Source organism: Myxine glutinosa, chromosome 2 (assembly GCF_964187855.1).
Source record: "Myxine glutinosa chromosome 2, kmMyxGlut1.1, whole genome shotgun sequence".
Classification (NCBI taxonomy): domain Eukaryota; kingdom Metazoa; phylum Chordata; class Myxini; order Myxiniformes; family Myxinidae; genus Myxine; species Myxine glutinosa.
The window spans coordinates 183,184,601-183,472,958 of NC_136262.1; the positions used below are offsets into that span (position 1 = coordinate 183,184,601).

Consider the following 288,358-nt stretch of genomic DNA (forward strand, 5'->3'; position numbering starts at 1 on the left):
AATGGCGTGATGACCGCCGTCTTCGGGACGTCCTCCGGCCTGACGGGGACCTGATGGTAGCCGCGTATGAGGTCCACCTTCGAGAAGAAGGACCTGCCCGCCAAACGGGCGGAAAAGTCCTGAATGTGGGGGACGGGGTAGCGGTCGGGAGTCGTGGCGTCATTGAGACGGCGATAGTCCCCGCACGGTCGCCATCCCCCGCCGGGCTTCGGCACGATGTGCAGCGGCGACGCCCAAGCGCTCTCTGAGCGCCGAACGATGCCGAGTCGCTCCAGGGTAGCGAACTCCGCTTTTGCCACCGCCAGCTTCGTCGGCTCGAGGCGGCGTGCCCGGGCGTAGACCGGTGGCCCGACGGTGGGGATGTGATGGGCCACCCCGTGCTTGACGGCCCCCGCCGAGAAGGTGGGCCGCGTGAGGGCCGGGAAGCCGGCGAGGAGGCGGGTGAATGCGTCCGCTGCCGGAAGCGTACAGACCAACGTGGCCGGAACTGAATCGTTCGGCAAGCCGCTTGGCAAGCCGCTCGTTGAGCTGGGCAACGCACATGCGAGCGAGCTGAACGTCTCGGCCTGGACAAGCCGTCTGCGCTTGACGTCGACCAGGAGCCCATTAGCGCACAGGAAGTCCGCGCCAAGCAGTGCCATGGGCACGTCGGCGGTGACGAACGTCCATCGGAAAACCTGCCCTCCAAACCGCAGAGAGAGGCAGCGTTTTCCGTACGTACGGATGGGCGTCCCGTTCGCGGCAAGCAGCGCGGGGCCCCCACCCGCGGCGTGCTTGTCTGACGTGCCGGCGGGAATGACACTCACCTGCGCTCCCGTGTCGCACAGGTAACGGCGCCCGGAGAAGGTGTCCGTTATGAACAGCAGGCTGCTCGAACGGCCGGCGCTCATCGCCACAATTGAGCGCCGGCCCGGGCGTTTCCCGACCCGTTGAAGGAGCACGGCGGATGACACCGCCGAGCTTCGTGGCCGAACTTGGCGTGGAACCAGCACCAGGTGGTGGAGCTGGAGGAGCGCGGCTGGCTCCGCCAGGCCGGTGGAGTCGATGGGTTTCCCCGCGGTGGCGGTTTTCGCCGCGGCGGTGGGCGGGGCGTGGCGGCGTTGACGAGGTGCGTATCAGCATGCTGCTGAACATCAGCGTGCTGTAGAAGATGATGCTGTGGAACATCAGCGTGCTGTAGAAGATGATGCTGTGGAACATGCTGCTGAACATCAGCGTCGAAGGCCGTGACGGCCACGCCGACGCTCGCCCGCGTGTCCGAAGCGGCGAAGTACTTGTCCGCCTCGGCCGCCAATGCTCGGGGTTCCGTTAGCCCGGTCCCGGCCAACGCGAGGCGAACCTGCGCTGGAAGTTGGCGACGGAAAAGCGCCCGGAATAGCGAACCGGGGGCTTCGTCGCCCAACAGTGACAGCATATGGTCCATTCGGACCGACGGGCGCGTCTCACCGAGCTCGGGGAGATCCAGGAGGCGGTCGGCCCGTGCGTCGTCCGTGAGGCTGAACGTGGCTAGGAGTAGCCGCTTGAGTGCCTCGTACTTGTGGCCGTCCGGTGGGTGGCGAAGGACGGACACAACTTGAGCGGCCGTGCCGGGCCCGAGGGAGGCGACGACGTGGCAATAGCGCGTGTCATCGCCGGTGAGGTGCCGAAGCTGAAATTGGGCTTCGGCCTGGACGAACCAGACTTCGGCCTGAGCCTCCCAAAATTCCGGAAGTTTGACGAAGTCGGCCATGGCGATGGCGTCGCGTGTGGAAGGATCGCTCCGGCAGATCCAACGTCGAGGGTCACCAGTAAAGCGCGGCGTTACGCGCGCTGCTTGTGAGCAAGGAGGAAGCGGACAAGCGGTAACATATAAACGTCTTTATTGTAAGACTACACTGTAACACTGAACTCCTCCGGGCTGGTCGCCCGGTGTATCTCATGAGGCCACGCCTACCCCTCGGGCGTGGCCACCGCCCACTTGGTGCGTGGAATGATGTCACCACGCCAGTGGGCTTTTGTGTCCGCCACAATACTACATATACATCTTTTGGGGAGGGGGGGGGGCTTTTGACAGGTTCCTCCGTTTTGGGGGAGGGGGGAAGGGAAGGAGGAAAATTTACCCATGCAAACAGTGCTTTAACCTCAGTGTTGCCCAGGTAAAAAAAAAAAAGGAAATTGTAATACCCTCTACCACCACCATCAGGTGGCACTACATCGTACACATTTACATCGATTATTTATGCCCCCACACTCCTGTCTGAATTGTGGTCTGAATGAGGCCGCGGCCACATAGCCCATGTTACCCCCCAGCCAAAGTTGTATTTGTATCCCCAGTAAAGTATGTAAGTGTTTTTAGCTGGAGTACACGGCGTTGCTCAAGTGAAAAAGAAACATTAACATACTTGAAGTTAGGGCAAATATAATGGAAAAGCACTTACATCCAAATCAGAATCCATCACAAATGTCAAATCATCATTTTACCTTTTCATGGAATATATGCTGGTGAATGTGCCATTCATCACGTTTCTGAGTTAAGTATCATGACTTTCAGGAAGAAGAAGAAGCTTTACTATCAACTTAGTACACTTCCGGAATTGTTTGATTTTTTTTTTTGTTCAAATGTTTGTGTTTTGTATTTATTTATGTGAATGCGTACTTGTATATAATTATAAGTGTCATTAATCAAAAAGGTTTAGGCACTATAGAGAGATTTTTTTTTAACTAAAAAATAAAACGAACTTTTTTTTTTTCAAAAATGTTTTTTTTTAAAGCCCAAAACACTCCCAGGCACTGACTGATGAACCTCTGAAAGTTTGACGAAGATCCGTTCAGCCATCTCTGAGAAAAATGGCGACACACACACGCAGACAGACAGACAGACCAACTGCTCTCTTATATAGCAGATATGTTTTCCAGAAATTTAGTTAAATACGTACCTAGATTTATATTTTGAAAATATCTGATTAATATAAAATCTGACGGGTTCACTAAATGGACCTTTCCGGTGTCATTTGTCGCCTTATTTCCTGAAAATTAATTAAGAGTTAAAAAAAAATCTGTATGTAAAACTTTCTTATCACTATATCTTGTTATTCTCGCCAGAGGAGAGGGTCGTGTTTCATTTGGGTCTGTTTGTTTGTTTGTCCGCACATAAGTGCCAATGTAGACCACAATTTTTACACGTTATCTTTATTCGACCAATTACCTCTATAGAGTATGTACTGTACAAATAGAAGGTGAATATGTCTATAAAATACGTTCTATAAAACCACACAAACGCCACACAATACAAACATTTTTGTATAAATTTACTTGTAATATTGGTGATATTATTTCTTGGTAATTTATTTGTAATCTTAAAAGGTCCGAGTGGTCTAAAGCTCGAAATGGTTAAGTGTCCATGCTGGTCTAATGGGTATAAAGGGTCTTCAGGGTCTTTGGGGTCTTTGGGGTCTTTTGGATCTTTTGGGTCTTCGTCATCTTTTGGGTCTTTGGGGTCTTTAGGGTCTTTTGGATCCTCTGTGTATTTAAGAGCATTTGGGGTCTTTGGAGTATTTTGATTCTTAGGTGTATTTTGGGTCTTTGGAGTCTTTTGGGTCATTTGGAGTCTTTTGGGTCATCAGGGTCTTTTAGGTCTTCAGGGTCTTTTGAGTCATCAGGGTCTTTTGGTCTTCGGGTCTTTTGGGTCTTCAGGGTCTTTGATGTTTTTTGGGTCTTCAGGGTCTTTAAGGGTATTCGGGGTCTTTAAGAGTTTAGGGATCTTTTGGGTGGTTGGGGTCTTTGAGGTCTTTGGATCTTTTGGGTCTTCGTGGTTTTTAATGGGCTTTGTGGTCTTTTGAGTCTTTTGGGTTCTCTGGGTCTTTTGGGTGTTTGTGTCTTTAAGGGTCTTCGTGGTCTTCATGGTATTTTGGGTCTTCAGGGTCTTTAAGGATGTTCAGGGTCTTTTGGGTCCTCTGGGTCTTTTGGGTCTTCAGCGTATTTTGGGTCTTCAGGGTGTTTTGGGTCTTCAGGGTCTTTTGGGTCTTCAGGGTCTTTTGGGTCTTTGGCATATTTTTAGGTATGCCAAATTTTTAGGTATTTTAGGTACGTTGGTTTTAAGGGTATTGGAGGATGTAAAGGGTCTTCAAATGTTTAAGGGGTCTCAGCAGTCTAAAAGGTCAAAAGGAGTATTCCTCTAAAGTCTAAAGGGTCGAAAGGAAAGGTACCCACCCAATAACAACAGACAGTCCATAATTAATAGACATGCGTAATTAATGAACAGAATGCAACTGACTTTCAAACAGTACATAATTAATAGACATATAATCACACGGCTTCACGGACGGACTGTGTTTGTCGTTTATATATATATATATATATATATATATAGATATGCTTTTAGGTTTATATTGTCATGACTGAGTCTCCGTTAACACGGTATGCACAGCGCCGATTTCCTTTGTCCCAGGAAACGGCCCGATGGTTTATATCTTCTACTGCACCACGTTCAATTTATTACTCTTTACCGTTCTCCAAGGTCGCCCAGATAGCCTGAAATTGACGGCACATGCACAGGAGGCAGATGGCTCAAACACATTTTCTTACTTTTTAAGGGTTTATATATTATGAATGTGAGGGGGGGAGGACGGGGACGTGGACGAGACGAGCAGTTCGGATCAAACCATTGAATCAACAGACAAAAGAGGAAAATGTGGACATACAAACTTATGTACAGGGAAATATGAAATAAATAAAACCTAACCCGCACTGGGCACCACAGATTACACTATACAAACATTAAAATTGCAGGCGACGACTTTCTTTTGAATATACTAGGGCATGCCCGTACTATATATATATCTAAAATTATATCCCCCCCCTCTATTTACATGAAATGGTTTGGTCCAAAGCGAACGGCTTGCGAGTACGGTGACAATCCCCCCCCTCTATTTACATGAAATGGTTTGGTCCAAAGCGAACGGCTTGCGGAGTTTGGTAAAGAAATCGCCATAACGTGCACAAACGCGCAGGAAAGCGAAAGAATCGCAAATTAGTTTTAATTAGTTTTAAAACATAGTTTAACGCCAACATAGCGGCAACATAGTTTGCCAACGTGAAATAAATGAATACGCTCTCAAATGTGCCATCCGAGGCAGAGTCTGTTCGGCACGTTCGGCACACGTGATAGCTCGCTGCTCTCTGATTGGTTGAATCGTTTTTTGGACATAGCTCGGTAACTACTTGTCCGATTAATATGAAACCTTGAAAAGGCACATCCTCGGGTCCCCAGCAATATACCTGGCAAGTTTCAAGTATATCGAACCCGTGGTTGTCGAGAAACAGCGGTCACAGACATACAGACATACATACATACATACATACATACATACACACAGAGATTACTGGAATTATAGATAGACTAGGGCATGCCCGTACGTGGGTGCCCGTTCCTTGCCAAAAAAAAAAAAAAACGCTACCCGTACGCTCTACCCCGCCCGTACGCCCGTACGCCCGTAAACAAAAAAAACAACGCTCTTCGCTTCCGCCCTTCGCTCTGACTGAATTGGGAGAAATAATGCGCATAAGAAATCGAGAAATTATTATTTTCTCCGGAAGAAATCGAATTACGAACCGTAATGGCGCACGCGCTCGGCTCGGCTCGCTCTCACATCGGCCACGCCTACGCAACAACGCGTTCTGTGATTGGCTGCCGGAAGTGCAGTCTTCACTGTCCGGAAGGTCGCATATCGCAGTTACGATGAATCGCAAATTAGTTTTAATTAGTTTTAAAACATAGTTTAACGCCAACATAGTTTGCCAACGTGAAATAAATGAATACGCTCTCAAATGTGCCGTCCGAGGCAGAGTTTGTTCGGCACGTTCGGCACACGTGATAGCTCGCTGCTCTCTGATTGGTTGAATCGTTTTTTGGACATAGCTCGGTAACTACTTGTCCGATTAATATGAAACCTTGAAAAGGCACATCCTCGGGTCCCCAGCAATATACCTGGCAAGTTTCAAGTATATCGGACCCGTGGTTGTCGAGAAACAGCGGTCACAGACATACAGACATACAAACATACAAACATACAAACATACAAACATACAAACATACACACAGAGATTACTGGAATTATAGATAGATGATGTGCAGGGTGGAAGGTGATGATGCAGCCAGTTGTGGAAGTCACTGATGAAGTAAGCCAACGATGATCGGCAACTCGGGACTTTCACCCTGAACCCCTTTCTGTGTAACATTATTCGATATGTTGTTGATATCGGTGTGAGATAACCTTTTAGTTTTGTGTTAGATATGCTTTTAATTTTGTGAGCTGACAGGATGGCCTAAAGGTATATGCAACACTGCCTCTAAGCTGTCTAGCCTGGGCTCGATTCCCGACCCACCTATAAACAGTCATCCTTGTGTTTAACAGGCAGGGTGATTCATCAATGTGTGTGCAATCCCTCAGATGGACGTTAAACTGGCATCCTGTCTGCCAGCATTTGGTGTTGGATGTTTTATGATTCCATGATGTCTTCGTGAAGAGTAGGTGAGCTATCGCCGCCACCATGGCCAAATTCCAAATTCCTGCCCAAAGTAGTCGAATGTCAGACCTGGATAACAGGTCCGTGAAGGCTCAGACCAAGCTTTCCCCAGCTGACCCCACAAGAATGGTGGGATAATGGTGGCCGTTAAAGAAGAAGACGCTTTTAGTTTTGTGTTAGATATGCTTTTAGTTTTGAATTATATATGCTTTTAGTTTTATATCAGACTTGTAAAAAGCCCATCAAAAATGACTGGTTGGAACAGTTTATTTGACAGTACAGCCTCGTCAGCATGCCAAATTCTGAAGCCTCGGCCTAGTGTCAGGAGTGCTTATATCTTCTTTATTTATTCGACCTCCTATGGATCTAAATGAACACTCGTTTTACTCTGCACGCGTTGCACATCACGAGCAGCGAATTTCACCTCCCTAGGTCTTGTATTTATTGTTATTGAAAAACACGCTTCTGTACACCGCCCTTGAGGCTCGGTTTGCAAGCCACCGTCTACCATTCCAATAGAAGAGACATAATTACTCTTTTATGGAAAATGTTTTTCGAGTTTGTTTTATCCTTAAAAATAGACCGTAGTGAACACACATTCGTGTTGAAAAATTGGCCTTTAGAAACCTACCCTTATGAAGGAGGCAGACATCTGTACAAACACACAAACTGACATTGTGTTTTCTAATAGATATCCTGTTGATATTGGTGTTAGATATCCTTTTAGTTTCATATTAGATATGCTTTAATTTTTTTGTACCCTCGCCAGAATTGGGTCAGTTTATTTGACTGTTTGTTTGGCCGCACAGAAAATGAGTTACATCCTATTGAAATGAGAGTGGCAATGACAATGATGCATAACGACAATAATAATGATACATACTGATAATGATAATGGTACATAATGATAATAATAATTAGAACAAGGTAATAATGGTACTAAGTACATCTATTAATTACGTACTATTGGAACGTGAGTAAGCCCATTAATTATGTAGTAATGCAATGTGAGTATGTCTTAATTATGTCCTAATCATTAATTATGTCCATTAGGACCTAATGAAATGTGAGTACTGTCTCTTAATTACGTTTCATTGGAACAGTATGTCTATTAATTACGTACTATTGAAATGTGAGTACATCTAATAATTACGTACTATTGGAACGTACCTTTGGATCCTTTGGACACCTTTATACCCTTTAGACCTCATAGACCCTTTTTAGACTTTTTAAAATCCTTTAGACATTTTAATCCCCTTTAGACCCATTTACACCCTTAGACCCTTTATAGTTTATACTCTTTAGACCTCTTAGACCCTTTAGAGTTTAGACCCTTTAGAGTTTAGACCCTTTAGACCCGTTACAGACCTTTAAGCCTTCAGACATTCACACCTTTCAGATATTTTAATCCCATTTAGACACTTTAGAGCGCTTTGACCTTGAGACGGTTCTAAGACCTTTTGAGACCCTATGGACCCCTTTAGACCTTTTCATACCTTAGACCTTTAGACCATTTAGACCTTTCATTGGTGATAAATGACATTCCATATAATAGTAAATCTTTCCATTTATTTGCAACACAAAATACACGACAGAAAACAAGTCTTGTCGAGGGTCTGCAATCTCTGATTGGTCTTTCTAGTTACCGCCACCATTGAAGGTGGATGGAGATAATAATGTTTTCACCACTGTCTGTTTGTCTGTCTGTCTGTTTGTGAACAGGATATCTCAAAAAGTTGTGAACGGATTCAGACGAAATTTGGTGGAGATGTTGGGTATGTGACACAGATGAAATTATTCGAGTTTGGTGAAGAGTTGGATCCGGATCTGGGAATCCTTAAGTAATTCTTCACCATTGAGTGATAGGGCTAAAACCGATATGTATCACGATATCTCAAAAGGTTATGGACGGATTCAGACGAAACTTGGTGGACAAGTTGGTTGTGTGACAACAACAAATCGATTCGATTTTGGTGAAGATCCGAATCCAGTCCGGATACGAGATGAAAATATTGTTTTTAAGTGATTCTTCACCATTGAGTGATAGAGCCAAAAACAAAAAATGATATATAGCATGATATTTCAAACATTTGTGGACGAGTTATGACAAAACTTGGTGGATGCGTTGGTTTGGTAACAAGAACAAGCCGATTAGATTTTGGTTAAGGCCCGAATCCAGATTCCTTTTGGTATGTTGCGTCCAGATCCGTTATGTGGAGCTCTTCCCCAAGCCTTGAATTTGCCTAAAAAGTTTTTAATTTTTGAGTTAGATTAGTTTTTGCATTATGCTTTTACTTTTCTGCTAGATATGCTTTTCCTTTTTGAGTTAGAAAAGTTGTTGATATCAGTGTTAGATTTGCTTTTAGTTTTGTGTTAGATATACTTTTATTTTTTGAGTTACATTCTTCAAGGATAGTTTTTATTTATTTTTTATAGTCTTTTGTTTATTTATTTTGTGCTGACTGTGTTCATTCACATCTCATGCTGGAAATATAAATGCTGAACAAACATATTTGGACATGAGGGTCTCGAACCGTTGTAGCAGAAAAAGTAATAACTGTCATGCACCATGCCAACTCTAATTGAGCATATGTGGCACTGCATTGTGCTGCATAAACATTTTTGCAGACTTGTTTATGAAGCAAAATAGTGTTTAAACTTTAAAACCGCAGCAAATTTTGCACTGCTGGCCCATGTATTAAAATACAGACTGTATATAAAGGAGTGACACCAATAAATAAACCAAGTGGCATCATCTAATTTTGCACTAATTTTTAATGGACACCATAAACTTTTTTTCCCTTGCGAGTCAGGATATTCAATGCAAAGGTGAATTCTTCATGGAGTGGGGATTCATTGAATGCATCACTTTGTTGTAAAAATGAGGAAATCACTTGAAGTGTTCTTCGCTTTCATCACGACTGATCGTTTTCCCCTGCCATGTGGCTACTGAGGACAACCTCTTCTACGTTTGATTCATTCAAACGTCTCTTAGCACACAGTAGCATTCATTTGCGTGAAGATGTGACAGCACAATGCAATTGTAATATTTTTCTTATCAATCTTAGCATCAAAACAGACATTAAATCCTGCATTGTGTCCACTCGAAATTTCTACTTCTTGACACCAGGCTAAAGCAGAACCAAGCTTGGTGTCTCCATTAACAAGCCATATGCAGCATTACACGTTTGGAATGCTCATTGTAGTCCAAGGATGTTTTGTACAGGTGCAGGTGCTCGTGGTCATGGCTTACAGTTTGGCATTCTTTGTTTTTTTTATTTATTCGAAAATCACAACTATAAAGCATCTGACAATGCAAAGCCCGCCCACGTCTGTTTGTATTCAGACGTCTTCTTCTTCCATATGCTCAAAATAACGAAAACAGTTTTAAAAATACAAAATGAAAATTGATGATTTTATGCATTTGAGTTTTAGATTAACTAGGGCATGCCCGTACTATATATATATCTAAAATTATATCCCCCCCCCTCTATTTACATGAAATGGTTTGGTCCAAAGCGAACGGCTTGCGAGTACGGTGACAATCCCCCCCCTCTATTTACATGAAATGGTTTGGTCCAAAGCGAACGGCTTGCGAGTACGGTGACAATCCCCCCCCTCTATTTACATGAAATGGTTTGGTCCAAAGCGAACGGCTTGCGGAGTTTGGTAAAGAAATCGCCATAACGTGCACAAACGCGCAGGAAAGCGAAAGAATCGCAAATTAGTTTTAATTAGTTTTAAAACATAGTTTAACGCCAACATAGCGGCAACATAGTTTGCCAACGTGAAATAAATGAATACGCTCTCAAATGTGCCGTCCGAGGCAGAGTCTGTTCGGCACGTTCGGCACACGTGATAGCTCGCTGCTCTCTGATTGGTTGAATCGTTTTTTGGACATAGCTCGGTAACTACTTGTCCGATTAATATGAAACCTTGAAAAGGCACATCCTCGGGTCCCCAGCAATATACCTGGCAAGTTTCAAGTATATCGAACCCGTGGTTGTCGAGAAACAGCGGTCACAGACATACATACATACATACATACATACATACATACATACATACATACACACAGAGATTACTGGAATTATAGATAGATAAAGTAATCAGCTTCTAGCTTTTGATTAGTTAACCAATTGAGTGACCTGTTATGCAAATTGTTTACATTTTAGGTTTGTTTAAACAGGTCAATCGGGTGAAAATTGGTGATTTTATACAACCATGACCTTTGACCTTTTGATCTAAAAAAAAAAACAATCAGCTTCTATCTTTTGATGGGTGAACCAATTCAGTGACCCCATATGCAAATTCTTAAAATTTTAGGTCAATCGGAAGAAAATTGACGATTCTAAAGTATATGATGCTGACCTTTGACCCAAAAATACTTCACTGATGAGATATTTCCATGAAGTTTGAGACATATGGCTGAGCATCATGGTGCTCCAAAGTATGACCAAGATAAGGCGGTTGTAGTGGGTTTGTCAGATCGATTAAAATGTTTTCTTCTTCATGGTTTGAACACATCCCGATCAGAGGACATCTGAGAATAACCATGCAGAAGTGGCAGGAACTTCCTATTAAAAATGGCTTGAAGATCCAAAGAACAATCTGCAATGAAATGATCCCTCATGAACAAAGCATAAAAATGGTGGTAGTTTGCAATTAAATGATTCCTTTTAGAAGGATCCCAAATGTTTCCTGTCTATCCCCTGTGACCCGAGCTGTCTATGTGGCTGCCCGGGTTTGTAAGGCCACTGTTCGAGACACCTCCCTCGTGCCAAATTGGCGGATCGTTCATGGCTGGCTCGACACCAATGCTCATTCTTTGTGAACACAATTTGGTATTTCACCAGCTGGAATGATTTGTGCAACTATAGAACTACAGGCGCTCCCCCACTCGGCGGTGGCATAAGCCTTTTCACTCTCAGTATCTAAGTTTCCCTGATTAAAAACTGTCACCAAAAGCTGATAAAAACTGGTTCAGTGAAGGACGTAAGAAGATCAGGAAGAGATGCAATAGTGAGATCCCCAGAAAGCATTGATCGGGTACGAGACGTGTTCATACGGAGCGCAAATAAGTCGATCAGACAAACGGTGAGGGAGAGTGAATAAGTTATCGTGAAATTCAGGAGATTTTTTAAGAAGGACTTAGGATGGAATCTATACAAATCTCATTATGTTCAACAGTTGTTTCCAGATGATTGTGACAAGAGAATGGAGTTTTGTGGACATTTTCTTCAGTGGATGGATGACTGTCCAGTGTCCATTATGTTCTCCATGTTGGTTGTTTCATCAACAGGAATAATTGTCATTACTGGTGAGGAAATGATGCTGAACGATGGTCGAACGCAGCCAAAGTCAGACAAATCTGCTTGTTTGGTGTGGAATGACTTCAACACAACTCATTGGACCTTACGTCCTCCACAATACAATGAACAGACAGAGATACTTGGAAATGCTTCAAACCTTTATTCTTCTGAAAATTCAGCAATGGATGGGACAAGCAGATGGAACGATTTTTATACAAGATGGTGCCCCTTCGCGCATTTTCCACACACATGGATCGGGCATCAAGCACCAATAAATACAGTGGCCATCCTAGATTCCTGATTTAACCCGGTGCCATTTTTTTGTGGGCATGGGCTGAAGGAAAAGTGCATGCCAGCAAACCCGCTAATTTGGACGAATTGGAAAGTTCTATCTGCAATGTTTTTGCTGATTTGCCAGAAAAGTCTCTTCGTTCAGAGGGAAATGTAATCAAATGATTGAAAAAATGTGCTGAGAACCTTATGTTGAAAATGATGTTCATAAATTACAACAGTAATAACTGGCCTTTTGGGGAAAAAATATTTTGTTGTTTTATTTACATTAACGATGTTGTATTTATTTCCTGTCTTCCTATTTCTTGCCACCATCTTAGAACTAGAATTGCAGACTTCCAAACCTCATACCGTGCAGCTATTCACGCCCTTTGAGCAATGGTCAATCTCTCAGCCCACATGGATCAATCTGAAAGGCTGAAAGCAAATAAAAAACAATATCAATGGCAATAATAAACAAACTTTAAAACGAAAATTAATGAATGCTTTACCTATAACAACAACAAAGTATTTCAATAAATAACATAGGGACTTAATTATGGATCACCCTGTATGTGCCCTTATAGAGCAAAAATAACATTAGTTGACCTGAGAGGGTCACATTTCGAATGGTGTGCATCTTATAAACCTTCATCAGGTGGCCAAAAGAAAAATACCTACTGCAATTGGTACTTTTACAAAGTGAATGCGTGCCCAAAAGAGAGATTTCAAAACTCTTGATACATTGGACGAAGTAGATTCATTACACATTATGAAGAAAAACATTGTCTGGGAAAGAAACACTGAGACCACTTACACACGCGGGACGGACGGGACACAGACCACTTATAGGACACGAGCCACAGGACATGAGCCACAGGACACAGACGACTTGCACGACATGAGTCATAGGACACGAGCCACAGGACACAGACCACTTGCAGGACATGAGCCACAGGATATGAGCCACAGGACACGAGCCACAGGACACAGACCACTTACAGGACACGAGCCACAGGACACGGACCACTTACAGGACACGGACCACTTACAGGACATGGACCACTTGCAGGACACAGACCACTTACAAGACATGAGTCACAGGACACGAGCCACAGGACACGAGCCACAGGACACGATCCACAGGACACAGACCACTTACAGGACACGAGCCACAGGACACGGACCACTTGCAGGACACAGACCACTTGCAGGACACAGACCACTTGCAGGACACAGACCACTTACAGGACACAGACCACTTACAGGACACGAGCCACAGGACACGGACCACCTGCAGGACACAGACCACTTGCAGGACACAGACCACTTGCAGGACACAGACCACTTGCAGGACACAGACCACTTGCAGGACACAGACCACTTGCAGGACACAGACCACTTGCAGGACACAGACCACTTGCAGGACACAGACCACTTACAGGACACAGACCACTTACAGGACACAGACCACTTACAGGACACAGACCACTTACAGGACACAGACAACTTGCAGGACACAGACCACTAACAGGACACGAGCCAGAGAACACAGACCACTTACAGGACACAGACCACTTACAGGACACAGACCACTTACAGGACACAGACCATTTACAGGATATAGACTACTTACAGGACAGAGACCACTTACAGGACATAGACCACTTACAGGACACAGACCATTTACAGGATACAGACCACTTACAGGACACAGACCACTTACAGGACACAGACCATTTACAGGATACAGACCACTTACAGGACACAGACCATTTACAGGACACAGACCATTTACAGGATACAGACTACTTACAGGACAGAGACCACTTACAGGACATAGACCACTTACAGGACACAGACCATTTACAGGATACAGACTACTTACAGGACGTGGACCACTTACAGGACATAAGCCACAGGACACAGCCCACTTACAGGACATGAGCCACAGGACACAGACCATCTACCGGACATGATTTAGCAATATCTAAAGCGCAGGCTAAATATAGAAAGTGTGTTATTTGGAAACAAAATGGAGGTTCGTCAAAGTGAGTCGACAAAGGGTAATAAGGCAATGTACTGATGTACAACCTGTTATATGGAATCAACTTATGACAAATTAGTGTTACCAAATGAGTGTTATCAACTTTTGACTTTAAGTATATCTTTGGGTGCTTTAATGATATTTCATATCGGTTTAATAGATCCTGGGTATGACCTATATCTTAATGCCAAAGATGTCGATCTTCTTTCCCAGGGTGCGATAAATTTACGTAAAAATTTCCAAAAGGGATTCATAATATCTCATCTTTAATATCACCTCTTTCTTTTCCCACATTGTTGTTTTCCAGGTGGGGAAACTGATCCAGGAAGCTGCTGGGAAAAGCAATCTCAAACGTGTCACTCTAGAATTGGGAGGGAAAAGTCCCATCATTGTGTTCCCTGATGCTGATTGTAAGTTTGTGATTGTTCAGTAATCTTTGCTGAATGATTCTCAATCGAGACTTAGCTTGTTTGTGGTTTGGGGTTTAATATCAACTTCAGTACAGTTTTTATGTCATTGTTATTCTAACAAGAATGACCGCACTGTGGTCACATGACAACCTGCGACAAAATCCAGCTACGGGCCGTTTGTGAAACCCACATTTTAATGCGCTATTAAAAGATGAACTGAATTAAATACTAATTTACACTATAACTAATTAATTGACATATGTAGGAAAATTATATGCCCAGACCAGTAATCAAACCCAGGTCCTCTGGTGAACCATGTCAGTGCTCTGCCATCTGAGCTATCTGGGCGACCTTGACCATTTACCGGACTTTCCATCACTTCCATGGCACTCATTGCCAACCATAGGAGCACCAACGGCCTGCTCATGAGAAGGTGTTCCTCCAATGGGGAACAAATCCATATCCGCTATTACAAACACCACTGTGGTGTCACGGAATGCTTAACCCCAATATAGGGCCATTTAAAAATTATGTTGAATTTTATATAAAACAATTATATAAAACGCTATTTTTAAATAATTTGTGTAACGTAAAACTTGATTATGTAACGTAACACTTGATTACCATGTGTTCTGATGTACCGTGCGTTCTTATGGGCTTGATTAAACCTTACTATTATTCGACATGTGATTAGATTTTTCGGGATCCTTCATTGTCAATAACACTCGACCCAAACAAAGCCAATGGAAATCTGATGCAGCAAACCCAGGCAGTGCATAATCAGCAGAGGCCTATAGGCCTAATGTGTTAGGCCCACCAGAAAACCAAGATGGCGGCCATATAATTTGGTCTTGGTAGCTGTCCATCCAATGGATGCACATTTCAAAAGTCTACCCACAACAACAACAACAACAACAACAACAATGTCAAGCTCTTGCAGACATGCGACAGTCATTCCTCCATTCAATCATACACCCCATGTTACACCAGTCATTCCTACTGCTATCTACCATGGGAACTCAAGATAACAAAGTATAACCATTCCAGTCTACCAGTCACACGATGATATATTTATTGAAATGATACATGGACACTCACACTTAAATCTGATGTGAAGAGTCATCCTGTGTACAAAGAAGATGATGTTAGTGAAAAAGAAGAAGAAGTATTGGCTTGTGTAACAAAGAGTGCTTACATGTATGTTCGTCTGATTCTTGGTGGACAATACCCTCTGACTATGACAATCAGGAACAACATATGAATGCCAAGATTTATACTGAGGTCCTATATATTTCAAAAGACTTGATATGTAATATAAGTGCTGCAAAACACTGGACTCCACAACATGTGGGCCGCGATTGTACTTTGCAGTGATGGTAAAAAATCGTTTTCATGCTACCCAGGTGACATCATGGCATCAAAGTCCAGGAGCAGATCTGAAATTGTCAACAATCACACAAACAAAGATGATGCCACTCGGTGTTCCTCCAGAAATACTTAGGTATCCTTATAGTGTCTTTTGACACATAAAGGCCTCCAACAATGGAGAAACTTACTGTAGCAAATGGGATTCCTGATACAGAACCAGAATCAACTGATAAAAGATTTAACTAAAGGGGATTTTATGACTGAGACGACGAAGAATCCGGAAGCATTGATTTGCAAAGCCTTTAAAATAAAAAATTATCATGAAACTGCAGATGCTGGCATGCAGGCTGCCCCAGGGACGGCACACACATTGATGATTCACCATACCTGTGAAACACCAGGATGACAGAAATTAACAAGAAAAAGAGCAATCAGAGATTGTCACAGAGATGTCAGCTCTGAGCAATCAGAGCAATCAGAGGTCACGAACCATGTGACAGATGACGTCATAATTATTTTTTTTCTAAACTAATTTATTCCTAGATTATGCTCAAGAAATTTCATCTTGATCAGATGAAGTTTTGTACTTGTCGAATTTGACGTCATAATGAAGGCACCTATTACATCATCATCAACATATTTTATTCCCCATGGAGAGTTCTTTACAATGAGCCATGTCTCAATTTTTTATATTCAGTGCTTTCGGAGATATATAGGTGCAAAGTTTTTCGATTTTTCCAAGATGGCGGCCGAACCACGTGACCTATGACGTCATAATTATGTCTTCAAGACCCCGTCCCTGGGGCAGCCTGCATGCCAGCATCTGCAGTTTCATGATAATTTTTTATTTTAAAGGCTTTGCAAATCAATGCTTCCGGATTCTTCGTAGTCTCAGTCATAATTATGTCTTCAAGGTGGTGAAGAGCTGTCTTCAAGACCGAGAGGGAACAATTGGATCGAAGAGAGTGTGGAAGGCAGTTCCACAGGCAGGAAAAAGAGGAATAAATCAGTGTAGGCGAGTAGTGGTTGTGGATTTAGACAGTTTCACTAGGAGGGGGTTGCTGGTGGACTGCGTGTGTCCAGCAGATACTTGGGGGGGACAGAACAGAGAGAGGGCAGTGGGTGCAAGACCAGAAATGAGGTGGAAGAAGACAGAGAGACCACCAACCTGTTGGCGATGGCAAAGTGATTGGCCCATAGACTCAGCTTCCTCGTGAGAGATTCCAATGATCTTGAAAGTTTTGGTTTTCACAGCATCAAGCTGAGCAAGATGTGAGGCAGGGGAGCCAGACCAGAGGGGAGAGCAGTGCTCCATCAAGATGTGGATATAATCTTTGTAGGTGGATAGGAGCTCAGGTGTGCCAAGGAAGGACTTTGCATGACGGAGGATTCCCAATGTCTTGCTTTGGAGGCAAACGTTAAAATGTGGCTTGCCCAACACAGATCATGGCTGAGAGTGAGACCCAAAACTTTGAGCGATCGAAACCTCTTCGAGACGGTTGTTGAGAAAGTAGATGTGAGGGTTATCATTTAGGATTCAATATTTGAACATCTAAAAGTAGAACTCGATCTAGGCAGACACCTGACACGGATTGAGTATATTCAAATTGTGTTAATAAGTGTTTATTAACTTTGCCCCAAGGATTCTGTTTTATGGAAAATCTACCCTGGGCTAACTTGATATGTTTGCATATTGCTGAACTTTTGCACCAATCAAACCACTCAAGAATACCTGCAGTCTCTCGGCTTATCACCGCAGCTCTACTTTATTGGGTTGGAAATCCGTGCCATAATAATAGAGGACAAATGAGGAGCAGAGGACTCAGACTAGTTTGTTGGATCTCTTTTCTTTTTGGTTTTCAACCTGAAGTGTAAGTTATATGCTGCCAACACAGTTTCTTGGCCAGGGATATACTGGGTGGTGTGCTATTGCCTTACCAGCATTATTTGTCTGTGCCCCATCCTTTTAAATGCTGAGCATCAAGCAAGGAAGCAGAACGTACCATTTTAAAGTCTTTGGTGTAACTCGGCCAGGGCTTGAACCACGAACCTCCGAGACTCACAGCTGATGTTCTAACCATTACACCACTGAGTCTGGTTGTAATTCTATACTGTCAAAAATTTTCCCAGCACCACTTCACTTTGAGGCTCACACAAAGGATGCTTATGGCTACAATCATTTATGATTTTCTGCATGACCGTATAATGTCGATTGGTCATTCATCCAACTTGTGAGGCATGCCCTTTCTTATTATGTGGCAGTTATCATAATGTGCAACTGATATCCCATTTAAGACAAAGGTCAATGGAAGTTGCGAATGGTCAATACCCAAAGGCCTATTACTCTCGTGTATTTTAGGTAGTAGGTTGTCGACAGCAACCCCCCAGGGTAGTACTACCGTCTTGACTTAGGAGCGTTAAAGTGGTGCCCGGAACCATCTTACACACTCCATGTCAGGATTGCTGGTCTTACTTTCTTTCTCACTCAAACTACAGCTACCGGGCTATCTTCAACCTCTCTTTCTCGCAAACAAACACCATACACTTTTCATAATACACTTTTCTTCTCTTTTATTTAAGGCCTGGCCTCGATGAGGGCTATGTAGTCCGTGCCTGGAGCCTCCAACATAAAAAGGCTTCCAGGACATCTTCCATACACACAATTACAGGAGAAACAGCCAGCCTAATGTGCTATCCACAAAAGGCATGTTTGATTGTGTGACACTCCTTGATTCTACTTTACAAGGACAAGAGTTTTATTGAGACTCGGTTTCATTGGTGATCAATTGCCTGGAAATAGTGCTTTGCCATTTCGTTGTGAGCAGAGGTCGGTCCATGATGTCATTATGCTGTGCCTGGTACATCGTTTGCAGTAGATTGTCCTTTTTTGTCCTCAGTGGATGTGGCAGTGAAAGAGACGCACGAGGCGGTTTTCTTCAACCAGGGTCAGTGCTGCACCGCCGGCTCGCGCCTCTTCGTCCACGAGTCGATTTACCGCGAGTTCGTGCGGCGGAGTGTGGAATGTGCACGGCAACGTCGGTTGGGTAACCCTCTCCATCCCAGCACACAGCAGGGCCCACAGGTGAGCCAACGCTGCTATCCAAAAGGTATAGGAGAGTTTGGGTTGGGGCTCTGTTTCTGGCGCAACAACACTTTATAATTATATGTGAAACACAAATCGGCAACATGTGGAAATACATTTCTTTCATTTCATGGAGAAATTGAGGAGAAGGATGCTGTCCTCAAACTGCAGAGGCCGCGGCAATCATCAGTACATATACTACAGAGCAGTGGTTCCCAAACTTTTTTGGTGGCGACCCTGAATACAATCTTTTCCTGTCCTGGTGACCCTAAACGCTTTACATGCAGTGTCAATGACCTATCATTTTGATACATTGTGTTTATTGTTACGGATTCGTCACTTCCGTTGTTGTGGTTTACATCCACTGTAAACATTTTTGATTCCATGTACTATTATTGTTGTCGTTTGGGGGAAATAGATATTACTATTTTCAAAAGGTAAAAAGTTAATGTTTTAAATGAAACCGGAACCGGACGACGATGAAGAGGAAGAGGAGAAAGAGAAGGCGGAGCGAGTGAGTCGGACAAGAAGCCTAGCTGCTTCGAGGTCTGGAGCGAACGAGAGTCACGAGTGAACTTTGGGTTTCCCAGGAAAGGGATTCCTGCGACAGAGTTGTCATCGCTGTGACAGATAAACCTGCGTGTCAGGTTTTGCGGTTGATTCCGAGGAGAATCATCGTAGTGCTGTTACGCCACGAGAACGGGCCGTCGGCCATTTTGACTCACGCGCTTTGCACGTCGCTCAAGGTTTTTCGCCTCGCTTTAATCATTGTCACCGCATTCAGACGTGGATGTGGTGTGTGTGTGTAACGTGGCTTTTGAGTGGGAGGTCTGCGGTTCGCCGATTGGGAGCCGTCGGGCGTCCATACCTGAAGGTGTGATTTCCCCGTCGCTTCTCGAGGATACCTTCGCCCATCTTTGGCAGGGTAACTGTCAACCCAACGGGATTCTGGTCTCGATACGACATCATACGGACGATTACTGGAGTGGATCGACTTTGGCTTGATGCCGGAATACGACTTTGGCTTGATGCCGGAATACGACTTTGGCTTGATGCCGGAATACGACTTTGGCTTGATGCGGGAATAGAGACATTGGGAATGTTCTTCTTTTCGCTCACTTGGAGCACAGTGAGTTTTATTGTACGAATCTGATGGTACCATCATAGGAAATATATATTGGTTGTACAATTGATTAATATTGTGGTTGTACTGTTATTCTTGTGTGATCTTAATACAATACTTGGTTGTTGGTAATAATTGGTGTGGTTTCACCATTGATCTTTGACATTCAGAATAACACATCTTTCTGCCGTGACTCCTCTCGGGGCTCGGAGGTACACCGTGACCGGGGTCTGGGGAGGAGCACGTAACATTATTCATGTAGTTTTATTGAATTAATTATCAACACATAATGATTTTCAAAGAGTTTTTAATTGGACAAAATGAAAAACAAATTTACATGAAAATGAGACTTTATTACACAAAGATTTTCTCAGTGGCTGCTGTGATACTGCTTAATTTTGTGGGTAAGCTCCTCTAAGTTTAGTTTTATGTTGATGGACAGAGCACAATGCAAGTAATGCTGAGGATCCACGTGGTTCTTTGCTTTAGTCTTGATTGCAACAAGACCTGAAAATCCTTGTTCACAGAGATATATTGTTGGAAAAGGGAGAAGAGTTAACTTTTTACGATGTTACTTTTACTTCTTCTTACTTTTTACTTTTTTTTTTTTTACTTTACTTTACTTTTTTAAACTTTATTTACTATTTTTATTTTACTATTTTTACTTTACTTTTACTTCTTAAGTTACTTCACACTCTTACGATGTCTCTCCGAAAAGACCGACTGGAAAACCCTCCCATCCACTTTCTGAATAATCCTCTCCAAGAAGTTCTGTCACTCAAGCTTTTGGGTCTCACTATTTGCCATGATCTTTCCTGGGAAAACCACATTTCAAATCTGGCCTCCAAAGCCAGTCGCCGACTGGGCATCCTCCGTCATGCGAAGTCCTTCCTTGGCACACCTGAGCTCCTCACCACATACAAGGCTTTCATCCGCAGCTCTATGGAATACTGCTCTCCCCTCTGGTCTGGTGCTCCTGCCTCACACCTAGCCCGTCTTCACGCTGTTGAAACCAAAGCGTTCAGAATCATTGGAATCTCCCGTGATGAAGCTAACTCCAAGGGCCTTTCACTCACTCACCGCAGGCAGGTTGGTGGTCTTTCCGTCTTCTACCGACTCCTCTCTGGCCTTGCCCCCCCAGCCCTCTCTGGGCTCTGTCCCCCAAATATTTCTACAGGTCGCACAAGATCTGCCTGCAACCTTCTTATGGTTAAACTGCCAAAATCAAGACTTTCTGCTCACCTTCACTCCTTCATTCCTCTTTTCTCCCGCCTCTGGAACAAACTCCCTCATTCTCTTCAATCCCACTGCACCCTCCAGGTCTTTAAAACAGCTGTTCACCACCATCTCTTATCCTCCCCCATCCAAAACCTTGATCTTTTCTACCCCCGCTAATTTCGGTCCCCTTGTGTTTTATACCTCTCCCCCCCGCCCTCCCCCTCCCACGCCTCCTGCCCCCAAGCCCTCTCCCTCCCACACTTCTCCCTGCTCTCAAATGTTGTGGTTGTGTGCTTCCCCTTCTCTCCCCATCTTGTCTTCCGCTCCCTCTTTTTGTGTGTTTTGTTTGTCTGGTTGATTTGTTTGTGAAATAAATGTTAGCTCTTTCGCGAGCCTCGATTCAGTATACAAAAAAGAGCTTTTTCAGCCTCCCGAGTCAGAATGGGCATTTCAAATACGGGAGCTTTTCAAAGCGTTGCTTCTGCACTTGATTTTCCTGGAGTTCTATAAGTTCTTGAAATCCCGAATATCTTCTCCGACTTTACTGACGTCCACATTGAACACATTTCTGATCCAACTCTATGCTTCTTGAGGTCGACGTTTTCACGAAAATACCTGTCCATTTCTTCCTGAAGGTTCTTCAAATGATCTTCGAAAATACTTTTCACATCAACAAGGGATATTTCCAACGCATCTTCCAGCACAGCACTCAGTTCTGGACTGGCAGCCGTTTTCCCTTTAGCCAGTTTTTCTCTCCAAAGAGCAAGCTTTTTCTTGAATGAGGCAATTTTTTTCACCTATGTCCACCATGGTATGATTACGGCCCTGCATGTCTGAACTCAGTTTATTCAGGTGCATGAAGATGTCACCCAAATAGGCAAGCTTTGCCAGCCAAGCAGCATCTTTAAAGCAGTCTGCCAGTGCATGTCTCTTCTCATGTAAAGAAAATTCCAATTTCCGTTTTTAGTTCAATAACTCTTCCGAGAATCTTCCCTCGAGAGAGCCAACGAACATCAGAGTGGAACAGCAAGACCTGGTGATGAGCCCATCTCTTCACACATTTTAAGAAAAATGCGTGAGATTAAAGCCCTGGCCTTGACAAAATTCACAATTTGGACAGCATTATTGAGAACTACATGGCCCGGTTACAAATGTTGAGTGGCAAGGTTTTCCTGATGTAAGAAACAGTGAATTATTATTAGTCCCCTACCGGAGGGGACTATAGGTTTGCACTCCGTCCCTCCATCTGTCAGTCTGTCCGTCTGTCAGTCCATCACGCAAAGAACAGTTTTCCAGACTTTTATTCTAAACTCTTAATGCTAATGATTTCAAACTTGGTACATGGTTTCCTCATGATAAGTTACAGATCAAGTTCAAACTTCACGACGTTTCGATCATTTTTGACAAAGTTATGGCACTTTGAACTTTGGTAATTTCCCCTACAGTTTTTCGGACGACAGACTGCCGGTAGGGGACATGTATTGCAGCGCAATACTCAGAATGCTTGTTATATTGGGGTTTTCTGCTTTAACACGAGTAACAAAACCCAAACGACCTCGCATCATAAATGGAGCTCCGTCGGTGCACACAGCCAAACAATTCAACCAGTCTAGATCATGTTTCTTGAAAAAATTGTTCATCATATTCAAGATGTCTTCTCCAATGGTGGTACTTGACAGGGCATTGCAGAAAAGAAATTCTTCCAGAACGTCGTCTTCTCCTCTGTACCTAACAAAAACCATTAGGTTGAGTGTTACCTGCAATGTCTACTGATTCATCCGTCTGCAACGAAAATGTTCCTGCTTTTTACAGTTTTCAGTGGCACAATCAGTTGAGCCAAAATATCATCTGAAATGAGATCAATTCGACATTTGATGCGATTGTCAGAAAGTGGTACCGATTCAATCTTCTTGGCAACATCTGCTCCGCAAACAGTTTTCACAATTGCCACTGCTGCTGGCTTCACCAGATCCTCTCCAACGTTATGGGGCTTTTTGCATCTTGCAATATACCATGCCACTTCAAAGGACGCCAAGGAAGCTCTCTCCAGAGAAAAGGCTGAACTCGAGGGAGCATCAATCCAACTTCGTTTTACCTGTTCTTCTTTGTCCTCCCAGTAACTCAGTGGCTTTTCGATAAAGTTTGAGTGAACTGAATGCAAATGATGCTTCAATTTGTTTTCGTTCATAGATTCATTGGCGAGGACTTGCAGGCACTGAACACACTGAGGTTGGACATTCTCAGATTTTTCTCTCATCTCGGTGAAGCCATATTTCAAAAACTTAGGCTTATACAGCAGTTGTGTTTTGTGTTGGGCCATTTTTCCAGTTAAAGACCAGACCTGGAATGAAAAAAGTTATAAATTATAACATTAATAGAAAACATTGGAAATATTGTTCAAAAAGTTTAAAATGACCAATTGTAAAGTTAATTATTATTAATTATTATAATATTCGACTCCACACGCAGTAACATTCATCAACTAGAACGCCACTCAGTAGAGCGTATACTCCCGCCATGGGCCAAGTTGGAATAGTACGATTTTTTTTATTTTTTTTATTTTTTGTATACTGAATCGAGGCTCGTGAAAGAGCTAACATTTACTTCACAAACAAATCGACCAGACAAACAAAATACACAAAAAGAGGGAGCGGAAGACAAGATGGGGAGAAAAGGGGAAGCACACAAACACAACATCCGAGAGCAGGGAGATGTGTGGAAGGGAGAGGGCCCGGGGGGAGGAGGAATGGGAAGGGGGGGGGGAGGGAGAAGTATAAAGCACAAGGACACCAAGGACTTCCAGGACAGAAGTTGGTATTTCAAAAAGGGGAATTGGGGTGAAATTAGCGGGGGTAGAAATGATCAAGGTTTTGGATGGGGGAAGATAAGAGATGGTGGTGAACAGCTGTTTTAAAGACTTGGAGGGTGGAGTGGGATTGAAGAGAGTGAGGGAGTTTGTTCCAGAGGCGGGAGAAAAGAGGAATGAAGGAGTGAAGGTGAGCAGAGAGTCTTGATTTTGGCAGTTTAACCAAAAGAGGGTTGCAGGCAGATCTTGTGCGACCTGTAGGAATATTTGCGGGACAGAGCCCAGAGAGAGCTGGGGGGGCAAGGCCAGAGAGGAGTCGGTAGAAGACGGAAAGACCACCAACCTGCCTGCGGTGAGTGAGTGAGAGGCCCTTGGAGTTAGCTTCATCGCGGGAGATTCCAATGATTCTGAATGCTTTGGTTTCAACAGCGCGAAGGCGAGCTAGGTGTGAGGCAGGAGCACCAGCCCAGAGGGGAGAGCAGTATTCCATTGAGCTGCGGATGAAAGCCTTGTATGTGGTGAGGAGCTCAGGTGTGCCAAGGAAGGACTTCGCACGACGGAGGATGCCCAGTCGGCGACTGGCTTTGGAGGCCAGATTTGAAATGTGGTTTTTCCAGGAAAGATCATGGCAGATAGTGAGACCCAAAAGCTTGAGTGACAGAACTTCTTGGAGAGGATTATTCAGAAAGTGGATGGGAGGGTTGTCGAGTCGGTCTTTTCGGAGAGACATCGTAAGAGTGTGAGATTTGTCAGGATTGAAAGACATGTTCCACTTGTTTGCCCAGTCTGTGATTTTGCAAGGTCTGCAGAGAGTGAGGAGGCTGCAGACTGCCGATCTGAGGGATGAAGAATGGAGCGACAGAGAGTAGAGTCGTCAGCAAAGAGATAGAGAGGATTTTCAAGAGAGTCAGAGAGATCATTGATGAAGACCAGAAAAAGCACAGGGCCCAGAACACTGCCTTGGGGAAGGGCCCAGAAAAAGCACAGGGCCCAGAACACTGCCTTGGGGAACTCCAGCCTGAACAGGAAGAGGAGATGAGAGAAACCCATTCAGGGCCACACGTTGACTACGATTTCACAAAAGGTTGAGGGAGTAGTTCAGTGACAACACAACACAAGACAACACAAGACAGATACTGCACAGATATATATTTAGAACATAGAGAAGATGTAAAAAAAAAAAAACAAGGCAATTTCACTTACATTTTCGGATTCAGCGTTCAATTCTATATAAGTGAGTGTATTTTGAGGCATGTGTGATTTCAAATAAAATTGTAAGCCAGGAAAAACGTTCGTTTCATTCCTTAGTGCGTTTCATTTCATTTTCAAAAACGTTTCATTCATTACAACATGTAAAACGGGCCCAAACGTGAAAACAAAACTCGCTCATTTTAAGTCGTACAAGCTAATGCGACCACTCATTCTTCTGGGAAGAATCCCATGCACATGCTGGTCACACTTATAAGTCAACTAAATCTTTATATGTTCATCAAATACTGACACCGCGATTGACATTCGCTGAGGTAAATGTTGATATCTCTTCTGAGGTAAAAAAAAAATCAAAAAAAAAACAAACTTTTAAAGCATTATACGCATCAAACAATACATTTTATGAAACGGGGAAACCTAATACACACTTTGGTGGTTTTAAAATGACAGAATATGTTTTTATAAGAAAAAAAAAAAGAACATTGAAGACGACGTTGCTAAAAACATACACCGCTCTAATGCATAACCACGAGTTTAAACTACACTTACAACAAATATGAAAACTATTTTCATATCACAATGTTAAATATAGAATATATAGAAGATAATGTTAAAAAAAAATGAGCCCTATCTTCCAATGGTAAGAAAATCCTTCAAAAAAAATTCCTGGATCCGGAACAATATCCTGAGCTTCACCAAAAACTAATCAATTCTTCCTTATCCCAAGTGCAGTCATCCCACCAACTTTCATCCAAATCCGTTCAGAACTTTTCCAGATATCTTGTTCACAAATACACGAACACACACACACACACACACACACACACACACACACCACAAACGCACACACACACGGTCGGACACGATCGAATGCATTACTCCCTGGCGGGAGTAAAAATCACACATAAACAAAGACAAGTATGATGCAGGCAATACTTACTTTGTCGTAACTCGATCTCAGCCTCCAGTAAACAAGTGAAAGCACGACTGTCAGATTGTGAACTGTCAACACAGGCGAAAATCAAATTTCTTATATGTGAAAAATTGGTTTTCTTGTACATTCTTGAATGATTCAGAATAAAAAAGAAATTTTGGCCACAGAATATAATAAAATAAACTCCAATGATAAAACTCATCTGGAACAGTTATGAATGTATCAAAATCAAACATTTTAAATTTAAATAAAAACGTTTAATGAATAAAAACAGTGCATTCGATAATTAAGCTCAAAACGCTAAAATTACAGCGCCATCTATAACCGCATTCAGATAAGAGTGCTACTTAACAACAGGCTCCTCGCTGGTCTGCTTGACGCACGAGTATTGGACGTGAACGGACTTGAACATTATTATATTAAACGTATATGGATGCTGTTGTATCCAGCAATTACCCGAAACGTACTTGATGGTAACGTCAATGGTTTAATCCGAAATCTCAACACAGCACAGCATGCCCATTGGGCCTCCAAAAACCCCGTCTTTCCTCAACTCCTCCCACTTTCCAAAACCAACCTTATCACTTCAGTTTCCCATACATATGAACTATAACATGTGACTTCCAAACATAAATTACATGTGAATTACTAGAACGCCACTCAGTAGAGCGCATACTCCCGCCGTGGGTCAAGTTGGAATAGTACGATTTCACAAAAGTTTGAGGGAGTAGTTCAGTGACAACACAAGACAAGACAACACAAGACAAGACAACACAAGACAAGACAACACAAGACAGACACTGCACAGATATATTATTAGAATATATAGAAGATAATGTTAAAAAAACAAGGCAATTTCACTTACATTTTCGGATTCAGCGTTCAATTCTATATAAGTGAGTGTATTTTGAGGCATGTGTGACTTCAAATAAAATTGTAAGCCAGGAAAAAACGTTCGTTTCATTCCTTAGGGATACAACATGTAAAACTGGCCCAAACGTGAAAACAAAACTCGCTCATTTTAAGTCGTACAAGCTAATGCGACCACTCATTATTCTGGGAAGAATCCCGTGCACATGTTTGTCACACTTATAAGTTATAACTCACCTAAGTCTTTATAAGTTCATCAAATACTGACACCACGATTGACATTCGCTGAGGTAAATGTTGATATCTCTTCTGAGGTAAAAAAAACAAACAAACAAAAACAAACTGTTTTAAAGCATTATACGTATCAAACGATACATTTTATGAAACGGGGAAACCTAATACACACTTTGGTGGTTTTAAAATGACAGAATATGTCTTTATTAGAAAAGAAAACAAGAACCTTGAAGACGACGCTGCTAACAAAATACACCGCTCTAACGCATAACCACGAGTTTAAACTACATTTACAACAAATATGAAAACTATTTTCATATCACAATGTTAAATATAGAATATATAGAAGATAATGTTAAAAAAAATTGAGCCCTATCTTCCAATGGTAAAAAAATCCTTCAAAAAATTCATGGATCCAGAATAATATCCTGAGCTTCACCAAAAACTAATCATTTCTTCCTTATCCCAAGGGCAATCATCCCACCAACTTTCATCCAAATCTGTTCAGAACTTTTCCAGATATCTTGTTCACAAACACACGAACACACACACGCACACACACACACACACACACACACACGGACATGATCGAATTCATTACTCCCTATCGGGAGTAATAACAAGTGAAATCCAAACATAACAGATGCTATCTTATCCACAACTCTTCGACTTTAATTACTATTTCAATAATCCTCCATATTGTGCCATTGAAGTAATCCCCTTATAACACTAATATTTCTTTTTTGGAGACCGTCCCACAGCCCTCAGGAACATCCTCGCGACCCTCATTTTAGTCGTGATCCTCATTTTAGTCATGACCATGGGTTTGGGAACCACTGCTATAGAGGATTAAAGCTCTTCTTTTTTATCTCTTTTTTTGTATACATGGTCAAGGCTTGTGGAAGAGCTAGAGAAGAATGGAATGGAACAAAAGGGAAAGGGGAAAACACCTACAGCAAAGTCTAGGTGAGAGTGAGATCAAGGAGAAGGGGGAGGACACACGGAGGTGAACAAGTTGTACACAATCTGAAACACAGCAAGAAGGGGAAGGAAAAGAGTGGGGATGAAACAGAAAAGGAACAAACCAACTGACAACTAACAAACTAAAAGAGGTGAGCGAGAGGTGGGAAAATCACAATAACCTGGAAAAGTGGGGTGCTTGGAAATACTCGTAGGTTCATTTAGGGGTAAAATACATGGGTGTTGATGGGAAAGAAGAGATGATGAATATGGATCTTGCGTGACCTGAGGTGTGGTGAACAGCTATCTTTAAGCCTTAGAGGGAAGAATAGGACTGAACAGATGGGAGGTTGGTTCCACAGGCGAGAGAAAATAGGAACAAATGAGTGGAAGAGAGCAGTGAGCCTGGATTTTGGGAGTTCAACAAGAAGAGACTGTGTGTGCCAGACAGGGTGACCTGCTCCTACAGAAACCTGGGACGGACAGAGCCAAGAGAGGACAGAGGGTGCCAGACCAAAAACGAGGTGGTAGAATACAGAGAGGTGAGAGACCTGTTTGCAATGCAAATGTAACAGGCCGAGCCACTCGGGTTTGCTGGGTAAGATCCCAATGATTTTGAGGGCCTTGCGGCATCAGGAAGGGCAAGATGTGAGGCAGGGGCACCAGCTCAAAAAGGAGAGCAGTTGTGTCTTGTAATCTTGCTGCCAAGTGGAGTTGATGTTTTTTTGGCATCATGGATTGCTGAATCATCACCATTGGCATGCTGAGGTGCATCAGAGAGCAGTTGTTCTTGTAACTCTTCCAGGGGCGTGATGTCCATGGATCGGACATCAACTTCATATGTGCATGCAATGGTGCATGAAAGCATACACACAGAGTCCTGTGCATGGAACAGCTTGAGAACATCTTAGGCCGACCCAGTCTTGAACCTAGTAAAGGTGGGACCTTTAGTAACCTGCCTATTTGGTGAAAACAGGGGACAAGATTTGGAATAGTCAGATTCATGAGAGAGAGCTGTCTCTCGCCTTGCAATGTAGACTCAGTTTGTTTATGTTCTCTTGACTGTCTCCAGTCTGTTCACTCCGTTGGTAGATTGCAGTGGCAGTGTGGCATGGAGTGTCTTTTTCCCAATGGGTGTGTCTTTGTTGAAGTCACTGTTGTCCACCTCTTCCCTTCTTCATCCTCTTTAATGTTGGCCGCACCTCCTCAGTGATCTTCACTAACTCCACCTTCCCCTCTACATATCACGGAAGCTCCAGCTCACCATTGCTTCCTCCTTGGTTCAACAGATCAACTGCAATACATTTGAGGATGTGCGTAGGGAAACGGGCTGTCACATTTATCAAGTCGTTTATGATAAATAATTATCCCAAGGATAATTGTTCATATTTGATGAGTCTATTGTTCCTTTATGCACCTTTAAACTTTGCAACTGCAATTTTATATGTTTTGTCATTCATTGGGCTGCCCTGTACTTTCAACAACATTCTCACTTTGTGTTGTATAACCTTGAGAAATGTCAGTTTTTGTTTCTCATTGGTAAAGTGGGTGTATACCGATTTGGCCTCCCCTTGGCCCAACAGATAGACGAGACCCAGCGAAAGCGCATCTTGGAGTTAATCAAGAGCGGTGTGCGGGAGGGAGCACGGCTCGAGTGTGGAGGCTGTACATGGGGAGACCAAGGATACTTCGTGGAGCCAACGGTCTTCTCTGACGTCACTGATGACATGCGAATTGCTCGCGAGGAGGTTATTGTGCAAACCTTTCACGTTTTCTGTTGAATTAATCATCTTTTGGAATTCTGCGACGGTGCCGACCTGTCCAGGATTGTACTCCTTAGCCAATCAAACACTCTCAGCTGCTCCTATGTGCCTCAAGGCGTAAAAGGAATGGTTATTAGTTCCCTACCGGTTTCATCAGAGGGGGCTATAGGTTTGCTCTCTGTCCTCCTGTCTGTCTGTTCATCCCACCTGTGATTTTCCAGACTTTTTCCCCATACTCTTTAATATATCCAACTGAAACTTGGTACATGGCTTTATTATGATAAGTTACAGAAGAAGTTCGAGTTTCAGGGCGTTTCATCAATTACTCACGGAGTTATGCCAATTGGGATCAGTAGGGGACATGTATTGCAAAACAATTTTCACTGTGTGCTTCCTATTATTATTATCTTTTGGAATCAAGTTTCGAGGCTAAGTCGTCATAACATTATAACGATGTATTAAACATACTAGCATCGCTACCCGCCCTACAGGCGGGGCTTCAATTGGGAGGCCCAAATGAAAAGGCAAAATATCAAATCGGAGGATTTTTTAAATTTTAAACGATTTATATAAACATCCGTTAAATCATATCACACTCAAATCATCAAAATCTAAACGGTATTTGTACAATTTCAATAAAAGCCACATCACTGTTCATATCGGTAAATATTATTACATCGTGTTTCAAATTTGGGCAGTGGGCTCTCCAATAATAATTAATCGATGTGTTCACGGTTTGAATGACCTAACGTAACGTTTGTGATGATGTTTTCATTGTGACGATGTTGTGACGATGTTTGTGTTCACGGTAGTGTTTGATGTGAACGTATGAACGTAATTTCATAATGTTTTTCGTTTTTATTTTCGTAATTGTTTAATGAACGTTCAATGTTTAATGAGCGTAAGAATGAGCGTAATGATCATTAAATGAATGAACTAGAACGGGCACTCGGTAGAGCGCATACCTTCGCCGCAGCTACTGTTCTGTACTTGGTAAAAATACGATTTTGCCCTTTTCGTGACCTTGACCTTGACCTTTGACCCGATTGCTCCCAAAATCTAATCAAATGTGTCCCGTATAATAACCAATCATCCCACCAAATTTCATGCAATTCGGTTGAATACTTTTTGAGTTATGCGAATAACATACACACACACACACAGACATACAAATAAATACACAGCGATCAAAACATAACCTTCCGCTTTTGCGAAGGTAATGAATGAATGTAATGAATAATTCAATGCGAAGCAAAAGACGCCTCAGAGCTGTCACATTCACAATCGCTCTGTAGTTTGTACTTCCGATACGTGTTTCCTTCATTGTAAAAACTACCAAGTCAACAGTTAAAAGGATTTTGAGCCGATAGGTGTTACAGCCTTGGCAAGATCGATGGAGACAGCGATCTGTTAGCGTATACACCGCCCAAATAGCTGTGTGGAATTCTCTCATGTAGAGATTAAACTCACGTCGTTTGAACTTTGGCCGAGGTCATTATTTACTTTTAATGATGTTTATATATGAATCAAAAAGAAGATAATTGGTTTTGGGTCATCCTTTCTGCATATCTCGTGGGATTGTAAGTTGGAGAGATGACCATGATGGCGGGGAGGGGGTTGGCATTCTCTCAAGCAGGGATACAACCCATGTCCTTATAAAAGGTCTTTGTCCGAGGTCACCGAGTCCGATCGGTGCAGCCGTGCAGCCGTTTGTGCGGTAGCCGGGAAAATAACGTGATGCGGGAGTCCAAACCAGAAAATGCTGGAGGCCAAAGCTGAAATTGGAAAAACAATATAGCCTATTTTACTCCAGGGTGTCCCAGGATTACCCACCCAAAATATCGTTGCTATCGGTTCAGCCGTTTTTGCAGTACCTGCGAACGGACGGACAGACAGACAGACGGACAGATGGACATTTGGTGAATTATAGTAAGATTAGACTATTGTAAACCCTGTTATATTGTGTTTCATTATTCACCAATATTTGTTGTTATCCATACACTATATAATGGATCTAAGTGAGAATAGGAAGTAAGCAGGATAATAAAATGCCAGCAATCATCATGATAAAGAGGAAAAATCAATTGCACTTTCTGATGTTTTTTGTGAATTTTCCATGGAATATCCAGATATTTGGACCTGTGCAGCAAATACTGAGCTTCTCTACTTCTGAGGACGTCTTGGCTCGTGCGAATGACACGCGCTATGGCCTAGCTGCGGGTATCTTCTCAAAAGACCTGGACACCGTTCTGCACACGGCCGCTGCCCTGCAAGCTGGAACTGTGTGGTGAATATATGCATACAGATACATACATGAGTTAGGCTTGAGCTGTGGATTACTATAATAACAGCAAAATCACAAACATCTAGATGAGGCATTGGGAGATGTGGGTCATTGGGCTGTTGTGGATACTTGAGAGATTACAAGATGGTATGCTTGGCAACCTGGGGTTCTGCTCGTAAGGATGGTACTCATTAAAAGATGTAAGGTCTATAAGATTGTCAATATTTAGGACTTTTTGTGAATGCACCTTGAATGGTTGCTGATCACATTGTCGGTATGGATAGATACATAGTTTCCCCTCATCCTGCTTGTATCAATAAATATAACACTAGAACGGCACTCAGTAGAGAGCATACCTCCACCTGGTTGGCCATATCACTCAATGGTGAAGAATCACTTAAAAAATTCTACTAGCTTCTTCACCAAATAGATCTTCACCAAAATTGAATCGCTTTTTCCTTGTCACACACAGAACCTGTCCAACAAGTTTCGTCCAAATCCATCCATAACCCTTTGAGATATCCTGCTATGTATCGTTTTGGCCCTATCTCCCAATGGTGAAGAATCACTTTTAAAAAAAATTTTCATCATATCCGAATCCATTTTCAGATCTTCACCAAAATCGAATCGAATCGTCCTTGTCAGACACCCAACCTGTCCAACAAGTTTCATCCAAATCCATCCATAACCCTTTGAGATATCCTGCTATGTATCGTTTTGGCCCTATCTCCCAATGGTGAAGAATCACTTAAAAATTATGCTTTATTGTTCTTGGAAGAAGATAATTCTTAGGTTTTGGTGTCATTATCAGACATACTGTATTATATTTCTCAGAACTTCAGTTTAAACTAATGTACATTACATGTGAATAATTTATCATCTACATCAGTACATTAACCACCTGTTTGACGTGTCTCCATAAAGGGTGAATTGTTACAACGCAGTCAATTGTCAGAGTCCCTTTGGTGGTTTCAAGATGTCAGGAAACGGAAGGGAGATGTAAGTGTATGATATTTAAGACATTCATCAATTCCAATCAACTCCAGCAACACAATACACTTCCCTTTTGTTTACTTGGAAACTCATCATGATGTCCTTGGGGTGGGAAGGAGGATTGAGTGTAGTGGGTTGGGGGGATGGCATTGAGATTAACTTTACTCATTCATTAGGCAGTTCTTCATTTGTACATCCATTCATGCTTTCACACATTCTGTTCATTTTGGAACAAACAAACATAATTGGAATTGTGGAATAGTTTGTTTGAGTTGATTATCATGTTACTTAAACTGGTAACATGACAGCACCACCACTTAGCTTAGCTTCAAGTGTGGGTTAGCCTGAGTGTGGGTCCAGTCTGGATCCGTTTCCCCTGAGTCTGGGTCCATTTACCCTGAGTCTGGGTCCATTTACCCTGAGTCTGGGTCCATTTACCCTGAGTCTGGGTCTGTTTCCCCTGAGTGTGGGTCCATTTACCCTGAGTCTGGATCCGTTTCCCCTGAGTGTGGGTCCATTTACCCTGAGTCTGGGTCTGTTTCCCCTGAGTGTGGGTCCATTTACCCTGAGTCTGGGTCTGTTTCCCCTGAGTGTGGGTCTGTTTAGCCTGAGTCTGGGTCTGTTTAGCCTGAGTCTGGGTCTGTTTAGCCTGAGTCTGGGTCTGTTTAGCCTGAGTCTGGGTCTGTTTAGCCTGAGTCTGGGTCTGTTTAGCCTGAGTCTGGGTCTGTTTAGCCTGAGTCTGGGTCTGTTTAGCCTGAGTGTGGGTCCGTTTAGCCTGAGTGTGGGTCCGCTTAGCCTGAGTGTGGGTCCGCTTAGCCTGAGTGTGGGTCCATTTCCCCTGAGTCTGGGTCCGTTTCCCCTGAGTCTGGGTCTGTTTCCCCTGAGTGTGGTCCATTTACCCTGAGTCTGGGTCGTTTAGCCTGAGTGTGGGTCTGTTTAGCCTGAGTGTGGGTCTGTTTAGCCGGAGTGTGGGTCCGTTTAGCCTGAGTGTGGGTCCGTTTAGCCTGAGTGTGGGTCCGTTTAGCCTGAGTGTGGGTCCGTTTAGCCTGAGTGTGGGTCCGTTTAGCCTGAGTGTGGGTCCGTTTAGCCTGAGTGTGGGTCCGTTTAGCCTGAGTGTGGGTCCGTTTAGCCTGAGTGTGGGTCCGTTTAGCCTGAGTGTGGGTCCGTTTAGCCTGAGTGTGGGTCCGTTTAGCCTGAGTGTGGGTCCGTTTAGCCTGAGTGTGGGTCCGTTTAGCCTGAGTGTGGGTCCGTTTAGCCTGAGTGTGGGTCCGTTTAGCCTGAGTGTGGGTCCGTTTAGCCTGAGTGTGGGTCCGTTTAGCCTGAGTGTGGGTCCGTTTAGCCTGAGTGTGGGTCCGTTTAGCCTGAGTGTGGGTCCGTTTAGCCTGAATGTGGGTCCGTTTAGCCTGAGTGTGGGTCCGTTTAGCCTGAGTGTGGGTCCGTTTAGCCTGAGTGTGGGTCCGTTTAGCCTGAGTGTGGGTCCGTTTAGCCTGAGTGTGGGTCCGTTTAGCCTGAGTGTGGGTCCGTTTAGCCTGAGTGTGGGTCCGTTTAGCCTGAGTGTGGGTCCGTTTAGCCTGAGTGTGGGTCCGTTTAGCCTGAGTGTGGGTCCGTTTAGCCTGAGTGTGGGTCCGTTTAGCCTGAGTGTGGGTCCGTTTAGCCTGAGTGTGGGTCCGTTTAGCCTGAGTGTGGGTCCGTTTAGCCTGAGTGTGGGTCCGTTTAGCCTGAGTGTGGGTCCGTTTAGCCTGAGTGTGGGTCCGTTTAGCCTGAGTGTGGGTCCGTTTAGCCTGAGTGTGGGTCCGTTTAGCCTGAGTGTGGGTCCGTTTAGCCTGAGTGTGGGTCCGTTTAGCCTGAGTGTGGGTCCGTTTAGCCTGAGTGTGGGTCCGTTTAGCCTGAGTGTGGGTCCGTTTAGCCTGAGTGTGGGTCCGTTTAGCCTGAGTGTGGGTCCGTTTAGCCTGAGTGTGGGTCCGTTTAGCCTGAGTGTGGGTCCGTTTAGCCTGAGTGTGGGTCCGTTTAGCCTGAGTGTGGGTCCGTTTAGCCTGAGTGTGGGTCCGTTTAGCCTGAGTGTGGGTCCGTTTAGCCTGAGTGTGGGTCCGTTTAGCCTGAGTGTGGGTCCGTTTAGCCTGAGTGTGGGTCCGTTTAGCCTGAGTGTGGGTCCGTTTAGCCTGAGTGTGGGTCCGTTTAGCCTGAGTGTGGGTCCGTTTAGCCTGAGTGTGGGTCCGTTTAGCCTGAGTGTGGGTCCGTTTAGCCTGAGTGTGGGTCCGTTTAGCCTGAGTGTGGGTCCGTTTAGCCTGAGTGTGGGTCCGTTTAGCCTGAGTGTGGGTCCGTTTAGCCTGAGTGTGGGTCCGTTTAGCCTGAGTGTGGGTCCGTTTAGCCTGAGTGTGGGTCCGTTTAGCCTGAGTGTGGGTCCGTTTAGCCTGAGTGTGGGTCCGTTTAGCCTGAGTGTGGGTCCGTTTAGCCTGAGTGTGGGTCCGTTTCCCCTGAGTCTGTGTCCGTTTACCCTCAGTCTGGGTCTGTTTCCCCTGAGTGTGGGTCCGTTTCCCATGAGTCTGGGTCTGTTTCCCCTGCGTGTGGGTCCATTTCCTATGAGTCTGGGTCTGTTTCCCCTGAGTGTGGGTCTATTTACCCTGTGTCTGGGTCCGTTTTCCCTGAGTCTGGGTCCGTTTTCCCTGAGTCTGGGTCTGTTTTCTCTGAATCTGGGTCTGTTTTCCCTGAGTCTGGGTCTGTTTTCTCTGAATCTGGGTCTGTTTCCCCTGAGTGTGGATCCATTTACCTTGAGGCTGGGTCCGTTTTCCCTGAGTGTGGGTCTGTTTACCCTGAGTCTGGGTCTGTTTCCCCTGAGTGTGGATCCATTTACCCTGAGTCTGGGTCCGTTTTCCCTGAGTCTGGGTCCGTTTCCTCTGAGTGTGGGTCCATTTCCCCTGAGTCTGGGTCCGTTTTCCCTGAGTGTGGGTCCGTTTACCCTGAGTCTGGGTCCGTTTCCCCTGAGTGTGGGTCCATTTACCCTGAGTGTGGATCCATTTACGCTGAGTCTGTTTCCCCTTACCCTGAGTCTGGGTCCCTTTTCCCTGAGTCTGGGTCCGTTTTCCCTGAGTCTGGGTCCGTTTCCTCTGAGTGTGGGTCCATTTCCCCTGAGTCTGGGTCTGTTTTCCCTGAGTGTGGGTCCGTTTACCCTGAGTCTGGGTCTGTTTCCCCTGAGTGTGGGTCCGTTTACCCTGAGTCTGGGTCTGTTTTCCCTGAGTGTGGGTCCATTTACCCTGAGTCTGGGTCTGTTTCCCCTGAGTGTGGGTCCATTTACCCTGAGTCGGGATCCGTTTTCCCTGAGTCGGGATCCGTTTTCCCTGAGTCGGGATCCGTTTTCCCTGAGTCGGGATCCGTTTTCCCTGAGTCGGGATCCGTTTTCCCTGAGTCGGGATCCGTTTTCCCTGAGTCGGGATCCGTTTTCCCTGAGTCGGGATCCGTTTTCCCTGAGTCGGGATCCGTTTTCCCTGAGTCGGGATCCGTTTTCCCTGAGTCGGGATCCGTTTTCCCTGAGTCGGGATCCGTATCCATACTCTGCATCGGGTAAAGGGTGCTCACTTCATGTACGTCTCCATGGAAGGAGTTTGGGAGAATGGTGAAAGGTGGGTTCATTGTTTGCAGGACATAAGGATTCTCTGTTTGGAACAGGACCCTCTATTACTTAAGAATGTGTATCTTCAATGGAGTTAGCACTAAGGACAGGTAGAAACGGCTCGTCCATGCATCGCTTGGCACATTCGTGCATCTTGTGTTCAGATACAAACTCATGGAATTCCAGCTGTAAGCCACTCCATGTTTCATTTCATATTCATTGGTATTTAAAAAACACGTCGAGTGTTTTATATCAATTTTTTTCTGCAGTTGAACTTTGATTTTGTTCGCATTGAATGGGATATTCTGCCGGTTTTTTTTTTTTTTTTTTTTTGCACAATTTAAGATTACTCCTTTATTTCAGCTTTTGTCTCCAACATTCACACTTTATCGTCCAGTCACGTTCATTTCCTCCCACCAAATAACCAGTACTTGATCCTTGACACCCATGAAGCTGCACGCGTTGTGTTTCAGGGGTGAATATGGCCTGCGGGAGTACACCGAAGTGAAAACGGTCACCATTAAGCTTCCGAACAAGGTGCTGTGATGGGACACACTTGGATCCCTGGAAGTATCCGTACATCGACAACGAGCCATGAAAGCCAACTTTGATTGACCTTTCGGGGATGAACGAAACGAGAAATTTGACTTCTCGTGGCACGTCCATGAAGTCACCCAGAAACAGCACTTCACCTGCTGCCACGGTGTTGCTGCAAGCAGTTTTATTTCCAAAAAGGTTAAAATATGAAGTATTCATTTAAATACTTCTTTAAGTTACAAACGTATATGAGATTCATAGACGACAAAATTATGAACAAAGTTTTAATTCCCGACGGTGGATGTGATGGACCATCACGGTGAACTTGGGTTGTTTCGGAACACACATCAACACATGGAAATGTAATACAAACCCAAAGGTAATTCTAGTATGAACATGGAACTTGTTTTTTGATATTTTTAATGTAGTAACTGTGAGAAATGTTTCTCCCTTTAATTTACTTAAACAACAACTCTTCAATCATAACTAAGCTTGGAGGGTCATTCATGGTCATCCTGATGAGCGATGACGAGTTTGTGCATTGTTTGTCTGGTGAGGATCTTCACAGCGTCGGTGGTTGAACCTCCGATACCGATATGGCATTCATTTTAACCACCGGCCCAAATTTACCTTTATACAGTCGAGTCTTGTTATAACGAACACATTTAGTCCAAAACAGAGCCCTTCCATTCCGATATTATAACATTTAAAAAATAAAACTTACAAGTCTAATACATGTATTCATATCAAATTTATGTCAGTATCTCGAATAACAATAAAACTATTCAATGTTCTTTTTGGTATTTCCATTTTTGAACACACACACACATACACACACACACACGGCCAAAGGTATGTGGACACCCAACATCACACCCGAATGTGCTCTGCGTACAACTCATTCCAAAACCATGGGCATTAATATGGAGTTGGATGCCCCCTTTGCTGCTATAACAGCCTCCACTCTTCTGGGAAGGCTTTTTTTTTCTTTTTCTTTTTTTGTACACAAGATCGAGGCTCGAGTAAGAGCTAACATTAATCACAAAAAACATCAACGGACACATAAAACATACAATAAAGGGAACGGGAGACAAGATGAGGGAGAGAGGGAAGCACACAAGCACAACAACGGTCGAGAACAGAGACATTGGGAGATCTGTGGAAGGGAGAGGGCCTGGAGGGAGGGGGCAGGGAAATGGTGGGAAGGGATGGGGGGGGGTGGGGTGGGAGAGGTATAAAACACATGGACACTGCTAGGACTTCCAGGAAAGAAGTCGGTATTTCAAAAGGGAGGATCTGGGGTGAATTAATGGGGGTAGAAAAGATCAAGGTTTTAGATGGGGGAAGATAAGAGATGGTGGTGAACAGCTGCTTTAAAGACCTGGAGGGAGGAGTGGGATTGAAGAAAGTGAGGGAGTTTGTTCCAGAGGCGGGAGAAAAGAGGAATGAAAGAGTGAAGGTGAGCGGAGGGTCTTCATTTTGGTAGTTTCACCAGAAGTCCCTCGACGTTCCTGTCCTCCTCTGTCCCTCTGTTGTGCATCTTCCTCTATCCCTCGATGTTCCTGCCTCTCGCTCACCCCTGGTCCTCGACTCTCTTGTTGACACCATCCTTTGGCGTGCGAGGAGAACGGAGGCCAACGCGACTGGGGAGGCAAGCTGCGTGCCTGCCGTCCAAGACGGACCATACAATGAGGCCTAGCTTTGTGTGCGCGCGCCAAAAGACGTGAGCGTTTACCCGCCAACGGCTGGAGACGATTCCTGTGAAGAAATACCACAGCCGATTGAGATAATTGCACACACACATAATTTCTTTTATCCAGTTTATCCTTTCCCTTTGTCTGTGTTCTAAGTCTGGTGAGGGAGTGCTCCATTTAGGAACTTAGTTTTACCGTCGCATTTTCTTGTTATCGGCATCCGTTTTAATAAATCCTTTTGTTATTTTCCTTGTACATTTCTAAACCCGGATTTTGTGTGAGTTATTTTCTGCAGGTTGAAGACTGCCCGGTGGGATCGCTCAGGTAAGAGCTTCAGTTTCCTTCTCTTTCTTCCCCCGCATAGATAAAGTCCGCAATTGAACTGAACACTTCGGAGTAAAAGCTCGCTATTGGCCATTCGTGATCCCTGTGGTGTTCACCTGAGGGAATCACACGACAATATAATATAACAAAAAATATTAATATGAAAAATACTTATAAATTAATAAATTATCCTAGCCCGACAGATGCCAATGACTTAGTTAGATTAAATGATTTATCACAATATATATCTTTAAATAAAATGGCTATATATTCAAAAGATGTAGACATGTTGAATACATCCCCAGGTCATACACAATTCACAGTTCCAATTAAAATTAGCTTTTATAAAGAAGGACGTATAGTTTTTATGAGAATAGAACATTGGGGGTATGATATGTCTGATTTAGGGTATAACTGATCTTTTTCAATAAACCTACAAGACCTACAAAAATTAAATTAATCACGTAAAAAAGAATATTATCCACTTTGTGAGGATAATGAGATATGTGGAAGCACTATTAGCAAACAACAAATAAAGGAATTTAATAAAGCTAAAATCAACAACAATTTCGCCATATTTTATTTAATGAAAACACAAAGAACAGGATTTCATATAGTAAGCCAAGGAATACAAACTGATTTAACAATAGGAAGATGGGGAGGTACAGGGTGTCTCAAAATACATGGAACCCATGTCACTGCTAATAATTCTGCCAATATTAATGTTCTTGTTCTTTTTTTTTCAGATTTGGAGAGAGGAGACCATAACAACTAATAATTATCAATCAAAATGCCTTGGACAAAGGAGGAAAAAATATTTTGCGTCACTACTTATTTGGAGACGAAATCATTCAAAACGGTGCAAGCAAAATTTCGCAAGAAGTTCAACTTCAACAACTATCCCCAGAAAAACCAAATTTATCGTTGGGCACACAAATTTCAAGCTACTGGATCAGTAAACAACCTCAACAAGAAGGCAGAAACACCCAGTTCTGGCAGGAAGCTGACTGCAAGATCTCCTGACAATGTGAATGCGGTGAGACATTCTGTCGGAAGGAGCCCGAAAAAGTCCATCCGAAGACGTAGCCAAGAGCTGGGTCTTTCACATGCATCAGTGCAAAGAATCTTGATCAAGGATCTTCAGCTGTACCCATACAAGATCCAGATCAAGCATAAACTCACACCAGCTGACATGGCAAAACGTGTTGTGATGTGCCGGTGGTTCGAGAACAAGATCGAAGAGGATCCTGACTTTCTTGATGATGTTTCGTTCAGCGACGAAGCACACTTCTTGCTCTGTGGGCATGTCAATAGCAAGAACAATGTGTTCTGGGGCACATAAGCCCCAGACGAGGTGCTTCAGAGGCCCTTGCACTCTGTGAAATGCACGGCCTGGGTGGCCATCTTCTGGACTTGGTTATGACTAACTTCCCTGAAAATGTCTGCTGCTCTTCTTCTGCTCCAATCGGCTCATCTGATCATGTGCTTGTTAAAGTGGACATCTCTCTGACCATTCTCAGGGAGCCTGCTCAGCATCGACGAGTCTGGCATTTCACTCAGGCCAACTGGCACAGTCTTCAAGCAGCCATCAATCATCTGGACTGGTCTCCCATCTCTACCACCTCTGACATCAACTCATCCTGGGAATTCTTCCAAAGTAAATTGCTCTCTCTCATGCACAGATTTAACCCATCTCGTCTTCAGTTGTCATACCCTTCCTCCCGTCCATGGTACATGGAATCTTGTGGTGAGGCTGTTGCCCAGAAACAACTTGCCTTCGTCTCCTGGAAAGCAAATCCAACGGAAGGAAATCTCATTTCCTTTCACAAAGCCCGAAACAAGTGTGTGTCCACCCTCAGGAGAGCCAGGAAACAATATCTCTCCGTTCTCAAGACCAAACTCTCTTATCTGTCTCCCTCTTCCAAATCCTGGTGGCGTCTGGTCAAATCTGTTTCTGGTGTTTGTTCCCCCTCCATCCCCTCCCTTACCTCAAACGGCTACACAGCTGACTCCGCACGTGAAAAAGCTGAATGCCTCAACTCTGTGTTTGCCTCTAAATCTTGTGTCCCAAACCCATCCCTCTCTGTACCCACCATACCCAGTCATACCCAGCTGCTCCTGGACTCCGTGTCCTTTCCTCCTGACAAGGTGGAAAAGTTTCTGTCAACCCTCGACTCTGATTCTGCAACTGGACCTGACGGCATCAGCCCACGGGTCCTAAAATCCTGTTCTTCCACTCTTTCACTCCCTCTCTCTGTTCTCTTCACCCTCTCTTTTGCTCAAGGTCAACTGCCATCTGCTTGGAAATCAGCCAACATCACCGCTCTGCACAAAAAAGGTGCAAAAACAGATCCTAGCAACTCCAGACCAATCAGCCTTCTCCCAATTATCAACAAAGTCATGGAATCCATCATTGCTTCAGATATGAAATCTTTCCTCTTCTCCAATGGCTTGATCTCTGATCATCAATTTGGATTCAGACCAGGTCACTCTACTCTGGACATGCTGCTTCTGCTGTCTCAACAATGGATGGAGGTCCTCAATGCCAAACAGGAAATTAGAGCTGTCTCCCTCGACATATCACATGCCTTCGATACGGTCTGGCACCCCGCTCTGCTCACCAAACTCTCCTCCTTTGGTATCCATGGAAATGTCCACGCATGGCTGGCGGACTTCCTCTCTAGTCGTAGTCAACGTGTTGCCCTGAATGGGTTTCTCTCATCTCCTCTTCCTGTTCAGGCTGGAGTTCCCCAAGGCAGTGTTCTGGGCCCTGTGCTTTTTCTGGTCTTCATCAATGATCTCTCTGACTCTCTTGAAAATCCTCTCTATCTCCTTGCTGATGACTCCACTCTCTGCAGCTCCATTCCTCATCCCTCAGATCAGCAGTCTGCAGCCTCCTCACTCTCTGCAGACCTGGACAAAATCACAGACTGGGCAAACAAGTGGAACATGTCTTTCAATCCTGACAAATCTCACACTCTTACGATGTCTCTCCGAAAAGACCGACTGGACAACCCTCCCATCTACTTTCTGAATAATCCTCTCCAAGAAGTTCTGTCACTCAAGCTTTTGGGTCTCACTATCTGCCATGATCTTTACTGGGAAAACCACATTTCCAAGCTGGCCTCCAAAGCCAGTCGCTGACTGGGCATCCTCCGTCGTGCGAAGTCCTTCCTTGGCACACCTGAGCTCCTCACCACATACAAGGCTTTCATCCACAGCTCAATGGAGTACTGCTCTCCCCTCTGGGCTGATGCTCCTGCCTCACACCTAGCTCGTCTTCATGCTGTTGAAACCAAAGCGTTCAGAATCATTGGAATCTCCCGCGATGACGCTATCTCCGAGGGCCTTTCACTTAATCACCGCAGGCAGGTTGGTGGTCTTTCCGTCTTCTACCGACTCCTCTCCGGCCTTGCTCCCCCAGCTCTCTCTGGGCTCTGTCCCCCAAATATTCCTGCAGGTCACACAAGATCTGCCTGCAACCCTCTTATGGTTAAACTGCCAAAATCAAGATTCTCTGCTCACCTTCACTCCTTCATTCCTCTTTTCTCCCACCTCTGGAACAAACTCCCTCACTCTCTTCAATCCCACTCCACCCTCCAGGTCTTTAAAACGGCTGTTCACCACCATCTCTTATCTTCCCCAATCCAAAACCTTGATCTTTTCTACCCCCGCTAATTTCACCCCAAATCCACTTTTTTGAGGTGACTTTTGACTTCTTTCCTGGAAGTCCTTGGTGTCCTCGCGTTTTATACCTATCCTGCCTCCCCCCTGGCCCTCTCCCTCCAAAAACATCTCCCGATGTCCCTGCTCTCAAATGTTGTGTTGTGTGCTTCCTCCCCTTCTCTCCCCATCTTGTCGACCGCTCCCCTTTTTATATACTTTGTTTGCTTGTTTGTTTGATTTGTTTGTTTGATAAACGTTAGCTCTTTCACGAGCCTCGACTCTGTATCCAAAAAAAAAAAAAAAAAAAAAATCTCAAAACATGGCATAATCGGACCGTTTTGGTTTGAAGACGCAGACGAGGAGGCAGTCACTGTCACAAAGGAGCGTTACATTGTGGTGCTCAACAAGTTCTGGAGGGGACTTGGGAGACATCGTGGCGTGAATCGAGATGTGCAATGGTTCCAACAAGATGGGGCAACTCCACATACAGCCAACATCACGATGGAGTGGCTGGACCACCGATTCCCTGATCGGCTGATCAGCAGGCGCCGCGATCCCGAGTGGTCTCCGCATTCACCCGATCTGAACCGCTAAGATTTTTTTTTATCTCTGGGGGTTCTTGAAGGACCACGTGTATGAGAATCGTCCTCAATCCATTTCTGAACTGAAAGTGGCCATCACCCAGAATATTCGTGCCATCAGGAAGGAAGAGTGTGTCAGGGTGATTGACAACTTCGCTCGTCGGCTTCAAGTGTGTCTAAGGCGCAAAGGCGGTCATTTGGAACATGTGCTCTCATAAATGTATCCTTTGAGCTAGAGACCTCAAATCTTCAGTTTTTTAATTGTTATCATATCAGCTTCCAGGAAATGTAATCTTTTTTGGAGTTTCTTGTCTGAGTAATAAATTATTATCATGTTAATGGGTTCCATCTATTTTGAGACACCCTGTATTACCTGTCATCATATTAATCTCTCATAAATTTCTGATACATAAATGACAGCAAGAAGACTTCAAGAAAATTATCATTTCTGTATCCAAGCATATCTACAAGAAAAGGGTATTCGGTATTTTAATAAATATGTTGTACAACATAAGAATGGAAGTTTTTCAATAAAAGATTGGTTTTATACTGATGTTAATAAACCTATAAATGTAGATTTAATTTAAATGTTAAATAATGAAAAGGTTTTAAAGTTGATAAAATACAAAGCGCTTTTAGAAATTCAGAAGAAATTTTATTGGTTTCCTGTTATAAAACTTTATTTTGGATACAGGAATATCAAGAAATCCCAGATGAATATATGTATAATATTTTATGGGGAGATGGTTTAAGGGTAGCAAGGGATGAGGACGGAGTTGAATAAGAAAATGAGGCAAGGGCAAAGGAAGAGGAGAGGGGGAAAAGAGAGAGGGAAGAGAGTGAGAAAAAGGAGGAGGAGAGAGAGAGGGAGGAAAAATATAAAAATATGGAAACCAGTGAGATTAATAAAATATTGCAGGTATTACAGAAAAGAAATAAAACTCAACATACCCTGTGGCTAGGGTGCCGGCTTAGGATCCTAGGATCCTGGGTTCGAATCCCGGTCGATTGCTGAATTAACGCCAGGGGGGGTTGACTCAGCCTGTCATCCTTCCGAGGTCGGCTAATTGAGTACCAGTTCACTGGTAATTCCCTGTTTGTCGTTAAAGGTGGCAAAAAGGGTTGGCGTCAGGAAGGGCATCCGGCCGTAAAACATTGCTTCAAAAAGGGGACCGAAAAACAACAACAACCACGGTTCCCGAAAAAGGCCAACCTCTGCTTTGTGGGGAAAAATGGCCTCTAAAGGTGGTTATTTTATATATACCAAGGAGGAAAATAAAGAAATTAAAAGTCTAATGAAAATATTATTTTCAAGAATAACTCCAATTTCTGGGAGGAGGTTTAAACAAGAGAGTGAGGGTAAAGAAGAAGAAAAAGATTATGTAGTTGATGATGTTGGTGTTATTGACTTTAGTTAAAGTTTTACATTGATATTTTTTCCCGAAATAAATGGAGAGTGAAGGCATTCCTAAGGATTCTTTATGTTTGAAAAATCAAGATAGAAACGTATATATTGGAAACCAAAAAGGTTTTCGCACTTTGTATGAATTTTTTCTCCTAAAAAAATGAGTTATTGTGTTAAGTGTAAAAAGAATACTAAAAATATCTCGTATGTTAAAAGTAAAATTAATGGAGTTTATCAAAAGGGGATATGTTTAGTGTGTGGCTCTAAAAAGTGTCAATTCATTTCTCAGCATAAAAGCGGAGGAGATATACAAAAGTTTTTGTTTGTTGGGTAAATTTACTACAACTGGAATTCCAGGGGAATTACACCTTCCTGGATATTCTTTCTGTGGTCCAGGAACAAACTTGGATAAAAGATTAGATGAGGCTAACAATCCTAAACCTTGGTCTAAACCTCTAAATAAAGTTGATGAAGAGTGTATGAAACACGATATTGATTATGGGAATAGCACTACATTGGATGATAAACACAAAGCCGACAGAGAAATGTTTTATAATTTCTTTGATATGAAATCCAACGTTGAGAGAGAAATTTGATAGGTTTATCATAAAAAAAATTGATAAGTGCTGAATTGAGACTTGGGCTTGGTTATCAAAAAAACGATTAAATTGAGACTTGGGCTTGGTTATCAAAAAAAACGATTAAGCTCTAACTATGTCATCAAGACTGAGGAGTAAATAGTTTTCGCTGATGAATTACATAAACCTATAATCACGGAGTTTAAAAGAAGGAATGTTTATTCCAAAGGTGTTGATTACATCTGGTCCGCTGATTTAATTGAAATAAATAATGATGGGGGATACAAGTATGCTTTAACCGTTATTGATTTGAGGAGTAGATTTGCATGGGTTGTTCCTTTGAAAAACAAAAAGGGTAATACTCTTATGTTAGCTTTCAGTTGAATATATAGTAAAAGCAAAAGGAAACCAAAGAAGTTATGGACTGATGAGGGAACAGAGTTCTATAACAAACCATTTATGAATTTCCTTAAAGATAATGATATTACATTATACAGCACCTTTAATGAAGTAAAGGCAGTTGTTATTGAGCATTTTAATCGCACTTTGAAAGAGAGACTACATAAAAAATTCACACAACTCGGTTCTCAACAATGGGTATCTATAATTCAGAACATTGTAGATAATTACAACGACAGTTCATTCATCAACAAAATCAAAACCATCGGAAACATTTACAAAATTAGAATACGAAAAGGAGATTAATCTGAGAAAGCCAAAGTTCAAAGTTGGTGATATTGTAAGAATATATACATGGAAAAGTCATTTTGAGATGGGTTATACAAAGAGATGGACTGATTAACTTTTTTAAATTGTTGATTTAATGAATAAAGTTCCTTGGACTTACAAATTATATGATTTAAAAGGAGAAGAGATTTTAGGTTCATTTTATTCACAGGAATTACAAAAGACACAGGTAAGCAGATAATACCATTGAAAGCAATTGGTTGACATTTCACAATCCACTACTATACAGGGATGGGAGGATGAATGTTGTTGTTTGGGGGTTAGGAATATAGAAATATACCTTATTCCTGGACAACAATCCTCCTCAATCCTGAGTAGCTCCTCTATGAAACTGCTCTCAAGAAACTCTTCATAATTATTTAGTAGTCTAAGAGTTGTTCTTAAAAATGGGTTCCTCTTTTCACCTTGTACTGAGCACCCAAGTCTAATAGTTAGTGGCGTTGATTTCTTAAAGGAGATATTTTGAGCTGTTTTAAAGTATCTATCACATTGTTCAACAGCCTCCTGAATAGATTTAGGTTTATTAACAAGCTTTTCTAACTTAATAATTGTTAGGGTTTCTCCATATTATAACAGTACTCCATTTATAAGGTAATATTTATAGATGCTTCTTTGCTTAAAATAAAATTTTCTATGTGATTTAGCCATTTCAGCTCTGCTCAACAAAGATACTTGTGCCAAGAACCAACGATTAATTGATTATTTGATGAATCAATAAATCAAAAATGGGCTTTGCAGCCAAATCACTTGGTCATTGGCATGTCCAAATATCAGCTTCCTAAATCAAAAGGTGTCTGAGATAATGGTCAGAAGAGAAAGGAAATGTATAAGTACTTAATTAATCGCTAATAATTAAATAACTCATCAATTCAAAGAACTCATCAATAACTTAAATCTTTCCTCTTTTCCAGGATCTTTTCCAGGATCTTAAATCTTTCCTGTTTGTCGTAAAAAAGGCTACAAAAAGGGTTGGCGGCAGGAAGGGCATCCGGCCGTAAAACATTGCTTCAAAAAGGGGACCAAAAAAAACAACAAGAACCACGGTCCCCGAAAAAGGCCAACCCCCGCTTGCAGGGAAAAATGGCCTCTAAAGGTGTTTTTTGGTTTTTTTTCCTCTTTTCCAATGGCTTGATCTCTGATCATCAATTTGGTTTCAGACCAGGTCACTCTACTCTGGACATGCTGCTTCTGCTAGCTCAACAATGGATGGAGGTCCTCAATGCCAAACAGGAAATTAGAGCTGTCTCCCTCGACATATCACGTGCCTTCGATACGGTCTGGCACCCTGCTCTGCTCACCAAACACTCCTCCTTTGGTATCCAGGGAAATGTCCACGCATGGCTGGCGGACTTCCTCTCTAGTCGTAGTCAAGGTGTGGCCCTGAATTGGTTTCTCTCATCTCCTCTTCCTGTTCAGGCTGGAGTTCCCCAAGGCAGTGTTCTGGGCCCGGTGCTTTTTCTGGTCTTCATCAATGATCTTTCTGATTCTCTTGAAAATCCTCTCTATCTCTTTGCTGATGACTCCACTCTCTGCCGCTCCATTCCTCATCCCTCAGATCGGCAGTCTGCAGCCTCCTCACCCTCTGCAGACCTGGACAAAATGACAGACTGGTCAAACAAGTGGAACATGTCTTTCAATCCTGACAAATCTCACACTCTTACTATGTCTCTCCGAAAAGACCGACTGGACAACCCTCCCATCTACTTTCTCAACAATCCTCTCCAAGAAGTTCTGTCGCTCAAGCTTTTGGATCTCACTATCTGGCATGATCTTTCTTGGGAAAACCACATTTCCAAGCTGGCCGACAAAGCCAGTCGCCGACTGGGCATCCTCCGTCGTGCGAAGTCATTCCTTGGCACACCTGAGCTCCTCACCACATACAAGGCTTTCATCCACAGCTCAATGGAATACTGTTCCCCCCTCTGGGCTGGTGCTCCTGCCTCACACCTAGCTCGTCTTCACGCTGTTGAAACCAAAGCGTTCAGAATCATTGGAATCTCCCGTGATGAAGCTACCTCCGGAGGCCTTTCACTTACTCACCGCAGGCAGGTTGGTGCTCTTTCTGTCTTCTACCGACTCCTCTCTGGCCTTGCTCCTCCAGCTCTCTCTGGGCTCTGTCCCCCAAATATTCCTACAGGTCGCACAAGATCTGCCTGCAACCCTCTTCTGGTTAAACTGCCAAAATCAAGACTCTCTGCTCACCTTCGCTCCTTCATTCCTCTTTTCTCCCGCCTCTGGAACAAACTCCTCACTCTCTTCAATCCCACTCCTCCCTCCAGGTCTTTAAAACAGCTGTTCACCACCATCTCTTATCTTCCCCCATCCAAAACCTTGATCTTTTCTACCCCCGCTAATTTCACCCCAAATCCACTTTTTTGAAATACCAACTTCTTTCCTGGAAGTCCTTGGTGTCCTTGTGTTTATACTTCTCCCCCCCCCCCCCCCCCTTCCAACACCGCCTTCCTCCAAGCCCTCTCCCTCCCACACATTCCCGATGTCCCTGCTCTCAAATGTGTTTATGTGCTTCCCCTTCTCTCCCCATCTTGTCTACCGTTTCCCTTTTTATATACTTTGTTTGTTTGTCTGTTTGATTTGTTTGTGTGATAAATGTTAGCTCTTTCACGAGCCTCGAGTATGCAAAAAAAAAATTAATAATAATTGATTAATCAAAAAACAAAATATATAGTTTTTGCCAAAGTACTTGCTCACTATTGTGCCGAAATTTCAGCTTCCTAGCTCGAAGGATGGTTGAGATATCACCCGGACAAACAAACAAACAAGAAAGAAAACAACCAGAGTGAAAACTGAGTACTCCATTTCAGCGTGCGTCATTGCCGAGCCCTCTTTGGTGCCTGGCAATGACGTTATGCAGCGCCTGGAGATGGCATAGGAAAGGTGCGGTGTACAACAAATATTCATTGGTCCACTTAGTGAGTATGATCAAATGCAGTCCCCCTCCCCAATTCCCCCTTCCCCCATTTCTCCCTCTCCTTACCCTCCCTAATTCCCCTTCCTACAATTTTCCCTTCCACCACAAGTAGTAGGGGAATGGGGTGTCTTGAATCTGCTGACTAACAGCGAACGAACGTCGTGAGAATGAGCGTCAGAGAATGTCTGTTGAACATCTTTAAATCTTGAGTATGGGAATGAATTGGAGGATAACATCTTATTGAAAATCCAGCGAGTCAATAATTAACCTTAATTTTCTCCATTGACTTCAATGTAAAATTTTAGTGTGCTTCAGAACCCCCATTCTTCTACGACTGGGGTTATCTGGTAGAAGACCGTGTAGGACCCCACTGCTGAGAAAGCCTGACTGGAGTTTGCCAAAACACACCTGAACAAGCCAAAATCCTCCTGGGAGAATGTCCTGTGGACAGATGAGACCAAATTAGAGCTTTATGGTAAAGCACATCATCTCTATGTTTACAGAAAACAAAATGAAGCCTTCAAAGAAAAGAACACCTTCCCTACAGTCAAACATAGAGGAGGTTCAGTGATGTTTTTGGGGTTGCTGGGCTGCCTCTGGCACTAGGTGCCTTGAATGCGTGCATGGCATCATGAAATCAGGAGATTACCAAGGAATTTTGGAGCACAATGTTCAATCCAGTTGCAGACAATGACCAGTAGGACAATGACCCCAAACACACTTCAAATATCACCAGGAATGGTTCAAGACAAAACGCTGAACTGTTCTGAAGTGGCCAGCAATGAGTCCAGATCTAAATTCCATTGAACACGTGTGGGAAGATCTGAAAACAGCAGTTGGGAGAAGGCACCCTTCAAATCTGAGAGAACTGGAGCAGTTTGCACAAGAAGAGTGGGCCAAACTCCCAGTAGAGAGGTGTAGGAAGCTCATTCATGGCTATAGCTTGACTGGAGTTATTTTGTCCAAGGGCCATGCTACCAATTATTTAAGTCGAGGGTGTTAATAATTTTATCAATGCCATTTTATTTTTATTTTTTTATATATTTTTTTTTTTTGTATACTGAATCGAGGCTCGTGAAAGATTTCTTTGTATTTTCTGTTTTAAAAGGATAAATTAAGTTCTGAATCAAAAACAAAGGTTCTGTAATATTAACAGTGAAATAAAGAATTGTGGAAACAAAATACTTTTGTCAATTTCAACTTATTTTTAGAGAAAATTGTGAATTATTTGAAAAAGTGCAAGGGTGCCAATATTTTTTGCCACGACCGTACATGTAGACCTTTAAACTGTTTAGGCCCCTTTAACCACCCACTTTCAACACTTTTGACCCTTATACCATTTAGATCCTTTATACCCTTAAGTGGATCAGACTCGGCAACAGTTGCTAGAGTGAGATGTGCATGGAAGAAGTTTCGGGAACTGAGTGGCATGCTGATGAGGAGGGGAGTGTCGTTGAAGCTGAAGGGAAAGGTGTATGCTGCATTGCTGCATGTGTGAGAAGTGTTATGATTTATGGGAGCGAGACATGGGTAATGAACGTAGAGCAGCAACGAAGGCTGGAAAGGGTGGAAATGCGAATGGTTCGACGGATGTGCGGAGTATCGTTGAGAGAGAGGAAGACAAATGATGAATTGCGAAAGATGATGGGAATAGAGCCTGTGATTGATGCTGTGAAGAGGAACAGGTTGAGATGGTTTGGTCATGTGTTGATGAAGGATGAAAGTGACTGGTTGAGAAGAGTGATGGAAATGAATGTGGAAGGAAGTAGAGGACGGGGAAGACCGAGAAAGACTTGGCTAAAGATGGTGGAAGAAGAAATGCGGCAAAGGGGTTAACAAGGAGAGATGCCGAAAATAGGGCAAAATGGAGAAGAATGTCATGGGGACCGCAAGGCTAACCCCCGCTCCAGCTGGGAAAATGGCCTTAAAATGCATGTTGTTGTTGTTGTATACCCCTAAGTACTATTAGAATGTACCCTATAGACCCCATAAATCCCAGAGACCCTGAGGCCCCTTATGATATTAAACCCCTGGAGACCATGTAGACCTTTACACTGTTGAGACCACTTTGACCTGTAGACCTTTTAGATCTTTTATGACACTTTTAGTCCTTTTAAGATCCTTTAACACTTTAGACCCCCTTTAGACCAATTTAAAGTTGTCTTAAAAACCTGGAGGAAAGAATGATATTGCAGCTACATAATGTGGAAGTTGGTTCCACAGGCACAAGAAAAGAGAACAAATATGTGGAGCTGACCCGTGATCTTGTGGGTGACGTCACGGTTTTTCGAAGCTGTATACGGTCTCGACGTTTCGAAGTTAAGTACTTGTTCACAATTGTATTTTTGTTGAAACTGTACAGTCATGTGAAAAAGTAAGTACACCCCATGTAAAGTTTTGACTTTTTCAGCATATTTCAACATACAGCTATTTGATCTTCATTTCAACAATATTGATAGATAAAGGTGATATAATACAACAAATATCATGAAACATTTACATTTTGTAGTCCATTGCATAATTTAAATAAACATAAATGCAAATTTCGCATGTGGAAAAAGTAAGTACACCCCTACATTTATCACTACTTCAAACACCTAAAATTAGAATCAGGTGCACCAGCTCAGGTGCAAATGATTAGAACATCGTTAGAGAGGATCTTGGAGGAACCTGTCTTATTTAAACCTCAGACATTTCGTTTGGTTTGCTCTTTGTTGTTGAAGTGTGCGGCGTCACCATGCCTAGATCAAAAGAGCTCCATGAGGCCTTCAGAAAGAAGGTTATAGATGCCTACGAGTCTGGGAAGGGATTTAAAAAGATCTCCAAACAATTTGAAATCGATCATTCGACTGTCCGGAAGATCATCTACAAGTGGAGAAGATTCCAAACAACTGCCAACTTGTTTAGGCCATGCCGCCCCAGCAAGTTCAGCATGAGAGCAGACCACAAGATGCTGAAAGAAGTCTCTAAGAACCCCAGCATGTCATCACGGGACCTACAGGTAGCTCTTGCCACTGTTGATGTCAAAGTGCACGAGTCTACCATTAGATAGAGGCTGCACAAATTTGATCTACATGGGAGGTGTGCCAGGAGGAACCCTTTGCTGTCCAGAAAGAACATCAGGGCAAGACTAAAGTTTGCCAATGAACACTTAGCAAAGACCAGCACTTCTGGAACAATGTGCTCTGGACAGATACGTCAAAGGTAGAGCTATTTGGCCGCAATACCAGAAGACATGTTTGGCGAAAACCAAAGACACCATTTGTCCACAAGAACCTGATACCAACTGTAAAGCATGGTGGTGGAAATATTATGGTTTGGGGCAGCTTTGCTGCATCAGGGCCTGGGCAGCTCACCATCATAGAATCCACGATGAATTCTTCATTGTACCAGAGGCTGCTTGAGGATAATGTGAGGCCATCTGTCAGTAAGTTGAAGCTCAACCGAAGGTGGACCTTGCAACATGACAATGACCCTAAAAATACCAGTAAATCCACCAAGGAATGGCTGAAAAGAAAGAAATGGAGGGTTCTGGAATGGCCAAGTCAAAGCCCGGATCTAAATCCCATTGGGATGTTGTGGGGGGATTTGAAACGAGCTGTGCATGCAAGAAACCCCTCAAACATCGCACAGCTGAAAGAATTCTGCATGGAAGAGTGGGCAAAAATTTCTCCCAGTTGATGGCAGAGACTGGTAGACAGTTATAAGAAACGCCGACTTGAGGTTGTTTCTGCCAAAGGGGGAAATACCACCTATTAGAGCCAAGGGTGTACTTACTTTTTCCACATGCGAAATTTGCATTTATGTTTATTTAAATTATACAATGGACTACAAAATGTAAATGTTTCATGATATTTGTTATATTATATCACCTTTATCTATCAATATTGTTGAAATGAAGATCAAATAGCTGTATGTTGAAATATGTTGAAAAAGTCAAAACTTTACATGGGGTGTACTTCATTTTTCACATGACTGTATTTACCTTTCGGTGTGTGTACCTATAGTGTGTCCCTAGGAAGATTCTCGGTGTTAATCTTTCATAAATTAATCGTTTCTGTTTGCCCGGCGTGTGCGGCCTTGTAGCCTCAGGCTTCCCCGGTCCCCCGTCGAAGTTTGTTCACTTAAGTTTCTTCCTTCGTGTTTTTGTTTGGTTCTTAGATTTTTCCCTTCTCCCCCGAAACTTCCCCGATCATCTATTCTTTGTCTAACGTGTTAACCCACCACCCCCCCCCCCCAAAAAAACAAACAAACAAAAAACAACAACATTTACTTCCCTTTCTCCACGTGTCTCATCGTGTGCTTCTCATCGTGTGTGCTTTTGTCTCATTGTGTGCTTCTGTCCACGTGTGCTGTGTTGCCCCGCCCCCATTATCTCGATGCCTTCCACCTTTTGCGCTGTTCAAGTGACTCGTGGTTGTCCCTCTCGGCCCTCTCCCCATTGGTATTTTTGTGAATATAAGATTGTTCTTCACGGTTCTGTTTAAATATGTTTAAACTTTCCCCTGCAGTGGTTTATTCAGTGGTATATTACAACACGCTGTTTTTCTTCCTATTTAAAAGGCTCTTTTCAATTTCCTCTCCAACTCATTCCACTTCAAAAATATATTCAATCTCTTATAATTCTTTCTCACTACATGCTCTAAATTCTCATTCATTCCACCCCTCCTCCATCGTTCTTAAACGGATCGCTCACTTGAAAATCACAAATAAACCCAATTTGTTATATACGTTTGTCTTTCATTAATCATCCACTTTCTAAACTCCCCCCTTGCCCCTTCCCTCCTAAACTCCCCCCTCGCCCCTCCCCTTCCAAACTCGCCCCCAACCCCTTCCCTTCAAATCTCCCCCCCCTACAACCCCCTCCACTTCTCCCCCCTCCCCCTCCTCCTCAAAGCTGCCTCCTCCCCACTTCATCTCCCTTCTATCCCATACCTCCACCTCCCCCAACCTTCTACTTTCCTCTCCCCCTCCCCAAACAACCCCCCACTGTGCCTCATCCCATCACCATCAAACCTTTCGTCCTCCTCATCTTTCCCTTTCTTGCAACTCTTCTGTAATCTCTAAAACACTATCAACTGCTCTCCCTACCTCCCCTCTCATACTTCATCTGACCCGACCCTTTCCCTCCCCTATCCTCCACCTGATGCTCCTCCTCTCCCCTCATTAACGTTATGGACCTCAAACATCCGGGGCCTTCGCTCAAACCTGATTGATCTCTCCATTCAGGTTGCTTCTGACAATCCAGACTTGATCTGCTTAACAGAAACTTTCCTCCTTCAAGATGTCTCTGATTCCTTTATATCTCTTCCTGGTTACTCCCTCCTCTGGTATGATAGACCTGAGCCTCGTCCTGGTGGCGGGGTTGCTATCTTTATCAAAAACTCTCTTCCTCACTCTCCTTGCATTGCCCTCTCTCCACCCCACCCCCAGGAGTACCTCTGGCTACGGCTTCCTCTCCGCTCCCACCTTTTGTTCATATGTGTTCTGTACCGTCCTCCAAACAGTGATGACTCCATTTACATTTCGCTGTCTGACAACATGGACCAACTTCTATCAACTCATCCCAACTCTCTCTTCCTCATATGTGGCGACTTCAACTGTCATCATGCCAGCTGGCTGGGTGTGGGTTCCTCTCTCACCAGCCATGGCACCTCAGCAAAGGATTTCTGCGATTCATTGGGACTGACACAATCTGTCAATTTCCCGACCCAGATCTCAGTCAATGGAGTATCTTCTCTTCTAGACTTGGTTATGACAAACTTCCCTGCTAATGTCTGCTGCTCTTCTTCTGCTCCAATCGGTTCTTCTGATCATGTGCTTGTTAAAGTGGACATCTCTCTGGCCATTCTCAGAGAGCTGGCATTTCACTCAGGCTGACTGGCACGGTCTGCAAGCAGCCATCAATCATCTGGACTGGTCTCCCATCTCTACTGCCTCTGACATCAATTCTTCCTGGGAATTCTTCCAAAGCAAACTGTCTTACTCTTCCTCCCGTCCATGGTACACTGAATCTTGTGGTGAGGCAGTTGCCCTGAAACAACATGCCTTTGCCTCTTGGAAGGCAAATCCAACTGAAGGCATTCTCAGTTCCTTCCACCAAGCTCGGAGCAGATGTGTGTCTACCCTCAGGTTTGCCAGGAAGTACTATCTCTCCACACTCAAGAATGAACTCTCAAACCTGTCTCCTTCCTCCAAATCCTGGTGGCATCTGGTCAAGTCAGGTTCTGGTGTTTGTTCCCCTTCCATCCCCTCCCTTACCTAAAATGGCTACACAGTCGACACCGCACGTGACAAAGCCGAATGCCTCAACTCTGTGTTTGCATCAAAATCTTGTGTCCCAAACCCATCTCTCTCTGTTCCCACCTCACACAGTCGAACCAAACTGCTCCTGGACTCTGTGTCCTTCTCTCCTGACAAGTGGAGATGTTTTTGTCAAACCTCGACTCTGATTCTGCAATTGGACCAGACGGCATCAGCCCACGGGTCCTAAAATCCTGCTCTGCCACTCTGTCTCACCCTCTATTTTCACCCTCTCTTTTGCTCAACGTCATCTGCCAGCATCTTGGAAATCAGCAAACATTACTGCTTTACACAAAAAGGTGCAAAAATAGATCCTTGCAACTACAGACCAATCAGCCTGCTCTCAATTATCAGCAAAGTCATGGAATCCATCATTGCTTCGGATATCAAATCCTTCCTCTTCTCCAATGGCCTGATCTCCCATCATCAATTTGGATTCAGACCATGTCATTATACTCTGGACATGTTGCTCCTGCTGTCTCAACAATGGATGGAGGTCCTCAATGCCAAACAGGAAATCAGTGCTGTCTCCCTTGACATATCACGTGCCTTCGATACGGTCTGGCACCCAGCTCTGCTCACCAAACTCTCCTCCTATGGTATCCATGGAAAGCTCCTCGCATGGCTTGCGGATTTCCTCTCTGGTCGTAGTCAACGTGTGGCCCTGAAAGGATTTATCTCATCTCCCCTTCCTGTTCTGGCTGGAGTTCCCCAAGGTAGTGTTCTGGGCCCTGTGCTATTTCTGGTCTTCATCAATGATCTCTCCGACTCTCTGGAAAATCCTCTCTATCTCTTTGCTGATGGCTCCACTCTCTGCCACTCCATTCCTCATCCCTCAGATCGGCAGTCTGCAGCCTCCTCACTCTCTGCAGACCTGGACAAAATCACAGACTGGTCAAACAAGTGGAACATGTCTTTCAATCCTGGCAAACCTCACACTCCTACTATGCCTCTCCGAAAAGACCGACTGGAAAACCCTCCCATCTACTTTCTCAACAATCCTCTCCAAGAAGTTCTGTCGCTCAAGCTTTTGTGTCTCACTATCTGCCATGATCTTTCTTGGGAAAACCACATTTCCAAGCTGGCCTCCAAAGCCAGTCGCCGACTGGGCATCCTCCGTCATGCGAAGTCCTTCCTTGGCACACCTTAGCTCCTCACCACATACAAGGCTTTCATTTGCAGCTCAATGGAATACTGTTCCCCCCTCTGGGCCGGTGCTCCTGCCTCACACCTAGCTCGGCTTCACGCTGTTGAAACCAAAGCTTTCAGAATCATTGGAATCTCTTGCGATGAAGCTAACTCACTGCAGGCAGGTTGGTGGTCTTTCTGTCTTCTACCGACTCCTCTCCGGCCTTGCTCCCCCAGCTCCCTCTGTGCTCTGTCCCCAAAATATTCCTACAGGTCGCACAAGATCTGCCAGCAACCCTTTTATGGTTAAACTGCCAAAATCTAGGCTCTCTGCTCACCTTCACTCTTTCATTCTTCTTTTCTCCTGCCTCTGGAACAAACTCCCCCACTCCCTTCAATCCAACTCCTCCCTCCAGGTCTTTAAAACAGCTGTTTACCACCATCTCTTATCTTCCCCCACCCAAAACCTTGATCTTTTCTACCCCCGCTAATTTTCACCCCAGATACACTTTTTGAAATTCCAACTTCTTTCCTCGAAATCTTTGCAGTGTCCATATGTTTTATACCTCTCCCACCTCCCCCCAAGCCCTCTCCCTCCCACAGATGATTCCTTGGTATCTCTCCCAGGTTACTCCCTCCTCCGCTATGATAGACCTGAGCCTCGTTCTGGAGGGGGGGGGGGGGGGTTGCTATCTTTATAAAAAACTCTCTTCCTCACTCGCCCTGCACTGCCTTCTCTCCACCTCAGCCCCAGGAATACCTTTGGCTACGGTTTCCCCTTCGCTCCCACCTTTTGTTCATATGTGTGTTGTACCATCCACCAAACAGTGATGACTCCATCTACATCTCGCTGTCTGATAACATGGACCAACTTCTATCTACCCATCCCAACTCTCTCTTCCTCATATGTGGTGATTTCAATTGTCACCATGCCAGTTGGCTGGGTGTGGGTACCTTTCTCACCAGCCATGGCTCTTCAGCAAAGGACTTCTGTGACTCACTGGGACTGACACAATCTGTCAATTTCCCGACCCGGTTCTCAATCAACGGAGCATCTTCTCTTCTGGACTTGGTTATGACTAACTTCCCTGAAAATGTCTGCTGCTCTTCTTCTGTTCCAATCGGCTCATCTGATCATGTGCTTGTTAAAGTGGACATCTCTCTGACCATTCTCAGAGAGCCTCCTCAGCATCGACGAGTCTGGCATTTCACTCAGGCCAACTGGCATGGTCTTCAAGCAGCCATCAATCATCTGGACTGGTCTCCCATCTCTACCGCCTCTGACATCAACTCATCCTGGGAATTCTTCCAAAGTAAACTGCTCTCTCTCATGCACAGATTTATCCCATCTCGTCTTCAGTTGTCATACCCTTCCCCCTGTCCATGGTACACGGAATCTTGTGGTGAGGCTGTTGCCCAGAAACAACTTGCTTTCGTCTCCTGGAAAGCAAATCCAACGGAAGGAAATCTCATTTCCTTTCACAAAGCCCGAAACAAGTGTGTGTCCACCCTCAGGAGAGCCAGGAAACAATATCTCTCCGTTATCAGGACAGAACTCTCTTGTCTGTCTCCCTCTTCCAAATCCTGGTGGCGTCTGGTCAAATCTGTTTCTGGTGTTTGTTCCCCCTCCATCCCCTCCCTCACCTCAAACGGCCACACGGCTGACTCCGCACGTGAAAAAGCTGAATGCCTCAACTCTGGGTTTGCCTCTAAATCTTGTGTCCCAAACCCATCCCTCTCTGTACCCACCGTACCCAGTCGTACCCAGCTGCTCCTGGCCTCTGTCTCCTTTCCTCCTGACAAGGTGGAAAAGTTTCTGTCAACCCTCGACTCTGATTCTGCAACTGGACCTGACGGCATCAGCCCACGGGCCTAAAATCTTGTTCTTCCGCTCTTTCACTCCCTCTCTCTGTTCTCTTCACACTCTCTTTTGCTCAAGGTCATCTGCCATCTGCTTGGAAATCTGCCAACATCACCGCTTTGCACAAAAAATGTGCAAAAACAGATCCCAGCAACTACAGACCAATCAGCCTTTTCTCAATTATCAGTAAAGTCATGGAATCCATCATTGCTTCAGATATGAAATCTTTCCTCTTCTCCAATGGCTTGATCTCTGATCATCAATTTGGTTTCAGACCTGGTCACTCTACTCTGGACATGCTGCTACTGCTTTCTCAGCAATGGATGGAGGTCCTGAATGCCAAACAGGAAATTAGAGCTGTCTCCCTTGACATATCACGTGCCTTCGATACGGTCTGGCACCCCGCTCTACTCACCAAACTCCCCTCTGTTGGTATCCATGGAAATCTCCACGCATGGCTGGCGGACTTCCTCTCTAGTCATAGTCACGTGTGGCCCTGAATGGGTTTCTCTCATCTCCTCCTCCTGTTCAGGCTGGAGTTCCCCAAGGCAGTGTTCTGGGCCCTGTGCTTTTTCTGGTCTTCATCAATGATCTCTCCAACTCTCTCGAAAATCCTCTCTATCTCTTTGCTGATGACTCTACTCTCTGTTGCTCCATTCTTCATCCCTCAGATCGGCAGTCTGCAGCCTCCTCACTCTCTGCAGACCTGGACAAAATCACAGACTGGGCAAACAAGTGGATCATGTCTTTCAATCCTGACAAATCTCACACTCTTACGATGTCTCTCCGAAAAGACCGACTGGACAACCCTCCCATCCACTTTCTGAATAATCCTCTCCAAGAAGTTCTGTCACTCAAACTTTTGGGTCTCACTATCTGCCATGATCTTTCCTGGGAAAACCACATTTCAAATCTGGCGTCCAAAGCCAGTCGCCGACTGGGCATCCTCCGTCGTGCGAAGTCCCTCCTTGGCACACCTGAGCTCCTCACCACGTACAAGGCTTTCATCCGCAGCTCAATGGAATACTGCTCTCCCCTCTGGGATGGTGCTCCTGCCTCACACCTAGCTCGTCTTCACGCTGTTGAAAGCAAAGCATTCAGAATCATTGGAATCTCCCGCGATGAAGCTAACTCCAAGGGCCTCTCACTCACTCACCGCAGGCAGGTTGGTGGTCTTTCCGTCTTCTTCCGACTCCTCTCTGGCCTTGCCCCCCCAGCTCTCTCTGGGCTCTGTCCCGCAAATATTCCTACAGGTCGCACAAGATCTGCCTGCAACCCTCTTATGGTTAAACTGCCAAAATCAAGACTCTCTGCTCACCTTCACTCCTTCATTCCTCTTTTCTCCCACCTCTGGAACAAACTCTCTCACTCTCTTCAATCCCACTCCACCCTCCAGGTCTTTAAAACAGCTGTTCACCACCATCTCTTATTTTCCCCCATCCAAAACCTTGATCTTTTCTATCCTCGATAATTTCACCCCAATTCCACTTTTTGAAATACCAACTTCTGTCCTGGAAGTCCTTGGTGTCCTTGTGTTTGATACCTCTGCCAACCCCCTCCCCCCAAGCCCTCTCCCTCCCACATATCTCCCTGCTCTTAAATTTTGTGTGCCCTCAAGTGTTTGTGTGCTTCCCCTTCTCTTGTCTTCCGCTCCCTCTTTTTATATATTTTGTTTGTCTGGTTGATTTGTTTGTGAAGTAAATGTCAGCTCTTTCACGAGCCTCGATTCAGTATACAAAAAAAAAAAAAGAAAAAAAAAGAAGAACTCTCGATGTTCCTGCTCTCAAATGTTGTGTTTGTGTCCTTCCCCCTCTCTCCCCATCTTGTCTACCGCTCCCCTTATTTTTTGTGTTTTATGTGTCGGTTTGTCTTTTTGTGTGATTAATGTTAGCTCTTTCATGAGCCTCGATCTTGTATATAGGCCTAACAACAACAAAAAAAAAATCCTGGATTTTGGTAGTTTCACCAGATATGGGTTGCTGGTGGACTGAGTGTTGGTGAGGAGGATAAGGAAGAAAGTGAAGATCGACGAAATGCAGTTTGGATTTATGCCAGGAAGAGGAACGACAGATGCGCTTTTCATTGTGAGGCAGTTGCAGGAGAAGTACATGGAGAAGAGGAAGAAGTTGTTTCTTGGGTTTGCTGATCTGGAGAAAGCATTCGATAGGGGTCCACGCAAAGTATTGACATGGGCAATGAGGAAGTTAGGAGTGGAGGAATGGTTGATCAGAGTAGTGATGGCAATGTACAAAAGAGCGCGCACAGCTGTAAAGACGAAGGACGGGAACAGTGGTGAGTTTGAGGTGAAGGTGGGAGTGTATCAGGGGTCGGTACGAAGTCCACTACTATTTGTAGCTGTGATGGAGGTGCTGGCTTAGAACGTAAAGGAGGGTTAACCATGGGAGTTGTTGTATGCAGATGATCTGGTGTTGATTGCGGAAAGTATGGATGGACTGAAGGAGAAAATGAACAAGTGGAAGGAATGTATGGAGACAAAAGGTCTGAAGGTGAATATCGGAAAGACGAAGGTGATGGCAAGTGGTAAAGCATGTGGTGAGGTGGAAAGAACTGGGAAGTGGCCGTGTGCTGTGTGCAGGAAGGGTGTCGGAGTGAACTCCATTCAATGTACAATGTGCGCTGAGTGGGTTCATCAAAAATGTAGTGGTTTGAGAGGGTCATTAACCAGTGTGGCAGCTACATTCAAATGTAAGGTGTGCACAGAGGGAGCTGCAGATGGAGGAAATGTTGAGTTGGATCTTGGAGACGACGTGAAGCTGGAAGGTGTGAAGACATTTTGCTACCTCGGAGACATGCTGAATGGAGAATGTGGATCAGACTCGGCAACGGTTGCTCGAGTGAGATGTGCATGGAAGAAGTTTTGGGAACTGAGTGCCATGCTGATGAGGAGGGGAGTGTCGTTGAAGCTGAAGGGAAAGGTGTATGCTGCATGTGTGAGAAGTGTTATGATTTATGGGAGCGAGACATGGGTCATGAATGTAGAGCAGCAACGAAGGCTGGAAAGGGTGGAAATGCGAATGGTTCGGTGGATGTGTGGAGTATCGTTGAGAGAGAGGAAGACAAATGATGAATTGCGAAAAATGATGGGAATAGAGCCTGTGATTGATGTTGTGAAGAGGAACAGGTTGAGATGGTTTGGTCATGTGTTGAGGAAGGATGAAAGTGACTGGTTGAGAAGAGTGATGGAAATGAATGTAGAAGGAAGTAGAGGACTTGGAAGACCGAGAAAGACTTGGCCAAAGATGGTGGAAGAAGAAATGCGGGCAAGGGGGTTAACAAGGAGAGATGCAGAAAATAGGGCAAGATGGAGAAGATTGTCATGGGGACCGCAAGGCTAACCCCCGCTCTCGCAGGGAAAATGGCCTTAAAATGCATGTTGTTGTTGTTGTTGTTGTTGTTGTTGTGGTGGACTGAGTGCAGCCTGCATAAACCTGGGGGTAGAGTTCAATTGAAAGAGCAGAAGGTCCAAGACCATAAAGGAGGTGGTATAAGACAGAAATAGACTCAGCTTCATCGCGGAAGATTCCATCATCGTCGAAGCCTTGTTTTCCACTGCCTCAAGCTGAGCAAGAAGTGAGGTGGGGAATCCAGTCCGGGTGGAAGAGCTACTCAATGAAGCTGCGGTTGATGGCCACACAGGTGTATAGGAGTTCAGGTGTGCCAAGGAAGGACTTTGAACAACGGAGGATGCCCAGTCGGTGGCTGGCATTGGGCGCCAACTTTGAAATGTGGTTTGCCCAAGATAGATCATGGCTGATAGTGAGACCCAGGAGTAGGTATGAATGATTGAACCTCCTCAAGAGGATTGTTAAGAAAGTGGATGGGAAGGTTTTCCAGATGGTCCTTTCAGAGAGAAATTGTGAGAGTGTAAGTTTTATCAGAATTGAAATGACATATATTCAAAATATGGCTTGGCAAGCGCTAGCTAGCTGCTTGGTAACTGAACTGAACGTATCCCCTTAAAAATTATTCTAATAAAAATATTTTAAGATAACCTAAATAAACATTAATTTTCATGTGAAGCATCAGCAATAAAATAAGTGTTCTAATGTTCTGATAAAAATACATTTTAGTATGTGTTGCACGTCTCCATTTATTCCACAAAATATATTTTGTTTTTGTTTTTCCCACTGAACTGAAAAAAAAAAAAAAAAGTATATATGTATATATATATATATATTCTATATACAGTATATAATATATATATATATATAATATATTTATATAATATATATTTATATAATATATATATAATATATATATAATATATATTTTCAATTCAGTGGTTTTTCCACGCCTGAATGAACCTTTAAACGATAACTAACCAATCAGAGCTTCTTATTCTTATATCAAATCAGAAGCGTTGTTGGAAAGCGACTGATTCTCTATCAGCCAATCCGGGTCGTTGTTATTGCCCTGTCGCGGTTAGTTTAAATACTCAAACGTTTTATGCCTTGTTTGTATCGCGTTTGATAATTCGGTGAGTAAATATTAATAATGTTACACACATCTCTGAAATACCCTTTTTTTTAGCAGTCCGGCTCATGAGCTGGATTAGATTACCTGGGTTTTGCTAGCCGGGTGGAGGGACGTAAACTGTAAAGCATTATTAAAGTTAAAGGATCGTGACTCGCCGTTCGGCGGATGGAGATCGATATGTAAAATGTGTATAAAGATAAGTTAAGTGTGAGTCAAATTGACAGCGCTTTTGTTTTGAGTTTTGTACTTCACTTATCTGCTTGTATTTACCTCAGACGTGAATATTTTAACATGCAAGGATTAATGTGTGTTGGAATTTAAGCGGGCCTTCAACAGGTTTGAGAATTTTCTTGTGGCTAACTTTATCCTCTTCAGATTTTGTTTGGAACAAAATTTAATGTGGAAACGTTCGCTTCAATAGGAACTTTGCAATGACGTCACGTCGCACTGGGATACGAAGCCCGTCCGCCATTTAATGGGAGACAAACAAACGTGACAGCTCGGCCGCCCTGGCAGACACTGGCATTTTCTAAATACTTTGACGGCTTACTTCGGTATGCAAAACACAGATACCGTGAGAATAAAGCTCTCTATGATTGTATATACGGTATCCGTATTTCTCGAAGAAACCCGATTTGGAGGATAATGTGGCGTTGTGGCACAGGATTGAATATCGAGATATCGTGACATGTCTGGTTCAGACAACAAAATCGAGGATGCTGAAGCAACTGATGTGATCTTTCAAATATATGGAGTACTGTATTACAACTATTTTATAAACGGGTAACTGTAGGGTGTCACTGTGAAAGCTTTTTCAGGTGAAAACGATATTATTTATGGCAAGGGTAAGTCAAAGTCTTCGTCGTCTTCTTCTTTTGTTTCTTCGTTTGATGTTTCTTCTTCGTTGTTCTTGTTATTCCTCCTCTTCCTCATTTGTGTTACGTCTTTTTCTTCTTTTTTTTTTGTATACAAGATCGAGGCTCGTGAAAGAGCTAACATTAATCACACAAAAAGTCAAACCGACACATAAAACACAAAAATAAGGGAAGCGGTAGACAAGATGGGGAGAGAGGGGGAAGGACACAAACGCAACATTTGAGAGCAGGGACATCGGGAGAAATGTGGGAGGGGAGGGCTGGGGGGAGGTGGGAGAGGTATAAAACACATGAACACTGCAAGGACTTCCAGGAAAGAAGTTGGAATTTCAAAAACAGTGTATCTGGGGTGAATTAGTGGGGGTAGAAAATATCAAGGTTTTTGAGGGGGGAAGATAAGAGATGGTGGTGAACAGCTGTTTTAAAGACCTGGAAGGAGGAGTGGGATTGAAGGGAGGGGGGGGGGGGGGCGGAGTTTGTTCCAGAGGTGGGAGAAAAGAGGAATGAAAGAGTGAAGGTGAGCAGAGTCTAGATTTTGGCAATTTAACCATAAGAGGGTTGCAGGCAGATCTTGTGCGACCTGAAGGAATATTGGGGGGGACAGAGCACAGAGAGAGCTGGGGGAGCAAGGCCGGAGAGGAGTCGGTAGAAGACAGAAAGACCACCAACCTGCCTGCGGTGAGTGAGTGAAAGGCCCTCAGAGTTAGCTTCATCGCAGGAGATTCCAATGATTCTGAAAGCTTTGGTTTCAACAGCGTGAAGCCGAGCTAGGTGTGAGGCAGGAGCACCGGCCCAGAGGGGGGAACAGTATTCCATTGAGCTGCGGATGAAAGTCTTCTTCTTCACTGTGTTTTCTCATCCTCTTCTTCACTGTGGTTACTTCGTCTTCGTTGTTGTTTTCTATTTCGCCATCTTAGTGTTGTTATTTTTCGTTGTTGTTGGTGTTGTTTTGTTCCGTCCGATTCGAATTGTGACTCCTTGCCAATGTATCATGACCAGAATATATAATGAAGAATCAGTACAGAATTCACAAAAAGACAGCATGAAATCAGGGGTTTGTTCAGTAATACCAATCAGCAATTGCTATGTTATCGCTTGCCAAGCCAACTGTTCCTTATGAACCACTTCGTTGGAGTGCTTGCTGGATTGCTTAACCCATAAAGCATGTCGGGCCACAATCGTGGCCAAATCGCACAGGTCGGTCAACCACAATTGTGACCCCCTTACCAAATATGGTCATTATACGGGCATGCTCTAGCCAGTATTTGTATGCAAATGAGCTTGAACTGAGATCAACCAAAAGAACGAATAATGACCTTTCTTACAAAGAATAAGACTTGGGGTAAGTTATAAAAGCTTGCTTCTAATTGGTGGAGAAAAGCTGATGGCAAAAAAACATTTCTGGGCTAGCTAGCTACTAACCAGTAAATCCTGCACTCTATTGGGTTAAGCCAGTTGGCGAGCGCTCTACAATCTGGTTGATAATGGAACACACCCCTTGTTGTAGAAATCAATCAAGTCCACAACTTTGTCCCATAGGTAGGTTTAATAACAATCAGATCTCTGGCATCATCCTGTAGAATACAATCATGCAATATATATCAGGATCTTGGCATCATATAGGAAGGATCGATAATCTATCTATAATTCCAGTAATCTCTGTGTGTGTGTGTGTGTGTGTGTGTGTGTGTGTGTGTCTGTGTGTGTGTTTGTTTGTTTGTCTGTGACCGCTGTTTCTCGACAACCACGGGTCCGATATACTTGCAACTTGCCAGGTATATTGCTGGGGACCCGAGGATGTGCCTTTTCAAGGTTTCATATTAATCGGAGAAGTAGTTACCGAGCTATGGCGATTTCTTTACCAAACACTGCAAGCCGTTCGCTTTGGACCAAACCATTGCATGTAAATAGAGGGGCGGGGTTCTGTGGTCGTTGCGAATGGACCAAACCATTCATGTAAATAGAGGGGGGGGGGGGGGGTTCTGTGGTCGTTACTGCCACGTGGTTTCAAAGTTTTTTTTTGTTGTTGTTGTTTGCACGCATGTTTTTTTGCACCCACGTACGGGCACGCCCTAGGATGTTTACACACACACACCCCTACACAAATTTTTTTTTTTTTTTTTTTTGGCAAGGAACGGGCACCCACGTACGGGCACGTCCTAGCTTATATATAGTACGGGCATGCCCTAGTCTATCTATAATTCCAGTAATCTCTGTGTGTCTGTGTGTGTGTCTGTGTGTATGCGACCGCTGTTTCTCGACAACTACCGGTCCGATATACTTGAAACTTGCCAGGTATATTGCTGGGGACCCGAGGATGTGCCTTTTCAAGGTTTTAAATTAATCGGACAAGTAGTTACCGAGCTATGTCCAAAAAACGATTCAACCAATCAGAGAGCAGCGAGTTATCACGTGTGCCGAACGTGGCGAACAGACTCTGCCTCGGACGGCACATTTGAGAGCGTATTCATTTATTTCACGTTGGCAAACTATGTTGCCGCTATGTTGGCGTTAAACTATGTTTTAAAACTAATTAAAACTAATTTGCGATTCTTTCGCTTTCCTGCGCGTTTGTGCACGCTATGGCGATTTCTTTACCAAACTCCGCAAGCCGTTCGCTTTGGACCAAACCATTTCATGTAAATAGAGGGGGGGGGGGGGGGATTGTCACCGTACTCGCAAGCCGTTCGCTTTGGACCAAACCATTTCATGTAAATAGAGGGGGGGGGGGGGGATTGTCACCGTACTCGCAAGCCGTTCGCTTTGGACCAAACCATTTCATGTAAATAGAGGGGGGGGATTGTCACCGTACTCGCAAGCCGTTCGCTTTGGCTTTGCGAATGGACCAAACCATTTCATGTAAATAGAGGGGGGGGGGGGGGGGGGGATATAATTTTAGATATATATATAGTACGGGCATGCCCTAGTATTAGTCAATGCAAGCAAGCCTAGAATATCTGCATGTACGTACCATCCGAGTCTACATGTCATAGAGTAAATGTCGCAGGAGTGGCCCGGAGTCGCGGACGTCCGATGTCTTATAGACGCCTCTCAGTGGTTTAAGTGAGCATCACACCTGGGTTCAACTTTGATACATTTTCACTACACCCCTGATGGAGAGGTAAAAAGGCGAGTCAACTACACGACATAAAAAAGGGATAAATCAGCTGGTGGACGTTAAAGATCCCTTGCTGTCGTTTGTGAAGCCCTCACTGCAGTCTCAATTTCCTTCCCACATTACCTACTGTTGCATGTGAGGTCTGTTCAGCCCGTTTGCGAAAAACGTGGCCCAAAAACATTCCCCTGCTGACACCACAAGAAGGCAATGTGGCCGTGAAAGTAGCAGTGGTGGTAGGGGAGTATTGGTCATAACTGCACATCGGATTTTTATGTGAAAAAATAAAAAATATTTTTTCACATAAAACGGCTTTTTTGCGCGCAAAAAAATTATTTTGCTATTTTCGGAGAAAAAAAGAATTTCGCCCTTTTTTGGGAAAAATAAAACAAAATGCCCTTTTTGGTCGAAAATGTCTGGCAACGCTAAAAAAAATTAGGGAATTTTTCGAAATTTTAAACTGCGATCAAAATTTGTAACTGCGATCGAAATTTTTAACTGCGATCGATCTCAAAAACAAAACGTTGCGTCCACTTGCGTGCGTTGCGTCCCCAGCGTGTACAGCAGTGAGGCGGTGTACTACAGTGAGAGAGTGTACACAAAGTGTGAACAAGTCTATCAAGATGAGTGCTGCTCTTCGTGATAAGTGGCTGAAGGAATTCAACGCTGGCGGCGATGGGGCCACCTTCAAGTACGTGTCGAGTGACATGGCTTTCTGTCGAGCTTGTGAAAAGACTTTCCGGGCGAAGCAGAAGTCTGAGCTGGCCCCACATGTCCGAGGAGACCGCCACAAGAGCAACTTGGCCTTGAAGAAGAAGACGGTCACGCAAGCCACCATGGAGGACATTGGTGGCGGAAAGAGGCACAAGTGCGACGTCGTGGCTCAGGAGCTGTGCCAGGCCATGCTGGCCGCTGGCATCCCATGGTCGAAATTGGAAAACCCTGCCCTCCGGTCGTTCCTGGAGAAGCACATCACTCTCCAGATCCCCAATGAAAGCTGGATTCGAAAGCACTACCTCGACAAGTGCTACGACGAGGCTTTGGCGGGGATCCGTGCCGACCTCAGACAGCAGCCCATCTGGCTGTCCGTCGACGAGACGACCGATTCGGCAGGTCGATATGTGGCCAACATCATCGCGGGACGCTTGTCCAAGGAGGGGTACTTTCGTCCCCACCTCGTCCAGTGCATGTTTCTGGAGCAGACCAACTCCGGGGAGATCGTGCGTGCAGTCAATGACACGCTGCGCTATATTTGGCCTGATTTCAAGCCGGAGTGCCTCAAGGTCCTCGTCAGCGACGCCGCGGCCTATATGATCAAGGCCGGCCATGCCCTGAAGGAACTCTTCCTGGACTTGCTGCATGTGACTTGCGTTGCCCACGCGCTCCACCGTGTCTGCGAGACAGTCCGAGAAATGTTCAAGGACGTCAACGACCTGATTGCCACGAGGAAGAAGGTGTTCGTCAAAGCCCCGTCGCGTGTTGTCTTTTGGAAGGAGCAGCAGCCCAATCTTTCTCTCCCCCCGGAGCCCATTCTGACTCGGTGGGGGACGTGGATCGACGCCGCGGTGTTTTACGCCGAGCACTTCGAGGCCGTCAAGGACATTGTGGACCAGCTGAACGATGACGACGCGATGGCAATCCGGAGTGCCAAGGACCTGTTCGGAAAGGCGGACATCAAGCTCAGTTTGGTCTTCTTAAATGCCCACGTGTCGTTCATCCCGAAGATCCTTAAGCAGCTGGAGGAGGCCGGCATGGAGCTGGCCAAGGCCTTCCAGCTCCTTGATCAGGCCAAGGAGGAGCTCGAAAAGATCCGAGGCTGCCGTAAGGAGATCCTGCTCACCAAGTTCAAGGCGGTGCTGCAGCGCAATCCCGACATTGGTGTGCTGAGGACAGTGGCTTTGATCCTGGATGGAGATCAGCACGGATCTGAGGTTGGTGTGCCGGCTGGAGTCAAGCTTGCTGACATCCCCCTCTTGAGGTACTGCCCCATCGTCAGTGTCGACGTGGAAAGGTCCTCCGTCTACAGAAACGTCCTCACCGACCGCCGACACCGCCTCACCAAGGAGAACATTACCAAGATAATGATTTCAAACACCTACTTTAACCGTTCCTAAAAGGGTCTTGTCAATTTCTTCTAGTCCTCTACTTATCAAACAATGCGGTTGCAATAAAGGTACCTGAACGTCATTTTTTACCTGTTTACTAGCCCAAAGTGCTTAATGTTGTGCAGGAAAAAGCTTACCATTTTTTGTTCTTTTTTTGACTGATTTCTGAAAAACTTGGTAATAATAAAAAATGAATAAAACGGGGGAAAAAAATATTTCGGGATTTTTTCACATAAAAAAAAAAAAATTCCGCTTTTCAAAACATAAAAGGCCTATTTTCTTAACATAAAAATCCGTAGTCTACTCATAACATATCAATTCAAATTTAAATGTTGAATTGTTCTTTGGAAGGTTTTTACCATTCTGGATGATACACTGCAATTTGAGTTCATTATGTTTTTTTCTTTGCTTGTTTCAGATTTATCACAAACTTCTACATCCTCCTAACGGGCAACTGAGATATGGAAAGGCCATATGGTAGGTTATTATATCTATTTTTTGTTTCTTCACTTTTTGAACCACACCCCAATCTACCACCTTGTGGATGATTGACTGTTCTCTTGTCACTGGAAGTACATTTTATTGGAGAAATCTCAAAAACCTTTTACCATGCTTCAACTGGTTCTCGCCATATGATGGATCCACACAATGTTAAAATTGGTCATTGCTTTGCCAATCATTTTTGATGGAGTAATTTGTTGTGTGGTATCGAAGGGTTACCATATTTGTACTTTAATAAAAGAGGAAACTCTGGAGAAAGACACTCCAAAAAAAATAAAATAATAACAAGTACACTTGAAAAGTATCATGACTTTAAGTATTGAGCAATCGTATCGGAAGTCTCATTAGATGTGTTCTAGATCTCGTTTAATTTTGAATATTGATAGGGATAATTTTCCTCCATTAGTATGTAATACAACATGCATTTTAAGGCCATTTTCCCTGCTAGAGCGGGGGTTAGCCTTGCGGTCCCCATGACAATCTTCTCCATTTTGCCCTATTTTCTGCATCTCTCCTTGTTAAACCCCCTTGCCCGCATTTCTTCTTCCACCATCTTTAGCCAAGTCTTTCTCGGTCTTCCCCGTCCTCTACTTCCTTCTACATTCATTTCCGTCACTCTTCTCAACCAGTCACTTTCATCCTTCCTCAACACATGACCAAACCATCTCAACCTGTTCCTCTTCACAGCATAAATCACAGGCTCTATTCCCATCATCTTTCGCAATTCATCATTTGTCTTCCTCTCTCTCAACGATACTCCGCACATCCACCGAACCATTCACATTTCCACCCTTTCCAGCCTTCGTTGCTGCTCTACATTCATGACCCATGTCTCGCTCCCATAAATCATAACACTTCTCACACATGCAGCATACACCTTTCCCTTCAGCTTCAACGACACTCCCCTCATCATCAGCACGCCACTCAGTTCCCGAAACTTTTTCCATGCACATCTCACTCTAGCAACCGTTGCCGTGTCTGATCCACCTTCTCCATTCAGCATGTCTCCGAGGTAGCAAAATGTTTTCACACCTTCCAGCTTCACGCCGTCTCCAAGATCCAACTCAACATTTCCTCCATCTGCAGCTCCCTCTGTGCACACCTTACATTTGAATGTAGCTGCCACACTGGTTAATGACCCTCTCAGACCACTACATTTTTGATGAACCCACTCAGCGCACATTATCCATTGAATGGAATTCACTCCGACACCCTTCCTGCACACAGCACATGGCCACTTCCCAGTTCTTTCCACTTCACCACATGCTTTACCACTTGCCATCACCTTCGTCTTTCCTATATTCACCTTCAGACCTTTTGTCTCCATACATTCCTTCCACTTGTTCATCTTTTCCTTCAATCCATCCATACTTTCCACAATCAACACCAGATCATCTGCATACAACAACTCCCACGGTAAACCCTCCTTTACGTTCTGAGCCAGCACCTCCATCACAGCTACAAATAGTAGTGGATTTAGTACCGACCCCTGATGCACTCCCACCTTCACCTCAAACTCACCACTGTTCCCGTCCTTCGTCCTTACAGCTGTGCGCGCTCTTTTGTACATTGCCATCACTACTCTGATCAACCATTCCTCCACTTCTAACTTCCTCAATGCCCATGTCAATACTTCGATTGGAACCCTATCGATTGCTTTCTCCAGATCAACAAACCCAAGAAACAACTTCTTCCTCTTCTCCATGTACTTCTCCTGCAACTGCCTCACAATAAAGAGCGCGTCTGTCATGCCTCTTCCTGGCATAAATCCAAACTGCATTTCGTCGATCTTCACCTTCTTCCTTATCCTCCTCTCCAACACCCTTTCCAATACCTTCATTCCATGCTCCAATAACTTTATCGCTCGGTACGAGCCACACTCCAGAGGGTCACCTTTCCCCTTGTATAGAGGGACGAGGGTACTCAGTTCCCAATCCACCGGAATGCGGCCTTCTTTCACCACCAGATTACAGATCTCTGTCATTCTCTTCACCCCCCAACTTCCTGCTGCCTTCAACATATCTCCCACAACTCCCGTCGGCTCTCCCGCTTTTTACTCTTCATTGCTTTTATCGCTTCCTCAACTTCCTCCTCAGTTATCTTCTCTGCCGGTCCTAAAACTGGGTTACTCTCTATGTTGCCATCCCATTCATTCTCTGTATTCAACAGCATTTCCATATATCTTTTCCATCTTCCTTTAATTCCATCTGGGTCCACAACGATTTGTCCCACTTCATCCTTCAAGCAACTCACCCCCATCACATCACACCTCTCTTTCGCTATCTGCTTTGCAATCCTGAATAACGCTCTCTGACCCTCTTCCGAATCCAAGCGTTCTCCGAACATTTTCCTACATGCCTCCTGCGCCTTTGCTACCTCTTTCTTTGCAGCCTTCTTGGCTGCCTTATAACTTTCATGCTCTGCTTTTTCTGCTCCCGTACCCTTCGCCTTCTGCCACTCCTTGAACTTCTTCCTCTTCTCATCAATCCTCTTTCCAACTTCATCATCCCACCACCATGTTTCCGAGTGCCTCGGTGGTCCTTTTGTCCATCCACATACCTCACCAACGGCTCCCAACAGACTATCTTTCATTGACATCCAACCACGTTCAAGCTCAACCACATCATCCTCTACCCTACTCAGCCTCTCTTTTAATGCCTCCCTTAGTGTCACCTCTTTCAACCTCCACACCTTCATTCTCAGTTGGTACTTCACCCGCCGAGCTCTCCTCGCACCTTTCACCCTTATGTCGCAGACAACCAAGTGGTGCTGTGAAACAGCCTCCTCCCCCGGGATCACCTTTGTGTCCCGGAGGTGCCCCCTATCTCGCCTACGCACCATCAGGTAGTCAACGGTTGTCGTCGACCCACCTGACGTGTATGTAACAAGCTTATTATCCCCTTTCTGGAACTGATTGTTACAAATCAACAAATCAGCTCCATCAGCAAACTCCAAAATCCTTTCACCTTCTCCATTTCTCACACCATATCCGTAACCCCCATGAACTCCCTCAAAAGCGTCCATACTCCTTCCCACATCTCCATTTAGGTCTCCTCCTACCACAACAACTTCCTCATCTTTCACATTTTCCATCAGCTTCTCTATCGCACACCAGAACTTGTCCTTCTCTTCATCGCTCCGACCAACCTGCGGAGCATATCCCGAGATGACGTTCACCAAGAGCTTTCCAATCATCATTTTCACCATTATCAACCTATCACTAACTCTAGTCACACTCACCACACTGTCTACAAACTCCTCAGAAAACAGGACACCAACACCATTCACGCCCTCCGGGCACCCTTGCCACACAAACTTGTATTTCTGTCCCTGCCTGCCCTTCACCATTCTCACACCACTTCCCTTCCATCTCGTCTCTTGCACACAACATATGTCCACTCTTCTGACCAATACTTCCACCACTTCTGATCTCCCTGTCATTGTCCCTACATTTCATGTCCCAAACCTCAGAAACCGATCTCCACTTCGGGCTGTACCCTGCCCATATGTAGTTGTAATTGTCATGGTTCTCTTTTTGAGGCAATGTTTTTATGGCCGGATGCCCTTCCTGACGCCAACCCTCTTTGTCGCCTCTTACGACACGCAGGGATACGGTGTACCTATTCTAACCAGGGTACACACCGGGATAAAGCTTTAAATAAAACCACACGGGTTTAATCATTCACTACATTTTAATCACTACATTAGTATGTAATAGATGAACCAAAAATTCAATGTCCATAACCTTTGTCAGAAGATGAATCACAAATTTTAATTCCCGAGGAGGACAACACTTTCTGTCTACAAGGAAATACACAGCAAGAAACAATAACCTTTATCAAACCATATTACAATTCACAAATTACATTGCAAGATTCACAGAAGATCCCAAGTGAAATCCTGGTACAGTAGAGATGTACATCAAAGGAAACATCATAGAGATACAGTAGCATGCATAGTATACAGTCAACATACAGTGTAACCATACAGAATCGACCAGCGAAGCAAAACATCCTAAGTACAACATTTACAGCATTACAAACCTAGTGAAAATCCTAAAGTACAACACACCAACATCTTACAATTCCAGTGCTAATCCTGCTATTTGGACATCAGTTCTGATTCTTATACAATTTGAAGTGGGAGGAGCAAGTGGAGGGGGGAGGAGCGAAGAGAGGGGAGGAGAGCAGTAGGATTGGTTGGACAAAGTTTGGGTGGGAGGGAGCAAGGATCGGGGGATACAATGTGATTGGTCGAGTGAAATATTGAGATGAGAGTACTCCCTGCTGAGAGCAGGTCTGCATTTTCAAATTCTTTAATGAGAAGAATGTGTTGGTCGAGACTCTTCGGCGCCAAGACTCTATCAATCATAACGTTGCGTTAACGTTATTATAACTTTGCAGCAACGTTTTATAATGCCGTTACAGGGACATTAACTTTATGGTTTAATATTTAGAAATCAATAAAAACAGGCATAAAATAAGAAAGTCCTTATTTAATCAAAAGGTCACTCAGTAGCGATGACAATCACATCCTTTTTCAATCTGCAAACTCATCTTTTCCCTCATAAGTCAAAATCATATATTGGATCAGAGAGCCAGAGAGAGCTAGCCCACATGGATTTTTATTTAATTATTTACCAAGAAAACAATATCTTTTCTCCAATTTGCTTATATAACTCAATAAGACATACTCGATCTCACATTACATTATTTCCAAAAACCCTATTTGTAATCATATTACCCTCAGTCATAAATGATTTTGTCATGACAATATGTGGTCTACCTGGTGTTTATCCCTGGTGTTGGGCTAGCGGCTAGGGTGCCGGCTTAGGATCCTACGATCCTGGGTTCGAATCCCGGTCGATCGCTGAATTAACGCCAGGGGGGTTGACTCAGCCTGTCATCCTTCCGAGGTCGGCAAATTGAGTACCAGTTCACTGGTAATTCCCTGTTTGTCGTTAAAGGCGGCAAAAAGGGTTGGCGTCAGGAAGGGCATCCGGCCGTAAAACATTGCTTCAAAAAGGGGACTGAAAAAACAACAACAACCACGGTTCCCGAAAAAGGCCAACCCCCGCTTTGCGGGGAAAAATGGCCTCTAAAGGTGGTTATAATATGTGGTCTACCATTGCCTCCACTAAGAATTTCACTTTTCTCGAGCAACAAATTTGGTCAGTGTCGGAGATAACTTGCCAACTGTAGGAAATCCCAGATTCTGCATGGAAACCACAAAAAAACTTGCACACTAGGAAAGCAGGTTGTGGCTCATAGAAATTACTTGATTTGATAAATTTTACACTTCCACACTACAAACCACCGTTCTTCCAGTCAAAATACTGAATTATTACTGGAAATATTGTGCTTACCCAGTCCACATGATATTGTAAATCAAAAGTACTTTTATTTGCCTCAAACGTACGTACCAGCTCTACATACCAATGACTCTGCTTCCCATTCTTCTCATCCACTTTGAAAACACAGGAATTTTGTCTTTAGTTCTGCAGTGAATTTCCACTTTCGTTTTGGTATTGTGTGCAGGGGTAGTAAAATAAAGTAAAATAAAGAGCTCTTGAAGAAAATGAAACAAGTGTGTATGGTACAGACTCAGAAAAGACCGACTCGCGGACTGAGCATGCCACTGGACTCTGTCTCTCTCTGTCTCTCTGTCTCTGTCTCTTTGTCTCTGTCTCTGTCTCTCTCTCTCGTTGTACAGGAAGTGGACACATGAGTGTCAATCTTTGAACACATCGCTTACGCCATGACAGAGTAGTAAGGACTTGTACCAAACTGTCCTGGTCCAAATATTACACAACCACATTTTATCAACAACAACAACAACATGCATTTTAAAGGCCATTTTCCCTGCTAGAGCGGGGGTTAGCCTTGCGGTCCCCATGACAATCTTCTCCATTTTGCCCTATTTTCTGCATCTCTCCTTGTTAACCCCCTTGCCCGCATTTCTTCTTCCACCATCTTTAGCCAAGTCTTTCTCGGTCTTCCCCGTCCTCTACTTCCTTCTACATTAATTTCCATCACTCTTCTCAACCAGTCACTTTCATCCTTCCTCAACACATGACCAAACCATCTCAACCTTTTATCACTGCAAGAAAATGTACAAAGATGGTTTAACCATGTATATAAGGTAAAAAAAACAAGTATCCCAAATTTTAAAATTTCTTTCTTTAAAAATGCAAAAGCAAAATTGCAAATAAATATTTAAGCTCCTTTATTAAAAAAAAAAAAAAAAAGACTTTTTTAATATATATTTTTAGATATTTACGAAACCCAGCCATATGGAGATTTAAGGGCCAAAAAGTAGGACATGTCTGGGAAAAACCAGACGTATGGTAACCCGAGGCATAGTATTTGTTTCACCTCTCATTTATTACCAAATTTAAAATTGCCACTTTTAAATTTGCTGTTGTTTCTTGTATCTGAAAATAAAACTTTTTTTATCACACACTAGCAAAGAGCCTGTCCTTGAGGTCGGGAGGAAGAGGAAGCAGGACATTGAGTATGTGTTTTTTTTTTATTGCGCTGCTGTAAAACTCAAACAATGTCTTCCCTTTCCAGGATAGTGTGGGGGTAATTGGTTAGGGCAGGTAAAGGATGAGAAGATAGGGGAGCGAGAGGGTTTAACGATGGGTAAAACAAACAGATTGACAGAAAAGACTGGGGTACCTGGGATTAAAAAAACAAAATATTCAACTTATTTAAGGTCAACTTATTTAAGGAAAACTTATTTAAATATAATGTTATTTTGAACATGAATCGGAGGTAAACAAACGTCGTTTTACCGTACTTTGGCTCTGAAGTCATCCCGATCGCACATGTCCCGATCGCAGAGGAGTGTGATAATTTTTTTTAGTCTGTCTGACAGTCAAACAAAATTCAAAATCATTCAAAACAGGGAATTTCCTGTTTTTAAGGACGTCATAATGCACACAAACCACAAGCATGAAGAACTAATGTAACATGTTAGGGTGGTGTAATAGACGCTGCGTCAACAGCGGTAAAACCCGTAATAAATATTTTATCCAACTTTTACAATCTTTATTTTATTCAAATTGAATTGTATACTTGAAGAATGTAGAACACAAATCGCCTTATTTTCACTTCCAAGAACCTCCAGCTTTGTCGTACTTGGACATGTAGATTATGGTGTGTACAAGGGGGGATGTATGTGCAAGACTGCTTCGGTAGCACAAAACTTCCAGAATTTTTAAAACCTTCTTTAAAATCATTAAATTTCAATTGATGCATACACTTGGACACTGCACAGGATAATGTGTTCTATGAACTCTAGATAAAGATGTAAGTGTCTCAATCACGATGTACAAAGAAGTGAAGCACCTGGAAAACATAGGATATTTTATAACATGGTGGTTGTGCGTGTGTGCGCGTGTAATGCCTAATTCTTTGGGATCCAGTCTGAGATCTCGTAGGAGAGGAGATGAGGTCCGGGGACTCCCCGGGCTCGGTTGCACATACTCCTGGTGTCCATGAAATTTTATCGGGGCACCATTGACTGGATCCCACATTCTCCCGGGGTCCAAGGACCACCTGCTGTCTCCTTTAACAGTCTTCCACATGCTCTCGGGGCATGCTAGACCTGCCTTTTTCTTTGACCTACTCCTTCGTGCTTCTGATCAAATATAGTTATAGTAACAAACTCTTTGACTTTCCTTATTGTCTAACTTTTGAGTGAGAGAGTTAGGATTTGTGTTCCCACTCTTCAATTGAGCATGGGATTTGTCCCGGAGGCTGCAACATCTCTGCTTCACCTGTTTCATTTTACCAAATGTTGCTTGCTTCCACATCCTTGGTCTCCAGTTCATTTTCCGCTGTAGCTCTGGTCATCATCAGTTTAGCCTCGTCATAATGTTTTGAGCATCATGGGGAGACCCCAAACCGTGACAGCAACATTTTGAGGGTGCTTACGGCTGTCTTTGAATACCTTGTCATTGAGAAGTTCCTCACTCTGCCAGGACCAGGTTCCCCCTGTGATTTTAAAATGTCGGCCCAGATGAAGAACAGCTTGTGTTCTCCTGCATCTTTGGCATGGCATGCACAGATCCTTTTTTATTTATTAGTCCAAGTTGTAGTTAGAGATGGGACTCTCTTTGCTGTTTGTCTGGAAATCGCCTGCAAGCCCCCCTTTCTGTCAAGCGGTTTAACTTTAAGACATCGTGACTTTGCTGCCGTGATTCATGAGATTGAATGTTTTTTTTTTGTTTTCTTTTTTTCACATATAATCACAGTGATATTTTTGCACTGCATTTTGGGAATTGTATAAGCCATGTGATATTTTGTTTTTGAACTGCAGGGCAATTTGAAAATGAAGAAAGGAAAAGCACTGTGGGCTTCAGTGATAATGATGATGAATCGAGGAAGACATCTCCAAGTATATCGTTTTTTTTTTTTTACTTTGGCCTGTGGTTTATACAGCTATTTAACAAGAATAGTTATTTTGAAACTGACACAAAGGTGTTGTCCATTTGTGTCAAGCAGAGTTCTTAGAGCCACAGGCCAGCGGTTCTATGTTATCAGAAAGTCTCATTGAAGTTGAACAAATTTTGGACAGAGCGAGTGAAAATCTGAAGGTATGGAGTGGTTGTTGTTTTTCCTTCAGGGAAGCAATATAAAGCGACTGTATGTGTCATTCAGAGGTGTTTTATGAAGATTGTCTGCAGACAGACTGCAGACTTTATATATATGTCTGCAGACAGACTATTGTCTGCACACTTTATGTATCATCAGTTACTTTGAAACCCAAAAGCATATCTGCAATGCTTAAAGGTTATTTTTTTGTCTCATTTATACTTTGCTTAAAGTATAATGAAAGCACATCTCCTTATTTACTTACCATATGGGTGTTTTTCTGTGGGCAGGCAAGTGTGCTTGCTGAGCTGACTCGCTGGCAGCTGGTATTTGTTCAACAACAAAATCAGAAAATGCAGAGGGAACGTGAGCAGGAGAAGCTTAGCATCGAGCGCCTGGAGTCGGAACTAGCTAATCAGCGGCAGATGTTGCAAAGCTACGAGACTTCTGGGCAACGCAAAGATGAGGTTGTTATTGTGGGAATTGTGAAATCTTGTAAACAAACATTGTCATCCATTTTAAAGTATTATTACAAAACTACTAATGTTTGCATTTTGCTCTGTGTAAGATTAAGGGTTGAAGCTAATGATGGCTGTAAACGGATGGGTGTTGTAGTTCAAGTGTAATTGGGGAAATACTGTGTTGATTACTGTACTTCATACTTTTGTCAAATCAACCTGAACCAACAAAATGCGAAACATGGATTTGTCCTTCGGAAGGCAAATGTTGCAGTATGGACTTCTGGCTGTACGTTTGGTCCATAACTGGTAGGGGGTTTATTTCCATTTTGTTTGTTTATCCTCCCATCGCCGTTTCATTCGCTCGGGTGACAATCCTGGTTTGGTTGGTGTAGTAGGAATTTGGAATTTGTTCATGGTGCCGGAGATAGCTCGCCTACTATTCGCAAAGGACACCTCGGGATCTTTAGCATCCACCAACAAATGTCGGCAGACGGGAAACCAGTTTAACGTCCACCCGAGGGATGGCACACACATTGATGAATCTCGCTGCCTGTGAAACAGTTACCCAAATCCATGACATTTTATAGCTGTCAGAATTCAAACCCAGGCTAAACAGCTCTGAGGTGATTTTGTATACCTCCAAGCTAGCCTACCAGCTCTTACATACAATATGTTTAGTTGTATGTATTTGTTACATTTACTTAAAAGAAATGTTTTTTATTTGGATTGATTTTACCCATGTTTTCTTCTTCTTTTTCTTTTTTGATTGACAGGAATTATCACGTTTGGAGATGTAAAGTTTACTCAAAGTAAGAATATGAACATGGTGAAATAATAGGATATGACATGTAAGTTAGTATGCCCCAGAGTTGTAAGAGTAAATGTCTGTCATCAGTTTTGACACAGATTGCCACAATCTTGGGAATATAAAGACTGCATGCTATGGATTTTCAGCATAACTGTGTATTCATGTAACGTGTTTCGACAGGAAGCATTTGTGTCTGGAAATAATATAATATTCTGCCAAATTTTAAAAACTATTGTGTTTAGGATTACGAGAATATGAGACCCGTCGCGTCGCTGACGGAAATACCAATCTTTGCTACAATAGCTAATCTATGGGGGAAGAAAAAAAGAAGGTATTCCTGGGGAGATCCTGCTCTCCGTGCAGCGATAATCAACTTCCTTCAGGGAAGTGTGATAATGTGTTCTACTATTACCCTATACCAAACCTAAAATGGCTCTGTCCAATAACAACCTCGTCACATTCTGCAAGGGTCACATCCCGTGTTGGCGTTTGCAGTTTTGACACGAGTGTCCATGTACCCCCCCCCCCCCCCCCAAAAAAAAATTGGATCACAAATACTCGCGGGAGTTACCCAAATCCACCGTAGTTGGATTTATTGAAATCCGTTAATCCGTTCTCGTGTTATAACACGACAGACAAACAGACAGACAGACAGACAGACAGACAGACATGGCACCTTTTATAATATAGAGCGTTTTAAAGTTTAATTTCTTTAGTATAGTAGAAGTTGAGCCTGTGTTGGCTTAGCGGTTAGGTTGCCGGCTTGGGATCCTAGGATCCTGGGTTCGAATCCCGGTCGATCGCTGAATTAACGCCAGGGGGGTTGACTCAGCCTGTCATCCTTCCGAGGTCGGCAAATTGAGTACCAGCTTGCTGGGATGAATGATCCCCGTGTGTACCCCAGGTTAGAATAGTTACACCGTATCCCTGCGCATCGTAAGAGCGTGACCAAGGGTTGGCGTCAGGAAGGGCATCCGGCCATAAAAAACATTGCCTCAAACAGGGAACCATGATTGTCATGGGGCCCGCAAGGCTAACCCCCGCTCTAGCGGGGAAAATGGCCTTAAAACGATCATTCATTCATTCATTCAGTATAGTAGAAGTTCTATGTAATACTGGACTTTCAAAATGACATAATTCGTCCCAGATTGCTCGGCATGCCCAGAACCTCTTGGCAGCAATGTTGATTTGGGCATGTTAATGTATTGTTACGGACACGGCTTAAGATGTTGCTTGACCGAGCGGAATGGCCGCCGTGTTCGCACAGTTTACCCGATTACCCCCAACTCACCCGATTCCACTCGAACGTTGGCCAAATCGCGCTACGCTAAATCAATGATGGAAAGGACACAACGACTGGGATAAATGAAACGACGCAAGGGGTACAGTTCTCAAGACCTCCGGAGGAGGATATAATTAGTGGTGGAGAAAAGGGGTAGATTACAAGGTAATGAGGTAAAGACACAGAAGAGATAGGCACTTAGACACAATCTTATCTATCCCAGACAGACCACAGACAAACGGAACAAGACTGACTTACACAGGGATTGATGGCAGGGAAGGACAGGCAGTCGATAGCACAAGGTGCACCTTGGCTCAGGGACAGGATAAAGCACGGTCCAGTCCAGAGATGCGGGGAGGTGTCACAGCGCTCGGAGGTGGCGTCCTTCTCTCTCCAAGCTCAGGGCGCATCTGACGTCACCTCCCTCTTCCTGCGCATGCTCAGCAGGGAGTCACACGCCCTCGGCTCGTTGGCTCCGCCCCAGATGGGACCGGTCCGCCGCTTCTATTGGGTGCGGGGGTTACCGGGCTCCGCCCTTGACGAGGAGCTGACAGCGAGCCCCTACTTGGTAACCCCGTCGAGCACATGCTCGATGGCGGCTCGTTGGAAAGGCCTGGTGCACTCCCAACACCCCCCACCAACCAAGCCGGAGTGAGGACGCGCACTCCCCGCGCCGCCGCCGTTGTTGTCGTTGTTGTTGTTGTTGTTGTTGCTGAACCGTGAGGAAGAGCTGCGGGGAGGTATTGGGAGGTCCTAAACTTCCTAACGGTGCCATACAATCACATTCTGGTGCAACGAAGAGTCAGAATCAATGGAAACGAGTCCTTAACTGACATAGACTAAGAATAACTAGCAAGATGTCCTATAGTTGTCTACGTGAGATGCGGTGGACCTGGATGCGACATTTAATGGGGGAAATAGGGGGAGGTCGGGTCTACAGAGTGTTGTTTACAGAAAATGGGACTAGGGAATGGGGGATTGGGGATAGTTGGGAAGTATGGAGGAAATAGGGGAATATTTACAAGCGGATATGGATGGATGTAAATCCCATATCCGCAACAGTATATATCGTTTGTGCAAAAGAAGGATTGTTACCTAAAATGGCTCGCAAAGCTTTCCAAAGAAGCCAAAAACAGTGTTCTTGGGAAAGTACCTGAGAGAACGGGGTGTGCCTCTGTGCACCTCAATTGGCCAAAAGGACAGATCTTGCAGCTCTCCATACTGCAAAAACTCCCAACGATGTGGGCTGATGTAAGGCCTGAAATAAGGACCAGCACGTTCTACCCAAACCCTTGACAAGCGACCAGTGAATGGACTTTTAACCTTGTGGGAGTGCATGACACCATGACTAACCAATAACATGACAGGCTTGATTCTCTCCAGACTCTTCTCTTCAAAACTTCAAGCTGGCAGAGCATCCTCCATCCCACCTGTGATCTTTTTCAATCCTCATTAACAATTGCCTAACCCACCCCTTTTACTTGCAGGTTACAATGATTATTCCATCTCCTTCCTTATGTTCGTGCATCCCATAGTTTTTCCTACTATTCCATTGCTTTCCTCCTTTCCCTTCATCTTTATCTTCCATGACCATGACTTTGTATCTTGTGCATAAATAGTGGTCAAATTTTGGTGGGAATAAAATGTATAAATAAACTGGCTTTAATGCAGCTTTAATTTCTTTGCATATGCACAATCGATGAAGATTAAAAAATAATCTACAGACTTGGCATTTAATATGGAATATTTTTTTTCCTTGACTTGGGTTTACTTTCTTAACTCAGTATATCAATCTGGTGAGTTTCTTTTACACTTTGGTGATTTATTTGTTAAAAGAACCATGTCACTGATTGTCTGTCGCAGCAAGAAGTCAACAACAGGATTATATCACAGGTGGCGTGGCAAAATGTACGGACAGGTGCATTTGATGATTGGCTTCACAGTTGGGTATACAAGGGTTGTTGCGTTCTGTATTAGTGGAAAACAACTGCTACACATCTCCAAAAGTTATTGCCGCTTCCTCTGGAGATGGTCCGTCAACTCGACAATGCTGTTTGTCATGGAGTGGTGGCTTTACGAAATTACGGCATGAAACAGCGTGCTATTGCTTGGCAGTATGGCATCACTCAAGGTCAGGTGTCAAAGATCCTGAAACGAAATGCTTAGAGGGGTGTCCCTACTCCAATACCGAGGCCAGGACGTCCCCGCAGAACCACAAGGAGGGATGATCACCAGCTGCACCGGTTAGTCTGCAGTGGCCATACCAAGTCAGCTAATCGGCTTAGGGCTGAGTGGCAGCAACTGACAAATGTGCCTGTATCCAGAAGGCTAGTCAACCAATGACTGGTTCAAGCAGGCTATCGTGCCAGGCGTCCCCTGAGAAAGCCACGCCTGACCAGACAACACCGCTAGCGCCGATTGCAGTGGGCCAGAGAGCACCGACAATGGCAGCCAGGACACTGGAATCACGTGATCTTCAGTGACGAGTCTAGATTTCTGGTCTATTGTCAAGATGGCCACGTCCGAGTGCGCAGACAAGTGCATGAAGCCTACAACAAAGATTGTATAGTGCCAAGAGTCCAAGCTGGAGGTGGTGGGGTGACCGTTTGGGCTGCTTTTCATGCAGGGGGCAAAACTGACCTGGTTGTTCTGAATGGAAACCTGAACCAGTTCAAGTACAGGGTCATTCTGGAAGAAACATTGCTTCCATTTGCTCGTGCAGCCTTTCGAGGAAACTTTGTCTTCCAAGATGACAATGCACGGCCTCATCGTGCTCGCATGATCCAACACTTTCTTGCTGACCGTGGTGAAGAGCATATGGAGTGGCCTGCCATGTCCCCTGATATGAATCCGATGGAGAACTTGTGGGCAGAATTAACGCGTCAAATCGACCACTTGGACCAGCAGCCGACCTCTGTGCATGAATTGCAGCAGGCTATTGTCACTGCATGGCAAGTGATTCCTGTCCAAACCTTGGCAAATCTCGTGAACAGCATGCCTCAACGTGAACGTGCTCTCCTGAATGCTCGTGGGGGTTACACGAAGTACTGAACTGTAATTTTACTGTCCGTAATCCCAGTCGTAATTTAACTTTTGTTTTTGTTAAAAAAAAAATTGGCTAATGTGCAAAATAAAGAGATACTTCTGGAAAACGTACAGAAGTTTAACACAGTACTGTCCATGAATTGAGTTCGATATCAGTTTACATCACTTTCAAGGATCAATTTATTTGTTTCGAAATGTCAAATGTGGTTTTTGTTTCTTTTAAAGGTCACATTAACAAAATCTAGAATAATTTCAACATAATTCCAATGAACTTTTGGTTCTAAGACATCTTGAAAAGTAAGTTCACCCCCACAAAAAAAATGTTCCATATTAAATGCCAAGTCTGTAAAACATAAATCCTATATTTCACTCTTTTTTATTTATGGAGATTCTTTAAAATGGGAGTGGCCACAAATAGTGCTGTTCCAATGAGTGTTCCTCATTATTGGGACTCGTCCTTATATTACTGTAGATTCATGAAATATAAATGGGCGACAAACAATTTAATTGGTTCTGACTTTTAAAATGCTGTATGATCTATAGTCACGTAAAAGTTTGTTCCTCATTGATCTGTCATTGCTATGTTGTATCATCAGGCTCTCTCCAACCTTTCAAGATGCCTTCAACGACAGAAAGAGGAAGTTGAGAAGATGAGAAATTGCAACCATTGGCGGCTGCGGCACCTTGAGCAACAGCATGAGGTTGGAGAACAAGTTGTTTTTAAGACCTCATCAACATCTATAATAAAATAAATAATGTTTCTGCATTGCTCCTTTTCATCATGCAGTGCTCATATCAGCCTTTGATTCTGCAAGGGTCACATATTTGCACCAGCTCCGATTCCAGCATTAAGTGTCAGAGCTGCATCGTCATTTTTTTATTGGCTGATTGTGAAACCTTTCTTGAGAGAAATAATATTGTAGTTGGATATGTGCATACATACACGTGTAATTAAAAAATGAAGTTACTACCATTGAATATACAATGCCAATAGAAAGTTGAATGCACAATGCCTTACAAATTTCAAAATCCTTTCCTTCAATCAATTCAATTCAATTCCAAGGAGCTTTCAAAAAATCTCCTGGATAAAGATGTGGAAAGGCACAAAACAGGGGATGGGTATTAAAAATATTCTAAAGGTGTTGAATATCTCTTGGAGCTCAGTCAAGATAATCATTAAGAAGTGGAAGGGGTATGGTACCACCAAGACCCTGCCTGGATCAGGCCGGACCTGCAAACTGGATGACCAAGCAAGGAGGAGACTGATCAGAGAGGCCAAGAGGCCAATGGCAACTTTGAAAGAGCTTACAGGCCTTTATGGCAAAGACTGGTCACTGTGTGCATGACAACAATATTCCTAGCACTCCACATGTCTGGCCTGTATGGTAGTGTGGCAAGAAGGAAGCCATTATTAAAAAAAGCCCACCTTCAGTCCTGTTTGAGGTATGCAAAAAAATCACTGCAGAGATTCTGAAGCCACATGGCAAAAAGTTTTGTGGTCTGACGAAACCAAGATGGAACTTTTTGGCCTAAATGCAAACGTTATGTTTGGCACAAACCCAACACAGCACATCACCCAAAGAACACCATACCTACTGTGAAGCATGGTGGTGGCAGCATCATGTTATGGGGTGTTTCTCATCAGCAGGGATTGGGTCACTTGTCAGGATAAAAGGAAAATGGAGCAAAATACAAAAAAATCCAAGAGGAAAACCTGCTGCCTTCTGCAAGAAACCTGAAATTGGGACGGAAATGGATGGAGGATGCTCTGCCAGTTTTCAGCATGACAACGACTCGAAGCACAGAGCCAAAGCTACACTGGGGTGGCTAAGGAACCAAAAGGTAAATGTCCTGGAGTGGCCCAGCCAGAGCCCTGAACTAAATCCAATGAAAAATCTGTGGCATGACTTGAAGATTGCTGCCCATCAACGCTCCACACACAACAGTGACTGAGCTTGAACAGTTTTGTACAGAAGAATGGGCAAATATTGCCCAATCAAGGTGTGCAAAGTTGTTTGAGACTTATCCCAACAGACTCCCAGCTGTAATTGATTAACACAGTGGGGTGGACACTTATCCAAGCAAGATATTCTGGTTTCGTATTTTTAATTAATTTTCTGAAATTTGTAGAATTTGTTTTTCACTTGGAAGTTGTTGGTTACAAAGTGTAAATAAAGGTGGAAAAAGTCTGATTTAATGCAATTTAATTCCAGGTTATAAGGAAACAAAAGTTGAAATTTTTAAAAGGGTGTGTAGACTTTCTATAAGCACTGTAAGCAAGGCCATTGTTTCGGCCTCCATGTGGTCTTCTCATTCATGGATAATTTATTCGATTAAAAAAATTAACATTTTCTCTACATTTCATATTGTTACATGATACAGTATAATCATAAGCTTTGCACTTTCTGAATTGCTCCTTATTGGCAGAGTTTGCTAAGTAATCTGTGAGGATTTTTGTTTCTCACTTCTAGTTGTAAAATAGCTGTGATAATTATGTACATGTTAACAAAGACATGAACAGTAATTTGTGATGTCGTTTTTGCCATCAGTAAAGCTTAAGTGACTTGCCACTGCTGAATGTTTTTTTTTGTTGTTTTTTTTTCTAAAAAATTTTTTTTTTTACCTGTGCGCACGCGAAGTGAAAAATGAGGTTAAGCAATTGGGTCATGTCTGTCCTTCTATCCGTCTTGTCTATTTTTGATCAAGGAACAACTTATTTAAATTGAATTATATTTTTGACACAAATTGGGGCATGAATATAAAGACAGGTCTGACGTAAAGCACACAAGCAACAGGAACAAAGAACTAATGTAACGTGTTAGATAGTGTGATATAATCGAAACTAGGGAAAATGGCAGGAAATCCGAAATTAATATAATTATTTACATGCCTTTAAACCTCTTTTAACCTTTTATTTAAATTGGATTATACTAGTAGAGTACCCGCCTTATGGGCAACCTTTTTCTCAGCATGCAACACATTCTTCTGACACTTACCTTAATTTTGGCGGTGTATTGGCAACTGACAACTTCATCAATCGTTCCAGACAATAAAAAATAAACACTGGTTACGTACATGAAGAAAAAACATGCATACTGCTTATAATTCAAAACACTTCACTGCACTGAAAATGTGGGGACAGGACTACTGGACTGTAAAGGGTGGGGACTTGTAATATCCTCTCCCCCCTGGAAGTGGCGCTACACGATACACATTTACATAAAGAATTGGCGTCCCCCCTCCCCTAGTGCCCACAAGGCCACTGGCAAAGATAAAAAGAACCCAATACACTAATTGGGGTCATGCTGATCCTATGTAGCAAGGTTGGGTGTAATCGGGCCAGAACTGTAGGAGGAGTAGCATGACAAACAAACAAACACACAAACAAACACCAGTCTGTGAATTGTAGTAAGGATACTTGAACACCATAGAACGAACACAAATCACCTTTATAATGATTCCAAGAACCTCTGCTTTTGCAGTACTTCAACATGTCTATAGGGTGGTGTATAACAAATTAACACTGCTTCAGTGGAGCTAAACTTTTTTTTTTTTTTTTTTTGAACCATTCTTTAAAATAATTGTTTTATTAAAATTGAAGTCTTGTACTTGAACACTGTGGGGAATAATGTTCTATGAACTCTCTAGTTCTCTATGTTTTGAGTGAGCATCAACAATAAAGAAATGTCGAGGTTTTTGGGGTGATTTTGGTAGAGTAGAGTAGAGTAGAGTAGAGTAGGAGGTTGGGTGTGGATTCAGCACAATGATTTTTCAGGAAATTTTGCTGTCAAGTTCTATGGTTCGCTGGTCACCTTTGTGTCAAACGTGGCCATGTAAGTTATCACAATTTGAAATTGCTGTTAAATCCCCCCCCCTTTTATGGACTAAAGGGATGGTTATATAACCTGGTGTCTCACAATTCACAATTTATATCAGATATAATCAATCTTACTTGGTGGTAAGATTATATCTGACTAACCAAACTATAATGAACTTTTGTAACTTTTATTTGTGATAAAGGAAAGTTTGCTCTCATTAAAATAAACTGTGGATTATACTATGGTATGAGGTTCTAAACCCCTAGTGCCCAGAGAGGTTTATATTCAGCCTTGACATTTTGGCTGAAGCCAGATGATGTTTCCTGCATATTAGATCACGCTCACATGAATTGGCTTTTATTATCCCTCAAACAATTCCTTAATATCGGCGACCTACCTTGGAAGATTTCTAACATCCAATCCATGAAAAGACTGCAAAAGCTTATAATTCCAACTACAAACTGTTCATCCACCATAATCAAATCAATCATCCTTTTGTATTTTCTCACTTGATTATGGAAAACTCTCTTATTTCAATTTTGTTTTGATTATTCAACATTTTAAGTTAGCATCCCTCCTTTTTTATACTATTATTACCTCCGCCACCAAAGGTGGATGGAGGTTATGTTTTCACCCCTGTTTGTCTGTGAACAAGATATCTGAATGAGATGACAAATGTTGTTCAATATAGATTAGTTTTCCATTGTAGGGCAGTGTGTGCTTGTCTGCTTTTTATTCCAAAGTTTGGTTTGCATTCAGGGCTGGACTGCAAAATTGGCTTTTAAGCATCATCGTCGCACTCTCCTGCGCCACTTCATGGCAGCTTGGCGATCCATGCTGCAGAACCGTTGGCGGGAACACATCAGTGAAGCTTGCCAAGCTAGGGCTCAGGCGGTCTGTCAACAACTGGGTGCTGACTATGAAGCCCGCATTGCCACGGTAATTGAATCTCTTGTCCATGAAACTTTCTATTATAATTCTTTTTATTATTATTATTATTATTATTTTTTTTTTTTGAAAACAAGATCGAGGCTCGTGAAAGCTAACACTAATCACACAAAAAGTCAAACCGACACATAAAACACAAAAAATAAGGGGAGCGGTAGACAAGATGGGGAGAGAGGGGGAAGGACACAAACACAACATTTGAGAGCAGGGACATTGGGAGAAATGTGGGAGGGGGAGGGCTTGGGGGGGAGGTGGGAGAGGTATAAAACATATGAACACTGCAAGGACTTCCAGGAAAGAAGTTGGAATTTCCAAAAAAAAAAAAGTGCATCTGGGGTGAATTACCGGGGTAGAAAAGATCAAGGTTTTGGATGGGGGAAGATAAGAGTTGGTGGTGAACAGCTGTTTTAAAGACCTGGAGGGAGGAGTGGGATTGAAGGGAGTGGGGGAGTTTGTTCCAGAGGCGGGAAAAAAGGGGAATGAAAGAGTGAAGGTGAGCAGAGAGCCTAGATTTTGGCAGTTTAACCATAAGAGGGTTGCAGGCAGATCTTGTGCGACCTGAAGGAATATTGGGGGGACAGAGCACAGAGAGAGAGAGCTGGGGAAGCAAGGCCGGAGAGGAGTCGGTAGAAGACAGAAAGACCACCAACCTGCCTGCGGTGAGGGAGTGAAAGGCCCTCGGAGTTAACTTCATCGCAGGAGATTCCAATGATTCTGAAAGCTTTGGTTTCAACAGCGTGAAGCCGAGCTAGGTGTGAGGCAGGAGCACCAGCCCAGAGGGGGGAACAGTATTCCATTGAGCTGCGGATGAAAGCCTTGTATGTGGTGAGGAGCTCAGGTGTGCCAAGGAAGGACTTCGCACGACGGAGGATGCCCAGTCGGCGACTGGCTTTGGAGGCCAGCTTGGAAATGTGGTTTTCCCAAGAAAGATCATGGCAGATAGTGAAACCCAAAAGCTTGAGCGACAGAACTTCTTGGAGAGGATTGTTGAGAATGTAGATGGGAGGGTTTTCCAGTCGGTCCTTTCGGAGAGACATAGTAAGAGTGTGAGATTTGTCAGGATTGAAAGACATGTTCCACTTGTTTGACCAGTCTGTGATTTTGTCCAGGTCTGCAGAGAGCGAGGAGGCTGCAGACTGCTGATCTGAGGGATGCGGAATGGAGTGGCAGATAGTGGAGTCATCAGCAAAGAGATAGAGAGGATTTTCCATAGAGTCGGAGAGATCATTGATAAAGCCCAGAAATAGCACAGGGCCCAGAACACTACCTTGGGGAACTCCAGCCAGAACAGGAAGGGGGAGATGAGAGAAATCCATTCAGGGCCACACGTTGCCTACGACCAGAGAGGAAGTCCGCAAGCTATGAGTGGAGATTTCCATGGATACCATAGGAGGAGAGTTTGGTGAGCAGAGCTGGGTGCCAGACCGTATCGAAGGCACGTGATTTGTCAAGTGAGACAGCTCTGATTTCCTGTTTGGCATTGAGGACCTCCATCCATTGTTGAGACAGCAGAAGCAACATGTCCAGAGTAGAATGACCTGGTCTGAATCCAAATTGATGATCAGAGATCAAGCCATTGGAGAAGAGGAAGGATTTGATATCCGAAGCAATGATGGATTCCATGACTTTGCTGATTAATTGGAAGCAGGCTGATTGGTCTGTGGTTGCAAGGATCTGTTTTTCCACCTTTTTGTGTAAAGCGGAAATGTTTGCTGATTTCCAAGATTCTGGCAGATGACCTTGAGCAAAAGAGAGGGTGAAAAGAACAGAGAGAGGGTGAGATAGAGCGGAAGAGCAGGATTTTTGGACCCGTGGGCTGATGCCATCTGGTCAGGTTGCAGAATCAGAGTCGAGGTTTGACAAAAACCTCTCCACCTTGTCAGGAGAGAAGGACACAGAGTCCAGGAGCAGTTGGGTTCGACTGGGAAAGGTGGGAACAGAGAGAGATGGGTTTGGGACTGTTACGTTTTCCTCCCCAAACCCCCTGGTCACGGTGTACCTCCGAGCCCCGAGAGGAGTCACGGCAGAAAAAAGTGTTGTTCTGTATGTCAAAGATCAATGGTGAAGCCACACCAATGGTTACCAACAAACAAATATTGTATTAAGATCACACAAGAATAACAGCACAACAACAATAGTAATCAATTGTACAACAAATAGTATATCATTCCTATGATGGTACCATCAGGTTCGTACAATATAACTCACTGTGCTCCAAGTGAGTGAAAAGAAGAACATTCCCCAATGTCTCAATTCCCGGCTTCAAGCCAAAGTTGATTCCGGCTTCAAGCCAAAGTCGATCCGCTCCAGCGTTCGTCAGAACTATTTCTAATCGAGATCAGAATCCTGTTCAGATGACGGTCACAGTCACGGGGCCAAAGCTGCGCAAAGGCGCCCTCAAGGCGACCGGGAAATCACACCCTCGGGTATGGACGTTCCACGGCTCACAGTCGGCGAACCGCAAATTAACCTTCAAAAGCCACGTTGCACATGCACACACCAGATTAACGTCTGAATGCGGTGAAAATGGTTGAAGCGAGATGAAACCTTGAGCGAAGTGCAAGTCCTGCGCGAGTCAAAATGGCCAATGGCCCGCTGTCGTGGCGTAACGGCACTCTGATGATTCTCTCCGGAATCAGCCACCAAAACCTGTCACGCAGGTTGATCTGTCACAGCGATAACAACTCTGTCGCAGGAATCCCTTTCCTTGGAAACCCAAAGTTCACTCGTGACTCTCGTTCGTCAACGTTCGCTCAGACCTCAAAGCAGCTTGGCTTTCTTGTCGAACTCACTCGCTCCGCCTTCTTTTCTCTCCTCCTCTTCGTCGTCCGGTTCCCGATCTGGTTTCCGGTTTCTTTTAACTCTAACTTTTTCACCTTTTGAAAACAGTTCATAAACAATAAACCTTTTGAAAACAATAATAGTACACGGAATCAAAAATGTTTACAGTGGATGAAAACCACAACAACGGAAGTGACGAATCCGTAACAGGGACACAAGATTTTGAGGCAAACACAGAGTTGAGGCATTCGGCTTTGTCACGTGCGGTGTCAACTGTGTAGCCATTTGAGGTAAGGCAGGGGATGGAGGGGGAACAAACATCAGAAACGGATTTGACCAGACGCCACCAGGATTTGGAGGAAGGAGACAGGTTTGAGAGTTCAATCTTGAGTGTGGAGAGATAGTGCTTCCTGGCACTCCTGAGGGTAGACACACACTTGTTCCGAGCTTGGTGGAAAGAACTGAGATTGCCTTCAGTTGGATTTGCCCTCCAAGAGGCAAAGGCAAGTTGTTTCAGGGCATCTGCCTCACCACAAGATTCAGTGTACCATGGACGGGAGGAAGGGTAAGACAACTGAAGACGAGATGGGATAAATCTGTGCATGAGAGAGAGCAGTTTGCTTTGGAAGAATTCCCAGGAATAATTGATGTCAGAGGCAGTAGAGATGGGAGACCAGTCCAGGTGATTGATGGCTGCTTGCACCCCGTGCCAGTCGGCCTGAGTGAAATGCCAGACTCGTCGGCGCTGAGGAGGCTCTCTGAGAATGGCCAGAGAGATTTCCACTTTAACAAGCACATGATCAGAAGAACCGATTGGAGCAGAAGAAGAGCAGCAGACATTTGCAGGGAAGTTAGTCATAACCAAGTCCAGAAGAGAAGATACTCCATTGACTGAGATCCGGGTCGGAAATTGACAGATTGTGTCAGTCCCAATGAGTCGCAGAAGTCCTTTGCTGAGGTGCCATGGCTGGTGAGAGATGAACCCACACCCAGCCAGCTGGCTTGATGACAGTTGAAGTCGCCACATATGAGGAAGAGAGAGTTTGGATGAGTTGATAGAAGTTGGTCCATGTTGTCCGACAGCGAAATGTAAATGGAGTCATCACTGTTTGGAGGACGGTACAGAACACATATGAACAAAAGGTGGGAGCGGAGAGGAAGCCGTAGCCAGAGGTACTCCTGGGGGTGGGGTGGAGAGGGCAGTGCAAGGAGAGTGAGGAAGAGAGTTTTTGATAAAGATAGCCACCCCACCACCAGGACGAGGCTCAGGTCTATCATACCGGAGGAGGGAGTAACCAGGAAGAGATATTAAGGAATCAGAGACATCTTGAAGGAGGAAAGTTTCTGTTAAGCAGATCAAGTCTGGATTGTCAGAAGCAACCTGAATGGAGAGATCAATCAGGTTTGAGCGAAGGCCCCGGATGTTTGAGGTCCATACCGTTAATGAGGAGAGAGGGGGAGCATCGGTTGCAGGACAGGGGAGGGGAGGGGTAGGGTCAGAAGAAGGATGAGAGCGGGAGGTAGGAAGCGCAGTTGATAGTGTGTCAGAGATTACAGAAGAGTTACAAGAAAGGGAAGGATGAGAAGGATGAAAGGTTTGATGGTGATGGGATGAGGCACAGTGAGGGGTTGTTTGAGGGGGGGCAGAGGAAAGTAGAAGGTTGGGGGAGGTGGAGGTATGAGATAGAAGGGAGACGAAGTGGGGAGGAGGCAGCTTTGAGAAGGAGGTGGGAGGATAGAGAATTTGGGAGGGATGGTTGGGGGGGAGATTTGAATGGGAGGGGTTGGGGGGGAGTTTTGAATGGGAGGGGCAAGGGGGTAGTTTAGGAGGGGAGGGGAGGGGCAAGGGGGAGTTTAGGAGGGGAGGGGCAAGGGGGGAGATTTGGAGGGGAGGGGCAAGGGGGGAGATTTGGAGGGGAGGGGCAAGGGGGGAGTTTAGAAAGTGGATGATTAATGAAAGATGAACATTTATAACAAATTGGGTTTGTTGTGATTTTCAAGTTAGCGATCCGTTTAAGAACGATGGAGGAGGGCTGGAATGAATGAGAATTTAGAACATGTAGTGAGAAAGAATTATAAGAGATTGAATATTTTTTTGAAATGGAATGAGTTGAAGAGGAAATTGAAAGGAGCCTTTTAAATAGGAAGAAAAACAGCGTGTTGTAATATACCACTGAATAAAACACTCCAGGGGAAAGTTTAAACATATTTAAACAGAGCCGTGAAGAACAATCTTATCTATCTTGCGAATGGACCAAACCATTTGATGTAAATAGAGGGGGGGGGGGGGATTGTCACCGTACTCGCAAGCCGTTCGCCGTTCGCTTTGGCGTTGCGAATGGACCAAACCATTTCATGTAAATAGAGGGGGGGGGGATATAATTTTAGATATATATATAGTACGGGCATATATATAGTACGGGCATGCCCTAGTATTCACAAAAATACCAATGGGGAGAGGGAGCCTAGAGGGACAACCACGAGTCACCTGAACAGGGCAAAAGGTGGAAGGCAGGGCGATAATGGGGGCGGGGCGGGACAGCGCACGTGGACAGGCAAAAGCACGCGATGGGACAAAAGCACACGAGGAGAAAGGGAAATAAAAGTTTTTTTGTTTTTTTCGGGGGGGGGGGGGGGGGGTTACAACGTTAGACAAAGAGTAGATGTTCGGTGAAGTTTGGGGGAGAAGGGACAATCAAAAAAACCTAGCAAAACCAGCGAAGGAAGGAACAAACTTCGACGGGGGAAGCCTGAGGCTGCAAGGCCTTTTCATATCTTTAGCTTGGTGTAATATTTTGAGCCATGTTAAAATTACTAGAAATAACCGCAAGTTAAAATTGCTATAAATGCACGCTTCCTATGGGAGAGTAATACCCCTCCCTCTGGCAGGGGTTAGTAAAGCACTTGCACTATGCTACATATACAGCGCAAAATTGCAAGTCATCTCCACACCTGACTTGTAATACCCTCCCTGCTCACCACCGGGTTGCAACCTGACTTGTAATACCCTCCCCGCTCACCACCGGGTTGCACTCTACACCACACATTTACATAGAGAAGTTGTCTTCCTCCTGAACCCCTGAGACTGTTTTATTTAGTTATTTATTTATGGTAAAAACCTTCCCTGGCACACCCCAACTACAACCACTAAATTTCAACTTGATCCATCCAGCGGTGTAGGAGTGCATACAAGACACACACACACCACACACACTCACACTCACACAAACACAATCCAAATTATATATAGTACTAGGCAATTTTACCCATCCCTTTTTTGACAAATTTAGTCAAAAGACGGCAAGTTGTACGCGAACAAAAATAATTTCCGCTTCACTGCAAAGCTCAGTGTCAGGTGCTTTGATTTGAAACTTCGCTTTAAAATGAGTGAAATGAAGCATTTTGAAAATTTCGAATTATTATCACTCAGATGTCAACATCAGCGTAATGCATATTATCAAGTTTTTTTTCAACTTTCTTTATACAAGAAGAAGATGGTTTGTACCACTCTGTGGTGCTATACAATACACATTTACACAGACAGAATTGGGTCTTCCCCTCACCCTGGACTCCCTTACTCCAGATATGCCAACAAGATGGAAACCATACTTGGTGTACCCTTAGGAAGTATGCAGAATTTGGTCGGATTTGGTTCAGTCATTTTTTAGTTTTTGAAGTATGTATAAACAAACAAACAAACAAAAAATATATTGTCGCGTTGGAGGCTCGCAAACGAGATATGCCACAACGCCGGGTTCTTTGATTCCACTAACAGCCGAAAGCTGGTAATATGCAAACTTGTATACAATGATGAATGAATGAATAATCCTAACACAGCTATGGCGCCACACACCAGACGCTTGTGGGCAAGGACTTTCCAATGTCACATTGGCTGTCGGTGGAACAGGAGCCCGATCGGCGGGTCGAAGGCTTTGCCATGTGAGTCAAGTTCTGTATCGGGGCACACAGCACAAAGGTACTCCCCTCCTCCTTGGTCCATGACAGAGACGAAAAGAGCCAGCGAGGCAAAGAGTGCATACGCACGTGCCAGTTTTTTTTAATCAGCCCGGCACCGAACACGGCTGGTCCCCAATGGTCGCTGCTCGGGATGGGCCACTTGCAGACTATTCACCGTACCTGCTCTGCTTCCCACATCACTGCCATGGATCGCTCAAAACAGCCAAACATTTCATAATCGGTCAATTTGCAAGTGTGAATTGCTTCTGTTGTGCCTTTTTGTGGCTGAAAATCCGCACCTGCCCACGCCTATTTTACAGGGAGGTTTCACACATACAACCTGACCCTGTCTATCCTAAATGTTACACTCACTACCCTCCCCTCAGTGCACATATTACGTATAACTTAGCCTAACAGGTCCTTGTTACTTGGCAATCTAATGTACTCAAAACACATGGTTCACGCAAGGATCCCCCTTCGACATAACAATATAAACTAGAACGGCAGGCACTCGGTAGAGTGCATACCTTCACCAGGCTTGAACAGTTTACATTTTGTATCCCAACGATAGGCCGGATCTGGATCGGACCTGAACCAAAATCTGTTTGGCTTGTTCTTGTTACCTACCCAACTTATCCACCAAATTTCAACAGAATCTATCCACAACTGTTTGAGATATCGTGCTATATATTGTTTTTGGCCCATCTCTCAAAGGGGGAAGAATTACTTTAAGAATTAAAAAAAATATCGTATCTGGATCTTTACAGAAATCGAATCAATTCATCCTTGTCACACACCCAACCTGTCCAAGTCCACCAGACAAACACAAGGACAGACAATAGTGAAAACATAACCTCCGTCCCCTTTCGGTGGCAGAGGTAACAAATATACAAATTCACTTTTATAGTTTGGATGATGCATTGTCAAGGGTCATGACGTCAAAGGCCAAAGGGTATGTTTGGAAAAAATCCTGTTACCGTGATAACTTGTGAACCAGTGATGGGATTCTGACCAAAGTTTGTACGCAAAGTATGTTTTATAACGCAAAGATTAAGTGATTTGATTTTAAGGTCAAGAGGTCAAAGATCAAAGTCCGTAATAAGTTTATAACTTGAGAACGGCTGAAGGGATCTAATTCAAACTTGGTACAGGTATGTATGATGATGTAAAGATCAACTGATTACATTTTGGGGTCAAAAGGTCAAATGGCAGATGATCCATTAGGTAAAAATTCTGTTACCGAGCTAACTTGTGAACCAGTCATGGCATTTTCACCCAACTTGGTATAATTATATATTACTAGGGCATGCCCGTACTATATCTATATCTAAAATTATATCCCCCCCCTCTATTTACATGAAATGGTTTGGTCCAAAGCGAACGGCTTGCGAGTACGGTGACAATCCCCCCCCTCTATTTACATGAAATGGTTTGGTCCAAAGCGAACGGCTTGCGGAGTTTGGTAAAGAAATCGCCATAGCATGCACAAACGCGCAGGAAAGCGAAAGAATCGCAAATTAGTTTTAATTAGTTTTAAAACATCGTTTAACGCCAACATAGCGGCAACATAGTTTGCCAACGTGAAATAAATGAATACGCTCTCAAATGTGCCGTCCGAGGCAGAGTCTGTTCGCCACGTTCGGCACACGTGATAGCTCGCTGCTCTCTGATTGGTTGAATCGTTTTTTGGACATAGCTCGGTAACTACTTGTCCGATTAATATGAAACCTTGAAAAGGCACATCCTCGGGTCCCCAGCAATATACCTGGCAAGTTTAAAGTATATCGGACCCGTGGTTGTCGAGAAACAGCGGTCACAGACATACATACATACATACATACATACATACATACACACAGAGATTACTGGAATTATAGATAGATGATGCAAATATGAAATGATTAGATTTTTGGGTCAAGAGATCATGTTAAGTTGCAATTATGTCGTAACCACACTAACTCAAGAATGGCTGAAGAGATCCAAGTCAAACATGGTACAGGTATGTACAATGATGAAAAGATTAACTGTTTAGAATATGTTGTTCAATCCTGAGAAATCCCACACTCTCTCTCTCTCTTTCCGAAAGGACCATCTGACACCCCCCACCTCCTCATCCCCACCCTCACACCCCCTACATGCCCCCTCTGTTTTCTTAACAAACAATTCTCTTGAAGAAGTTCAGTCACTAAAACACCTGCATCTCCCTATCAGCCATGATCTTTCTTGGGCAAACCACATTTCAAAGTTGGCTTCCAAAGCCAGTTGCTGACCACCCTCACCCCCACACCTTCCCCCAGGTTTCTGTAGGGCTCACTCAGTCCGCCATCAACCCCCTTCTGGTGAAACTTCCCAAATCCAGAATTGCTTGCTGCTCACCTCCACTCATTTGTTCCTCTTTTTTCCCCAGCTGTGGAACAAACTTCCGCAGTGTCATCAATGTCGTTCTTTCCTCCAGGTCTTCAAGACAGCTCTTCACCACCATCCTGGATCATTCCCCATCCAAAACCATAATCTTTTCTACCCTCATTAACCTTCCCGAAGCCCACCTCTTTCAAAATTTCCAGTTTTTTCCTTCCTCACAGTTTGCTCCTGGAGCCATCTTCTCATCCACTACCCATCATTCTTCCCCACATCCCTTATTTCTCCAAGGCTCACTCTCCCCCCCCCCCCCCCCCCCCAGTCCCTTCAAACCTGCTGTTGCTGTGCTTTCTCCCTCTCTCTTTCTACTGTTCCTTTTGTTCTGTTACGTCCTGATCCATTCTATGTTCTTGCTCCTCCAGGAGCTTCAACCTTGAATACAAAAATGTCATCCCTGCTTGTACAATTACATTTGAGTATTGGTAGAGTTCCTTTGTGTTCTGTCGGTTATGAAAATGGCTAGAGATGAGCAGCACATCGGATATTAAATGGTTGCCGCGTACATGATCTGGGCTATTGGCTTGAGGAAGTTTGGGGATCACAAACAAAATGTCACCTTGGGTGTGTTCCTCCCTGTTTGATTCAAAATGGGTATGTGGAGTAGGGCCTGGTACGAAATGGCTGTGCCTTGTTTGTTTCCCCCTAACATATGTCTTCACTATGATCAATTAATGGCATGAAGTTTAATGGAATTTGCTCAAGAACCTCAGCCATGGGGGTCATTGTCTTCCAAAGTGCATTTTGATGTTTTAACTCCTATGATGCTACAGTTATGAAAAATTGTTTAACATATTATTTATTTTCTACTATATTTACAATATTTACCTTGAGGGAGTCTACTATATTTACCTTGGCTTTAAAATAAATAATTGTAGATTGCATTAAGGTATATAATCAAAAGGTTTTGTTTTGTGATTATAAGTGCATTGTGTTGATTGATTGTGAATGCAATGTACCATTGTGTGAGCAGATGCTTCAGGAACAACAAGTGCTAGAGACGCAAGTTACACGTTTGCTGGGTGAGCGTGAGCTGTATGAGGATACTATTAAGAAGGCCTTCATGCGTGGTGTCTGTGCTCTCAACATGGAGGCGCTGAATATCTTCCAGGAAAATGACAGCGAGCCTGAATGTTCAGGTGTGATCCTTCCCATTTGGGCTCGGCAGATCGCCAGGGTAGGATCAGGGTGGACCTTTGTGTTTTACTTACTTGTGTGGCATGCTTGCAGAGTGCAAGCACAGGCCGTGGTGCATCCTACGTGCATACATAAGGAAAAAAAAAAAGCTTTATGTATTTGATGAAGTGGATTGTGAAAGAGCTTTATATTGTTACGTTTGTGGGGGTAAGGGATGAAATACCATAGTGGAAATAGGATTGTATAGGTATAGCACGGACCGTGTGCGAGTAGGAGACATCTCGATGTATTTAAGTAGGGAAAACTGAGCTTAAGATCGTTTACGTGTCACCACACAGGGGTGGTGTTGTGTTAAATAGGTAGTGTCTAAGTCTAGTTCTCCCCAGTCTGTGATTTTTTCCCTGTGGCTTTCCTTATGCTTCTACAATTATAACAAGACCATCCATAAAACTCACACTCCGTTTAACAACAACAACCGACATAACGACTGACAGAAACCCAGACATTCCCTAGCAGACTAAACCCCTCCTCCAAGGAATCGTAATCGGCAACTAAGCCCCGCCTTTAGAAAGAGCACGGCCTTGAGGCCACGCCCCGAGGTTCATGATTGGTCGGGGTGACGTCAGAGCGAGAAGGTTCAGAAGGAGGAAGAAGACCTCTCTCTCTCTCTCTCTCTCTCTCTCTCTGTCTCTGTCTCTCTCTCTCTCTCTCTCTCTCTCTCTCTCTCTCTCTCTCTCTCTCTCTCTCTCTCTGTCTCTCTCTCTCTGTCTCTCTCTCTGTCTCTCTCTCTCTCTCTCTCTCTCTCTCTCTCTGTCTCCTCTCTCTCTCTCTCTCTCTCTCTCTCGTCTCTCTCTCTCTGTCTCTCTCTCTCTGTCTCTCTCTCTCTCTCCTCTCTCTCTCTCTCTCTCTCTCTCTCTCTCTCTCTCTGTCTGTCTCTCTCTCTCTCTCTCTCACTCGCTCTCTCTCTCGCTCTCTCTCGCTCTCTCTCGCTCGCTTGCTCTCGCTCTCGCTCTCTCGCTCTCTCGCTCTCTCTCTCTCTCCTCGGTGCGCTGGTGCTGAGAGAGAGCGGTGTGAACTTTCGCATAATCGGAGGAAGAGGTGTTGATGGCGGTTTGTGGGGCTCTTGGAGTAAGGCGGACTGGCCGGGCGAATTACCTCACGTTCATGGCGACATGGAGAGGAACTTCGCGCCATCTTGTGCGTTTCCCATGCGAGCGGCTTTGGGCCGCCTTGTACGGCCGACTTCATTCAACGATATCGTTGGACCAGAGCTGAGTGCCGGCCGTTTAAAAAGGGAACATTTCTTTTATTTTATCTTTCTCCTTGTCTGTTTTCATGTCTGAGTGGAGACCTCTCACCGTAGGGAATTAGATTTACCTCACCGTTCATTTTTATTCGCCTTGCATTTATTTTCATTAAATTATTGTGTTGCATTTTATTTGTTGTGTTGTGTTTCTTTGTTCTGTGCGTATTCCGTGTGGCTTCCACCTGAGGTAAGCACTTTGTTCCTTCACCCACGCGCGACAGACCAACCGCCAGTTTCGGCTACGCGCCTCGGAGTTAAAACCGTTATGGCTAGTCGTCACCCAGCGGTGTTAATCGTGGGGCTGACACGACAATATATTTGATGGATTGCCATTGCATTCTGCAAGAAGCTAAATAATTTGAGTAAACTAGAACGACACTCTGTTGAATGCATACCTCCGCCAGACTGAATAGTTTGTTTTGTATCTCACTGATAGGCCGGATCTGCATCCAGACCTGAACGAAAGTCGAATCAGCTTTTTATTGTCGCCTAACCAACCCATTCACCTAGTTTTGTCATAACTCGTCCACAACTTTATGAAATATCATGTTATATATCGTTTTTGTCCCCATCTCTGAATGGTGAAAAATTATTTGTTAAAAAAAACAAAAAAAAAAACTCTTGGATCCGGATTCGGATCTTCACCTAAATCGAATCGATTTGCCGTTGTCACACACTCACCGTGTCCACTAAGTTTTGTCCTAATCCATCCACAACTTAAGATATTCTCTTCAGAGATAGACAAACAGACAGGTGTGAAAGCATAACGTCATCCACCTTTGGTGGCAGAAGTAACGAAGAACGAACTCTTAGTTTAATGAGCAAAGGTTTTTAGACTGCTCTACAACCATTGAACTCACTTTGCACAACTGCGTATCCTAATTTCATCTTTTGAGACGTACCGGCCCGGCGCTAATTCTCCTCGGAATCCAACGCCCAAAACCTGACACGCAGGTTGATCGATCACAGCGATGACAGCTCTGTCACAGGAATTTCCTATCCCGGAAACCCGAAAGTTCGCTAGTGACTCTAGCTTGCCAATGTTCGTTTCAGAACTCGAAGCAACTCGGCTTTCTTGTCCGACTCGACTCGCTCCACCCTCTTTCTTTTTTCTTCCTCTTCGTCGCCGTCCGGTTCCTGTTTCATTGAAAACATTACCCTTTTTACCCTTTTGACAATAATAATTGCTATTTCCCTCAAACAACAATAATAATAATACATGGAATCAGAAATGTTTCAAGTGGATGAAAACCACCACAACGGAAGTGATGAATCCGTAACACTTCCCCCCCTCAAGAAAGAAAGTTTGAACAAAGTGAAAACTTTCTTTGTAGGCAAAACTCTCCCAACAAACAAAAGTAAACTCACACCCCAAATCATCAATTCCCGTGAGCAACGATAATAATCAATATTTCCTAAAAATAAAGCAACAAAACTTCAAACAACCTACAGAGATTTCCAAAGTTAGTTCACTCTGGACAAAGCATCAGCAATGACATTGTCCCTGCCCTTTACATGCTCAATTTCCAAGTTGAACTCCTGCAAAGCCCAACTCCATCTCATCCACCTCTGATTTTTATTTTTCATTTTTTGAATGAAGGTTAAGGGGTTGTGATCAAAAATCCAAAGTCAAGCAAATCTACAGCAAATTTTTAGGGAGGCCGAGCTGAGAGCCAGGTTTCATGGTGGTTGGGTGGTGAGGCCTGGAAGTATTCACTACATGGACGCCTTTAGGAACGTGGAGTTCACGGTTAATCCATGTAGGAATCTTTGCTCGGCTGCTCCGCAGCGTTCAGTGCTTCAAACTCTTCCTAACTTTCATAATAATCACGGTTGGAGCGCTTGTCGCTGTAGTCACGTGAATAGCGGTCTCTTTCTTGGCCACTACCCTGATAATCATCCCTTCGGGAGCTGCCGTAACTCTGGAAGCCTCCATAGTAATCTCGACTGCGGCCACCACCAAAACTACTACTTCCACCCCGGGAGCCATAGCCACCCCTGAAACTACCTCCACGTTTTCCTCCTCTGTAGCCCCCTCGGCGCCCATGGCCTGCCTTCTCTACTGTTATGGTCCGACCATCCAAATCCTTGCCATTCAAATCCTTTTCTGCATCTTTGGCATCCTTTGTGTTTTCAAACGTGACAAAGCCAAACCCTCTTGACTTTTGCGTCTCCCTGTCTTTTATCAGCCGCACTTCCAAGAGTGGTCCATATTGGCCAAAGACAGAGTCCAGAACAACTTCCCTTGTTTTGAAGTTCATTCCACCTACAAAGACCTTGCCAACATTGCCTCCATCCATGACTTGTGTGTGCTGACACTTCGTTTTTGGGTACTTGACAAGACATGGCTGTGCAAAGCGTGACGTCAGTACCTTCCTCTTCTCTTCAGAGCGCTTCCTACCCATAGCACGAGTCGCGGCACAGGATGGAAAGATACCCGGAATCTTCTGCTCTAGCTGTGCAGTGTTATTTTTCATACTAGGCTTTTCAACAAACATCGGGTTACCAGAAACTTGACCACCGGCCAAATCATTCCCGATAACAAAAGATATTCCCTCTACAGGAAGAGTGGCTTGAAAATCTACGGTGACCGGTCCTGACACCAAATCAGACTGCAAATGGATGACATGAAATGGGGCTTTAACATAGCCACCAACCCCCTGTAAACGAACACTAACACCAGTTGCCGTCTTCTCTGACAATGGCAAAATGCCTTCAAGCATCAAAGATTGATGTGCTCCTGTGTCCCTCAATACCCTAACAGGTCTCTGGTTAGTCAAGTCTCCATCCAGTGACACAAACCCCTCTGAAATAAAAGGCAATCACAAATTGCCAAGGCACTGCAGCAGACTTCACAAGGCACTGCAGCCGAATACAAGGTTGTTCTGTGATGCCGTAACTTTGGCATGGGAAACTTTACAAGGCACTGTCCTCCAAGGACGATTTCTCACATTTGCCAATGCATTCGGAGTTGCACTAGTCTGACTCCGCTCCTGATTTTTCCTTTCCAGGGCATAACGTTGGGACATCAAGTGTCCAGGTTTCTTGCAAAAAGCGCAAGTAGGCCCGGAGGAGAAACTCGTGGTCTGCCTCGAGCCCCCCGGAAGATAAGTCTGTCTTGGAACTGTCGACTTCTGATCCCTAAGAGTCGCAGTATCAGATCTGTCCTCAGTCATCTCTAGGCCGCCCCCATGAATCTTTGTTCTCCGCACCGGATGTACCATAACTCCCCTGGCCTGACAGAAGTCTGAGACGCGTCATTGACAGGTTCCCCCGCTCACACCACCGACCGTCCATCATCAAAGTGCCATCACTGGTGCAGCCGGTAGCGGGCAGACCTGTCAAGAGATGGAACTTCCGGAAGGCTAACTGGCAGTCGTTTGCTGCAGAGACCGAAATAAGAATAGCCGGTCTCCCGAACCCAGAAGCTGCTGATGTGGATGCCGCATACGCAGCCTATTGTAAGGTTCTCCTAGGTGCAGCAAAGAAAAACATCCCGCGTGGCTTTAACAAGAACTACATCCCGGATTGGGACGAGGAGTGCAGCCATCTCCTGCGCGACCATCAGCAGGCTAGTACCAGGGAAGAAGTGGACGCGACTGCAACAGCACTACTCCAGAAGCTGGACGCCACCCGTAGGACCAGATGGACTGAAATAGTTGAGTCGATCGATTTTACCCACTCTAGTCGCAAGGCGTGGCAGACCATCAACCGGCTGACAGGCAAAAATACAATGCCATTCAGGTGCACGGTGACAGCAGACGCCATTGCGTCCCAGCTCCTGAAGAACGGTCGCTTCCCGGATGCAGACAAAAACTTTGCCCGTCTGACGTTGCGTGAGGTGTCTTCTCTCTCCAGGGCGGCCAGCGCCGATGCCAATCTCTCTGGAGACTTCACAGCAGCCGAACTCAGTGCGGCCATGAGCAACCTCAAGCCGGGTAAGTCACCAGGCCGTGACAACATCCATCCGGAGTTCGTCATCCACCAGAGCACAACAACATCTGGTTGGCTGTGTTCGTTCTTCTCGTCGTGCCTCCGGAGGTCCAAGCTTCCGAAGACCTGGTGCCGTGCTTCCATCATAGCCCTGCTGAAGCCGAACAAACCTGCGGAAGATCCCAAGTCCTACAGACCGATCTCGTTGCTCTGCGTCCCATTTAAGATTCTGGAGAGGATGATCCACAGCCGCATCGACCCAGTGGTGGACCCACAGCTCCCGCGGGAACAAGCCAGTTTCCGTCGTGGCAGGTCAACAGTGGACCAGGTAACATTACTCACACAAGATATCGAAGACAGCCTCCAGGACAATGAGAAAGCTGGCGTAGTGTTCCTGGACCTGACAGCTGCATACGACACCGTTTGGCACCGTGGACTCCACCTGAAGTTGCTGAGGACAATCCCGGACCGGCATATGGTGAACTTCATCATGGAGATGCTGTCAAACCACAGCTTCATCTTACAGACCAGCGACGGCCAGCGCAGCAGGCTCAGAAGACTGAGGAATGGTGTCCCGCAGGGTTCTGTTCTCTTGCCGATGCTGTTTAACATCTACATCTACGACCTGCCAGATGCAACATCCAGAAAGTACGTCCAGTATGCGGACGACCTGGCCATCATGCTGCGACGACCAACATGGAAGGCGATGGAAAACGGTATTGGTAAGACAATACATGACAATACATGCCGCTGACACTGTCTTACCAATTGCAACTCAGCATTGGTAAGACAGTGTCAGCGGCATACCATCTTAACAGAGAAGCAAAAAGGGAACTGGACGTGCTCGTTGACAACAAACGCTTGGAGTTCCAGCAAGCCCCAAAGTACCTCGGTGTACGCCTAGATCGGCTACTGTCCTTCAAGCAACACCTAGAAGAAGTTAAGGCCAAGGTGACATCAAAGGGTCTCGCTTATCCGACGTCTCGCTGGTACGACCTGGGGAGCCTCCGCCAAGACCCTACGAATATCCACGCAAGCCCTGGTCTTCTCTGCAGCCGAATACTGCGCCCCAGCCTGGAGCAGAAGCCCACACGTGAGAAAGGTTGATGTTGCCATTAACAACGCCCTCCGCATTGTAGCTGGTTGCTTGAAGCCCACCCCGGCATTCCACCTGCCAGTCCGAGTGGGAATCGCCCCGGCCGGCCTCCGACGGCCCGGGAGGCTGCTACCCTCGCCCTGGCAAGGAATGCCCAGAAACACGACTGGCACATCCTGCACAACACCACAACGATAGTGGCGCCTCCAAGCAGACTCAAGTCCCGCCATCCCTACAACAAGGTGAGTAGTGTATATATGTTGCTTCGGGGACGGGACACTCTCATTTTCCCATTGACTTACATGTTAATTTTCCTCTTAACCTCATTGCCCATTAACACCTCTATTTCTCCCACCCTAATCTTTATGAACCTTTTTGTCTATAGTACCTATCCTTAATGTTGTTCATTAGACCACTCAAACACTACAAATATTTGTTTTCCCTTATAGACCTATAAAATCCTTCTTCTACATATCATCTGGCAGATTATCTTTGACCCACTCAAACATCGACCCATTCACTTACATGTTAATTTTCCTCTCACCTCTTTACGAACCTTTTAGCCTTTTGACACCTATCCTTAATGTTGTGCATTAGACCACTCAAACAATGATTCCCCCTTGGTCTTATGGTACTCTTACTATCAATGATCCCGAGTAGACCACTCAAACATTGATCCTACAAATATTTGTTTATGCGTGGGAAATAATTTAATTCTCTTGCCACTCCCTTCACCATCTAATATATTAACAAAAAAGATGTTTGAGTTTGGTTCTTTATTAAGATATTTTAACTGAGTTAAGATAAAATGATAAACCTCCCTCAATGTTCTTGTTTGGGCGCCTCCAGTGCCACACACTTTTTGGTCGGCTCTGCCCACTTTTTGTTAAGATCCGCCCACTTTTTGTTAAGCCATGCCCACTTTTTACTAAGCCCCGCCCACTTTTGTTAAGCCACGCCCACCTTTTACTAAGCTCCGCCCACTTTTATTAAGCACCACCCATTTTGCTAAGCCCCACCCACTTTATAAACTCTGCCATTGTATCATTTTCAGTTAAGACATTACATCATTTTCAGGGAATTTTCATCACATCATTTCCAGTTAAGACATGCCCAGGGAATTTCCACAGGAAATGACACACCCAGTCCTTATAAAAGGCACCGACCACACAGGCTTTTTCAAACACGCTTTCTGCTTCACTTGAGAATGGACTACTATGCCGAAATGGAATGGGATAACTTTGCTATTCCTTGGAGTCCTACTACCTGTGTAGAACTCCACCTTCAGATTGATGAACTGGACTCAAACCTCTTATCAATGGAGGTAAGTTTGTTTATTTATTTATTTAATTATTTATTTAATTTAATTTAATTTTTTTTTTTTTAGATGAGACTCGTGTAAGAGTTAACAAAGTTTATTTTAATATTCATAGAGCTTGATTTATACAAATAAAAATATTGAATTAAATTAATACATTGTTATTTTCTTTCACAGGAAATTGTATCTGAGATACGAAATGAAAATTCTGCTTTTAACACAACTTGGGATGAAGTTATTTTTTTGTTTGAAGACATTTTGAACAACCAAGACCCACAGAACGAGTTCTACCTTGATGACCCAGCCAAAGAGTTATACCTTGGAGATCCACAAAATCCTGAAAAAGAGTTCTACCATGATGATACTTATTGTGAGTTATCAAAACAAAACCCACTGAACAAGTTCTACCTTGATGAGCCAGAATACAAGTCATACATTGGAGACCCACAAATTTCTGAAAATTGGGAAAGGGGAGTTCTCCCTGATGGTCCGCAGTTATACTATGTGAGACACATCATAGAAACCCTAAAAAATTGGGAAACGGGAATTCTCCCTGATGGTCCGCAGTTATACTATGTGAGACACATCACAGAAACCCAAAAAAATTGGGCAAGGAGAGTTCTCCCTGATGGTCCGCAGTTATACTATGTGAGACACATCATAGAAACCCTAAAAAATTGGGAAACGGGAATTCTCCCTGATGGTCCGCAGTTATACTATGTGAGACACATCACAGAAACCCTAAAAAATTGGGCAAGGAGAGTTCTCCCTGATGGTCCGCAGTTATACTATGTGAGACACATCATAGAAACCCTAAAAAATTGGGAAAGGGAAGTTTTCCCTGATGGTCCGCAGTTATACTATGTGAGACTTATCACGGAAACCCCCAATATTTCTGAAAATTGTGGTTCTACCTTGGAGACTTGGAAAGATGGTTATATTTTTGGAGGCTCGGAATGGGGGTTTTGTTTTGATGACTCGGAATGTGATACCTATCTTGGAGGCTCAACAGGAATGTGGTTATACCTTGGGAACTTGGAAAGTTGGTTTTATTTTGGAGACTCTACCTGTGGGGTCCATCTTGGAGACTCTTTGGATTCTAAAGCAATGAACAATGTTCTTTGTTTAATGACGCTTGATTTAAATATCAAGAAAGTTCGAGGAAGAAAATGCTGGAAAATTCTTTCTTCCCATTTCTACTTCTTCAAACTTGAAAGCCTTGAAAGACAGAATTGGAGGGAAGAGGGAAAAAAAAAATTAAATACGTATTTAAAAAAGAAGAAAAAAAAAGATTACATTAGGGTTAGGGTGGGATTTTGAATGTGAGGGTTAGGGATGGGGTGGGTTAGGGATGGGGTTGGGTTAGGGTGGGATTTTGAATGTGAGGGTTGGGGTTGGGTTGGGGTTGGGTTAGGGATGGGGTTGGGTTAGGGTTGGGATTTTGAATGTGAGGGTTAGGGATAGGTTGGGTTAGGGATGGGGTTGGGTTAATGATGGGGCTGGGTTGGGGATGGGGTTGGGTTAGGGATGGGTTGGGTTGGGGATGGGGTTGGGCTAGGGTTGGAGTTGGGTTAGGGATGGGGTTGGGTTAGGGATGGGTTTGGGTTAGGGATGGGGTTGGGTTAGGGATGGGGTTGGGTTAGGGATGGGGTTGGGTTAGGGATGGGGTTGGGTTAGGGTTTGTATATTATTATGACTCACTCACACATACACACAAACAAAAGTTAAGCCCCAACTGAAAAGTTGTGGGATTCTGTGTTTGGGGTTCACAGATTTAAAAACGTATCCCCATTATCCACGCACAAAAGTTAAGCCCCAACTAAAAAGTTGTGGGATTCTGTGTTTGGGGTTCACAGATTTAAAAACGTATCCCCATTATACACACACAAAAGTTAAGCCCCAACTAAAAAGTTGTGGGATTCTGTGTTTGGGGTTCACAGATTTAAAAACGTATCCCCATTACATTTTATTTATTTATTTATTATTTTCAAGGGTATTATCTGCTTACTTGTGTTTTTTGTAATTCTTGCGAGTAAAATGAACCCAAGATTTCTTCTCCATTTAAATCATATAATTTGTAGGTCCAAGGGACTATCCATTACATCAATGATTTTAAATAATTCACGAGTCCATTTTTGTGTATAACCTTTCTCAAAATGACTTTTCCATTTGTATATTCTTACAATATCACCAACTTTAAACTTGGGCTTTCTCAAATTAATCTCCTTTTCATATTCTAATTTTGTAAATGTTTCCGATGGTTTTGATTTTGTTGATGAATGAACTGTATTATTGTAATTATCTACAAAATCCTGAATTAAATACACCCATTTTTGAGAACCGAGTTGTGTAAATTTTTTATATAGTTTCTCTTTCAAAGTACGATTAAAACGCTCAATAACAACTGCTTTTCCTTCATTAAAGGTGCTGTATAATTTAATACCCTCCCCCTTAAGAAATTTCATAAATATTTTGTTATAGAACTCTGTTCCCTCATCAGTCCATAACTTCTTTGGTTTCCTTTTATTCCTATCAAATATTAGCTTAAAGGCTAACATTAAAGTATTACCTCTCTTGTTTTTCAAAGGAACAACCCAGGCAAATCTACTCCTCAAATCAATAACGGTTAAAGCATACCTGTATCCCTTATCATTATTTAGTTTGATTAAATCAGCGGACCATATGTGGTCGGTGTATTTAGAATAAACTTTCCTTCTTTTAAACTTTGTGATTATAGGTTTATGTAATTCATTAGCCAAAAGCTCCCCAGTCTTGATAACATCATTGGAGTTTAATAGCTTTTTGGGAAATAACCAAGACCAAGTTTCAATTTAGCAGCACTTATCATTTTTTTCACAATAAACCTATCAACTTTCTCTCTCAATGTAGGATTTCGTATCAAGGACAAATTATACAACATTTCTCTGTCTGCTTCATGTTTTTCATCCAATGTCGTGGTATTCCCATAAGCAATATCATGCTTCATACACACTTCATCAACCCTATTTATCGGCTTGGACCAAGGTTTAGGATTGTTAGCCTCATCTAATCTTTTATCCAGGTTTGTTCCAGGACCACAGAAAGAATATCCAGGTAGATGTAGTTCCCCAGGAATTCCAGTTGTTGTAAATTTACTTCCTGACAGAAACTTTTGTATGTCTCCTCCACTTTTAGGAGAGATGAATTGGCACTTTTTAGAGCCACCCACTTGACATATTCCTTTTTGATAAACTCTATTATTTTTAGCTTTAACATAAGAGATATTTTTAGATTTAGTTTTCTTTTTACATTTGAGACAATAACTCATATTTATTTATCAGAAAAAGTCCGACAATATCAAAACCTTTTTGGTTTTCAACATATACATTTCTATCTTGATTTTTAAAACATAAAGAATCCTTAGGAATGCCTTCACTCTCTCCTCCATTTATTTACAAATAAAACGAACTAAAGTCAATAGCATCATCAACTATATGACCTTTGTCTTCTCCATGTAAATCTCCTCGCTGAACTCATCTCAACCATTTTAAAAATCATTATCTTAGTAAGAGTCGTTAATGCTTTATTTTCCTCTTCGGTGCGTTGAGATTGATTTATTTGCTGTAATACACTCAATCTTTTACGAATCTCACTGATTTCCATCTTTTTATATTTTTCCTCCCTCTCTCTTTGCTCCCTTTCCTCCCTCTCCTCCTCCTTTTTCTCCCTCTCCTCCTCCTTTTTCTCCCTTTCCTCCTCCCTTTTCTCTCTTTCCTCCTTCTCCCTTTTCTCCCTCTCCTCCTTCTCCTTTTTCTCCCTTTCCTCCTCCTTTTTCTCCCTTTCCTCCTTCTCCTTTTTCTCCCTTTCCTCCTCCTTTTTCTCTCTTTCCTCCTCCTCTTCTTCAACTCCTTCCTCATCCCTTGCTACCCTTGAGTTTGAGCCCCAAAGAATATTATACATATACTCATCTGGATTTTGAGATATTCTTGTATCTATAATTATTTTTCTCATAATAGGATACCAATAAGATTTGTTGATGATTTCTAAAAGAGTTTTATATTTCATAACTTTGAGAAGTTCATTTTTATTTAATATTTTAAACAAGTCTCTATTTGTGGGTTTAGCAATATCAGTATAAGGCCAGTTTTTAATGACAAAATTTCCATGTATATGCTCCAAATCATAAGGTATGTAATAGCGAGCGCCCTTTTCTTGTAGGTATCCCTGAATACAAAAATTATAATTCTCTTGTCGTCTTCTTCCTGCCATTTATGTATCAGAAATATATGTGAGATTAATATTATGACAGGTAATACCACCCCATCTTCCCACTACCAAATCGGTTTGTATTCCTCGGCTTTCTATCCTTATCTCATTACCTTCCTTCTTTGTCATGCTAACCATCGCTATACTATCATATATTTTTCTTTTCTTAAAACCATGTATTTGTTGTTTATTAATTGTACTTCCACATAAATCCTTATCCTCACCAAGCGGATAATATTCTTCTTTACGAGACTGATTAAAATCATGTAGGTCTTCTATGTTTATTGAAAAAGACCAATTATACCCTAAATCAGGCATATCATACCCCCATTTATTAATTTGCATATTAACTTTATGTCCTTCTTTATAAAATTCAATTGTAAGCAGGTAGTTAAATTCAATGAGGAAAGGTGTATGGTCAGTATAACCAGTGTTGTGGTTGTAAATTTTACTTGTTTAACAAAACGTGCTGTTGTCTTTAAAAATATATATTGTGATAAATCACTATATCTAATTAAGTCATTCGCATCTATAGGGTTTGGATAATTGATTAATTTATAAGTATTCTTCATATTAATATTTTTACTTATACTATATTTTTGTCGTTCAGCCTGCGCCTTTGTATAATAATTTGATAAATCAATATCCTGAGAGGATTCTCCAAAGATAGAACCATCTTTTCCAACATAAGTCATTTATATTAGATTAAAAATGATATAAAAATTTTCATTATTGTTGAGTTGAAATAATACATATAGACATAATTGACCACAACATTTAGAATTATTTATTGAACTTGAAATGTTTGATAAACACCATTCTGTAAGAATTGTATTACTTCAACAGGCGGTGGCATACCATAACTATCAAAATAATATTTATCCTGACTATTATGAATACAAACCCAATGAGAACCATTCTGTGTGTCTAAATTCATAATAATATTCTTTGTATTCTTATTTATATGTATTAATTCATCTCTCATACAGATTACCACGTTATCCATTTTTAGCTTTTTACAATACTTAGCAAGTTCTATATTTGACGTTGTATTCTTTCCAAATTGTTTAAACCATTTATCCATTTATTTATGAGAAAGATACAATCCATTACCCCGTTTAGTTAGTTTAACACCCGCTTGAGCGATAGAGGAAAGCCTATCTCCAACCAACAATCAAGTTTTTGAGCAAAATATACAATTACACCACTTCCACTAATTTGTTTCTCCAACTCCTTGTTATGTCTTTCCAATTATTTTTGAGCTTTTAGTTGTGCCTTCCTTTCGTTAGCAGTTTTTACCGCTGCTGAAATACCACCAGTCAATGCTCCCGCCACACTTAAACCAGCAAATAAAGGAATTAGAAACGGGAGAAATCCTCCCTCTTGTATTGAATATTTCTTTAACATAGGTTTTGTCATTTTAATTTTAAGTGATCCAGCATCATTTAGTGTTTTTACCTGCTCTCTTGTGAGTAAAACATCAATTCTTACTGCTCCTTTTCTTTGAATTGTATAAACATTAATAATACAAGGCTTTTGATTTTGAATACAAGATGTTAATTTATTAAGATTGATTTGATTAACATATACTGGTTCTTTCCGACTCATTTTTTTATGAGAAAAAACCTATGTGATATTAATCATAACACCATTATCTGTATTAATCTGTAATTCTGTTTCCTCCAAAAGCAAACAATAAGCATCAACTTCTTCATTCTCTCCTCTTTCAATGTATAGAGAAATATCCACTCTATTAGACTTTCTAGTTTCCTTTTGAGAACTCAGGTCAATTGCATAGATTGTATAAAGTTTTTGAAACGCAACCATATCCAAAATAGGATCATTATTACCGTTGCTTTCACACACCTTTTGGTAAGACTTGTAGGCTTCCGCATAATCATTTTTTTCCCAATCAATTTCCAATCTATCTCGCGGATAAAATGTACCATCAAGAGAAACCCGAAGTTGTTTCACCTTAGCATTATCACTCAGCGCATTATTCTTATCAGTACCTTCATCTCCATCTGGTTTCTTAAAAATGAGCCATAGGTATCGTGGCTTTCCTTGAAGAACACCTAAATTCCAAGTGTAGGTAGTGTGTTCCAGTTTAACATGTTGACATCTTCTTTTAAGGTATGATACATTTAGTGGTTTCTTTGAGTTAAGTCTTCTATTTAACATCTCTTCCGTTTTAAGATTAGGAGTATATTCACTAATATACCAACACAAATCATTAATAACAAATTTATTATTATCACCAAAAGCATTTTGAGCCCCAAAAAGCAATCTATTTACATTATCATTCCTTTGAAGTTGAAATCTAATTTTAAGCCCATACCAAACTTTATCATAATCACAAAATCCAAATATACCTTTAAGAGGTACTGCTACGGTAAAACTATTCTCTGCTTTTGTATCATCATTATACATTGACTTCCTTTGACTATAACCAGGGTCAGCATTTGTTCCCGTTGACATATCAGGAATAAAACCTTCAACAGCTCCCTTACCCATTCTATCACTAAACGAATATAGTGTAAATTTCATCATTTCAGATGTAGCAGAGACATAATCAACCGCTTCAACCTCTTGTGTTCCAATATACAGGCGGACACTATCAAACATTTTCCAGAAGAAATCATTTACGAGTGTAGCATTAGTATTATTCGCAGCCTTAGTGAATTTAAATTTACACAGCAAGAAACTATCAGCTATATTCAAGTAAGTTTGTTGATTATTTATTTCAAAACTTTTTGTTCCATTTGAATTCCAGTCTGTTCCTGTTCTAGCATTTACCTTGAAATAGTCTTCCTTTTTAGTGGAGTTTGAAATGATAATCGTATCATCCAAATCATAGATACTATCAATCGCTTCCATACTTGTATTTATATAGCATTAAAATTGTTGAAACCCTGACCCAAGTATTTTAATGATTTTTTGTCATTCTTGTGAAGATAGTTGAGTTTTACCTTTTTTTATTTCTTTGATTGCTTGTAATTTATGAGACTCCTTTTGAGCATCTTTTATACTCTTTATAGCACCCGCAACTGAGCCCATGGCAGAAGCAGTTGAACCAATTAGGTCTTTATGTTTAAGAATGGTTGAACCAATACCCATTAGAGTATCAATTATCCCATCTCCTTTATTTCTAAATTGATGTCCCACACCCCGTTGTCTCTTTGGTTTATAGTATCCTCTACCAAGAAACATACCTTCACCCTTATAGTATGGTGAAAGGAACATCCCATCCCCTGTAATTACTTTATATTTTCCCAACTCGTGTTTTCTCACAATAACCATTATTTATTTATTGAAAAACTTCACGTAGGTGAATTCTGATGGATATAATTTCTTCATTAAAGGAGATCATACGATTATCTTGATCGGTTATCCTAAAATTTACTCTGTATATGGTTTTTCCTGACACAGGTAAATAGAAAAGATTTTTTGGTTCCATATTAAATTTATAACCAATCGGGGTTGAGTATGCGCTGAATGAAAATATTGTATTTGTTCTTATTCCATCGTTATAAGCACCATCAATCAAATCACAATGAATTAATACAGAATTTATACCGGAGGATATTTGAATGACATTATCACTGTAAAACGTTCCGTTAGTTTCAATATTTTTTGAAGAGAAACCCAATAGCTCTAAACGATTTTTCAATCGTGAAATCAACTTTATAATTATTTTTAAGTTTAATAGTTGATTTTGAAGTGTGTTTTTGAATATCTATTACAATATTTTTTGGTTCATCACCTTTTTCTTTCATAAGGCGAGAGACTTCAGAATATATTTGAGAAATCTCGTAAGCTCCGGGTGAAACTGTTATAGTTTTGTACCAACTTCCTGGATTATAACTAAACTTGTTGTTTTTCTCTGTGATATTAAAAAGTGTATTGCGAGTCTCCATTGACAACAAAGAAGCCTCATATTCTTTTGTGGGGTCAAGTTGTAGTGGGTAAGGGAATGAAGCTGTGTAATCACTCGTTGTGAAATTAAAACTAAGAATTGTGCTTCTCATCTTATTTAATATCTAATAAAATATATTTGTATTGACATTTATTAATTATTTTCATATTCATCAACTGATCTAAAATGGCGGATGCTTCATTAAAACAATTGTTGTTTCCAGCCTTCTTGCTACCTAACAACAATAATAACCTATTAACTAATTGTGATGGGTCATTTGGAAGAAAGCTAACACCCGAACCAAGCTTACTTAAAGCATCAACAATATGTTTCTCCTTCTCATTCTTCTTACTTTTACCGGCAACAGAGTCTCCATAATCAAGTGAGTTCAGTAAATCAATATATACCCTATCTTCCGCATTTTCCATGTCAAGTGGTTCATCAAAATATTTTGAACCGCTGAATCCGGAGTTTGTTAGAAGAAACATTAATCTTGGAGTTAGTTCAACATTTGGTTGAGCAGAACTTAAGAACACCAATTTATCATTAAATATCAATAACTTTTCTTTCACAAGATGGAACTGTGCTGGTTCTTCTGTTGGAATGAGACCTGCTCTGGTTTTTGAACCCGTCGAATATTCATTGTTTTGAAGAGCTTCCACAACATAATTAGGTGGTTGATTTACCTCCTCAAGTTTCCGAAATAATCCTTCATCATCATATTCTATACACAAAGAATTAAGTTAAGCACCCCTACACAACGAATTAAGGTAAGCACCCCCTAATATATATTCTTTGTGTATATGTATACATTGGCATATATTCTAAGGTATGTGAGACCAAATAATGATTGGTATGACATTAGCAATTATCCATTGATGAAATTGAGTGATCAAAGTGAAAAAAAGTGATTGGTTGAGTCAGTGATCCGATCACGTGGGTCCTACACACGTTATTGACGCAAAGATCGCTAGAGGTCTTCTCAGAACAATGACTGTACGTTAGAAAACATAAACGTCATCCACACTGTCCGTGATGGACCTATAGCTCCATACTTAAATTGAGGTGAAAATATGCCTAAAATTCCCAAAAAATTTCACCTTAAATTATTCAGAATAAAATATTGAAACCGGCATGATTGTTATGTTTTTATGTGACCATAATATCACTTCTCCAGAAAATATAGCAATATCATGGGTATATTACACTGTTTTGACGACAACAAACTTGTAATGTGCGAGGTTGTAAAAAAACGGGGGGGGTGCTTAACTTAATTCTTTGTGTACTAGGGCATGCCCGTACTATATATATGCCCGTACTATATATCTATCTAAAATTATATCCCCCCCCTCTATTTACATGAAATGGTTTGGTCCATTCGCAACGCCAAAGCGAACGGCGAACGGCTTGCGAGTACAGTGACAATCCCCCCCCCTCTATTTACATGAAATGGTTTCGTCCATTCGCAACGACCACAGAACCCCCCCCTCTATTTACATGGAATGGTTTGGTCCATTCGCAACGCCGGCACACGCGATCGTTCGCTGCTCTCTGATTGGTTGAATCGTTTTTTGTACATAGCTCGGTAAGTAATTGTCCGATTAATATGAAACCTTGAAAAGGCACATCCTCGGGTCCCCAGCAATATACCTGGCAAGTTAAAAGTATATCGGACCCGTGGTTGTCGAGAAACAGCGGTCACAGACAGACAAACGTACAAACGTACAGAGATTACTGGAATTATAGATAGATAATTCTCCAAGTTCTTGCGCCGTCATTTGACTAAAATCTTTGAGCATTTGAAGTTTTTTTGGAGTAAATTCTACTGTGGGAACTGAAGGTGAAATCGTTTGAGTTTTTAAAAGTGGTTTAAAAAATTTCTCTTGTTTTCTTTCAAAGGCTTCTTCACCAGTTAGTTTCTGTCTCCGTTTCTTCTTTATCTCTTCCTGTTGCTTTACAACTTTTGAAACCAACTCTTGATGTTCTTTAAACTTTCTTGCTCTTTCTTCGGTATTCATCTTCTGTATTTATTTATTGAAAAATATCATTTCATGAATTGTAAAGGTCAATGGGAAAATTTTCCTTTTCTTCGTCATTATAGTAAATGTGTTAAAATAAATCCTTTTCTTTAAATATTTCATCAAATTCTTTATTGGTATTAATACGAGTTGTTATTTCTTCTTCACTAATACTTGTATCTCTGCTTTTCATACGTTTGCGTTGAGTCTCCTCATTGATATCAAAACCGAATGATAAAATCTTAACTCCATCACCACACAAATGTTTCATAATTTGTCTCATTCCTTCAGGATTCGTTTCTAAAATCCCAAAACCGTTAGATTTTACTTTATTTAACTCACTCTTACAATGTGAATATTTTGTAGAACCAAGAGAGACCTCCTCAAATATTTGACCTTCGTTCCTCAATCGCATATGTTTCTCCATTGAAATGTAGTAATAATCTTTCCCTTCTACTTCTCCTGGTCGCATTGCTCTGGTTGTAGTACTTACAAAACGAATCATAGGGTGTTTTTTTTAAAAACGTACAATCTCCTCATTTTTACTATTCAAGAGTTTAGATTTATGAAAGTTCTTTCCTGAAGCAGATTTACCCACAAGATTAATAATAATAGTTGTCATTTATGTGTGTAAAATATCAGTTAGTATCTCATCTTGTTTCACAACAATATATTTATATTTTCCAATCGTGTGTTTCATATAATTTTCAAATTCTTTTTTACTACATAACGTAGAGCAATTATCTCTCCAAAAATTATTTACATCTATTGAATTTAACTTAAATAAAATAAAAGTATTAGCATTGTTTCTTATTGAGCGACGAGGGAGTTGAAAATATGACTGACTAAGATAAATACAATTACAAGAAGAATGTCTCCCTCTTGTATAGTAGCTATCCATTACTGTTTGGTTTCTCTCATTAACACAATCATCAAAGATAACGAGGTTCTTTTTTGATTTATCTAAATCTTGAGGTGAAGGTATATCATCCGTATTATCACTGAGAATACAAGTTATGGGTTTTGACTTTGATTTCTGTGTATCACAAAATAGTTGTATTATATCCTCAATGTTGTAATCATTTAGTTTGTTTTGAAGTTTAAATAAACCGATAATGTCTTCCTTTTTAAGACCCGCATTAAAACCTTGTGATAGTAGTTGATACTCGGGTTGAAAACTTGACTTCGTAAAAATTATTAAATTATCATAAACTAAAAAGTTGGGGGTAAGGAGCATCTTTAAAAGCAAACAGGTTTTTCCACATCCGCTTGAATCAACTATTAGACATCCCAATGAATTTGGAATGTTTTTATGGTTATTAAATTTTATCTTATTTTCCCAAACGGGTAAAAAATCATTCATTTATATATTTGGAAAACAAGTCATCTAACTTTTTTGGAGCTATTTTAGAAACTCTATATTTTATCCTGAGTTCGGGTTTAATTTCAAAATAATTCATTATTTTATTTATATAGTATCTTGTATTAACATTTCCATTAAAATTATTTTGAATAATAAATATCAATAAACCCTTATACATTTCCTCAATACAAATAGTCTCTTCCCTTGAAAGAAATGGTGTATTATCATCACAATACTTAACATTCATCTCTCATTAATCTTGTAAAGTAATTCATTTTTGGTTCTAATTTAAAAGAGTTCTATATATATATTTTTTTTTTATTATCATCAATTAAAATTAAATCACAGAAAATACATTGTTTATATGAACCCTCATTATTAAGCCCTATTCTATCACAAGCCGGACAATTCTCTAATTTATCATATGGAGAGTCTGGAAATTCTAAATATCCTTCTATCATATTTATATAGTAAATTTTTACTGAAACTAAATGCAAGTTTATTCGTTAATAAATACAATGTTTCAACGCACAAAAGACAAATTTCAATCAATCTCTACTTCGGTGGAAGATATAGAAAAATATGTCAAAGATGTTAAATTGAACAAAGATAAATATGGAAATTTTTGGGTAAAACCAGTTATGGAAAATAACATGAGCCCGTCTATTTCATTTAAAGGAAGAGCTCTAACTATACCTGGAAAGACATCCATTAAAGTAAATCTAACAAAAGTTTCTCCTCTACTCCTGGTAATTTATTCAAAGCTTGAAAAAGTGATCGATCGCGATACTTTGAAAATGAATGATAAGACCATTAATAATTCTAGAGGAGACATTTGTATTTTCTTTAATAATCCAAAGGGTGTAGATCTAAGTAAAATGAATGATGTTAATATTTCTGGTGAAATGTCATTTCGTTCTATGATAGTTAGAGATTATTTAAAGATAACTTTTGATATTAAAAATGTAGAGATTGAATCTGTTAATGAAAGAAAGTATATAGATATTGATGGGAATATTTTTCCTGCTAATTAAATATGAGTCATTACAGCAGTGAAGATTTTACTATTTTATTGAACTCGGACGATAGTGATGATAGTATTTCATTGAACTCAGATGATAGTTATGATGCTAATAGTTTGTGCTCAAATGATAGTTATGAGAGTAGCTTTATTGATGACTCTGAGTATGATTCTGAGTATTCATGTGATAGTTATGACTCAGATGATTCTGAGTGAAAAAGTGTTTTAGTTTAAGTATAGTTTCATGCATAAAAAGCCTGTAAAAAGGCACTTTCTTCTATAAGTGTTTTACTTTAAGCACAGTTTCATCTTTAAAAAAGCCTCTAAAAAGGTGTTTTACTTTAAGTATAATTTTGCTATATAAATATGATCAAAGCAACGTATTGCGACGTTTGTGAACAAGAATATAAACAATACAAAAGACACCTTAAAACTAACAAACACACATTTAATCTACTTCACCTACTATCTCCTATTCAGAAGGAAACAAAACACTGTTCTGCCTGTAATAAAAATATCCTCAAGAAAGGCTTCGAAATACATCTTAAAACAAATCAACATTTATCAAATTTTATCACAACTAAAAACTCTGATGGCGCATTCAAAGGACATATTAAAATAAGAGTCTTTAACTTCAAACCTCCTGAACCAGAGTCTATAGTTGATGCTGTAGAAATAGTTAAACCTGCTGTTCAAACGTTGATTGAAAAAACACTAAAAGAAATGAAACCACTTAAATTTTATATGGGAGTAAAATTAGAAATGACAAAGGACGAAGGAGTTATAGATACACCATACATGAGAACTGAGCCACACTTTATATCTTCATATCAAGATTTTAAAACATCAGGAGTCTATGATGAACTTATTAAACAAGAGCAAGATGTGGATAATTCAATCGTAGGAAGTGGATTCAATATAGGAAATTTTTTTTACATAGACATTCATATTCTTAAATCAGATCCTCTAAAAGCTTCTTCTTACATTGATTTACCCAGTGTTATCAAAAATAGAAAAGCAGTTATCAATATTAAAAATAAAGACAATAAATGTTTTCTCTGGTCTATTCTAGCACACTTACATCCTCCACATTTTCATGATGAAAGAGTATCTCATTATAAAAAATATGAGAATACATTAAATACGAAAGATCTAAAGTTTCCTATGGCTTTAAATGATATTCCTAAATTTGAAAAGATGAATAATTTATCAGTTAATGTTTATGGTCTAACAGAAACAAACAACATTCAGGTTTTAAAGCTTTCTGACAATTGTAAACAAACTCATATTAATCTTCTATATTTTAATTCAGACGAAAATTCACATTATACATACATCAAAGACATTACAAAATTAATAAAACCACAAGTATGTAAAAGAACAAATAAAATATATATTTGTATGCGTTGTCTTAACTTCTTCCATACACAAGAAAGATTAGATAAACATTCAAATTATTGTGGTGAACATAAATCAACGGTAATCAACATGCCAAAAAAAGGCTCAAAGATCACATTCAAAGATGAAAAGAAAACAATAAAACATCCATTTGTTATATATGCTGATTTTGAAAGTATTTTAGAAAAAATTGATACTGCTTCTCTAGATCCAAAAGAATCATACACAAATAAATATCAAAAACATACTCCTTGTGGTTTTTGTTATATCAAATCATCCGTTGGTGATGAATATAACAAGTTAGAGGTGTATAGAGGCTCAAACACCCCAGAGGAGTTTGTGAAACGACTAGAAAAAGACTGTGTCCGATTAACCAAGATAATGAGAGAAACCAATAAACCAATGTCCTTAACAAGTAAAGAAAAAAGAGAATTTAGACAGCCAAAGGTTGCCTGTCATATTTGTGAGAAGAAAATTGGTAAAGGTCTAAAGGTTAGAGACCATTGTCATCTCACTGGTAAATATGGAGGTCCGGCTCATCAAAGTTGTAATATTAATTATCAACTCCCCTCTTTCATTCCTGTTTTTCTTCATAACAATGCTCATTATGATACACATCTATTTATCAAGGAACTCTCAAAGACTTCTGGAAGTATCTCAGCAATTCCAAACACGGATCAGAAATATATTTCATTCACAAAAACAATTCACACATCTCCTATTACTCATATCAGATTTCTTGATACATTTAAATTCATGGCAAGTCCATTGGCTAACTTGGTTCAAAATCTAAAAGATTTTCCATGTCTTTCAGAGTATTTTTTAGATAAAGATTTTCTAACACAAAAGGGAATTTACCCCTATGACTATATGGACTCATTTGAGAGATTCAATGAAACACAACTTCCTTCAAAAGAAAATTTATATAACAAATTAAACAACAGTCATATATCTGATAAAGATTATGTACACGCACAAAATGTTTGGGAAAAATATAACATCAAGAATCTTGGTGAGTATCACGATTTGTATCTCAAAACTGATGTGCCTTTATTGGCCGATGTATTTGAAGCCTTTAGATCTGTTTGTCACACTGGATATGGATTGGAGCCTGCTCACTACTACACAGCACCTGGATTGGCCTGGAGTGCGATGTTGAAAATGACAAAACAAGATTTGGATTTGATAACCGATGTTGATATGCTTTTGATGATTGAAAAGGCAAAGAGAGGAGGAATTTCACAAGTCTGTTCAAAGAGATATGGTAAGGCAAATAACAAGTACATTCCAAATTATGATCCATCGGTAGAGAGCTCCTACTTGATGTATTATGATGCGAACAACCTGTATGGCTGGGCAATGTCTCAGGCTCTTCCTTATGGAAAACTTAGATGGGTAAAGGAAAAAGATTACAAAAAGGTTTTACAAGATGTATGTATCTCTACACAAAAAGAATTGGATGATTCAAAGGTTGGTTATTATTGGTGCTGAGGAAGCGCCTTTAGCGATTGTCTTCCAGCCAGTGTAACGCTAATTCCTGTCACAGGAATTCGGAGATCATATAAGTGGGCGTGGCAGTTCCTGATTGGTTCGTGTTGGGGAACGCCTTCTCGCTGCCGACGTGACATAAATTCGCGCACGCGCACTGGTGATTGGCGCTGAGGAAGCGCCTTTAGCGATTGTCTTCCAGCCAGTGTAACGCTAATTCCTGTCACAGGAATTCGGAGATCATATAAGTGGGCGTGGCAGTTCCTGATTGGTTCGTGTTGGGGAACGCCTTCTCGCTGCCGACGTGACGTAAATTCGCGCACGCGCACTGGTGATTGGCGCTGAGGAAGCGCCTTTAGCGATTGACTTCCAGCCAGTGTAACGCTAATTCCTGTCACAGGAATTCGGAGATCATATAAGTGGGCGTGGCAGTTCCTGATTGGTTCGTGTTGGGGAACGCCTTCTCGCTGCCGACGTGACGTAAATTCGCGCACGCGCACTGGTGAAGCTTACTCGATCTTACTCGATCCCATATTACATGTACTTTCATTGCATACAAATTATACTTCCTCCTAGAAATTCCAAGCCCGAACCTCAGCGCAATCCAAGAGGATTCACTTGTTTTGAGGTCGATTTGAAATATCCAGAGGAACTTCATAACCTACACAAAGATCTCCCATTTGCTTGTGAAAAGGAAAGTCCAAAGAAGGAGTGGTTAAGTGATTATCAACAATCATTTAATATAGGTGAATCAACAGAAAAATTACTTTACTACATTATATAACAAGAAAAATTATGTTCTACACCAAATAAATTTGCGACAATATTTATCAAAAGGTCTAAGAGTAGAGAAGATCCATAGGGTTCTAAGTTCAATCAAAGTCATTGGTTAAAGGGGTACATTGATTTTAATACACAAAGAAGAACAGAGTCAAAAACAGATTTTGAGAAAGACTTTTATAAATTGATGAATAATGCGGTCTTTGGTAAGACCATGGAAAATGTGAGGAAAAGACAAAATATCAGACTATCAACATCTTGGAAACAAGCATCAAAATTAATTAATAGACCGAGTTTTACTAGAGCTGAGGTCTTTACTGAGAACTTTTGTGCGATCCATTTGATTAAAGAGAGTATTGAAATGGACAAACCTATTTATATTGGAACATCAATTCTTGATTTATCAAAGTCATTAATGTTTGATTACTTTTATAATAACTTGAGGAAGAAATATCAAAATGATGTTAATCTACTTTATATGGATACAGATAGTTTTATTTTGCAAATTAATACTGATGATGTTTATTCAGACATGAAAAAGGACATTAATATCTATGACACTAGTAATTCCAGTCCAGAGAGTGAGTTGTTCTCTTCTAAAAATAAAAAGGTGATTGGAAAGTTTAAGGATGAATTCGGAGGAAATGTCATGAGTGAATTTGTGGGATTGAGGTCGAAGGCTTATGCTTATAAATACATTGTGAATAACGTTGAAAAGACTGATAAGAAGTTAAAAGGTGTAAAGAAAAATGTTATTAAAGAAACAATAAACTTTAAGGATTATTATAACTGTTTAACAACAAAGAAAGAAGAGTTTAGAAAGATTAATGGAATAAGAAGTTATAAACATAAATTATATTCATAAGAGGTGAATAAGAAAGCATTGGGGGCTTTTGATGAGAAGAGGTTTATTTTAGAAAATGGAATTGATAGTCTCCCTTATGGTTATATAAGTGATAAGTTAAAAAGGGGGTTAGGGATTTTAATGGGCTACCGCCGCCTTTTTTTACTATTATGTAAATGATAGAACCAAGTACCAACCAGACTAAAGAGTGGAGGTGTAATCAACCTTGGTATATAAATGGTAAACATAACGAATGTGAAAAATATCAAATAGGTATAATTGAAAAGACAACTGGTAAAAAAATTTACAAAACAAATAAGAGAATTAATTTAAATACCGGTGAATTGGGTAAAAAAGATGGAAATATTTTTGAGTGGACGGAAAACTTTGATGGTTGTCAGGAAAATATATACTTTAATTTAAAAATGGTATGTGGCACTGGAGGCACTCAAACAAGAACATTGAGGGAGGTTTATCATTTTATCTCAGCTCAGTTAAAATATCTTAATAAAGAACCAAACTCAAACATCTTTTTTGTTAATATATTAGATGGTGAAGGGAGTGGCAAGATAATTAAATTATTTCCCACGCATAAACAAATATTTGTAGGATCGATGTTTGAGTGGTCTACTCGGGATCATTGATAGTAAGAGTACCATAAGACCAAGGGGGAATCATTGTTTGAGTGGTCTAATGCACAACATTAAGGATAGGTGTCAAAAGGCTAAAAGGTTCGTAAAGAGGTGAGAGGAAAATTAACATGTAAGTGAATGGGTCGATGTTTGAGTGGGTCAAAGATAATCTGCCAGATGATATGTCGAAGAAGGATTATAGGTCTATAAGGGAAAACAAATATTTGTAGTGTTTGAGTGGTCTAATGAACAACATTAAGGATAGGTACTTTAGACAAAAGGTTCATAAAGATTAGGGTGGGAGAAATAGAGGTGTTAATGGGCAATGAGGTTAAGAGGAAAATTAACATGTAAGTCAATGGGAAAATGAGAGTGTCCCAGAAGCAACATATATACACTACAAGAGATGCTCAGTTCTATCCCTGAGGACCTGTCTAGAAGCACATGGCTGGTGGCATCTTGGAAGCAGGTGTGGGGAAACGGCCGGGCCCACCCGCATCCACCGCTACATCTGTGACCCAGGAGGTGGCGTCGTAGGAGAAGACCTACCACGCCTGCAATGGACCTTGCTGAACCGTCTGCGTACGGGGGTCGGCCGCTTCAAATCATCGCTGAAGATGTGGGGCCTGGCAGACAGCGCCGCGTGCGAGTGCGGCGAGCCTGAGCAGACTGCCGAACACATAATTACCATCTGCCCCCTATACAGACCACCTTCAGAAGCCGGCCTCTTCGACGTAGGACCAGAGAAGAGGGCATGGTTGCACGACACTGAGCTGGCCATCTGATGATACATGAAAGAAGAACTCCCCTGGCGAACTCTAGGTGGGAAGTTAGGTTTGTGGAACCCCATCCTGTGTGTCAAGGCATAGTCATCTACCACGGTTGTTGCCTCATACAACTCTGGTACCTTCTTTTCCTCCAAATGTACTTTAATGTCCTCGTGGACACACTGTTTGAATTCCTCCACCAAGATCAATTGTCGCAACAGTTCGAAGTCTTTCCCAATCCCCTTCGAATCACACCACCGATCAAACATGGTTTCTTTCATTCTGGCAAACTCCACATGGGTCTCACTCTCTCTCTTCCTGGCATTCCGGAATTTTTGCCGGTAAGCTTCAGGGACCAATTCATAGGCTTTGAGAATGGCTTTCTTCACTTCCTCATAATCTGTACATTTGTCAATCAGTAAAGCTGAAAATATATCTTGAGCTTTACCCACCAGAACACTTTGCACTAACATAGTCCAGGACCCCACAGGCCATTTTAGCATTTGAGCCACTTTCTCAAAGTGTAAAAAAAACTTGGCTACCTCCTTTTCATTGAAGGGTGGAACCAGCCTCACATGTTTACCAACATCCCAGGTGTTCTGACTAGTTGTTGAACCAGCCGGCATGGATGCTACCTCTCCCCGTTCTCTCATTAATTCCAACTTCTTGAGTTCAACTTTCCTCTGATAATCCATGTCCCGTTCCTTTAACTCCCTTTCAGCTCTCCTCTCCTCTGCTCTTTCCTTTTCTCTTCTTTCTTCGAGTTCCCTTGCAGCTCTCCTTTCCTCTGCTCTTTCCCCTGCTCTTCTTTCTTCTTCAGCGCTCCTTTCCTCTGCTCTTCTCTCCTCTGCTTTCCTTTCCTCTGCTTTTACCCTTTCCTGGCTCTGCAGTTGCATCTCCATTTTCCGGAGCTCCACATTTTCTTTTTCCTCGGGTAACCAATCCAAGGCTACCTCTGTCCATGTTCCTTGTCCCACCAAAGATTCCACCACCAATGTCTGCATCTCTGCTTTCTTCATATTGACTCGGACCTCCAAGTTAAAATGTCTGGCCAATATCAAGAGTTCCGATTTTTTTAACGCTTGGAACTGTGCCTCATTAGGGGACGCCGCAAACTGTTCTGCGTCAAACACCATGGTGACTATCAGTTAGCACCTGTTAACCTTCACACAAAAATTTCCAAATTTTTTGAAAAATTTGGGAATGTAGGAAAAATTCCAAGTTTGGGAATTTTGGGAATGCTAGGGAATTCTATCCCTGACGAATGTTATCAGGGAATGTAATCCCGGACGAAGACCCAATTTCGAGCCCCCAAGACAATTGGACGAGCCCCCCCAATTTCTGTTACGTTCTCCTCCCCGACCCCCTGGTCACGATGTACCTCCGAGCCCCGAGAGGAGTCACGGCAGAAAAATGTGTTATTCTGTGTGTCAAAGATTAATGGAGAAGCCACCCCAAATGCTTACTCACCAACATATATTGTATTAAGATCACACAAGAATAACAGTGCAACAACAAGAGTATTCAAAAGTACAATCAATATGTCCTATGATGGTACCATCAGTTTCGTAATATATATAACTCACTGTGCTCCAAGTGAGTGAAACAAGAACATTCCCCAATGTCTCTTATTCCCGGCTTCAAGCCGACGTTGATTCGCTCCAGCGATCGCCAGAACGAGGTCCAATATCGAGACCAGAATCCTGTGCGGATGGCAAGTACAGTCACAGCCGACGCTGCACAAAGGCGCCCTCAAGGCGACTGGGAAATCCAAAGGCGCCCTACACGCGACTGAGAGATCACACCCTCGGGTATGGACGAAGTAACCTTGAAAAAGCCACGTCACACACACGCCCCAGATCGACGTCTGAATGCGGTGACAATGGTTGAAAAGAAACGAAACCGCGAGCGAAGCACAAGTCCTGCGCAAGTCAAAATGGCCGACGACCCGCTCTTGAGACGTACCGGCCCGGCGCTAATTCTCCTCGGAATCCAACGCCCAAAACCTGACACGGAGGTTGATCGATCACAGCGATGACAACTCTGTCACAGGAATTTCCTATCTCGGAAACCCGAAAGTTCGCTAGTGACTCTAGCTCGCCAACGTTCGTTTCAGAACTCGGAGCAACTCGGCTTTCTTGTCCGACTCGACTCGCTCTGCCCTCTTTCTTTTTTCTTCCTCTTCGTCGCCGTCCGGTTCCTGTTTCATTTAAAACATTACCCTTTTTACCCTTTTGACAATAATAATTGCTATTTCCCTCAAACAACAATAATAATAATACATGGAACCAGAAATGTTTCAAGTGGATGAAAACCACCACAACGGAAGTGACGAATCCGTAACACTTAGGTAATCCATAAGTTTTAACATTTATATGTGAATAAAAAAGTGGATTTGACCAAAGTTATTTTGACTAGCTTTTTTGAGGCAAATATGTAAAGAATGAGTAAGGACAGCACATTGGAATATCTTCAATACAATCTTTATTCGGATAAAGCTTTTGTATTAGCAAACGTTTCCTGCATTTCTAGCTGAGCCAGCAACAGTTTGCTTCTGAACCAGGAGAGGCAGAATGTCGGCATGCAGGTGAAGCAATCTTGTGCTATGCTTGATTGATGTCGACAATGCTTGTCATATGAACATGGCCTGTCTGTGCTTCAGGGCCTGGAACATCGAGGCCTCATCCTCATCTGAGCAAACGAGGTCCTGGAGCTTCTCATCATCCTAGGGAAGCTTGTAGTGATGAAGACATTCCACGTCAACACGAAATAATTTCCCAGCAGTCTGTAAGTAAAACGACATTTACCCAAAATTGCCGCACGTGGCCGACGGTGGTTGTAAAAATTGTCGAGGTAAATAATGTTGAACTTTTAACCAGGAGTAAACAGAGATGATCCTTATTATGGAGGACATCTTGAGGGTAAAATATGTGATTGCAGTAAACCCACCGTATTTGCAAGGTTTGCGTATTTTTGTTATTTTTTGCGTACCCTCCGTATTTGCGAATTGATAAATGTATACGTGTATCACCCAACCCCCACGACACCTCTCTTCCATCAAATCGTCAACATCTAGGGACATGAGAGAGGATGTGGGGGAGGTTGGTGCACAGATGTTTTTACTGTACAGTACTGTATTTTATTCCCGAACGGCAAACGCTTCGCTGTGCTTCTTGGCTTGCTATCGTGAACTTGTAATTACCATTAATCATGGTCTCTAACCATAAGATGAATTGGAAAGGTGAGTGTTCCGGAAGGAGGCAGAAGAAAACTAGAACGCCACTCAGTAGAGCGCATACTCTCGCCATGGGTCAAGTTGGAATAGTACGATTTCACAAAAGTTTGAGGGAGTAGTTAAGTGACAAGACAAGACAACACAAGACAGACACTGCACAGATATATATATATATATACACAAAGAATTAAGTTAAGCACCCCCCCCGTTTTTTTACAACCTCGCACATTACAAGTTTGTTGTCGTCAAAACAGTGTAATATACCCATGATATTGCTATATTTTCTGGAGAAGTGATATTATGGTCACATAAAAACATAACAATCATGCCGTTTTCAATATTTTATTCTGAATAATTTAAGGTGAAATTTTTTGGGAATTTTAGGCATATTTTCACCTCAATTTAAGTATGGAGCTATAGGTCCATCACGGACAGTGTGGATGACGTTTATGTTTTCTAACGTACAGTCATTGTTCTGAGAAGACCTCTAGCGATCTTTGCGTCAATAACGTGTGTAGGACCCACGTGATCGGATCACTGACTCAACCAATCACTTTTTTTCACTTTGATCACTCAATTTCATCAATGGATAATTGCTAATGTCATACCAATCATTATTTGATCTCACATACCTTAGAATATATGCCAATGTATACATATACACAAAGAATATATATTAGGGGGTGCTTACCTTAATTCGTTGTGTAGGGGTGCTTAACTTAATTCTTTGTGTATATATATTTAGAATATATAGAATATAATGTTAACAAAAAACAAGGCAATTTCACTTACATTTTCGGATTCAGCGTTCAATTCCGTATAAGTGAGTGTATTTTGAGGCATGTGTAACTTCAAATAAAATTGTAAGCCAGGAAAACGTTCGTTTCATTCCTAGGGATACAACATGTAAAACTGGCCCAAAGGTGAAAACAAAACTCGCTCATTTTAAGTCGTACAAGCGAATGCGACCACTCATTCTTCTGGGAAGAATCCCGTGCACATGCTGGTCACACTTATAACTCACCTAAGTCTTTATAAGTTCATCAAATACTGACACCGAGATTTACATTCGCTGAGGTAAATGTTGATATCCCTTCTGAGGTAAAAGAAAAAAAATAACAGTTTTAAAGCATTATACGTATCAAACGATACATTTTATGAAACAGGGAAACCTAATACACACTTTGGTGGTTTTAAAATGACAGAATATGTCTTTATTAGAAAAAGAATAAAATAAACATTGAAGACGACGCTGCTAAAAAGAATACACCGCTCTAAAGCATAACCACGAGTTTAAACTACATTTACAACAAATATGAAAATTATTTTCATATCGCAATGTTAAATATAGAATATATAGAAGATAATGTTAAAAAAAATTGAGCCCTATCTTCCAATGGTAAAAAAATCCTTCAAAAAATTCCTGGATCCGGAATAATATCCTGACCTTCACCAAAAACTAATTAATTCTTCCTTATCCCAAGGGCAATCATCCCACCAACTTTCATCCAAATCTGTTCAGAACTTTTCCAGATATCTTGTTGACACACACACACACACACACACACACACACACACACACACACACACACACACACACACACACACACACACACACGATCGAATGCATTACTCCCTGGAGGGAGTAATGATGAATTTTAGTGGAAAGGGGAATGTGTTTGGCTGGCTTACGGGTACGACTGCGTCCACAGTGCTCATGAATCGTTGTTCTCGCTTCCCCTCCAACACCATCGTCATCATCCTCAACAAACGTCAATACAAGCACACTGTTCTGTATACTGTACTGTTATTTCTTTATTTTAATCATTGTTCTTAAATATTTACCATTCCCCTCCCCCCCCCCCCCCCCTCCCATGTTCAGTCTGACCCAAGAACCTAACCCCTTTTCCCCCATTAGACCAACATAACTCTACCCTCGTAAATACGGAGGGTTGTATGTGTATTGCTTAAAAAAGAAATCCCCAAAATTGCAGGCTGGCAGACCTCTGGATGGTCTCATGCATTGCTCACGGGGCACTTCAGCCCAAGCTGAAGCACCTGGACGCGGGGCCGTCCCCCTAACTGCAGCACAACAGGTATTGCACACTGTTCTTAACTTGATGAAACCGAAATAAATTTCCGGTTTGGCTCACCCAATCTCACTAAGGGTTTTGTTTAATTTTGTCCCACATCCTCCCCTCTCCTTTCCAAACCACTTTTTTGTAATATACCTGCCATATTTGATGCACTAGTGAGATGGGGGTATGCATAGGATAGAGTTGTAGTGTTGGGGAATACAATACCTGGTGAGGAATACAATGCAAATACCTGCACGCTTTGTGCTGTGGCAGGTTGTAACAACTGGACTAATCTTGCATGTGTGAATTTTTTTTTGAAATAATTTGTCCTGCAATCTTTTTAACTGTTCTGAGCCACTTCCTGCCTCCAACTCTGACATTTTTGGTGATGCTGTATGGTAGGAAAATTTGGGAAATTAACTTTGTCAATCTTACTTGGGAAAGTAACTACAGTATGTTAACCTTAAGATCTAGAGGAGAATTTTGTAAAGGTCATATTTGGGCACAAATTAGAAACTTGTACTCTGATGGTCTTATTCAGGTGTTTTCAAGAACTTTGCCAGGACATACGAGAACAGGCCGTACTGGAACCCACCAAGAGTTTGGGCCTCGTTTTGCGAGGCAAAGAGGAAGTGAGGCTGTTGTCGAAAATGCTTGTGCAACCTCCGTGATGGTCGAACGTCACCAACCAAACCTCCGGGCAAGTGTGAGGGTTTTGTATTGTTTCTCTCTCTCTCTCTCTTAGAAGATTGAGGTTCATGGAAGAGTGTGATGACAGTGGGGCCAAAGTTGGACTCAATAAGCAGGGAAATAAATTGAGGAGGAGGAGGAGGACGATTAGCCTGTAGGAAGATGGCTGGGTGAGGTTGGGTTAATGGAGGTGGACAAGATCACAAGCAGAGATAGAGGATGATGCGAGATGGGAATTCACTGCCTGCTTAAGCTCTGGATGGAAGAGCGTGATTAAACAGTCTCTGGGAATGTGGTTCTACAGACGTGAGAAAAGAGTGGATGTACGATTGGATTTGGAGAGTTTAAACAAGAGTTGAGGCATCCACAGTTTAAACAAGGTGTCTGTAGATTGAGGCTTCAGCAAATGTAGGTTCTAGTTTGGACCTCGTATCCTGGTTGTCTGACATTTGAATTTGCTGTTGCTTTAACATTTTAGTGAAAAAACTGTACTAACTCGAAATTAATTGCTGATCATGGTCTTGTTAATTTATTAATTAACTGTTATTTGATTTGATCACTTAATTTGAGAGGTACTAAGCTTGCTGTTGGTGTGTACCAGATTGGAGTCATTGTCTTCTGAATGAAACGTCGTCTTTGTGTCCCCACAGCAGCACACTTGGCAGCGTTCTGCGACCAGTGGGCACGGTCGAAAAGCTCGGTGGCTCCAAGAGAGCCAATGAGTGACTGCGTGACGACGACGACATTCCGACGTGCCAGTATATCTCACTTGTTTGGTACAGGTACCTATAAACAGTTATGTTTATCGGCTTTACCAGTCTTTTAAACTATGTGCCTTTTGTAGTTGTACACAACAACGAAGCCCTTGCGTTTGATTGCTTTATTTGTTATTTTTGTTCTCCACACTTGTCCCCAATGTATGTGTACATTGACATTTACATCCCTCCTTTGTCATGCAATAAGTTTCTCCATAAAATAAATGACAGCACAGACTACCTTTCTGATAGACGCGCACACGTGTATTCTGTACAAGTGGTATATGCACACTTTCATATTCTCCAAAATCAATACAGATACTTTTTTAAAATACGTCTCCCAATTCCTCGATTCTTTGCCCAATGTAACATGATCTGAATGCATTCTGAGGTATGTTTAATCTTGATAAGCATTGCAATGATCGATTTTTAATTTTTATTTGATCTCAAGCATTGTTCCATTGCTGTGGTGCTTTTATTTTATTATAAAAGCCGATGAATGTATCACCTCTAATGAATGTTTCACCAACGGCTAACAACGCACATTTACAGCATCTTAAAAGACGAATTTTGACCGACTCGGAGTGATTCCAATCTGCCGTTACAAACTTCAGCAATCTTTCCACGACCGTCGGCATGGTCATTGCAGTTGCGTTGTCACGACATCTTGCATGGCTTTTCTCTCTTCTGTTCTGCATTTCTTCTGAATTCATCTGAAAATACATTTAGTTAGTTAACTTGGCGTTTAGAAAAAAATTGAATACCTTCACGTGCTTTCGGTTCGGGACGAATTCGAAACCAACTGCCAATTCTCCAGCATATATGGCTTTTGCCTTTGCAGCAAAGACGTGAACTTGAGGTAAAAATGAAAAGTCAAGTTTTGGATGTGAAAGGTCGGCAACAGTTTCGTACAAACAGCCAAGACTTCCATTTGCTTCAGTGAATTGTTTTGCTCCGAAAGACCTTCTTGGCCCCCAAGTAAGCGGCAGCGCAGTTGGGGGCTTATAATTGTATAATTGTTCGATATCGTCGAATTTTATGGAGATTCAAACTTACCGGCCAATCCTCTCCTACTCAGGCCAACAAGAAGTCCCTCAAACATGTTTTTCATTGGATTTGCGGTGGTCACAAGCTCCCGATGGAGCCAAATGAGCAGCATTCTGTGCGCGTGTTCCTTGTGGGATTTCTTTCCTGCAGAGCAAGAGTAATTGAGTTATTTGGAGAAAGTGAACAAATAACCTTTAGTTCTTTACTTTTGCTTTGTTTTTATGGTCCTGAAAAATTTTCCAACCAGAAAATGTACAACGTTGATCTCCTGCGAAGGCCGTGCGATGCTTAATCCTCTCGGCTGCGATGGCTCAAGCCCCTTAAACTACGTGAGTGGACCAGAGGCTGTCATCCCCACATAGCAAAGCAAAAGGTGCCATTTTGACACCAATATCACAGGTCTGCATTCTCCACATGACAGAAGCCCTATATCTCATTTGCAATTGTTTCAAAGACCAAGCAGTGATAGTGTATCTCAGATTTAAGTAAGAATGAACCATTTTTCTTTTAAAATGACTTACAAAAAGGACTCCAATTCGGCCGAGGCTGAAAGGCACTCCTACTTTGAAAGTTGGGTCAATCGCTCAAGTGGTTGCGGAGAAAATGAATTTAAAAGCGAATAAAGGTGAACAAGGAGCTGATGCTCTAGGTCGCCCACCTTTTTGGCGGTGTGAGGAATAAATCTGTAATATAACAGCTGAATCCTGAACGTTTAAAAAAAAAAAAAAATTGTATACACAAGTCAAGTTACTGAGATGGTTTCCATGGCAACATAATTCAGCCAATCACAGCCGCGATCTAATCTCGTTCTGATAATGTCATGAGGAATAGATATCTGCAATATGAAAGTTAAATGGAGTTCATAGCTGGGTCAGGATTTGAACCCAGGCCGGTCAGGATGTGCCTACCCCGTAGCTATCCTGCCAGTCCACCTGATTCTTCTTGTTGCATTTGTTGATGAAAGCGTCACCATTAAAAACTATCGGAGCACTTTAAAATTGCAGTGTGGTTTTAAGAGAGCCACTCAGGAGTGTTTGTTCAGCACTGTTAACTTTCAAGTAAGAATGTGGTGTAAAATAGCTTGCAATTTCCACGAGTCATCCTCGGGCACACTGAGGCGGTTGCAACAGTCACTTGAGCTTTTGGAACATCTTCAAAATTGTCAGTAAGTCGGAATACTTACAGCTAAAACTATCATAGATCTATTCAAAGGATCTTGAAAGAATAAAGCTGCCTTACCAGCTTTCCATTCTCTGTTGCATTTAGCAGCATCAAGCGGCTCAACTTTGTTGCTCAAGACACTAACTGTGCAAACGTCTCGAGTTATTACAATGATATTCGTACTTTAGGGAGGATTCATCAAATAATTATCAGTGATAAAAGTCATACTGTATGTGTTTATTATTGTAAACGAACAACGTTTATAGATCAGTATGAAACAAACTACTTAAGTAAGCTTGGTGTTGGTTTAACGGTTATGGTAGCTGGCTTAAGATCTTAGGGTCTTGAGGTTAAGATACTGGTGTCTTGAGTTTAAGATCATACGGTCTTGAGTTTAAGATGCAAGAGTCTTAAGTTTAAGATGCTAGGGTCTTGAGTTTAAAATCCTGCAGTCTTGAGTTTAAGATCCTTGGGTCTTGCGTTTCAGATGCTAAGGTCTTGATTTTAAGTCGCAGGGTCTTGAGTTTAAGATGCTGGTGTCTTGAGTTTAAGATCCTTGTGTCTTGAGTTTAAGATGATTGGGTCTAGATTTTAAGTCACAGGGTCTTGAGTGTAAGATTCTAGGGTCTTGAGTTTAAGATGCTAGGGTCTTGATTTTAAGATCATATGGTTGTGAGTTTAAGATGCTCAGGTCTTGAGTTTGAGCCTCTGTCTTGCTGTTGAATTAACACCACGTGGGTCATCTCAGGCTGTCATCCTTCCGAGGTTGGCAAAATGAGTACCAGCTCACTGATAGCAGGGGCACTGCATCAGCGGCACAGCCACCCTCCCAGAAAATGATGCAGCCAAGCAGCCTAATAAATAAATAAAACCTCTGCCACTGAAGGTGGACAGAGGTTGTGTTTTCACCCCTGTTCGTCTGTGAGCAGGTATCTCACAAGGTTAGACTGATTAAGACGAAACTTGGTGGACAGGTCGAGTGTGTGACAAGGACGAATTGATTAGATTTTGTTTCAGGTCCGAATCCAGAACTGGCGTATCAGTGGGGTACAAAACGTAAACTGTTCAGCCTGGCATAGGTATGCGTGCTACCGAGTGTCCTTGTAGTTTCCTTTTTTATGTGGATGAGGCATAATGGCACCAAGCTACTACTGCCCCACCCTTTGTGCAATACTCCGCTATCCCAAAACAACTCTCCCCACCCCCACCTTGCTAAAATTCCTCCTCACATAATCTTCCCATCTCAGCCGAGGTCGACCTTGTTTTCCTCTCACCTTGCTACCTGAACCAGTCCACTTTCTTTCCCATTCTCTCTTCCTCCATCCGCACCTGGTGCCCAGCCCACCTCAGCTAGTTCTTTACCAATCCCCCTGTCAAGCTCATCCTCACAGTGATCTTCCTCAATTTTCCCATCGTTCTATCCACCCTGACTAGTGTGGTGAGTGTGGTGAGTGTGACTAGAGTGAGTGATAGGTTGATGATGGTGAAAATGATGATTGGAAAGCTCTTGGTGAACGTCATCTCGGGATATGCTCCGCAGGTTGGTCGAAGCGATGAAGAGAAGGACAAGTTCTGGTGTGCGATAGAGAAGCTGATGGAAAACGTGAAAGATGAGGAAGTTGTTGTGGTGGGAGGAGACCTGAATGGACATGTGGGAAGGAGTATGGATGGTTTTGAGGGAGTTCATGGGGGTTACGGATATGGTGTGAGAAATGGAGAAGGTGAAAGGATTTTGGAGTTTGCTGATGGAGCTGATTTGTTGATTTGTAATACTCAGTTCCAGAAAGAGGACAATAAGCTTGTTACATACACGTCAGGTGGGTCGACGACAACCGTTGACTACCTGATGGTGCGTCGGCGAGATAGGGGGCACCTCCGGACACAAAGGTGATCCCAGGGGAGGAGGCTGTTTCACAGCACCACTTGGTTGTCTGCGACATAAGGGTGAAAGGTGCGAGGAGAGCTCGGCGGGTGAAGTACCAACCGAGAATGAAGGTGTGGAGGTTGAAAGAGGTGACACTAAGGGAGGCATTAAAAGAGAGGCTGAGTAGGGTAGAGGATGATATGGTTGAGCTTGAAAGTGGTTGGATGTCAATGAAAGCTAGTCTGTTGGGAGCCGTTGGTGAGGTATGTGGATGGACAAAAGGACCACCGAGGCACTCGGAAACATGGTGGTGGGATGTTGAGGTTGGAAAGAGGATTGACGAGAAGAGGAAGAAGTTCAAAGAGTGGCAGAAGGCGAAGGGTACGGGAGCAGAAACAGCAGAGCATGAAAGTTATAAGGCAGCCAGGAAGGCTGCAAAGAAAGAGGTAGCAAAGGTGCAGGAGGCATGTAGGAAAATGTTTGGAGAACGCTTGGATTCGGAAGAGGGTCAGAAAGCAGTATTCAGGATTGCAAAGCACATAGCGAAAGAGAGGTGTGATGTGATGGGGGTGAGTTGCTTGAAGGATGAAGTGGGACAAATCGTTGTCGACCCAGATGGAATTAAAGGAAGATGGAAAAGATATATGGAAATGCTGTTGAATACAGAGAATGAATGGGATGGCAACATAGAGAGTAACCCAGTTTTAGGACCGGCAGAGAAGATAACTGAGAAGGAAGTTGAGGAAGCGATAAAAGCAATGAAGAGTGGAAAAGCGGGAGGGCCGACGGGAGTTGTGGGAGATATGTTGAAGGCAGCAGGAAGTTGGGGTGTGAAGAGAATGACAGAGATCTGTAATCTGGTGGTGAAAGAAGGCCGCATTCCAGTGGATTGGGAACTGAGTACCCCTCGTCCCTCTATACAAGGGGAAAGGTGACCCTCTGGAGTGTGGCTCGTACCGAGCGATAAAGTTATTGGAGCATGGAATGAAGGTATTGGAAAGGGTGTTGGAGAGGAGGATAAGGAAGAAAGTGAAGATCGACGAAATGCAGTTTGGATTTATGCCAGGAAGAGGAACGACAGATGCGCTTTTCATTATGAGGCAGTTGCAGGAGAAGTACATGGATAAGAGGAAGAAGTTGTTTTTTGGGTTTGTTGATCTGGAGAAAGCATTCGATAGGGTTCCACGCAAAGTATTGACATGGGCATTGAGGAACTTAGGAGTGGAGGAATGGTTGATCAGAGTAGTGATGGCAATGTACAAAAGAGCACGCACAGCTGTAAGGACAAAGGACGGGAACAGTGGTGAGTTTGAGGTGAAGGTGGGAGTGCATCAGGGGTCAGTACTAAGTCCACTACTATTTGTAGCTGTGATGGAGGTGCTGGCTCAGACCGTAAAGGAGGGTTTACCGTGGGAGTTGTTGTATGCAGATGATCTGGTGTTGATTGCGGAAAGTATGGATGGACTGAAGGAAAAGATGAACAAGTGGAAGGAATGTATGGAGACAAAAGGTCTGAAGGTGAATATCGGAAAGACAAAGGTGATGGCAAGTGGTAAAGCATGTGGTGAGGTGGAAAGAACTGGGAAGTGGCCGTGTGCTGTGTGCAGGAAGGGTGTCGGAGTGAACTCCATTCAATGTACAATGTGTGCTGAGTGGGTTCATCAAAAATGTAGTGGTCTGAGAGGGTCATTAACCAGTGTGGCAGCTACATTCAAATGTAAGGTGTGCACAGAGGGAGCTGCAGATGGAGGAAATGTTGAGTTGGATCTTGGAGACGGCGTGAAGCTGGAAGGTGTGAAAACATTTTGCTACCTCGGAGACATGCTGAATGGAGAAAGTGGATCAGACTCGGCAACGGTTGCTCGAGTGAGATGTGCATGGAAGAAGTTTCGGGAACTGAGTGGCGTGCTGATGAGGAGGAGAGTGTCGCTGAAGCTGAAGGGAAAGGTGTATGCTGCATGTGTGAGAAGTGTTATGATTTATGGGAGCGAGACATGGGTAATGAACGTAGAGCAGCAACGAAGGCTGGAAAGGGTGGAAATGCGAATGGTTCGATGGATGTGCGGAATATCGTTGAGAGAGAGGAAGACAAATGATGAATTGCGAAAGATGATGGGAATATTGCCTGTGATTGATGCTGTGAAGAGGAACAGGTTGAGATGGTTTGGTCATGTATTGAGGAAGGATGAAAGTGACTGGTTGAGAAGAGTGATGGAAGTTAATGTAGAAGGAAGTAGAGGACGGGGAAGACCGAGAAAGACTTGGCTAAAGATGGTGGAAGAAGAAATGCGGGCAAGGGGGTTAACAAGGAGAGATGCAGAAAATATGGCAAAATGGAGAAGATTGTCATGGGGACCGCAAGGCTAACCCCCGCTCTAGCAGGGAACATGGCTTTAAAATGCATGTTGTTGTTGTTGTTGTCTATCCACCCTATTCACTCCTGCTCTCCTCCTGATACAGTTTTCGCAGACCCACACCCTCTGTTGTTGCTGTTCTGCCAGTGCCAGTCTCTAGACCACAAAGGTAGGCTGGCATTACACATGACCCCAGAACTTTCCCTTTCAATATCCTTGATATTTTTTCTGTCTGCCATGAGTCCCTCTACTTTCCTCCAGAGACATGCACCCTCCTGTATCCTCCTGCACACCTTTGCCTTTGAACTACAATCCTCAGTCACTATTCCACCGAGATACTCAAATCTGCCCCTGCTATTCTCTGCCACTATTGTTGCTAATGTCCAACACAATCGAAGCAATTCCATGCGATGTACAAACTTGTTTCACTGCACCTTTTACAGGTGATATCCAAAGGGACTGAACTTGTGTTGGCTTACCGATCCACTGGCACTCTATGGCCTCAAGATGCTTCTCCGTGAAACCAAAGTGTAGGGCAAGCCGGTGCCAATCTGTCTGAGACAGCCGCGAATTTGCCAATTCCCAGAGCAGGTTCCGCAGGTGCTGGGTCTCCGCTGAGTGATCCGGCTTGAAGCTGATATACTTGGGCGGACGGTACTCTGCCTCTGTCATCTGTCGGGTAAAAAACACAATTCGTCCAATTCAGCAAATATTCCAGGACTAAGCACGAAACTGAACAATTTTATCGTTTCAGCGAAAGTAAGTTATTATATACCATTCTATCATCGGAATAAAATAGGGCCAACTTGCCGTCTTTGGCACATTCCAAGAAAAATGGAAGCTTTTAGTTAAACATCATATGACATGCAAACAGGTTTTACCACAATCCAGTTGCAGCCAGCTCTCCAAGATCAAGGTTTCCAATAACTGAACAGAGTGTAGCACGGTTGGTAAAACAAGGAAATAATCTTGGAAAACGTTTCAGTGGAAGAAATTATCAATTGTTATTGAACAACCTCATGCAGGTACAGGAAATGTTGATACTATCGAATGTTGTTCTTCAAACTGCTGTGTTGTTACGGTTTGGGACGTAAACTAAAATGGTCTGAAGTCAAGAAGTCAAGTCAAGAAGTTCTTCAAACTTTGAAGTTTTGATTTCTCAAAGAGTGTGAAGCATCTTGGTGAGAGCTGATGGGAAAATGGCCTAATTCAATATGGCTTCTCTGTTGATGAGGGTATAAGCCACCGACTTGGCTATTGGAATATCCAAGAAGTTGCTGATGGAAGGTGATGCATGGAAAGCAGGATACACGTTATTGAAGGTGGAGATACATGACCAACAGAGGCTCTGCTTGTACTCCAATTGCTTCATATTTAAAGGTCATCATTTCATTCTAAGTAAGTCTTGGGCACAACGGTGGGTGTCCTGTCTGCTCTGGTTGCGAACATGGTGATGGAGAAGCGAGAACACTTCTTACCAAAACTTGCTGTGTTGGTTTTGTGTGGCCAAAACATTTATCGCAGGGGATACACGTTGTCACATTCTCATCAGTTAACATCAGCAGAAGTGGAGGATCGGTGATTAGCCATTCTTCGAATTCGAATTTGGTGTGTGGGTGCAACCGCATTCGAATTTGGTGTGTGGGTGCAACCCACGTCAAAATCCAAGATGGCCGCCGCCATGTATGTCTGATGCCATGTATGTCTGAACCTTGTAACCTGCATATCTTGAAAAATAAGCGAAGTACCTCGGCCAAGCCCTTCATTGTCCCCCGTCGCTCAGCGGAGCGAAAGGGGGACTATGGCTTTCCCCTCCGTCCGTGTGTCCGTCCGTCTGTCCGTGCGTGCGTGCGTGCGTGTGGGCGTGCGTAAGCGAAGGACCGCATTCGAATTTGGTGTGTGGGTGCAACCCACGTCAAAATCCAAGATGGCCGCCGCCATGTATGTCTGATGCCATGTATGTCTGAACCTTGTAACCTGCATATCTTGAAAAATAAGCGAAGTACCAACTTCTAATCTGGTATGTGGGTGTATCTAGGCATAAGGAAGAACGCTATTGAAAATTGGGGCGCCACGTCAAAATCCAAGATGGCCGCCGCCATGTATGTCTGAACCTTGTGAGATGACTATCTTGAAAAATAAGCGAAGTACCAACTTCTAATTTGGTGTGTGGGTGTATCTCGGCATAAGGACGAAAGCTTTTGAAAATTGGGTCGCCACGTCAAAATCCAAGATGGCCGCCACCATATATATGTCTGAAACTTGTGAGATGAATATCTTGAAAAATAAGCAAAGTACCAACTTCTAATTTGGTGTGTGGGTGTATCTCGGCATAAGGAAGAAAGCTTTTGAAAATTGGGTCGCCACGTCAAAATCCAAGATGGCCGCCACCATATATATGTCTGAACCTTGTGAGCGAAATATCTTGAAAAATAAGCGAAGTACCAACTTCTAATCTGGTGTGTGGGTGTATCTAGGCACAAGCAAGAACGCTGTTTAAAATTGGGTCGCCACGTCAAAATCCAAGATGGCCGCCACCATATATATGTCTGACCCTTGTGAGATGAATATCTTGAAAAATAAGCGAAGTACCAACTTCTAATTTGGTGTGTGGGTGTATCTTGCCATAAGGAAGAACGCTATTGAAAATTGGGTTGCCACGTCAAAATCCAAGATGGTCGCCACCATATATATGTCTGAACCTTGTGAGCGAAATATCTCGAAAAATAAGCGAAGTACCAACTTCTAATCTGGTGTGTGGGTGTATCTAGGCACAAGCAAGAAGGCTGTTTATAATTGGGTCGCCACGTCAAAATCCAAGATGGCCGCCGCCATGTATGTCTGAATCTTGTGAGAAGAATATCTTGAAAGATAAGCGAAGTACCAACTTCTAATTTGGTGTGTGGGTGGATCTCGGCATAAGGAAGACCGCCATTGTAAAGTGGGTCGCCACGTCAAAATCCAGGACGGCCGCCACCATATATATGTCTGAACCTTGTGAGCGAAATATCTTGAAAAATAAGCGAAGTACCAACTTCTAATTTGGTGTGTGGGTGTATCTAGGCATAAGGAAGAACGCTATTGAAAATTGGGTCGCCACGTCAAAATCCAAGATGGCCGCCTCCATGTTTGTCTGACCCTTGTGAGCGAAATATCATATCATAGCATGTTTTCTGCGTGTTCCACTTTGTCAACTCACATCACTTCCCCGAAGGGGGACCTAGGCGTAACGCTTGTTGAACATTATTTACGATTATTTCTTTTTCAGGTTATATTCAAGGAAGTTGGGAAATTGGCTACACCAAGTTTCATTATTCCAGAGTAAATAGGTCATACAAAGCACAGCAACGAAGTAAAATGGTAGGATGTGGTACCTTGAGACGACGTCTGTGATCAAGACTCAGCGGCTTTATCGCAAACATTTCAAATAAGTGACCCACCCAGCAAGAACTGTATTCTCCACAACGTCAAGAAGTTCCAGAAAGAGCTCACTACTCTACACTGTTCACCATATTAAGAAATCAGGGATAAAGAAGACTGCACATTCAGAAGAGAACAATTAGGTGGTGAGACAATCTGTTACTCAAAGTCCAAGAAGATCAGATCATATCTTCGGCGCTCACAAGAACTTGGTCTTCCGCACACTACTGTCTTTCGGATCCCGAAGCAAGACGTGGAACTTTATCGATACAAATTGCAGATCAAACAAATTCTCTCACTGACAGTGATGAGGTAGATAGAGTAACCATGTGCCAGTGCTTCAATGAAATGATGGAGGTGGGTGAGAACTGGATGGAGCAGGTGTGTTTTTTTTTTGATGAGGCCCACTTCCACCTCTGACAGGGTGAACAGCCAAAACTACTGCATCTGGGGGAGTGAATGCCCTGATGAGCATCTTCTTCAAAAACCCCTGCAAAGTCTGACGTGTATAGCATGGGTTTCCATGAGCTCTTATGGCATCATTGGACCATTTTAGTTTGAATGTGAAGATGTCCCCATTCACACCGTCCCACGCCATTGTATAATTGTAAATCAAATGGTCGAAAAATCTCCCAAGTCTTTACTTTATGATGGGTGATGGCTAATTTGGAATCTTGGAAACCTTTTTCAAAACAAACCATTAAAATATAGAACCAAGACCTCTGAAACACCCTGTAGCTTCTTGCACGAGTGAGAGCAGGGCTTCAATTGATTGGTGAGTGCCATCTGAAAAGAGACTGGTGACAACTGGTTATCCCTAATATCTGCTCCGAGTTACCAAGGTGTTGTACCATCTCCGTATTAACCAATGCTAGTGACCATTAAGAATGGGGTTATGCATTGAATAGAAGTAACAATTGGGAAAAAGGTGTCGGGGGACCCCAATATACAAGATAAGTCTAGCTAGGCCCAGAATCAATCTAGTAACCCTATGCTGAACCCTCCCTATGGCAGCTATATGCATATAAACAATCCATAAACAGTATACATATAATCTGAAGGCTTGAAAAATCGGAGAAGCAATAGGATACATCATTCATGCGTAAAGACTCATTTAAGCAACTTTATTAATTAGCTAAAGATCATTGTGGCCTACCTAGAGGCCTAGCTAGTCGAGGTGGCTCCGGTCCATTAGTCTGTGGGGGATACGATAAGCATCAAATGCCTCAAAGATAACGGGTTGACTCCATATTATTTTCAGTCCAGTGTTAAACAACAGTAGCGACTGCTTAAAAAGAACGTCAGACGTAATTGACTGAATAGTTTGTGGTTATAATAATTTTGACTTCCGGTATATGTGCCCGAAAAAAAAAAAAACCCGCCACGATAAGCTATTTATACACCTTCACATATCGTGTGTCCAAGACGGAAAGCCCCTAGTAGAGGGGGTAGGAGAATGGTCGCTACAACCTCCATGGTATGACCCGTAGTCCCCTTAGAACGTTTGGTTGATATTAGATAAGTAACGAGCGAATGCATCGTGGTCAGGTTGGCACACAGACACCAAATTGCGTATTTGAGTATGATAGTGGAGGGTCATACTTTGACTCTAATGACAGAATTCTGGCCTATACCTAGCAAAGGGCAGGTATATATCGCTAGGATCCATTAATAAGAGGTTGCATCTACCTGTTGACAGAAGGAAATAACTCCATGCAGGATTATTGAGAATGTGGTAACCCTGGAAGGAGCATATGTGGGGATGGTAACTTCAACAATTGAACTTAACAATTGCATAACCCTGTTTTTCGCTTCACGTGTGTGGGGTGATAAGAGCGAACTCGTTAGAATGTTCGAGGCTACACCTCTATTCTGTGGCATATTTAGAAGAAGCAGACACCATAAGCTCTGAAAACCAATTGGCACCATGATATGCAGCATGCAAACATAAGAGAACCTCACCTCTTTCCAGGTGAAGTAAAGCTGAGCTTTGATCAGCATGTCCACCATGTGCACCTGGTCAGCACGAACTGCCACTTGCAGTGGGTCCTTGTTTTGCTGCAATTAATAAATGGTAGCTCAGCGTGTTCCTACAAATGGGACTTTTCAAAATGCTTCATCTTATATTCATCTAATTGACGACGAACAAACTAAATGATCTTAACTTCAACAACTTCAACAATTAACTTAATAACTTCAACAATTTAACTGAACTGCTGTGTTGTTTTTTGCGAAAATGACTGGGCATAACCCTGTTTTTCGCTTCACGTGTGTGGGGTGATAAGAGCGAACTCGTTAGAATGTTCGAGGCTACACCTCTATTCTGTGGCACATTTAGAAGAAGAATTGCGCAAGATTGGAATGCGCAAGTTTGGCATGTTTGGCAATTGTTTGGCATGTGCAAGATTGGAGGTCACGTCTTTTCGAAGCTGTCCATGCGCTCACGCTTTCGAAGTTAAGTAATTTTTCACAATTGTGTTTTTGTCGAAACTGTATATCTTTCGGTGTGTACCTATAGTGTGTCTTTAGTAAGATTCTCGGTGTTAATTTTTCATACCTGTATACAAAATCGTTGGTTAATTCGTGTCATGTATTTTGAGGCCTAGTAGGCTACCGTGTCCTACCTTGAGGCTTTGTTTTTCTCTCAGCGGTCCGTCGATTGCTCTGCAATTACTTTCGTTCTCTGTTTTTGTCCCAGCCTTTCACCCCATACTTCCTTGTTTAAAATCTCAACTCAAAAAAAAAAAAAAAAAAAAAAAATTTCCTACTCTGTTCTTATTCGTTTATTCGTTGTTCTTATTTGTTCGTTCGTTCTTCGATCACGTGTTTCACCCCCATTTCCATTTTCCATTTCCCCAGATAGTTTTCACTGCTCAATTTAAAAATGTTTAAACTTTCCCCTGAAGAACTGTATTCTGTCGTATATTATAACACCTTTTTCTTCTTCTTCTATAAAAGGATGCTTTCGACTTACTCACCAAATCTATTCATTCCAAAAAAAAATTCCATCTCTTACAGTTCCTCTTTTCTACATTCCCGAAACTCTCCTGCACTCCACCCCTCCTTCAGCGTCCTCAAACGTATTTTTGACTCGAAGGTCACAAGAAACTCATTTTGCAATAAATGTCCGTTTCCCATTAATCGTACACTTTCTAAAATCCAATCTCACCCCTCCCCTCCAAAATCTTCCCCATCACCCCTTCCCTCCAAAACTTCCCCATCACCCCTCCCCTCCAAAACTTCCCCATCACCCCTCCCCTCCAAATCTACCTCCTTGCCCCTCCCCTCCAAATTTTCCCCATCCCCCATCTCTTTCAAATATTCCCCCTTGCCCCTCCCCTCTGAATCTTCCCCATCGCCCATCCCTTTCAAATCTCCCCCTTGCCCCTTCCCTCCTAAACTCCCCCCACACCCCTCCCCTCCGAGACTCTCCCTCGCTCCTCCCCTCCAAGACTCCCCTCTCACCCCTCCTCCTCAAAGCGTCCTCCCCGCTTCTTCCCCCTTCCAACTTTCACCTTCATCTCCCCCAACCTTCTGCCTCGCTCTTCCCCCTCCTCAAATAACACCTCACTGTGCCTCACACAATCACCATCAAACCTTTTGTCCGCCCCATTCTTCCCTTTCTCCAAGCAATTCTGAAATCTCTGACACACCTTCAACAGCTCTCCCTACCACTTCCACCTCTTCCACATCCTACCCTTCCACCATTCCCCCCTGTTCTGTATCCGATGCTCCCCCTTCCTCTTCATTAACGGTATGGACCTCAAACATCGGGGGCCTTCGCTCAAACTTGACTGATCTCTCCATACAGGTTGCTTCTGACAAACCAGACGTGATCTGCTTAACAGAAACTTTCCTCCTTCATGATGTCTCTGATTCCTTGGTATCTCTCCCAGGTTACTCCCTCCTCTGGTATGATCGACCTGAGCCTCGTCCTGGAGGTGGGGTTGCTATCTTTATAAAAAAAACTCTTCCGCACTCGCCCTGCACTGCCCTCTCTCCACCTCACCCCCAGGAATACCTTTGGCTACGGCTTCCCCTTCGCTCCCACCTTTTGTTCATATGTGTGTTGTACCGTCCACCAAACAGTGATGACTCCATCTACATCTCGCTGTCTGATAATATGGACCAACTTCTATCTACCCATCCCAACTCTCTCTTCCTCATATGTGGTGATTTCAATTGTCACCATGCCAGTTGGCTGGGTGTGGGTACCTCTCTCACCAGCCATGGCTCTTCAGCAAAGGACTTCTGCGACTCACTAGGACTGACACAATCTGTTAATTTCCCGACCCGGATCTCATTCAACGGAGCATCTTCTCTTCTGGACTTGGTTATGACTAACGTCCCTGAAAATGTCTGCTGCTCTTCTTCTGCTCCAATCGGCTCATCTGATCATGTGCTTGTTAAAGTGGACATCTCTCTGACCATTCTCAGAGAGCCTCCTCAGCGTCGTCGACGAGTCTGGCATTTCACTAGGCCAACTGGCATGGTCTTCAAGCAGCCATCAATCATCTGGACTGGTCTCCCATCTCTACCGCCTCTGACATCAACTCATCCTGGGAATTCTTCCAAAGTAAATTGCTCTCTCTCATGCACAGATTTATCCCATCTCGTCTTCAGTTGTCATACCCTTACTCCCGTCCATGGTACACGGAATCTTGTGGTGAGGCTGTTGCCCAGAAACAACTTGCTTTCGTCTCCTGGAAAGCAAATCCAACGGAAGGAAATCTCGTTTCCTTTCACAAAGCCCGAAACAAGTGTGTGTCCACCCTCAGGAGAGCCAGGAAGCAATATCTCTCCGTTCTCAAGACCGAACTCTCTTATCTGTCGCCCTCTTCCAAATCCTGGTGGCGTCTGGTCAAATCTGTTTCTGGTGTTTGTTCCCCCTCCATCCCCTCCCTCATCTCAAACGGCTACACGGCTGACTCCGCACGTGAAAAAGCTGAATGCCTCAACTCTGTGTTTGCCTCTAAATCTTGTGTCCCAAACCCATCCCTCTCTGTACCCACCGTACCCAGTCGTACCCAGCTGCTCCTGGACTCTGTGTCCTTTCCTCCTGACAAGGTGGAAAAGTTTCTGTCAACCCTCGACTCGGATTCTGCAACTGGACCTGACAGCATCAGCCCACGGGTCCTAAAATCCTGTTCTTCCGCTCTTTCACTCCATCTCTCTGTTCTCTTCACCCTCTCTTTTGCTCAAGGTCATCTTCCATCTGCTTGGAAATCAGCCAATATCACCGCTTTGCACAAAAAAGGTGCAAAAACAGATCCTAGCAACTACAGACCAATCAGCCTGCTTCCAATTATATTATCAGCAAAGTCATGGAATCCATCATTGCTTCGGATATGAAATCTTTCCTCTTCTCCAATGGCTTGATCTCTGATCATCAATTTGGTTTCAGACCTGGTCACTCTACTCTGGACATGCTGCTTCTGCTTTCTCAACAATGGATGGAGGTCCTCAATTCCAAACAGGAAATTAGAGCTCTCTCCCTTGACATATCACGTGCCTTCGATACGGTCTGGCACCCCGCTCTGCTCACCAAACCCTCCTCCTTTGGTATCCATGGAAATCTCCACGCATGGCTCGCGGACGTCCTCTCTAGCCGTAGTCAACTTGTGGCCCTGAATGGGTTTCTCTCATCTCCTCTTCCTGTTCAGGCTGGAGTTCCCCAAGGCAGTGTTCTGGGCCCTGTGCTTTTTCTGGTCTTCATCAATGATCTCTCTGACTCTCTTGAAAATCCTCTCTATCTCTTTGCTGATGACTCTACTCTCTGTCGCTCCATTCCTCATCCCACAGATCGGCAGTCTGCAGCCTCCTCACTCTCTGCAGACCTGGACGAAATCACAGACTGGGCAAACAAGTGGAACATGTCTTTCAATCCTGACAAATCTCACACTCTTACGATGTCTCTCCGAAAAGACCGAATGGACAACCCTCCCATCCACTTGCTGAATAATCCTCTCCAAGAAGTTCTATCACTCAAGCTTTTGGGTCTCACTATCTGCCATGATCTTTCCTGGGAAAACCACATTTCAAATCTGGCCTCCAAAGCCAGTCGCCGACTGGACATCCTCCGTCGTGCGAAGTCCTTCCTTGGCACACCTGAGCTCCTCACCACATACAAGGCTTTCATCCGCAGCTCAATGGAATACTGCTCTCCCCTCTGGGCTGGTGCTCCTGCCTCACACCTAGCTCGTCTTCACGCTGTTGAAACCAAAGCGTTCAGAATCATTGGAATCTCCCGTGATGAAGCTAGCTCCAAGGGCCTTTCACTCACTCACTGCAGGCAGGTTGGTGGTCTTTCCGTCTTCTACTGACTCCTCTCTGGCCTTGCCCCCCCCCAGCTCTCTCTGGGCTCTGTCCCCCAAATATTCCTACAGGTCGCACAAGATCTGCCTGCAACCCTCTTATGGTTAAACTGCCAAAATCAAGACTCTCTGCTCATCTTCACTCCTTCATTCCTCTTTTCTCCCGCCTCTGGAACAAACTCCCTCACTCTCTTCAATCCCACTCCACCGTCCAGGTCTTTAAAACAGCTGTTCACCACCATCTCTTATCTTCCCCCATCCAAAACCTTGATCTTTTCTACCCCCGCTAATTTCACCCCAAATCCACCTTTTTGAAATTCCAACTTCTGTCCTGGAAGTCCTTGGTGTCCTTGTGTTTTATACTTCTCCCACCCCCCATCCCCCCGCCCACGCCTCCTCCCCCAATCCCACTCCCTTCCACACATCTCCCTGCTCTCAAATGTTGTGTTTGTGTGCTTCCCCTTCTCTCCCCATCTTGTCTTCTGCTCCCTCTTTTTATATATTTTGTTTGTCTGTTTGATTTGTTTGTGAAATAAATGTTAGCTCTTTCACGAGCCTCGATTCTGTATACAAAAAAAAAAGAAAAAAAAAGTGAAAGAAAAAGAAAAGAATCCCAACTGAAATCCAATGAATGCTGCTTGAAACAAATAAGGATTGCGTTCATCAGTTTCTCGTATAAAGATTTTTCCGAACCATATATCTTTACTTCCGTCCACCTTCGGTTATGGTTTCACTGCTGGCTTTGCCTGTCTGTTTATCTGTGAGCAGTATATCTCAAAACGTTATTGGCAGCTTTGGACTAAACTTGGTGGACAGGTTGGTTGGGTGTGTGACAAGGACCAATTGATTCGATTTTGATGAAGATCTGGGTCAAGATTCGAGAATTTTGGGATTTTCTAAGTGATTCTTCATTATTGAGAGATGGGGCAAAAAAACGACATACATATATATATACTGAAACGCAAAAGAAACTTACCACCTTTGAAACCTTTAAATATCAACAATAACACTGCGTGTAGTAAATGTGTGAACTTATTTGTGGACAATAGTGTCCTCACTGTCAGACAAAACAGTCACGGATGGTCACTTGAACCTTCAATGGTCACTTCATAGCACAGCTGTTGAACAGCCGTTTTGACTGTCAGTGATTAGCCAAGGGGTACGGGATGATTTTAATGAGCTGCACGTGATGTCTTGATATTGGCTTTAAAAAGGCCAGTGCAAAATGGGCATTTCAATCAACATGCCACGATTGTCAAGGGATCAACGGCAGCGTGCCTTGGGCATGCTGCAAGGCGGACTGAGCTACCGTACAAACCAACAATTGCTAATTGAAACATTGGCATTTTATTGATGACATGTCAAGTTTTTGACCAAGATACACCATCTCATCAGTTTGTTCTACAGTACAGAACAGCACAGGGTGCAATGTCAGTCCCCTTTCAATAGCGTGTGTGGCAGGTAGCTCAGTCCGCCTTGCAGCATGCCCAGGGCACGCTGCCGTTGATCCCTTGACAATCGTGGCATGTTGATTGAAATGCCCATTTTGCACTGGCCTTTTTAAAGCCAATATCAAGACATCACGTGCAGCTCATTAAAATCATCCCGTACCCCATGGCTAATCACTGACAGTCAAAATGGCTGTTCAACAGCTGTGCTATGAAGTGACCATTGAAGGTTCAAGTGACCATCCGTGACCATTTTGTCTGACAGTGAGGACACTATTGTCCACAAATAAGTTCACACATTTACTACACGCAGTGTTATTGTTGATATTTAAAGGTTTCAAAGGTGGTAAGTTTCTTTTGCGTTTCAGTATATATTGTTACGGATTCGTCACTTCCGTTGTTGTGGTTTTCATCCACTGTAAACATTTTTGATTCCATGTACTATTATTGTTGTCGTTTAAGGGAAATAGATATTACTGTTTTCAAAAGGTGAAAAAGTTAGAGTCAAAAGAAACTGGAAACCGGACCGGGAACCTTACGACGACGAAGAGGAAGAGGAGGAAAGAAGGCGGAGCGAATGAGTCGGAGAAGAAAGCCGAGTTGCTTTGAGGTCTGAGCGAACGTTGACGAACGAGAGTCACGAGTGAACTTTGGGTTTCCCAGGAAAGGGATTCCTGCGACAGAGTTGTTATTGCTGTGACAGATCAACCTGCGTGTCAGGTTTTGCGGTGGATTCTGAAGAGAATCATCGTCATCATCGTCGTGCCGTTACGCCACGAGACCGGGCCGTCGGCCATTTTAACTTGCGCAGGACTTGCGCTTCGCTCAAGGTTTCATCTCGCTTCAACCATTTCCACTGCATTCAGACGTTAATCTGGTGTGTGTTTGTGCAACGTGGCTTTTGAAGGTTAATTTGTGGTTCGCCGACTGCGAGCCGTGGAACGTCCATACCCGAGGGTGTAATTTCCCAGTCGCCTTGAGGGCGCCTTTGCGCAGCTTTGGCAGCAGGACTGTAATTGCCAACCCAACGGGATTCTGGTCTCGATTGGACATTGTTCTGACGATCACTGGAGCGGATCGACTTTGGCTTGAAGCCGGGATTAGAGACATTGGGAAACTTCTTCTTTTCGCTCACTTGGAGCACAGTGAGTTATATTGTACGAACCTGATGGTACCATCATAGGAAATATATATTGGTTGTACAATTGATTACTATTGTTGTTGTACTGTTATTCTTGTGTGATCCTAATACAATATTTGTTTGTTGATAACAATTGGTGTGGTTTCACCATTGATCTTTGACACAGAATAACACATTTTTTCTGCCGTGACTCCTCTCGGGGCTCGGAGGTACACCGTAACCAGGGGGTTTGGGGAGGAGCACGTAACTATATACATATATATATATATATATATATATATATATATATATATATATCATGATATTTCAAGAAGTTGTGGATGGATTAAGACAAAACTTGGTGGATGAATTGGGTAGGTGACAAAAACATGTCAATCAGATTTTGGTTCCGGTCCAAATCCAGATATGGCCGATGAGTGGAACAGAAAATATAAACTGTTCAACCTAGCGCAGGTAGCTCTCCACCGAGTGCTGTTCTAGTTGTACATGTGTTTAATTTTCATTATGATAGCTGCAATGGTGTTGGCTTAGCGGTCAGGGTGCCGGCTTGGGATCCTAGGATCCTGGGTTCGAATCCCGGTCGATCGCTGAATTAACGCCAGGGGGGTTGACTCAGCCTGTCATCCTTCCGAGGTCGGCAAATTGAGTACCAGCTTGCTGGGATGAATGATCCCGGTGTGTACCCCGGTTTAGAATAGGTACACCGTATCCCTGCGCATCGTAAGAGCGTGACCAAGGGTTGGCGTCAGGAAGGGCATCCGGCCATAAAAACATTTCCTCAAACAGGGAACCATGATTGTCATGGGGCCCGCAAGGCTAACCCCCGCTCTTGCGGGGAAAATGGCCTTAAAACGATCATTCATTCATTCATTATGATCGCTGCAATGTAGAATGTCATATAGGAGAATTCCTTGTATTGAGTCACCATTGAATTAGGATGACGCTGCAAACATGAAAAAAATACATGCACAAGAGGACAAAAGCAAACTGGGAAAATTATTTGCAACCTCTTTGCACCCAGACTTCAAGAAACAAAACCAAGGAGGCCTAGATTTGTTCCTAAACTGGCCGTAATTTAATGCACCTGTTGCATCAACACAAAGCTTGTTAAATTTAACAACATTACATCATCAGTTTAGGTGGCTTGGAACTCATTAATGGAGCAATATTCGGTGTGACACTGCCATGTCACTCCGATTCCATATTGCCAGAACAAATGGATACGTTTGCATCCAGAGGAGGCGGAATGACTGCGGTGTAAGACTTTTTAATTTTGTTTTGTTTATTTTTCCTTTAAACATCTTTCTCAATAATGCTCTCAAAGAAGTACATAACTCAAACTCTTGGGTCTCACTGAGAAATGACCTCTCTTGGGCAAGCCATATTTCATGTTGGCCTCCAAATCCAGAAGCCGACTGTGCATCCTCCGTCATGCAACAGTCCTTCCTCAGCACACCAGAACTGCTATCCACCAACAATGCTTTTATCCGCAGCATGATGGAGTACTGCTCTCCCCTCTGGGCTGGCTCCCCTGCCTCACATCTTGCTCAGCTTGACACCATGGAAACTAAGGCCTTTAAGATCATTGGAATCTCTCACGATGAAGCTGAATCGATGGGCATGTCATTTCGCCATTGCCGATAGGTCAGTGGTCTTTATGTCTTCTTCCGCATCCTTTCTGGTCTTGTACCCCCTGCCCTCTCCATGCTATGTCCCCCCCAAGTATCTGCAGGACACAAGCGGTCCACCAGCAGCCTCCTGGTGAAACTGCCAAAATCCAGAACCACTGCTCACCTCCACTCAGTTGTTCCTTTTTTCCCATCTGTGGAACTGCCTTCCACACTCTTCAATCTCATCCTTCCCGAGACGTCTTCAAGACAGCTGTTCACCACCATCTCAAAGCAAGCCCATCCAAAACCATGATCTTTTCTACACCCGTTAAACCACCCCCACTTGTCCCAAAAAAATAATAATTGCTTCGGATGCTTGTCCACCCCTTGCTCTCTCCCCTACCCCTCATCATTACCTGTTACCCATTTGTCCATTTCCATCTATTTTCTCCCTCCGCCCTGATGTTGGCGATTCGCCTTTCTCCTCCTGTTCCTTATGTTATGTTATGTCCTGATCTGTTCTGTGTTCTAGCTTTCCCATAAACCTTGACTGTGTATAACAAAAAAAAAAAAAACACCTTTAGAGGCCATTTTTCCCCGCAAAGCGGGGGTTGGCCTTTTTCGGGCACCGTGGTTGTTGTTGTTTGTTGGTCCCCTTTTTGAAGCAATGTTTTACGGCCGGATGCCCTTCCTGCCGCCAACCCTGTTTGTCGCCTTTTACGACAAACAGGGAATTACCAGTGAACTGATACTCAATTAGCCGACCTCGGAAGGATGACAGGCTGAGTCAACCCCCCTGGCGTTAATTCAGCGATCGACCGGGATTCGAACCCAGGATCCTAGGATCCTAAGCTGGCACCCTAGCCGCTAAGCCAACACCAGGCTCATGTGTATACAATTATTCTTATAATAAAAACTTCTTTATTCTTGGAAGTTTTCTATTGATGTACAGTCACGTGAAAAAGTAAGTACACCCCATGTAAAATTTTGACTTTTTCAACATATTTCAACATACAGCTATTTGATCTTCATTTCAACAATATTGATAGATAAAGGTGATATAATATAACAAATATCATGAAACGTTTACATTTTGTAGTCAATTGTATAATTTAAATAAACATAAATGCAAATTTCGCAAATGGAAAAAATAAGTACACCCCTACATTTATCACTACTTCAAATACCTAAAATTTGAATCAGGTGCACCAGCTCAGGTGCAAATGATTAGAACATTGTTAGAGAGGATCTTGGAGGAACCTGTCTTATTTAAACCTCAGACATTTCGTTTGGTTTGCTCTTTGTTGTTGAAGTGTGCGGTGTCACCATGCCTCGATCAAAAGAGCTCTCTGAGGCCTTCAGAAAGAAGGTTATAGATGCCTACGAGTCTGGGAAGGGATTTAAAAAGATCTCCAAACAATTTGAAATCATTGATTCGACTGTCCGGAAGATCATCTACAAGTGGAGAAGATTCCAAACAACTGCAAACTTGTTCAGGCCAGGCCGCCCCAGCAAGTTCAGCCCGAGAGCAGACCACAAGATGCTGAAAGAAGTCTCTAAGAACCCCAGAATGTCATCACGGGACCTACAGGTAGCTCTTGCCACTGTTGATGTCAAAGTGCACGAGTCTACCATTAGAAAGAGGCTGCACAAATTTGATCTACATGGGAGGTGTGCCAGGAGGAAACCTTTGCTGTCCAGAAAGAACATCAGGGCAAGACTAAAGTTTGCCAATGAACACCGAGGCAAAGACCAGCACTTCTGGAACAATGTGCTCTGGACAGATGAGTCAAAGGTAGAGCTATTTGGCCACAGGACCAGAAGACATGTTTGGCGAAAAGCAAAGACAGCATTTGACCACAAGAACCTGATACCAACTGTAAAGCATGATGGTGGAAATATTATGGTTTGGGGCAGCTTTGCTGCATCAGGGCCTGGGCAGCTCACCATCATAGAATCCACTGTGAATTCTTCATTGTACCAGAGGGTGCTTGAGGATAATGTGAGGCCATCTGTCAGAAAGTTGAAGCTCAACCGAAGGTGGACCTTGCAACATGACAATGACCCTAAACATACCAGTAAATCCACCAAGGAATGGCTGAAAAGAAAGAAATGGAGGGTTCTGGAATGGCCAAGTCAAAGCCCGGATCTAAATCCCATTGAGATGTTGTGGGGGGATTTGAAACGAGCTGTGCATGCAAGAAACCCCTCAAACATCACAATGCTGAAAGAATTCTGCATGGAGGAGTGGGCAAAAATTTCTCCCAGTCGATGTCAGAGACTGGTAGACAGTTATAAGAAACGCCTACTTGAGGTTGTTTCTGCCAAAGGGGGAAATACCACCTATTAGAGCCAAGGGTGTACTTACTTTTTCCACATGCGAAATTTGCATTTATGTTTATTTAAATTATACAATGGACTACAAAATGTAAATGTTTCATGATATTTGTTGTATTATATCACCTTTATCTGTCAATATTGTTGAAATGAAGATCAAATAGCTGTATGTTGAATTTTTTTTTTTTTTTTTTTAATTTTTTTGTATACAAGATCGAGGCTCGTGAAAGAGCGAACATTAATCACACAGAAAGACAAACAGACACATAAAACAAATAACATCGGGAGCGGTAGACAAGATGGGGAGAGAGGGGGAAGGACACAAACACAACATTTGAGAGCAGGGACCGAGAGACATGGAGACATCGAGAGATCTGTGGGAGGGAGAGGGCTTTGGGGGGGAGGCATGTGAAGGGGGGGGGGGGGGGTGGGAGAGGTATAAACATATGGACACTGCCAGGATTTCCAGGAAAGAAGTTGGAATTTCAAACAAGGTGGATCTGGGGTGAATTAGTGGGGGTAGAAAAGATCAAGGTTATGGATGGGGGAAGATAAGAGATGGTGGTGAACAGCTGTTTTAAAGACCTGGAGGGAGGAGAGGGATTGAAGGGAGTGTGGGAGTTTGTTCCACAGGCGCGAGAAAAGAGGAATGAAAGAGTGAAGGTGAGCAGAGAGCCGAGATTTCGGCAGTTTAACCATCAGAGGGTTGCTGGCAGATCTTGTGCGACCTGTAGGAATATTTGGGGGACAGAGCACAGAGAGAGCTGGGGGAGCAAGGCCGGAGAGGAGTCGGTAGAAGACAGAAAGGCCATTTTTTTTTGAAAGGAATATGCTGAAAAAGTCAAAACTTTACATGGGGTGTACTTACTTTTTCACGTGACTGTATTTGGCCTTCACTCTCAAAGTTCTACTTTACCTTATCTTGCACTTTCAAATGACTTCCAGCAACTATAAGCAAGTCTGCGATGTCGAGGAATCCCGACTCAGCGGCGAGGTGCAATGCCGTCTGTCCCCTCTGGTTTGCCGTCTGTCCCCGTCTGTCCCCAATGCCGTCTGTCCCCATTTTTTTTTGAAAGGAATATGCTGAAAAAGTCAAAACTTTACATGGGGTGTACTTACTTTTTCACGTGACTGTATTTGGCCTTCACTCTCAAAGTTCTACTTTACCTTATCTTGCACTTTCAAATGACTTCCAGCAACTATAAGCAAGTCTGCGATGTCGAGGAATCCCGACTCAGCGGCGAGGTGCAATGCCGTCTGTCCCCTCTGGTTTAAAAAAAGGAAAGAAACAATAAGACACTTTTCAAGACATGCTATAGCATGACATTTCAAGACATGTTCAATTGTAATCGGTTATAGGTTTATAAACCGTGGAATGTAGACTATTAAAATATATTGCAAAACACTGCAAAGAGTATGCACACAAGTTCTAAAAGTTGTTTGTTGCTGCAACTGCACGTACCCTGTAAATACAAACACTTGACCAAGCTGTTTTTATTATGCACAAACAACAACAACACAACATGCATTTTAAGGCCATTTTCCCTGCTTGAGCTTTACCTTGCGGTCCCCATGACAATGTTCTCCATTTTGCCCTATTTTCTGCATCTCTCCTTGTTAAGCCCCTTGCTCGCATTTCTTCTTCCACCATCTTTAGCCAAGTCTCGGTCTTCCCCATCCTCTACTTCCTTCTACATTCATTTCCATCACTCTTCTCAACCAGTCACTTTCATCCTTCCTCAACACATGACCAAACCATCTCGACCTGTTCCTCTTCACAGCATCAATCACAGGCTCTATTCCCATCATCTTTCGCAATTCATCATTTGTTTTCCTCTCTCTCAACGATACTCCACACATCCACCGAACCATTCGCATTTCCACCCTTTCCAGCCTTCGTTGCTGCTCTACGTTCATTACCCATGTCTCGCTCCCATAAATGCACCCACGTGATAAAAGGATAACTTTTTCTTCTCAACAAAAGATAAGACTTTACAACACTTAAAATATCGTCAATCAACCTGCATCTGAAGAGCTGATGTTGTGTCGCACACCTCCATCTCGCAACCCAAACAAACATCAAATAGAAAACGAACACTTTTCTCAACTCTCAGATGGGCAAACTCTCCCATCTACTTTCTCAACAATCCTCTCTGAGAAGTTCTGTCACTCAAGCTTTTGGGTCTCGCTATCTGCCATGATCTTTCCTGGGAAACCACATTTCAAATCTGGCCTCCAAAGCCAGTCGCCGACTGGGCATCCTCCATTGTGCAAAGTCCTTCCTAGGCACACCTGCAAACTCTTATCTACTTACAAGGTCTTCATCTGCAGCTTGATGGAGTACTGCTCTCCCCTCTGGGCTGGCTCCCCTGCCTCGCATCATGCTCAGCTTGAAGCCATGGAGACCAAGGCCTTCAAGATTAATAGAATCTCCTGCGATGAACCTGAGTTTGTGGACCTATCTCTTTCCCATTGCAGGCAAGTCGGTGGTCTTTCTGTCTTCTACTACCTAATTTCTGGTCTTACTTCCTCTGCTCTTTCCATGCTTTGTGTCCCCCAAGGTTTCTGCAGGGAGCGTGTGGTCCACCATCAACCCTTTTCTAGTGAAATTCCCAAAATCAAGAATCACTGCTCACCTGTCACCTCCACTCATTTGTTCCTCTTTCTTTCAACCTGTGGAATCAACTTCCACTTTCTTTTCAATCTCATCCTCCTCTCTAGGTCTTCAAGGCAGCTGTTCACCACCTTCTCAGATCTTCCCCCATCCAAAACCAATAGCTTTTCTACCCTCGTTAACCCCCCACCCTCAAGCCAACCTCCTTCCAAATTTCCAGTTTTTCCATTCTTAGAGTGTGCAGCTTCTGTATCCATCTTGTCCACCTCATGCTTCCTCCTCGACCCCCTATTCCTCCCCACACCCATTATTTGTCCAAGTCTTCCTCTATTTTGTCCTTCAACCCCGCTGTTGATGTTTCCCCCTCTCTATACTGTTCCTTTTGTTCTGTTGCGTCCTGATCTGTTCGTTCAGTGTTCTCAGTCTTCCATGAGCCTTGACTTTATATACATAAACAAAGTTCAAGAATATAAAGACTGTTATTGCTTGGGTTTGGTTTCAACACCACACACACGAGGACAATGAAAAATGCAGCTTTTCAATACATACATCGTCAACAATACGCATGTTACAGCCCTTCTGTAGAAGAAACTTGATCATGATTGGCAAATTATTTTCAGCTGCTAAATGCAGACATGTCTTCTGCTTCTGAGGAACAGAAAAAAGAGTGATGGAAGAAGGGGGGAGGGGGCATGGGGTTAACCCGCAGGTGAAATTCTGCATCCACAAACATGTTACAAGTAAATGGTTACATTGTCACTGAACATTGAACCCTTGCCTAAATGTCAATTATCATCAATTTTATACCTTGTTCAGAAATGTGAAAATACCATATCGTATCAAATCAAAACAACATTTATTTCCTTCAAGAAAAGCAACAGGTATAAATAAGACATTTAATTAGCTGAAGGAGGTTGAATCACAAAAAGTAAACTTGTAGCGGGAACACCCTTACACATACAGTACAGATAACATGCGGAAAAAACGATGAAATCGCATCAAATTACATAACATATACAAATAAACCATGGTATAAATGAAAATAAATAAATAAAAACGTTTTCATGTCCAAAAATTTGACAGGACGAATGAATGAAATATGGGCCTGTAATTTGTCAGTGCAATTTTGTCCCCACGTTTATAAACTGGTGTGACCAAATATGGGCCTGTAATTTGTCAGTTCTCTTTTGTCCCCATTTTTATAAACTGGTGAGACCAAATATGGGCCTGTAATTTGTCAGTTCTCTTTTGTCTCCACTTTTATAAACTGGTGTGACTTTAGAGAATTTAAATTTGTTTGGAAAATGCGTAATGAAGATAAATTGAAGATATGACATAATGTCTTATTTATGTGCACAATAACTGATTTAATTACTTTCAGAGCTAGCTCATCCAAACCAGGGGCATCACTATTTTTAGATGAGGAAACAATATCACAGACTTTCACTTTGGTTGTGTGGTAAAATATGGAAAATTCAAGTAAGGATCGTTCAAATAACAGGAAAAATCGACTTAACCTGGTGGAATTTAGCTATCTAGCAAGAAAACCAATTTCCATAAATATAAAAACTCATTAAAAGCACCAGAATTTCTTTTCAGTATTTGGTGTCTTTTCTCTGTTGCAATTCATTATGATATTCAAATATTCTTGTTTCTTTTTATTAATCAATGAATTGATCATGGACCAGGTTCCTTTAATATTTGAATTATACTGGGATAACTTCTCGTTGTAGTAATTTTGTTTTACTTGTCCAATCAACCAATTAAGAATGAATGAATGAATGATCGTTTTAAGGCCATTTTCCCTGCTAGAGCGGGGGTTAGCCTTGCGGGCCCCATGACAATTCATGGTTCCCTGTTTGAGGCAATGTTTTTTTTTTATGGCCGGATGCCCTTCCTGACGCCAACCCTTGGTCACGCTCTTACGATGCGCAGGGATACGGTGTACCTATTCTAAACCGAGGTACACACCGTGATCATTCATCCCAGTAAGCTGGTACTCAATTTGCCGACCTCGGAAGGACGACAGGCTGAGTCAACCCCCCTGGCGTTAATTCAGCGATCGACCGGGATTCGAACCCAGGATCCTAGGATCCCAAGACGGCACCCTAACCGCTAAGCCAATCAACCAATTAAGGTTATTTTGAAATTGTTTAATTTCAGAGGTATTAACAATTGAAGGTTTATGGAGTAGTTGTTTTATACAACCTCATCTTATACTCAATCGATTGTAAAAACCCATCAGTCATCCAGGGTTTTAATTTTACAGTTTTGTTTTTAGAATTCTAAATTGGGAAACATTTATCATACAAGTCTCCTTAAATTGATCAGAATTTGTAGAATTAATGAGTCTATATTATGTGAAATGATTAGTTTCCACACCTTCTTTAATCAGCTAGTATAACTTAAAACTAATTTGAATCACAGGTAGGTGATCAGTTATATCACAATAGAACACACTGCGGTAACTCATATTGATTGGTTAATACATTATCAATCGCTGTAGCTGTGTCGTAACATGAGTTGGCCAATTGATTAAGGGTAGACAAAAGTAAACTAAGGAGTGCATTGATAAAGTGTTGAGTTGAGTTATTTACATTATATTGAAGGAAGTCTATGTTGAAATCACCCATAATATAAACAAGGATTTATTTCCTGAGAACAGATCATTCAATAATACTTATATATCTACCCCTAATGCATCTTACAATAATTAACCAAATGTCCGTCCGTCCGTCTGTCTGTCTGTCTGTCCGTTCCAAGGTACCGCAAAAACGCTGAACCAATCGCAACGATATTTTGGGTGGGTAATCCTGGGATCTCCTGGAGTAAAATAGGGTATATTGTTTTTCCAATTTCACCTTTGGCCTCCAGCATTTCCAGGTTTGGACTCCCGCATAACGTATTTTCCCGGGTGCCGCACAAACGGCTGCACCGATCGGCAGCACCGATCGGACTCGGTGACCTCGGACAAGGATCTTTTATAAGGACATGGGTTGAATCCCTGCTTGAGAGAATGCCAACCCCCTCCCCGCCATCACGGTCGTCTCTCCAACTCACAATCCCACGAGATATGCGGAAAGGACGACCCAAAACCAATTATCTTATTTTTGATTCGTATATAAACATCATTAAAAGTAAATAACGACCTCGGCCAAAGTTCAAACGATGTGAGTTTAATCTCTACATGAGAGAATTCCACATAGCTATTTGGGCGGTGTATAAGCTAACAGATCACTGTCTCCATCGATCTTGCCAAGGCCGTAACACCTATCGGCTCAAAATCCTCTTAACAGTTGACTTGGTAGTTTTTACAATGAAGGAAACATTAACAATGTTGTTAAAAGTTTATTTTGTGATTGGAGTTATGTTTGGAATGAAAAAAGAGATATCGAATTCAAGTAAATGACGACATGCCGTGATGGCATGGTCTACTTTCGAAATGTGAACTTCACGATCGCCATATGCAGATTCGCTACGGACCCACGATTGATGTTTCTATACGTAAACGTACCGGTTTGTTTCTGAACGGGTACGTTTTTCATGGAAGTCCTTCACGAACTTGCTGTCCATGTCTGACGTGCGACTGAAGGTGCTACAGGAATGTGGAATTTATTGGTTTCATGGTTTAGCACTCGCCGTATCTGCATTGCCTGTTTGCTTCTGGCCTCCCAACCGTGCATAGCACGGGTATCTCACTAGTTTATAAAACCAGAACAGCACTCGTATAAGTGCATAGTCTCGCCTCGCACGTTCATTCTGAACAAAAATACAACCGTTAACTGAACACACTATTATTATGGCCTGTATAGTGTATACCCGTATCATATATGCACCCTATTATGTGACATAATTTATTGGCATGGTTTATGAACGTCATAAGTTTAATTCTTCACTCACATTGGGTCATAGATCACATATATGAAGTTTCAGATTTTTCAGATAATGATTTAAATTCCTTCAATTATGGCTGGAATCAAATTTTACTTGTGAAGTAAAAAAAAAAAAAAGCAAGAGCCTCGGCTGACATTCCACACGTGGTCAAGGATGGATGCATACACCTATTACTAGTCATATTTTCCACTACAAGGTGTCATACGAATGCCCATCAGTTCACCAACAACCAAGTGATTGCATGGTTACCTCGTCCTGTGCATCCAGCTCGATCCCCTTGTCGATGAGAAGCCTGGCTAACTTTTCATTTCCATTCTTCACAGCCAGGTGGAGAGCAATCCTGTTTTCCTGGACCAAACAAAATTCGCTTATTGTGTGCAAAGACTCCGTCACAAGGCATGTTGCGGGAGATATAAAGACTTATGATCATATTAAGACAACTTGATCATACGCCTTGTTTTTGTAACCTGAAATGTGATACACACATCCTTTTACAAAGAATAAAAAGTTTCAAATCCTCATTGTACGACTCTGTTATCTACTATATAAGAGAGATGTTGGTCTGTGTGTTTGTCTGTCGCCATTTTTCTCTGAGGTGGCTGAACGGATCTTCATCAAACTTTCAGAGGTTCATCAGTGAGTGCCTGAGAGTGTTTTAGGATAAACCAAAAAAATTATGAAAAAAAAAAGATCGTTTTTTTGGAGTAAAAAAAAGGAAAAAAAAATCCCTCGATAGTGCCCAAGCCTTTTTTAATTAATGACAGTTATATACAAGTACACATTCGCATAAATAAATACAAAACAATCACCAGACATTTAAATACAAATAAATCAAACCATTCCGGAAGTGTACGAAGTTGGTTGTACAGCTTCTTCTTCTTCCTGATCTGTATCACACTTAACTCAAACGTGATGAATGCCACATTCACCCACCAGCATATATATATGAACCCCCTTCCTCTCCTGCTGCCCCCCTACCCCCCTCCCCTTCCCCCTTCCCCCCTCCCCTCTCCTTTCCCCCTCCTCCCCCCCTCCCTTCCCCTTCACCCCTTTGCCCTTTCCCCCCTCCCCTCCCCTTCCCCCCCTCCCCTCCCCTTCCCCCCTTTGCCCTCCCCTCCCCTTTCCCCTCTCCCCCCCCTTCCTCCCACTCCCCTCCCCTTCCCCCCCTTTCCTCCCCCCCCTTTCCTCCCCCCCTTTCCTCCCCCCCCACTCCCCCACCCGGCAACGCCGGGTACTTTTGCTGGTATTGTAATAAAAGGGATCACGATTGTTGAGCATTATGAAACCTTCTTAAAGTATGTTAGGCCTTAGTAATCTCATGGAACTCACTTTGTTACAAATGTTGATTTGGCAAACAGCATCACTCTCCAGCAGCAATCTCACGCACTCCGTGTGTCCATTCTCAGCCGCAACGTGCAGCGTCGCATCACCATTCTGATGGACAATGCTCAGAATCAAAATTCAAAATGACGGACACCTCTGAGCAAAACAAACAGATCAGGTATTACATTCCTGGACAGATGGCCACTTGACGCAAGATACTTGACAATGTATGGATTTGTAATTTGTTCAGGGTGCTGAAGATGGCGATCGTGTACTCTGCGAGGGACACTGTGGCATCTTTAATGTCCAACTAATGCCGCAGATGGGACACCCAGTTCAATGTCCACGGTAGGGACAGCACAGACAATCTGCGAGTCACCAGGATGATAGGTTGTAGCTAGGCCTAAATTGGAACCCAGGCGAGACAGCTCAGGAGGGAGTGCAAGGCCGACCCTAGATCAAATGACACTAGGAAAGGGGTGCCATTCTCCATTTGTTTAAATGTTGAAGAGCGAATGCAGACAGTGGTTAGGGGTAGTGAGGCCAAGCAGTTGTGAGGAGGTAGCATAATATCCAGGTATTGTTTAAGTATTTAAGGTGTAAAGAACAGGTGAGGACAAGTGTGGGCCCATTGAGGAATAGCACAGGAAGTGTGGTTAGTGAGGAAAGCAAGATGGCAGGAGTATTAAACAGGTATCTTGCTTCAACATTCACACAAGAACAGTCAAGGGAAATTGTCAATAGCTGAGAGTATCTATCAAGGAGGTGAGGAAGGGATTTTACACAAGATCCAGGTTGGAGCGCAGGGGGTTAAGGAAAAGCTGGGAAATCTAGGTCTAGATAAAGCTGTGGGACCAGATAATATGCACATCTGAAAGTATTAAGAGAGGTGGTTGAGCAGGTAAGCAAGAAGTTAACAGAGCAGGTAGGCCAGATGTTAACGGATATCTTTAATAGATCACTGCAGTCAGGACAGTTACCGGAGGATTTGAGAGTAGCAAATGTAACTCCGTTATTTAAGAAAAGATCCAGAGAATAATTGGGCAACTATGGACCTGTTAGATTGACTTCAGTTTGTGGGGAAGGTGATGGAGACATTAATTAGGGACCAGATGAGGAACCGTTTAAATAAATATAAACTAATTAAAGTCAGTCAGCATGGGTTTACCAAAGGTAGGTCTTGTCCAACAAATCTATTAGAGTTCTGTGAAGCAGTTTCTGGTTGGGTGGATGAGGGAATGGCAGTGGACATAGTTACAAACATCTAGATTTTAAGAAGGCGTTTGGTAAGGTACCACATAAGAGGTTGTTAGCCAAGGTGAGGGCTTGTGGAGTGGCTGGACAGGTAGCTAATAGGATTGGAAACAGGATTAGTGATATGAAGCAAAAATAGTGGTTGTGAGTGGGAGAATGTAAGTAATGGGGTACCTCAATAGTAAGGGAAACATATGAAAATCTGTTAACTAAATTGTTACCAAAAAATTTCTTCACCAATATGTTTGTAAAGGTGTGTAATAACATGTGTTAAAATGTTGAAGGTCAACTCCCGTGGGAAACCCAGAAAAAAAGGTGTTGAATTCGGGTACCGAAAAAATATTTTCGAGAATTTTTATTTTTTTAAATCGGCCCTTAAGTAACTTATGAGGGGTCAAATAAGGGTTTTTCATGATTCTGAGTTGATTGTTAACATTTATATTTCACCACAGACACTCCTTTGTGGAAAAATAATTTCTAAATATATCTCATTTTCTACTTTGCAGGACATGGAGTCTAGCAATATGGATGAAGACGTTACTCCACCTGTGCTCAATTGCTTCATCTGTGCACGCTCGGATACACCAGCTGAAAGGCTCATACAGGCAACTCCAAAGGGATACTCAACTTTATTGAAACAAGCAGAAACTGTCGAAAATGTTACTGTTGTGGAACGTATGAAGGAGGCTCAAAAGGAAGGAAAACTGAGGTACCACCAGAAGTGTAAAAATGATCTGTACAACAACTTTGTTGCAACCACCAAGAAGTCAGCTCAAGCATCAAAGGCAGAGAAAGAGTCATCAAAGTTGAAGAGAAGACGCACTACTTGTGAGTTCAGTTCATCAACTGGCTGCAGTTCTAGAAGATCACAGTCAGTTGACCTCCTGTATAAGGATGTATGCATTCTTTGCAACCAACCAGCCCAGCTCTACAAAAATAATCCAGCACAAGCTAGAAAGAAATACAGAGTGCCAGATAATTTGACTGCAGATACACTGAAGGCAAGCTTGCTGAAGACAGCACGGAGTCGCGGGGATGACTGGGGCACTGAAGTCACTGGACGCCTGGAAGGGATCAACGACTTGGTAGCAGAAGAAACACTGTACCATTTGCGATGCAAACTTATGTTTGCGAGAGGTGACAGTTTGTCCAAGACTGATGAGGAAGGAAAAAGGAAGAGAGGACAGAGGAGTATTGATGAGGAGCGAGAGGCAGTTTTTATTGAATTCTGCAAATGGTTAGACTCAGAATTAGAGCATGGGGTAATGAACATGGACCAAGTCCATGAAAAGCTGCAGGAGTTTGATCAGTCACCAGAGAAGAGCCTTTCTTATTCAAAGCATTGGCTAAAGATAAAACTTCTAGAGAAATACGAAGACACCTTGTATTTCACAACACAGGAAAGAAAGGCAGATGTACTCTGTCTCAAAGATGGCACCGACAATATTCTGCGAGAGCATCATGCTAATCTTGACCATGGAGATGAGAAGACTCAGATCATAAAGACGGCACTCAAGTTCATATCCAATGATATTGCCTTGATTGATTTAGGTCCAAAGTCATACCCCACCACACACAGTATGACTGACATCAATAGTCAACTGACACTTGTTCCTGCAAGCCTTCAGATGTTCTTGAGACCGATTGTCAAGACAGACGAAAGAGTTGCCGTTTGGGGGCAGAATTTTATTAAGGCCTGTCGACCTCGGTCTGGAGTATTGCCACACCAAATGGGGCTTGCCATACAACTTGATCATAGATTTGGGTCAAAATGGATGCTCAACAAGTTCCACCGGCTGGGATACACTGAGTCTTACACGGAGACACAAAACTACAAATACTGCTTCCTTAATAGTAGGAGTGGAGATGATGTTCCAGATACTTCTGGCACTCTTGACACCATTGTGGAGGAAACCGATGAACAGATCAATGATGAGGTTGCGGTTGATGCTGCGCTTGAGGATCAATCAGTGATGACAGCCAAAGTGCCAGCCAGTGAAAGTGAATTGTCAAGTAATGATCAGGTGGTCTTTATGGAGGTTGGGGAAACAAACAATGCAGTCACTCAGTTTGTTGGAGACAATATAGATTTAAACATTGTCTCTATTCACAGAAACACTCCCTTTCACTCAATGGGTTGGATCGAAGTCACCTCTCCGGCACCACCTTTGCCAGATCCACAGACAACAGCAGCTTTACCCCGGGTGAAGTTGAAGGCACTCGACAAAGCTAAGATCCTGAGAGGAACTGAAGTAAAGATTATTCCATTTACGAACAGGAAACAGATAGGAACGAACGCGATCATGTTTCTCCCCCTCGCTGAGCTTTCCACCTCCCTGGCTCATGATCAGCCACTCCTCACTCCAGGTGACACACTCTGGGCAGCGGGGTGGGTGATCAAAGCCAACGATCCTGAGTTCCCACACTCCAACTGTGGATGTGGACTATGGATGGACAATAGGTGTGCATGGGTATGAGCCAGTTCCAACACTGGACCCCACGGCTCCTGAGGAGCTATTGCAGTTCACGAGCTGTAATTGTCATGGAGATTGCAGCAACCGGCGATGCAGCTGCAAGAAGAATGAGGTCATGTGCATCTCGGCCTGTGGAGTCTGTAATGGCATTACATGCAGAAACTGCAGTCATGATGTTGTTGAGTCTGAAGAAGACATAGACAATGACTATTGAAACTTCTGACATTGTGAATGAGAAATAACTCTTGAGTATTATACACAAAGAATTAAGTTAAGCACCCCTACACAAAGAATTAAGTTAAGCACCCCCTAATCCTGTCCTGAACCTGAACCCCCTCGAGCACGTTTGGGACATGTTGGGACGACAAATTGCGAAGATGGTCCCTCCAATAGCCAATCTGGATGAATTGGAACGTGCATTACATCGGGAATGGAACAACCTGCCACAGCAACGCATACGACGGCTTACAGGGTCTATGAGACGTAGGGTTGAGTCAGTGATCCGATCACGTGGGTCCTACACACGTTATTGACGCAAAGATCGCTAGAGGTCTTCTCAGAACAATGACTGTACGTTAGAAAACATAAACGTCATCCACACTGTCCGTGATGGACCTATAGCTCCATACTTAAATTGAGGTGAAAATATGCCTAAAATTCCCAAAAAATTTCACCTTAAATTATTCAGAATAAAATATTGAAAACGGCATGATTGTTATGTTTTTATGTGACCATAATATCACTTCTCCAGAAAATATAGCAATATCATGGGTATATTACACTGTTTTGACGACAACAAACTTGTAATGTGCGAGGTTGTAAAAAAACGGGGGGGGTGCTTAACTTAATTCTTTGTGTATATATATGTATGTGAAATAAAAGCTACTTTGTGTGTAAATGTAAAAGTGAAAATATAAATGTTAACAATCAACTCAGAATCATGAAAAACCCTTATTTGACCCCTCATAAGTTACTTAAGGGCCGATTAAAAAAAATAAAAATTCTCGAAAATAATTTTTCGGTACCCGAATTCAACAGCTTTTTTTCTGGGTTTCCCACGGGAGTTGAACTTCAACATTTTAACACATGTTATTACACACCTTTACAAACATATTGGTGAAGAAATTTTTTGGTAACAATTTAGTTAACAGATTTGTGAAATATCTCATAAAATGCTCTTACTACAAGGGACAGTAATAGGACCACAATTATTCCTAATTTACTGTTTTTTCATAACAATGATTTGGATAGTGGGATTAAAAGTCTGCGCATCAGAAAAAATGGAGGTCTTGCCTACATTAATGTCTTGTACGAGGGTGATCTGTGACACGTTTAGTGGGATAGGAATTGCTTTATTTCCAATCATTGTACATACGGTTAAATATTCACATTTACTGGCTTGAGATCCACCCCACCCATTTACCTGTGTCCTTTTTGACTCACCTGGTTCGTTCCGTTTTTGTTTATAGTGTTTTCTTTACTCTCCTCCCTGTACTTTCCTTGTCAAAATGAATCCTTTTAAAAGGTAAGAAAAAGTTTGAGGCATTTGTTTTCTGTGTGCGTTTGCCGTCGATTTCTGCCCAATTGAATGATCCTTGGGGAATGGTGAAGTTATAGATTTTATTGAACGCAGTGTAATACAATACTATTTGGGCCATCTCCCGGGACACTGCGTGCACTGCGTGTTCTGTCTTAACGGATTTTCGAAATTCAAAAAGTGCATAACTCTGTGAATATTTGGGGAAATGTCTAGAAATTTAAGCTTGGTCTGTAACTTATCAAAATAAAGCCAGATACCAAGTTTAAGATTAATATATTAAATGGTTAGGGTGGGAAGTCTGGAAAACCATAGGATGGACAAGCAGATGGACGGACAGTGAGCAAACCTATAGTCCCCTCCAGTGAAACCGGTAGGATAATAAAGCAATGGCAAGCTTAATAAAGACAAGGTGAAAAATAAAGGTATTCATTCAATGTACCATTCTCAACATACTTCCCCATATATGCTACAGGTCTCCATGCGTCAACAAGCCGAATGCATTTTCCATCAAAACTCGAGAAAAAAAAAGCAGGTTAGTATATCATCACAGCCATGCTATGTGCATCCAACCCATCCTAGTGGCCTATTCTGCACTGTTCAGACTTGCACGTATGCACAGTCTCCTACAAATCCTCGATCCACGTGCCCGAGGGCAATGACATCACGGACTTCTATTCTTCTAAATTCGTGCCACAGGGGAGCATACAATTTTGACATTAGGTTAGGGCATTTTGGATATCGCATTCAAATAAGACAATAATACAATAAAGCTCTGCCGACCGAGTACAGTAGTACACTAGTTTTGCAACAAATAGGAGAGCAGGTCGAGTCTCAGGTGATATTTCAAGTGACCCACTGGCTTCTTCCTTCTTAGCTCTAGCACATGGTTTGGATCTCTATTCTCTTTACAACAGTCTTCTGGTCTCGTGCTAAAACGAGGAGTTGTTGTCTTGTATGCACTCTGTGGCTGCTGGTTTCATCATTTTCTGGAAGTGCGGTTGTGCTGCTGATGCAGTACCCCTGTTACCAGTAAGCTGGTACTCATTTGGCCGACCTCAGAAGGATGACAGACAGAGTCAACCCACGTATTGTTATTTGAACGGTATGACAGGTGCTCGTACTCAAGACCCTAAGATCTCAAGCCAGCCACCTTAACCATTAAGCCAACGACAAACTAAAATCCAGGGCTGCGATGTTCCCCCACTCCTCCCCCGACCCCACCTCCACATACTACCCTGGGGTTTGTTACCAACATGCGACTTTCAAAATGATATATTTCTGCCCTGATTTCTTAGCATGCATGTGCAGAAACCCATAGTAACGAAGTAAATCGGGGTGGCCTTGATTATTATCTTTCCTGCCTAACAGATAAGGATTGTCGAATGAAACGACTGTAAAGAAAACTTTTAAAGAAGCCAAAAGTACCTGTAAGTGTACCTGCGAGAAAGGGGTGTGCGATGGCACAACAAAAGAGTTGGAGAACTTCCTGATTAACTCGTCCAAAAAGGTGATATTTGGTTGAAGGTTCGTAGGTGTGCATGTTCTAACCAAAAACACAGTTGCTTTGAAGCAACTTCACTTTTCTTCCTTGGTGCCTTTTGGTTTGCACTTTGGTGAGGCAGTTCGTCTGAACACATGCCTTCCCTTCCTGGAAGGCGAATCCGACCGAAAACAGTCTCGGTGCATTCCAAAAAGCCTGCAACAAGTGCGTGTCCACTCTCAGGAAAGAGAGCAAACAACATCTATTCAACCTCAATAATCAACTTTCAAGCTTGTCTCCCTCCTCTAAAACCTGGTGGCACCTTGTCAAGGCTGTCACTGGTGTACACTTCCTTTCCATGCATTTCCTCTAAATGGCACCGCAGCCAACTCTGCTTGCGAGAAAGCCGAATGTCTCAATTCCGTGTTTGCTTCCAAATCTTGAGTCCTTGTCCTCTTGTGCACAGGGTAAGTTTAAACCGATTATATTTACTATTAATCATGTTTGGAAGGAAGGAGGGGGCGAGGGGGAGGGGAGAGGAAGTGCCTTCCCTTCCTGGAAGGCTAATCCGACTGAAAACAGTCTCAGTGCATTCCAAATGGGCTGTTAGTACCGTTACAAGTATATATCTTTTTTGTCTGGTTCCGGGGCAACAAGAGAAATTATACTAAACAAGCACAGATACATTCAAAGTACACCGCCCACATACCAAATAAATAAATATCCTCCAGTGTGCGACATTGCCGGGGGGCACGCGTGGCGGTACCGCAGTGCAGCACATAGAGATGGTATTGGAAGGGAGAGGCATACAATAATTGATTGATTAATTGCATAATTAAAATCAAAAAATAATGATCGGAAAATAATTTATTAATCAATTGGCTAATAACATACCCGTCAACCACCAGTGTTTCAACCGAAGCAGAAACTTTTTCAAAGTTAATTAAATAAGACATTAATCGGAAAAATGTAATAATTTATTGATTGATCAATAAATAATTTATTGATTAATCAATAAATAAAAAAATAGCCTTTACAGCCAAATCACTTGGCCATTGTCGTGTCCAAATATCAGCTTCCTAGCTCAAAAGGTACCTGAGATAATGCCCAGATGAGAAAGGAAATAAATAAGTGCTTAATTAATCGATAATAATTAAGTAACTAATCAATTCATTGATTAATCAAAAAACAAAAATAAATAAGGTTTTGCCAAAGCACTTGCTCACTATTGTGGCGAAATTTCAGCTTCCTAGCTCAAAGGATGGCATGAAGAGAGATATCGCCCGGACAAACAAGAAAACAAACAAACAAACAAACAAACAACCAGAGTGAAAACGGAGTACTCCCTTTCAGCCTGCGTCATCGCCGAGCCCCCTTCGGTGCCGGGCAATGATGTTATGCAGCGCCTGGAGATGGCATAGGAAAGGAGCGGTGTACAATTTTTGCATCTATTGGTGAAAAGAGTGCCCGTTCATGTGTGTGTCTATGTGTGTTATAACCATGAACTGAATCAATGTAAACACAAACACAGCGCATGTGCAAAAGGCCTCATTTAGCAGTCATACGTCATTTTGAAAGTCCCGTATTGTATTCCTGCCGTTAAATTTGTTAATCATGCTACAAATGTTGTGCAATAATAACGCTAAGAACGCAATGTTGCGCAATAAATATGCCACCCCAATCTGTGCACTACAATTCAATTTGCCAATTCTTCTTGAGAGGCGCAATTAAAAAACTGGACAATGCTTCATTTATCATTAAAGAAAGGTACGTCTTGATTACGACCCATTTAAATATTAAAAGTCTTTAATTTTAAAAAAAACTCCAATGAGTCCTTTTAATTGCCTTTTATGCTATACACCAGCGACAAATAAATGGAAGGTTGTACGTAATTTAGGTTTTTGCCCGGGTTTCCAAGGCTGAATAATGTGAAAATGCAGGATTTTTAAACAAGGTGTATTTCATATGGGCATGGACATGTATTCACATATTATGTGAAGTAAATGAACCGCTGATGGATTTAATGAAATGAAAGCATGATGTACTTCGCAAACATGTTGCATGTCAAGCTGTGAGTTTCAATAAGGATGCCAAATGAAGTGAAACACGAAAAAAGAAAAATTAGTAGTTGTATAATGTATAGTCGTAGGCGTAATACTAGTTGTCGTGGCTGTGGTTGTTTGTGTGTGCTCCTTCCTTGTCACCTTCGCCACCAGGGTGGGCGGAAGTTGTGTTTCACCCCTGTTTGTCTCTCTGTCTGTCTGTTTGTTTGTCGGTGAGCAGGATATCTCAAAAAGTTAAGAATGGATTCGGATGAAACTTGATGGATGGTGTTTGACAAGGACGAATGGATTCAATTTTGGTGAAGATCTGCATCGTATCCAGATGAGTTTTATTTATTGATTTCATAAGTGATTCTTTATAATTGAGATATGGGCCAAAATCGATATATAGCATGATACCTCAAAAACGTTGTGGACGGGTAATGACAAAACTTGGTGGATGAGTTGGGTAGGTGACAAGAATGAGGTGATTATATTTGGAGTAAGGTCCGGATGCAGATCCGGCCTCACACACACGAACAACGGTGGACATTTTGAGACCTGGCAGTAGGTCTCCGTTCCATCTCCTGAAACCCATGCACGTGTGGAGATAACAGGCAACAACATACACAAACATATACGTACAAAGACACATACACATATAGGTGTACACACTCATACATATAAAACTCACACATGAAGATGGATACTTTGAGACCTGAGAGGGATCCTATCCACCTTCTGAAATCAAAACCCACATAGAGAGATACCAACCAATGCGACACACACACACACACACACACACACACACACACACACACACACACACACACACACACACACCAAGAGGTAATGGGTGCTGAAAACAAACTGAAAATAGAAATGATAGCAAGGAAGATAAAAGCTATGACGACGTCAACAAAGGGAGAAAAGCAAAGCAAATGTTTGAAAATAGCCCAAAAAACAAGGGAACCAAACGCAAAATGTATCAAATCCCTTGAAAAAGGTAAACTTGAAAATATCTGGAAAGTAATTTCTGAAGACCCAAAATAACACAACAAAGAGGGGGATTGGATCCCAAACTTGGGAAATAAAAAGCAACACCAACACACCATTAGTGAAAAAGTACTCCGATGACATTGAAATGGAATTTGGCCTAGATAAGTGTGCCAAATGCACATTCGTACAAGGTAAACCAACAAAAAACAAAACATAAAAATCGACCGAGATACAACAATACAGGAGCTAGACAATGAAGCATCGTACAAATACCTCATAGTAGAAATGGGCCACCAAATGTGTCACAAACAAATGCGCAAAACTATTGCCAAAGAATACCTGCGTAGAATGAGGAATACCTGCGTAGAACTTTCTCCAAGAAACAAAATGAAAGCCATAAACCAACTAGCAGTATCAGTGTTCCAATACACCTGTAGAAATAATAAATGGACCACAAGCGGAAATCAATAAGGTAGATATCAAAACAAAGAAACTCCTCACCATCAACAAAATGTTCTACAAGAATCAATGCATCCTGAGAATGTACCTGCCAAGGTAAGAAGGAGGTAGCAGCCTGATGGAGCTCAACCAAGTATACAGAATGCCAACTGTCAGAATGGCTGAATACATGAAAACTTCAACAGACTGCAGAATCCAATTTGTTTGCAAATACAAATCAGTAAGCCAGAAAATGTATCCCCAACCCACCTCGCAAAAAATTTACAAAACAGATGAATTGAAGATGTCACACATTAAGCCAAAACAGCAAAGAATACTGCCCAACCCCAATGAATCCAAAAAAAGATAAATAAAAATGTCAAATGAAATATCAACAGATGTCCACCGATAAAAGAGCAGGAAGACATTTAAAAAAAAAGAGTTGGACAGATTGGAAGGAGACAAAGAAGGATCACTGGACTGGCTAAGAGGCCACCCCAATTAGAAAGTCGAAGGAATCATAATAAATGGCCAAGACGATGCACACTATACCAACAGATTTAAAAATATGGTAGGACTGAGCCAGATGGACAAGGACAAGGCCAGATGGACATCTGGACAAGGACCAGATGGACAAGGACAACCTTTATTTTGCGAAAATCGGACAAATATTGACCGACTTATGGAAAATATTAACTTATATAAAATTGCGGATAACTGTGTTGTAGTCGTTGGAGGTAAGTAGTCGTTGGAGTAGGCGCGTGCCATGGCGCGCCAGTCACGCGATTGCGTAAGTAGTCGTTGGAGGTATTGACTTATATAAGGTTGGTTTTCTAAGGCTGGGGCGCAGTGGCGTCGTCGCGTCCCCGGCACGAGGGTCGATTCTGAGGAAATCTTGTTTCATTGTGCACGCCTTCGTTTTACTTCCAAATTAGAATCTGTTTCATTAATTGTTATTTCCACACTGCGTCGAGAAGCGTAAGTATACCGTGACAAGAAAAAGGTATGTTACGAATTTATGCGAGGTATATTGTGATAGGTATCGTCGAGTGAAGGGGTCGTGTTCGGGCCGTGGTCTTGCCTAGATGTAGGCCGCACCTCATTTTGTCGAATAAAGTGGTATTCAGGTGGTTCCGGTATTTGGGACCGCAGGGACGGAAAGTGCAGGTTCGGGGTGCCAATCACTCTCGCTAGCCGGCCCGCTCTGGAGGCTCGGATCGGGACACCGGGATTCATTCCGGTCGGCCCGGAGGTGGGGGTGTGGGACTTGTCACGGAATGTCAAAACAAACGGCCTACCGGGGCCGCCCAAAAGTCGGGCGTGAGGGGCGCGTCCACTAATGGAACGCCTCTCGCTTCCCAAATCGAGGGCCACGTGGTCAGGAGAACCTCGTCCCTTCTGGTTGCCTTGCCGTCCCACCGTGAGCGCTGGTCAGGGTGTACTTCAAGCTAAGCTTAAGTGTTAAGTGTTAAGTTCCTCCTTGCCCTCGCAAGGGAAAGGCTAGGGTCAAGCTCTCCCAAATTTCCAAACACTAGAAATCGGACGTCTCAAATTAATTAATTAATTTGTTAATACATCTCAGTCGCCCGCGACCTCTCCAGCGCGGGCGTCAAACCAGTTCATTTCCGGTGCGACCGGGCCGAGTATCGGCCCGGCCGTGGCCGAAGCCGTTGATTCCGCCGTAGCACGCTAACGCGTAGGCTCGTGCGTCCCTGGTCCGCCGGGGCTCTGTGGGTGTCCTACCGTGCCTGACGCCGCTACCCTCTCAACTTTCGAGAGTAGGCGCCGGTGCCCGGGGACGGATTTCGCTGTCTAAACATGGTAGCGCTAGGCCAGTGGGACCGCCGGGACCCACGTGCACTCACAAGTTGTTATGCGCGTAGGCGGCAGTATCAGACCGGGGCGCCCAAACGCTCCCCGGCTAAAGTTCATCCTGAAAGCGCCCACATTGTGCGGACAAACTCCACCAATTGGCCGGTCACACTGTGCCTATCGGCCGGCCTCGAAGACCGAAATTGTGGCGGTTACCGATCCTTCGGGTACACCTTCGGGGCCACGTGGGCCACGTGGGCGGACAAACTCCACCAATTGGCCGGTCACACTGTGCCTATCGGCCGGCCTCGAAGACCGAAATTGTGGCGGTTACCGATCCTTCGGGTTCGTAACTATGCCACCCTGAAAATCATGCAGCGGAAATGAAGGAAATTCATTCATTTCGTCATCTAACCAGTGACGCACATGAATGGATGAACGAGATTCCCACTGTCCCTATCTACTATCCAGCGAAGCCACAGCCAAGGGAGCGGGCTTGACGGAATCAGTGGGGAAAGAAAACCCTTTTGAGCTTGACTCTAGCCCGACTCTGTGAAGGGACTTGAGAGGCATGAGGCACTCAATAGGGCTGGACCCGTGATTTTACTGGGCTGATTTTACTGGGCTCAAGGGACTTTACTGGGCTGATTTTACCAATAGGGCTGGACCCGTGTACGATGCTTTTACACCTCCTATCGGGATTTAAAAGGCTCATGACACCACATCTGTACACATAAAGAAACAACAAGGTAGGAAGAGTAATCTACATGCACATCTTCCAGAAAACTCATGGAAACATTAACCAAAAGCAGTCAGTGAAAATGAGGAAGTCATGCTCACGTACAACCTGATGATCCCATCGAGCATGAACATAGAAAACAAAGCATTACGACCAGATATAGTACTCAGGAACAAAAAGGAAAAGAAGGCATTGCTAATTGAGGTTTCAGTACCCAGCGATTTTGGCCTAAACAACACAGAAATCAAGAAAATGATGAAGAAGAACCTCACTGGGATTTTACAAACCACCCCAAGGAATACAACCACAAATTAACTACAACTTTTTTTTTTTTTTCTTTTTTTTTTTTTTGTATACAAGATCGAGGCTCGTGAAAGAGCGAACATTAATCACACAGAAAGACAAACAGACACACAAAACAAATAACATCGGGAGCGGTAGACAAGATGGGGAGAGAGGGGGAAGGACACAAACACAACATTTGAGAGCAGGGACCGAGAGACATGGAGACATCGAGAGAACTGTGGGAGGGAGAGGGCTTTGGGGGGAAGGCATGGGAAGGGGGGGGGGGGGGGGGTGTGAGAGGTATAAAACATATGGACACTGCCAAGACTTCCAGGAAAGAAGTTGGAATTTCAAACAAGGTGGATCTGGGGTGAATTAGTGGGGCTAGAAAAGATCAAGGTTTTGGATGGGGGAAGATAAGAGATGGTGGTGAACAGCTGTTTTGAAGACCTGGAGGGAGGAGTGTGATTGAAGTGAGTGTGGGAGTTTGTTCCAGAGGCGGGAGAAAAGAGGAATGAAAGAGTGAAGGTGAGCAGAGAGCCGAGATTTCGGCAGTTTAACCATCAGAGGGTGGCTGGCAGATCTTGTGCGACCTGTAGGAATATTTGGGGGACAGAGCACAGAGAGAGCTGGGGGAGCAAGGCCGGAGAGGAGTCGGTAGAAGACAGAAAGACCACCTACCTGCCTGCGGTGAGTGAGTGAAAGGCCCTCAGAGATAGCTTCATCGCGGGAGATTCCAATGATTCTGAAAGCTTTGGATTCAACAGCGTGAAGCCGAGCCAGGTGTGAGGCAGGAGCACCAGCCCATAGGGGAGAACAGTATTCCATTGAGCTGCGGATGAAAGCCTTGTATGTGGTGAGGAGCTCAGGTGTGCCTAGGAAGGACTTCGCACGACGGAGGATGCCCAGTTGGCGACTGGCTTTGGAGGCCAGCTTGGAAATGTGGTTTTCCCAAGAAAGATCATGGCAGATGGTGAGACCCAAAAGCTTGAGCGACAGAACTTCTTGGAGAGGATTGTTGAGAAAGTAGATGGGAGGGTTGTCCAGTCGATCTTTTCGGAGAGACATAGTAAGAGTGTGAGATTTGTCAGGATTGAAAGACATGTTCCACATGTTTGACCAGTCTGTGATTTTGTCCAGGTCTTCAGAGAGTGAGGAGGCTGCAGACTGCCGATCTGAGGGAAGAGGAATGGAGCGGCAGAGAGTGGAGTCATCAGCAAAGAGATACAGAGGATTTTCCAGAGAGTCGGAGAGATCATTGATAAAGACCAGAAAAAGCACTACGACCTACGCACTACGACATCACTTCCTCTCTGACTACGACCAGAGAGGAAGTCCGCAAGCCATGCATGGAGATTTCCATGGATACCATAGGAGGAGAGTTTGGTGAGCAGAGCTGGGTGCCAGACCGTATCGAAGGCACGTGATATGTCAAGGGAGACAGCTCTGATTTCCTGTTTGGCATTGAGGACCTCCATCCATTGTTGAGACAGCAGAAGCAGCATGTCCAGAGTAGAGTGACCTGGTCTGAAACCAAATTGATGATCAGAGATCAAGCCATTGGAGAAGAGGAAAGATTTCATATCCGAAGCAATGATGGATTCCATGACTTTGCTGATAATTGGGAGCAGGCTGATTGGTCTGTCGTTGCAAGGATCTGTTTTTGCACCTTTTTTGTGTAAAGCAGTAATGTTTGCTGATTTCCAGGATGCTGGCAGATGACCTTGAGCAAAAGATAGGGTGAAAAGAACAGAGAGAGGGTGAGATAGAGCGGCAGAGCAGGATTTTAGGACCCGTGGGCTGATGCCATCTGGTCCAGTTGCAGAATCAGAGTCGAGGTTTGACAAAAACTCCTCCACCTTGTCAGGAGAGAAGGTCACAGAGTCCAGGAGCAGTTTGGTTCGACTGGGAAAGGTGGGAACAGAGAGAGATGGGTTTGGGACTAAGGATTTTGAGGCAAACAGAGTTGAGGCATTCGGCTTTGTCACGTGCGATGTCAACTGTGTGGCCATTTGAGGTAAGGGACGGGATGGAGGGGGAACAAACACCAGAAACGGATTTGACCAGACGCCACCAGGATTTGGAGGAAGGAGACAGGTTTGAGAGTTCATTCTTGAGTGAGGAGAGATAGTGCTTCCTGGCACTCCTGAGGGTAGACACACACTTGTTCCGAGCTTGGTGGAAGGAACTGAGATTTCCTTCAGTTGGATTAGCCTTCCAAGAGGCAAAGGCAAGTTGTTTCAGGGCAACTGCCTCACCACAAGATTCAGTGTACCATGGACGGGAGGAAGGGTAAGACAACTGAAGGCGAGATGGGATAAATCTGTGCATGAGAGAGATCAGTTTGCTTTGGAAGAATTCCCAGGAAGAATTGATGTCAGAGGCAGTGGAGATGGGAGACCAATCCAGACGATTGATGGCTGCTTGAAGACCGTCCCAGTCGGCCTGAGTGAAATGCCAGACTCGTCGACGCTGAGGAGGCTCTCTGAGAATGGCCAGAGAGATGTCCACTTTGACTAGCACATGATCAGAAGAACCGATTGGAGCAGCAGAAGAGAAGCAGACATTTGCAGGGAAGTTTGTCATAACCAAGTCTAGAAGAGAAGATACTCCATTGGCTGAGATCCGGGTCGGGAAATTGACAGATTGTGTCAATCCCAGTGAGTCACAGAAGTCCTTTGCTGAGGTGCCATGACTGGTGAGAGAGGAACCCACACCCAACCAGGTGGCATGATGACAATTGAAGTCACCACATATGAGGAAGAGAGAGTTGGGATGAGTGGATAGAAGTTGGTCCATGTTGTTAGACAGTGAAATGTAGATGGAGTCATCACTGTTTGGGGGACGGTACAGAACACATATGAACAAAAGGTGGGAGCGGAGAGGAAGCCGTAGCCAGAGGTACTCCTGGGGGTGAGGAGGAGAGAGGGCAGTGCAAGGAGAGTGAGGAAGAGAGTTTTTGATAAAGATAGCCACCCCACCACCAGGCCGAGGCTCAGGTCTATCATACCGGAGGAGGGAGTAACCAGGAAGAGATATTAAGGAATCAGAGACATCTTGAAGGAGGAAAGTCTCTGTTAAGCAGATCAAGTCTGGATTGTCAGAAGCAACCTGTATGGAGAGATCAGTCAGGTTTGAGCGAAGGCCCCGGATGTTTGAGGTCCATACCGTTAATGAAGAGAGAGGGGGAGCATCGGGTACAGGACAGGGGAGGGGAGGAGTAGGGTAAGATGAAGGATGGGAGGGGGAGGTAGGGAGAGCAGTTGTTAGTGTGTCAGCGATTGCAGAAGAGTTCCAAGAAAGGGAAGGATGAGGAGGATGAAAGGTTTGAAGGTGAAGGGATGAGGCACAGTGAGGGGTTGTTTGAGGGGGGGCAGAGGAAAGAAGAAGGTTGGGAGGGGGTGGAGGTATGAGATAGAAGGGAGACGTAGTGGGGAGGAGGCAGCTTTGAGGAGGAGGGGAGAGGAGGGAGAATTGGAGAGGAATGGTATGGGGGGAGATTTGAATGGGAGGGGTTGGGGGGGAGTTTTAAAGGGGAGGAGTGAGGGGGGAGTTTAGGAGGGGAAGGGCAAGGGGGGAGTTCAGGAGTGGAAGGGCAAGGGGGGAGTTCAGGAGTGGAGGGGTAGGGGGGGGAGTTTAAGAGTGGCGGGGCAAGGGGGGAGTTTAGGAGTGTAGGTGCAAGGGGAGGGATTTGGATGGGAGGGGCAAGAGGGGAGTTTAGAAAGTGGATGATTAATGAAAGACGAACATTGAAAACAAATTGGGTTTGTTGTGATTTTCAAGTTAGCAATCCGGTTCAGAATGATGGAGGAGGGATGGAATGAATGTGAATTTAGACCATGTAGTGAGGGAGACGTATAAGATATTGAATTTCTTTTTTTTGAGGTGGAATGAGTTGGAGAGGAAATTGAGAAAAGCCTTTTAAATAGGAAGAAAAACAGCGTGTTGTAAATGGAGGCAATCCAGTTGTAAACTGGAGGCAATCCGGGGTTCAGTGACAATCCTGAAAAGAGCCTTTGGAGCAAAACTCTGAAAAAGCTGAACAGCTTGGTGAACCTTGGTGAACCTAAGCATGAACCTTACTGAAGTGGAGGTGGATACTTTGAGTCCGAGAGAGGACTCTGTTCCACCTCCTGAAACTTACAAATGAAGATAACAACCAATGACACACACAATTGTGGTATTGTGGGTATTGCTGACAGCCACCAATGCACTGCGGTCGGGCAGTGTGTCGATGGATATTGGGTGTTCAGGGTATGTTTGTGTCCATGCATGTACAGGGTCCGTCAGGGAGGTGTGACGATTTTCAGAAAACTCGTACACAGTTATTTTTAGTCGAATTTCAATTTTTTTTTTTTTTAAAGACTACATATATAATGCCATGTAACACACTGTAACAAAGACATTTTAAAAATGTAATTCATGTTTGAAAAATGACATCTAAATGGCGGCCGTTCTTGTCCAAGCATTCTTGCAGACGCACGGAAAAGTTCCAGCATTTCTCAGCACAGCAGCATCCCTCAGCAGTTCCAGCATTCTTTCTGCGAACGTAAACCGCCGTACGAAATCATTCTGCTGCAGTTCTTGAACCACCATGATTTTGTACGCGTGATAATGAAGGTCCAAGTGCAAAATTCGACGAACTGATCTGTCTGACATCCGTAGAGCGCGAGCGTGCCGTACCGCTGACCGACGAGGGCTGGCCTCCACAGCTTGTCGAACCCTTTCGATGTTTTCCGGGGTCCTAACGGTTCGATCACCTCCCCGAGCTGCTCCCGGCCTCACAGATCCAGTTGTCCTGAAGTTTTTTACCCACCTCAATATTGTGTTTCGAGACGGAACGGCGCCACGTCGACCAACATTGAAGTGAGTACGAAATCTGCGCTGTGTAAGCACCACCGAACTACCCATTTGAATAAACGTCTCAACAACAAAGACGCGATGTTCATTCGTCCATAGCTCCATGGCTACTGAAATGGCGCCTAACAACGAGTAACCAACAGCCATCACGCATGCGCTAGACCCCCCACTTGCATTGTTATACCCAATTCAAACATGAATTACATTTTTTAAATGTCTTTGTTACAGTGTATTAAATGGCATTATATATGTAGTCTTTAAAAAAAATAAAAATTGAAATTCGACTAAAAATAACAGTGTACGAGTTTTCTGAAAATCGTCACACCTCCCAGACGTCACACGTCACAATCGGACCCTGTATTTGGCACTCTATCATTTAATTATTTTTTTTGCTCCAGTTTATTCACAAAATATGCATGTGCGACATTATGAAATGATATTGTCTGGTTCCGGGGTTAAGACCCCTGGGTGACGGATGACCGAAATGAGCTTTAACTCCGAGGCGTACTTCGAACCTTGGCGGGATTGTCTTTGGCGCGCGAGCGAAACGCCCAAAGCCTTATTTGATCGGATCACTGACACTGGGTTAATCCAAACCCACAAACCTAAATATGGGACAAGCAAAATCCACAATTCAAGAATGAAATGCAAAAATAAAGGATTTAATGAAAATAAATGCAAGAGACAATTAAAATGTTGAGGTAAAAACTAATCGCAATAGGCTAAGGTGAGGGACCCTCCATGCAGACTCAATTACAGACACGGAGAAATAAAAGAAAATGAAATGGTTTCGTATCGGCCGGCCCTCAGCTTTTCAGTTCAACCGAAGTCTCGTAGACGTTCGTCGCCTCCAAACGACGCGCGGGAAGTGCACATAAATGGCACGCAGTCGTGCTCCTCGACGTCCCAACCTAAGGTACTTCTCGCGATGCCGACTGCCCCAAACCTCTTTTGTTCAGTCTCTTCCCCACAAGCGTACACAAGCCAAAGATGTGCCACAGCCCGCGACAAAGCCAGAACAAAGGAGAGAGCGGCAAACACGACTGTCCGCTATGAATCCCAAGATCAGAAGAGCAATGCAACTGCCTCCAACGAATGCCAGGACCAAGAGAGAATGTGACTGCCTCCAACAAACACCAGGACCAGAAGAGGAGACCAAGATGGTGAGACGGCGTCTTTTTCTTTCAGCTCTCGAATGTTTGACGCTGACGTCACACTCTGTCCAATCATCCAGCTCTGTTCATCACTCCATGGCTTCTTAACTAGTCACAAAGCTCAGGATGTGGTCTCTCCGTTAAGAGTCGTCGGGGGGCAGAGTCTATTCGCTGTTCGGGAATGTTCGGATGACGTCTGGGTTTACTTGCCGATTGTCAAATGTGCTGGGTTTCTATTGGGCTTTATGGCTGTTTGTTGGTTAGCCCTGGCGGCATTGTGAGCGAATGAGTCCATTACATTTTTTTCCGGGCTTTTAATTGTAATAAAGACGGATGGTAGATCACAAGGGGAAAATTACACACTGGAGAATTAATCTTTAGGCCATAGAATTAGTTAACACAAAAGCCACGCCCCTTGTGGCCACATGCAAATACTCTTAACCTGAACATTTAGCCTTCTTATGTACATCGAGATGGCTGATTCTTCTTCTTCTTCGCGTCACACGGTCCATACTAAAACCTACACATTCCTGACTTTCCTAAGGTATTTCTTCACCTACCTCCAAAAATGTAACAATATGTTGACCAAGAAAAGGTTTTGTTTTATTAAATACTTTTTTTGAGTATTTTTTATAGAATTCTCAACTGACCAACTGGGGTACTCTGCTCTGTTATTAAAAATAGAAAAATGATGTTATAGTGTGATACTTCCAATGTAATGCGCATATTGTAAGCAAAACCAACCTCATTCTTGGCGTCGATCAATTTCTTTGTGATCCTTTGCTGTTCACTTTCTTCGTCTGGGAAAAACAATTCTTCCATAACATGAGAATAACCATTTTTGGCTGCCAGATGTAGAATGGTGTTTCCTGCCTGCAATACACACACACACACACACACACACACACACACACACACACACACACACACACACACACACACACACACACACACACACACACACACACACCACACATTGCAAGGTGATACATTCTGCTTGCAAATGAAAACAAACGATCACAATGCAGTATTCTATTGTAATGATTCATTACCACACTCACGTGATGCCAAAATTGGGGTTAGGCAATTATTGTTTCATGTCCGTCCGTCCGGTTGTCTGTCTACAAACGTCGGTTTATGATCGAGAAACAACTCATTTTGATTGAATGTTTTATTTTGAACATGAATCAGAAAACAAATCTGCCATTTAATGGTACTCTCTCTCTGAATTTGCCCTGACCACACATGCGCAAAGAAGAGTGAGATAAAAAATATTATATTCTGTCTGCCTGGCAGTCAAACAAAATTGAAATTCATTCCAAACAGGAATTTTAGTTTTTAAGGATGTCACAAAGGACACAAACAACAGGAACAAATAACTAATGAAAAGTGTTAGACATTTTGTAATAGACATTGTAAAGTGGTGTAATAACCATTTCGTCAACGGCGGTAAATTCCAGAATTAATTTATATATCCGACTTTTACAATCTTTGTTTTATTTTAAATTGAAATATATACTTGAACACGAGAATACAAATCGCCTTCTTTCCATTTCCAATAACCTCCATTTTTGCAGTAATTTATTTGGAAATGCTCTATGGGGTGGTGTACAAGACTGCTTCAATAGCGCTAAACTTGCGGAATTTTTTTTAACGATCTTTAAAATCATCATTTTATTTAAATTGAAGTATATACTTGAAAGCTGCGTGCGACATCGTTTTCTATGAACTCTCTCTTTTGTTATTTAATACATTCAAATGGAACTTAAGGACAATATAAGGCCGTTTTAATAGAGTTGAAAAAGAACAGACAGACAGACTCCTTTTGTTTCAAGAAGTACACACACTCACCTCTAAACTCATGTCTAGCCTGGGTTAGGATGTCGACCCTGCTATAAACTGACATCCTACTGTTTCGCATGCAGGGTGAGGCATCCATGTTTGTGCCATCCATCGGATGGACATTAAACCTGCCGTCCCATCTGCTAGCATTAGTTGGTAGATGTTAGAGGTCCCACAGTGTGCTTTGCAAAAAGTAGGCGAGCTGTTGCTAGCACCCCAAAAAATTTCCAAAGTCCTGCCACCTTCAGTCGAGTATCCTTGAAACATTTCTTGACCAGTCGTGAACACCCCCGACATTCTGTCAAGACCTCTCACATGATGGGTCTCCATTTTTTATTAATATCATCATGTGATGAAGGTAAACCAATAAAGTCTTTGCAATTCTCTCAAACTGAACTTAATATCCCAATCTCAAATAAGTGCTAAACCAAACAAAAAATGAGGTGAATTTAAATTTGCCCTAACATTTTTAGACATCACATTCATTCTAATGTTGTACATCATTAATCCAATCTTTCATCAGTTAAAAAGCATTAATACCTAGAAATAGCATAACAGCAATAACAAAAGTTTGAAGAGTACCGTGTCAACGTCACTCAGCTTTAACCCGTGGTTCATGAGAAATGACAACACGTCTGCATGCCCATACTCAGCAGCCAATAGGAAAGATGTCTTTCCATCCTGAAACAAAAGGTTGCCTCGAGCTTAGGGTGCACTCTAAGATAGCTCCTTGAGGCTGGGTAAACAAATATGCCCAAAATAGTGATCTAACTCAAGCAACATGTAATTAGAATATCTTGTCAACTTTGCCAGGAATCAGTGTTAAGCATACATGACAAAGCTTCATTTTTCAGTTGGATCACAAAATATAAAACATAAAACTAGAGAATAGAATGCATCGATGGATATGCCTCCACCTGCATGAGATGCCACCCCACTGTTAGATTTGATCTCAATTTCAGGTCATGTAAAAAAATAAAGGTTCAGAGAGAGAGAGAGAGAGAGAGAGAGAGAGAATGAAAGACAGAAAGAAAGAAAAAGAAGGAAAGAAAAATAGAAATAGAACATCAGATGTTTCTATCTCCAGTTATGATCTGCAAATTGATTTTCAAAGGGCACATGACCTTCGACCTTTTGAACCCAAAATCTAACCAGTTCATCTTTGCATCACAGTACATACTTCTTCCAAGTTTGGTCAAAATTCCTTCAGCGGTTCACATGTTATATGTTACGCATGCACGGTAACAAAAATCTGCTACACACGCACGGTAGCTTGAAACTCAATATCGAATCCTGTAGATTCAATATTGTAGATTCTCAATCTACAATATTGTAGATTATTGAATCCAACCCGAATCCTGTAGATTCAATATTGTAGATTCTCAATCTACAATATTGTAGATTATTGAATGCTCAATATTGAATCCAACCCGAATCCTGTAGATTCAATATTGAGTTTCAAGCTACTGCAAATGAAGTAATGCATCAACTAATCGATAACATAACGGTTAATTGACACAGCCAGGTGGAACATACATGGCATACCTTTGTGACATCCTTTGGCTTCAGAGAGAAAAGGTCTTCAACGATGTACTTAATGATTGGTAGATGCCCTTGCCGCACAGCACAGTGCAAAAGGCTGTATCCGTTCTGGACAGCACAGAAGGCATGACCTGTTAGACCCGCAGCAAATGTAATTATTTTGAGTACAATCGTTCAAAATAGAGAGTCCAGAAAGGAAGGAAAAGCATTGGAAAATTTATGTAAAAAGGAACTTCCACTTGATATTCTCAACTTGCCTTAAGGATATGAGATATTCAAGAAAAACTGTGGAAAGTGATTAATGCGAAAAAAAATAAAAAATAAACATTTTTTGCTCTTTGCTCCGATGAAGGGTAATTGCCCTGGATGGATAGGGATCAACCATCATTTAAGGTAATTTTATCTATTCTTATAACAGCCGATTGCACCCAGCAGGAAAACGCTTGGATTTCAAACTTTTACCTTAAACTTTCGTTTAACTTTTAGAAAGTAAATGCCATTTGCAGCAAAGTATCAATTGATGCCTTACCATGTTCCTGCGACTGATGTCTCCACCGGACATCACGAGATGTCGTAAAATTTCCAGATGACCAAACCAGGCTGCCAGGTGCAAGGAATTCATGCCATACTGTGTGAGGAACATGTGAAAACAAGGAATAACAGGCTCCATAACGGCCACACAAGCGGTATGTTTGGTATTCTCGTCTGAGTGATGGTGTGCTATTCCTATTTGCTGTGTTCAGTTGATTGTTGTACATTGTTCTCTTAATATTGTTGTCGCATGTGAAAAAGATACTACTGTATACGAAAATAAACTATTTGATTAGATATTTCCTTCTACAACCAGCTAACTGCCCTACTCATGTCTTCGTGCAAAAATGCAACTGAAACACAACGATCGTGACCTTTGGGCTTTATAAGAACTGTAAACATAGCAATAACTGTTGCTAATTTATCCCCACACTTGTTAAAAAAAGACAAATAAATTATACATACAGCTGAAACAGTGTTACGTTGGAGGAGGTACTGCATAAATTAGTTATCATGTCAAATTAGCGTGGGCCATGTGTTCACGTAGGTTAGAACACTTTCTGTAACCAGGGACCCGTTAGCGTAAAGTTGTCCTGTTATCCTTTTTATGCTCTGAGAGGCAGTATAGTTGACATAGGCATTAGATAGGAAGATGTAAATGTGTACGTGTCCTCTCTTTGAACCAGGCAAGGGAAGAGGTGGATTTGGATGTCAGCGGTTTTTGTTTGGGTCGATAACCCCACACTCAGTGGACCACGCTCTGAGTACCAGGTGTCTGGCATGGCACCAGCCATCACAAAGATCCCAGAGGTCAAATGTCATTGCTTCGGGTGGGGCAACACCCAGTTGACATTTCACCGTGAAGGTGGTGACAGGCCTCCTCACTGGGTTGTGTCAGACCCGTATCCTTTGGAAGACCTTGACTCCTCCCCCCACCCATCATCTCCCTCACCCCTCCCCCCTTCTCATTTTCTACCTTGTCCTGCCCTCCTCTTTGTTTGTGACCATTTAAATAAACAAGTTTAGGTTAAGTGTAGTCCATGCAATTTCTTCCATTACAGGAGTTTTACATAATTTGTGACCGTTTCTCTCACACATGACAAATGGACATTATAGTTCATTCATTCATTCATTCCTCCCAATGTATCCCTTCCCCTGAATCTCGCATCCTGATGTACACACACCTTGTCTTGAAGATCAGCGTTGGCTTTGTTTTGCATCAGAATATTTACAACTTCATCATTTCCGCTGCCCACTGCCCAATGCAATGCTGTCTGTCCAGACTTCTCAGGTACACACACCAAAAGCAGGTGAACACAACTTTTGAAGCATTTCATAGTACAACTGCATTATTCAAAACAGAGGACAATACGTTCCAAAACAGAGGATAGATTATAGGATAAAAAATGTTTTTAGAAGATCAACAAGAATGAAATGACACAGTCAAGACACTTCAAAGGAGTGTAGAGAGAGCATTGTAAGTCGGTGCATGTACAAGTTTGAGCATATTTACCTAGAGAATGATGAAGTCATGTACAGTATTTATATATATAGTACAAATGGATTGGACACTGTGGTAAATCCAGACAACTCGACAGATTACTATCCGTTTCATTCACTCACATAATGCATTCACAGTTTTAGGACCGTGCAGTCAGACCGCGATGGTGGCACCCCGGACCGGAAACAAACCAGCAGCCATGTTTATGGGGTAAACTGGAGAAAGTTTGCACATCCGTATACGACAGGCACAAACCCGGTAACACTTTTTCGTCCAAATATTGCTGCACTGATAATATATGGACTTGTTTATGCAGCACTTAATGTTTTATTTACGTTGACATTTTGGTTTGTTCGTTTTTGTCTTCTTCTTCTTCTTTCACTTGCATCATACACTATGAATGAATGAATGAATGATTGTTTAAGGCCATTTTCCCCGCTAGAGTGGGGGTTAGCCTTGCGGTCCCCATGACAATCATGGTTCCCTGTTTGAGGCAATGTTTTTATGGCCGGATGCCCTTCCTGACGCCAACCCTTGGTCACGCTCTTATGATGCGCAGGGATACGGTGTACCTATTCTAAATCGGGGTACACACCGGGATCATTCATCCCAGCAAGCTGTACTCAATTTGCCGACCTCGGAAGTATACGCTATGCTGTGAGTATTATCATTGCCTGAGGGGTGTGGCTGTTTGGCTGATGCAACGCCCCCTGTAGGGTAAGGCAGGAATTTGTAATCTTCCATGTGTCACCTACTCTTCATGAAAGACACCGTGGGATCTTTAACGTCCACCAACTACTGCTGCCAAATGAGACACCCAGTTTAACGTCCACCCGAGGGACAACACACACATTGATGAATCATCCTGCCTGCAAAATACCGGGATGACAGTTTGTAGCTAGCCTGGGATTCGAACCCAGGCTGCATTTTTGTTGTGCTGCCTTAGTGTGGAAATATGATGTGTCTGTCCTGTCTGACTTAGTGTCTACTTGCTCCTTGTCTTTTGTCTGGTCGCTGTGTCAGAATAACAAGTGGTGACTTGATTGCACTGGGAGGCGAGAGAGAAGACGGTGTGGATGAACTATCCTTGGGACTGAACTATACTTTAATGTCAGACTTGGTGGAACGAGACCATTTGGAAGTTACTTTGAATCATGCTAGAAGCAAATTAAAGGATACTAGCAACGGTACCCGCCCTATGGGCGGGGCTTCAATTGGGAAGCCCAAATGAAAAGGTAAAATATCAGAAATCGAAGGCTTTTTTTATTTTAAACGATTCATATATACATCCGTTAAATCATATCACACGCAAATCGTCAAAATCTAAACAGTACATGGCTAAACAGTACATGGACGATCTCGTACCACGTACGTCTCGCGTCTCGCTTGCTCTCATGTTGTCCCGATAATGATCCTTCCGCAGGTTCACCTACGGAAACCTTCTTACGACTTTTACTTCCTCTGGACAGTCAAGTTCGCTCATCTTTTCGGTGCACCGGCACTAGCCGAGAACGGCCCGTGCAGGGGCTGATCCGAGGATCTCATCAAACCGTCCGATCGGTAGTAGCGACGGGCGGAGTGTACAAAGGGCAGGGACTTAATCAACACGAGCTGATGACTCGCGCTTACTGGGAATTCCTCATTCGTGGGACACTGTCTCAAGTCCCAGTCCCCATCACGGATGGGGCTCAGCGGTTTACCCGAGCCTGACGGTGAAGGGCAAGGTACACGCTGGCCCGTCCAGTGTAGCGCGCGTGCGGCCCTGGACATCGAAGGGCATTAAACATTAAACGTTCATTAAAGGATTACGAAACGAAAAACATTACAAAATTACGTTCACACCGTCACGTCAAACACTACCGTGAACACATACATCGTCACAATGAGAACATCGTCACAATGAACATTATGCGAACGCGAATGTTATGCGGGAGTCCAAACCTGAGAATGCTGGAGACCAAAGCTGAAATTGGGAAAACTAAATAGCCTATTTTACTCCCAGGGGTCCCAGGATTACCCACCCAAAATATCTTTGCGATCGGTTCCTCAGTTTTTACGGTATCTTCGAACAGACAGACGGACATTTGGTGAATTATAGTAAGATTCCACGATCCGGACCTGATTAGGGATAAAAGTGAGGTCTGTCATGCTGGTATGGAGACTTGTTGCTGGTATGGAGACTTGTTGCTGGTATGGAGACTTGTTGCTGGTATGGAAACTTGTTGCTGGTATGGAAACTTGTTGCTGGTATGGAAACTTGTTGCTGGTATGGAAACTTGTTGCTGGTATGGAAACTTGTTGCTGGTATGGAAACTTGTTGCTGGTATGGAGACTTATTGCTGGTATGTAGAGGTGCTGGTATGGAAACTTGTTGCTGGTATGGAAACTTGTGGCTGGTATGGAGACTTGTTGCTGGTATGTAGAGGTGCTCGTATTGAGACTTGGTGCTGGTATGTGGAGGTGCTGGTATGGAGACTTATTGCTGGTATGAAGACTTATTGCTGGTATGGAGACTTGTTGCTGGTATGGAGACTTTGTGCTGGTATGCAGAGGTGTTGGTATGGAGACTTGTTGCTGGTATGGATACTTGTTGCTGGTATGGAGACTTGTTGCTGGTATGGAGACTTGGTGCTGGTATGTAGAGGTGCTGGTCTGGAGACCTGGTGATGATATGGAGACTTGGTGCTGGTATGGGAGGGAGGGAATTGTGGTGGTCTAGTCTCTAGATCGTGTAGTGGGAGGCTGGTGCACCCTTGTGACTGTTAGTATACACACTCAGTATTTCTTCCATTCCAATCCCACAACTGCTGTTACTGAAATTGATGGGGTGTGGTCCAGAGCCTGGAGTGGCCATGGAAGTGCAAAAGAAAGTCAAGCAAGCTGATCAGGTGTGCTCGATTTCAACACCTGTTCTACTTAAACTGTATTTTCCTCTAAAACTGTGTGAGCTTGATCTGTCTCCCCCTTTAATTGAAGTGACTCACGGTTCAAGAACATTTTCAATGCACCTGCTTCAAGAAGGGCTGACAAGATAGCTTACAGGTACGCACACTCGCCTCTGAACTGTCTCACCTGGGTTTGAATCCCGACCCAGCTATAAACGGTCATTCTGGTGTTTCATAGGCAGGCCGATTCATTAATGTGTGCCGTCCCTTGGAGACGTTAAACTGGGCATCTCATCTGTCAGCATTATTTGGTGGACAATAAAGATCTATACGGTGTCCTTCATGAAGAGTAAGCGAGCTATCGCTGGCACCCTGAACAAATTACAAATTCCTGCACACATCACTGGTGATGAAGGTTGTGGACAAGTTTCATCGAAATCGTGTGTGTAGTTTCAGAGAAGAAAACAAATACTTATTTTTGGTGGGGTTGGGGAGTCGAACCTGGACCTACTTTAACCCTTGGTAGACCCTGGTGATTTTTTTTAATGCCATGAACAAACTTGGGTACAAACATACCAAATATAATTTTAGCCAAGTTTGGTCAAAATCGCATCAGTAGTTTCAGAGAAGAAGTTGCAAGTGTTTATGGACTGACGGACTGATTGACAGACGGACGACGCAACATCCCATAAGCTCCCCACAACTACGTTCCAGATAAGGTAAAAAGGGAGTAGCAGCATAGGAGAGAGGGACAATGAGCAACAGGAAATTAACAAAAGAAAAATGTCTTAAACAACAGAATTATTGTGTGACTATAGTGTGGAATAATGGGGTGTAATCCCGTAGGATTTATGTGCTAAATTTTTTAATTTTTTTTGTATTTTCAGTTTGATTTGTAGTCTCGATGTTGAAAAATGATGGGGTTCAAAATTTTCATGGGGCCCACAAAAAATGATGGGGCCCACACACCCCCCCCCCTCCACCCCCCATATCCAGGACTGAACTCATGTCTATCTCCACTGATTTATGAACCAATTTTAGGACTGTTGTTTTATTTTGAGGAACTTTTGGAACATGCTAATGCTGTCCCGAAGTGAACACTACCAGCTTTCTGGAGACGTTGCTGTGAGGACAAGAGAAAATGCTCTGAAGCTGCGTCACTCCATTGAAATACATTACGAAGGCAATCCATTCATGTTGAAGTCTCCATTGAAAAGCCTGGTTTCATCAGCTCTAATGCCACAAGATGCAAAGCACGATATTCTACACTTTGCTGAGAAGGGTCAGGAGCGGTTTGAGCAGTTCATTCACGACAGATTGCTGCCAACATTAACGGGTTCAGTTTGGGACCCAATGAAGAAGCTCAAATTGAAGACCTTCTCGAACTGCATGGAGAAAACAAAATTTCGTGTGGGTGAAAAGGTTATCAAACTGCGTGAAGAGCGCGAACTGTTCGGCAGATTTCTCATCATCCAGGGAAGCCGTCCTGAGCTGGTACCAAAACTAGAGGAGACAATAGGAGAGTATGAGATGTCAGTAGTGTCGTGGTCCCTTTGCGCTGTTGATGGCTCTCTCTATATCCCAATGGACAAGGCCAGTCTGATGGCTCTCTCTATATCCCAACAGACAAAGCCAGTCTGATGCACGCTGTTGATGGCTCTCTCTATATCCCAATGGACAAAGCCAGTCTGATGCACGCTCTTGATGGCTCTCTCTATATCCCAATGGACAAAGCCAGTCTGATGCACGCTCTTGATGGCTCTCTCTATATCCCAATGGACAAAGCCAGTCTGATGGCTCTCTCTATATCCCAACAGACAAAGCCAGTCTGATGCACACTGTTCATGGCTCTATATCCCAATGGACAAAGCCAGTCTGATGCACGCTGTTGATGGCTCTCTCTATATCCCAACGGACAAAGCCAGTCTGATGGCTCTCTATATCCCAACAGACAAAGCCAGTATGATGCATGCTCTTGATGGCTCTCTCTATATCCCAATGGACAAAGCCAGTCTGATGCACGCTGTTGATGGCTCTCTCTATATCCCAACGGACAAAGCCAGTCTGATGGCTCTCTATATCCCAACAGACAAAGCCAGTATGATGCATGCTCTTGATGGCTCTCTCTATATCCCAATGGACAAAGCCAATCTGATGCACGCTCTTGATGGCTCTCTCTATATCCCAATGGACAAAGCCAGTCTGATGGCTCTCTCTATATCCCAACAGACAAAGCCAGTCTGATGCACGCTCTTGGTGGCTCTCTCTCTATATCCCAACGGACAAAGCCAGTCTGATGGCTCTCTCTATATCCCAATGGACAAAGCCAGTCTGATGGCTCTCTCTATATCCCAACGGACAAAGCCAGTCTGATGCACGCTCTTGATGGCTCTCCATATATCCCAACGGACAAAGCCAGTCTGATGCACGCTGTTGAAGAAGCCAAGGCTCAACTGTCTCAATCTGTCCCTGCTCGTGAAAGAGCATCTGAGGGTTCTCCACGTCGTGTTCTTATTGTTGACACAATAGCAGTGCTGCAGGGCATGAAGGAAACACCAACCATGCACAAGCTTTCTGATCTTCAACAGACATTCATCAAGCACATTGAGATGATGATGGTTGGCTACAATGACGGCAGAGTGGTATTTGACCGTGACCTGTAACAGTCTTTGAAGATCAAGGCACGCCAGAAGAGAGCAGCAACGTCCACTGAATTTGAAATTCACCCAGAAATGAAGCTCACCATGTCTCTCAATGAGATTCTATCTTCCTCAAAGACCAAAAGTAGACTGACACCATGTTCGCCCAGGGTTTGCTTGAAAACTTTTCCGATAACAGGGCCTTCAAAAGCTGGTTGTTGTGTACAGCAACAAGATAAAGGGCTACGACTTTGAAGAAGAACATTTACACGAAGAGGCCGATACGCTGATTCCTCACCAAGTCCTGTCATCTGTAGCCGAGAACGCTTGGTGGAAGATATGCATTTGGTCACCAGACACTGACGTTCTCACGCTTCTTCTTGACCTGGTCTCTCATGGTCGATTTGGAACTCTAACTCGCTTCAAGTTCCTGACCAGTAAGGGCACAAAATACAGAGAAATTGATGTGGTCAAGCGAGCGCAAGTAATTGGACGTCACAAATATCAAGAACTCATCGGACTCCACAATTTCACCGGCGCTGACTGGGGTGGGGAATTTGTGGGTATTTCCAAGAAGACCTGGGTTGGTGCCAACATGAAGCTTGAAGAAGATGACTCAGCAATCAACTGCTTCAGGGTACTTGGTGAAGGTCCTATTCCGAGTGTCCTGGTCAATGGCGAATTGCCACCACAGGTCAAGAGTTTGGAGCAGTTTATCTGCCGCGTGTACTGCTCAGCAGGTCCCCACAACTCCATCAGCTCTAAGATGGGAAATATTTCGTTCCAAGAACTTGAACGGAGATATGTTACCTCCAACTCGTGCTGCCTTACTACCTCATATCACATGTGCAATTTTTTTTTTTTTTAATTGTATAAAATATGTCGAGGCTCGTGAAAGAGCGAACATTAATCACACAAAAAGTCAAGCCGACACATAAAACACAAAATAAGGGGAGCGGTAGATAAGATGGGGAGAGCGGGGGAAGGACACAAACACAACATTTGAGAGCAGGGACATCGAGAGAAATGTGGGAGGGAGAGGGCTTGGGGGGAGGTGGGAAAGCTATAAAACATATGGACACTGCATGGACTTCCAGGAAAGAAGTTGGAATTTCAATAAAGTGTATCTGGGGTGAATTATCAGGGGTAGAAAAGATCAAGATTTTGGATGGAGGAAGATAAGAGATGGTGGTGAACAGCTGTTTTAAAGACCTGGAGAGAGGAGTGGGATTGAAGGGAGTGGGGGAGTTTGTTCCAGAGGCGGGAGAAAAGGGGAATGGAAGAGTGAAGGTGAGCAGAGAGCCTAGATTTTGGCAGTTTAACCATGATAGGGTTGCTCGCAGATCTTGTGCGACGTGTAGGAATATTTGGGGGACAGAGCACAGAGAGAGCTGGGGGAGCAAGGCCGGGGAGGAGTCGGTAGAAGACAGAAAGACCACCAACCTGTCGGCAGTGAGTGAGTGAAAGGCCCTCGGAGTTAGCTTCATCGCAGGAGATTCCAATGATTCTGAAAGCTTTGGTTTCAACAGCGTGAAGCCGAGCTAGGTGTGAGGCAGGAGCACAGGCCCAGAGGGGGGAACAGTATTCCATTGAGCTGCGGATGAAAGCCTTGTATGTGGTGAGGAGCTCAGGTGTGCCAAGGAAGGACTTCGCATGATGGAGGATGCCCAGTCGGCGACTGGCTTTGGAGGCCAGCTTGGAAATGTGGTTTTCCCAAGAAAGATGATGGCAAATAGTGAGACCCAAAAGCTTGAGTGACAGAACTTCTTGGAGAGGATTGTTGAGAAAGTAGATGGGAGGGTTTTCCAGTCGGTCTTTTCGGGGAGACATCGTAAGAGTGTGAGATTTGTCAGGATTGAAAGACATGTTCCACTTGTTTGACCAGTCTGTGATTTTGTCCAGGTCTGCAGAGAGTGAGGAGGCTGCGGACTGCCGATCTGAGGGATGAGGAATGGAGCGGCAGAGAGTGGAGTCATCAGCAAAGAGATAGAGTATTTTCCAGAGAGTCGGAGAGATCATTGATGAAGACCAGAAATAGCACAGGGCCCAGAACACTACCTTGGGGAACTCCAGCCAGAACAAGCAGGGGAGATGAGAGAAATCCATTCAGGGCCACACATTGCCTACGACCAGAGAGGAGGTCCGCAAGCCATGATTGGAGATTTCCATGGATACCATCGGAGGAGAGTTTGGTGAGCAGAACTGGGTGCCAGACCGTATCGAAGGCTCGTGATATGTCAAGGGAGACAGCTCTGATTTCCTGTTTGGTATTGAGGACCTCCATCGATTGTGGAGACAGCAGAAGCAACATGTCCAGAGTAGAATGACCTGGTCTGAATCCAGATTGATGATCAGAGATCAAGCCATTGTAGAAGAGGAAGGATTTGATATCCGAAGCAATGATGGATTCCATGACTTTGCTGATAAATTGGAAGCAGGCTGATTGGTCTGTAGTTGCAAGGATCTGTTTTTGGACCTTTTCTGTGTAAAGCGGTAATGTTTGCTGATTTCCAAGATGCTGGCAGATGACCTTGAGCAAAAGAGAGGGTGGAAAGAACAGAGAGAGGGTGAGATAGAGCGGCAGAGCAGGATTTTAGGACCCGTGGGCTGATGCCGTCTGGTCCAGTTGCAGAATCAGAGTCGAGGTTTGACAAAAACTTCTCCACCTTGTCAGGAGAGAAGGACACAGAGTCCAGGAGCAGTTGGGTTCGACTGGGTAAGGTGGGAACAGAGAGAGATGGGTTTGGGACACAAGATTTTGAGGCAAACACAGAGTTGAGGCATTCGGCTTTGTCACGTGCGGTGGCAACTGTGTAGCCATTTGAGGTAAGGGAGGGGATGGAGGGGGAACAAACACCAGAAACGGATTTGACCAGACGCCACCAGGATTTGGAGGAAGGAGACAGGTTTGACAGTTCAATCTTGAGTGTGGAGAGATAGTGCTTCCTGGCACTCCTGAGGGTAGACACACACTTGTTCCGAGCTTGGTGGAAGGAACTGAGATTGCCTTCAGTTGGATTTGCCTTCCAAGAGGCAAAGGCAAGTTGTTTCAGGGCATCTGCCTCACCACAAGATTCAGTGTACCATGGATGGGAGGTAGGGTAAGACAACTGAAGACGAGATGGGATAAGTCTGTGCATGAGAGAGAGCAGCTTGCTTTGGAAGAATTCCCAGGAAGAATTGATGTCAGAGGCAGTCGAGATGGGAAACCAGTCCAGATGATTGATGGCTGCTTGCAGACCATGCCAGTCAGCCTGAGTGAAATTCCAGACTCGTCGGCGCTGAGGAGGCTCTCTGACAATGGCCAGAGAGATGTCCACTTTAACAAGCACATGATCAGAAGAACCGATTGGAGCAGAAGAAGAGCAGCAGACATTTGCAGGGAAGTTAGTCATAACCAAATCTTGAAGAGAAGATGCTCCATTGACTGAGATTCGGTTCGGGAAATTGACAGATTGTGTCAGTCCCAATGAGTCGCAGAAGTCCTTTGCTGAGGTGCCATCGCTGGTGAGAGAGGAACCCACACCCAGCCAGCTGACATGATGCCAGTTGAAGTCGCCACATATGAGGAAGAGAGAGTTTCGATGAGTTGATAGAAGTTGGTCCATGTTGTCAGACAGTGAAATGTAAATGGAGTCATCACTGTTTGGAGGATGGTACAGAACACATATGAACAAAAGGTGGGAGCGGAGAGTTAGCTGTAGCCAGAGGTACTCCTGGGGTTGGGGTGGAGAGAGGGCAGTGCAAGGAGAGTGAGGAAGAGAGTTTTTGATAAAGATAGCCACCCCACCACAAGAACGAGGCTCAGGTCTATCATACCGGAGGAGGGAGTAACCAGGAAGAGATATTAAGGAATCAGACATCTTGAAGGAGGAAAGTTTCTGTTAAGCAGATCAAGTCTGGATTGTCAGACTTGAAATTACATTGCCATGCGTGATAAGTATACATCGGATTTTTATGTGAAAAAATAAAAAATGTTTTTTCACATAAAACGGCTTTTTTGCGTGCAAAAAAATTATTTTGCTATTTTCGGAGGAAAAAAATATTTCGCCCTTTTTCGGGAAAAATAAAATAAAATGCCCTTTTTGGTCGAAAATGTCTGGCAACGCGAAAAAAAAATTAGGGAATTTTTCGAAATTTTTAACTGCGATCGAAATTTTTAACTGCGATCGATCTCAAAAACAAAACGTTGCGTCCACTTGCGTGCGTTGCGTCCCCAGCGTGTACAGCAGTGAGGCAGTGTACTACAGTGAGAGAGTGTACACAAAGTGTGAACAAGTCTCCTATCAAGATGAGTGCTGCTCTTCGTGACAAGTGGCTGAAGGAATTCAACGCTGGCGGCGATGGGGCCACCTTCAAGTACGTGTCGAGTGACATGGCTTTCTGTCGAGCTTGTGAAAAGACTTTCTGGGCGAAGCAGAAGTCTGAGCTGGCCCAACATGTCCGAGGAGACCGCCACAAGAGCAACTTGGCCTTGAAGAAGAAGAGGACTGTCACGCAAGCCACCATGGAGGACTTTGGTGGCGGAAAGAGGCACAAGTGCGACGTCGTGGCTCAGGCGCTGTGCCAGGCCATGCTGGCCGCTGGCATCCCATGGTCGAAATTGGAAAACCCTGCCCTCCGGTCGTTCCTGGAGAAGCACATCACTCTCCAGATCCCCGATGAAAGCTGGATTCGAAAGCACTACCTCGACAAGTGCTACGACGAGGCCTTGGCGGGGATCCGTGCCGACCTCGGACAGCAGCCCATCTGGCTGTCCGTCGATGAGACGACCGATTCGGCAGGTGGATATGTGGCCAACATCATCGCGGGACGCTTGTCCAAGGAGGGGTACTTTCGTCCCCACCTCGTCCAGTGCATGTTTCTGGAGAAGACCAACTCCGGGGAGATCGTGCGTGCAGTCAATGACACGCTGCGCTATCTTTGGCCTGATTTCAAGCCGGAGTGCCTCAAGGTCCTCGTCAGCGACGCCGCGGCCTATATGATCAAGGCCGGCCATGCCCTGAAGGAACTCTTCCCGGACTTGCTGCATGTGACTTGCGTTGCCCACGCGCTCCACCGTGTCTGCGAGACAGTCCGAGAAATGTTCAAGGACGTCAACGCCCTGATTGCCACGACGAAGAAGGTGTTCGTCAAAGCCCCATCGCGTGTTGTCTTTTGGAAGGAGCAGCAGCCCAATCTTTCTCTCCCCCCGGAGCCCATTCTGACTCGGTGGGGGACGTGGATCGACGCCGCGATGTTTTATGCCGAGCACTTCGAGGCCGTCAAGGACATTGTGGACCAGCTGAACGATGACGACGCGATGGCAATCCGGAGTGCCAAGGACCTGTTCGGAAAGGCAGACATCAAGCTCAGTTTGGTCTTCTTAAATGCCCACGTGTCGTTCATCCCGAAGATCCTAAGCAGCTGGAGGAGGCCGGCATGGAGCTGGCCAAGGCCTTCCAGCTCCTTGATCAGGCCAAGGAGGAGCTCGAAAAGATCCGAGGCTGCCGTAAGGAGATCCTGCTCACCAAGTTCAAGGCGGTGCTGCAGCGCAATCCCGACATTGGTGTGCTGAGGACAGTGGCTTTGATCCTGGATGGAGATCAGCACGGATCTGAGGTTGGTGTGCCGGCTGGAGTCAAGCTTGCCGACATCCCCCTCTTGAGGTACTGCCCCATCGTCAGCGTCGACGTGGAAAGGTCCTTCTCCGTCTACAGAAACGTCCTCACCGACCGCCGACACCGCCTCACCAAGGAGAACATTACCAAGATAATGATTTCAAACACCTACTTTAATCGTTCCTAAAAGGGTCTTGTCAATTTCTTCTAGTCCTCTACTTATCAAACAATGCGGTTGCAATAAAGGTACCTGAACGTCATTTTTTACCTGTTTACTAGCCCAGAGTGCTTAATGTTGTGCAGGAAAAAGCTTACCATTTTTTGTTCTTTTTTTGACTGATTTCTGAAAAACTTGGTAATAATAAAAAATGAATAAAACGGGGGAAAAAAATATTTCGGGATTTTTTCACATTAAAAAAAAAAAAATTCCGCTTTTCAAAACATAAAAGGCCTATTTTCTTAACATAAAAATCCGTAGTCTAGCTGATAAGTCAAACACTACCAACTGTCCGGCTCTTCGTCCCATTGAAGAAGATTGTTGGAATGATAAGGAAGGTGTTTATGTTCCAGTGAGGTGTCTCGCTCTGCCCGCCCCTCGAGCTGTGATTGAACTGACGAAATGTGCATGTAAGTCAGGGTGTCAAGGAAGGTGCAGCTGCTTCAAGAACAGACTTCCCTGCACTTCTCTCTGTAAGTGCTATGGCAGTGATTGTGGAAACGTAATTGTGGATGATACCCAAGAGGATGATGATGAGGATGATGAATAAATCAGCAAACAGTTTAATGCGATGATGATTGTTGTGGATAAAGACAAGGATGATAAATAATTACGTTTTTGATTTGGCTTTTTATTCTTAATATTACTATGTACTTGTGTAAATTAAAACATTCTGAGTTTATCAAAAAAGGACAAACCGAAGGTACATTTACAATTTTTACAACAATTCTTGTAAAGCAAGTTTTTCATCCTCGTTGGATTCCATTGTGAGACAACCCAATAATAAAGGTGTACATTGTGATTGGTATTTTCAGTTTTTATTTCATATATAGTCTTGTGCAAAAATCGCTGGATCATCTCATCAGACGGTTCAGTGTAGGTCGGTTCCCTTGATGATACATTGTGTGGATCGCTCAGGATGTGCCATTTATTGGCTCATCTTCATTAAAAAATCCCCCAAACAACTCATGATGTCGGACACGTTGATTTCTTATTTACCCAAGATAAGCACAGGGTTATTACAGGGCGGGGGTCCATTGACGGGACACCCCAACCCCCTCTCCCCCGACTTTGCCCATGACCGGGGGTCTCTGAATGTACAGTGTATTCAGAAAGTATTCAGACCCCTTCACTTTTTTCACATTTTGTTATGTTGCAGCCTTATGCTGAAATCGTTTACATTCATTTTTTCCCTCATCAATCTACACTCAATACCCCATAATGACAAAGAGAAAACAGGATTTTAGAAAGTTTTGCAAATTTATTAAAAATAAAAAAAATCGAAATATCACATTTACATAAGTATTCAGACCCTTTGCTATGACACTTGAAATTTAGCTCAGGTGCCTCCCATTTCTCTTGATCATCTTTGAGATGTTTCTACACCTTGATTGCAGTCCACCTGTGGTAAATTCAATTGATTGGACATGATTTGGAAAGGCACACACCTGTCTATATAAGGTCTCACAGAAAGAAAGAAAAGCCCACAACATCAGAAAGCCCACAGAATCTTATTTCTCACAGTCTGAGAATCCTTTAGGTGCTTTTTTGCAAACTCCAAGCGGGCTTTCATGTGTCTTTCACTGAGGAGAGGCTTCCGTCTGGCCACTCTGCCATAAAGCCCAAATCGGTGGGGTGTTGCAGTGATGGTTGTCCTTCTGGAAGTTTCTCCCATCTCTACACAGGATCTCTGGAGCTCAGCCAGAGTGACCATCGGGTTCTTGGTCACCTCTCTTACCAAGGCCCTTCTCCCCCGATTGCTCAGTTTGGCCGGGTGGACAGCTCTAGGAAGAGTCCTGGTTGTTCCAAACTTCTTCCATTTAAGAATTATGGAGGCCACTGTGCTCTTGGGAACCTTCAATGCAGCAGAGATTTTTTTGTAGGCTTCCCCAGATCTGTGCCTCGACACAATCCTGTCTTTGAGCTCTCCAGGCAGTTCCTTCGACCTCATGGCTTGGTTTTTGCTCTGATATGCATTGTCAGCTGTGTGACCTTATATGGGAAATGGGAAAATTGCCGCTGGGAAAATGCCATAAAGTGCATATCTGCACTTTTTGTTCACCTAACACAGGTGTATGCCTTTCCAAACCATGTCCAATCAATTGAATTTTCCACAGGTGGACTCCAATCAAGGTGTAGAAACATCTCAGAGATGATCAAGAGAAATGGGAGGCACCTGAGCTAAATTTCAAGTGTCATAGCAAAGGGTCTGAATACTTACGTCAATGTGATATTTCAGTTTTTTCTTTTTAATAAATTTACAAAACTTTCTAAAATCCTGTTTTCTCTTTGTCATTATGGGGTATTGAGTGTAGATTGATGAGGGAAAAAATGAATTTAAACGATTTCAGCATAAGGCTGCAACATAACAAAATGTGAAAAAAGTGAAGGGGTATGAATACTTTCTGAATGCACTGTATATGTCACTTTTAAAGTGTCAAAAATGGATTGAGCATCATCAAAAACCCCTAAAACGACTCAAAGATTATGGAAGTAGGTTAATTTTAAGTGGAGCTAGTCCCGGGGGTGGGGGGGGGGGGGTCATAAGGCAGAAAGGCCCCCCGGAAGGGGGCCCAGGGCCAGGAAAATTTGAACCCCTTCACTTCCCTATAGTTTGACCCCAGTTGAATACATAAAAGCAAAACAAATCAATTTTACCCCAAAATCCTGAAGAAGCTACTTTTAGGAACACTTCATACCACTAGAAGGTCAACGGAAAAGAATGACAACAAAAACGTTGATGATTTAAAGGTGACTCACCAAATTCACAGAATTCACCTGAACTCTGCGCTTGTTCAGAAAATGTTTCACTTTTTCAATGTTATTCTGTTTGCAAGCAATATGGAAGTCTTTTTCAACTTGCAGCACTACACACAAAACCACAGGGAATGTGATGCAATTACTGCAAATCCAATCACACTGTTTCAGAAGAACACACAGTATATGGTCATTCAATGTTTCCCCTTATCCAGGCTCATCAGGTGGTTTTCCAGGCATCAACTCAAGGCAGTTCGATCATATTGGGGAGGGACGACGGTTATCCCTACGAATCAGGGAAAATGTAAACACTTCCAGCTATGAAAAAGTATGAATTAAGTGCCAAACAAATCAGACATGTTTCACTTTTGCCTTCACTCATGGTTGCCCTTCGTAGCTGAAGATACATATTCACACGTGACGTGCGCCAACCGACAAACACCAATGTGTGGCAAACATCGTAAACCTGGTGTCAAAGAACCTCCAAGAAGACTAGACCACTTGCTGTCTGCACTTTTAAGCAGGAATTTGTAGTTACCTCCGACACCAAAGGTGGAACCACCTTTAGAGGCCATTTTACCCCGCAAATGGGGGCGCTGGGGGAGGTTGGCCTTTTTTGGGGCCCCATTTATGCCCCGTGGTTTTTGGGCCGACAAAGTCGCTGGAAGCATTATGTTTTCGGGTTGTCCGTCCGTCCGTACGGGCTAAACCTCGTTTTTCTCAGCAACTGTTTGTCCGATTGAGACGACACTTTCAGGGTAGGAGTGACACCCATGCAGGATGTTTTTAGCTGCGATGAGCAGCTCTATGAGAGGACCGCGTTGTTGTTGTTGTTGTTGTTGTTGTTGGAGTGCCTTTTTGAATAGCGCATGCGCATACACTCGGACGTGCGTTGGTATGAGGTAAGAACATCGCGGACTAAAATCGCGCATGCGTATAATTTAATGACTGGTCGAATTTGGTAGCGCATATTGCAACGGATATCCTCATGATTCTACACGTCGCAGCTGGTGCCCACACTGTGGTCATTTTTCTCTTATGATAATTGTGACCTCATGGGTCACTTGGTATGGCAGCCATCTTGGATTAAAAGCAAATAATAATAAAATTATTTGTCGGAAACCGCTGAATGGAAAAATTTGAAACTTGGTACATTGTCAAGTACTCCCAATGGGGAACAAAAGCATGATAATGATGACATCATAGGTGAAGTGGTATACCAGCGAAAAATGTTAATTTTTTAAAATCCCTTCTCTGAAACTGCTTCACCTGTCGATGTGAAACCTGTCCTGTCTGGTGAAAATGTGATACTTGAAAACAGCTGAAGGGATTTTAATCAAACTTGTTTATTTTTAGAACAGTGAACGAGGGCATCTACCTGTGGTGGAGCTATGCCAAGGCATATTGGCGACACAGTCACATTGTTCTAGTTGAAGCAATGTTTCCCTTCCTACTGCCCCTTCCTGGCGCCAACCCTGTTAGTCATCTCTTGTGACTCAATTTGCCGACCTCAGAAGGATGACAGGGTTGAGTCAACCCCCTTGCGTTAATTCAGTGATCAACCGAGATTTGAACCCAGGATCTTAGGATCCCAAGCTGGCACCCTAATCGCTAGGCCAACACCAGACTCGACACAGTTCATGCTGTTTGTGAACAGGATATCTCAAAAAGTTGTGGACGGATTCGGACGAAGCTTGGGGGACAGTTTGCATGTGTGACAAGGAATAATTACTCTGCGCTCGCAAAGCAAAAAGCAGGGTTCGGCATTCGGTTGCATATGTGTGTCATACATGTGTGTGTCTGCATTTTTTAAATTCATTTTCTCAACAACTATTAGTCTGATTAACATGAAATTTCACCGTAGGAGCACCTCCTCCTGTAGAATAATGTAATGATAATTATGAAGTCATAGGTCACGTGGTACGGGCGCCATCTTGGAAAAATTCGCACCTCCATATCTCTGAAACCACTCCATGGAAAAAATGTAAACATGGTTCATTCCCAAGTACTCTGGCATGGGGAATAAGTGTTGTTAACGATGACGTCATTGGTGCCTTAATTATGGCGTCATAATTCGACAGGGACAATGGTTGGTCTGATCAGTTTGAAATTTATTGAGTGTGATCTACACAACAATTATATTAGAGAATATAAACTTATGATGTCATCGCTCACGTAGTCTGGCAGCCATATTGGATCAAAGAAAAAAAATGTTCAAAAACAATAGTTGGCTCGCAACAAGTTGACTGCGCAGAGGAGGTATTCTATGAATATCATCTAGTTGAATCAGTTTTGGTGAAGATCCGGATAGGAGAGTTTTTTTTTCATTCCCAAGTGATTTTTCACCATCGAGTGATCGGGCCAAAAACGATATACAGCATAATATTTCAAAAAGTTATGGACGAGTTATGTCAAAACTTGGTGGATGAGTTGGGTCGGCGACAAGAACAAACCGACTAGATTTTGGTTCAGGTCCGAATCCAGATCCGGCCTATCAGTGGATACAGAACGTAAACTGCTCAGCCTGGCGGAGGTATGTTCCTTGCGGAGTGCAGTTCTAGTTTGTTCATGGTGTCGGCGATATCTCGCCTACTATTCAACAAAAAACCGTGGGATCTCTAACGACCACAGACGTGTCTTCGGGCCTAGTGTCCATGTGATGGGCGCCCTGTCTGTGAAACACTAGGGTGAAGGTTTATAGCTAGGCCGAGATCCAAACCAACTCTACAAGCCAGTATACATACCTCTAGGCTATCCTGCCAGTCACGCAGGTATGCAGGCAAACACATTCAGTAAAACATTAAAGCAAAAACATGAAATTGCATTCCAATTCATGATGTTTGTTTCAAGCGATGAGTGTGCTTGAGAATATGATGAGCATCTAATTCGAATAGTTTGAGTCACACTCACACCACAATAGAATATTTACTCTTTCGCTATAATTGTACCAACAAAAATACAACATATGATACAAGTTCAATCCAAAATAGACACTCTACTTACTTGACTCATCATCAGATGCCAGTTCATCATCGCCTTTCATCTTGGAAAATGTTGGTAATTTTCTCAAGGTGGTAAAGACTATATAAAACGAAAAGCAAAACTCCTTCGACAAAGAATGAAGTGTGTGTGTGGATTGTCTAAACTGGGATTTCAGGTTTTCATGCCTATTTTTCTAACTCAAATCCGCCCACTAACACCACACCCACTGGAGTACATGTTCTAACATGCGCGTCTCTTCATAGGGAGCAACAATCAATATGGGGTAAAGGGGGGTGAAGCAAAAAGCGGGGTTAAGCAATTGCTTCACTTTAGCTGTCTGTCTGCAGACATCAGTCTATGATCGACGAACTACTTGATTTCAATTGAATTATATATTTTTTAACACTGTAGACCACGAATCGGAACATGACTCGGAACACGAATCTGCAGTTTTGCAGTAATTTGGCTCTGAATTTGGCAAATTGTATGGAATCTCATCACATCCTGATCGACATGCACAGAGATAAAAGTTTTTTGTTTTTTTACTCTGTCCGCCTGTCTGCCAGTGAAACAAAATTGAAAATCATTCCAAACAGGAATTAGCTTACTATTTTAGGGACGTCATAAAGGACACATACAACAAGCACAAATAACTAATTTAACGTGTTAGATAAGGTGGTGTAAAAGACTGTGCATCAATGGCAGTAAACTTGTTGTGGTTGTTGTGGTTGTGTGCTTCCCCTTCTCTCCCCATCTTGTCTTCCGCTCCTTCTTTTTGTATATTTTGTTTGTCTGGTTTGTTTTGTTTGTTTGTTTGTGAAATAAATGTTAGCTCTTTCACGAGCCTCGATTCAGTATACAAAAAACAAAACAAACAAAAAAAAAAACTTCGGAATTTTTTATTTTAATATACGACCTATTTCAATTGAATTATATTCTTGAACACTGTAGAACACAAATTGTCTGAATTAATTGTCTTATAAATTATTGGCACTTTCAAAACACTTCCGTTTTAGCAGTACTTGGAAAATATTTACTCTGTCTCATGCTCTGAGGGAAGAGTAACTGAGATTGAGCATCAGACAAATCTGGCGGCACCTATCAGTTTGTTTATACAAAACACAAAGCAACAGTTGAAAAAACCATTCCCATGTCCTTTTTTTCAAGACTGTGTGGGGTAAGGTGTGCTATGAACTTTCTCTCGTTTGCAGTGTAATAGCTGCTGCAGAGACTGCAACCTGGTGTGAAAGAACCGACAGGAAGACCAGACTACTTGCTGCCCACAGTTAAGGAGGAAGTTGTAATTTGTTCATGGCATCGGCGATAACTTCTTCACTCTTCACGAAGGACACCATGGGATGTTTAACATCCACTAACAAAACCAGTGCTGGCAGATGGATCCTCCGGCTTAATATCCATCCGAGGGATGCCACACACACTGCTGAGTTGCCCGACACGTAAAATACCAGGGTCGTATTTTATAGCTGGTTCGGTATTCAAACCCAGGTTAGACAGCTCAGAGGAGAGTGTGCATAACTTTACGTTACCTTGCAAACCCCAGTGAATATCCCTGGGAAAAAACAGTTTTAAAAAAAAGAATGGTTTTGCAACACACCTTCTAGCTTTCAGATACAAAACAGTGTTATCCTGCCCCCTGTGGGTGAAGGCTAAGTTTGTCATTAATCCACGCATGCGAAGCGATAAGTGGGGTTAAGAAATTGGTTCACTTCTGTCTGTCCGTCTGTCTACAAACGTAAGTTTACGATTGAGGAACAACTTGATTTCAATGGAATATTACATTTTAAACATGAATCAGAAAATGAACCTGCCGTTTAACTTTGTCTGAAATCGTCCTGATTGCATATATATTGCACATATAATGCACATAGGTTGCACATAGATTGCACAAACGACCCTGTGCAGAGGGGAGTGACATAATATTTTTACTCTGTCTGCCTTTCTGAGAGTTAAACAAAATTGAAAATCATTCCAAGCAGGAGATGCACTGTTTTAAAAAATGCCATAAAGGACATAAACAACAAGACCGAATAACTAATGTTATGTGTTCAATAAGATAATGTAAAACACACTGCATCAGCGGGGGTAAACGTCTGGAATTATTATTTTTATATGACCATTACAATCTTTCTTTTGTTTCAATTAAATTATATACTTAAACAGGAAGAACCCAAAATACCTTCTTACCACTCCAAAAACCTCCAGTTTTACAGTACTTGGACATATTAATTAAGGTGGTGTAAAAGACACAGCATGAACGGTAGTAAACTTCCGAATTTTTTTCTCTACCACCTTAAACTCATTATTTTATTTCAATTGAATTATATAATTGAACACAACATTGGGTAAGATGTTCTATTAACTGTCTACAGAGTGGCCACAAACTCCCCATATGCATGTGTCCTCCGTTACCCGTTTGTTTTATTTGTTTTCCAGGTACGGCTTCAGCATGACGGACACCAATGAGTATATGATAGAAGAGAAACTGATTACTTGTGTTTAGGTTCATGACCGTGCGTGAGAAAGAGCAAGTTTTGAAGACACAAGGACAAGATTTTCGCAGAGGTTCGATAAGCCAGCTCCTACGCGCGACACGATGCGGGCATGGGAGAAGAAGGCTTTTCCAAAAGAGTGTGTCCTTCATTTGACTTGATTTAGAGCAAGGCTTTTCTGCAGCGATTTCCCACAATTACATCAAGACGAAGCGTATTTTTTTCGGATGAGTGTGCTATTTACCTCAGCAATCAATCTCGGAATGTTTCTTTTTGGTGCAAAGAAAATCCTCATTTTTATGAGGAAATTGAACAGCATCCTCCTCATGTCATGATGTGGGCAAGCAATTTCAGAAGATCACTTGATAGGGATATATTTTTTCCATACAAGTGTCAATCACACTGCTTATTTCAAGATGCTTCAGACGTGGTTTGTTCCACAACTGCGTGAGAGGGCTCGAGGCAACAGCTATCCTGCAACAAGATGGTGTACCAGCACACCAGCACATTATGCTCTCTCAGTTGGAGAATATCTCGACGACAAATTGAGGTGGACGATGGATTGGATGTGGATCTGAGATAGTGTGGCCTCCTCGAAGTCCGGATTTAACAACAAGTGACAACTCGCCTTGGGGCATTGTGAAAGAGGAAATTTCTCATCTCCGCCTAACAACAGTTGAGGACTTCAAAACAGCTGTCAAGGGCTGCTTTTATGACCTCCAATCCTCAACATGGAAGAAGACGTGCAGAAAAACAAGAATAAAAATTTTAATTTGTGCGGAGAATGAAGGGGAGCATACAGATAAATTACATCCAAATTCTAACTACTTGTATAGTGACTTTGTGGCCACTCTGTAGTTGTTAGCTCACCTAGAACATAGCTCCGGGGAGCTTATGCGATGGCACTTCGTCCATCCGTCAGTCCGTAAACACTTGCAACTTCTTCTCCAAAACTGATGATGGGATTGTGACCAAACATGGCAACAATGATATTTGGTATGCTACAGCACAAGTTTGTTCACGCCATGAAAAAAATCGAGGTCTAAGAGGGTCTACAGGGGGTCGAAGTGGATCCAGGTTTGACCCCCCCCCCCCTACCACCCCCCACCCCAACCTCTTGTCACTTTGACATTTGACCTATCAAGAAAAAAAATTAGGAATTTGCTCTTTTTACTCTGAAACTATACACACACTATTTCAATGAAACTTGACCACAACCTTCATCACCCATGACATACCAAAGTTTGTTCACATGATTTTTAAAAAATCGAGATCTAAAGGGGGTACACGGGGGATTTGAGCCCCCCCAAAGTAGGTATTTGCTCTGTTCTCCAAAACTACACACACAATTTCGATGAAACTTGATCACAGCCTTTATCACCTGTGATGTACTAACATTTGTTCAAGGCATAAGAAAAATCAGGGTCTAAATCGATCTACAGGGTGTGGGGCAGGAGAGGTTGACCCCCAAATAGGTATTTTTTTGTTTGTTTGTTTAAAGCTTTATGATTTTGTTAGTATGATTCCACATGCTGTCCTGTCTTCTAGTAACCATTGAAATTGCTTTCAAATACCGTGATACCGATTAAAATACCTTTAGTCAGTGTCGTATACTGTTTTTTTCTGCCAGGTGAGTGCCCAGGGGTATCGGCCCTAAAAAAAATTTCTTTCATATGTTTACTCAATTTTATCCCCACGCTTTTTGAAAAATATTGAGGGGAGGATATAGTCATCGGCTCCATCTGTCTGTCCGTCCATCACGCTAACTCCTCCTAAACAGTTGTGCAGAAATTCACCAAACATGGTAGTCATGATCACCACATGGCAAGAAGGTGCAAGTGTAGTATCATTTCGGCCCCACCCCCTGGGGCAAGGTCAAAAGGTCACATGCAATTACAGGCACATTTAAAAACATTTTTAAATGAAACTTGTATTTTAAACATTTTTAAATGAAATTTTAAAACATTTTTACTCCCTCTCCCCAAAACAAATGTCGTCATTTTTTATTCTGAAAAAAATAATAATAATAGAACTTTGTAGGGGCCAACCCAGCATAAAGCAAGGTCGTGATGATAGTTAGCTGGGCTTTTCGCAAGCACCAAGTCTCCAGTGACGTCAGGAGTATACTTCGGCATTTGTCATACTACAACTTTTGCTAATGTTTTTTTGCTCTCTCATTGGAACCTCCTGAATAGCCTTTTGTAATCTGTAAATCACTTAAAAATACTCGTATCCAGATCCGTATCCACTCGTATCGAAAATCAAATCAATTCATCCTAGTCACATACCCCACCTGTCCACCAAGTTTCGGATGAATCTGTCCATAACTTATGAGATATCCTGCTCACAGACAGACAGAGAGACAAACAATATGTCGGGCAAAGCACTTGCGAAATCCAAACAAACAATAGTTGCCATGGAAACGGCAATTTGGTAATTTGGAAAATTTGACCTATCAAGCGTTTTACATGATGGAATGGTGTGGCCATTTGCCGCTGGGATACTTGCATATTTGCCACGATTGACTTGCCTCTTTGCCGCATGGGACTTTCCTCTTTGCCGCGTTGGGCTTTCCTCTTTGCCACGTGGGACTTTCCTCTTTGCTGCGTGGGACTTCCTCTTTGCCACGTGGGACTTTCCTCATTGCAGCGTGGGACTTTCCTCTTTGCCGCGTGGGACTTTCCTCTTTGCCGCGTGGGACTTTCCTCTTTGCCGCATGGGACTTTCCTCTTTTCCGCATGGGTCTTGCCTCTTTGCCACGTGGGACTTTCCTCATTGCAGCGTGGGACTTGCGTCTTTGCCACGTGGGACTTGCATCTTTGACATGTATGACTTGCCTCTTTACTGCGTGGAAATTGCCTCTATGCCGCGTGGTACTTGCCTCTTTACCATATGGGACTTGCCTCTTTGCTGCATGGGACTTTCCTCTTTGCCGCATGGAACTCGCCTCTTTGCCGCGTGAGACTTTCCTCTTTGCCGCGTGGGACTTTCCTCTTTGCCGCGCGGGAATTTCATCTTTTCCGCGTGGGACTTTCCTCTCTGTGGCGTGGGACTTTCCTCTTTGCCGCATGGGTCTTTCCTCTTTTCTGCATGGGACTTGCCTGTTTGCCGCATGGGCCGCGTGGGCGCAATGCGGTACTTGGCCTGAGAAAAAAAACGTGTTGCGTTTCTTCTTCTTTCAACAATAACAACTCGGAGCTTCCAGATAGTACAACCAACCATGTTGAAATTTTAAAGACTTATTCCCCTTGATGAGAGAAACATTACATTAAAATTTGAAGTCGATGAATGCAGCGGTTCAAGAGATAGAAGCTTTTGTACACCGCACCTTTCCTATGCCATCTCCAGGCATTGCAAATCGTCATTGCTGGGCACCGAAGGGGGCTCGGCAGTGACGCACGCTGAAAGAGAGTACTCAGTTTTCACTCTCGTTGTTGTACACCGCTCCTTTCCTATGCCATCTCCAGGCATTCCAAATCGTCATTGCTGGGCACCGAAGGGGGCTCGGCAGTGACGCACGCTGAAAGAGAGTACTCAGTTTTCACTCTGGTTGTTTTCTTGCTTTCTTGTTTTCTTGTTTGTTTGTTTGTCCGGGCGATATCTCAGCCATCCTTTGAGCTGGGAAGCTGAAATTTCGGCACAATAGTGAGCAAGTCCTTTGTCAAAAACGGTATTTTTTGTTTTTTGATTAATCAAATAATTGAGGAGTTATTTAATTATTAGCGATTAATTAAGTACTTATTTAATTAATCAAATTTCCTTTCTCTTCTGACCATTAACTCAGGCACCTTTTGAGTTAGGAAGCTGATATTTGGACATGCCAATGACCAGGTGATTTGGCTGCCAAGGCCCATTTTTGATTTATTAATTAATCAATTAATCAATTAATCGATTAATTATTTAATTATCCGATGAATGACTAAAAAAAATTTTGTTTTAAAGTTACAGATTCTGATTAAATGGTGGTGGTTTATGTGTTCTCTGACCGAATTGATTAATAATATAATTTTTTTATGATTATTATTTATTTATTTTCATTATTAATCATTTATTTATTTTCTTTCTCATTTGGCCAATATCTCAGGCACCTTTTGAGCTCGGAAGCTAATATTTGGACATGAGTGACCAAGTGATGTGGCTATCAAGGATATTTTTGATTTATTGATTAATCAATTAATCGATTAATTATTTAATTATTCGATGAAGTACTAATTTTTTATTTTTTTTCAGTTACAGATTCTGATGAAATGGTGGTGGTTTATGTGTTCTGTGACCGAATTGATTAATAATTTAATTTTTTAATGATTATTATTTATTTATTTTCATTATTAATCATTTATTTATTTTCTTTCTCATTTGGCCAATATCTCAGGCACCTTTTGAGCTGGGAAGCTAATATTTGGACATGACAGTGACCAAGTGATGTGGCTATCAAAGATATTTTTGATTTATTGATTAATCATTTAATCGATTAATTATTTATTGATTAATTGATTAATTATTGATTAATCAATTAATTATTTAATTTTCTATTAATGACTTATTTAATTAAATTTCTAAAAGATACATCTTCGGATGAAGCACTTGTTGTTTAGTTATGCTATTAGCCAATTGATTAAGAAAATATTTTGTGATAATCTTTTATTGATTTAAATTATACAATTAATCAATCAATTAGCGTACACCTCTCCCTCCCAATGCAGCCTCTATGAGGTGCACTGCGGTATTGCCGGGCACCGGAGGCACCCCGGCAATGCCGCACTGTAGGATATTTAATTATTTGGCATGGGGGCGGTGTACTTTGAATGTATCTGTACTTGTTTAAGATCTTTCTTCAATTATTAATTGCGGCCAAACCATGTGACTTATCGAAACTTCACAAGTAACGTTTTAACTTCCCAACATGGAGAACGTTTGTGTAAAGTTTCCACTCGATATCTTCAAAAATTAGGGAGGAGATAGGATTTATAGTTTATGCTTAAAAACGTCATAACTCCTAAACGATGTGCCATAGAACATCGTAATGTGGCAACCTTTTGTTTGTCATGGGCATGCGATTCTGCATGCAATGATGGGCCTGATCTGTTCAACTGTTTCGGGGAAAAAGGAGTTTTAGTGTTTTTCACGAAAAACAATATGGTGGCCGAATCATGTGACATATGATGTCCAAATTTTTGCATTCTAAATTGTTTTTTTACTAAGGTCATGTAAAAATATATATATTTGTGGTATCAAGGGGTATATTTGTCGAATTCTAACCTCATAATGTTAGCACTTTTAATATCCTAAATAAACATGTTTTTTGGTCCCATGGTAGAGTTCTTTAGAATGAGCCATGACCTAATTTTTTTCATTGAGCCGTTTCGGAGATATATAAGGGCAAAATTTAAGGTTTTTTCCAAGATGGCGGCCATACCACGTGACCTATGACGTCATAATTAGCAGTAAAAATTATACATGTTTAGCCGATCACTTGGTGAAAATTTCGTGTCAATCAGACCAACAGTTGCTGAGAACGTTAGTTTTAAAGTTTTTGTAGGTGAAAAATCAGGTGGAAGACCAATAAAAAAAATTCTCGGAATAATAATCGGTATTCCTCTGTATTTAAATGCAAATCTAAATATCTCATCCATAATATGGCATGTCTTGCATTTAAAACCATTTAGTGAACAATTTAAGACAAATATCTGTTGTGTTGTAGTGCGGTGCTATGCGCATGACTTGTCTTGCCAATGAAGGAAGCAACAACGAACGTAATCAAAAGAGTCTTTATTCTAAGGATCACACTATAGCACTGCCGTGCTCGGGGCTGTGTGCCCCGTGTATATCCCGAGGCCACGCCTACCCCTCGGGCGTGGCCGACACCCTCCTGGTGCGTGGAATGATGTCATCGCGCCAGCGAGCCATCATGTCCGCCACACGCGCCCCCCCCAGAATTCCCGCGCACCTGAAGGGTCAGTTTGCGGGGCAAACGGATGACCCGGCCGAAGCGCCCTCTGGCGGCTGGCAGCGTCAGGGATGCCGGGATGCCACCGGCTGCCCCTGGGATGGGTGCGGGGCCGGGGGGCGGCGGGGTTGGGCGGTGCCGGGGGTCGGCCCCGACGCGGGGGCTGAGCCACTGGTGGGGGGTGGTCCACGTCGAGGTGGGCCGGTTTGAGGTGATCCACTGAAACACGGTCAGGAGTACCGCCGATGTCCAGGGTGAAGTGCTTCGCCCCGGTCTCCAGCACGCGGAAGGGCCTGTCGTACGGGGGGCGCAGCGGTGTCTGGTGGGCGTCGTGTCAGATGAACACGTACTCCACCGTGCGAAGCTCCGGGGCGACGTGCGTTGGCGGGTGCCCGTGGTGCGCCGTCGGCACCAGGGCGAACCTCTGGGCGGTCTCCTGCAGCGCGGAGCGTGGCTGCGCCGCGGACCATGTTGCCGTGGAGTCGGGGAGGAACTCACCCGGCACCCGCAGCGGTTGTCCGAAGACCAACTCCGCCGCGGATGCACGCAGGTCGTCCTTGGGCGCCGTCCGGAGGCCCAGCAGGACCCAGGGGAGCCTGTCGACCCAGCCGCCATAGCGGAGGGTGGCCCAGAGCGCGGCCTTTAAGGAGCGGTGGAACCGCTCGCACAGGCCATTGGCCTGGGGGTGATAGGCCGTGGTACGGTGCAGCTGGACACCGAGCCCCCGAGCGACCGCCCCCCAGAGCTCTGAGGTGAACTGGGGGCCGCGGTCGGACGAGATGTCCGAGGGGGCGCCGAACCGGGCAACCCAGATGGCGATGAACGCCTGCACGACGTCCGCCGCCATCGTCGCCGCCAAAGGCACGGCCTCCGGCCACCGGGTGGTGCGGTCCACCATGGTGAGGACGTGGGTGAAACCCCACGAGGGGGGCAGAGGTCCCACCAAGTCCACGTGAACGTGGTCGAACCGACGTTCGGGCATCGTAAACGGGGCCAACGGGGCCTGGGTGTGGCGGTGCACCTTCGCGCGCTGGCACGCGAGGCACGTCCTGGTCCAATCGCGGACGACCTTTCGGAGGCCATGCCAGACGAACTTGTCGGCGACCAGCCTCTGGGAGGCCTTCGTGCCCGGGTGGGACAGGCCGTGGAAGGTGTCAAAAACCCCAGCCCGTGGGCACGATGGGGCGAGGCCGCCCGAGGGAGACGTCACACAAGAGGGCCGTGCCCGCGCTGTCGAATGGCACCTCGGTGACGCGGAGGCCCGTGACGGCGGTCCGCAAGGCCTGGACGTCGGGGTCGGTGGTCTGGTCCGCCGCCATCCGGGCATAGTCGATGCCGAGGTGGACCGCGTGGGCGACGGACCGGGAAAGGCAATCCGCCACCGGGTTGTCCTTCCCCGCGACGTGCCGGATGTCCGTCGTGTACTCGGACACGGCCGAGAGGTGACGCTGCTGCCGGGCCGACCATGGCTCGGCAACCTTGACCATCGTGAAGACCAGGGGCTTGTGGTCGACGAAGGCCATGAACGAACGGCCCTCGAGGGGTTTCTTCGACCTTCGTCGACCACAAGCCCCTGGTCTTCGCGATGGTCAAGGTTGCCGAACCATGGTCGGCCCGGCAGCAGCGTCACCTCTCGGCCGTGGCCGACGACTCGGGTGTGGCCGACACCCTCCTGGTGCGCGGAATGATGTCATCGCGCCAGCGATCCATCGTGTCCGCCACAGTGTCGTGTTTATGCACTTCATGAAATAACACCAGACACACACACACACCTGTCAGAAGTCACAAGTCCATCGTTAGGTCACACCAACCAGTCTCGAATCCTGTCATCAATAAACGTTTTGACTTCGCCAAGAGCCTTGGAATGTGAGCACAACCAGGAGCCAGAGCCGTATCTACGCCCGCCGCCATTACTAAGTGCTTCAACCATTGTGAACAGATTACCTCACTGCAGTGGAATATTGCATTCCTGCACTGGCTAACGGGAAAGTGCGTCAAGGGAAGAATCGCCAGCAGAGACAGCGGATATGGACAAGGTGGAAATGAACAATGCGAAAATAGATGAGGAGATAGATAACGAAAAGATGGACAACGTGAAGATGGACAACGTAGAGAAGAACAACGTGAAGATGTTATAACAAGGATATGGACAACGTGGAGATGGACAACGTGAAGATGTTATAACAAGGATATGGACAACGTGGAGATGGACAACGCAAAGATGGACAATGTGAAGATGTATAACAAGGATATGGACAACGTGGAGATAGACACGCATAGACGGACAATGTGAAGATAGACAACGGAGAGATGGACAACGTGGAGATGGACAACGCAGAGTTGGATAATGTGGAGATGGACAATGAGGAGATGGACATTGAGATGGAGGGTTGTTAGGGTAAGTGAGTGCCATTCTGTGAGTGCTTTATTTATTCATTATGGCTAACACACACCATGCCCCGAAAAAATGGCGTCTTACCAAAACCAAAAATGTGATGTCGTTTGAGAACTGGAGACAAAATATGCAGCACTACTATACCCAGCCTGGCGGTAATTCAACGCCGAGTCAACCACGCCTGGCGTTAATTCAACGCCTAGTCAACCCAGCCTGGTGTTAATTCAACGCCGAGTCAACCCAGCCTGGTGTTAATTCAACGCCGAGTCAACCCAGCCTGGCGTTAATTCAACTCCGAGTCAACCCCGCCTGGCGTTAATTCAATGCCGAGTCAACCCCGCCTGGCATTAATTCAAAACCGAGTTTACCCCGCCTTGCGTTAATTCAACGCCGAGTTTACCCCGCCTGGTGTTAATTCAACGCCAAGTCAACCCCGCCTGGCGTTAATTCAACTCCGAGTCAACCCCGCCTGGCGTTAATTCAATGCCGAGTCAACCCCGCCTGGCGTTAATTCAATGCCGAGTCAACCCCGCCTGGCGTTAATTCAACACCGAGTCAACCCAGCCTGGTGTTAATTCAACACCGAGTCAACCCAGCCTGGCGTTAATTCAACACCGAGTCAACCCAGCCTGGCGTTATTTCAACACCGAGTCAACCCAGCCTGGTGTTAATTCAACACCGAGTCAACCCAGCCTGGTGTTAATTCAACGCTGAGTCAACCCAGCCTGGCGTTAATTCAACACCGAGTCAACCCAGCCTGGTGTTAATTCAACGCCGAGTCAACCCAGCCTGGTGTTAATTCAACGCCGAGTCAACCCAGCCTGGCGTTAATTCAATGCCGAGTCAACCCAGCCTGGCGTTAATTCAATGCCGAGTCAACCCAGCCTGGCGTTAATTCAACACCGAGTCAACCCAGCCTGGTGTTAATTCAACGCCGAGTCAACCCAGCCTGGTGTTAATTCAACGCCGAGTCAACCCAGCCTGGCGTTCATTCAACACCGAGTCAACCCAGCCTGGCGTTCATTCAACACCGAGTCAACCCAGCCTGGTGTTAATTCAACGCCGAGTCAACCCAGCCTGGCGTTAATTCAACACCGAGTCAACCCAGCCTGGTGTTAATTCAACGCCGAGTCAACCCAGCCTGGTGTTAATTCAACGCCGAGTCAACCCAGCCTGGTGTTAATTCAACGCCGAGTCAATCCAGCCTGGCGTTAATTCAATGCCGAGTCAACCCAGCATGGTGTTAATTCAACACCGAGTCAACCCAGCCTGGTGTTAATTCAACACCGAGTCAACCCAGCCTGGTGTTAATTCAACGCCGAGTCAATCCAGCCTGGCGTTAATTCAATGCTGAGTCAATCCAGCCTGGCGTTAATTCAATGCCGAGTCAATCCAGCCTGGCGTTAATTCAATGTCGAGTCAATCCAGCCTGGCGTTAATTCAATGCCGAGTCAAACCAGCCTGGTGTTAATTCAATGCCGAGTCAAACCAGTCTGGTGTTAATTCAATGCCGAGTCAAACCAGCCTGGCGTTAATTCAATGCCGAGTCAATCCAGCCTGGCGTTAATTCAATGCCGAGTCAAACCAGCCTGGTGTTAATTCAATGCCGAGTCAAACCAGCCTGGTGTTAATTCAATGCCGAGTCAAACCAGCCTGGCGTTAATTCAATGCCGAGTCAATCCAGCCTGGTGTTAATTCAATGCCGAGTCAACCCAGCCTGGTGTTAATTCAATGCCGAGTCAATCCAGCCTGGTGTTAATTCAACGCTGAGTCAATCCAGCCTGGCGTTAATTCAATGCCGAGTCAATCCAGCCTGGCGTTAATTCAACGCCGAGTCAATCCAGCCTGGCGTTAATTCAACGCCGAGTCAATCCAGCCTGGCGTTAATTCAATGCCGAGTCAATCCAGCCTGGCGTTAATTCAACGCCGAGTCAATCCAGCCTGGCGTTAATTCAATGCCGAGTCAATCCAGCCTGGTGTTAATTCAATGCCGAGTCAATCCAGCCTGGTGTTAATTCAACGCCGAGTCAATCCAGCCTGGCGTTAATTCAATGCCGAGTCAATCCAGCCTGGCGTTAATTCAATGCCGAGTCAATCCTGCCTGGCGTTAATTCAATGCCGAGTCAATCCAGCCTGGTGTTAATTCAATGCCGAGTCAATCCAGCCTGGCGTTAATTCAATGCCGAGTCAATCCAGCCTGGCGTTAATTCAATGCCGAGTCAAACCAGCCTGGTGTTAATTCAATGCCGAGTCAAACCAGCCTGGCGTTAATTCAATGCCGAGTCAAACCAGCCTGGTGTTAATTCAATGCCGAGTCAATCCAGCCTGGCGTTAATTCAACGCCGAGTCAATCCAGCCTGGCGTTAATTCAATGCCGAGTCAATCCAGCCTGGCGTTAATTCAACGCCGAGTCAATCCATCCTGGCGTTAATTCAATGCCGAGTCAATCCAGCCTGGTGTTAATTCAATGCCGAGTCAATCCAGCCTGGTGTTAATTCAATGCCGAGTCAATCCAGCCTGGCGTTAATTCAACGCCGAGTCAATCCAGCCTGGCGTTAATTCAATGCTGAGTCAATCCAGCCTGGCGTTAATTCAATGCCGAGTCAATCCTGCCTGGCGTTAATTCAATGCCGAGTCAATCCAGCCTGGTGTTAATTCAATGCCGAGTCAAACCAGCCTGGCGTTAATTCAATGCCGAGTCAAACCAGCCTGGTGTTAATTCAATGCCGAGTCAATCCAGCCTGGTGTTAATTCAATGCCGAGTCAATCCAGCCTGGCGTTAATTCAATGCCGAGTCAATCCTGCCTGGCGTTAATTCAATGCCGAGTCAATCCAGCCTGGTGTTAATTCAATGCCGAGTCAAACCAGCCTGGCGTTAATTCAATGCCGAGTCAAACCAGCCTGGCGTTAATTCAATGCCGAGTCAAACCAGCCTGGCCTTAATTCAATGCCGAGTCAAACCAGCCTGGCGTTAATTCAATGCCGAGTCAAACCAGCCTGGCGTTAATTCAATGCCGAGTCAAACCAGCCTGGCGTTAATTCAATGCCGAGTCAAACCAGCCTGGCGTTAATTCAATGCCGAGTCAAACCAGCCTGGTGTTAATTCAATGCCGAGTCAATCCAGCCTGGCGTTAATTCAATGCCGAGTCAATCCAGCCTGGCGTTAATTCAATGCCGAGTCAAACCAGCCTGGCGTTAATTCAATGCCGAGTCAAACCAGCCTGGCGTTAATTCAATGCCGAGTCAAACCAGCCTGGTGTTAATTCAATGCCGAGTCAAACCAGCCTGGCGTTAATTCAATGCCGAGTCAAACCAGCCTGGTGTTAATTCAATGCCGAGTCAAACCAGCCTGGCGTTAATTCAATGCCGAGTCAAACCAGCCTGGCGTTAATTCAATGCCGAGTCAAACCAGCCTGGCGTTAATTCAACTCCGAGGCAAACCAGCCTGGCATTAATTCAACTCCGAGGCAAACCAGCCTGGTCTCACTTTGATTTCCTTCGATCAAAACTTCGCTCCATTTCTCGCGGAAGGCGATTTTTGTGACAGGAAAACAAAATAATCCCCCCTTCGTGGTTTCACAGATGATGCAGTAAACCTCCCAAAGTCTCAGCCACCGCACTGCCCAACAAAAAGCAACCATGCTGGAATTGATGCTGGGCCAGATCGCAGGTTATTACCCCGTGGTATCTCGCAATGGCATCGTCAGAAATGTTACTTCTGCAGAGAAGCATATAACAGATAATAGGATATATAGTTGGGCTCATAACGCTGAATCAGTGGTACATGGTGCCCACTTTTTTTTGAAGACGAATTCTAGGGTAAAATTAGACGCTGAGTGCGATGGTGCCGACCGATTAAAAAAAAAAAAAGGTGCCCAAAGTGCCCATTTTGAGCCTTAATGGTGCCCAAAACCGGTTTTGGGGCATTTTGGCCAAGTTTATGTATAGGACAATATTTTTTCTTCATAAAAAGGTTGATTTAGACCTATGCTATATGTGTTATGAATTTAAACTCATGAAATAGCCCAGGGCCCGTTAATTGGCAAAAAAGGGCCCATTGGCCCATTATGTGTAAATAGGCAAATAGGTGTTTATCCAATTTAATAGCTTTAGAAAGAAAAATTTGGGCCATATCTGTTACCCGTGTACATGAAGTGGGCCTTGCTTGAAAAATACATATGCATATTGTGGGCCAGGTGCCCATATTGGGCAACATGGGGCCCATGTTAATAAAAATTGGCTTATAATTGGCGGAATGCGCTCCATCCAGGAACAGGCTGATTTGAAGGGGGTGGTCGATCCTGTCGACATTTTGCCCATGCGAGATTTTCTAGCGATGATGTTTCACAGTGTCGATGGTTGTTACTCTGTACGTATTCCACTTCTTGAGGATCGGCTTTTAACTTGGTGAACTTCGGAAGTTCCGTCCTTGAATGATCGGTGGTCAGTTCTTCTGAAATCATAATTTGGTGTCAATGATACATTGGCAACTGTCGAATCACATTGGTTGTCAGCTTCTTGCTGAATGAGAATTGAGTTTGTATTGTGGGTTTCTTTCATGCCTCGCATGTCTTTGTTCTTCCAGTCGATATTATCGGCAACATGAGTCGTTGGAATACCTCTGTGTATGTTTGAAGGAATGTAAGATTTCCCTTCGTTTGATGACCATTCAGCCCACTTATCCTCGATGAACACTGTTTCTGTATATATGTTATTCCATATCCCGATCGGGAAAGAACATCAACTACCACCTTTGAACCAGTTTTGCTGTGTATTGCGAACGACAGGGCAACTTGATTCACTGATGGCTTGGCGGAGGGAAGAAGAGCCTCTATCGTCAAAGCAATTTCCATGACCTTTCTCGCCTTTGTTGAGTGCAGTTTCACCTTTCCTGTGTGATCCAACTTGCCAGAGGGGTTCAGAACCCATGCCAACATATTAAATGGATCCACATTGGCTGCGAGTTCTGTTTGTATCATATCTTGTGGTGTTGGCAGCCAGGCGACATCTTTTTTCGTTTTTCTAATGGATGCATTGATTCTCCTACTTGCATTCTTCAGTAGAAGTGACGTGGCAATTCCTTGACCTGTGCGTGCAATCTGTAGTATGTCACTTGCTGTAAAGGCTCCTTCAGCAAAGACATAATTTGTTCCATCGCTTGACAGATAGAATTCCAAGTTAGCATCGTATATCTCTTCCAGATTTGCCTTCAGATCTATTGATCGATATTTAGACAGACCTTCAGTAGACCTTATTTCATTCAACGCTGAAATCAATTGCGTCATTGTGTAGAGCTCTTTTTTCCCGATAATGTGTACCTCAATTAACTCGCAAAGTTCTGCAAATGCTTGTTCCTCTTGTCCTTTTTCCTGATTCTCATTCTCGCTCGTTTTCCGCTTCCAGGAAGGGCTCCGAAATGACTCATAGCATGTCTTCTTGTGATATGCAACATCAGCTGCTAAAAGTGCTTTTGTTGAAAGCGTTAATAGTATTCTGTTTGCACCAGCCAGATACTTTTGATTTTGGTTCTTAATGTGAAGTTCAGCATATTCCTTCAGTGTAGATTCGGCCTTTTACATCAATGAAATTACCTGTACTGGCAAGAGCCTCCCCATTTAAGTATTTTTTCTCGTTACATATGACACATTTCAGATCATCTCGAGTTGACGTGTGGAGATGCTTGCTTCTTTCACTTTTCCTTTTTTCTGTCGAGAAAGTTGAGGACTTTTCTCCAACTTCAGCATTTTGCTGCTGATTACTCATCTCGATAGAGCCTGAAGAGGTTGGGATTTCATTTTGAGACCTCAAAAATGCTTCTTTGAAAAACTTTGATTTGCAGGATTTGCGTGCCCAGTTTTCAGTACCCTTAGACCAATCTACTTTGTCAAAGACCTTGTTGAATTTATGTTCGACTTTTTTCCATTGTTGTGCGAACGATTCAAATTGTTGTTGATCGGTTATCCTTTCCATTTTTTTCCAGCTGGTACGAGGATTTGAATATCCTTCAAAACATATCTTACACAAAACACGGCCACTGTGTACATGAGAAGATTTGAATGCCGGTTGCGGCAATCTTGCCTTTGCAGTCCTTTCATTTTGATCCTGGGCAGCATTCTGCGAGGTTTCTTCATCTGCGTGCATTGCTGCAATAAATAATGATATTGAAATTAGCTTGGTTATTTTTGCATGTCATGCAGATATAGGACCAAGACAACATTCTTTTTCATTTCACATCGAAAGAATTCCATATATATTTGGACAAAAATATAGAATGTCTTTGGAACCAACATGTTAATTCTCCCTGTACAAATCGAATTACTGTTATAGACGAGTATCAAACATCTGCTTGAATGTCGGCCTACTCTTTCAAATCATTGTCACTTTGAAAGGGACTTTTACTAAACATCCCAGCAGAAACATGAAGAAAACTCAGTTCATGAATAAATAAATCAAGGTGAATAATAAATTAGAGGATGAGCAATTATGAGTGAAATAAAGGAAAGACTCAATCAGTGATAACTGATTAATTTTCCCGTCCATACATTTACCTTATATTATATTCCTTTGGACTCGTGGTGGATCAGACTCGGCAACGGTTGCTCGAGTGAGATGTGCATGGAAGAAGTTTCGGGAATTGAGTGGCGTGCTGATGATGAGGGGAGTGTCGTTGAAGCTGAAGGGAAAGATGTATGCTGCATGTGTGAGAAGTGTTATGATTTATGGGACCGAGACATGGGTAATGAACGTAGAGCAGCAACGAAGGTTGGAAAGGGTGGAAATGCGAATGGTTCGACGGATGTGCGGAGTATCGTTGAGAGAGAGGAAGACAAATGATGAATTGCGAAAGATGATGGGAATAGAGCCAGTGATTGATGCTGTGAAGAGGAACAGGTTGAGATGGTTTGGTCATGTGTTGAGGAAGGATGAAAGTGACTGGTTGAGAAGAGTGATGGAAATGAATGTAGAAGGAAGTAGAAGACGGGGAAGACCGAGAAAGACTTGGCTAAAGATGGTGGAAGAAGAAATGCGGGCAAGGGGGTTAACAAGGAGAGATGCAGAAAATAGGGCAAAATGGAGAAGATTGTCATGGGGATCGCAAGGCTAACCCCCGCTCTAGCAGGGAAAATGGCCTTTAAAATGCATGTTGTGTTGTTGTTATATATTCCTTTGAAGGACTTAGTCATGCGTCAGATACTCCTTGACCACTCCTCGCACATTGTGTCTGCAGCCACATTCCGTTGATGATGTTTGACCTCGGAATCCGCATTAGGCTCGCAGTGCTCGCGGAGGCCCCTTTCAATCATGTAACAATAGGCCAGCGGATAATCATGAAAAGTATTTCTATCATTCTGTTAATATGTTTAGAATATGTGTCTAGCATGTTAATCATTGATATTCAGTTAATACTAAAGAAACATTAAATATGAAAGCTCAAGTAAATTAAACGTTGTGTTTATATGGGCACTTTTAAGAACATTTAAGCCTTCACATGAATGACATAAATTCATATTTTAAATTAAGGCACATCAATAAAATGAAAATGTATGGTCTGTTAATGGTATAAAACAATCATTTTCCCACTTTAGACAATATTTAATGAAATCGCCACCCTTCAAAACCTAGTATTCAATCTTTGTCCGGAGAAAAACCGTTGATTACATAGAGTTATAACATGGGTCCTTTTTAGGTCCTTTGGTGGCACTGTGGCCCACTTAAGTGGGCACTTTGGCCCACCCATTTAAGTGCAATGGGGATGGAATAGAATTACAGTAGGTTCATTGTTCTAATTCACTTGTAATCTGGCTCACTTTGAAGATCAAAACCTAAATTATAAACCCATTTTATATTAAAATGGACCCCATTGCCCAATATGGGCACCTGGCCCACAATCTGAATATCTGTTTTTCAAGCAAAGCCCACTTCATGTACACCGGGTAAGAGATATGGCCCAAATTTGTCTTCAGAAAGCTATTAAATTGGATAAACACCTGCACCCATGCCTATTTACACATAATCGGCCAATGGGCCCTTTTTTTGCCAATTAATAAATCAACCTTTTTATGAAGAAAAAAATATTGTCCTGTACATAAACTTGGCCAAAATGCCCCAAAACCTGTTTTGGGCACCATTAAGGTCCAGAATGGGCACTTTGGGCACCTTTTTAAAAAACATCGGTCGGCAACATCGTACTCAGCGTCAAATTTTACCCGAGAATCCGTCTTCAAAAAAAGTGGACACCATTTCCCACTGATTCAGCGTTTTGAGCCCAACTAATAATTACGGCTTCCAGTTTAGAGGCGACAATTTCTTGTTTTTCCACCTGGACTATGACAAGTGCCCCGAAGATCTTTACTGACCTGTGATGACTTTTGTTGAGGACAACATGTTGCGTCGTGACGTTGGCATTTCCCACCATGACCATGGAGGACGTAACAGAAGATGAGGAGTTGTCCCCGTCTGGAAAACTTGATTGTTCTGACATGGTTGAAACTAATGGCACTTTTCCACCACGGTACCGTACCGTACTGTAACCAAAAACCGTTTTTTCGTTTTTCCATTGCCAAGCGAACCGTACCGTACCTAAGTACCCGTGCTACATTTGGTTCCTGCCATGGATAGGGACCAAGCGAGCCAAACCCGGACCGATGGGTGGAGCTAGCAATACTGCAGACCGTTGATTGGTCAATCACAATTGTCAATTCCGGAAGAAAGTGAAAGGTAGTCGTAATGTTACTAGCTATATATGAAGGCTAACGTAACATACTGCACCTGTATTCTTTGTTTGCGCCGACAAACAAGGCCCACATCTTCGTTAACGGTCTTCATAATTGTCTGCAAAAGTTTCTTTCTCTTTTTATCTGTCCTCTTTCTGGCGTCTTGCAGCTTCTTCTCAAACACATCCTCTCTCTTTTTGCATTTCGCTAAAAAAACTCATGTTCAAATAAAACCAAAACCCGACGAAAAAATTAAAACACAGCTTCAAGTTCCTCCATAGTTGCGGGGCTGTTTACAGTTTTGTGTCGCATGAGATACTAGAACGGCACTCAGTAGAGAGCATACCTCCGCCAGGTGAACAGTTTACGTTTTGTATCCCAGAGTAGACCAGAAAATCACAGTACAGAATCACATTGAATCAAAATCATCCGTCCACAACGTTTTGAGATATCCCGCTATGTCTTGTTTTTGGCCCTAACTCATAATGGTGAAAAATCACTTTTAAAATTCTAGTAGCCAGATCCGAATCCGGATCTTCACCAAAATCTAATCATTTCGTCCGTGTCACATACGGTACATCTCTGCCAAATTTAGTCCGAATCCGTCCACAACTTTTTGAGATATTTTGTTCACAAACAAACGGACAAACAGACAGGGGTGAAATGTGAAAACATAATCTTCATCCACCTTTGGTGACACCACAACGTGCGAGTTTTTTTTCGTCACTTCAGATAACTCGGCCTATTTTCACGGTTCTGTTGTGCGATGGAAAAACGACACAGGGATTACCGTGCCGTACCGAACCGTACTGTACAGTGCCGTACCGAACCGTTCTGTGCAATGGAAAAGCACCATAATTGACCCACAGTTACCTAAGCTCGTTAGGCACAGATATGGAACAGAACTCCACTCACGCTCTCTCGCATCAATCAATCCCAAGATATCCCAAGCGTTAGTCTCACTTCGAGATGGGATCCATGTGACTGAGGATACCAAGGTAATGCATGCTGCCATACCACGTAATTATGGTGTCAAACATAGACCTTCCAACTATCAGGTCATCTCTATATCTAGGAAATGACAACCACGACAGCCACCAAAAGCTTGCCCATTGTGCCACCAAGCAGGACGTGCATATCTGCACTTTTTAAGTGAATGCACGTACCTACCCGAGCAGGACCGAAAAGACGTAGCCATGGTTGCACAAGTCGCCAACATCTTTGAAGAATTAGAGGACAACTCATGTGAGGCCTGCTACATATTCAATACCGAACCTCCCAACTGCTGTTGACAATACCACCTCAACCCTCGGCTTTCAGGTGTGCCATTCACCGTACCTGGACACCTCTATGACTATCACCCGTTGCGCATTACAATTGATAGCGGGGCCACAGGCAACATGATGCATTTGCCAACTGCAAAATGTCCAAGCATCAGTCAGTATAAGATATTTTATGTTTGTGGGGATAGATGACGAAATGCCATAGTAAAGGCAGGATTGTATAGGTATAGCATGGACCGTGGATGAGTAGGAGACATCTCGATGTATTAAGTAGGGAAACTGGAGCTTAGGTTGTTTACGTGTCTTCACACGAGGGATGAAGCTATGGTAATTAGATAGGGGTTGTTTTTTTTTTTTTTTTTTTTTTTTTTTTTTGTATACAAGATCGAGGCTCGTGAAAGAGCGAACATTAATCACACAGAAAGACAAACAGACACATAAAACAAATAACATCGGGAGCGGTAGACAAGATGGGGAGAGAGGGGGAAGGACACAAACACAACATTTGAGAGCAGGGACCGAGAGACATGGAGACATCGAGAGATCTGTGGGAGGGAGAGGGCTTTGGGGGGGAGGCATGTGAAGGGGGGGAGGCATGTGAAGGGGGGGAGGCATGTGAAGGGGGGGGGGGGTGGGAGAGGTATAAACATATGGACACTGCCAGGATTTCCAGGAAATAAGTTGGAATTTCAAACAAGGTGGATCTGGGGTGAATTAGTGGGGGTAGAAAAGATCAAGGTTATGGATGGGGGAAGATAAGAGATGGTGGTGAACAGCTGCTTTAAAGACCTGGAGGGAGGAGAGGGATTGAAGGGAGTGTGGGAGTTTGTTCCACAGGCGGGAGAAAAGAGGAATGAAAGAGTGAAGGTGAGCAGAGAGCCGAGATTTCGGCAGTTTAACCAAAAATTTAAAAGAAACCGGGTTAAGATTAGTTTTCCCCCAGTATGTGATTGCCCTCATTGGTTTTTCCCTACGGTTTACAATTACAACAAGGCCGGCCATAAAATCATCCATAAAACAACAACAACCATCCACTACAATCAGGCAGAGCTATTCGGCAACTAATCCGGCTGGCTCATGTGCATTTGTGAGGAAAGCTTTCGGAGCCTTTGTGGAACTTTTGCGAAGTCGGAGGAGGAGGTGTTGTTTTTTGTGGTGCTCTTCGGGGGAGCAGGGGGCCACGTTGTGCTGGCTGGTCCGGGATTGAGAGAAGGACGTTTGGCTGCCTGCTTGATGGCTCTGTGTGTGTCGCTGTCGTCGGCCGGCGCCATTTTGCGCGCTTTGGCGCAGGATGAATTGGGAATGGACCATCGCCATCACCTTGATAAACGTCCTCGTTGAGACCAGAGCTGAGTACCGGCCGATTCAAAGAAGCATTTTATTTAATTTTATCTTTTGTTATGGATTCGTCACTTCTGTTGTTGTGGTTCTCATCCACTGTAAACATTTTTGGTTGCATGTACTATTAATGTTATCGTTTAGGTGAAATAGAGATAACTGTTTTCAAAAGGTAAAAAAAAGTTAATGTTTTAAAAGAAACCGGAAACCGGATCAGGGACCGGACGAAGAAGAAGAAGAGGAAGAGGAAAAAGGAGGCGGAGCGAGTGAGGTCGGAGAAGGAGCCGAGCTGCTTGGAGTTCTGGAGCAAACGCTGTCGAACGGGGGTCATTAGCGAACTTTGGGGTTTCCTGGGAAAGGGATTCCTGCTACAGAGTTGTTATCGCTGTGACAGTTAAACCTGCGTGACAGGTTTTGCGGTTGATTCCGAAGAGAATCATTGGAGTGCCGTTACATCTCGAGAATGGACCGTTGGCCATTTTGCCTCGCGCCTGATTTTGCATCGCTCCAGGTTTTTCACCTCGCTCCAACCATTTCAACGCATGCAGCCGTTAGCTTGGTTTGCATGTGTAACGTGGATTTCGGGTGGAAATTTGCGGTTCGCCGTGTGGGGAGCCATTGAACATCCATACCCGAAGGTGTGATTTCCCAGTCGCCTCTCGAGGACACGTTTGTCCATCTTTGGCAGTGTGACTGTCAACCGAACAGGATTCTGGTCTCGATACGACATCTTTCTGATGATCACTGGTGTGTGGATCGACTTTGGCTTGAAGCCAGGACAGAGACATTGGGAATGTTATTTTCCCTCACTTGGAGCACAGTGAGTTATATTGTAGGAAACTGATGGTACCATCATAGGAATGATATATTGGTTGTACAATTGATTAATATTGTTATTGTACTGTTATTCTTGTGTGACATTAATACAATACTTGTTTGTTGGTAACAATTGGTGTGGTTTCACCATTGATCTTTGACACACAGAATAACACATCTTTCTGCCGTGACTCCTCTCGGGGCTCGGAGGTACACCGTGACCGGGGTTTGGGGAGGAGCACGTAACAGAAATTGCGTGGGCCTCATCCAGGATAGAATTCCTTAACATTCCCAAAATTCCCAAATTTTTTCAAAAATTCGATTTTTTTTTTGTGTGAAGGTTAACAGGTGCTAAGTGATAGTCACCATGGTGTTTGACGCAGAAAAGTTTGCGGCATCCCCTAATGAGGCACAGTTCCAGGCGTTAAAAAGATCGGAACTCATGATATTGGCCAAAAATTTTAACTTGGAGGTCCGAGTTAATATGAAGAAAGTAGAGATGCAGACATTGGTGGTAGAGTCTCCAGTGGGACAAGGAACATGGGAAGAGGTAGCCTTGGATTGGTTACCAGAGGAAAAAGGAAATGTGGAGCTCCGGAAAATGGAGATGCAACTGCAAAGCCAGGAAACGTTAGAAGAAAGAAGAGCAGAGGAAAGAGCAGAGGAAAGGAGAGCTGAAAAGGAGGCCGAAGAAAGAAGAGCAGAGGAAAGAGCAGAGGAAAGGAGAGCCGAAAGGGAGTTAAAGGAACTTGACATGGAGTATCAGAGGGAACTTAACCTCAAGGAGCTGGAATTACTGGGAGAACGGAGAGAAGTAGTATCCATGCCGGCTAGTTCGACAACTAGTCAGAACTCTTGGGATGTTGGTAGGCATGTGAGGCTGGTTCCACCCTTCAATGAAAAGGAGGTAGCCAAGTTCTTTTTACATTTTGAGAAGGTGGCTCAAATGCTAAAATGGCCTGTGGTGTCCTGGACTATGTTAGTGCAAAGTGTTCTGGTGGGTAAAGCTCAAGATATATTTTCGGCTTTACCGATTGACCAATGTGCAGATTATGAGATAGTGAAGAAAGCCATTCTCAAAGCCTATGAATTGGTCCCTGAAGCTTACTGGCAAAAATTCAGGAATGCCAGGAAGAGGGAGAGTGAGACCCATGTGGAGTTTGCCAGAATGAAGGAAACCATGTTTGATAGGTGGTGTGACTCGAACGAGATTGGGAAAGACTTCAACCTGTTACGACAATTGATCTTGGTGGAGGAATTCAAACAGTGTGTCCACGTGGACATTAAAGTACATCTGGATGAGAAGAAAGTAACAGAGTTGTATGAGTCAGCAACCGTGGCAGATGACTATGCCTTGACACACAGGATGGGGTTCCACAAACCTAACTTCCCACCTAGAGTTAGCCAGGGGAGTTATAGTAAATCAGGATCGGAGAACAAACTTTCATGGAGGCGGCCTAGAGAGAACTATGGGGACAAATCTGATACCGCGACTTTTATGGATCAGAAGACTGCAGTTCCAAGACATACCTATCTTCCGGGGGGCCCGAGGCAGACCACGAGTTTTTCCTCCGGGCCTACTTGCGCTTTTTGCAAGAAACCTGGACATTTCATGTCCCAATGTTACGCCCTGAAAAGGCAAAATCAGGAGCGGAGTCAAACCAGTGCAACTCCGAATGCATTGGCCAATGCGAGAAATCGTCCTTGGAGGACAGTGCCTTGTGAAGGTTCCAATGCCAAAGTTACAGCATCACAGAACGACATTGTTCAAGAGGGTTACAAACCTTTTATTTCAGAGGGGTTTGTGTCACTGGATAGAGACTTGACTAACCAGAGACCTGTTAGGGTATTGAGGGACACAGGAGCACATCAATCTTTGATGCTTGAAGGCATTTTGCCATTGTCAGAGAAGACGGCAACTGGTGTTAGTGTTCTTTTACAGGGGGTTGGTGGCTATGTTAAAGCTCCTTTTCATGTCATCCAATTAGAGTCTGATTTGGTGTCAGGACCGGTCACCGTAGGTTTACAAGCCACTCTTCCTGTAGAGGGAATCTCTTTTATTATCGGGAATGATTTGGCCGGTGGTCGAGCTTCTGGTAATCCAATGTTGGTTGAAAAGCCCAGTATGGAAAACAACACCGTACAGTTAGAGCAGGAGATTCCGGGTATCTTTCCATCTTGTGCAGTGACTCGTGCTATGGGTAGGAAGCGCTCTGAAGAGAAGGAGAAGGAAGGCGATGTGGATTTGAGTTCCTTAGAGGTATTGGAGGAAAAGTATGGAAGAGATAATAGGAAAGGGAGTGACATCAAGGAACTGAAGGAAAAGGTGGCATCTGGAACCAAAGAGGAAATGGAGTGTCCGTCGGAGACATCTGGGAACCAGGTTAAGCAAACGGTGCTGGTCCGAAAGAGACTTGTTGAAGAACAACACGGAGATTCGGAGCTCCGGAGTTTCATTGGTAAAGCCGTTACAGAGGAAGAGGCTATGAAGATACCTGTTGGTTACTTCATGAAGGGGAAATACTCATGAGAAAATGGAGTCCACCGGAGGTGCCAGCAAACGATGAGTGGAAAGTTCATCACCAAATTGTGGTGGCACCGCCGTACCGGAAGGAGATATTGAGTTTGGCGCATGAGACACCTTTGGCCGGGCACCTTGGAGTGAACAAGACCTGTGACAGAATATTGGTACATTTTTTCTGGCCAGGATTGCGACTTGGTGTGGCGGAGTTATGTAAATCTTGCCACTCTTGCCAGCTGGTGGGAAAACCTAATCAGAAAGTCCCATCCGCACCTTTAAAACCAATTCCAGCTTTTGAAGAGCCATTCACCCATGTCATTATTGACTGCGTAGGCCCTTTACCTAAAAATAAGGCGTGACATCAATATTTGCTGACCATCATGTGTGCTTCCACAAGGTTCCCAGAGGCAGTGCCTCTTAGAAAAATTACTGCGGCAGTTATTGCGAAGGCCTTGATTAAATTTTTCACTTTGGTTGGCCGACCTAAGGTCATCCAGTCTGATCAGGGTTCCAATTTCATGTCAACACTTTTTCAGCAAGTGGTACACCTCTTGGGAGTAGAGCAAGTAAGATCAAGTACTTACCATCCCTGGAGCCAAGGGGCCTTGGAAAGGTTTCACCAGACATTGAAGAATATGATCAGAACGTATTGTTTTGAATGTGACAAGGATTGGGATGAAGGAATACCCTTATTGTTGTTTGCTACGAGGGAATCTGTTCAGGAGTCATTGGGATTCAGTCCTTTTGAACTTGTGTTTGGACATGCAGTGCGAGGACCGTTGAAATTGGTGAAAGAACAGTGGCTACAGGAGGAGTCACAGTCAACAGTGGTGGAGTATGTGTCAACGGTTAGGCACAGATTGGCAAAGGCTTGTGAAGTTGCGAGAGAAAACTTGAAAGTGACACAGGATAAAATGAAAGTGAGACATGACAAGAAATCTCAGATACGAAATTTCAGTCTGGAAGACCGAGTGTTAGTGTTGCTTCCTGTTCCAGGTCAGCCACTACAGGCTAGATATTTTGGTCCCTATGCAATCGAAAGGAGGGTTAATGAAACCGATTATGTGGTGACAACTCCCGACCGACGGGAAAAGCGGCAGCTGTGTCATGTCAACCGACTGAAGAAATATTAAGAGAGGAAGCCTGTGGAAGAAATGGTTCCTGTCTCACCTGTCGTGCCTGTAGTCGGGGTGCAAGAGAATCCAGAGGTTGAGGCCGGTGTGAAGTTTGATAACTTTGATGACCAGGCTTGTCCCAGATTGACGAACACGGAAGTGTTGAGTCATTTAGATGAGAAATTAGGTCATTTGACGAGGGAACAACAAGGACAACTATCCAGCCTAATCTTTGAGTTTGCACATTTGTTCACAGATGTACCTGGTCGTACTGACTTGGTATATCATGATATTGAGGTGGGGGAAGCCACTCCTGTGAAGCAACACCCCTATCGGATGAACCCTGTGAAAATGGAGTATCTTCGGAAGGAAGTTCAGTATATGTTGGAGAATGACATCATCGAACCAAGCAGCAGTGAATGGAGCTCACCATGTGTGTTGGTTCCAAAACCCGATGGCAGTTTTCGCTGTTTTACGGATTTAAAACGGGTTAATGCAGTGACCAAGACCGACTCATATCCCATCCCGAGGATTGATGACTGTATTGATAGAATAGGGCCAGCTAAATTTGTAACTACATTTGACTTGCTGAAGGGGTATTGGCAGAATCCTCTTACTGATAGAGCCAAGGAAATCTCGGCTTTCGTCACACCAAATGGGTTGTATCAGTACAAGGTTCTTCCCTTTGGATTGAAAAACGGGCCTGCTACATTTCAACGGCTGATTAATAAGCTCATTGCAGACCTTGAGGGGGGTGGAGGCTTATCTGGATGATGTCATCATCCACACTATGACCATGGAAGATCATATTAAACAAATTCATGCATTTTTCAAGAAACTGACCAAGGCAGGGTTGACCATCAACTTATCTAAGAGTGAGTTTGTAAAGGTGCAGGTGGTGTTCCTAGGCCATGTAGTAGGTCAGGGTCAGGTGCAACCGGTGACAGCCAAGATAGAAGCCATTGTTCGCTTCCAACTTCCAAAAGGGAAGAAGGAGCCTATGAGATTCTTGGGTATGGCTGGTTGGTACCGGCGGTTCTGCAGGAATTGTTCTGATGTGGTAGCCCCTTTAACGAATTTGCTGAGGAAAGAGACCAAGTTTGTTTGGGATGACAAATTTCAAGCTGCCTTTGCCCACGTCAAAGCGATATTAATGAGCTCTCCTGTCCTAGCAGCCCCGGATTTTCAAGCACCTTTCAAGTTGGCCATTGATGCAAGTGATGTGGGGGCTGGGGCAGTTCTATTACAGGAAGTTGAGGATGGAGTGGATCACCCGGTGTGCTACTATTCCAAAAGGTTTAACAAACACCAGGCAAATTATGCCACCGTGGAAAAAGAGACCCTTGCTCTCCTGCTGGCGCTTCAGCATTATGAGGTGTATCTGGGAACTACTACCTTTCCTATAAAAGTCTTCACTGATCACAACCCCTTAACCTTCATTCAAAAAATGAAAAATAAAAATCAGAGGTTGAAGAGATGGAGTTTGGCTTTGCAGGAGTTCAACTTGGAAATTGAGCATGTAAAGGGCAGGGACAATGTCGTTGCGGATGCTTTATCCAGAGTGAACTAACTTTGGAAATTCCTGTAGGTTGTTTGGAAGTTTTGTTACTTTATTTTGGGGAATATTAATTATTATTGCTCACGTGAATTGACCATTTGGGTGTGAGTTTTACTGTTGTTTGTTAAAAGAGTTTTTGCATGCAAAGAAAGTTTTCACTATGTTCAAACTATCTTTCTTGAGGTGGGGAAGTATTACGGATTCGTCACTTCCGTTGTTGTGGTTCTCATCCACTGTAAACATTTTTGGTTGCATGTACTATTATTGTTATCGTTTAGGTGAAATAGAGATAACTGTTTTCAAAAGGTAAAAAAAAGTTAGTGCTTTAAAAGAAACTGGAAACCGGATCGGGAACCGGACGGCGAAGAAGAAGAAGAAGAAGAGGGAGAGGAAAAAGGAGGCGGAGCGAGTGAGGTCGGAGAAGGAGCCGAGCTGCTTGGAGGTCTGGAGCAAACGCTGTCGAACGGGGGTCACTAGCGAACTTTGGGGTTTCCTGGGAAAGGGATTCCTGCGACAGAGTTGTTATCGCTGTGGCAGTTAAACCTGCATGACAGGTTTTGCGATTGATTCCGAAGAGAATCATTGGAGTGCCGTTACGTCTCGAGAACGGACCGTTGGCCATTTTGCCTCGTGCTTGATTTTGCATCGCTCCAGGTTTTTCACCTCGCTCCAACCGCATCCAGCCATTAGCTTGGTTTGCATGTGTAACGTGGATTTCGAGTGAGAATTTGTGGTTCGCCATGTGGGGAGCCGTTGAACATCCATACCCGAAGGTGTGATTTCCCAGTCGCCTCTTGAGGACACCTTTGCCCATCTTTGGCAGTGTGACTGTCAACCGAATGGGATTCTGGTCTCGATACGACATCTTTCTGACGATCACTGGAGCGTGGATCGACTTTGGCTTGAAGCCGGGACAGAGACATTGGGAATGTTATTTTCGCTCACTTGGAGCACAGTGAGTTACATTGTACGAAACTGATGGTGCCATCATAGGAATGATATATTGGTTGTACAATTGATTAATATTGTTATTGTACTGTTATTCTTGTGTGACCTTAGTACAATACTTGTTTGTTGGTAACAATTATTGGTGTGGTTTCACCATTGATCTTTGACACACAGAATAACACATCTTTCTGCCGTGACTCCTCTCGGGGCTCGGAGGTACACCGTGACCGGGGTTTGGGGAGGAGCACGTAACACTTTCCCCTCTGTGGCGTATTTGTGACTGAGTGGAGACGACTCAAAGTAGCATTTTATTTTATTTTATCTTTCCCCTGTGTGGCATATTTGTGACTGAGTGGAGACGACTCAAAGTAGAATTTTAGTTTTAACTTCAATCTTTATTTCACCACTTTCCTATTGCATTTGTTTTTATTAAATCATTATTGTGGCATTTTTCATTTGTTGCATCGTGTTTCTTTGTTTGTGGGTTCGGGAAGAAACCCGTGTGGCTTCTGTTCAGGTAAGCACCTGCTGCCTTCAGTCCCATGCGCGCCATAAAAATAACCGCCAATAATTTTGCCGTTCGTCTCAGAAATTAAAGACCGTCCAGCTATTCGTCCAAGGCTGGTGTTCATTGGCTACGGACTTGACAATATTCTGGCTGGGACACTCATCATGTAGCTCAACGACGTTGCTATTCATCCCGTTACACGCCACACCCTTCTCTGTGATGGAACTACTTATGAACATGGCTCTCCACGGTATCACCCTAACAACAGTTGTTGTGCTCTCCTGGTACAAGCCCCTCTCAGGAAAATAATGGTATGGTCTGGCGATTACATTGGATGGAATCCTCCAGACACACTATCTTCATATGATGACATGCATGCCATGGAATGGAAGCTCAACTGGACAGTTATGCAGGTCGTACGATGTCTGTTAGCTGCTCCCACGAGCTGGTTTCCCAGCATATCAGGCAAAATTTGTATTCCTAATATGACCAATGACCCTCAAGATTGTTAAGCGTAACGAATACCTCTGTCAGGGTCTCCCGGACTTTATCTCACCCGAGCCCCATGATGAGTGAATGATGAATTGGAACCAAAATTCAGATCTAAAACACAATACACCCCAAAACCACTACACCAATGCTGAGGTGACACCAGCCACGGGTAATCTGGCAGGCCAATCATGCGAGGTGAGAGACCATTGACCCAATAAGACCCAATAAGATCCCACTCCTCCAATAAGATCCAGGGGAGAGGGCATGCAAGGGGGGGCAGGGGGCGAGCAGGTGCAATAAAAAGGGACACACATGGGCTGTCCAGGGAGTCGAGAGAGAAGCATCCTCTTCTCAGAGTCTCTCTTCGAGTCCCTGAATCTTGAGGAGTACCATCCAGTCCGTTGTAATTATGGGTTTGCCTCGAGATCCTCTTTGTGGGGGAGTCCTGGATTGGAACATCGTATTTCCCGGGTCGGCACGGTGCTCAGCGTCACCCCTCCCAGTGTGCATGGATGGGATATGTTGGCTTGGAAATGCGTGTCAGTGAGATACGGAGGTGAGTGGACACGCTCCGCGAGGCCAACACTGTACAACAGGGTGATGGGAGTCGAGGACCAGACACGTTTTATCAGAGACAATTGAGCTGCTTCAACTCATCCGGGCTGTCGCCAGGTGCAGTGGGGTGCGACCTATACCCCATCTCTCTCTTTCCCTCTCACTTGTATCTCTCTTTTCTTATCTTGAATTAATGCTGGGCCCATCTTACTATAATTCACCAAATGTCCGTCTGTCTGTTCGAAGGTACCGTAAAAACTGCTGAACTGATCGCAAAGCTATTTTGGGTGGGTAATCCTGGGACCCCTGGGAGTAAAATAGGCTATTTAGTTTTCCCAATTTCAGCTTTGGTCTCCAGCATTCTCAGGTTTGGACTCCCGCATAACATTCGCGTTCGCATAACGTTCATTGTGACGATGTTCTCATTGTGACGATCTTACTATAATTCACCAAATGTCCGTCTGTCTGCCTGTTCGAAGGTACCGTAAAAACTGCTGAACTGATCGCAAAGATATTGCTGCGGTTTTGAGATTTGTACAGTAAACTCAATAAAGGTTAAAGGTTTACCCCCCATAGATAGTCACACGTGCAACATGTAGCCTCATTTGTAGTATAGTTATGTCTTATTATATGTGAGAGTAGGCCCCTTCCAGTGTTAATCCTGCGGTGTGTAAAGACAGGAGGATAGGCCCTACTTCTACAAACCATTCCACGTCCATAGGCTCGATCCATTGCGGCTAAAATGCCCTGGTTATGCTGGGCACGAGTTAACACGAGGTGGGCCTCGGAAGGTGGAGGAGGGTTGAGGTCGGCGCAGCGGCGAGGCGATGACGGTAAGAATGAGCCAGTGAGCCACCAATCAGGGCTCACAGCGTATGGCTGCAGCACTGCGTCACAGGGCGTGGTTGGAACATCGATCCGGCTAAGGGTGTGGTAATAAAACCCTTTGCGCGAAGCCCCCACCTCAGTTGAGTCGGGAGCCCCGAGTTATGGGAGAGGTGCGCTGGAGTGGGTTCTGAGTCCTGAGAAGGGAGACGCGCTTGAAGAGGATAACTCGCACTGCATGAACTTGGTTATGAGGGATACGTGGGCGCAGCCAGGGCGGTGATAACTTGCGCGGTTCAGCCAAAGCGAGTGAACGCGGCTGAATAACCGCCAGCCGCGCTAAGTCCGCCCTCTACCGTTCGCCCTGAGATTACCCATTTGTTCGAGCGACACGATACAAGTGCCTGCCTTCGCCTACCTCCATCTTCGCGGGACAGGCCGGGGACCATGGAGAGCCGGACGGGGCTGAGCCTGGATGACCACCGCAGCACTGGAGAACATCATCCTGCCGATATGCAATCCCCGTGTGAGTGTGAGTGAGATGGGCCCATTTGTCCTTGGGTATTAAGCATAAGACTGTCTAAGCTTCCCTGTGTCTCTTTGTCCTGAGCTGCAAATACGTGCAATAATAATTAAATCTATTTGTTCTTCCTTTTCTTCTGAATTTGATCGTCTTTGTGATTTCTCCATTGACTAAGCATGGCACGAGTAAAACCGCTTGAATCGGGCTCCACTATCTATAACGGCGTGGATCACGTGTACGCAAACCGCTCGGCGTATCACCATCACACGTGGTTCGTGCGAGGCTTATTTCCTCGCTTCCAGGGCAGCGCTAGTACTTAGGTACGAGCAAATTTGGTCCCGAAACCCTATTTGGTGCTGTTCGGAAGGGACGTAATAGGTCTCGGGTCGCGCCAGGTCAGTAAAGACGAGGGGATTAATCCCCCTTTGATAAGGGGAGAAGGCCGGCGGCAGATCCGCAACAATTGGTTGTCAGGAGTGGGGATTTGGAACCTGCGACGAAATTTTTTAGACAAAATTTTGGACACCAATTGTACATATTGGCCACAACAATTGGTGTCGGGGAGTGGGATTTGGAACCCAACCAAATTTTTTTGGACAAATTTGGCCCAAAATTATGAGCGACCGAAATTTAGTTTTTTTAATCCAAAAATTTTAATTCGTGCCATGGCTAGCCAAAGCGATCGAATGCTGGTGGGGGTAGAAGAGGAGGTAGATAACGTAGAATCGATAACCCAGGACCCACGGGAAGAATGGGGGGAAGAGGAGGACATTGATGAGGGGCTGGCCGTAGGGGTAGAAAATGGCGGCGCCTCGCATATGGCGGCGGAAGCCGAGCCTGCGGTGCCAAGGTACATGCAATTGTTTATGGCACAAATACAGGCATCCATAAAAATGAAGGGGGACAGAACCACCCGGGAAATGAAAGGGTTGGAAAACAAAATGGATGCTCAAAGTAATCAATTGAAAGAAATGGGGGACAAATCCACCCGGGAATTGGAAGAGGTGAAAAAAGGGCTGGAAAGCAAAATGGACACCCAAAATAATCAATTGGGAAAAATGAGGGTGGCGTCGAAAAAGGAAATAAAAGAGGCAGGGAAGGACATAAGACGCAAGTTGAGCGAAGAGGTCGCAAAGGGATGCGACGAGGTAATGCGGTGTGAGGAATGCGTGGAAAGCGAGCTTGGGCAGAGCGCAGTCAAGTTGACCGAGGGTGTAGAAATCGCGACTCGGGGTGTGGAAAAGCCGACGGCCGCCAAATTGGAAAATAAAATTGTTTGTGCACCGGCGGTCGTCGAGCTAGATAAAGAAAAAGAAATGGTTATAATTGAAATTGAAGAGACGGCAGAGTTAGAAATTGAATCGCCAGAAAAAGAAATGGAATGCACTCAAAGTCTGGATTCGCATTGTGATGCCGTGCTTGCTAACCCCAATGAAGGTTTGCAAGTGCGGTTGCCGGAGAAGAAGGTCCCGAAGGTGAGTAGGAGTGTGTATGGCGCGAAAGTGTTTGGCGGGAAAACATTTTTCGCGCGCGTGGGGTATAGAGGGAGCCCTGGCGCTCATGGAAGGTCCTTTGTGAGGTGTACGAGAGCGAATGGCGCGCGTGTGAGGAAAAGTGTGCGCCCGGAGCGCGAATGTGAGTGGGAAGAGTGTGTTACAGAGTGTGAGAGCGAATGCACACCGGAGCGTGTTGTAGGGAGTGTGCAGGAGTGCACACCCATGGGTAAGTGTGCGCTGATTGGGTGTGTACCGGGAGAGTGCACACCCATGGTTGTTGCTGAGGGTGTAACAAGAGAGTGTGCACGAGGGTGTGCGATGGTCGATTGTGTGATGAAGAATGTGGAGGAAAAGTGCATAATGGAGTGTATGAGTGGTACGAGTGCACCTGGGTGGTGTGCACGAGAGCATGCGGTAATAGAATGCAGGGAATGTATGAGAGGCGATGGAGCGCCGCATTGTGCGGTGAGGAATGGGTCGTGTGGGGTGAGAATGCGGCCCGAGCATCGACGCAGACCGGTGGAGCGTTTAGGGCGACGTATAGCCAACGCGAGCCCTCGGTGCTCGGTGTGCTTTGTGTGCAGCGGGGATCGTTGCCGCGGCAGTGTGCATGATTCGTGCTGGGGCGCCCTGTATGGTCGGTGCCGCGCCTTGGCGGGAAAGGCGATCGGCACGGTTCGAGGGGGGGTATGAGAGGCGCCCCCTGGCGGGTGCGGTGCTCCGACCGTGGATGGCTGGGCCATCGTGCATGGGACCGCAAGGCTCCGCGCAGAGATGGCGCCTTGAAACTTGGCCCAAGCATGCCTCCTCCCCTGAATCGAAAATGCCGGACGGACCCAACCAACAGGAGACCATCCACCCGCATGCATCACTCGGCTTTTCAAAGCCGAGCTGTGAAAATGTATTTCCACACCGAGAGGCTCAAGTACAGTGGACGATTAGCCATAGTGTTGGCGAATGGTACCCGGCGTGGGGGAGTGGTGGTTTCGCCATTCCTCACACGATTATTGGGGCACATGAGCACTAGATTATGGGGTGGCAATGTAAACTAGCCGAGGGCGGGCTAGGTTAATTGTTAGGGATTTAGAAATGACAGTAGGGACAAGAATTAAGTAGAGACCTTTGCACAGGTAGAGGGGACGTAGTTAGATTAGGTGGATGATAATGACGAAGGGTGTGCTTAGTGTAAGGGAAGACGGGGAAGCATGAATTTTAGGGGGAAGTAGTTAGTTAGATGATGCTGTGTGAATGAGAATGACTGTGTGTATTGAGCTTGAGAATGAGGTGCAAATGAGGAATTGGTTGGGGATAACCAGAGGTGTTGTATTGAGGGCGAATGGAGTTGTGTTGAAGTGAATTGACTTGCATGGTGTGCAAGTGGAAAAAGGAATGTGAGCACAAGAGGTGTGCCGGGAATAATTGGTGTGTGGAATAAATGGTGTGGAATGAGTGGTGTGGAATGTTTGGTGTGAAGTAAAAGGTGTGGAATGCATGGTGCGGAGGAGTGAATGGGGGGAGATGGACCCCTTCAAGAATACCCAGGGAGGGTAGTTTAAAGTCAGGTAGAGGGCTTAGGTAAATTGTTTGGATATTGACATCTGTGGTGCAGGAAGTAGCAGGAAGTGCTTGGTTGGGTGCATGACTATGTGGAATGGCAGGGCGTGTGGGCTCTGTTGGTGTGTATGGTTATTGGAGCACTCCACCACTGGTAGTCTGTCGGCCAGGTGAGGCCGCAGGTAGGCTCTGGGAGCCAGTTAGAGTCATGAGTAGTGTTCAGTGGGGCCCGAGGATCCAGGAGAAAGACCCGGGTAGCCCAATGCCAGAGAGGGCATCAGGGGGTGAGAGAGCCAGGAGGGGCCTTCCCCAATTTAGGTAGTCGCAAGGAGCAAGGTAAGCTCGGGTGGCGACTTCAGTGGCGGAGGTGCGCAGGTAGGTAGACCTGCTAGTGGAGCCACATGACCCAGCCCCGACATTGTGCAAAGGCACAGTGTGAAAAATTGGGGAGTGGGACCCAAATTTGGAAAGCACCAGGTGGTCAATGGGAATCAGGTTTTTAGAACCACATCGTGTAAAGAGGCCGAATTGGCAGGGCATGACCCCGGGGTAGTGTAAGTGAGTTAATGTCATTAGTTTAGTTAGGATTTGAGGAATTCCCTTCGCGCCATCCACATTCATTCACCAAGGTGACGACCCTCCGCACCAGGACTATGTGAACGATTTGAGTGAGTAAGATGCATCTCGACGTCAGAGTGACAATGTGTTTGTTCCATTCCTTCCTTCCTGGGAGGGATTGGAAGACGAATTTGGATTAGAGGGGGATATGGGAGACAGGACGTAGTGACGGATTTGTAAATTGTAAATACAGGGAAGGGCTAGGGTAGTGTGAGCTGACATTGGGGAGCACGGACGGTTAGGGACGAGCTTGCTCTGCTCGCTCTCTCATGCCCCTCATGCTGCCTTACCTTGTTTTGATGTGTACCTTTGCGCCCTTTCTGCTCTGCTAACTGTGCTTTGTCTCTCCTCCCCACCCATGGACCCACTTTGGAGGAGGAGTGGTGCAGCAACAGCGAACTGTGCAGCTGCACCTTGCCGCACCTGTACGGCTGCACCTGGCTACACCTGTGCAGATGAACGGCGCGGTACTTTGTTGCCGTATTCTTTATTATTACTTTGCTGCACATGCACAGACACTTTGCTGCACCACATTACACATGGACCTGAGCAGTCATTTGCTGCAAACTTACCTCGCATCTTCGGACCCCGTATTTTGAGTGGCATCAATGTCACGCAGTTGGACCACATAGGGTTGGCCCTGCTGACAAATAAAAACGAACACGGGTCTTTGTACATTTTATTCTTGGTGTGCCAGGAAAGAAGAACTTTAAGTTTTTATTGCACACAGAAGATGAAGCAAGAAGAAGATGCAGCCCAGCAGCAAATGGTGATCTGTGAACTATTTTGATGAATGTGTTTTGTGTATTGGTGCATTGCTGTGCTTTTTCTCCCCTCCAATCTTCTTTCCACAAAAAGAACAGGTCCTGGGTTATAGAAATGTAAATAATTAGGTTTTGTAGTTGTAAATAAGATGCTACCCACCGGCTTTATGTGTAGTTTGAGAATTAATTCCGCAATTCGGTTAGTTGTGGGTGCGAGTCTGTTAGTTAGTTACACAACGCAGTGGGTGGGACATATTTAGTGTTGTAAAACTGTCACATACACGGGTTAGAGTAAATGTTAGAGGGGAACCACATCTAAGAGTCACATGTAATTAAAAACTAGTCCCAAGTCTTTCTCAAAACTGGTCGTTCACACTTGTGTGGGTTCGACTCGGGGACGAGTCTGACGAGGGAGGGGGGCAGTGCTGCGGTTTTGAGATTTGTACAGTAAACTCAATAAAGGTTAAAGGGTTGCCCCCCATAGATAGTCACACGGGCAACATGTAGCCTCATTTGTAGTATAGTTATGTCTTAGTATATGTGAGAGTAGGCCCCTTCCAGTGTTAACAGGAGGATAGGCCCTACTTCTACAAACCATTCCATGTCCATAGGCTCGATCCATTGCGGCTAAAAAGCCCTGGTTATGCTGGGTGCGAGTTAACACGAGGTGGGCCTCGGAAGGTGGAGGAGGGTTGAGGTCGGCGCAGCGGCGAGGCGATGACAGTAAGAATGAGCCACCAATCAGGGCTCACAGCATGTGGCTGCAGCACTGCGTCACAGGGCGTGGTTGGAACATCGATCGGGCTAAGGTCGTGGTAATAAAACCCTTTGCGCGAAGCCCCCCACCTCAGTTGAGTCGAGAGCCCCGAGTTATGGGAGAGGTGCGCTGGAGTGAGTTCTGAGTTCTGAGAAGGGAGACGCGCTTGAAGAGGATCACTCGCACTGTATGAACTTGGTTACGAGGGATACGTGGGCGCAGCCAGGGCGTTGATAACTTGCGCGGTTCAGCCAAAGCGAGTGAATGCGGCTGAATAACCGCCAGCCACGCTAAGTCCGCCCTCTACCATTCGCCCCGAGATTACCCGTTTGTTCGAGCGACACGATACAAGTGCCTGCCTTCGCCTACCTCCATCTTCGCGGGACAGGCCGGGGACCATGGAGAGCCGGACGGGGCTGAGCCTGGATGACCACCGCAGCACTGGAGAACATCATCCTGCCGATATGCAATCCCCGTGTGAGTGTGAGTGAGATGGGCCCATTTGTCCTTGGGTATTAAGCATAAGACTGTCTAAGCTTCCCTGTGTCTCTTTGTCCTGAGCTGCAAATACGTGCAATAATAATTAAATCTATTTGTTCTTCCTTTTCTTCTGAATTTGATCATCTTTGTGATTTCTCCATTGACTAAGCATGGCACGAGTAAAACCGCTTGAATCGGGCTCCACTATCTATAACGGCGTGGATCACGTGTACGCAAACCGCTCGGCGTATCACCATCACACGTGGTTCGTGCGAGGCTTATTTCCTCGCTTCCAGGGCAGCGCTAGTACTTAGGTACGAGCAAATTTGGTCCCGAAACCCTATTTGGCGCTGTCCGGAAGGGACGTAATAGGTCTCGGGTCGCGCCACGTCAGTAGAGACAAGGGGATTAATCCCCCCTTGATAAGGGGAGAAGGCCGGCGGCAGATCCGCAACAATATTTTGGGTGGGTAATCCTGGGATCTCCAGGAGTAAAATAGGCTATTCCGTTTTCCCAATTTCAGCTTTGGTCTCCAGCATTCTCAGGTTTGGACTCCCGCATAACATTCGCGTTCGCATAACGTTCATTGTGACGATGTTCTCATTGTGACGATGTTGTGACGATGTTTGTGTCCACGATAGTGTTTGACGTGACGGTGTGAACGTAATTTCGTAATGTTTTTTGTTTCGTAATCCTTTAATGAATGTTTAATGTTTTGTGAACGTTTAATGTTTAATGAACGTTTAATGCCCTTCGATGTCCGGGGCCGCAAGCGCGCTACACTGGACGGGCCAGCATGTACCTTGCCCTTCGCCGTCAGGCTCGGGTAAACCGCTGAGCCCCATCCGTGATGGGGACTGGGGCTTGAGACAGTGTCCCACGAACGAGGAATTCCCAGTAAGCGCGAGTCATCAGCTCGCGTTGATTAAGTCCCTTCGCTTTGTACACACCGCCCGTCGCTACTACCGATCGGACGGTTTGATGAGATCATCGGATCAGCCCCTGCACGGGCCATTCTCAGGTCGTGCCGGTGCACTGAAAACATGAGCGAACTTGACTGTCTCGGGGAAGTAAAAGTCATAACAAGGTTTCCGTAGGGGAACCTGCGGAGGGATCATTATCGGGACAACATGAGAGCGAGCGAGACGTGAGACATACGTGGTACGTGATCTTCCATGTACTGTTTAGCCATGTACTGTTTAGATGTTGATGATATGCATGTGATATGATTTAACGAAACCATAACATCTTATAGACGGGTCAATATATGAAAAATAAGGGCCTAACCCCAAAAAAAATTATAATAAAGGTTTTTTTGTTTTAGGTGTATCATTAGGTTGTACTAGACCCCTGAAAAAAAGTTTACCAAAATTTGACTCCGGGAAAGTGGTTAATTAGCATATTTTCAAAATGGCACCCCCAAAATTTTCAATGTACAGAAAAAAAAATTCTTGTTCAATTTAGACCCTATAAATGTATTACAAATAGATAGAAACATGGTTGCTTTACCTAATGAACACATCAGAAAATTTCTATGACGTCATTGTGACGTCATAATGACGTTGCTGTCTCAATTACGTCATATGATATCATGAATCATTACTGTTTTTCCTTACTACCAAGACTTAAATAAATATTTTTTGTTTCAGGATTTGAAAATGGATAACGGAGAGCTTGACGAAGACGTCTGCCCAATTTGCAAAGCGAGTTTGGAAGACGCCAAGGACACTGATGTTTCCAAACTTTCAAGGAAGGGTGTTGAAAAAATCAACAAATCAAGCCAAGAAAGGGGTTGTGATGATGTTGTCGCAAGACCAAACCAACGAGTACACAAGAAATGTCGATCCTCGTGGACAAATGAAAAAGCAATCAAACAGGCTTTAAAACGTTCTTCTGAATCATCATCACCTGTAAAGAAGAAGAGCCGCCGTATTAGCTTAGGGCCATATGACCCTAAAAAGGACTGCCTCTTCTGTGGCCATGAAATTTCTAAGGGTACTCATGGACATGATGAAAGTGCCGGTAAGATTCTCACTGACTGTTTCCCTCAGACGATAGTTAAACATTGCAAAGAAAGACACGATGATTGGGCGCATATTGTTCAGGGTCGAATTGAATATCTTGGTACAAATTTGCAAGCTTCTGACTGTGTTTACCATAAACGCTCCAATACCTACTTTCGATTGGGGCAGGAAATGCCAGACCAGTTTCGATCAGAGGCAGTGCAAAAACCAAAACACATCGGGCGGCCCACAAACGAGGACCAGCGACAAGCATTTGTGACAGTTTGTGAATATTTGGAAAGCAATGATGAAGAACAAATTACGATATCTGAACTTGTTAGCAAAATGGGTGAATACTTACTTGAAGAAGACTCTGTGCCATATGGAAGTCAATATTTGAAGCAAAAACTGATAGAACGCTACAATGATTCTATATGCATAGCGGAAGTAGAAGGGCTTCAGGATATAGTGACGATGAGGGGGAAAACTGCAAAAATACTTCGTACCTATTTCGAGACTTCAAAAGATGGTGATTCCGAAAGTCAGAAACGTGCAATCATTGCTACAGCTGCCAAGCTCCTGAAGTGCGATATCAAGACTGAAATCCCATCAGTCACTGATCGATATCCTTCTTCGCAGAGCCTCAAACTAGACACTACATTAGATTACTTGCCGATTTCACTGCGTACCATGTTGAATAAACTGTTTGTGGGGACAGATAAAGATGAAAAAGTTGCTGCTATCGGGCAGTCAATAATACAAGGTGTTCGCCCGCGGGCACTTGTAGTGCCACTTCAAATAGGACTTGCTACTCAGCTACACCATGTCTATAAGTCACGATTTCTCATTGACACCTTGTCTGTGATGGGGTTTAGCTCTTCTTATGGGGAGGTGCAGAGATTCTTGCAAAATGCTGCTGATGTGGTTGCACCAGAGTTACTTGGGAAAGGATCATCTGGTACAGTATTATTCGCTGCTGATAATGTTGACCACAATATCATAACTCTGGATGGAAAAGGAACCTTCCATGGAATGGGAATGGTGGCAGCAACAACACCAGGACAGGTGACAACCCATGTTGTCAATAGGAAAAACGTTTCCAAATTGAATGTGAAAGAAATGTCACGGGTTGATATCATTGATTATCGCTTCTCCACATTTGCACGTCGTAACATTATGTTTGAAAAACTTCCAGAACTTCACTGTCCTGTCCCAGTTGTAGACATTCTATGGGAGCTCTCATTCTGTTTCCACATGGACACACCCAACTGGCAGGGAATGATGAACATAGTTCATAGCGTATCTGACCACCCTGGAAAATCATCTGTCACATTCCTACCAATGATCGACATGTATCCAAGTGAGCCAACTTGCATACTCTCCACACTTAGTTTCATTTGTGACCTAGCAGCGAAACACAAGATTGCGCCAATCGTGACATTCGACCAACCCTTGTTCTTTAAGGCCTCGGAAATAATCTACAATTCACCAGAGTGGAGCCACCTGAAGAACATTACGTTGATGTTAGGAAGTTTCCATACGTTGATGAACGTGCTCGGTGCTATTGGCACACTTATGCAAGGTTCGGGTCTGACGGACAGCCTCGAAACTGTTTATGGTGACAATGCAGTAAAGCATATGATTGGTGGTAAAGCTGTGCAGAGAGCATTGCGGGGCCATCTCTTGGTTGAAAAATGCTTGAATGGAATGCTGGTCTGTGAAATGATGGAAAGCGATCCCGAGTTCGCTAATTCAGTGAAGACGTGTGAGGACATGTACAACTCGTTGTTAGAAGGCAAGACCACATTAGAAACAGTAGCTACCTCGGAGAAAAACGCAAAACTTCAGCAAACACTTGACAAAAAGAAACTTGAGTTGTCTGACCAATCCAGGACAAGTAAGCTTTGGGTTGCTTACATGAACATGGTAAAAAGTGCAAGAATGCTTTTGATGGCAGATCGAATGGGCTCATGGGAAAGACATCTTAGTGCTGTTGCCGAATGTTTGCCAATATTTGCTGCAACAGGACACTACAATTACCTAAAATCAGCACACTTGTACTTGCAAAACATGCAAAACCTTGAAACAAAGGATCCTGCTGTATTCAGGAAATTTCAAGATGGATTCCATGTAATCAGGCGTTCAGACAAATTCTGGGCTGGCCTGGGTTCCGACCTTGTGATTGAGCAGACCTTGATGCGCTCGCTAAAGTCAACCGGTGGCTTGACACGGGGAAGTGGGATGAGTGAAGAGCAGCGAGCCTTGTGGGTGTTATCATCACCGGTTTGTTCTGAGTACAATCATGCGATGGGGGACTTCAACAAGCGTGCCTTTTCAACGAGTGTGCAACATAAGGATATGAGTGGAGCAAGGATGAAGAGAGATCAGGCCGACCTTGCAAAAATCAAAGAAAAGCTCGAATCATGCAGTCCATTCTCTGCTGATCCAACATTGAGGAACATCATCACAGGAGTGGTTGCACAGGATGGCGTAAATGTTGACGACTATCAGAAAGTCGGGAGACAAATCATAGACAAAATGGAGGGTCAGCCAATTTTCACGTATGCAAGCAAACGAAAGGATAAAGTGAAAACATTAGGCGATTCATGCTCAGTGAAAGTTTCGCAAGACAGATCTATTGATCCTGCCTTACTGTTTCAGAGACTTCTTGTCATTTCCAATGCAGGCGACTGTTCTTTAGAGGAGGTTCTAGAGTATGAACTTAGTCCATTTCCCCCAGCCTTGTTCGAGGCAAGCTACATCATGAGGAAGCCAGAAAAAACACAACTTGCTAAAGCAATAGATGACTATGCCTGTAGCCTGTCAGATGAGGCTGTTACGAACGAAGTGCCACAGACCGAGAGCTATGTCCTAGACGGTGGTTCCCTCATGCATCGCGTACAGTGGACAAAAGGAAGCACATACGGTGCAATTGCGGACTGTTACGTTGACTTCACCTTACGCAATTATGGAATGGCGACAGTCGTTTTTGACGGATATCATGATCAACCATCAGTGAAGGACAGTACCCACCAGCGCCGTCAGCAGAAAAACCATCCAAAAGTGAGCTTCACTCCAACAACTGTGTTCACAGGAAAGAAGGAGGACTTCCTGTCTCAAGGTAGCAATAAGCAAGGGCTCATCAATATGATAAGCGACAGACTCCGCGAGAAAGGCTGCACAGTAATAAATGCCGAAGGGGATGCCGATTATGATATTGTTCAGGCAGCTATTGCAGTTTCTGAATACAAGACCACGACCCTAATCGGAGAGGATACAGACCTGTTGATCCTTCTCCTCCATCATATGGACAGTCAGAAGAAAACTCTGTATTTTCGCTCAGACAAGAAGTCAAAAGATCAGAGGGTGTACAACATCAACACACTAAAGGAGTGCCTTGGACAACAGTTATGTTCTCAGTTGCTGTTTATCCACGCGTTGACGGGATGTGATACAACATCGCGGGTTTTCGGGATGGGAAAGAAAACATTCTTTGAGAAAGTTGCCAAAGGGGATGAACAGTTAAAATCCTGTGCACTTGCTTTTACCAAACCTGGCCAGACAGCGGACACAATAGAACAGCATGGTAACCAGTCGATGGTTTTACTGTTTTCCGGAAAGCAAACGGATTATCTTGCTTCTTTGCGACATTCGGTGTTTAAAAAGAAAGTGGTTTCAGCATCATCCTTTGTTGCGCCTGCTAGACTCCCACCAACTGCATCTGCGACAAAATTCCATTCCCTGCGTGCGTACTATCAAATAATGACATGGCTAGGACTTTAGAGCAATTTGGATGCCACTGACTGGGGTTGGAAAATTGAGGACAATCAATTCGCACCAGTTATGACCGCAAAAAACCCTGCGCCGGACAATTTGTTAAAGATTGTGCATTGCAATTGCACGACCGCTTGCACAACACAGCGCTGTACATGTAGGAGGTACGGTTTACCTTGCACCTCTGCTTGTGGAGAATGCCAACTTGAATCCTGTGAAAACCCAAACAACGTTCGTCCAATGGATCAAGATGACACAGAAGACAGTGACGATGATGACTAATGGTATGTGACAGTCATAACTTAAAGGCTCTTAGTGGTTTCTGACATTCAGTGTGTTATGGACGAGTTTGATTTCATTGCCTATTTCTGTAAGGACAACCAGCTGACATGATATTTCCCTTCATATGGTCATACGGTGATGCAGGGATTTGTTCCTAGGTTGCATGGTGTCATGACGTCACTACCAATAACCATGTATTATTCACAGACCTTTCAGAAAATACTGTATTGTATAGGCAGATCAAATTTTCAAAAATTTTTTTTCACAAAGTGTGTATTTGTTGAAAAAAGTTGATAAAAATGCATGTATTATTCATTGTCGTCATCATTGACGTCATAATGACGTCATAGAAGTTTTCTGATGTGTTCATTATGTAAACCAACCATGTTTCTATCTATTTGTAATACATTTATAGGGTCTAATTTGAATTATAAAAAAGTTTCCTGTACATTGAAAATTTGGGGGGGGGTGCCATTTTGAAAATATGCTAATTAACCACTTTCCCGGAGTCAAATTTTGGTAAACTTTTTTTCAGGGGTCTAGTACAACCTAATGATACACCTAAAACAAAAAAACCTTTATTATAAATTTTTTTGGGGTCAAACCTTACATTGACCCGACTATTACTATAATTCACCAAATGTCCATCTGTCTGTCCGAAGGTACCGCAAAAACGGCTTTACCGTTCGCAACGATATTTTGGGTGGGTATTCCTGGGACCCCTTGGAGTAAAATAGGCTATATTGTTTTTCCAATTTTTCCAAGTTTTCCAATTTTCCAGTTTTTCCAAACACGATGGAATAATATTTACCGATATGAACAGTGATGTGGCTTTGTTGAAATTCTACAAATACTGTTTATTCTATGTACCAGGAGAGAGTAGATCGACTCCTGACGAACTCTTCCTATATAAACGTGCGGCACCGAAGTAACATGGCAGTGTGTGCAAAGCGACTGAGAAACAGGTGTAGCGGCCGTTTCCGTGTTACAGATTCGGTGCGTACTCTTCACACATAAACGTGCGACCGAGAAAGACGTGCCTCGACCGCTTTCGTTTTGCAGAATTCAATCTTTTTTCAAAATGGCCGCCATGTACTGTTTAGATTTTGATGATTTGCATGTGATATGATTCAACGGATGTTTATATGAATCGTTTAAAATAAAAAAAACCTTCAACTTCTGATATTTTACCTTTTCATTTGGGCCTCCCAATTGAAGCCCCGTCCATAGGGCGGGTACCGTTGCTTGTATGTTAAAATGCCAAGTTGATTGATTAGACATCTGAGGGCTGTTATGTGTGCGTATTGGGTAAGGGAATGTTTTTGCCTGTGCATCTATATATATATCTGTGCAGCATCTGTCCTGTCCTGTGTTGTCCTGTGTTGTCCTGTGTTGTGTTGTCTTGTGTTGTGTTGTCTTGTGTTGTGTTGTCTTGTCACTTTTTATTTTTTTTTGTATACTGAATCGAGGCTCGTGAAAGAGCTGACATTTATTTCACAAACAAATCAACCAGACAAACAAAATATATAAAAAGGGGGAGCGGAAGACAAGAGAAGGGGAAGCACACAAACACTTGAGGGCACACAACATTTAAGAGCAGGGAGATGTGTGCGAGGGAGAGGGCTTGGGGGGAGGGGGGTGGCAGAAGTATCAAACACAAGGACACCAAGGACTTCCAGGACAGAAATTGGTATTTCAAAAAAGTGGATTTGGGGTGAAATTAGCGGGGATAGAAAAGATCTATGTTTTGGATGGGGGAAGATAAGAGATGGTGGTGAACAGTTGTTTTAAAGACCTGGAGGGTGGAGTGGGATTGAAGAGAGTGAGGGAGTTTGTTCCAGAGGTGGGAGAAAAGAGGAATGAAGGAGTGAAGGTGAGCAGAGAGTCTTGATTTTGGCAGTTTAACCATAAGAGGGTTGCAGGCAGATCTTGTGCGACCTGAAGGAATATTTGCTGGACAGAGCCCAGAAAGAGCTGGGGGGGGGGGGGCAAGGCCAGAGAGGAGTCGGTAGAAGACGGAAAGACCACCAACCTGCCTGCGGTGAGTGATTGAGAGGCCCTTGGAGTTAGCTTCATCGTGGGAGATTCCAATGATTCTGAATGCTTTGGTTTCAACAGCGTGAAGACGAGCTAGGTGTGAGGCAGGTGCACCAGCCCAGAGGGGAGAGCAGTATTCCATTGAGCTGCGGATGAAAGCCTTGTATGTGGTGAGGAGCTCAGGTGTGCCAAGGAAGGACTTCGCACGACGGAGGATGCCCAGTCGGCGACTGGCTTTGGAGGCCAGATTTGAAATGTGGTTTTCCCAGGAAAGATCATGGCAGATAGTGAGACCCAAAAGCTTGAGTGACAGAACTTCTTGGAGAGGATTATTCATAAAGTGGATGGGAGGGTTGTCCAGTCGGTCTTTTCGGAGAGACATCGTAAGAGTGTGAGATTTGTCAGGATTGAAAGACATGTTCCACTTGTATGCCCAGTCTGTGATTTTGTCCAGGTCTGCAGAGAGTGAGGAGGCTGCAGACTGCCGATCTGAAGGATGAAGAATGGAGCGACAGAGAGTAGAGTCATCAGCAAAGAGATAAAGAGGATTTTCAAGAGAGTCAAAGAGATCATTGATGAAGACCAGAAAAGGCACAGGGCCCAGAACACTGCCTTGGGGAACTCCAGCCTGAACAGGAAGAGGAGATGAGAGAAACCCATTCAGGGTCACACGTTGACTACGACTAGAGAGGAAGTCCGCCAGCCATGCGTGGAGATTTCCATGGATACCAAAAGAGGAGAGTTTGGTGAGCAGAGCGGGGTGCCAGACCGTATCAAAGGCACGTGATATGTCAAGGGAGACAGCTCTAATTTCCTGTTTGGCATTGAGGACCTCCATCCATTGTTGAGAAAGCAGAAGCAGCATGTCCAGAGTAGAGTGACCAGGTCTGAAACCAAATTGATGATCAGAGATCAAGCCATTGGAGAAGAGGAAAGATTTCATATCTGAAGCAATGATGGATTCCATGACTTTGCTGATAATTGGGAGAAGGCTGATTGGTCTGTAGTTGCTGGGATCTGTTTTTGCACATTTTTTGTGCAAAGCTGTGATCTTTCTCAAACTTTTGTGAAATCGTACCAAACTTCTGGTATGCACATATCTCTCCCGTCGGTATGTCCTAAGGGTATTTTTGAAAAAATTTCCAATGTTTTTTTTTTTTGAATATTTTGGGGATTGTTTTTTTTTCAACTTCAATTGTTTTTAAAATGTGATATCACGTATATTACAAATACATTTGTGCAAAATAATTGTTTGAATTATGATTGGTTTAAACAATGACAAAACGGCAACAGTCATTTATCTATACTAGGGCATGCCCGTACTATATATAAGCTAGGACGTGCCCGCACGTGGGTGCAAAAAAACATGCGTGCAAACAACAACAACAAAAAAAAACTTTGAAACCACGTGGCAGTAACGACCACAGAACCCCCCCCCCTCTATTTACATGAATGGTTTGGTCCATTCGCAACGACCACAGAAACCCCCCCCCCCCCCTCTATTTACATGCAATGGTTTGGTCCATTCGCAACGCCAAAGCGAACGGCGAACGGCTAAATCGCCATAGCTCGGTAAGTACTTGTCCGATTAATTTCAAACCTTGAAAAGGCACATCCTCGGGTCCCCAGCAATATACCTGGCAAGTTTCAAGTATATCGGACCGGTAGTTGTCGAGAAATCGTTGTCGCATACACACATACACACATACACACAGAGATTAATGGAATTATAGATAGATATCTACACATCTGGGCAGTGTCTGTGTTGTCACTTAACGACTCCCTCAAACTTTTGTTTCCGTGGTTGTGAAGTGGTTTTAATAACGTTGTGGTGGTTTTGAATCACGTGGTGGTGAGGTATTTTGAATTATGTGGTGGTGAGGTGTTTTTAAATGACGTGGTGGTGAGGTGTTTTTCAATCACATGGTGGTGAGGTGTTTTGATTTACGTGGTGGTGAGGTGTTTTGATTTACGTGGTGGTGAGGTATTTATAATTACGTGGTGGTGAGGTGTTTTGAATTATGTGGTGGTGAGGTGTTTTGAATTACTTGGTGGTAAGGTGTTTTTAAATGACATGGTAGTGAGGTGTTTTAAATTTTGTGGCTGTGAGGTGTTTTTAATTTTGTGGTGGTGAGTTGTTTTTATTACATGTTTTATGGCTGTGAGGTGTTTTTATTACGTGTTTTATGGCTGTGAAGTGTTTTTATTACGTGTTTGATGGCTGTGGGGTGTTTTCAATTTTGTGGTGGTGAGGTGTTTTTAATTTTGTGGTGGTGAGGTGTTTTTATTACGTGTTTTATGGCTGTGAGGTGCTTTTATTACGTGTTTGATGGCTGTGAGGTGTTTTTATTTCATGGTGATGAGGTGTTTTTATTACGTGTTTTATGGCTGTGAGGTGTTTTTAATTTCGTGGTGGTGTGTTTTTATTACGTGTTTTATGGCTGTGAGGTGTTTTTAATTTTGTGGTGGTGAGGTGTTTTTATTACGTGTTTTATGGCTGTGAGGTGTTTTTATTACGTGTTTTATGGCTGTGAGGTGTTTTTAATTTTGTGGTGGTGAGGTTTTTTTATTACGTGTTTTATGGCTGTGAGGTGTTTTTATTACGTGTTTGATGGCTGTGGGGTGTTTTCAATTTTGTGGTGGTGAGGTGTTTTTTATTTTGTGGTGGTGAGGTGTTTTTATTACGTGTTTTATGGCTGTGAGGTGTTTTGAATTACGTGGTGGTGAGGTGTTTTGAATTACGTGGTGGTGAGGTGTTTTGAATTACGTGGTGGTGAGGTGTAATCGTCCCAAACTTCCAGTCTGCACCTACCCCTCCCTTATTGTTTGTGCTGAGGTGTTCTTTCTTGAAAAAAAAACATTCAACCTAAATCTTAAACCTAAATTTCCTATAAAAATGTAATATCACAAACACAACAAATACATTTCTGTAAAGTAATTGTTTGTATTATGATTGGTGTAAATCATGGTAACACAACCACTCAGGTATAGTCATTATCCTCAGCTAAAATAAGCCCGTTCCTCAGTAACGACGCTTGGTGAGGCGAGCGCAGCGAGCCGAGCCAAGCTAGTATACAATATATGCTCTCTGCCCTGTAAATACATGTGGTTTTTATTACATGCTTAAAACACAACCATGTCTTGGTCCAGACTGTTTATCCCGATTGTGGCACATGGCACGTGAACGATGTATTTATCAAGAGATTAAGCTTTTTTACCCTGCGCTCGCGAAGCGAAATCCCGGGGCTAAGCATTCGGGTCCGTTGTACGTACGTACGTGTCTGCATTTCAGTAAAGTAGAGTGTGTGCCGTGTCTGCATTTTAAAAATTCATTTTGTCGGAGGTGCGATTGACATGAAATTTTCATCATAAGAGGGCCTCCTCCTGTAGAATGTTTTAATGAATATTATGACGTCATAGATCACGTGGTACAGGCGCCATCTTGGAAAAACGTTACACCTCTATATCTCCCAAACCGCTCAATGGAAAAAATGGAAACATGGCTCATTGTCAAGTACTCACTATGGGGAATAACATATGTTGATGATGATTTCATCGGTGCCTTAATTATGACGTCATAATTCGACAAGTACAACGCTTGATCTGACCAGTATGAAAATAAAAATTCCTCTGCAACTGTTAGTTCGATTGGCACGAAATTTTCAGAATTTGAGCAGTTCCTCCTGTGGAATTTTTAAAATGATAATTATGACGTCATATATCACGTGATACAGGCGCCATCTTGGAAAAATCGAAAAAAGGTTGCACCTCCATCTCCAAAACCTCTCCATGGAAAAAAACCTGAAACATGGCTCATTTTCAAGAACTCCACTTGGGAAATGAGATATGTTAATGATGATGTCATCGGTACTTTAATTATGACGTCATAATTCGACAAGGACAACGCTTGATTCGATCAGTATGAATTTTTTTCTCTGCAATTCTTGGTTCAATTGACACAAAATTTTCACCAAAGGAGGGCCTCCTCCTGTATAATATTTTTAATGATTATTATGACATCATAGGTCACGTGGTACAAGCGCCATCTTCGAAAAACTTCGCACCTCTATATCCCTGAAACCACTCTATGGAAAAAATTGAGACGTGGCTCATTGTCGCCGACTCTCCATGGGGAATAAGATATGTTAATGACGATGTCATCGGTGCCTTCGTTATGACATCATAATTCGACAAATACAACACTTATCCATCCGATCATTATTTTAAAAAATTCAGAAAATGTTGGTCTGATGGGCACGAAATTTCCACCATAGGAGAGCCTCCTCCTTTAGAATATTTTAATGATAATCATGACATTATAGGTCATGTGTTACAGGCGCCATCTTGGAAAAAAACGAAAAACGTTGCACCTCTATATCTCCAAAAAAAACGCTCAATGGAAAAAATACAAACGTGGCTCATTGTAAATAACTCCATATGGGGAATAGGTGTTAACGATGACGTCATTGGTGCCATAATTATGATGTCATAATTTGACAGGGATAACTCTTAGTCTGATCAGTTTGAAATTTATTGAGCGTGATCTATGCAACAATTATTTAGAGAATAGAAATTTATGATGTCATCGCTCACGTGGTCTGGCAGCCATATTGGATCAAAAAAAAAAGAAACGTTCAAAAACAGAAGAGTTGGCTCACACCAAGTTGGCTGCACAGGGTAAGTATTCTATGAATACCATCTCGTTTTAATGGATATCGCCCCAGACAAGGCATACAGCAATTCTAGGTAAGGGACTAAGAGAAAGTTAGAAAAATATAAGGATAAAGCAAAACAGGCTGTAGAGAAGAGCTGTAGAGAAGATCACAGTACTTGACCTGGTACCACTTGGCCAATCAATTAAGATTTGTCAGGTGACTTTCGGCACGATACCTGTTCGTAACAGTAACCTCACCTTTTACGGTAACACGACTCTGGGTGTGGGAGCCGGCACGAGGTTAACGGCATGAAAGGCGATCATGGTGGTTTAATGAATCACCCGGCCGTCTGGAGTTATCCAGGGTGACGTTTTTTGGGGGTGGGTGAAGGTGAATTTTGAGTGAAGAATATACAACACCAACCACACACTACCCCTTCACGACCCTTTCACAGACATCACACTCAGCACTAGAATATAAACACAATCACCAATCAATACTGACGTTATTAGCTAGTCCTACCAATATCCATGCACCCTCTATCTCCAATGCCTCTAGGTAACTATCTAATTAAAATTTAAACTTATGTAATGTTACTGGTACCTTTCCAGGGAGACCATTTTACCTTTCCAGGGAGACCATTTTACCTTTCCAGGGAGACCATTCCATGTATTAACTACTCTCTGAATCAAAACCCGAAAATCGATATTTTATCTCTCTCTCTCTCTGTCTCTCTGTCTCTCTGTCTCTCTGTCTCTCTGTGTCTCTCTCTCTCACATCCCTTTGTCTATGTCTTTCTTTGTCTCTGCCTTCTGGTCTTTCAACTTCCCTGGATGAGTGAGATATGGTAAGCATGGGTGTGAGATAAGGTGAGCATGGATACTACCAAAATGTATGCAAAATTTGGTGGAGATCGGGCAAAAGTGGGAATGATATTGTACGGGGGGGGGGGGGGGGGGGGGGAGGGGGGAGGGAGAGGGGGGGGGGTATAAAAGAAGTGAGTGGATAACAGTATTTATTATATTTTACATTATGACAAATACAGTATGTAAAATAAAGTATGTAAAATACAGTATGTAAAAAAAAACGATGTTAAACCTCTTACAGATGAAATTAGAGAGTTCATAGAACACGTAAGTATGTACTTGAACACTGTTCAAGTGTTCAATAACATACTTCAAGTGTTCATGTTCAAGTACATACATTGTTCAAGTACATACTTCAAATAAAATAAAATAATGATTTTGTAAAAGATAGTTTAACAAAAATTCTGGAAGTTTAGTCTTATACATCACTCTTATACACCATCTTATTTAACATGTCCATGTACTACAAAACTGGAGGTTCTTGGAAGTGACAATAAGGCAATTTTTGTTCTACAGTGTTCAAGTGTATAATTCAATTTAAATAAAATAAAGATTGTAAAATTTGTATAATTAATTTATTCCAGAATTTACCGCCGTCTTACGCAGAGGCTACAACAACATTTTATTGAACACGTTACGTTAGTTATTCGTGCTTGTCGTTTGTGTCTTTTATGCAGGAGCGTCGAGGGCCAGCCCGGGCCCCGAGACAAACAACTTCGGGGTCCCCACCCACACCCTTTCTCTCTTTTATAACTTTTTAAGGAACTTTCTTTAATGAAAAAAAAAAATAAAAAAAAATCAAATTGTCACTTTTATTTAGCCGAAAGATCGAAAATAAAGGAGATAGCGGGACGTTTGGACCGATCGAGTCAATTCGCACCCTCGACTGTTGAACACAATTTCTCCATAAGATTGGCAAAAAATAGGTGAGAAGATGGTTAATAATGTTTTTTGGACAAAGAGGATACAAACCCATTTCTTTGTAAAGCACATTTCTGGTTAATAACCATTTTCTGTAAAGTTTGAAACTGAGCCATTAACAGCGATAAATGTTGTTTTGTTTACGGCAAGAAAGCAAAATCAGCTTCTGGGTTTAAATGTAACGATGAGGAAATGAGGATGAGCCGATGAGGGGTTTCACTGTACTGTTTTAAAAAAAATTACAGAAGCTCGGGCCCCTCAACGGACCCCGGACCCCGAGGCGGCGACCCCCTCTCACTCCCCCCCTGACCCTACCTCTCGACGCTCCTGCCTTTATGACATCCTTAAAAACAGTAAGTTTCCTGTTTGGAATGATTTTCAATTTTGTTTGACTTCCAGACAGGTAGACAGAGTAAAAATATTATCTCACTCCTCTCTGCGCACGTGCGGTCAGGACGAATTTGGGGAGAAAGCAATGTTAACCGGCAGGTTTGTTTTCTCATTAATATTCCGATTGGTGTTTAAAATAAAACATTCAATTCAAATTAAGCTGTTCCTCGATCATAAACTGATCTTTGTGGACGAACAGACAGACTGACTGATGGATGGACGGACAATAACCAATTGCTAAAACCCGCTTTTCGCTTCTCGTGTGCAGAGTAATGACGAATGGTAATCATTATTTGTAATGCTATGGAGTCGCAGGGGGAAGAAATATAATCAAATGTTGTGGGAGCATCAAAGTAACAAAAAGAGAGTTCAAAAAACACGTTACCCCACGCAGTGTTTAAGTACATACATACTTCAATTTTTTAAAATGATTTTAAAGATCGTAAAAAAAAATTCCGCAAGTGTAGCACTATTGAAGCAGTCTTATACACCACCTTATTTAACATGTCCAAGTACTGCAAAACTATAGGTTCTTGGAAGTATTAAGAATGCGATTTGTGTTTTCCAGTGTCTCTCAATTAAGCATGTAATTCAATTTAAATAAAATAAAGATTGAAAAGTCGTATAAAAACATTAATTGCAGGTTTTGCCGCCATTTTACGCAGTGACTATTACACCACCCTATCTAATATGTTACATTAGTTATTTGTGCTGATTGTATGTGTCCATTATGATGTCCTTAAAAACAGTAAGTTTCCTGTTTGGAATGATTTTCAATTTTGTTTGATTTCCAGACAGGTAGACAGATTTAAAAAAAAAAATTCTCACTCCTCTGCACATGTGCGGTCAGGACTAATTTAGAGACAAAGTTCTGTTATACTGCAGGTTTGTTTTCCGATTCGTGTTGAAAATATAACATTCAATTCAAATTAAGTTGTTCCTCGATCATAAACTGACATTTACAGTTACAGAAGGACAAACAGACGGACGGACATGAATCAATTGCTTAAACCCGCTTTTCGCTTTGTGTGCATGGGGGAAATAATCAGGTCTCGATATAACAGCTTCAGAAGGGTAGAGAAGAAGAACAAGTGAAAAGGTAGTGCTCGGAGCCTCACTAGAACATGCTGGAAAAAACAATAAGAATATCGAGATAATAAATATAGACGAAAAGTATACTCAGAAAAAAAACAAAAAACAGTACGAGCAGAAAATAGAGAAAAGATAAAGCAAGAATTAAAATTGGTAGAATTAAAAACAACACAAAAAGGTATAAAATTTAAAACAGACAACAATATTTGAATATGCAGAATGATAAGAACAACGAGGAGGAAGAAGAGGGAGTGGAAAGATTCACAATCTCTCAATGAGGATGCTCTGTACACGAAGCTGCAATCACTGGAGATTTGGAGCGGAGGACACAGGTGGGGCACGCAGATGGAGCACGCATGTGATGCACGTAGGTGGAGCACGCAGATCAAGCACACAAGTGGAGCACACAAGTGGCAGAGGGAGAGGAGGCAGCACTGAGATGAAACGTGTCCAACTTGGAGTCCAGTCAGGTACATCGGACAAGGCCTGTGGGCCCTTTTACCTTTCTCCTTAAGGGTTATGGGCGATGACTGAAGTAAACTCATTCTCAAAATTCTGAAGTAGGTGTGCGGTTATCATAAACCTCAGGATGAAGGTGGTGATGGATCATTCGGTGCTTTAGCCAGCAACACCATGAGGTTACCATTACTGTTTGAATTCACTTTTCAATTTTATATGTAAAACAGGGGGAAATCTTTCAACTGGACATCAGTTGCTCATGGGACATTGGGACACCCTATACATAAATAAAACATAACACAAAAGCTTCTTCTTCATGCCTGGTTTTTCTTCTGCAAGATCTTCATTAAGGTTGGAGGCATATAGTACGGCCTCTCTGTGGAACCATCATTTCTTTCAAGATCTTCCACTGCACAAAAAAGACATGGGAAATGTTTAATCTTTGATAAAATAAAATAAAATTACACATTCAGCAACACTCACATATTCCCTTGTTGTATAAATTAAGAAACCTTAGGGCTTAGAGTCACAAGAGGAAATGTCTGCATTGTCAAAATGAGGGAATTAACATGCACACAGGTGCAGAAGGTTAGATTAGTTGTCTATAACACAGGCTTGTCTGTCACAGAGAATGTTAGCTCAGTTGTCTATAACACAGGCTTGTCTGTCACACAGAAAGTTAGCTCATTTGTCTATAATACAGGCTTGTCTGTCATGGAGAAAGTTAGCTCAGTTGTCTATAACACAGGCTTGTCTGTCACACAAAAAGTTAGCTCAGTTGTCTATAACACAGACTTGTCTGTCACAGAGAATGTTATCTCATTTGTCCATAATTAATAATTAACACGCACTGTGTTAATACATATATACTTATTGACTCTTGCCATTTCAGCTTTTCATTTTTAATTTTGTTTGTAAAAAATTCGAAAAACAAATTCCATTTTGACATTATGGGGTATTATCTTTAGATCAATGACCAAAAAAATCTCAATTTAATCCATTTTAAATTCAGGCCATAACACAATAAAATATGAAAAAAGTCAAAAGGCGTTAATACTTTCTGAAACCACTGTATATATAGCCATCTCTGTTGTTTCAAAACAGTTCTCTGTAGAATATTCCGAGTAGAAGCGAATACCTTTGTGCACTCCGTTGGCAGTGCAATTTGAGTGTGTCATCCACACTCAGGTATTTCTGACAAACCTTGTCCAATTTCCAGCAGCCCTCGGATCTTTCGGGCATTGGTCCGTGAAACCGTCTCAGTTTGTATTACTACAACCACCAAGGATGCTTAGACCCAGCATATTTGTAGAAATTCGAAAACTATTCGCTGGTTGAGTTAAATCATACCGAGATGTAACCCGTAAAACAATATTGAAGTGGTGGTCGACTTCATTGTGTGACGTCACAACCAAATGTGAAGAAGAAGATTTCGACCTTGAATCGCAAACTTATCGACTTTTAAATCGCAAAAAGACAAATAATATCTATTTTGAAGGGTATCAAGGGATAGATTAGCGTCAAGGTGTTTTAAGTATTTGTGTTCCCCGTTAAGGCCTGTAACCTTCGTTTGGGGAGTCAAACTGGCTGGCGGTACAGATGATACAGTCATTCCCAGACCGGTCGTGTGGCTATATATATCTATATATATATCTATATATATATATATATATATATACATATATGTATATATATACATATTGTTACGTTTCTATGGGGTTGGGATACCATTGGCCAGGTAGAGTGTATAGCTTCGTGTGCTCCAACTGTCGCGAAGAAGAAGAACCACTTTGATGTACTATAAGTAGGGATCCGGTAGACCGTGTGTTCGGATTAAGTGTATCTTCGTCCCCATTATGAGGAATGGGGTATGTTAATTAGCTCAGGGATTATGGGTAATTATCCCTTGTACGTCATTACCTCTGTAATTTATTTCCTAAGTCCCTTTTGGCACCACACCATAGACACATAGCCAAGCCACACAATCGCCCGCATTTAAACTCACTAATTAAACAGCTAACCGGAAGTCATGCATCAAGCCCTACCACTGACAACCCCGACTTGGGAAGCGCACAGGTCGGGCAGGCCGAGGCCACGCCCCGAGGAGCCTAGATTGGGTGGCATTTTGATTGCATGGAAGGACTGATGGGGAGCGACTCGCTGATTGGCGAAACACCCCAGATGACATCAGAGCCTGGACGATAAAGAAACGGCTGGTGGATATTTTTTCTGGCTTCTTCTTGGCCTCTCTCTCTGAGCGGACATTCTCCCCTCTTCTCCTTGGCTCCTCGCTGCGAGCGGACATTCTCTTCTTCTCGCTTCTCCTTGGCTCCTTGCTCTGACCGATGTTTCCCTCTCGTGTGCCTTGTTGTTCTGGAGACGAAAGCGAAGGGTAGTTGTTTCCGCTCTTGCCCCTTCTGATTTGGGCACCGTCACGAGCGGCCGTGTTGGGACATCTTGCTGGTGGTCGTGCAGAGGCACAGCCACGGCCCAGGGACTGTGGTTTTCCATGCAGAGGACGGGTGGATGAGCACAATGTGGAAGAGTGGGCTGCACGCGGCCCGTTCGATTCGTGGGGAAGGCCTGTTTCACACCAGCAGGCGCGGCCTAGTGAACGAGGGTGTACTGAGGCCGAGCAGCACGGGAGCGAGTGGATTTCCCACCAACACCAGAGTCCACGTCCAGACTGCGCGCTCGGGGCCTGGACGAGACGCACTGGTCGAGTGAGCTAAGTGCAATTAAAATTACACCTTATATTTTTACATAATTATATTTCCTTTTGTCTGTGTTTGGGTCTGGTGTGGAGGGTCCCTCAAGTTAGGAATTTAGTTTATCGTGCGTTTCTTTGTACCAGCATTTATTCAAATAGGCCTGTTATTTTTGTACACTTTAAATTCGTTTTCGTTTGAGTTATTTTTGCAGGTTTGAGGACTGCCGGTGGGATCCGTGAAGGTAAGCGCTCCCGTTTCTCCCCCTCCCTCTTGTTTCCCCACGCGTATTCTCCGCCATTTGAACTGAACACCTCGGAGTAACAGCTCGTTTGGTCATCCGCGCTACCCTAAGGTGTTCACAAAGGGTAGTCACGCGACAACTGGTGTCAAGGAGTGGGATACGAACTTTCTGACACCGCGACAACTGGTGTCAGGAGTAAGGGATTTGAACCCAGCGGACATTTTGTGTTCAAGGGTTGCGAGTTAGACACTCGCTGGGTGCAAATTGCGCCCAGCATTCGGATTTAAAAATTTTCATAGTACCGGGGTGTCAAATTTTATAGTCGATTGGGGTTTACGAGGCGCAACATACTTCGGAAATCCGTTTCCTTGGAAGATTTTAATCACCAGGAACATGACAATATCTACCAATATGATAAAATAAATTAAAATGGCACAAGACTCAATAAATTGTTCAATGGACACTCACAAAAGCAAAGGAAAAGCGTGTCCACACACATGTTGTAGACGCTGAAAAATCCATGGGCAATGACATACGTCCCAACAATCACCAGCTGTCAGGAAAAAGCACAAGCAGCACATTGTGTAAACTTTGTCAATAATATTACGTAATGTGTTACACAATCTTGATACATACAGACATAGATAACGCAAATGTCTTGCTGCAAAAATGAAGGCTCATCAAAAAAATGCTCCGGTTCATGAAGGGGGATAAAACAGAAGTGAAGCAAATTGGCTCATCATGGCAGGCTAATCCTGGTGTTGGTCTAACGGTTAAGGTGGCTGGCTCGAGAAATTATGTTCCTGAGTTTGAGCACCTGTCATGATGCCAGGTGGGTTTGACTCAGCCTGTCAGCCATTTCATGGCAAAATGAGTACCAGATGACTGGTTATAGAGACGCATTGCATCAGCAGCGGCCACACCCCCAGAAAATGATGCCACCATCAGCCACAGGCTTCAGACGAACCACATGGCTACCTGCCCTACTGGAAATGAGCTCACAAGCCTCTTGTGATGGATCTGGAGGCAAGTGGTGAAAGGCCAAATTAAAAATAAATTAATTCACTTACCCCTCTCTCCCCCAATCCAGAAAATTACAAAATACTTAATTTTATCAGGCAATTGATAAACTTCCTGTGTAGGGATGGCTCAGACACTCCATGTGTATGAAATGCAACACAAATCCTCAAAATAATTGACCAAGATGCAAACTTATAAACTTATAAAGTACCAACCAGTTATCTGCAGAGGATTTCATGAAGCTCTAAGACAGTGCCTTCTGTTCAGATAGCCTAACTCAAAAATAATTTAAGCTCAGTACTTGAATTAGACACAAATCACTGCATTTTACAGTGGGAAACTCCTTGACTACTCGAAATTTGAACAACACGAAAAGGATTCCAGAGAGCAGTTTTTTGTGAGTGTAATTAATGGTCAAGATGGGTGGGTAGTACAATGCCTGTCAATCAGTCTGGTGGGGGCAGGCCCACAGCGATACAATTGGCCAAGGAAAAAACACTCCAATAGTATATGGGTATATGGATATAATATCGGTGGAATATTATATTTATTGCTGCCCATTATATAATAACTAGCAGAAGTACCCCGGCATTGCCGGGCGGGGGAGGGGAGGGGGAGGGGGAAGGGGAGGGGAGGGGAACGGGGGGGGAGGGGGGGGGAACGGGGGGTAGGGGGGGGGGGAACGGGGGGGGGGGGGGAGCGAGCCCCTTGGCAAAGCGAGCGATTTTTTTTTTTCATCGCGTCATAGCGTCATAGCGTTCATAGCGTCATAGCGTTTCATACTGTCATAGCGATTTTTTTTTTCATAGTGTCATAGCGTTCATAGCGTCATAGCGTTCATAGCGTCATATCGTTCATAGCGTCATAGCGTTCATAGCGTTTCAGAGCGTCATAGCGATTTTTTTTTTCATAGCGTCATAGCGTTCATAGCGTTTCATAGCGTCATAGCGATTTTTTTTTTCATCACGTCATAGCGTCATAGCGTTCATAGCGTCATAGCGTTCATAGCGTTTCATAGCGTCATAGCGATTTTTTTTTTCATAGCGTCATAGCGTCATAGCGTTCATAGCGTCATATCGTTCATAGCGTCATAGCGTTCATAGCGTTTCAGAGCGTCATAGCGATTTTTTTTTTCATAGCGTCATAGCGTCATAGCGGTCATAGCGTCATAGCGGTCAAGTAATATTCCCATAGCGTCATAGCGTTTCATAGCGCCATAGCGATTTTTTTTTTCATAGCGGTCATAGCGTTCATAGCGTCATCACGTGATCGCTCTGAGCGAATCAGCGCCCACCTGCTCTGATTCCGTTGATTCCGTGCGCTGAAGTGCGCTGAGGTAAATATGAATAAAAAATATGGATCGTCAAATATTTTGAGTTCGGCCATGTTCGTCCCAGGCTCAATGGCCATGTCTATGCCAAATATCAAGCACGTAAGCTTCTCCGTTTAGGAGTCTATCGGTAACATTACACACACACACACACACACACACACACACACACACACACACACACACACACACACACACACACACACACACACACACACACACACACACACACACACACAAACTGTGTTTTATATAATATATAGATACACATATTGGACAACATATTTCATAGTGTAATCAAATAAAAATTCTCCAGCATGTAAATATATATTTTAAAGTACTCTACAGATATATCTACAAATACTACAGATATTAAAAAAAAAAAGTTTTGAAAAATGCAAAAGGATGTAGAGATGGCGTGTAAAAAGTATGAAAACAAGGTAGGGATGGTCACAATAAATTATCATGTGAAACCATACCTACGTCTTTCTTTGAATAATGGTTGTGCTGCAAATGACACGATACATCTCTCTCGATTTGGGTTCACAATCACCACAAACACCAACTGAATCCACTGTGTGTTGGTTGTTATCTCAATATGCGGATTTCGGAAGGTGGAATAGAGCCCTCCCAGGTCTTGACGTATCCACCTCCGTTTCAGTAAGGGGGAGAGAAGGTGGTCACATGTAAATGGGACAATTTTAAAGTTTTCTTGTTTTCAAAGTTTTGGTCTGAAGGCTCTTTTCAGGATCGTCACTGAGCCTCAGACAGCTTCCAACTGCAGTTCTTTTGTAGTAATATTCCCATGGATAGTTTTCAAGATCTCTGTAAGGTTCTTTTTTATTATTCTCGTTGCTCCAATAATTACTGGTACAATTTCAGCAATCTTCAGCTTCCAGGATATTTTCGCTTCATTTTTGAGATCTTGCAATTTGGTCATTTTCTTGATTTTTGCGTCGTTTCGGCCAAAATCGCTGGGTCTGACCCCTCAATTACCAATGCCTTCTTTTCTTTTTTGTACCTAAGTACTATATCCGGTCGCAATGCTTTGTTTTCCATGTTTAATCTTGATGGGATCATCATGTCATACTTGTCCTTGTTTTGAATGATTGCTTTTAGTTCATGTTTCCACGAGTTTTCTGGAACTGGGATATTGAGACTTTGGCAGATGTACCAGTGGATTACTTGACATACTTGTTGTGCCTTTGTGTGTACAGCTGTTCTGACATGAGTTTTTTTTTTTTTACATCTTCATAGGAGGTGGCTCATACTTTCTGCTTCTAACTTACAGAACCTACACTTGTCCGATTGACTCAGTCCCACCATGTTTTAAAAACCATTGGTATCGTGTCCTTGGACTTGAGCATTTATAATGATTCGTTCTCCATCCCAGTTGAGCTGATCTCCTCTTAGCCATTCCATTGAGCCTTCTTTGTCTATGCCCAATCTATCCAACTCTTTTTATTTTTTTTTTCCTGCTTCCTCATCGTTTTCCAGTAGTTGGTGTATATTTGTTGATATTTCATTTAATTTTTCTTTTGTCTTTTTTGCAATCATCGGTGCTGTATTTGTTGCCGTTTCGGTTTCATGTGTGACATCTTCAATTCACACCTGTCTTTGGAAATGTAATGCAAAATGGTTTATGGATACATTCTCTGGTTTGTTGTCTTCATGTTTATTTACATATTAGATTTGGTAGTCTGTTGCACTTTTGACGTACTCAGCCAATCCAACTGTTCACTAAAGTCACTCTGTGCACCGCTGACATGCCCATGGCATTGCTTGGCGTGGACTTCCTGTGCGCAAATGGGCTCCTGGTCGACGTAAAGCACAGACGTCTTGTCCAGGCCGAGACGTTCAGCTCACTCGCTTGTGCGCTGCCCAGCTCGTCGAGCAAGCCCACTGGGCGGCTCACCGAGCGGCTTGCCAAGCGGCTTGCTGAACGGTTCGGTTCCGGCCACGTTGATCTGTACGCTTCCGGCAGCGGACGAATTCACCCGCCTCCTCGCCGGCTTCCCGGCCCTCACGCGGCCCACCTTCTCGGCGGGGGCCGTCAAGCATGGGGTGGCCCATCACATCCCCACCGTCGGGCCACCGGTCTATGCCCGGGCATGCCGCCTCGAGCCGACGAAGCTGGCGGTAGCAAAAGCGGAGTTCGCTACCCTGGAGCGACTCGGCATCGTTCGGCGCTCGGAGAGTGCTTGGGCGTCGCCGCTGCACATCGTGCCGAAGCCCGGCGGGGGATGGCGACCGTGCGGGGACTATCGCTGTCTCAATGACGCCATCTCAAGGCGAGACCGGTGGCCCGACGGTGGGGATGTGATGGGCCACCCCATGCTTGACGGCCCCCGCCGAGAAGGTGGGCCGCATGAGGGCCGGGAAGCCGGCGAGGAGGCGGGTGAATTCGTCCGCTGCCGGAAGCGTACAGATCAACGTGGCCGGAACCGAACCGTTCAGCAAGCCGTGCGGGGACTATCGCCGTCTCAATGACGCCACCACCCCCGACCGCTACCCCGTCCCCCACATTCAGGACTTTTCCGCCCGTTTGGCGGGCATGTCCTTCTTCTCGAAGGTGGACCTCATACGCGGTTACCATCAGGTCCCCGTCAGGCCGGAGGACGTCCCGAAGACGGCGGTCATCACGCCGTTCGGACTCTTCGAATTCTTGCGGATGCCCTTCGGTCTGAAGAATGCGGCTCAGGCGTTCCAGCGGCTGATGGACAGCGTCCTGCGCGACTTGGATTTTGTATACGTCTACCTGGACGATATCCTCGTCGCCAGCGCGTCCCGCGAAGAGCACCTACACCACCTCCGCACGCTCTTCGAACGCCTGGGCCAGCATGGCCTGATTGTGAACCCCGCAAAGTGCCGGTTCGGCGTCGCCGAACTCGATTTTCTGGGGCACCGCGTCACCAGGCACGGAGCCGTCCCCCTGCCGGCCAAGGTGGAGGCGGTGAAGGGGTTTCCGCGCCCCCGCACGATCAGGGGGCTGCAGGAGTTCCTGGGCATGGTGAACTTTTACCATCGGTTCCTGCCCCGTATCGCCCAGCTTCTGCGCCCCCTGCACGAAGCTCTCCGAGGTAAGCCGGGCAAAGGCGACGTCACCTGGACCGAGCAGATGGACGCGGCGTTCACGGGCGCGAAGCTCGCCTTGGCTAACGCCACCATGCTCGCGCACCCGGCGCCCGATGCGCCGATCGCCCTCACCACCGACGCCTCGGACTACGCGGTGGGCACGGTGCACGAGCAATGGGTGCGTGGAGCTTGGCAACCGCTGGCGTTCTTTAGCCGGCAGCTTCGCCCGCCCGAACGCTGTTACAGTACCTTCGACCGCGAGTTGCTCGGGCTTCACTTGGCGGTCAGGCACTTCCGCCATCTGCTCGAGGGCCGTGCGTTCACGGCCTTCGTCGACCACAAGCCGCTGGTCTTCGCGATAGGCAAGGTCACCAAGCCGTGGTCGGCCCCGGCAGCAGCGTCACCTCTCGGCCGTGTCCGAGTACACGACGGACATCCGGCACGTCGCGGGGAAGGACAACCCGGTGGCGGGTTGCCTTTCCCTGGCCGTCGCCCACGCAGTCCACCTCGGCATCGACTATGCCCGGATGGCAGCGGACCAGGCCGCTGACCCCGACGTCCAGGCCTTGCGGACCGCCGTCACGGGCCTCCGCGTCACCGAGGTGCCGTTCGACGGCGTGGGCGCGGCCCTCTTGTGCGACGTCTCCCTCGGGCGGCCTCGCCCCATCGTGCCCGTGGGCTGGCAGCGCCAGGTGTTTGACGCCATCCACGGCCTGTCCCACCCAGGCGCGAGGGCTTCCCAAAGGTTGATCGCCGACAAATTCATCTGGCATGGCCTCCGGAAGGCCGTCCACGGCTGGGCCAGGACATGCCTCGCGTGCCAGCGCGCCAAGGTGCACCTGCACACCCAGGCCCCGTTGGCCCCGTTTACGGTGCTGGAACGCCGGTTTGACCACGTCCACGTGGACCTGGTGGGACCTCTGCCCCCCTCGCGGTGTTTCACCCACGTCCTCACCATGGTGGACCGCACCACCCGGTGGCCGGAGGCCGTGCCCTTGGCGTCGACGACGGCGGCGGACGTCGCGCAGGCTTTCATCGCCACCTGGGTCGCCCGGTTCGGTGCCCCCTCAGACATCTCATCCGACCGTGGCCCCCAGTTCACCTCGGAGCTCTGGGGGGCTGTCGCGCAGGGGCTCGGGGTCCGGCTGCACCGAACCACGGCCTACCACCCCCAGGCTAACGGTCTGTGTGAGCAATTTCACCGCTCATTGAAGGCCGCGCTCCGGGCCACCCTCCGCGACGGCGGCTGGGTCGACAGGCTCCCCTGGGTCCTGCTGGGCCTCCGGACGGCACCCAAGGAGGACCTGCGCGCATCCGCGGCGGAGATGGTCTTCGGGCAACCGCTGCGGGTGCCGGGCGAGTTCCTCCCCGACTCCACGGCACCATGGTCCGCAGCACAGCAGCGCTCCGCTCTGCAGGAGACTGCCCAGAGGTTCGCCCCGGTGCCGACGGCACGCCACGGGCACCCACCGACGCACGTCGCCCCGGAGCTTCGCACGGCGGAGTACGTCTTCGTCCGCCACGATGCCCATCGGACACCACTGCGGCCCCCGTACGACGGGCCTTTCCGCGTGCTGGAGACCGGGGTGAAACACTTCACCCTGGACATCGGCGGTACTCCTGACCGCGTTTCTGTGGACCGCCTCAAGCCGGCCCACCTCGACGTGGACCACCCACCGCCAGTGGCTCGGCCCCCGCGTCGGGGCCACCCCCCTGCGGGCGGACCCCCGGCACCGCCCAGCACCGCAGGTACGCCGCCCCCCGGTCCGGCACCCATCCCGGGTACAGCCGGGGGCATCCCACCTGGCATCCCTGCACCCCGGACGCCGCCGGTCGCCAGAGGGCGCTTCGGCCGGGTCATCCGTTTGCCCCGCAAACTGGCCCTCCAGGTGCGCGGGAATTCTGGGGGGGCATGTGTGGCAGACACGGAAGCTCACTGGCGTGGTGACATCATTCCGCGCACCAAGTGGGCGGCGGCCACGCCGAGGGGGTAGGCGTGGCCTCAGGATATACACCGGGCGCGCAGCCCGGAGCGCGCCAGTGTTACAGTGAGCTCTTGAATAAAGACTCTTACAAATTACCGCGTTGTCCGCTTCCTCCTTGTTTACAAGCAGCGCGCGTAACGCCGCGCTTTAATACGATTATAATTATCACAGGTCTGGCAACAATGGTTGTCGGACTGTATGTAACATTTCACTGTGAGCCACACCTAACGTTACAAGTGGTTTGCTGTTGTTGCAACTGTCGGATTGGATGTAATATTACATTATAATTATTTACACCCATTTCAGTGTGATTGGCCCTCGGACAATTGTGTGGCTCCGCCCACACCAGGCTACTTGACAGGTATTGTCCCGCACACCTCTCTTTTCACTTCATATCTATAAAAAAAAATTAAAAAAAATTAATATATATATTTATATAAAGCCTAGGCGATAATGGAAAAATCTATATCACGATAATGGACTTCATTATCACGATTATCGCGATAATATAAATAATGTAATTAGTGCCCTGAGAGCCATGTAACATACAATACACATATGTCATGTATGAAGCTGCAACCCTCCGGAAAGCACCCTCCGGAGATGTCATGTATGAAACTGCAAATATTCACCGTTGTATCCCTACACCGTGAGCGCGGGTTTATTTCTGTTTTTCCGGAAGTTACGGCCCAGCTCGGATGGCGCTGTGGTGAATCGGGCCTGTATCGGGAGAGTCAATAAACGTGTGCTACAATCGATCGTAGTCTGGTCGAGATACCTTACATGGCGACGAGGATAAACATCTAGACCATGACTTCTTTCGGCCATGTCGATGAATTCGACCCTCATGAGGGAGATGTTTGACACGTATTTTGAGCGGTTGTCTTTCTACTTCGAGGCAAACGGCATCGCGACCGAAGCCAGGATGAAGGCCATCTTCCTATCCGTTTGCGGGGGTGAGATGTTCACACTCGTTAAAAACCTGATTCGGCCTCGGACAATCCAGGAGCTCACGTATGCAGAGCTCAAGGCTGCTTTGAAGGAACATTGTAATCCATCTCCTTCAGTCATCCTGAGTCGGTTTCATTTTACATGTGCAGACAGCATCAAGGTCAGTCGATCGCAGACTTCATTGCTAACCTCAAAAAACTGTCACATCTGTGTGAGTTTGGGGACACGATTGATGACAGAGGAACCTGAGCTTGACCAGGTGAGCTCTGTTTCCGACAACTCAGAATTGTATGACCTGCTTCGTATTGATTCTCGTGATAAGCGGGACCCTCTTCTTGCCACTGTTGTCGTCAACAATCGACCATTGCAAATGGAGGTCGACACTGGTGCGGCCGTCTCGCTCATCAGCCATGCTGTTTTCACAAACCTGTGGAGTGATGCTGACCGATCCCATCCTCGTCGCCATGTAAGGTATCTCGACAGACTACGATCAATTGTAGCACACGTTTATTGACTCTTCCGATACAGGCCCGATTCACCGCAGCACCATCCAAGCTGGGCCGTAACTTCTGGAAACTTCCAAGAACACGTACCTGGGTCATACGATTGATGCCGAGGGTCTACACCCGACAGATGAGAAAGTCCAAGCTATCAAGGATGCTCCTGCTCCACGAGACATACCCGAATTGAAGTCATACCTCGGTTTGCTTCAGTTCTATGGTCGTTACATCCTGAATGTGACCGAGGTTTTGGGCCCCCTTTATCGGCTTTTGAGGAAAGGAGTCTCCTGGAGCTGGGGGTCCACTGAACAATCATCATTCCAGACCTCCAAGGATCTGCTGAAATCGTCCAATGTTCTCATTCATTTTGATCCAGAGAAGGATCTTGTGCTGACATGCGATGCCTGTCGGTATGGAGTGGGGAGTGTATTAACACATGTGATGCCTGATGGTACAGAAAGACCTGTTGCATTTGCATCCAGAACATTGTCCCCGGCAGAGAATAACTATTCCCAACTTGAGAAGGAAGGATTGGGAATCGTTTTCGGCGTCAGCAAATTTCGCCATTACCTTCTTGGACATCATTTCACGATTCGCACTGATCACAAGCCGCTGATCAGTCTGTTTGGTCCAACTAAGGTGACATCTGACACACTACCGCCCAGGATCATCCGCTGGTCCCTGTTTCTCGCTGCTTATGACTACACCATATGTTATAAGCCCAGTTCGTCTATCACAAATGCAGATGCCATGAGTCGGTTACCCCTTCCAGAATCTGTTGATGATTCGCTTACACCAGGATCCATTATCGCACTGATGGATCATTTGGACGATTGTGCTGTTGATTCCGGCCAGATCCGCACTCATACTCGACGAGACCCCGTTCTGTCCAGAACTGTCCAGGCTGTACAGCTTGGATGGCATTTGCTACCTGAGGGTGACCCAGCTTTTGCGGCTTTTAAAGCACGTAAAAACGAACTCAGTGTGGAAAATGGTTGCCTACTCTGGGGATGTCGTGTCGTGATCCCGGAAAATCTGCGTTCCAGGGTCATGGATGAAATCCATGACTGTCACCTCGGGATTGTAAAGATGAAGTCACTCGCTAGAAACTATGTGTGGTGGTCGAATCTTGATGCTGATATCGAACATCATGATCGACATTGTTACCCCTGCCAGAGCACCCGGAATACACCTGCGAAAGCGCCATGCATACCTGGAAATGGCCCAGCGAACCGTGGCATCGCCGACATCTCGATTATACTGGGCCTATTAATGGCAGCATGATTCTAATAATTACAGACGAGCACACAAAATGGATCGATGCCTATGTGACGCGTGGTACTACGTCAGCCATTGTCATCGAAAGACTCAGACGCTGTTTCGCCACTCATGGTCTGCCCAGGATGATCGTGAGTGATAACGGTTCGTGTTTTCCAGTACCGAGTTTGCCAAGTTCACACGTCGGAACGGCATCAAACATAAGCTTGTCAGCCCACATCACAAGGCTTCAAATGGCTTGGCCGAACGATCCGTGGGAATCATCAAATCCAGATTGCAGAAACTTCAGGAGGGAACCCTGGAAACAAAGCTTTCTCGTCTCGTGTTCAAATACCGCATCACGGCACAATCAACAACCAGTGCAGCTCCATCTCAGTTATTGATGAAACGACACCTGAGATCGACACTTGACAATCTCAAACCAGACATATCATCAAATGTTTATCAGAGCCAGCTTAATCAAAAGTTGGTGCACGATAAGTCGTCCAACAGTCGATGTATCAACATTGGAGATCCAGTGTTTGCCAGAAATTTTGGTGCAGGTGCGACGTGGCTACCGGGGGACATCATTGAGAAGCCAGGTGCACTGTCCTGCGTGATTCGCCTGTAGGACGGCCGCGAAATTCGTCGACATCAGGACCACATAACCTACCGTCACTGTGAGTCGATAGAACCTGCAGCATCGTCACAGTCAGAACAACAGTTCGACCCGCCACTGCCGGAGATCGTCGTGGCCGCTCCAGCCGGATCGGATGCCCTGAAAACCTCTGTGAACGCTACACTATACCCTTCGTGGAGACCAAAGGAATCACCTCGGACTCTGTACCCACTGGTACACCGCGACCCAAAGGAATCACCTCGGACTCTGTATCCACTGGTACACCGCGACCCAAAGGAATCACCTCGGACTCTGTATCCACTGGTGCACCGCGACCCAAAGGAATCACCTCGGACTCTGTATCCACTGGTACACCGCCACCCAAAGGAATCACCTCGGACTCTGCACCCACTGGTCCACCGCCACCCAAAGGAATCACCTCGGACTCTGTATCCACTGGTATACCGCCACCCAAAGGAATCACCTCGGACTCTGCACCCACTGGTACACCGCCACCCAAAGGAATCACCTCGGACTCTGCAAGGTCTGCACCCACTGGTCCACCGCCACCCAAAGGAATCACCTCGGACTCTGTACCCACTGGTACACCGCGACGCTCAATATGTGAGAGAAAAGCATCCGACCGTTTGAATCTTTGAACATGTTCTATTTTCACGTTGACATATGTTCTATTTTCACGTTGACACATGTTCATATTTTCACGTTGACACACGTTCTATTTTCACGTTGACACATGTTCTATTTCACGGTGACACACGTTCTATTTTCACGGTGACACACGTTCTATTTTCACGATGACATATGTTATATTTTCACGGTGACACATGTTCATATTTTCACGGTGACACATGTTCATATTTTCACGTTGACACATGTTCATATTTTCACGGTGACACACGTTCTATTTTCACGTTGACACATGTTCTATTTCACGGTGACACATGTTCTATTTCACGTTGACACACGTTCTATTTTCACGTTGACACACGTTCTATTTTCACGATGACATATGTTCTATTTTCACGGTGACACATGTTCTATTTTCACGGTGACACATGTTCTATTTTCACGTATTTTCATTATTCTGATAATCGTTTGCACACATATTTTCACGTTTTGGAAATGTTGCTTTTGAAAAGTCAATTTTGGAAGTCTAGCACGTATTGCTCTTGGTAATTTTGGACTTAAAGGGGAGGATGTCATGTATGAAGCTGCAAATATTCACCGTTGTATCCGTACACCGTGACCGCGGGTTTATTTCCGTTTTTCCGGAAGTTACGGCCCAGCTCAGATGTCGCTGCGGTGAATCGGGCCTGTATCGGGAGAGTCAATAAACGTGTGCTACAATCGATCGTAGTCTGTCGAGATACCTTACAACATTGAAACAACCTGAATAGAATACCCATAGAGGTATGTGTGTTTGGTCGTACTCCATTTCATAATTCTGTTGCAATTTGTTTAAAGTCAAACCTCTTTTTGCCGAGAGGAAATTGCTTGCTCCGTTTGCCGAGTGACTGGACGAGCAGTTTTCAAAGTGGTTGATACGAACACACTATTCGAACACACCAAGCAAGCTGCTTGTTAACAGAACACAATGAGGAAGCTGCTTGCCATTTGGGACATTTGTGGAGAAAGTCATATATGATTATCTTCAGACATTTAAAATATCGTCTTTGATGTGGAACTGTCGCGAATTATAAATGCCAAGCAATTCTATGTCGTGAGAAAAATAGGACCACGGGTCCTTGTAGCGACCCATGGGTCCCCCAAGCGAGACCTGCATCAGAATCTCCTTGCTCCAGCCGGTGACGTCACCGGCGGGGAACCACGGCGCCAGAGTGGCTGGTCACGTGACCACCAAAGCGTGCCGAGCGTGCGGGTATAATCAGCTACACCTGTTGATCATGTGACCACCGAAGCACGCCTCGCCTGAGAGGCGTGGCTTTCGGTTTCGGTTTCGGTTTCTGGTTGTGCTTTATAAGGCAGCCCGATAAACGGGCTTCGAGAGAGTTTCAGTGTTCCCGAGTTGGTTTTACGAATAAATATCTTCTCGGACGAGTTTGTGCCTTGCCATCCTTTTGTCCGTATTCTGCTGGAGCCCGGACTCCTTCATCCTCACGCTCACCTGGATCAGGAGTAACAGTCACTCAAACCCCCCACAGAACCTGATATTTTTAATGCCGTGAACAATGGTACATCATGAGCGATGAAGGTTGTAATCAAGTTTCATTGAAATAGTGTGTGTAGTTTCGGAGAAGAGAGCAAATACCAATTTTTATTTGGGGGGGGGGGGGGGGGTGGGGTGGTTTGAACCCCTCCTCCCCGTAGACACCCTTAACGAGTGCAGATGCGGTAAATACACCTTCAATAGACATCAGATATGCAGCTCATGGCCATGATTCATCAAAATCGCATGTTTGGTTCAAGCGATAATGACTGAAGTGTTTACAGACACTCACTCACTCACTCACTCACTCACTCACTGACTAACTCACTGACTCACTCACACACTCACTCACTCACTCACTCACTGACACTCACTGACACACTCACTCACACACTGACACACTCACTCACTTACTGACTCACTCACTGACTGACTCATTCACTGACTCACTCACTGACACACTCACTCACTGACTCACTCACTCACTGACTCACTCACTGACTCACAAACTCACTCACTGACTCACTTACTGACTCACTCACCGACTCTCACTTACTGACTCACTCACTGACTGATTCACTGACTTACGGATACTCACTGACAATTAATACACCGACAATATCCGGGTTCAACATGTGATTTACATTCTACCGCATGAGCAGAAATTATCGTGATATTTAATCGCCATTATCGTTATCGCGATACTAAATCTAAAGCATAATTATCGTCCAATCGCGATTGTCGCCCAGCACTAATGTGTATATATATATATATCGAAATGTAATGAAGCAGTTATGCCTATTTTTCATAGAATCCTTTCAAAGGGTGAAAATGTCGAGTAGTCATGGACCTTCCCACTATAAAATGCAGTCGATTCGTGTTTAAACCAAGTCCTGAGCTTAAACCGATTTTAAGTTATGCTGTCTGAAAAGAAGAAGCATCACCGACAGGCTTTTTTGGGTCGGTCAGTTTTGTCGTTGAGCGATGTTGTCCAAAGGTTCAATGAGTGTTATTGGAGGTGAAATCTTCCACAGATGACTTATAGGTACTTTATAGGTTTTTAAGTTTGTATCTTGGTATTGTGGCGGACACAAGCAAGGTACACGAATTCAGCGCACCAGCAGGTGGCGCGAACGTCCAGGCGGGGAACTGGAATGCATGCCCCGCCTATCGACCGATCGGCCACGCCCGGGGACGATGCGTGGCCTCGGCACATATATGCGGGCTCTAAGCTCGGGCCCGCTCAGTGCTGCAGTTCAAGCTTTCATAATAAAGACTCTTGGTTTTATCAAACGTGTTGTGGCCTACCTCTTTGGCAAGAAAGTTGTGTGCGCAGCACCACACTTCACTGGTGACCCCGATTGGTTCAGCCGTTGCTGACCACCGAACGCGCCATGGCCAACAACGCTGTCGCGGTAAAACTCCCAGAGTTTTGGGAAGCACAGGCCGATGTGTGGTTCGTGCAGGCCGAAGCGCAATTCCAGCTTCGAGGCATAACAGCGGACGAGACCCGTTACTACCACGTGGTCACCTCCCCCGGGCCCGGCACTGCCGCCCGAGTCGTGTCCATACTGCGGCACCCGCCGGCCGACCACAAGTACGGGGCGATCAAACGTCTCCTCATCGCCACGTTCGGCCTCACTGAGATCGAACGGGCCGACCGCCTCCTGGACCTTCCCGAACTCGGCGACACACGACCATCCGTGCGGATGGATTATATGCTGTCGCTGTTGGGTGACCAAGCCCCAGAATTCTTATTCCGGGCGCTTTTCCTACGCCAGCTACCTCTACAGGTACGCCTCGCGCTGGCCGGTTCCAACATAAGGGAACCCCACGCCCTGGCCGTAGAGGCCGACAAGTTCTTCGCGGCTTGCGACACGTGGGCGAGTTACGGTGCGGCCGTCGTGGATCCCGAGGCTGATGCTACTGCGTCCCTCGTGGCCACTGCCGCACCCCGCCCACCACAACCGCCGCCGAGAAAACCGCGGCCGCCACCGCCCTCGCCGCCACAAGCCTGGTGCTATTTCCATGCCAGGTTCGGCCACAAGGCTAAGAAGTGTTGCCCGCCGTGCTCGTTTGGCAGGTCGGGAAACGACCAGGCCGGCGCTCGGTAGCGGCCCTGAGCGTCGGCCATTCCGGCAGCCTCCTCTTTATCATGGACCCCTTGTCCGGGCGCCGTTTCCTCTGCGATACAGGAGCGCAGGTATCTGACGATAAGCATCATCCCAGCCTACACGTCCGACAAGCGAACCGCGGGCCGGGGCCCCGCGTTGCTTGCTGCCAACGGTACACCCATCCGCACGTTCGGGAAGCGCTGCCTCCCTGTGGTTCGGAGGGCAGCGCTTTCAATGGTCGTTCGTGACCGCTAGCGGATCGGCCACGCCCGGGGACGAGGCGTGGCCTCGGCACATATATGCGGGCTCTCTGCTCGGGCCCGCTCAGTGCTGCAGTTCGAGCTTTCATAATAAAGACTCTTGGTTTTATCAAACGCGTTGTGGCCTACTTCTTTGTCAAGCAAGTTGTGTGCGCAGCATATTGTATTCAGTATAATTGTTTTAGTATTGGTGTTGTATTAAACGTATGGAGTGTCTGTACCATCCCTACTTAGGAAGTCCAGCGACTTTTATACTATAAAAGTATAAAAGGAGCCGTTCTGCATCTGTGCGAGTTCTACCCATTGGTTGGACAGTTCACATGACTCCGCCCACAATTTCTATTTTACTCATTACAACCATTTAAGGGTAACCTTTATAAATTCAGAATTTACCGTTTAGAACTTTAGAATTACCCTTTAAAACCCCTTATTTTGCTGTGGTTACGCAGGTGTGCTATTATTTTAGACTATTTTGTCTTAAAACGAATGGGTTTCTGTGAAGCTGGTGACATCATCATAGGGGAGCAGAAAGCGTTACATGTTCCACTGTTTCAATGTGGTAATGTCTGCTTGCTTTTCTAAGCGGGAGGAGTGTGAGACTGAGAGTAAAGATGGGACAGAGTTAGGAGGGGAGGTTGAGGCTTAGGGAGGGGGGGGGGGGCTTGTTGGAAGGTCTTTAGGTGGGGAGGGGGGGGGAGGCAGAGGGGTTGAGGAGTTGCCAGAATTGCATGTAAAATGTAATTGGCCACAGGTGTGTGTGTGTGTGTGTGTGTGTGTGTGTGTCACTGCAGTGTCGTGACACGATCACTCCACTGGTAATGTGCTAGTCTTCCCTAATTACTCCCGCGAGGGAGTAATGCATTCGATCGTGTCCGTGTGTTTGTGAACAAGATATCTGGAAAAGTTCTGAACGGATTTGGATGAAAGTTGGTGGGATGATTGCCCTTGGGATAAGGAAGAATTGATTAGTTTTTGGTGAAGCTCAGGATATTATTCCGGATCCAGGAATTTTTTGAAGGATTGTTTACCATTGGAAGATAGGGCTCATTTTTTTTAAACATTATCTTCTATATATTATATATTTAACATTGCGATATGAAAATAGTTTTCATATTTGTTGTAAATGTAGTTTAAACTCGTGGTTATGCGTTAGAGCGGTGTATTTTGTTAGCAGCGTCGTCTTCAAGGTTGGTTTTTTTTTTCTTTCTAATAAAGACATATTCTGTCATTTTCAAACTACCAAAGTGTGTATTAGGTTTCTCCGTTTCATAAAATGTATCGTTTGATACGTATAATGCTTTAAAACTTTTTTTTTTTTTTTTTTTTTTTTACCTCAGAAGAGATATCAACCTTTACTTCAGCGAATGTCAATCGCGGTGTCAGTATTTGATGAGCTTATAAAGACTTAGGTGAGTTATAAGTGTGACCAGCATGTGCACGGGATTCTTCCTAGAAGAATGAGTGGTCGCATTAGCTTGTTCGACATAAAATGAGCGAGTTTTGTTTTGACGTTTGGGCCAGTTTTACATGTTGTATCCCTAAGGAATGAAACGAACGTTTTTCCTGGCTTACAATTTTATTTGAAGTCACACATGCTTCAAAATACACTCACTTATATAGAATTGAACGCTGAATCCGAAAATGTAAGTGAAATTGCCTTGTTTTTTTTTTTTACATTATCTTCTATATACTATTCTAAATATATATCTGTGCAGTGTCTGTCTTGTGTTGTCTTGTCTTGTGTTGTCTTGTGTTGTCTTGTCTTGTGTTGTCACTGAACTACTCCCTCAAACCTTTGTGAAATCGTACTATTCCAACTTGACCCATGGCGGGAGTATGCGCTCTACTGAGTGGCGTTCTAGTTTTATTCCTGTTTTTCCACTGTTTCTTTTCAATAATTATGTTAAACTTTGGTTTCAATAACAATTTTTTAACTCCTCCACACAACATGGCGTATTCAATGTTTCATGAGGCAATCAATATGATTTAGTGTTTTGAGGGAGTACATAAGCTTTGGATGTGTACAGTCATTGTCCCCATAGTTTAAGCCTTGACAGGATGGCATTTTAAAATGTATTATATTATACATGCTCTTCCTGGCTTTCCTGAACCTGAAGACTTTAACTCACCACAATCGGTATCCAGTAGTAGTTAAATGCTGGAAGCGTGAAGTTTGGAATGGAAATCTTGTTGGAAAATAAGAAGAATGCCAGGATACCTGCCAGTGATACAATAAATGTTTGTACATCTCTTATAAACCCAACAGATGTTTAAAAATCAAAGAATAAATGAGTGAACTTGGGAAGAAACATGTTCCAAATATGGACCATTGCCCAAGACACAAACAACCATCAAAATATTCTCTACCAAGGCTCAGTTACAACACCAAGTAATCTTCACAAAGGATTGTGCAGACAATGTATGCCTGGGTCTTAATGTACCACTCTCAGGAATATAGAGTGTCAAAGTGGGGAAAGAGGAGGGAGGAAAGGGATGAAACTTGAGGAGGAAAGGGATGGAAGGAGGTAGGCAAGCCCATGTCTGATGTGGTGTAGAGGAGGGAGGGGGGTATAATACCATGATACAAGGATTTTTCTCATCACCTTGCCTTGACTATTGGAAAGGGTTTAAGAGTAATTCACATTTGGATGGTCAAGGTGTGTCTTCTGGTGTGTTGTAGATGCATTTTAAAGTGACAGCGTCTGCTCTCGCTTTGTTTGTTTTCTTCACATAAAGGCCCAGCACACTCACACTTACCCACATCATACAGGTTAATCTTCAGATGTCAATCGTGATGGCCTCCCTGCTGTTTCATGCCACAACCTTTCAGAGTGATATTCCCGTTTCAAACAAAATAAAAATTGGGATAAGAAAATTTTTGGAAATTAAATTATGACTGAAGGAAACATAAGGTCACAGATAGCAAAATGGCAACAAGCTGACAATGGGGCAGCAGAGCAGCAGGTGCAGGATCAACATGAACAAAGAAGAAAAGAGAAGAGAGATGAAGAGAAGAAATACTCTAACCATCAATAATAAGGTGAAGTTAATTGAGGTAGAAAAGATCACTATTAGTGATGGAGGACAGCATGGAATGGTGGTGTACTGCAATATGAATCCCGGGAGTCACGTGTGTGATTCACCCACCCCAGGAAAGGACAAAAGAAGAACCAAAAAGGCATTAGGCCTGGAATTTTGTAATTCAAACAGATGGAGGTTGCTGGAAGAATGTGCAAATCCGAGCGGAATTGTGGTAGGGAGGTGTGTGGGAAGTGATGTGGTGGACAACCTGTTTGCACTGTAAAAGTAACAGGCCTTAGACCTCTGCCTCAACATAGAAGATACTAATATTTTGGAAGCTTTAGATTACATACAATTCAGTGTCGTGGGTACTACAAATGTGGCATCATGTGAAGTCTTCTGCAAATAGGAAGAGAGGGTTTTCTAGAGCATCGGAGAGGACATTTATACAAACTAGGGCGTGCCCGTACGTGGGTGCAAAAAAACATGCGTGCAAACAACAACAACAAAAAAAAAACTTTGAAACCACGTGGCAGTAACGACCACAGAACCCCCCCCCTCTATTTACATGAAATGGTTTGGTCCATTCGCAAAGCCAAAGCGAACGGCTTGCGAGTACGGTAGAACCCCCCCCCCCCCTCTATTTACATGAAATGGTTTGGTCCATTCGCAAAGCCAAAGCGAACGGCTTGCGAGTACGGTGACCATACCTTGGGAACCACTTGTCCGATTAATTTCAAACCTTGAAAAGGCACATCCTCGGGTCCCCAGCAATATACCTGGCAAGTTTCAAGTATATCGGACCCGTGGTTGTCGAGAAACAGCGGTCACAGACAAACACACAGACACACACACATACACACAGAGATTACTGGAATTATAGATAGACTAGGGCGTGCCCGTACGTGGGTGCAAAAAAACATGCGTGCAAACAACAACAACAAAAAAAAACTTTGAAACCACGTGGCAGTAACGACCACAGAACCCCCCCCTCTATTTACATGAAATGGTTTGGTCCATTCGCAAAGCCAAAGCGAACGGCTTGCGAGTACGGTAGAACCCCCCCCCCCCCCCTCTATTTACATGAAATGGTTTGGTCCATTCGCAAAGCCAAAGCGAACGGCTTGCGAGTACGGTGACCATACCTTGGGAACCACTTGTCCGATTAATTTCAAACCTTGAAAAGGCACATCCTCGGGTCCCCAGCAATATACCTGGCAAGTTTCAAGTATATCGGACCCGTGGTTGTCGAGAAACAGCGGTCACAGACAAACACACACACACACAGACACACAGAGATTACTGGAATTATAGATAGATGAGGAATAAGACTGAGTTCAAAACACCCTCTTGGGGCTCTGCAGATTCCTATTGGAGAGGAAAGGATTACATTGACAACAACATTGACTGTACGAGTGTTGGAAGTCAGAAAGCCGAGCATGAAATCAGCCTTGTCTGCCAGAGAACTCTTGTTTGAGAATTTGGGCCTCCAACCTTTCTCAAGAGAGGGGCAGCAGGAAGTCTAGAGTTGAGTGACCGGAACAAAATCCAAAGTGATGGTCAGACCAAAAAAAAAAAACAAGACATCGTGCAGAGCACAATACTTGCAAAATCCACTCCTATCCCCCTCCCAAAAAGTTGCCATGGAGACATCAAATTGTCCATTTTATTAAGATTAAAATTGATGATCTTAATCATAGCTTGGGTCAATCGGATGAAAAATGGTTCTTTTTCAGATGAAAATTTATGATTTTAAAAGCTTGACCTTGAGTTGACCTTTGACCATTTGACCTCAAAATAGTTGGTTTCCCAATTGAGTGATGCACTATGCAATTGCTCTTGAATTTTCAGGTTAATCAGGTGAAGGAAGATTTGAGGGGGGAAGATTTAAGGTCTTAAAGTCACATTTTACATTACGTGGAATTACACATTTACAAACTATATTTCACATGTGCATGGACATGTATTCACATGTTATCTGAAGTAAATAAATTGTGATTTCTGGATCTGGAGATTAAATCATTTCTGCATCTGACGAGTTGCCAGTAACTATTTTGAAAGAATTTGCATGCAACATCGAACTCAAGATGTACAAATGTCATATACATCTATGCCCATGGGTGCCACACGAGTAGGCTAATGCTGCCTGCCTATCTGTCCCACTACACCCTGGAACACAGAAATGCTCCTCAGAGAGAAAACAATCAGCAAAAGTTGCTTCCAATTAATCAAAAGCTTTGGGAAAATTATAATTTTTTCAATTGGACCAAAAATGTAACCTTTAGAGGTGTATAATGCAACAGATCACTGCTTCAATTGTTCCTGATTTTTTTTTTCTGTGCTGTTAAGAAATATGCCGCAGTATAATTCCTATTAAGAAATATGATTTTTGGAATTTCACAATACTCCATACAATGTATTTAATAGGCTAATGTTGTCTGTCTGTCGTCTTCCCCTACCTCTTCCCCTACCTCTCCCCCAACCCCCCCCCCAACCCCCCTCCCCCACTTCCTTGAGCATGGAAATGCTCCTCAGAAACAATCAATTATGTAAAAGTTGCTTCAAATGAATTCACACGTACAGGAAATTTATTATTAAGCAAAGGTTGCTTTAAATTAATCCAAATCTATGAGAAAATTATAATACTGCCTCAATTTAGCTTTCAACCAGTGCAATAATAAAAGGCTTTCTTTTATTTTTATTTTGCTATCGTGGTATTTTTATCATGGGCTTTCAGCTAATATATTGTTGCGGATCTCTACGTCGGCCTTTTTCCCCTTAAGAAGGGGGGATTAATCCCCTTTGTTTTTGACTGACCGATGTGAGTCCTGAAGTTGCACAGCTCCCTCCGGAGAGGCAGGGGCGCAACCTCGTTCGCGACCGCGGACAGATGTTAATTGCCGAGCGGTTTAGCAACCGCGGCACGAACCATTAGCAGAGACTAAACCCGATCCTGAAACGTTGGCCAAAATCGCGCCACAGGTTTTCAATGGGGAAATCACAAAGACGACCGGACGAGCATGAAGAAGAAGAACGAAGGTAGGAAATACAAATATAATTTATTACTAACTATTATTTACACAATCAAAAGAACCAAGGAGAAGGAAAGAAAAGAAAATAATTTACAGAAGGAGGGAAGGACCAGAAGACACAGTGCAATTCTAACTTACCTATTCAAGCTTACTTAAACCCCAGGACAACATAGAAGACGGACAACAGTCAGACTTACACGGGGGAATGATGACAGGAATGGCAGGAAGGAGAGGAAGGTTCAGCTGGAGGTGGATGGCTGGACGGACGAGGAAGTGGTATGACAAGGCGGGAAGGATGCGGGTCCAGTTGGTGTGTGCTCGAGGTGAGCAGCCGCCGACCCTCCTCTAGCGGCTTCGCACGGCGGCGTTGCTTCGCGGCCGCGGGTCTAACCGCCGTTAAAGCTCAAAGCTGCGGTGGTTCAAGCTGCGGTGGTTCAAGCTGCGGTGGTTCAAGCGGCGGTGGTTCAAAGTTCATCTCCCGTCTCTGCCGCATCTGACGCATCTCTCTTCGCAATCCTTCCCCACCCCCTTTTATAAGGCGCGTCGCGATCAAGCCGCGCCACACCCGGGATCGTATCTCACCAGCCCTGATTGGCTGGTGGGGGCTCGCTGGCTCCACCTTCTCATGACGAGGGGCGGCCAACGCCCTTCTTCCCCGAGCTGACCACGCCGTAATGGCGGCAAATGCAGTTGGAAAGGAAGGCTGGCAATAATGCAGTTGGAAAGGAAGGCTGGCAATAATGCAGTTGGAAAGGAAGGCTGGCAATAATGCAGTTGGAAATGAAGGCTATTCAGTTGGAAATGGAGGCTTTGCAATTGAAAGGGGAACTATCTTATTTCATTCGATGCAATGCAGAGTCAACTAATGGGAGACAGAGCCTTAAACTACATAGAATAAGAAATAGCTATTGAAAGGTATATGATTTTCTACGTGTATGTATATGGACTAACTAAGAGGACGACCTTTGACCTTTACACTACGGAGGGTGATACGTATTTACAACAAGATTCATTACACTTTACAGAGGGTGATATTTACAACAATTCTCAAATCCACAACAATATATATATATATATATATATATATATATATATATATATATATGTATATATATATATATACACAAAGAATTAAGTTAAGCACCCCCCCCCCCCGTTTTTTTACAACCTCGCACATTACAAGTTTGTTGTCGTCAAAACAGTGTAATATACCCATGATATTGCTATATTTTCTGGAGAAGTGATATTATGGTCACATAAAAACATAACAATCATGCCGTTTTCAATATTTTATTCTGAATAATTTAAGGTGAAATTTTTTGGGAATTTTAGGCATATTTTCACCTCAATTTAAGTATGGAGCTATAGGTCCATCACGGACAGTGTGGATGACGTTTATGTTTTCTAACGTACAGTCATTGTTCTGAGAAGACCTCTAGCGATCTTTGCGTCAATAACGTGTGTAGGACCCACGTGATCGGATCACTGACTCAACCAATCACTTTTTTTCACTTTGATCACTCAATTTCATCAATGGATAATTGCTAATGTCATACCAATCATTATTTGATCTCACATACCTTAGAATATATGCCAATGTATACATATACACAAAGAATATATATTAGGGGGTGCTTACCTTAATTCGTTGTGTAGGGGTGCTTAACTTAATTCTTTGTGTATATATATATATATATATATATATATATATATATATATATATATATATATATATATACATATACATATATATATATATATATACTGTATACACATACGAGGGCTAGTGAATAAGTAACCTTAAAATGGCAATATAAATTCGAGAATGTAATGTGTGTAGTTGTAGATGACATATGTTATATATATATATATATATATGGGTAAGAGTCATGTTTTGCCTGTTGTATATCTGGCAACATTGAGCATATGATGTCAGTAGAGGAGTTCCAAGATGGCGGGTCCCTGAGAAGCATGCACCAGAGAGGAGCAACGTTCTGTCATCCGTTTCTTGGGAAGTGAGGGTGTGAATCCCAGTGAAATCCATCGCAGAATGAAGATGCAATATGGTGACGCATGTTTATCACTGCAGCAGGTGTATGACTGGGACAGGAAGTTCAAAAGTGGAGTGTCCAGTGTGGCAGACGCTGCTAGCTCGGGCCGGCCTCACGCAGCCGACACACCAGAAATGGTTACAGGAGTTGAGCGCGTGCTCAGGGAAAACCGTCGCATTATGCTGGACGAAGTGGTCTCCGAATTGAACATTAGCCATGGTTCAGCACACCATATCATTCACAACGTGCTGGGGTTCCGCAAAGTGTCTGCAAGGTGGGTGCCTAGACAACTCACACCCGGACTGAAATAATGGCGAGTGGACGCATGTGAATAACATCTGTGACGTTACGAAACAGAAGACGACGCTTTCTTCGGGCGCGTAGTGACTGGGGATGAAAGCTGTGTCCACTACTTTCAGCCGTAAACAAAGAAGGCAAGCAAAGAGTGGCGCCATTCAACTTCACCGAATCCCAAAAAATTCTGGACACAGCTGTCCACTGTAAAAGTGATGCTGACGCTCTTCTGGGATAGATGAGGCCCACGTGTAGAGCATTACATGCCCAGAGGGACCAGTCACCAGTGCATCATACTGTGACCTTAAAAATCCTCTGAAACCAACAATCAAATCAAAACGTCGTGGACTACTCACTACTGGTGTTTTACTGCAGCATGACAATGATCGGTCTCATACTGACCGCACTACAGCTGCAACAATCAAGGACCTGCATTTTGAGTGTCTTCCTCATCCACCCTACTCGCCAGAACTCGCCCCTTCGGATTACCACATCTTTGGGCCACTTAAAGCGGCGCTTGGTGGAACCACTTTCAGATCCAATGAAGAGGTCCAAGAGGCGGTGCACGAATAGCTACACAAGCAGCCAAAATATATTTTATTCTAGAGGAATCCAGGCCTCAGTAAAGCGCTGGAAAAAATTCATTGAACGCAATGGATATTATGTTCAAACATAACACAGTTGTTACACATGTACATGCACTAAACAAGTTGTGAAAAATATTTTAAGGTTACTTATTGACTGCCCCGTGTGTGTGTGTGTGTGTGTGTGTGTGTGTGTGTGTGTGTGTGTGTGTGTGTGTGTGTGTGTGTGTGTGTGTGTGTGTATATATATATATATATATACACAGACTTGGCATTTAATATGGAATATTTTTTTTGTTGGGGTGAACTTACTTTTCAAGATGTCTTAGAACCAAAAGTTCATTGGAATTATGTTGAAATTATTCTAGATTTTGTTAATGTGACCTTTAAAAGAAACATTGTGACCTTTAAAAAAAACACATTTGACATTTCGAAGCAAATAAATTGATCCTTGAAAGTGATGCAAACTGATATCGAACTCAATTCACGGACAGTACTGTGTTAAACTTCTGTGCGTTTTCCAGAAGTATCTCTTTATTTTGAACATTAGCCAAATTTTGTTTTTTACAAAAACAAAAGTTAAATTACGACTGGGATTACGGACAGTAAAATTACAGTTCAGTACTTCGTGTAACCCCCACGAGCATTCAGGAGAGCACGTACACGTCGAGGCATGCTGTTCACGAGATTGGACAAGAATCGCTTGCTATGCAGTGACACCCTGCTGCAATTCACGCACAGAGGCAGGCTGCTGGTCCAAGTGGTCGATTTGACGCGTTAATTCTGCCCACAAGTTCTCTATCGGATTCATATCCGGGGACATGGCAGGCCACTCCATATGCTCTACACCACGGTCAGCAAGAAAGTGTTGGATCATGCGAGCATGATGAGGCCGTGCATTGTCATCTTGGAACACAAAGTTTCCTCGAAAGGCTGCACGAGCAAATGGAAGCAATGTTTCTTCCAGAATGGCCCTGTACTTGAACTGGTTCAGGTTTCCATTCAGAACAACCAGGTCAGTTTTGCCCCCTGCATGAAAAGCAGCCCAAACGGTCACCCCACCACCTCCAGCTTGGACTCTTGGCACTGTACAATCTTTGTTGTAGGCTTCATGCACTTGTCTGCACACTCGGACGCGGCCATCTTGACGATAGACCAGAAATCTAGACTCGTCACTGAAGATCACGTGATTCCAGTGTCCTGGCTGCCATTGACGGTGCTCTCTGGCCCACTGCAATCAGTGCTGGCGGTGTTGTCTGGTCAGGCGTGGCTTTCTCAGGGGACGCCTGGCACGATAGCCTGCTTGAACCAGTCGTTGGTCGACTAGCCTTCTGGATACAGGCACATTTGTCAATTGCTGCCACTCATCCCGAAGCTGATTACCTGACTTGGTATGGCCATTGCGGACTAACCGGTGCAGCTGGCGATCATCCCTCCTTGTGGTTCTACGGGGACGTCCTGGCCTCGGTATTGGAGTAGGGACACCCCTCTGAGCATTTCGTTTCAGGATCTTTGACACCTGACCATGAGTGATGCCATACTGCCGAGCAATAGCATGCTGTTTCATGCCGGAATTTCGTAAAGCCACCACTCCATGACAAACAGCATTGTCGAGTTGACCGACCATCTCCAGAGGAAGCGGCAATAACTTTTAGAGACGTGTAGCAGTTGTTTTCCACTAATACAGAATGCAACAACCCTTATATACCCGACTGTGAAGCCAATCATCAAATGTACCTGTCCGCACATTTTGTCACGCCACCTGTGATATAATCCTGTTGTTGACTTCTTGCTGCGACAGACAATCAGTGACATGGTTCTTTTAACAAATAAATCACCAAAGTGTAAAATAAACTCACCAGATTGATATACTGAGTTAAGAAAGTAAACCTAAGTCAAAAAAAAAAAAAAAAAAAATTAAATGCCAAGTCTGTATATGTTGTTACGTTTGTGGGGTTCGGTGAAGAAATGCCTTAGAAAAGTCAGGAATGTATTGTTTAGAATGTACCATATGCCGTGAAGAAGAAGAATCTATGTATTAAGTAGGCCAACTGTGTGGGTAAGAGTGTTTGTATGTCGCCATAAGGGGCGTGGCTTTTATGTTAACTAGTTCTAGGGCGTAAGATTAATAAACCCCAGCGTGTAATTAGCCCCCTGTGATCTTCTCTTCATTTTATTTCCTCTAAAAGGGCCGCCATTACAACAACCATAATCGCCCGACAGAAACCCGAACATTTGCCGATCGGCAAAGGAACCCCGCCCAGCCGAACCTTCCCGAAGGACGGCTAGGCTCTGCCTCGGAAGACTGGAATTAACAGGCCACACCCCGAGCTTTGTCATTGGGTGTCAGGAATGGCTGAGAGGCCACGCCTCGAAGGACGATTGGTTGGGACGATTCGACGGCGCTGGGCAATTGGTAAAAGGATGACTTCATCAGGACGCTCCGAGAAAAAGCAAGAGGAGATTACAGTATCTCTTTTTTTTGTGCTGGCGTTCGTTGGAGGCGGTCGCATTCGCTCTTTTGTGTTGGCTTTCAAAGAGAACGCTGTGTTTGCCTTTTGCTCTTGTCCTGGTCTTGATCTTGATCGTGGCGGGCGCGTGGTTGTTTTGCGTGGACGGATGACGGGAGCTTGTCTGCGTGCGCCAGAGAGATCATCAGAGCCTTGTTAGCGAAGGAGAGCTGCCTGCACGGATTACCTCATGGTCGGGAAGCGACGAAAAAGCATCTCTGCGCCGTTGTTGGAGTGGGACCCGTGCGTGGCTTTGGCCGCTTTGGAACTGCCGACTCAATTGATGCCCTCGCTGGAACAGTAAAGCTGAGTTCGGCTGATGATAAAAGGAACATTATTTTCTT

The 288,358-nt window shown here is 44.0% G+C and overlaps 3 protein-coding genes across 10 annotated transcripts in view; 2 read left to right on the plus strand and 1 right to left on the minus strand.

Moving 5' to 3' along the window:
• LOC137421011 (retinal dehydrogenase 2) overlaps nucleotides 1-38,324 on the plus strand; it is a 187,491-nt gene extending 149,167 nt beyond the window's left edge. For both annotated transcript variants that reach the window (XM_068106642.2, XM_068106643.2), the window contains exons 8-13: nucleotides 14,441-14,543; nucleotides 18,809-18,993; nucleotides 29,931-30,095; nucleotides 32,240-32,397; nucleotides 33,319-33,393; nucleotides 37,468-38,324. In XM_068106642.2, coding sequence (XP_067962743.1) covers nucleotides 14,441-14,543; nucleotides 18,809-18,993; nucleotides 29,931-30,095; nucleotides 32,240-32,397; nucleotides 33,319-33,393; nucleotides 37,468-37,540 — 759 coding nt within the window. In that variant the 3' untranslated portion in view covers nucleotides 37,541-38,324. The remainder of the gene's footprint in view (nucleotides 1-14,440; nucleotides 14,544-18,808; nucleotides 18,994-29,930; nucleotides 30,096-32,239; nucleotides 32,398-33,318; nucleotides 33,394-37,467) is intronic.
• A 24,806-nt stretch (nucleotides 38,325-63,130) lies between these two features.
• LOC137421017 (centrosomal protein POC5-like) lies at nucleotides 63,131-132,479 on the plus strand. 5 transcript variants are annotated; one of them, XM_078772035.1, is made up of 12 exons: nucleotides 63,131-63,189; nucleotides 69,758-69,816; nucleotides 78,166-78,243; nucleotides 78,351-78,442; nucleotides 78,731-78,907; nucleotides 84,633-84,737; nucleotides 88,614-88,793; nucleotides 98,929-99,094; nucleotides 127,880-128,004; nucleotides 130,447-130,548; nucleotides 131,072-131,230; nucleotides 131,871-132,479. In XM_078772035.1, the coding sequence occupies exons 2-12, from the start codon at nucleotides 69,801-69,803 to the stop codon at nucleotides 131,940-131,942; spliced, it is 1,272 nt and encodes a 423-aa protein (XP_078628161.1). In that variant the 5' UTR covers nucleotides 63,131-63,189; nucleotides 69,758-69,800; the 3' UTR covers nucleotides 131,943-132,479. The 5 variants fall into 5 exon arrangements, with proteins under 5 accessions (XP_078628161.1, XP_078628159.1, XP_067962753.2 ...); XM_078772033.1 differs by having other exon boundaries at nucleotides 63,156-63,245; nucleotides 78,327-78,442; XM_068106652.2 differs by having other exon boundaries at nucleotides 63,156-63,245; nucleotides 131,072-131,236.
• Nucleotides 132,086-204,241, minus strand: LOC137421016 (uncharacterized). 3 transcript variants are annotated; one of them, XM_068106649.2, is made up of 16 exons: nucleotides 204,097-204,229; nucleotides 201,097-201,203; nucleotides 190,536-190,583; nucleotides 186,679-186,777; nucleotides 185,493-185,591; nucleotides 184,967-185,071; nucleotides 184,004-184,102; nucleotides 182,324-182,452; nucleotides 162,509-162,613; nucleotides 161,429-161,527; nucleotides 157,835-157,933; nucleotides 155,839-155,937; nucleotides 143,784-143,879; nucleotides 138,881-139,073; nucleotides 133,032-133,166; nucleotides 132,086-132,688 (listed from the first exon to the last, which is right to left on the minus strand). In XM_068106649.2, exons 1-16 carry the CDS (start codon nucleotides 204,134-204,136, stop codon nucleotides 132,633-132,635), a joined length of 1,608 nt encoding a protein of 535 aa, XP_067962750.2. In that variant the 5' UTR covers nucleotides 204,137-204,229; the 3' UTR covers nucleotides 132,086-132,632. The 3 variants fall into 3 exon arrangements, with proteins under 3 accessions (XP_067962750.2, XP_067962751.2, XP_067962752.2); XM_068106650.2 differs by lacking the exon at nucleotides 190,536-190,583 and having other exon boundaries at nucleotides 204,097-204,241; XM_068106651.2 differs by lacking the exons at nucleotides 190,536-190,583; nucleotides 201,097-201,203 and having other exon boundaries at nucleotides 204,097-204,227.
• Between the last annotated feature and the right edge of the window lie 84,117 nt (nucleotides 204,242-288,358).

Excerpts from the sequence above, each read along its gene's own strand:
- LOC137421017 (XM_078772033.1), top strand. Across the intron at positions 78,443-78,730 it reads GAGCGAGTGAAAATCTGAAG|GCAAGTGTGCTTGCTGAGCT; the intron begins GTATGGAGTGGT and ends TTCTGTGGGCAG. Across the intron at positions 131,231-131,870 it reads GTCACCAACCAAACCTCCGG|CAGCACACTTGGCAGCGTTC; the intron begins GCAAGTGTGAGG and ends GTGTCCCCACAG.
- LOC137421016 (XM_068106649.2), bottom strand. The coding sequence starts at position 204,136 with ATGAAAGGCGATGATGAACTGGCATCTGATGATGAGTCAA. Across the intron at positions 184,103-184,966 it reads AGCCAAAGGATGTCACAAAG|GATGGAAAGACATCTTTCCT; the intron begins GTATGCCATGTA and ends CTTTTGTTTCAG. Across the intron at positions 155,938-157,834 it reads ACATGCGTATTGTTGACGAT|AGGGGACAGACGGCATTGCA; the intron begins GTATGTATTGAA and ends TTTTTAAACCAG.